Source organism: Balaenoptera musculus, chromosome 9 (genome assembly GCF_009873245.2).
Source record: "Balaenoptera musculus isolate JJ_BM4_2016_0621 chromosome 9, mBalMus1.pri.v3, whole genome shotgun sequence".
Classification (NCBI taxonomy): domain Eukaryota; kingdom Metazoa; phylum Chordata; class Mammalia; order Artiodactyla; family Balaenopteridae; genus Balaenoptera; species Balaenoptera musculus.
In genome coordinates, this window is record NC_045793.1 from 23,449,584 (window position 1) to 23,693,918 (window position 244,335).

Consider the following 244,335-nt stretch of genomic DNA (forward strand, 5'->3'; position numbering starts at 1 on the left):
TCACAACTGAATGGCTTCCACTTTACGCATTGATTCCACCTGCCTGGTCCCTGTAGGCAGCTGAGTTCGCAGCTCCTGCTGGTGGTTTGGGCAATAATGGAAGCAAAGGTCTCCACCTGCCCCACCAAAGAAAGTTTCGATACATGCTTGCTGAAAAGGCAGCATCTGGGTCTTGCCAGGCAAAAAGAATGTACTATGCCTCTGGAGAGACGCCATCCCCACAGAGGTACTCTAGACAACCCAGCTGTTCCCTGGGTGGCCAACGGCAGTGATGTTTGGTTCATCTGGCTGCCATCAATTCTTCCTCTGGTCCACCTCTCTGGTGACAACAGGTGACGACGTGCCATTTGTTCAAGAAGAGAGGGAAAAGGTGTCACTCGCTTTATCGAGCCACCATCAGTCAGCAAGGAAAACACTTCTGGCCTTCACATGCAACTGTTCTAATCATTATCACCAGGAAACCGACCCAAACATCCAAGGACAAAAGGAAAGAAAGGGGTGGCGGAGGCGGCAAGGAGCGCGTCACTCCAGGCTGAGGCTTGTGGTGGGCACAAGGGGCACAACGCGGAGGGGCAGACCCAAGGGGCTTGGAAGGGCCTGAAGCTGGGGCTGTGGCAGGAGGCACGGGCGCAAGAAGGGCAGCTGCCACATTAAAGTAGCGAGCTGTGCGCGAGCCCAGGGAGTGAGGGCCTAAAGAAACAATTAACGGCTTGGGGCCCCTGCTTCAAGAAGGACAAGCCACTGCAGTAGTGAACAGCACTCATGTGGGGAGGACGCAGATGGACGGGCACCACCACCCACCCTGATGTTTAATGTGGGATACAATTAACCCCTAGAAAGGGGACTCCGGAATAGAGGTTTTCAAACTAGATCCCCCTAATCCCCCAGGACAGCATTTTACAAAACTGATTCAACAGAGCTGCTCTGGTTATGGGGGACGGACAGGAGGCCCCAGCCCCACCCTAGCACTCCCCTTACAGGACTCCACAGCGCCAAGGAGCACAGTTCAAAGATCACTGAGCTTGAGTAAAAGCACCTTTTCCTTTTACAAAGCAGAACAAGCCACCCCAAAAGAGAGTTCCTAAGAGGCTAAGTGTTCCTACAGAGATGAACAGTTCCACTTCCCATTGCCACTTTGTTAACTATTTATTGAATGAGGCAGTAATAGACAGAATGGAAAATGACACAGAATCCATGCTCTGCTACTGGGGTCTTGCTTTTCTTCTTCTTCTTGGCGATTTCTCAAACTATTAGGAGGTTATTTCACCACAAAGGAACACGGACTTTAAAGCCCCTGGACAGTTTCACAAGGACGATAAAAAATAATAATTAAAAAAATAACAAATTGTAGAACTAGGACTGTTTTATGTAAATTTCCCTCCCTCCCCCCATTACGTACAGAAAAAAACATACAAAGAACATTGGATAGTTTTATATAAAACAAGCAAATACAAGAATCTGAAACTTTTCTCAAAGGCTGAGCAAGACGTGAAGAATCTTTTAATGTCGCATTAAAAGAAAAAAAACACATTAAATACACTATCACACACGAGGGGCCCGGGAGGAGGGAGGAAGAGTTGTCCCTGTACTCAAGGAGCAGAGATTTGGCCTGTCAAAAAGTCAGGTGAATTTAGCCGCTGGAGACTTGGGGCTTGCAGCTGAGAAATCACAGAATTTAGTCACAAAAGAACACCCGGACCAATCAACACCTGTGAGAAGGAAGCTGTGCGGGCCCGGGCCCAGCAGGATGCACCTGGGAAAACTGCAGGGTTCCTTCTGAAACAGGGCCTGATCCAGGAGTGCAGGAAGCACCCTCAGCCCCCTCTCTCTAACGTCCCCCAGCGTGATGGCCAACCTTCCTCGCGCCAGGTGCCCCCGTCAGTTTCAGTCTCCTCTGTTAAGCTACAGAAAGTTACAGGAAAGGAATAAATTGCTCCCATTGGTGTAACCTGGTCTTTGAAGATTTTTCTCTCCCTCCTTCCTTTCCCCTTCCAACCCCTCCCACGCCCCCATTCTCTCCGTACCACGCACACACCCACAGCACACTGAACGCGCACGCACTCCTCAACCCTTAACACTTCTGTTACCTTCAGTTCATATACATGACCAATTCAGGACCGACCTTAAAACCAAAGCGACATGTTAATAGTCATGAGATCAAGAAGGTTTCCTGGGGAGGGGAGGAGATGGGAGGCTGAGGAAAACCCTCTCGTCCCTGCCTGGGAGTTTTAAGGACATTCACTTGCCCGCGGCAAGGTCAGCACCTGGGCCGGCCCGAGGAGCGTCCCAGCTGCCAGACCACGAGGCCCCTGGACCTTGCAAGCACAGTTTCTGGACCTCACCCCATTCTGGAACATCCTTCCTCAGGCGAGTCCAGCAGGGAGAGTTCTGGGTGGCCACTGGGAGGCAGCTTTGGTGAAGCAGGCATGGTCACCTCTGCCGGCGTTTGTCAGGCTCAACGCAGACCTGGTATGAACAAAAACCGGTGGCGGTGGTCTGGCCACGTACCCAACACCCACTAAACGGGGTGAATTATTTGCCACAGCTCACCGGGCGCCAGAGATAGGCCAGGCGGGGGCAGACATACAGATAGAGGATAAGTAGAGAGATAGATAGAGAGAGATATATGAGAGATAGACACACACACACACACACACACACATACAACACACACACACACATATATATACTTTATCTATATATGTAAATGTGTATATCCATATGTACACATATACATATATTCACACTCACACATACACACACAGAAGTATACACACGTTTTCGCAGAAAGAAGTCCTTGCCACAATTTGGCTTTTTTGGGACAGTGAAATTGACAATGCAGTATCTTGTTCCACCAATCCCAGAAAATCAAGTGGTGCTTTAAAAAAATGCAATTCCAAAATCCGCTGCCTTTCTTCCTTTTTAAAAAAAAGGTTAACAAAACTTTTCTTCCAAAGTCGAGAGACTTAATTCCATTTGATTGCACCTCTGCAAACGTGTAAAAATTTTGAAGTAGACTAGAAAACGATGCCATGATATGGCTGCATGTCACTGTTCCAACGTCACCACCTCCACAGCCTGGCCGTCCATGGTGACTGCGCTGTCCGATATCCTGGTGGTCACAGGGGCCATGGCCACCTGCACCGGCCCATTGCCCTGGGCGAGGCTGGTTACCACAGTCTGGTACATGCTCACAGGGATCTGGACCAGTCCTGGGGAGACAAGGGGAGACCGTTGGTGGGGATTGGGTGCAGCTTCCCAGATGCTGGCTGGACAGGGCAATCAGCTCCAGCCCTCAGAGTATCACTGTCTGCAGCCTCAGGTAATTAATTGCACACCCACTGTCCAGGCACACATACAACCCTTTTCTCACCCCATTTTAATTCTTTAAAACAGACTATCAGGAAAGAAAATTTGGAGAAATTGTAGAAACATGCCTCAGAACAGGGCTTCCCCAACTTGCCAAGAGATGACTCTGCCTGCCGGCCTACCTTCAACTTTAGGAAGCATACACAGGCCCATCAGGTGTGAATTCTCCTCTCAACAAGTCCATCTCTTCTGACTGCCTTCTTCTCCAGGAAAGGCCACCATTAATTTTCTTTGATATTCTGCTACACTGACTTGTCAACCCTCTGGCTGCCTATGCTCAAGTTTCTCTCAGCTTGAAAAAACTTCTCCCTCAATCCTATCCTGTCTTCTGGCCATTCTCCCTCTCCTCAGAGTCAGCTTATTTAAAAAAGAAAAAAAAAAAAAAAAATAAGCCTAGGTAATTAGTTTTCTGATATTAGACTTCATAGACCAGTAAAAGTTTTAAATATGTTCTGGGGTCAACTTAAAAAAAAAAAAGACCCCCAACTACCTCCTAATATCACTATTATTTTAGAAAGGAGGGTTTAACAGAAAGAAAGGAGGAAGCAAATAATTTCAGAAAAGGGCAGTCCTCCCTAAGAAAGGAAAGTTGATAATTTTATATAACATATTAAAAAAAAGATTTCCAATTAAATAAGACAGAATAAATGCACATATAAAATTCCTCTTCCTTCTAAAATAAAAATTATAGTGAAGGAGGAAAAAAGATATAAATGAGGGATGTCAACATATTTCTGGAAGATGCAAAGCAGACGTAAAGGGGTTCTGACTTATCAGAGAAGGGGGAGCTGCAACTCCTGTGTCCCAGAGAGCTCAGGACATGGAGGCTCAGCCACTGCAGAACGAGAGGAAGAAGCCAAAAACAGGCGTTAGCTGACAGCTTGTATTCAACTGACTGGACCAGTGGGTCCCACCAACCCCAACACCCAGACCTTTGTTGACAGGACATCTGAAGTTCACCCACCGTATTGAGAAACTGACCCGGGGAGGCTGCAGAGAAGACCTACGGTGACATCTGGTGGGTGGGGAGGTGAGGGGAGGGGGGTGTGGAGACAATGAAAAACCTGGCTTGCGGCCCTAATATTTACCACCCTGAGGCTTACAGGCCACCCAGCTCTGCCCTGCACACCCCGACAATCAGTGTTTCAGTGTCTCACTCTTAGGGAACACAGAGGGAACAGAGACGATGTGGGGAGCAGAAAAAACAAAAACGAATGCCCCCAAATTCTAATATCTTCAGAGAGAGAAAAGGTTTGTATCATAAAAGTGGACAGCTTTATTAAAAAGGAATGAGAGAAAAATTCTTTAAAAATCAAATAGATGAAATCCATGCCACAGAAAGATCAGAAGGTAAAGTCAAGGAAATCTTCTAGAGAGTAGGAAAGATTAAAAGATGGAAAGTAGGAGATCTTAAGAGGTCCAATCTCTGATAAAAGAGAATTCCAGAGACTAGAAAAAACAGAAGGTAGGAAATTATCAGACACATAGTAAGTAAATTTCGAGAACTGAAAAATATGAGTTTCAGATTGAAAAGGCCCACTAGGTGCCCAGCAGGACAGATGAAAAAAGATTCAGACGCTAAGACACAGCTTTGCAAAATTTCAGAACACCAGGGATAAAGCAAAGCTCCCAAAAGATTCGAGAAAAAAAAAAAAAAATCGTCATATACAAAGAACTGGAAATCATAATATTGTTGGACTTCTCAAAAGCAAGCCTGGAGGCTAGAAGATGATGGAGCAATGTTTTCAAATGTCTGAGAGAAAATGCTTTCAGCCTAGAATTCTCTCTCCAGACTATGAAGCGACACCCAGGTCAGTTAAGCATGGGGGCAGAATAAACACATCTGCAGACTTGTACGGGCTCTAAAAACTGGCCCGCCACGCACACTTTCTTTGGAAGCTCTGAAGGATGTGCCCTACAGAAACGAGAGAGAAAACTTAAGAAATAAGTGGCCGTGGGGTCTAGGAGACAGAGACTCCACTGCAGGGAGCTTGGGGGCAGCAGGAGGGCCCAGGAAGGGGGCTGTGCAGCACGTCTGAGAGGACAGAGGGGAAGTGGCATGAGCTTGTGGGATAAAGTACCTCGAGGGGTCTTCCAGAATTGGGTAGAACCGGTGATTACTCCTTAAAAAGCAGAAGAAAAAAAAAGCAAGGATTAACCATACCCACTCGTCTTGGCAGTGAACAATTTTTACGTTTATAAAATTTTATGTTTCTAACAATATAAACATAGAAACTGAGTTATCAAAAATTGATAACAAATAACGTCTCAACTCAAGACTATTGTTTAGAGCAATAAAGATACATACCAGAAAAAAGAGCATGAAGTGTTGCCCTTGGGGTACAAATATTTTTAAAAAAAAAGGCTTTTAGTCCTTTTTGTCATTTAAAACTATATATCATTTTGATGAAAATAAAAATTAATTTTAAAAAGGGATGTTTTAACAGAATATTTCCTAATGCAAAAAAAAAATCAAACATAAAATAAAATGTTATTTTACAATGTCAAATTGTATCTAATCGTTTTCTAGGGGTAAGTGTTGCCAGTTTAGAAATAAGTATTCGATGATGCAACCTGAAATGGGGCCTGAGGTTCTGCTTTGTCGACATTTTTGGGAATCCAGGCTCACCCTGGTGTGTGTTAATGGAAATGCAAGGCATGGCCCACCATCCTCACACCTGAGGTGCTGGGACCTAAAAGGAGGAAGGAGGAGGCCAGCTCACACTCGCAAGTGACGCTGGGAGGAAGCAGGCTGAGGGGCCACGCGTTGGATTCAGAAGGCTGTCGGGCTCAATTTCTTTCATCTAGACCCTTGCAAATGACTCTTACATGTCTCTTTCTGTTCACCCCTTCCTGCCACCTGTTATCTTTCTATAACTCGTCATTCCCCAACCTCAAATTTTCAAATCCCCTGATGTTAAAAAGGTTCCCAAAGCCTATAATAAAGTTCAAATGTCGGGTATGGTATTCAGAACCTCTTGTGATTTGTCCAGTCTCATTTCCCTTACTCCCTGTGCTCTGGGTATCACCCTGGACTTTCTCTGGGCCTTTGCTCAAGTTGTTCACTACCTAGAATTCCCTTACTGCCCACTCCTTCCCCTTTAAAACCCTCCTCTTGGAAGCCTATCCCAGCCCTAGTCAATACTGACAGCAGCCTCCTTGGGGTTCTCAATAAGCGCTCGACAGTGGGGTATAATCTGGCTTGGCCCAGTTAATGCATGTAGATAGGCCTTCCCATTAGACTGAAGGCTCCTTCAAGGCCAGGCTTGGCTCTGGTTCATGTTCTATGCCCCACAGTATGAGGTACAAGGTGTGCCAAACACTGGCATCAACATGGCCTCAAGGGCAGCAGGCCAAGGGACTCTATTGTTGGTCTCAACCAACGTGCAGCTGGGCTCTACTCCCCAGTGTCTAGACTCCAGGCACGGGCCTGAGTGTATCTGAAGACCAAATGACCCCCCTTCCATCACCCCAGTGTATCTTGATCATCTTCACTTTCATCCTCTCTTCTGGTCAAAACAGAAAAAGTTAGTGAAATAACCCAAAATGCCCTGTGGCAAAACCAGGACACCTCCAAAGAACCCACATGTTAGTAAACAGCAACCAAAACCAGAAGCAAAGATCAGTCTCATTCCACTGTTGTTGCTTCTGGGCTTGATTCCGTTCCAAAAGCTCCAAGCTTGGGGAACAAGTTACATACTTTACAAATACAGTGAATACAATGGGTGGGGAGCTTCTTCCTGACTATGAGCAACCGTCCTGGGTTAGTGATGGGGTGGAGAGAACCTTGAAGAACTGTGAGACTTAAATCTCTTCCACCCTGGCTTATGATGTGTTTGGGTTACCTAGGGTGCGGGTCCATGCCCAACACTGTTGTTAAAACACTTTTTAGTATCGTGGAAGATTTGCCTCAAAATAAAATGGAGAAAGGTTCAAATGCAAAAATACAAATTGGCTGACACTGCTATAACCAGAATGATCTTTTGAACACAAACTGATCTTGTTGCCCTCTTTTTCAATTCTTCAGTGGTTTCCAATGGCCTGTGGGATGTAAAGTCCAGATCCCTTTGCAGGTATTTCAACCCTTCACATCAGCCCCTGTTGCTCAGTTCAGCCTGGTGATCCATGAATCCCGACCCACTGTACATTCCAGGCAGGTGAACTATTTGATTGAGGTTCTCTCCACACACACCTCCATAGTGTGCACACACTGTGACTTCTGCCTGGAATGACTGTCCCTGGCTTGTTCCTTGAATGGGCTTCTATTCTTCCTTCAACAGTCAGCTCCAATCTCTCCTCCTCTGTCTTAGCTCCTCTTTCCCCAAGGGCCCACAGCACTTTGCACTGGCCTCCATGGAGGCAATGGTCATATTCTTTTTTTTTTTTTTTAATTATTTATTTATGGCTGTGTTGGGTCTTCGTTTCTGTGCTAGGGCTTTCTCTAGTTGCAGCAAGTGGGGGCCACTCTTCATCACGGTGCGCGGGCCTCTCATTATCGCAGCCTCTCTTGTTGCGGAGCACAGGCTCCAGACGCGCAGGCTCAGTAACTGTGGCTCACGGGCCTAGTCGCTCCACGGCATGTGGGATCTTCCCAGACCAGGGCTGGAACCCGTGTCCCCTGCATTGGCAGGCAGATTCTCAACCACTGCGCCACCAGGGAAGCCCGGTCATATTCTTTATCACTGTTTGCATGTCTTATCTCCAAGGAGACTGTAAATTCCTTAAGGGAGAGATGGAGTCTCCATCCTTGAGTCCCTAGCGATCAGCAGGTGCTCAGTAAATGTTTTCTACACTCATGAATGAAACCTGCCTTCTGAGATTTCACAGGTGTCCTCGCCTAGGGACTAAATGACTGAAGTGGGTGAGTCTTCAGGTGATCAGGCTGTTTCAGAATGGGAGCTCTCAGTCCAGAGAAAGCAATACAAAAACAACTACACTCAGAGCTCTTCCAAATAAAACCATTTTTAAAGATTTCATCTTCTGTACTTCACCTCACAGTCAGGGAAGGAGTAAATTTGACCTCTACAACTGGGTGATAAAATGACTCCCATACAAAGCTGTCTCGAGAGTGAGTAAACTGGTGACAGCGACTACATATCTAAATAGCTTCTCGGAGGGAGAAATTCCATATACAGGGTCATTTTGTAACCTCGAATGCCTTGAAATCCCAAGTCCATTATTTTCTACATGCAGTTTCAGTCTACCTCTACCTTAAATAAGTGCATTACCATCCCATTGTGGGGATTTTAGAATCTCTGTCTCTCTCACACACACAGCCATTCTGACATGGGATTAGATTAAATCGACTCAGTGTCTCTGACCTAGCAGCCCTTATGTCTGTGGCAAGGGAAAGGGGGAGGGGGCTAGAGGCTTGGAAACCCAGCGTGCACTAAATCGGCCGGCTGCCCTTGGAAGAGAGATGATTAAATGCTGAGGTTCAGTAATCATGCCAGGATTGTCCCTGCATCTGCTCAGCCTGCCCCTGATTAGCCCTAATCTAGAAGGCGTATGTTAATCTAAGCTTGTATTCTGGGTCATTTTGATTGATTAGGCAACAGGAAGCCCCTCCCATTCTACTTTAAGGACTTGAAGTTCTCCTTCAAGAGAACTTCCTAGTAATAAGACTAGCACAATCCTAGTAATAAGACTCTCCTGGCATTTGTACAGCACTTTTCAAAGCCCTCTCACACCCACTGCATATCACTAGATTTCTGCTAAGACTCTGGAGCAGTAGGCAGGGCAGGTATTCTTCCCTTTCACAAATGATAGGCAAGTTCCTTTGGCAGAACCATGGACTTATCATAAAGGCACATACTTAACAAAATCCTGAAGATTTTAGTACCCCAATCTCTAGTACCCCTGTCTTTCAAAGCTATAAGAAACCTTAGAGTTCCTCAGTTTAGAAAATCTAATCCCCCTTTTCTTTAAATTCAAAAGTAAACAGATAAAAAGTTTACTTAAAACAAAACATGGACTGAAAGAGACTGAGTGACTTTTTTTCCCCTCAAGATGACCGAATTTGTGGTAAAGTGAAGCATCTGGGAGCCTTTGCACACACTAGTAAGCCCTTACCATCAAACACTATGTCCAGCAGGGACCCAGAAGGGAGAGGACTATCTCCTTTGGGCTCACTGCTGCCTCTTCGCTCAGGCTTCTTGGTAAGGTTTACAGAATTGGCCAAAATGGAAAGAGGCCAGAAGAGACTCAGGAACTTCAGGTCTCAGCACAAGGATTTCCTTGTCAAATAGCAGTCAGCCCCAAATCCTGGAGGAACTGCTGGCTCCAGGACCACATTTCCCTGTAAAAGAAAACGAGACCTGACCCTGCTCTGTTTTTCTACCAGCTGGGTATCATTCTTGAGCCCAAATGGTCAAGCACACTGCTCCCACTCTTCTCCCACCTCAACAAGTGGCGATTACATCCTTCCAGTTGCTCAGGCCAGAAACTTGGAAGTCAAGCCATCTTTGACTTCTCGTGCAATTCATCAGCAAATCCTGTCAACTCTCCTTTAAATATAAACCCAGAATTCAACCACGCCAACTGCCGCCACCCTGGACAAACTCCTATCCTCTTTTGCCTGGACTACATTTTAGCTTCCCCTGTGATCACCCTGCTTCGGCCCTGGCTCCACTGCACTCTGTTCTCCCCCCCACAGAAGCCAGAGGGATCCTCTAAAACTTCCACACGAGGTGATGGACATGGGGGCACATTCTGAAAATTCAGACATTTGCTTGGCCTTGTTTTCTGCAAAACAGGAGGTCATGAGGTTCTGTAGTGGTCTGTCTCTGATGGTGTCACCAGGGGAGGCTTTGTGGTAGACCATGGGCGCCAACGAGAGTAAAATAAAGGTTAGTGTCACAGCCTTGCACGCTCTGGATTTATCATTCATGAGCTGATCTACTCTATTCCTGACCCCTCGCGAGGTAATGAGTTTCATCACTTACCTACCATGTAATGGATCTCTCTCTCACACGCGCGCACGCGCGTGCGCACACACACACACACACACATAAACGTATGCGTATAATTGGAAGTTACTTAGGGGAATTAATTCATTTTTCCCAAGACTAACTTCTTTTAGTATTCTGAGATTTGATGAATAAATCTATACAGCACAGTTAGCTAAATCTTCTTGAAATATTGTTTGGCAATGGCCACCCCGCCACCTCTCCCCGCCTTTTTGGCGGCTCTCTACTAAGGGAAAAATAAAGTCCAAATAGCTAATAGATGAGGGGTTACACCAGCCTTTCCCATAAATACTCTACATTACCCCTTCATCACAACCATATCTGTCCTCTCAGCATACCCTAACCATCACATGTATTTACTCAGGCAGATCCCTCTGGCCTAGAATTATCCCTGCCAACCTAGGTCCTGTTCTTTCAACAATTTCCCTGTCTTTCAGGGGTTCCCCCAGACACAACAGCCCACTAGGTTTTCTCCTTCAGGTGATTTTACTGCCTCTCCATTCATTTGGCACCAGATCTGTGCTAACCTGTTTCCAAATAATTAGTTTTTCTCTATACAAATCTGCTTACTTAGATTGTTGGCGGGACTATGTCTTTGAATACTGAGCAACCTGAACATAGTAGATGTTAATAATTGAATATGACAATTGATCATGTTCTTCATGATTTTCATAAACTTGATTACATTCCCATTAGCCTTGGCCTCTGCAGCCTGAAGAGGCTTAAAGCCTTTTACTCTGCTCCAGAATGAGTAGGATTTTCTCCACAACATTATTAAGGTAGCACAGCCAAATGCTGTATGGTAGTTCAGGTGCATTTTATGTGAGGGTAAAATAGGAGGTTTTATTTCCATTAAAGGTTTCCCAGTCAGAAAAACCTACGTGTGAATCCTGGCTCCTTCACTTACTGGCTTGTGAGTCTCACTTTCCTCATACGTAAAATGGTCATTACTAATTTCACAGCGTTGTTGAGAATTAGATGTGCTGACATAGATAAAGTCTGGCACAGTGCCTGGCACACAGTAGGTGTACAATAAATGTCAGCTGCTTTCAAAGATGACTTTGAATAAGAGGTTTGATGAAGTCTGGCTAGGGTCACAGATGTTAGACTAAAGCTCTCAGGAAGCAGAAAGGAAAGCAGAGACAGCACAGATCTCCTTTCAGCAGCGATTTGCTCCTGCCAGGAAGCACATCATTCGCCAAAGGCCTTCAAAGATATAAAGATTAGAGATAAAAACCATGAAATCAGGGCAGATGGGCTGGCAGGCAGCTTCCTTTCTGAATGCAGCTACGGTCAGAACAGGCACTGGAACTGCACCATGACATACATGAAATAGCTGCTGATTCAGTGCATCAGTAAATAAACAACCTAGGCTAAACCATTAATCAGTATTAAGAATGTTAAATATATGATCAGGGACAGTATGATATGATGTCATCATGCTGATAAACTTCTACTAAAACCTCAAAAACAATAAACACAGGCTAGAGCCCAGTAGAGCACAGAGCTGCAGGCCTAGTCAGGGTCACCCAGAACCACAGACTGCCCCCCCCCCACCCCACTCCATGACAAGATAGAGCAGGACAGACGGCCTGAGGAAGAATGGGCCTTTCATTTGCCCTCACAATCTGGGAAACCTTTGGGAATTGTTGTTTGCTGTAACTGAATCTTTCAGCCCAAAGGCCTTCCAAGTTGGTCATGGAAATATCTTTAGTTGGAAGAAAAATATTGATAGTTGTGAGAGAAAAACAGCTAAACAAATAAATTATCAAATAAACACAACAGCTGGTGGAAGCGCAATAATTCTTAAAGCCCAAAGGAAAAATTCACAATGTAATGCCTTCTGTGGTTTATGGACATGAAAGCGAACTGTATGTATCAATATTAGGAAAATGCTGGCTTAAATGGGGAACCAGAAGACTGTGACTGGAAGGGATCGGAATAAATAAGAAATGAAACCATGTATTGTATTACCTAAGTCACTTCTGCAGTTTTTAAAGAGCCATCGAGGGTATCTATAAGTGTTTTTAGGGATGACAGGCAGGATGGAAGTCCTTTAAAAAATCTTACATTCAGGTCTGGAAAGAAGCTTACATCAGTGCCTGACATCTAAGGAAAGCCACTATTACATGAAGAAAAATAGGCATGGTGTGTTCTGGTATAGAAATGGGAGAATATGAAGGGAAATCAGGTAAAGAAGCTAGTGCAGTAGGCAGGTGGCAGGCAGATAAAGAGGCTGAGAATAACAAACATGGACCAGATGGAAAGAGGACAGACGAGGGAAAGAAAAGGAAGGTCATGAAAAGAATGTCGATATCAAATGAAAAGGAGCTCCAGGTAGCCCTCATAATAGTAAGACAAGGGGGAAACAGAAGAAGCATTTCTCTCCCAGTGGTTCTGTTTCTGTTATATTAGCTGCTTCTGGGACATTTAATCTTCCTTTTCCGTGTTTTTTAAGTCCGTGGCTTTTGAGGGCATTTGAGGGATTTATGGATTAAAATATGTATTACATCTGGCAAGTACTGAATATTCTCATGAAGCCAATAGCAGCCTCACAGGTACCCTGGTGTAATAGGCACTTCTCAGCATCCAAAGTTTTCTCCCCTCTTGCTAGACAATCTCAAGGCTCTCTTGGAAAAACCACTTTCTGGAATAACTTCCATAGCAATGACTCTCTCTGGGTAGGACAGTGTCACTGTGTCCTTAGCCTTGATTTTGCAGACCACCAAGAAAATCCTCTTGCCTGTATCCCATAAGCCAAACGTTAAAAGTGAATTCATTTTTACTTTATTAGTGAATGTATTTCAAAACATATTTTGGAGATATAATTTCACAATTCCCTCTTGAAATTACTGAAGTGCCCAAGAACATTAACAAAATCAGGATTTTGTGCTTCAGAGTTCAGAATCATCATGGTTTATATCCTGGAGACTGAACTCCCAATGTGAGACTGAACAAGCTGACTCCAAGGCCTGTTGCCTGACCTAGAGGGCTTTAAACTGAAAATGGCAGGAGAGAAAAATGTTCAGCTAAAGCCTGTGGGACATGTATATGCTAGGGAGGACATCTGATCAGAGATGTACAGAGAAGGGCAGGAGCTATACAGTAAATTTCCAGAGATCACTGGGAAGGGAGGTAGGGAGAACACCCAAAGTCTCCAAAGTCTATGTTGTGGACAGGGTGTGAGCAATATGTGAAGAGCTGATATCTTTAAACAGGAAATGGAGCCCACATGACAGAAACCTCAGGAGAAAGCTACCAAGCTGTTTAAGAGTTTGCAATAGTCAGGTGTAGAAATGAATACGAGGGCCAATCAGGAGTTATCCAGAGTTAAGAATGGAGAGTTATTCATTTTTCTGTTATTATTTTTAATTTTTTTATTATGGAAAATTTCAAATAGGCACAAAAGGAGAGAGACGAGTGTAAGGACCCCCATCCCCAGCCCCATGTGCCCAGTATCCAGTCCTTGCCTCCTCTATCTGAACAGGTAAAGACGGAGGCAAAAGGCTTCCAAAGATGCTCTCCTGATTTTTCAACCCCTCACTTAGCCCAATCTGTAGAGCACCATTTAGGAAGCAAGCAAACAAACAAACATCACTAGAACTTTCTAAGAGCATGCAAAGGGCAGAATTAAATTTGCTTTAGGCAGTAGGACACCTGAAGACAGCATACTGGAAAGTGGAAATAAACAGTTATGGGGTTTGACGGTCACAAAGAAAGAAATCTATCTTATAAACTTCATTTTAATAGATTATTTATCCTGCCTTTCCTACCTGGACTGTATTTAGCATAACCAAATTGTTAATGGGAACGAGTTCTTTATAAAAGAATTCCAGCTAATAAAGGCAGAAGAAATACTAACACTAGAGAAATCACTATTTTGAAACTCTTGGTGAAATAATGGATCTACACAAAGTCATCAATGGTTACTAAAACCATTAGGTGATCAGGTGATGAAGAGTGTAGAATAGAGGAATCCCACCACCCAGGCAGGATGCAGCGCCTGGAAGGGTATAGCCTCTTAGTTACTCTACCCTCTAGCCGCTTCCTTCCTTCTGTAAAGATGAACCCCCTGTGGCATTCTGTCAGCATCCACTCGCAATGGGCCATATGCCATACAGAGGCTTGACAAGAATACAGAACTTTTAAAAAGCACTGAGCAGGAAGGGCCGCCAGAAAGTGGTGTGGAGAGGCAGCTGCAGGAAGACTGCCTCCACCCACACCCTGGTGCCTGAGCCACAAAGGTGTCTCTGACATCCACCTGTGGAGGTTTACAAATCCTTCGGCAAACATGCCAGCACAATGAGTGCCGATGATGCACATGTGTCTAAAAGTAGACCTTATAGCCAGCTCTTAGCTGAGCCAAAGGCAGGAGAGGTCATTTCCTCCACACCACGCCGTTAAAATGGAACTTATGATGTGCTTTTCTTGTAGCAGACTTACTTTCTTTCTTCTTTTTTTTTAAACATCTTTATTGGAGTATCAGACTTACTTTCTAATTATGTCTTCTTTAAGCTAATATGAAAACTAATTTGTATTCCTTAAGAACACAGCAGCTGGCTGCGGGTGGAGGAGATGGTCCAGGCTTACCCTGGCTTGCTTAGAGAAACTGTCCAAGGATTTAAAATGTGTCATGAGTCACCTGCATACCAGATAATCTGTGTGTGGCAACTAAGAATTGACTATGTTTACATTTATAAAACCGACAGGCCATTTCTGTCTCATAGGGCTGCTTTGAGGATAAGCAACATTATACTGATATGATTTAAGTTCCTGAGAAAAGAGATACTGTCTAAATTTGGGGTAGTATTATTATTTCATATAGGTTTTCTCCCAGGAGTCAAATCAACCATGTAGTAGCTACTAGAGGCAGACAACTGGAAGAAAACAAGCTTAAAGGTCCTGCCCTTGCCTCCCCAGAGGAGCTGAAAATGGAAGATGCACCAGCTCAGTGCTCCACCCCCAGGAGTGTTGTTCACGCCCCATGTCGTGCACAAAATGAACAATCCATATACACGCTCTTGGCCCCTGAGTGTTCACATGCCCTCTTGTCAATGAGAAGCTCTGTTTAATGAGAAAAGAACTCTCCAGTCAAACAGTAGGGAGGGATGTGAAAGCTTAAGGAAGGGAAGGCCAGAAAGCAAGTCAGCTGTAAGTGGGCATTCCTAAAATTAAAGTCCTTTCTCATGGTTACAATTCATTATTATCATTATTATTATTGTTTTGTGAGGAGTGAGCAGGGGGTGGGGAAAGGACATGAGATTTTTGGAGGAAAAATAATTTTAAGGTGAAAAGACAAAACTTATAGTCAAGTAACATGGCTGGAAGTTGTTGCAAAAACATTCAGGCAAATTTCCTTTTCCCCTTCCAGCAAGCCTGAAATTGAAAGTCCAAGGCTCACTTAAGCAGTCAAGACATTTCAGGAGGTACAGACCAATCTCTAAACAGTCCTATACACAAGAACTCACTGTGAAGATGGGCACATTGTATTTGTGCACTGGCAGTAAGGTGGCTATAGAGCACTTGAAACATGGCTAGTGTAACTGAGGAACTGAGTCTTTAATTTTATTTGATTTTAGTTAATTTCAGTTTAGAGAGCCAGGGCACAGCTCTAAAACCTTCCCAGAGCTTCCAGTGAGCCAACTCCACACCATAAGCATGCTTCAGTTGCACACACGCTGTAGAACATAAGTGTTGCCTTTGTTTAGATGGAAACTCAATCTGAAATTGGATGCTCTGCACTTACCTAAAATATATGTCCCTGGCATTCCTCTTATTTATATATCACAGGTTTTTTCCTTTGCTGCCCTACCCCATCAACTTATTTTAACATACCCTACCTCCTAGGCCTCTGGGTGAGAAAATTTATCAGCATTTGAGAGTACTACAGTATAGCTATACATTATAGCGCTACAAGTAGTAGGGAGAGGCTGGGCTGGGAAGAGCCAGAGAATTGCTGGACGCCTCTTTAGTGAGCCAATCTGATAGCAGTGTCTTTGTAGTCTCGCTCAGAGCAGTGTCTCAGTTTCCATATTTAGACCCCTTCAATGATTCTCAGATCCATTTGCTAGCTTTACAATGGAAAAGATGTTTTTACCAATTCTACTTTCAAAAACCTCATTTAGGCTCTGAAAATCTCTAAATTGGGGCCTTTCTAATAATGAAGATTTGGTATAATTATAATGTCACAGGCAATTGTGCTGACAAAGTAAAACCAATATGTCTCCTTGCTGGGCCTTTGCTCTCAGTCTGACCAACAGGAGGAGAAAAGAGGCTTTGTCAGGAGCAGATACGCAGTGGGAGGCGCCGGGAAAGCAGATCTGCTGAATGAAGCAGGTGCCACTTAGACGTTCACTTTACTGACTCCGACCACAACCTCCCCTTCATTTGATAGCCTGCTCTTGGCAGGAGGATGGGGAAAGAGCATCACACAAAAAGGAAGCACGTTCATCCTGTTCAGATTACTGCTCTGCTAGGCTGCTGCTGCGGGGTTCTGCACATTTGCTCTTTATGAAGCAAACGGTAGAGCTGGGAAGTGAATCCCTGTATTTACACAGGTAATCTGAGAGCCAGAGGGCCCCAAACCATACTGGCTGAGCTGTGCAAGCTATTAGAGTTAATAACAGTGTGCTGACATTCCTTCAAAATCCTAATGGAAGCATAAGTAGAAAGAGGAAAGTTCCCTTTACCCAAGAACCTTAAAAACTTTATTCTGTAAGAATTTTTCCTGTTATGATATTCTGGTTCTTGTGTGAACAGTGATTAATCCCCTTTTTACATGCTCAATTAAAACCGTTTTTTCATCCACATGTTGAATAGAAATGACTCCAGTTAAACTTGCCCAATTATGGCTCTGGATTTGGTATGCAAAAAAAAAAAAATCCCTTTACAGAATATTACCTGCAATGACAGGCACCAAGATTCTGTCTTGGTTACAAGGAGCTGGAATCATCTAAGACCAGAATCTGTCTTTCGAATACAAAGACTCAGAAAGATCTGGGGACCTAAAGGGAAGGAGAATGAGATAACGAAACATGTAACTTGGCCTTGAGGACACAGGGGATGGAGAGGATACCATGGTCAGTGGTATCTATCTGCCTGATGGCAGGCACCTTCTTGGGAATCTCTGCTCTGAAGCCCTGACCTGAGTCCTCTGCCTAGAATATACCTGGCTTGTCAAGTTTCCCCAAGCTGAGAATACCTGACACAGTCAGACCAACCTGGCTTCACATGTGTGCTAATTTCCTCTGGGGTCCCGAGGAGCCAACTCTGAAGACATTCAGCTTTCAACATGGAAAGCATCTAAAAGCATCTGAAAGACATGGCCATGGCTCAGATGAGTACTAAGAATAGAGACCAAAGTATAGTGGTCATTCCATTGTAAAGGCCCTCTTTTTCTCTGCAGGGCCTAGATTAGCAATTCCTGGTATAAAATGATGAATGCCTGAGGCCACCCCGGTTTATGATGGTGTAGTGGAGACGACACATCCCCTCTGGACTTGCAGACTCTGCAAGGAGAAAGATGAATCTAAACATCACAATGACACTTTTTTTTTTTTTTTTTTGGCTGCACCATGTGGCTTGTGGGATTTTAGTTCCCCGACCAGGGATTGAACCTGGGCCCTCGGCAGTAAGTGTGGAGTCCTAACCACTGGGCCGCCAGGGAATTCCCCACAATGAGAGCTATTCTGGAAGGCCTTTTGGACTTCAGGAGGTCACAATGAAGGGAGTAGGAAAGGAGGACAAGCTTCTATGCTATGAAAGGGCTGGGTGAGTAACATACATAGGGCAGAGAACTGTAACCCCCTTTGGGTTCTAGAATCAAGAGCCCCATTACACATCTCCATGCTCCCATTTCTCAAAAGCAGCCATGTTTCATTGTGAAATCTGGAATTCATCCAATGGTAATGGCTTCTTTCAGCCTGTAACCCACCAGGCTCTGGATATTTAATTCTTTTTGGGGTCATGATAAATCCATTAGAGCACCTGACCTGAAGAAGGCTGTAGTTGAGAAGAGAAATTTGCACTTGTGGAGCATCCAAATGGAAATGGGCAAGTGGCCTAGGTCATGAATAAGGCGACGAGGAAGTGGGTATAGGTGTTGCCACTGCCTCCAGGCTCAGGTTTTCCTGCTCGGAACTCTGCAGTGCACAAAAATAGGCCAGTTCTTCTTGCAACCCTCTGCCCAGCTGTCCACTGGCTGCGGATTACTGTAGTCACGTGGCAGTTTTTTAGCAAAGGCTGGCTGTCTCTGTGCTGAGAAGGTCACTGGGAAGGGAGGCTCATGACGTATTTCTGCTGCCCTCCCCTGTGCAGAGGGGCACAACTTGCCAGAAGACTACAGTATTCCTGCCACAGTCTTTAGATCAGCGCTGTCCAATAGAGCTTTCGGCAACGATGGAGATGTTCTGTATCTGTGTGGTCTATTACTAGCCACTAGCTGCATGTGGCTATTTAAATTTAAATGTGAATAAATTAAAATTAAATAAAAAATTCAGTACCTCAGGCCACATATGGCTACTAAGCACTTGAACTGTGGCTAGTGTGACTGAATAACTGAATTTTAAATTTTATTTAATTTTATTTAACTCGTATTGAAATTCAAATACTGTATGGGACACACTTTTATTTTATTTTATTTTTATTTTATTTATTTTTAAAATTTTTAGGCGTGGCTTGCAGGATATCTTAGTTCCCCGAGCAGGGATTGAACCCGGGCCCCAGCAGTGAAAGCGCCGAGTCCTAATCACTGGACCGTCAGAGAATTCCCGGGACACACCTTTAGATCTTGGGTTTTGATGCCATTTACTTATTGGCTTCTGTTAAGATTCATCATGACACTAACTTCTAAAGTGAGCAAAATATGGCTGTGACCATTCCTCAAAACAAGCCTGCAAAACAGTGAGCCACACCAAGTAATAGTTTAATCAGATAAACAGTAAAGATGATTTTCATTTGTTTTATACCTTCTTTACTTTCTTGGTTGGGTTTATTGGCAAGATGGAGGGAAGGGGGAAAAAGGGAGCCCACAGAGGCAGTAGAAAGAGTCCTGGAGATCTGGGTTTGGTTTCCAGTTTCACTATTTAGTAGCTGAGTGACCCTGGGCAAATCCTAGCTTTAGCTGCCTCTGCAAAACAGGGCTATAAGCTCTGTTCTACTCACCTTACTGGGTGAAGGTAGAACAACGCAGACTGCTTACTTAGTCAACTGCAAGGCAGTGGTAGTAGTAGTAGTAGTAGTAGTAGTAGTAGGAGTATTGGTTAAAAAAAAAAACAAAAAACAAGAAAGGAAGAAAAGGAAAGGAAAGAATGTAGAAAGAAAAGAAGATGAAGGCCCTAAATAATAATGCTTCACGCATACAGTCAAAAGGCAAATAAAGAGCAAAACTGAAACAGTTATTTTCCCGGTATGACATCTACCAACATGCTTCCCAGAATGAAAACTTCATCTCAGGAGAAAAGTTAGCTGGCTGAAATGGGGAAAACCCTGTCTGCAAACAAAGTGTGCTTCCCAGAGCAGCCCGGGGAGGACAGACTGCGAAGCGTGCTGTTCCGAGCGCTGCCCTGGCTACTGCAGTTCCCCAGTGTGGCACCAGCTTCTCAGGCAGCCCCAGATGCAGGTCCCGTTCATGTACTCAGCCCTTACTCTTCTTCTTTCTGAGCCACAGCTCAGAGCTCTCTTTATCTTATTTGTTCTAAGAAGTAATCTTTTCAGGTCTCTGAGTATGTCCCACTCCCCCTCCACTTAAAAAAAGACATGATTCTGAAGGGGAAACAGTTGTATTACAGATGAACCTTCATGTGTTTTTTCTTACAGAACAGGCAATGCCTCAGCTTGGTCTGACTGACACCATCCTAGTATCTTAGCTTCCCTTCAGGTCTCCCTGTCAGTGGAAAAGAGGGCCATTTACTTTACAGGAGGGTGGCCTGCAAACCCAGAGCGCCATAGGCGCTGCTCTCTAGGGACTGTCAGGATGCGGGGCTTGCAGCCTGGGACTCTCAGCTCACACGAAACACTGGTGCTCAGGAGCGGCTTGCTTCCAGTCCCGGAGGCACTGAACTCCCCGTCTTTGCATTAAAGGTACAGCATCAAAGAACACAACAGTTCTTTTCAAGCTATTATCATGCTTTAATGGTGACTGAATATGCACATTTACAGTAAAACTTTACTTAATACCTTTACTTATTTAAACTTTAATTAAAATACTGAGGCAAAAAGTAATTTAGTGTGCACTAGAATAGCATATTAGCATCTTCTGGAGGGAGCAACGCGGACACATTTCCTAAATTAATATTTACATCTCCACTGTCTCTTTTAGGAACAAGTCCTTATACTAATGTGTCCAGAGAATGAGGAAAAGGGAGAATGAGAGATGTATTTTATAGTTTATCAAGATGAAGACTGGCATTTTCTCTCTTATTTTTAAAGAAGAGCTGGAACAGAAGGACATGCTGTAAGTAATAATGGATGATGGTGGTGGTGATAATAAGGAAAAAGTGAAAAAAAGTCACCTTTCATGATGGAAGTTGAAATGCTGCTGGAAGAGAACAGCAGCCCTGGCCCAAGGAGAGTGATATAACCAAATGCAGGAGCCATCAAACAATATCACCTTCAATTTCCTTCACTCAAGGTTATAGAAAAGGCTCTGATCTATTCCCATTTTTACAGTATTCATCTCTGGAGCATAAATTCTTCAACTGCATAAGGTAAGCATTTAGATCTGTCCTTAAGACAGGAAAGCAGGGTCTATAACAGTACTATGCACTCTGTACAACTTAACATATTTGGGGGAATGCTGGAGAAGAAACTGATGCTGACAGCTAATAATAATTTCATGTTTACGATGGCTCTATGTGCCAAGCACTATGCTAAGCACTTCACAGGACTCATTTTGTTTAATGCTCACAACTACCTTATGAGCATGGAACTATCATCATCCTAATTTTACAACGAAGGCTTAGAGAGGTTAATGTGCTTGCCCAAGAACACAGAGCTTGGTAGTGGTGCAGCTTTCAGAGTATCCATCTAGGGGCCTGCAGGTCCTCCCATCTCCCTTGCCCCTCCTTTTACTCTCAGTGCCACACCAGATACTCACAAAGTGAAATGACCCTAGCCACACTCTCTATAGCAGAGGTTCTTAATTTGGGGAGGGGGTGGAGAAATGGGAGCTCTCTCTGATCTATTTGCACATCTGATCAAAGCTGTGGACCCCAGAAAAATATAAAACTTTTCTGCAGAATTTCTCAGGGTCCACAGACCCAGGTTAAGGATGCCCTAACATTCATATAATATACATAAAGTAGGTTTCCACAGAAAATTAAAACACACACATGTTGCCCCCTTCAGGTCCAGCTGGGCTTACCTCTTTATAATAAGTACAGGACAGACCTTTCAGCTATCCTGTCTCACTTGGGAGGCCTTGCAGGATAGGAATGTGTGTTCCTCATGCAAGGACCCCACCTGAAAGTCCTGCTCCCTTATCTGAACTCCATGCTTCTGTCCTCATCCATCTACTCTTTTATCCCCCTTGCTAAGAAGGCCAATTTTTTTTAAAAAAAGGTATTCCAATGAGCATGGTTGAGATTAAATTAACTGGGAAAACATATATATATTTTTAAAGTTTATAAAAAGGTCAGAGAAAAACGGAGGTGAAAGTGATAACGTGGTCAATGTGAAAAGAAGATAAAGTGTTTTTTCTGAAAGAATCTGAAAATTGATTTAGTTTGATCTGGCAACTGGAATGGGTAGTAAAATGTACATGTGTTACACAGTGCAGCAAGACTGAGTGGGGTCTTTGGGTTGTAGGAAATTTTATATCTACGAACCTTAAGGGGGAACCTCAGCAGCAGGATTGTTGCCAGGGCCAGGCCAGAACAGAGAGGGACGTATGGCACTGAAGAGAAATGAGAAGGGCTGCTCTTTCTGTGAGTATAATGTGAATGCCCTTGTAACCAGCTTCAATTTCTAAACAGACCAGCACCCTAGTCCACTTCTCTTCATTCAGGGCACGAGGAAGGTAGCTGGCCCCCGGTCTCAACCAGGACAGAGCAGGTAGTGGATGGTCTCCAGGTGTCGGACAATAGAGAAAGATGTACTTTACGAACGCTCTGGGGAATGAAATCAAGGGCTGGAAGCAGAGCCAAGGGGAAGGCTTCAGTGAGCAGCAGGGGAAGCAAATTAGCCAGTCAACTTGCTCTAAGCAGAAATGTAAACTCCCCTGAGCCCTTTCCCACATTCCCCAACCCTAACACCTCAGTCTCTATTTCCCTGGCAACAGGTGGGGAGGCTGAAAGAGCCCTGGCATAAACTGAAGGGCAGCAGGAGGGCTTGGGTAGAGGATTCTAGAAGGTGAGAAAATAACTCTTCAGCTGCATTTACTCCCTTCTGACCATCATCTACTTCCCCCCAGACAGTGTCCCCTCGTTCTAAACAGAACCCACCCGGGAATTCCCTGGCGGTCCAGTGGTTAGGACTTGGTGCTTTCACTGCCGGGCCTGGGTTCAATCCCTGGTTGGGGAGCTAAGATCCCACAAGCCGTGCGTGCGTGCCAAAAATAAATAAGTAAATAAAAAATAAACAGCACCCACCCATCCCTCTTATGTTCACTAAGTGCAAAGCAAGCAGCTCACTGAAAATACTTAAATCTGACAGCCAGCTGCTGACTGCTTCTGTGACTTCTGGAACCAGAGAAACACACAGACCTATAGGTTTCTCCAGGCTAGCAAAGGAAAGCCTGTGTGTGCGTGTGCGTGCATGCGTGTGCAGTGGGTGGGCATGCTGAGCAGGGGAGCACTTGGCATCAGAAACCATCAGAGGATCCCTACAGCCATGAGGAACAGCTGGGGCAGATGGGCACTGTGGCTAAACCAGACAAAGGCAAGTGGCCTTCAGCAGAGATGGGAGAAAGGCCCTGACATTTCCAAACTTATTTGTTCAACACTGGGAGACAATCATCACGCTGTATTTGTGGAGTCCAGGCAGAAACAGTTCCCATCAAAGGGAGGCAGCAGAGCAGAGCGGTTTGGAAACAAACTGCCTGAATTCAAACTTCACTCTGCTACTCTCTGTGTGAACCTGGTCAAGTTACCAAAACTTTCTGTGTCCCAGTTTCTCCATATGTTAAATGGGGATAATAGTGTTTACCGTATAGATATATTCTGAGTTTTAGATAAGTTAATGCATGTAAAACACTCAGCAGAGTGCTTGCATAAGCAAGCATTATAGAAATGTTTGTTAAATAAATAAAATTAATGGGACAATGGGACTGAGAGACAGAATGCAAGGCTATCAGCAGAAAAGAATGCTATATCCTACCTTGGAGTACACCGTAAGTGGGCAGTGCCCCCACCATCATCTTTAATACAAAAATGAAATTGAAGTTGGGGAAAAAAAAGAAATTAAAATTTCAAAGTGCAAGAACTGAGCCTCCATAGAATTCTGCATAAACAGAATGGATGGCCACAATTTCTTAGTCTAGAAAGATACATCTGGTTTGGTCTTAAGAGAATGAACACGGTTGCAGCAGGGACAATGTTTTCTCCAGCAACAATTACTGTCCCATTATTCAATTCACTGGGGCAGTATTCAGAGCACTTGTCTCCTACTCCTGGTCCATCTTTGTCATGATGAACACTCCCCATGTCCCCTGCCCCGGGGAAAACTGGGGCAGAAGGAGAAGAGAAACCTTAAATTAGTCAATTTTAAAACTTCTTAGCAGTTCTGCTAACAGGCTTGGTAGGATTTTTTTCTAGGAGGAGGCTTAATTTTTCCAGATGAACTTAAAAATTATTGTGAAGTTCACTCTGCAAAAAAACTCTTTGGAATTCTGATTGAATTTTTTTCAAATTTGGAAATAGGCCTTTCACTAGCCGCTAAGAATAACATCACAATAATAAAATATTACAGTATAAAGAACAGAACAAACAGATGAATAGAAACAAAAGAGCCCACACAAGACCTTACACAGTCTATTTAAGAATTCTGCATAATAAAGATGAGATTTCAAAACAGTTTTAAAAGGATGGATTTCAACCTTTTTTATAGGATAAATGATGCTGGAATAATTAATTATGTAGGGGAAAAAATGATTCAGATTCCTACCTAATGCCATATACCAAAATAAATTCCAGATATTTTATAGTATTTAAAATGAAAATTGAGTCCATAGAAGAACTGGCATATAGATATTGATCTGACTTGGGGCCTATGTAAACATAAAGGTAAAAAGAGAAACAATTAAGGAGATAAAAGTGAAAGTGGGACTTCCCTGGTGGCGCAGGTGTTAAGAATCCGCCTGCCAATGCAGGGGACACAGGTTCGATCCCTGGTCCAGGAAGATCCCACATGCCGCAGAGCAACTAAGCCTGTGCGCCACAACTACTGAGCCTGCGCTCTAGAGCCCACGAGCCACAACTACTGAAGCCCAAGCACGTAAAGCCCGAGCTCCGCAACAAGAGAAACCACTGCAGTGAGAAGCCCGCTCACCGCAACGAAGAGTAGCCCTGCTCGATGCAACTAGAGAAAGCCCGTGTGCAGCAACGAAGACCCAATGCAACCAAATAAATAAATAAATAAAAATAAAATAAATAAAATAAAAAGTGAAAGTAACAGAAGTGAAATAAAAATAAACAGGGAAAGCTCGCAACGTATACAATAAAGGGATTACATCTTTCTCTTATCGATTTGGAAAAACTCTTCATATGTTAAAGACTTCAGCAGAAAAACAGGTGAAGAACACGAACAGACAAATATAAAAATACACATGTGTAGATAAAATCATGAAGGAAAAAGTAAAAATATCTATCACTAATATTAAAAAATGCAAATTAAAATGAAATACAACTTATTGCCTACCAAATAGGCACACACACACACAAAGCAACTTATGCTAATATCCAATTTCGGTGAAGAGTAACGAAGCAGGTTCTAAACAGTTCTGTTGTAAGTATAAACAAGTATGAGCTATGTAGAGAGCAAAGAATCAAAGGTATGGACAAGATTTTATACCAAGATGAACAGTATTATTTTTGTTGTAAAAATATTACTAATAGCCTAAATTATCAACAATAGGGAACTGGTTATTATGATGGATAATATGATGATATATTAGCAAGTATTAAACATATATTAGCAAGTATCAAAAAATATTTAACCACATGAAAATGGTTAAGATATTTCAAAATAAGTTATGAAATAGTACAACATGATCTTAATTAGGTTAAAAAACCTTATGAATGGGGAAAAAAGGCCATATTTTTAAAACTCAACAAAAACAAAAACAAACCCTCAAAATATTAACATTCTATGTAGTGGGATCATAGATGATTTTTAATAATCAGGACCAAAACAACCAAAACCAAAACCAACACCCCCAGCAAATGCTATGCTCCCCTTTTTTCTTGTGGTGTTGTTAGAAAAAGTGTCACCCATTTTAGAAAATGTTGATCCTTTCTCAGCAGCTCTGGTACAAAGCTTGATGGACAATAACTGAAGCAGATGATTCCCATTACCTTTATTAACTATGAACTTCAATTATTTGTTTTGTTTTCCCCCCATCTAGCTTTTTTCATTATTTTTTGTAGAAATAGGAAGAAAGATGAAAGATCTGAGGATCTGGTTCCCTAGAGAATTGCTAACAATGGGTGGCAAGGATGGGTGAGAGGTGAATATCACTCAAGAGTTCTTCAACCCATGTGAGCCTGCCTTCATTGGTTCTGGAGTCCATTAGCAAAGGGAGTTCTAGGGTATAGAGGATGGCAGAGTAAAAGGAAACCAATGGGCAATTTAAAATTGTTCAACCTCTTAAGATGTGTTGGGGGGGAAAAGCAAGGGATAACTGTGTTAAAAAGAAAAAAAAAAGAAGAAAGAAAAGAAAAGGTAAAGGAAGGAACTCAACCAGAGGCCTTTCCCAGACTTAGGCATTTCAAAGAGAAAGGCACCTGTGAAAATCTTTGAATTGAACCAAACCATGAAACACCATCAAAAAAGACCAAAGACTCATTTACCACTATTAAAAAAGGGAGAACATAGAGTTTTAAGGGTCTGGAGGAAAAGGAAGCTTGGGGCTCGCAGAGAGAGGGTCCGGGAAGCCCGCGGCAAGAGGCTCTCCAGGTAAAAGCAGAGATTAAAGAACTTGTCTGAAGTTAAGGAACTTCTGGAGAGAGAGGCTTAAAATTTGGATGCATACCGTTTCTTTAAAAGCCGTGTGGATGAAAGGCTCTTGGTGCTCCAGCCAGGCATCAGGGCTGTGCCTCTGAGGTGGGAGAGCCAACTTCAGGACACTGGTCCACAAGAGACCTCCCAGCTCCACGTAATACCAAACGGCGAAAATCTCTCAGAGACCTCCATCTCAACATCAAGACCCAGCTTCACTCAACGACCAGCAAGCTACAGTGCTGGACACCCTATGCCAAACAACTAGCAAGACAGGAACACAGCCCCATCCATTAGCAGAGACGCTGCCTAAAATCATAATAAGGCCACAGACACCCCAAAACACACCACCAGACGTGGATGTGCCCACCAGAAAGACAAGATCCAACCTCATCCACCAGAACACAGGCACTAGTCCCCTCCACCAGGAAGCCTACACAACCCACTGAACCAACCTTAGCCACTGGGGACAGATACCAAAAACAACGGGAACTACGAACCTGTAGCCTGTGAAACGGAGACCCCAAACACAGTAAGATAAGCAAAATGAGAAGACAGAAAAACACACAGCAGATGAAGGAGCAGGGTCAAAACACACCAGACCTAACAAAGGAAGAGGAAATAGGCAGTCTACCTGAAAAAGAATTCAGAATAATGATAGTAAAGATGGTCCAAAATCTTGGAAATAGAATAGACAAAATGCAAGAAACATTTAACAAGGACGTAGAAGAACTAAAGAGGAACCAAGCAACGATGAAAAACACAATAAATGAAATTAAAAATACTCTAGATGGGATCAATAGCAGAATAACTGAGGCAGAAGAACGGATAAGTGACCTGGAAGATAAAATAGTGGAAATAACTACTGTAGAGCAGAATAAAGAAAAAAGAATGAAAAGAACTGAGGACAGTCTCAGAGACCTCTGGGACAACATTAAACGCACCAACATTTGAATTATAGGGGTCCCAGAAGAAGAGAAAAAGAAAAAGAAAATATTTGAAGAGATTATAGTTGAAAACTTCCCTAATATGGGAAAGGAAATAGTTAATCAAGTCCTGGAAGCACAGAGAGTCCCATACAGGATAAATCCAAGGAGAAACATGCCAAGATACATATTAATCAAACTATCAAAAATTAAATATAAAGAAAACATATTAAAAGCAGCAAGGGAAAAACAACAAATAACACACAAGGGAATCCCCATAAGGTTAACAGCTGATCTTTCAGCAGAAACTCTGCAAGCCAGAAGGGAGTGGCAGGATATACTTAAAGTGATGAAGGAGAAGAACCTACAACCAAGATTACTCTACCCAGCAAGGATCTCATTCAGATTTGATGGAGAAATTAAAACCTTTACAGACAAGCAAAAGCTGAGAGAGTTCAGCACCACCAAACCAGCTTTACAACAAATGCTAAGGAACTTCTCTAGGCAAGAAACACAAGAGAAGGAAAACACCTACAATAACAAACCCAAAACATTTAAGAAAATGGGAATAGGAACATACATATCGATAATTACCTTAAATGGATTAAATGCTCCCACCAAAAGACACAGACTGGCTGAATGGATACAAAAACAAGACCCATATATATGCTGTCTACAAGAGACCCACTTCAGACCTAGAGACACATACAGACTGAAAGTGAGGGGATGGAAAAAGATATTCCACGCAAATGGAAATCAAAAGAAAGCTGGAGTAGCAATTCTCACATCAGACAAAATAGACTTTAAAATAAAGACTATTACAAGAGACAAAGAAGGGCACTATATGATGATCAAGGGATCGATCCAAGAGGAAGGTATAACAATTGTAAATATTTATTCACCCAACATAGGAGCACCTCAATACATAAGGCAAATACTAACAGCCATAAAAGGGGAAATCAACAGTAACACAATCGTAGTAGGGGACTTTAACACCCCACTTTCACCAATGGACAGATCATCCAAAATGAAAATAAATAAGGAAACACAAGCTTTAAATGATACATTACACAAGATGGACTTAATTGATATTTATGGGACATTCCACCCCAAAACAACAGAATACACATTTTTCTCAACTGCTCATGGAACATTCTCCAGGATAGATCATATCTTGGGTCACAAATCAAGCCTTGGTAAATTTAAGAAAATTGAAATCGTATCAAGTATCTTTTCCGACCACAATACTATGAGACTAGATATTAATTACAGGAAAAGATCTGTAAAAAATACAAACACATGGAGGCTACACAATACACTACTTAATAACGAAGTGATCACTGAAGAAATAAAAGGGGAAATCAAAAAATACCTAGAAACAAATGATAATGGAGACACGACAACCCAAAACCTATGGGATGCAGCGAAAGCAGTTCTAAGAGGGAAGTTTATAGCAATACAAGCCTACATCAAGAAACAGGAAACATTTCAAATAAACAACCTAACCTTGCACCTAAAGCAATTAGAGAAAGAAGAACAAAAAACCCCCAAAGCTAGCAGAAGGAAAGAAATCATAAAGATCAGATCAGAAATAAATGAAAAAGAAATGAAGGAGACAATAGCAAAGATCAATAAAACTAAAAGCTGGTTCTTTGAGAAGATAAACAAAATTGATAAACCATTAGCCAGACTCATCAAGAGAAAAAGGGAGAAGACTCAAATCAATAGAATTAGAAATGAAAAAGGAGAAGTAACCACTGACACTGCAGATAGACAAACGATCATGAGAGATTACTACAAGCAACTCTATGCCAATAAAATGGACAACCTGGAAGAAATGGACAGATTCTTAGAAATGTACAACCTGCCGAGACTGAACCAGGAAGAAATAGAAAATATGAACAGACCAATCACAAGCACTGAAATTGAAACTGTGATTAAAAATCTTCCAACAAACAAAAGCCCAGGACCAGATGGTTTCACAGGCGAATTCTATCAAACATTTAGAGAAGAGCTAACACCTATCCTTCTCAAACTCTTCCACAATATTGCAGAGGGAGGAACACTCCCCAACTCATTCTACGAGGCCACCATCACCCTGATATCAAAACCAGACCAAGATGCCACAAAAAAAGAAAACTACAGGCCAATATCACTGATGAACATAGATGCAAAAATCCTCAACAAAATACTAGCAAACAGAATCCAACAGCACATTAAAAGGATCATACACCATGATCAAGTGGGGTTTATTCCAGGAATGCAAGGATTCTTCAGTATACGCAAATCAATCAATGTGATACACCATATTAACAAACTGAAGGAGAAAAATCATATGATCATCTCAATAGATGCAGAGAAAGCTTTCGACAAAATTCAACACCCATTTATGATAAAAGCCCTGCAGAAAGTAGGCATAGAGGGAACTTTCGTCAACATAATAAAGGCCATATATGACAAACCCACAGCCAACATTGTCCTCAATGGTGAAAAACTGAAACCGTTTCCACTAAGATCAGGAACAAGACAAGGTTGCCCACTCTCACCACTATTATTCAACATAGTTTTGGAAGTGTTAGCCACAGCAATCAGAGAAAAAAAAGAAATAAAAGGAATCCAAATCGGAAAAGAAGAAGTAAAGCTGTCACTGTTTGCAGATGACATGATACTATACATAGAGAATCCTAAAGATGCTACCAGAAAACTACTAGAGCTAATCAATGAATTTGGTAAAGTAGCAGGATACAAAATTAATGCACAGAAATCTCTTGCATTCCTATACACTAATGATGAAAAATCTGAAAGTGAAATTAAGAAAACACTCCCGTTTACCACTGCAACAAAAAGAATAAAATATCTAGGAATAAACCTACCTAAGGAGACAAAAGACCTGTATGCAGAAAATTATAAGACACTGATGAAAGAAATTAAAGATGATACAAATAGATGGAGAGATATACCATGTTCCTGGATTGGAAGAATCAACATTGTGAAAATGACTCTACTACCCAAAGCAATCTACAGATTCAATGCAATCCCTATCAAACTACCACTGGCATTTTTCACAGAACTAGAACAAAAAATTTCACAATTTGTATGGAAACACAAAAGACCCCGAATAGCCAAAGCAATCTTGAGAATGAAAAATGGAGCTGGAGGAATCAGGCTCCCTGACTTCAGACTATATTACAAAGCTACAGTAATCAAGACAGTTTGGTACTGGCACAAAAACAGAAACATAGATCAATGGAACAGGATAGAAAGCCCAGAGATAAACCCAGGCACATATGGTCACCTTATCTTTGATAAAGGAGGCAAGCATATACAGTGGAGAAAAGACAGCCTCTTCAATAAGTGGTGCTGGGAAAACTGGACAGGTACATGTAAAAGTATGAAATTAGAACACTCCCTGACACCATACACAAAAATAAACTCAAAATGGATTAAAGACCTAAGTGTTAGGCCAGACACTATCAAACTCTTAGAGGAAAACATAGGCAGAACACTCTATGACATAAATCACAGCAAGATCCTTTTTTGACCCAGCTCCTAGAGAAATGGAAATAAAAACACAAATAAACAAATGGGACCTAATGAAACTTAAAAGCTTTTACACAGCAAAGGAAACCATAAACAAAACCAAAAGACAACCCTCAGAATGGGAGAAAATATTTGCAAATGAAGCAACTGACAAAGGATTAATCTCCAAGATTTACAAGCAGCTCATGCAGCTCAATAACAAAAAAACGAACAACCCAATCCAAAAATGGGCAGAAGACCTAAACAGACATTTCTCCAAAGAAGATATACAGATGGCCTACAGACACATGAAAGAATGCTCAACATCATTAATCATTAGAGAAATGCAAATCAAAACTACAATGAGATATCATCTCACACCAGTCAGAATGGCCATCATCAAAAAATCTAGAAACAATAAATGCTGGAGAGGGTGTGGAGGAAAGGGAACACTCTTGCACTGTTGGTGGGAATGTAAATTGATACAGCCACTATGGAGAACAGTATGGAAGTTCCTTAAAAAACTACAAATAGAACTACCATACGACCCAGCAATCCCAATACTGGGCATATACCCTGAGAAAACCATAGGTCAAAAAGAATCATGTACCAAAATGTTCATTGCAGCTCTATTTACAATAGCCAGGACATGGAAGCAACCTAAATGTCCATCGACAGATGAATGGATAAAGAAGATGTGGCACATATATACAATGGAATATTACTCAGCCATAAGAAGAAATGAAATGGAGGTATTTGTAATGAGGTGGATGGAGTTAGAGTCTGTCATACAGAGTGAGTAAGTCAGAAAGAGAAAAACAAATACAGTATGCTAACACATATATACGGAATCTAAGGGAAAAAAAAAAAAAAAAAAAAGGCCATGAAGAACCTAGTGGCAAGATGGGAATAAAGACACACACCTACTAGAGAATGGACTTGAGGATATGGGGAGGGGGTGGGGTGAGATGTGACAGGGTAAGAGAGTATCATGGACATATATACACTACCAAATGTAAAATAGATAACTAGTGGGAAGCAGCCGCATAGCACAGGGAGATCAGCTCGGTGCTTTGTGACCACCTAGAAGGGTGGGATGGGGAGGGTGGGAGGGAGGGAGATGCAAGAGGGAAGAGAAATGGGAACATATTGTATATGTATAACTGATTCACTTTGTTATAAAGCAGAAGCTAACACACCATTGTAAGGCAATTATACTTCAATAAAGATGTTTAAAAAAAAAAAGAGTCATGTACCAAAATGTTCATTGCAGCTCTATTTACAATAGCCAGGACATGGAAGCAACCTAAGTGTCCATCATCGGATGAATGGATAAAGAAGATGTGGCACATATATACAATGGAATATTACTCAGCCCTAAAAAGAAATGAAATGGAGGTATTTGTAGTGAGGTGGATGGAGTTAGAGTCTGTCATACAGAGTGAAGTAAGTCAGAAAGAGAAAAACAAATACAGTATGCTAACACATATATATGGAATCTAAGGGGAAAAAAAAGGTCATGAAGAACCTAGTGGCAAGACGGGAATAAAGACACAGACCTACTAGAGAATGGACTTGAGGATATGGGGAGGGGGAGGGGTAAGATGTGACAGGGTGAGAGAGTGGCATGGACATATATACACTACCAAATGTAAAATAGCTAGCTAGTGGGAAGCAGCCGCATAGCACAGGGAGATCAGCTCGGTGCTTTGTGACCACCTAGAGGGGTGGGATAGGGAGGGTGGGAGGGAGGGAGACGCAAGAGGGAAGAGATATGGGAACATATGTATATGTATAACTGATTCACTTTGTTATAAAGCAGAAACTAACACACCATTGTAAAGCAATTATACTCCAATAAAGATGTTTTTTAAAAAAAAAAAAGGGGAGAACATAAATGAAATAGAGTAATGCTAGTGCTTGAGTAGTCTCTTTAGTGTTGGGGTGAGATAGGGTCCAGAAAAAAGAAGTCTTCAGATACAAGATCTCTTGTCAGGTCTGCCTTGGTAACTTGGAATTTAAACTTCTGCCATGAAGGTATCATTATCCTTAACATGAAAACCACTGACCTACACTGCCCCAGCCATCTCACACTGGTTACTGTACTCTATCAAGGTTCACACACAATGGTCCTCCATCCCCTCTAGTTCCATCCCAGAAGATGCTGAAACTCCTGCTTCAGGTCGGAACAGGCCAATATCCGCATTGTTCTTAGAAGAGTCATCTGCTAGTAGGATTTTTATTTAAGCCATATTCTGGAATCTGGGATGTATTTTTTTCCCCAGTAGTGTCTGTTACCAAATAGCACCTTGTTCTGCTATCATCTTCCTGATAATAAACTCTTCCTGATAATAAATTTGGTCTACTGGCAGATACCATAAGCTTGTCACCACAAAAGTGACAAACAATGCCAATAGGACACAGTCTGAAAGAATAATGAAAAAAGAACCCTTGAAATTCCAGACAGATAAACTAGTTGGTTAAATGAGAATATTTTGGTTCCAAGTCCCAGAGTAAATCCTATAGCACTCTGGGTAAAAATGCTAGAAGGCAGAAGGAGCATCAGAATTACCTGGATCATACCCAATATTAGATTCATCCTTTGGATTCCCAAGGGATAGATGACATGATATGTGCCTTCACCTAATATTACTAGGATAAGGCACAACTCAACAGTCTGATTTGATATAGCACCAAGAAAGTGGTAAATCCAACTCTCAAGTCTGAGTTCACACATATTAGCAGGTCACAAACTAGGGAATGGTCTGCTTTGGGGAACCACTGGCTTTTTGGATGAGGATCATAATTTTCTCTTATCACAAATGCAGCCAACAACATGAAGTCAACACAACTGATTCACACAACCCAAGCTACTGAAAAGCAGCAGCTTCCAGTAATCAACAGTAGTGGTGTGGTTCACCTTTATCTCATGGCTGAATAGATCTACTTGGCAGGAGCCCCAGAGAGTCCTTACACTTACCTATAAATTCATCTACCTGAAAAGGTGAGGCTAGGGAGGAGCCAGAACTATAAAGCAGTCTCTTCTCCTCACCCGGACAGGTCAAGACCATTGGAAGGGATAACAAAGTCTCCCATCAAACCCACACAGGGAATTATTTTTAGTAGTTCCATAGTGAATAACAGGAATTGCACTTCAGAAGAATGTGACACAGTCAGATATCTTCTGTTCAAGGTAGATGAGGACTGAAATGAGGAATAGAAAAAGATAAGGAAATAGGGGTAGGATTCGAGCTAAAGAGGGAGGCTTTCCTTAATTCCAACTATGGTCCATTTCACCCTGAACATACATGGCTATAAGATGCCCTTTACCTTGCAGTGTTCTGGCTAAGATCAACTTTATCTCTATTTGGGTTAGTTCATGGAAGCCCCTAGCCCTACAGAAAAAGCAGGCTGTAGTTTTAATATGTGATTTTTTGTTTTTTTGTTTAAGAAAATGATTCTCAGAAGCCACATGGCTCTTTACATTTCCTGTTATTCTTCTCTGGGAGACAGAAGTGCTTTCTTCTCCCCACTTTTGAAGGAGGATGCAGCATTGTGTCTTTCTTCAAAGACTTTTCCAACGAACATGTTATTTAGTTCTTAGGGATCTACCCTAAAAAAAGTGCCAGGGACTTTTCCTTCAGCCACTAAATACCATTAAGGAACTGTCTGCCTAAATAAAAGTATGTCATTATCTATCCTCTTTCCAGGACTTTAAACTACAAATCTCCAAAAACCATAGAGTAGTTCATTTGTCCTACTTAACCTAATTATATGTATATTTGAAAAGCTTAATAAACAGTCACACAGAGCCTCACAGAACAGGACTGGTCTTCCTCTTTGACCCAGACTTTTGAGGCACTTCCGGGCAGCTCAAGACTTCGTTACTGACTCCCAGAGCCTGCTGAAGTAGATCCAAAGAGCTGGGTTGGAGCTGTAAATTTTTGTCATCATATTTCTATGAACTTTATCCCTCTTGTTTATTCAGGATATCACCAATATCCAGGAAGTCAAAGAGCCGGGAAAGAAGGGCAGGGTGGTGAGAAGTTATTGGCTCAATCCGGAGGTCCTTGGTGAGGCCACATTTAACAGGAAGCAGAACCCATAGCATCAATCAGAAAAGCGCCTTTATCACAGCCTGCTGGCTGACCTTGTGGTGAGATGGTGGTGCCTTTCTCGAGATAGTCAGAACATTCCTCGCTACCACAATGCACTCGCCCACAGGAGAGTCTCTGCTATAGTAAAGGACACTGATCTACCCCATGGGAGAAAATGGACAAAATGTACCCCAAGGAAAATTTAAAAATCCCTCTCAGCAAGTCCTGTCACAGCAAATAGTCACTTTTCAAATAAGTCATTCAGTTAGGTAGCCATTATTATGGCTTTTTTTCCCTCCCAGGAAACCCCACGTCTCCTACTAGTGAAAGGAATCAGAGGCTCCTAGAATTTTCCTAGGTATCAATTGCCTACCAATATAAAAAAACTCAAAGTTCAACCTCATTCTGAAGGGTTTGTTGTCAGTCATGTCATGAAGGTTTAAGTGGAAACGGGGAAGAAATTCAATAAAATATTTATGCTCTCTTACCATTAGCATCTTGGACTCCAGTAAGTGCTCCGACAGCTGCTGCGGTTTCCCCAGACAGGACTATCTGTCCCCCCCCTTGCAAGGTGGCCTCGGCCAGGGTGGCGACAGCATGGGCGGCAGCTTCGCTGTGGGTATAGAAGGAGGAGGGGGGATGTATGAGTTGAATAAAGGTATAGCACTGCAGCAAGACAAACCAAACTTTCAACCCTTCCTAGGATCTCTCCACTGACTCCGTGTTTGTGAGCCTACCAGCACATAAGGGATTCCAGTGCTATTGACAGAATCAGAGCAATTTTTAAATGATAATAATAAATAGCTAGAGAAATCCCAAGTCTTTCACGTTTATACAGCTAACGTGAGATTTTCTTTAAACCTAGGAAATGGGTGTTTGAGGACCGAAGGCACGCATTCCCAGTCTCTTCTTTATCAAGATCAACTGAGTGCCTGTGAGCCACAGTGGAAGCTCTGATCCATACGCACAATGCAAAAGCCATTCTGGTTGTCAATCACAAGGTTTTCTTTTTCTCTTTTCTCTTTATGGTAACACAAGGCAGACCATCTGAAACTGCCTTTTTATAGCTAAGGATGGATGATAATGTGAGGAGTCAGCAACCTGGACTTGCTATTCAATTAATATTAAATAATAACTCTACTCAATGCTCTGCAATAACCTATATGGGAAAAGAATCTGAAAAAGAATAGGTATGTGTATATGTATAACTAAATCACTTTGCAGTACACCTGAAACTAACACAACATTGTAAATCAACTATACTCCAATATAAAATAAAAATTTTTTAAAAGATACATAAAAATATATCAAATAATAGCAATTTGGTTTACATCCATGATTCCAAATACAAAGTAATGGTTGACTAATATCTTGCAAAGTTCAGCCCTTCCTTTTGCTTCATGTGCATGTAGGCAGCACTAAATTAACACTTAAAAGTTTAAATTATCACTATAAGCCCCAAATCCTTGACTCTACAAACATAATGAAATAATAAACCTCCCTTCACTGCAAACCAAACACTCTGCAGAACAGAAAGATATTAGCCATCTATTTATAGTAAACACTATTCTAGCAGTTTGTATCCCATTTTTCTTTTCCTTATTGTATGCTTTTACTATATGCATAAATACCCACTTATATTGATTCTATGATGATACAAACTATAAAATGTATTACTGTTTCATGTGCCAGCAAAAAAAGAAAAGTTCCTGGGCATTCCCTGGAGGTCCAGTGGTTAGGACTCCGTATTTTCACTGCCAGGGCCCGGGTTTGATCCCTGGTCAGGGAACTAAGATCCCCAAGCCCCGCAGCACAGACAAAAAAAAGTTCTTGACAATTGTAATCGTAAGATTATAGTTTACCATCCAAACTTCAGAGATGTTAAAATGTGGAAGAAAAGAAAAAAAGAACCCACCAGATAAATTCATCACCTCTCCTGGGAAAGTACCAGGTACCACTCTGCACAGTTACTGAGGGAGTATCAAAAGTGGGCATGGAGAAGAGGAGGTGGCGTCATTTAGTTTATCAGAGGTGGACGAAGTCCTGGGTTTGACACTGAATAAGCCAGTTGATTCAGCTTTGTTCTGAAGCTGCAGACTTTGCCACAACTATGGCAGTCATCTTGCAAAAACAAGCTGTAGGGGAGGATGGGGTGGGGGGCTGTGGACTGGTTAGGGCAAACGTGTCACGACTGTGGGCAAAGCAATGTGTACCAAACTTAACAGTGTCACTTTCATCTAAGAGAGTCAGCAAACAAGTAAAGCAACTGACATAATCATTCTTCTGGGGAAGACTTCTTGGTCACTATAAGGATGTTAGGAAGCAGTTTAAGAAATCCAATGGACAGAAAAGTCTCATTAAATAGAAAATTCTCCCCTTCTTGCTAACTTGCCTTGCTTTTTAAATTGTTATGTGTTATGTGTGTTTAAAAAGTTATTTTCCTCTGATAATAAAATGCATGTAGAAACTTGTAAAAATTCATTTAAGTATAAAAGAAAATTTTTAAATATCATGCAGAGATAAGAGCTATTTTCCTTCTAATCTTAAACACAACTTTAAACAGATAATCAGGATCATGCTGTACACACAGTTTTATAGCCTGCTTTTCTTACCTAACTTGGTATTTCCCCATATAAATATTCTTTGACATTTATTCAAAATAATAAGTTAAATGTAAAACTGCTGATTCCCCCCACCCCCTTTTCTAGTTGTTCAGCTGTGGTAACTTTTAATTTCCAGGCTTCCTTTAACTTAGTTCAAGATCATGATTACATATTTCAAATTTATTTACTTCCTTTATAAAAAATTTGGGGATGGAATTGAGGTTGAGCAAAAAGCTGAACAGAATCATAGAGTTTCCATGCAGCCCCTTTAAAAGCTAAGATCAATCTCTGTGCTAAAACGTACTTCAGATCTGATACCCACAGCCAGTCATTCCATAGTATCTGTAACATGAATTCAGAGCCAAAGTGGACCCTTGATCTGGAATTACTACTAAGGCTATTCTTTACATTTTACAAGGTAGATTTTAATTTTAGGATGCTTTATAATTATTTATTAGAGATAGTAAAATGAATGATTATTTAGTGCCTAGACCCTTAACTTTTAATATTTTTCTGAGAAACTTGTGTCAAATAATATTACCAGCCAATTCTACAGTGTTCAGCTATCACGGATTAACGATAAAAATATTTAACACTCTGACCTGAGACTTCATGGAAAGCCAAAAAGGATATTCTTTGGAAAATGCTTCAGCTGTGTGGTATTTTGAAGAAGAAAGCTGGTCAATGAGAACTGTTTATATGGAAATAGGAGCTGTGTTTACAGGTTACCTCAGCAACTGCTCATTTCCCCACTGTTTTTATCACTATCTGCAATAGTCTTATTTCTATGACCATCAAAGGTGATGTCCTGCCACTCTTGGACACATGCTTGCAGTGTGAAATTTCACAGGCTATGAGGGGGAGAGCAGCCACCCAAGCCCTGACCCGGAAGAGTCCCTATATCCAGTCATACCCATTTTATAATGTCTGAAGCTCTAAATATTTGAAGTCATTTTCTTTAATACCTTTCTAAAATATGTTATGCTGGAAGAAAAGCTGTGAAGCAGCAACAACTAAAGCAATCTGGGATGCCAGGGATGAGGGGTCCGACAGGGATGACAGGTCCACAGGTCGGTGAGGTTAGTTACTGCATGCCCTGTTCATGGGTCAGGGGCAAAGCAGCAATGGATGGATCTTTTACATGGTGCAAAAGACAATGGTGACGTCTGTGGTCAGCAGACTATCATTCCCAAATCTATTCTAACCACTAGACTTCATGGGAAGTGATCAAACTGTATTGCGAGAAAAAGGTTACCTTCACTTAAAAGGTGAGATAGGATCAAAATGTCTCTAAGCTACCACTTAGCAATTTTTTGACAAAAGTCATTTCCAAACCAGAGTTACAAATGAGAAGTTTCTAACACCCCCCCCCCCCGCCACCTTTTTTTCTGTCAACGTTTTATCTGCAAGTGTCCAACCTTCACCTACAGGAAAAAGAGGCAGTTGCATAGTCCCTGTCCTCTATTTCCAGAGAGGATTTCTGATCTAGGTTGTCCATCCCATGTTACTGGACAAATAAATACAAGTTCATATATTAAAGCCATGTTTTATTTTAGTAATATCTCTAATTTTAAGTCAATATTTTCATTTTAAAAAATGGTAAGAGTAAATTTTTCTTTAAAAATATGATTCACTTCTTTTTTTTAAGCAAAGTCTCTTCACAGCAAAAGAACAGCAACTCTAACTTTCTTGAGCATTTGTCTCCCCACAGCACTGAGTCACAGCACTACACACAGTAGACACTCAGTAAAAACTGTCTTCCTGTCAACAACATCGCATAAATTTCTACCAGGGCAAATGTAGATTCAGTCTACCAATATTTATCATGTATCTATCTCTATGTGCAAGGACTGTACTGGCTTTGCAGGACTTGTGTAAGAGGGAATGTAAGTCTAGGACAACTTAACCAACAACCTGAAACTTCAACTTAATCACTGTATTGCAACAAGCAAACGATGATTTCACTTCCTTTCCTGTCTGGTTGTTCAGGGTAAACAGGTCTTTTTTTTTGAGCTGTGATGCTCTGCTTTTCATTTGTTCACTTTGATTCTCTCTCCATCTCCATCTTCCTAAAAGTGTTGATTTATTCTGTATTTTGAAAATAATTAAAATTAACTAGCTTTCAGATTTTTAAATGACAATTTCTCCATACCCCTTTTGGGTATGGAGGGTGGGCTACAGGTTGTCTGAGCCCAGGGCCCTCATTCTAACTCGCTATACAAAATTCTTTTAACAGCATGGTTGAAAAAAAGGTCTGTCCTGCACCTGTCCTGATCCGCTTTCCCCTCAACAGTTGGGAGAACCCCTCTGCCTTCTTGTTCTCCAGCTGCCATTCCATGTAGCCCGCCTCCCTCTCTTTACTCTGCACCCACATCTGCTGTTTACAGTGCAGCAGAGGTGCAGGTGATTGTTAGAGAACCATGCTTGCTCCATCTGCACCTGAAAAAGAGAGGCTGGAAGGGAGCAGCTTTATGAAATCGTTTTGTTACCACAGGAACAAAGACCAGATTCGCAGTGTACTTTTCACTAAGACGACTTCCAGCAACAAATTCTTTGTAGAGGCTGGGAATGGGTCTCATCCCATAGAGAAGCAAACACAAAGGGCTTGTGTCTTAAGTCCAATCCTCCTGACGTTAGACAGTGGGTTACCGCTCTTGGAATTAGAAGCCCATGATGTTCCCCTAGTAGCCTGCTATAGTCTAGTCTTCACTGCCAGGCTTGGTTTCTTCACCCCCAGCAGAGGCTGCAACACACCATCCCCCAACACTCATCGGGGTGTTGAACTATCTGATTGCAAACAGATTTCAACATCTCTTTACTCCTCCTACATGCCACAGTGAACCGTATTCTCCTTCCTTTGGAGTAAACACTGTAGCCACCTCAGCTGCATCTGAGTTTGTTAACAAGCCCTCAGGGGAAACCATTACCCTCCTTGCCTTTAGAAATAAGCCCTGGTCCTTACACTAAAGGGAGCCAGAATGTGCCTCATGTTTTCCACTATGTACAGGGTTCCCAGGACACTCCCATTTCACTGGAATAGCAAAGGTGCTGGCTCGATGAAATGAAGTTTTTCTGGTCTTTGATGGTGGCCTTTTAGATCCCACGCTACAGTGAGGGGTTACCGGACCAAAAGGAAGGAGGGTCTCACTCTGGCCATAGCTTTCAGGAAGTTTATCTGTGTGTCCTCTCTCAAAGGTACAAGTAGGATTGAGTCAAAGTGTAAGGAATCAAATAAGACTTTCAGGTTACTGAAAAGTGATATGGTTCAATGGGCTAAGAAAAAAGTTTCTATCCCAGGTCACTCAGGGACTCACTGGTAACTCTGGAAGGACAAATGTTTGTGTATGTTTCAGTTTTTTATACCTGATCAACCACCAAATCCTGACCATACTTCCTTCAAAATCAGTCACTTTATCTGCACTCTTACTACTAGTTTCCACGCCTTTGACAAGTCATACCTGGACTGCCTCTTCTTAACTGGCCTTCTATTTCTAATCTCTTCTCACTATAAACAATTCTAAGTAGACAAATCTTAAAATATAAGTTAAATGATAATAAGTATAATTCCTGAAATGCTAATTACAGGCCAGACATTTTGATGAGAGTTTTATATACATCATTTCATTGAATCTTTATGATTCTACATGATGAAAATTATCCTTATTATAATGATGATGAGACTAATGCTCAGGGGTTAAATTTCTCAAGATCGAATGGCAACTAAATGGCAGAGGTAGGATTCAAACCTGAATCTGTACGACCTCAGAACCCTCTTCTCAGCCACTATACTATACAGCCTGATGGAAATCTTCTGTACATAAGCCTATCAAGGCTTTCTAGTGTCTACCACAGCCAATCTAAACTTTAGCTGATTTTTATATTTTGGAGGAAGTGATCCCCTTACTCTGAATTCCTACTATGTTCATAGTCTACACCATACATTTGGACAGTAAATTACACTCTGAGTAATACGTTTGCTAAGTGTTTTACTTAAATCAATCTCCCCATTCACAGTATGATTTCTTTTAAGGCAGACATTATATCCTAGAGCATTCTTTATTTACAGCCTTACCTAGTAGAGTGCTGGCATGTCGCAAGAGTTCAAAGACTATTTGAGGCTAACAGCTGCTGCACATAATGTTAACAGCAGCCTTACCATATGCTGGGCACTGATCGAAGGATCTCACATGCATTGACTTTTCCCATTCTCACAGCACCCCTACAAAGTAGGCACTGTTTTTACCCCCATTTTACAAAGAGGAAAGCCTTGGCATTGAGCTCAAGTAAATCACCCAAGGTCAAACAGCTAGTAAGTGACAGAGCTGGGATTCAAACTCAAGTAGCCTGGCTTCAAAGCACACACTCTTAACCATTAGTTAAAATGTCTGGGTCCATTGAAAATAAAATTGTGTAAGCAATGAAGAAGAAGAATATGGGGGTGATTTTTTTCTCTCAACAACGAATAGAAGGAACCAAGCACGGAACAAAACAATTTAGTTTTGGAAATTACCTCTTACTAGAGTATTCCATTCTGCAGTATCCTTCCTAAACATATCTGAAGAAAAAAAATTCAGTTTTTCCCAATAATCCAAAACTTATTTTATTTCGAAGTCACTGATAAGCAAGGGAAACAAATTTCCTGAAAAGTCAGTAAAGTCAGCTCTTGACCAGATAAAACATGTATTAATACCCATAACAAAAAGCAGTTTCTTAGTAGGGTAAAAGGAAAATCAATCCTGAAGCTTCTTGATTTTTTATTACATCCTTTGGTCCCTTTAAAAACACAAAGTACTTACATCTTGCTGCTTTTGGTTAAGGAGCACAGAATAGGATAAAGCAAAAGGGACCCATGTCCCTTGACCAGAAGGCTTGAGCTGGAAGTCAGTCTGGACTGGTTGCTGGGGATGGGATAGGATGGGAATGCAGTAGGTGAGGGCTGATTATAAAACAACTTACAGTTTCCTATGGGCTAAGAGTATTAAGTTCCAAATGCCAATTGTGACAAAGTGAGGTACAACGTTTCTCTTTACATCTGTATACAGGGACAGATTCGCCCTCCTCTTTTATCGCCCACCCCTGCCTCCACCTGTTGAGTGCCATGGTGACTGTGGCTCCCTGCTGCATCTCCTGAGAAGCTGCCACTGCAGCCTCTGCCAATGATGCCACCGCCTGGGTAGCCTCTGATGCTTGTGTCGTCTGGATGGTCATCTCACCTCCTTGTAACGTGGCCCAATTTTGTTCCACCTGAGGCAGAAAAGGACGTGATAGTTAAAAAATCAAACTCACAAAAGGATTATGATTTTTAAAAGTCATTTTTCTAAAAAACTGCTATGTGCTCAGCCAAATACATACATACTTGTTAAATTAACATGAATTACAACGTATAGAAAGAACAGGGTTTTTAGCATATCTTGGTGTTAAAAAGGGGGTTATTAGAATATATATTTGAATTTGCTTATATTTGCATAAAGAAATTCTGGAAGGACACAAAAGTAACCACTGAAATATATTCCTCAGTGTGTGCAGAGGGAGGAGTTGTGGGAATAGGTTGGATAGAAGGCAGAAAGAAGATTTCCACTGCATCCTTTTACATAATTTTTGAAATATCTGAGTTATATCAATATAGTACCTATTCTAAAATTAAAGTTTCTGAATAAACATAAGTATTATTCTAAAAAAATTTCAAACTGTACCAAAGGGAATATAATGCCAGTACTCTCCAGACCCTTTTACCCAAAGGCCACTGCTGTACCTATTCTCTATTCTCATACATCTTTGCAGGGATATCTCTTGATATGTGAGCATATTTACACATACACATACACACACTCAAGAAAAATGGCAGTACATGCTACATGCTTTTTTGTACCTTGCTTTTTTTCATAAACAATACGGCTCTGAAATGATTTTATTTTGGAACGTATCAAACTGCTTCACTCATTCATGATACATAATAATGGCTGCATAGCATTATATTATATGGATACACCATGATTTACTTAACCAGCCATCTTTTAATGGGCATTTAGGTAGTTTCCAGTGTTTTGCTATTACAAACAGTACTGTGATGAATATCCTTATACCCTACTTTGTATAGTTTATGTGAGTCTACTTATTGAGTAAATTCCTAGAAGTGGAATTATATATCAAAATTATTGTATATTTTTATTTTTGATGGAAACTGCCAAATTCAGTAAACAATTTTTTTAATGTAGCAAAACCTGCTTTTCTTTTTCTGGGGAGAAGTTATGAAGAAACGAAACAAGCAACAAAACAAACAAACAAAAAAACATACTATCTGGTTATATAGAGTAGATTAGAATTCAGCTTTTCTAGATCTAGAACAGGGTTTCTCAACCATAGCACTATTAACATTTTGGGTTAAATAATTCTTTGTTGTGAGGTCTGTCCTGTGGATTGTAGGATGTTTAGCAGCATCCTTGGTTTCTACCCGGTAGATGCTAATACATCCTCCCCAGTCATGATAATCAAAAATATCTCCAAACATTGCCAAATGTCCTCTCTGAGGGGTATAGGGGTTGCCCCGGGTTGAGAACCACTGATTTTAGTACAATGCTTTGCCATTTAGAGATTTTTTTTCAGTCCTGGATACCTGAATCTAGCTACTTCAGTCCATTTTGCTCAATAAATACTGGTTAAGTATCCCCTCGCCCCCTGCCCCCACCCCTCCACCCAAAACCAAAAAGCAACAGGGGCAGTGAAAGCAGTTTTTATTCTAAAATACGGTAAATGATAAATCAAGCAGCTCAGGTATACTATTTCTACAGACTCAGGTCTCAGGATGTTAGCTGTGTTTACTAGAGCTGTTTCTGGGGCCCAGTGAGTGGTAAACTTGTGCCTTCATGTTACTGTGTCCCAAAGAAAGTGTCACAAGCTCTAGGAGACACAGATACTTAAAATGCCTCCCGTGGGACTTCTCTGGTGGCGCAATGGTTAAGAATCCGCCTGCCAATGCAGGGGACACGGGTTCGAGCCCTGGTCCAGGAAGATCCCACATGCCGCGGAGCAACTAAGCCCGTGAGCCACAACTACTGAGCCTGTGCTCTAGAGCCCGCAAGCCACAATACTGAGCCCACGTGTCACAACTACTGAAGCCCACGCGCCTACAGCCCGCGCTCCACAGCAAAAGAAGCCACCGCAATGAGAAGCCCGCGCACCGCAACGAACAGTGGCTCCGCCCACCGCAACTAGAGAAAGCCCATGCACAGCAACGAAGACACAACACAGCCAAAAATAAAATAAACAAAATTTAAAATAAAATAAAATAAAATAAAGTGCCTCCCGCTTTGGCTCTATTGCTATACTTAGATCATAGTGCTCCTCCAAATGTTTGTCAAAAGCTCCCCAGAGAATGAGACATTCCTTTGAGCTACATTAGTTTTTGCCCTGAGTTATTCTAGACAGTGGGCTGTGCCAGCAAGCCTTCAGGGCCCAACATTAAGAGCCAGAGATACCCTACTTCCTTCCTGTAGAGCTGCAAAGTTGCCCACTCAGGAATTCACGAAACTCTTGCTTCTTAAGGTATTATCTCTTTGGTCTCATTATTCCAATGAGCATCACTGCAAACAATGCCACTTTAGATGGCGAGTTACACTGCCAATCCATAGATGCTCGATGATTCCACTCAGAACATCAGCTGAGGCTGGCCAGCCCCGTAGCATTTTCCTCTTTCCAGATCTGCCCCTCTATATTTCTGCCCATCCCATTGCTGAGTATGGCCTAGTGCAGCTCTCCCAAGTACTCATACTCTACGGCAGCAACTTAATAAATGTACATTTGGTTACAGCTATATTTGTAGTGAAAATGGTATTAGAATGTTGCCATATACAGTATACTTTAAGGAAGTTAAATTTGTGGCACAAAAGATTAATGGATGGTGGTAAAGGGTGGAGAAGTGGGAAGAAGCAGATGAAGAGATTTCTATTCAGAGTAATGACAGGTAATAAATAAATCAGCTTAGGTTTAACGCTTCTTGGAATTTCCTATTCTTGAGTCTCAGTGCTTTAGAGTTGTGTTTGCTTGAGCTCTTGCTGTGCTCCCTTTCCATCTTTTGGGAGCCACTGTGTGGTTATCTATGCCTGGATGTCACCATGTCCCAGAGAAAGGCCACAAACTCTAGAAGGGAAAGATATTCAGAGGATGTACAGTTAGCTTCTGTGCTTTTCTGAGAGAGACCCAATACAGCGAGGCCCTTCAAACTGTGGCTATCCTTGTCCCTCTGGCTACCGTGAACCACCTTGGCTTTTCTACACTTTCACACTGTGATGCACTGCATGTGATGCTCCCTTTGAGAGGAACACAACTCCCATCCTTTGCTTCCTGTTCACCCCTCTAGTCTGAGCTCAGGTGAGATTAGAGCCAAGACAACTCCACTGAAAGACAAATCCCTACAGTCCAAGGCTCAGGACCTCTCCTCTGTGTTCCACAGTACCCTGGGCTTGCTTCTACTAGATCCTTATCTGATTGCCATTTTCTCTGATGTGTTTTTCTCTACCACCTACCTGTGTGCTCCTTAAGAGCAAGAATGGTCTTTACTTTCCTCTACCTATAGTATACATAGTGTCTGGCACAGGGCTCAGAAAGCATTTACTTAATGGATAGATGAAGAACATGTTCCTTTATTCATATTTCCCTACTTGCTCTTCAGCATACCTATATTTCAAATAAATTGATATTCATAAATTGATATTCAAAAAAAAACCCACCTAAAATAAGCTGTGCTACTTCAAAACTGTTACATGTGTTGACGGTTCAGTTTAAAATTCATGTCTCTAATGTCTCTGTACTTTGGTTTCTTCTGTTTCTTCTTCTAACAGAAGCACATGTCCTACTATTATCAGATATCATTTCTCTTTCAAATTCAATTTTTCTGACACATAATGCAATTAATATCACCCATACCAATTGGTGGTCTTACCACAGAATTCTCAAATCCATTTGTATTTGTAAATATGCCATCAAAATGGAAATTGTGTATTTTGAAATCAATATATATAGTTTATTTCATATTATTTTGAAATTCTTTCCTTATTCATTTCTAAATGTTTATGTAATTTGTTCTGTGTCCCTAATTAGTTTTAAGTTGCATTAGGTTAGAGATTCTTTTGGTTTCTTTGTAACTACTTAGATTATTCGATATTCTCAGCACACAGAGTACTCAGAGTTGGGAGACCATGTTATTACCAGAAGAGACAGGCCCACAGAAGGTCCTTCTTATAAATGTAACCAATTGCCACTAACTGGATGTTAAATGCAGTATGCTCTAATGTAAGAGCTCTCACTGGCAAGGCTAGGATAACAAAATAACCTTAAAACTTCCAGAAGTATAGGTATTGTTTATTTTTGTAAATAACTTTCTGTTCCTTGGAGAAACAATGCTACATACAGGCAGTAGGATGTTTCTACTGAGTCCCCTGATGCAATGCTTTGCTGGCTTGATATGGTCTTATCTGTCCCAAGTCAGTGAGATATTCTGACTAATCACAGTCCTCACGGCTCAAAACTAAGATGCTGACAACCATGTCAACATCTAATCCGAAGGCACATAGAAGCAAACTATAGAATCTAAAACATCTTGCCACTTTCTGAGATAACGTATGCTTCTTTTCTTCATATTTTTGTTTCACTGTAAGTGTAGGAAGGGTTAGAATTTTTTTAATCTGACTGAATTTGGGTATTAGCCAACAGGTTATTTGTATATGTCATTCACACACTTCCACACAGATGACTTTAAAACGATGTCCGTGTGCTGGAAAAGCCATAGATACATGACTAAGATTTTTGTATCCTTCATATTTTCCATGAACTTTTGGATACATTGGTTGTGTGAAGTTATTCTGCAAAATGGGTTTCAAAGAATTAGTCTCTAGAGAAGTGTTTAAGCCACTCAAAAGTTACTTTCTTTAAAAGAGTACCCAGGAAACATTCAGTAGGGAGATACCGAAAATAACTTTGACTAAGTCAAAAAGTAACAAATCCCATAAATGTACCCACCACTGTCTTTGCTACCTCTTTCACACTTCAAGGAGTGTCTGTCCTCTAGTTTTAGTGTTTGGGGACTGACGAATTTTCCCCTCAGCTAATCCATCCTCTTTCATGATGTTTATATACTTTTAAAAGTAAATCTGTTGACTTCTACCTTTCTATACTGGAAAAGCAAAGGGTAGTTCCTGCCCCAAACCCTCCCAGGCTCCCTCACTGGAAACATTCTCTCCTGAAGCTACAGACCACTTTGCAGCCTCTCTGACAGCAGGAACCACAGTTCATTTACGTAGACGCTTCTCGCTCCCTGAGAGCAGGGTTCCTGTGTAAATCAACTCTACACATCTAACACCTCAACTGTAGCACAGCGGGCGGCTCAACACATGCTGGCTGACAGGAGCCTGCTGTATTTCTCTTCACCTTGCTAGCCATGACCCTGTATCAGTTCTCTCCCTTTCCTGAGATGCACAAATGATAGCGACTTTGTGGTGTTCTGAGTGGAAATATTCCATGGTTTTGAACAAGGGTGAGATAATATTTTTAGCTTTATTTCTGATATTGCTCTTTGACATTTGTTGGCTATTTTTCAAATTTCAGAAGTATAACCTTTAGGTGAAAAGTCCACAGTGACTTAACAAACCCTTTCCTGAACTTCACTGATGGCTCAGAGCTTAGACAACATTTTTCTAAATGCGTTACCTGGCTTCAACACTTACACTGTGCCTTTGGGCAAGTCACCTAACCTTTCAGTTTCATCATGTATAAAGCAAAGATGATAACAGAACCTATACTTCCTAGGGTTGAGGAGTGCTTAGTTTACCGAGTGTCAATAAAGGTTAGCTACCTTCCTTTAAGTTAACATCCCATAATTATCTCAGTTTTGATAGGGAAGGATTTTCCTGTTCTTTTTTTTTTTTTTGGCCGTGCCACGCAGCTTGTGGGATCTTAGTTCCCTGACCAGGGATTGAACTCAGGCCACAGCAGTGAAAGCGCCGAGTCCTAACCACTGGGCCTCCAGGGAATTCCCAGGAAAGGATTTTCTTGTGAAGTCTTTTCAAAGGCTCATTTAAAATGCAATAAATCATGTCTACTGATTTACAAATATATATATCCCTTCAAAGAATGTTTTAGTCAGCTTTAGTTTTCATGATCTAATTTTTTTCATAAAGTCCAAAGATTAAATTCTTTGGGATTCACAGCATAAAAGTACTAAATCCTATGTTACAAAGATACAATTGTAAATTCCTGACAGTTATGCCTGAATCATAAGGATCCATAAATTTCGATTGTTATAATTAACATACACAGAGTAAGCTACTTTGCAAAACTGACATGGTGTGATGTCTTAAACGGTTTAAATAAAACAATGCTACAGACGTGTAGGCTACTTACAGTCTCTTCATCTTCTGGACCCTCCCTCTCCCTCACCTATACATTTGAGTATTTAAGTGGAAACAGACAGAATCCTTTCTTACCTCTCCATCAGCTACAGCAGAATAATTCACTTGGGCAACAGTGACTGTGGTTGGCAATTCTGAAGCATCAGCCAATGTGGCTACTGTTGCCCCTGTACCAACCTAAAGAAAAAACATGGAAAGTGATGTCAGTGGATGGATCCTTCAACCTCTCCTTTACTCAGAAGTTAAGATTCATTTAACCCAAGTTCAGCAGAGGTAATGATTAATATGCCTTGTAATATGAAATGAATTATTAAAATCACATCTCAGACACTAACATGAGTTTCAGAGCTTTACTTCAACCATATAAGTCACTATGAGAAGCCATCATGTTTCATCATTGGTGCCCAGTGTCAGTCAACCAACTTTCTACTCTCACCCCAATCTGAATTTTAGACGCTCCCTCTATCTACCAACAAATTGTGTTTCACCTCAGAAGTGGTAATTCAGAAGGAATATTTCCTGGCCACTGAGAGAGTGAAATGGTAAAAAAAAAAAAAAAAAAAAAAAAAAAAAAAAGCCATTTTTACAGTGCTTTGATTTGGAAATGTCTAGAAATGCTATCTATAGCTTTGTATTTAGCAAAATGCAAACAATTTAAAATATTATTCAAAAAATTGAGTTCAGGTAAGAAGATCTTGGGGAGCTGTATAAAATTCATACAAGAATTTATATGAAGACAACTTTCTTGGGCTTCCCTGGTGGCGCAGTGGTTAAGAATCCGCCTGCCAATGCAGGGGACACGGGTTCGAGCCCTGGTCTGGGAAGATCCCATATGCTGCAGAGCAACTAAGCCCGTGTGCCACAACTACTGAGCCTGAGCTCTAGAGCCCGCAAGCCACAACTACTGAGCCCATGTGCCACAGCTACTGAGCCTGTGCTCTAGAGCACGTGAGCCACAACTACTGAGCCCACGTGCCACAACTACTGAAGCCCGCGCGCCTAGAGTCCATGCTCCGCAACAAGAGAAGCCACCGCAATGAGAAGCCCACGCACCACAACGAAGAGTAGCCTCCGCTCGCTGCAACTAGAGAAAGCCAGCACACAGCAATGAAGACCCAATGCAGCCAAAAATAAATAAATTAATTAAATTTAAAAAAAAAAAAAAGACAACTTTCTCCAGTATGAAGTGAGGTGCCCACTGATCTGCCTCAGAAATCACAATCTGGTAACCAGAAGGTTTACTCACCTGGATAAGCGAGACAGTGCCATCAGGGTTACTAAAGGTCTGGACTACGGTCTGTGATGGTACAAGATGGGCTATACTGTGTGTGGTTGTTGCCTGTGTTTGTGTTTGCTGATCTTCAAAAGCATACAAAAGGTCCTCCCGCCCATGCTGTTTATAACAGTTTTTAACTATGGTCCGTAGTGCCTGGGTCCATGAAACCTGTCATCAAAAGACCAGAAAAGCACATTAAGTCACAAAAAATGTTGGTTATTCAGTTCTACTGTGGAATAAGCAGCTGCTTATTTATCAAACCAAACCAAACTTGTATGGAGTAACTCTCTCAGGATTATTTCCCACAGACCGATTTGGACATAAAGAAATTCAGCACCAAGTACCAACAATTTCACACTGGTTTCCTTCCTGATCAAAGTCTGGTTTAACTTTTGGGTTTTCCTGAGGCCAACTGTTAAACTTCTCACAGAAGATGGTTACTCTTTCGTCAAGAATTTTATTTAAGATTTTAAAAAATATTTATTTATTTACTTGGCTGTGCCGGGTCTGCTGTTGCGGCACGCAGGATCTTCGTTGCAGCATGTGGGATCTTCAGTTGTGGCATGTGGGCTCTTAGTTGCAGCATGAGGGACCTAGTTCCCTGACCAGGGATCGAACCCGGGCCCCCTGCATTGGGAGTGTGGAGTCTTAACCACTGGACCACCAGGGAAGTCCCTTTATTTAAGATTCTCAGTAGATTTTTTCTTTTTTCAAGATGAACCACACCCCCCCCTTTTTTTTTTTAAAGGGAACGCTATTTATTTATTTTATTTATTTATGGCTGTGTTGGGTCTTCGTTTCTGTGCGAGGGCTTTCTCCAGTTGCGGCGAGCGGGGGCCCCTCTTCATCGTGGTGCGCGGGCCTCTCACTATCGCGGCCTCTCTTGTTGTGGAGCACAAGCTCCAGATGCGCAGGCTCAGTAGTTGTGGCTCATGGGCTCAGTTGCTCCGCGGCATGTGGGATCTTCCCAGACCAGGGCTTGAACCCATGTCCCCTGCATTGGCAGGCAGATTCTCAACCACTGCGCCACCAGGGAAGCCCCTCTCAGTAGATTTTTAAAGCTAACTGAAAAAAATGAATATGCAGAACAAGTAAGGGAGGACACCTGGTTTAGTCTTTCTTCTTTTTTAAAATAAGTTTCATTATCAGCAGACTTTACTAACTTCACATCTCTCTATATTTATATTTTCAACAGTGATGCTTGCTAACCAGAAATAAGGACATTTCAAGTCTTCAAAGTGATTAATACCTTTTACTTCAAGTTTCGTTAGTTTTTCCAAGTACCTTATAAAATTAAAACTGCTCCAAAAGGCAACTATGTAGAGAGAAGTGTAAATTCACAGACCCATCCCAAGTCTTTACAGTGATGGAGTGATGAATGGGAAAGGCTATAAATCAGAGAATATCAAACCTCTTTTGGGGGATAGGTTTGACTATTACACAAATGTTTTTAGACTTTATAGCATAAGAAGTAGAATAACAAAAATGAGGTGGTTGATTCAGAATGAAAAAGCAATAGGAAACTCAGGCCAGAGGAACCCTCACCCTCTGCTTTTGCTCTTCTGTGCGGACATCGCTCCGAACGTTTGCCCATGGGATATCTTCAGGCCACCAGATGGGCTTGCAGCTTTCTTTACCCCAGCCTGGTTTTCCCCGACCTGTGGAGTACTTCAGCATCTCTGGAATAAATGCCCGAAGCTGGGCCTGGAAAACAAGAGTGTGGTCATCAGCAGTCATGAAAGACATCTGGGATGTGTTTGTGCCTCCCAACAAATTCTAAGATTATAAAACAGAGAGCCTTCCTGGAGGGTTGTGGATAGTCCCAAAATGTGACTGTGAGAACCGACTGTTTCTCATAGGTTACTATAGCCCCATGGGTGATGGAGAATTATACATATGTTGGTAAAGTACATCTTAAGCTGTATTTCATACACTTGTTCCTATAAGATCAAGAATATCTGCCCCCATGTTTGATTTCCGCACCCTAAGGTACTATTGATGCTATAGCTTATTTCCCTTCTAGAACGTCCATGCATTTGCGGTGTCAAAGTCAACATGTCTTCAACATGTTGTTCTGGAGGTAGTAATCAGAACAATTAGATGAGAGAAATAAGAGGTGAGGAACAGATAAAATCACCACTATTTGTAAATGGTATGACTGTGTATCTGGAAATCCCCAAGAGAATAAAATGAAAAAACTGCTATAAACAATGAGAATTTGGTAACATGATTGGTCACAAAATATATGAAAATAAATGGGCTTTACTTAATAAAAAGGGAAAATAACCCTAAAACTCTTCTAAAAAGTTTCTAGTAAGATAGTCCAATGTCTATGAGTCTGACATATAGATATACGTAATGAAGCATGTGTTGATCTTAATGAACTTCATTCAAATTTATTTTACAAATCAAATCCAGACCAGACAGATGTTAAACCACAGAGACAACTACCTTTCTTTATCTCCTGGCATGGTAACCATGCTGTGTGTGTATGTTGGGGGAGAAGGGGAGCCTGCTTTGTGAATATTCTCAATTGCTGACAATGATTTTTGGCAAGAGAAGCAGTTTATCAAGTTATAATCTTCCTCCTCAGACCTACTGCTTTCCTTTGAACCTGGTGGTCTATAGTACACCAGAGATAAGCAGCATCCTTCATCTAAGGACACACTCATACTGCCTCTTAAGACCAAAAGGAGAGGACAATTTTAGCGTGAGTCACACCCAAGGACATGGGCTTGTAGCCGTAAAATAGAGAAAGAAAAAAATAGAAATGGGAATACTTAAGTATTAACAGAGGAATGAGTACAGCAAAACTTGTATTAAAGAGCCTATTTAAATATCAAGTGTTCTCATTTAAATACTATTTTACCAGAAGATGACAGAAATTAGTACATAATAGGGAAGCATGAAACCAAATCAGTAATGTTTACCTAATAAACATAGTTCTTGCTGACAGTACTTACATCGTTAATTCTTGTCCCAAGCCTGCCATTTCACCTCTCTTTCTAAGTACCCCCCATCTCCCAGACAGTCTCCTGCCTGCAGGATATGGTATTATATACTCATCAAGCAGCATCAAGCAGCAGGCTAATAGAAATGTATCCATTTGCAAACCCAGGCTATCAGCTGGCTCATGAAGTCACTTCTTCAGTTATTTTAAGAAAGTGCATCACAAAGTCATTTTTCCCTTTATCCTGGCTTCCTGGGAGTGTCTTTTTCTAGCCTCAGTTATATAGAAAAGGAAAAGGCTTAATCCTCACACACAATATTTACATTTCTTCATATAAATAAATAATAGCTTTCTCAGATGCATAAACAAAATAAACTCATACCACAGACTTTTATAAGTCTTCCCCTTTCTTTTAATCCCATTATCAGTCTCCAAAAGGAGAGTTCTATATATCCATGCCCAGCAGAGTGAGGAGATAATGAAATAAGAAGGCCAAATATCTCTAAATTAACAAAAAATGAAAGTTTTTAAAAGATGTTTTATGTGTTAGAATTTCTGGATGGGAAATGTTTCAAAGCCCCGGGAAGAAGACAGTAGAGGCTAATATGAGAGGCAGGAGAAATGGAAGCAGCACAAAGGAAAGGTTACTTCCACAGGCAAAAACCTCATTAAGTTAAAAAATGGGCCCAGAGTGAAATTAATAAGTTCCAATTCAGAGTCAGATCTTAGCTTTTTAAAGTACTATCAACTGTACAAAATTTGTCCCTATATCAAACAAGAGGCAAAAAGCACTTTCTACTACAAAAGTTAACTTTTCAAGCCTGTACAGTTTAGAGATGAAGGACAATCTTTGCTTTTAAGTGCAGAGATAATGTGCCTTCACTGAAAGAAGCAATTTTCCACCAGACTATTTTCATACTGTCCCAAATAACTAGTGCTAATAAAGGCATATTAATAAGGGGAAATGAGCTGTCCGGTATAGAAAGAGTTAAATGATTCCTTTCCAGAATTCAGCACTGTGCTCTCATTACCAGTTGGATTAATTACTGGTCCTGGAGAGTTTTGGAAACCCAGGCTACTCAATGCGCTTGTTAAGGAAGGTTTGTCTGTAATCCGCAGGGGAGACAATCAACAGGATCAGCAAAGGTAAAGCCTATCCTCTCCGGCTATCCTTTAATTGGGCTGCAACAAGCTTTCCCGGCCTCTCATTCTAATTTAGGGCTCTAGATGGGCTTCAAGTGCCCGGCGTGGTCAGTAAGCCCACCTCAAACCAGCTGAGAGTAGAAAATACCACTCCTTCCAGGGCACACTCAGCAAAGAAAAAAAATATTAAATTCATGCCAGTGGCAATCAATAGTAAAGATTATGTGGAAACCACAGATGGTTTTAAAAAAAGATTTTCTAAAACTCTGAAAGTTTTAATCTGGCCAAAATGAAACAATATTTCTTACTATGCTAGGAATTTTCCACTTGTAAATTTTGTTACTTTGCTGTCCAACAATGCATTATCCTTATATATTCCCAAGTACCCTTCTCCTCCCATTTCCTCTCTCTTTGCTCTGCATGTACCCGAGATGAGGAATTTTGAGGCTCCAGATGTCCATTTAGGTTCAGTAACCAAGAAAAGGCCTTTCAAACCAAAATGTTTGCCAACTCCATATCTACTGAAGAGATCAGAGAATATGTAACAGATTTAAAGAGAAGGTAGCTAAAATCAAACCACATTGAAAGGTGATGTTTTCTATACCCTACAGGAAAACAGCAATGTAGCAGGGAAGGAAAAGTGAAGAATTTTCAGACTGTGGCTTCATTACTGTAATTTAAAATTATGAACTTCCAGGTTGACAGTCCCAATCATACTCAAATGGATATTTAAAGGGCATTAGAAAATAAAAGCAAAATGATTTTTTTGCTCACTTTTGGGAATTATTTGTACCGCTGACCTCTGCTCATAGAGATAATGAAAGTGGCTTTCCTTACTAGAAACACCAATCCTATATCCCCATGTTCCCTAGTAGTGCTAGCAGAAACACTGGTTTCTCTTAATCGCATTTTCCCATAAAACACATTCCCATAAAAACATGGGAAGAACAAGTTTGGAAGGAAAGATAAAATTAGAGAATTCAAGGGACAGCCAATGAAGACACTCCTCTCTCAAGCCAACACTTCTGCTTCTCTATCTCTACACCCCATCTACCCATTACATTGTCTCCCTCCCATTAATCAAAATGCTCTTAAAATTCTACCTTCTCTTTGAAGGAGTCTCAGATTAGTCAGTTTCTGCTACCTTATCCTAGTTGGACTCTTTTGTATAAAAATTTAAATATTCTTCTCAAGTGCGCACGGAACATTCTCCAGGATAGATCACATCTTGGGTCACAAATCAAGCCTCAGTAAATTTAAGAAAATTGAAATCATATCAAGCATCTTTTCTGACCACAACGCTATGAGATTAGAAATGAATTACAGGGAAAAAAACGTAAAAAGGACAAACACATGGAGGCTAAACAATACGTTACTAAATAACCAAGAGATCACTGAAGAAATCAAAGAGGAAATCAAAAAATACCTAGAGACAAATGACAATGAAAACACGACGACCCAAAACCTATGGGATGCAGCAAAAGCAGTTCTAAGAGGGAAGTTTATAGCTATACAAGCCTACCTAAAGAAACAAGAAAAATCTCAAGTAAACAATCTAACCTTACACCTAAAGAAACTAGAGAAAGAAGAACAAACAAAACCCAAAGTTAGCAGAAGGAAAGAAATCATAAAGATCAGAGCAGAAATAAATGAAATAGAAACAAAGAAAACAATAGCAAAGATCAATAAAACTAAAAGTTGGTTCTTTGAGAAGATAAACAAAATTGATAAGCCATTAGCCAGACTCATCAAGAAAAAGAGGGAGAGGACTCAAATCAATAAAATCAGAAATGAAAAGGGAGAAGTTACAACAGACACCACAGAAATACAAAGCATCCTAAGAGACTACTACAAGCAACTTTATGCCAATAAAATGGACAACCTGGAAGAAATGGACAAATTCTTAGAAAGGTATAACCTTCCCAGACTGAATCAGGAAGAAACAGAAAATATGAACAGACCAATCACAAGTAATGAAATTGAAACTGTGATTAAAAATCTTCCAACAAACAAAAGTCCAGGACCAGATGGCTTCACAGGTGAATTCTATCAAACATTTAGAGAAGAGCTAACACCCATCCTTCTCAAACTCTTCCAAAAAATTGCAGAGGAAGGAACACTCCCAAACTCATTCTATGAGGCCACCATCACCCTGATACCAAAACCAGACAAAGACACTACAAAAAAAGAAAATTACAGACCAATATCACTGATGAATATAGATGCAAAAATCCTCAACAAAATACTAGCAAACAGAATCCAGCAACACATTAAAAGGATCATACACCACGATCAAGTGGGATTTATCCCAGGGATGCAAGGATTCTTCAATATACGCAAATCAATCAATGTGATACACCATATTAACAAATTGAAGAATAAAAACCATATGATCATCTCAATAGATGCAGAAAAAGCTTTTGACAAAATTCAACACCCATTTCTGATAAAAACTCTCCAGAAAGTGGGCATAGAGGGAACCTACCTCAACATAATAAAGGCCATATATGACAAACCCACAGCAAACATCATTCTCAATGGTGAAAAACTGAAAGCATTTCCTCTAAGATCAGGAACGAGACAAGGATGTCCACTCTCACCACTATTATTCAACATAGTTCTGGAAGTCCTAGCCACGGCAATCAGAGAAGAAAAAGAAATAAAAGGAATACAAATTGGAAAAGAAGAAGTAAAACTGTCACTGTTTGCGGATGACATGATACTATACATAGAGAATCCTAAAACTGCCACCAGAAAACTGCTAGAGCTGATTAATGAATATGGTAAAGTTGCAGGATACAAAATTAATGCACAGAAATCTCTTGCATTCCTATACACTAATGATGAAAAATCTGAAAGAGAAATTATGGAAACACTCCCATTTACCATTGCAACAAAAAGAATAAAATACCTAGGAATAAACCTACCTAGGGAGACGAAAGACCTGTATGCAGAAAACTATAAGACACTGATGAAAGAAATTAAAGATGATACCAACAGATGGAGAGATATACCATGTTCTTGGATTGGAAGAATCAACATTGTGAAAATGAGTATACTACCCAAAGCAATCTACAGATTCAATGCAATCCCTATCAAATTACCAATGGCATTTTTTACGGAGCTAGAACAAATCATCTTAAAATTTGTATGGAGACACAAAAGACCCCGAATAGCCAAAGCAGTCTTGAGGGAAAAAAATGGAGCTGGAGGAATCAGACTCCCAGACTTCAGACTATACTACAAAGCTACAGTAATCAAGACAGTATGGTACTGGCACAAAAACAGAAACATAGATCAATGGAACAAGATAGAAAGCCCAGAGATTAACCCACGCACCTATGGTCAACTAATCTATGACAAAGGAGGCAAAGATATACAATGGAGAAAAGACAGTCTCTTCAATAAGTGGTGCTGGGAAAACTGGACAGCTACATGTAAAAGAATGAAATTAGAATACTCCCTAACACCATACACAAAAATAAACTCAAAATGGATTAGAGACCTAAATATAAGACTGGACACTATAAAACTCTTAGAGGAAAACATAGGAAGAACACTCTTTGACATAAATCACAGCAAGATCTTTTTTGATCCACCTCCTAGAGTAATGGAAATAAAAACAAAAATAAACAAATGGGACCTAATGAAACTTCAAAGCTTTTGCACAGCAAAGGAAACCATAAACAAGACGAAAAGACAACCCTCAGAATGGGAGAAAATATTTGCAAATGAATCAACGGACAAAGGATTAATCTCCAAAATATATAAACAGCTCATTCAGCTCAATATCAAAGAAACAAACACCCCAATCCAAAAATGGGCAGAAGACCTAAATAGACATTTCTCCAAAGAAGACATACAGATGGCCACAAAGCACATGAAAAGATGCTCAACATCACTAGTTATTAGAGAAATGCAACTCAAAACTACAATGAGGTATCACCTCACTCCTGTTAGAATGGGCATCATCAGAAAATCTACAAACAACAAATGCTGGAGAGGGTGTGGAGAAAAGGGAACCCTCTTGCACTGTTGGTGGGAATGTAAATTGATACAGCCACTATGGAGAACAGTATGGAGGTTCCTTAAAAAACTAAAAATAGAATTACCATATGACCCAGCAATCCCACTACTGGGCATATACCCAGAGAAAACCGTAATTCAAAAAGACACATGCACCCGAATGTTCATTGCAGCACTATTTACAATAGCCAGGTCATGGAAGCAACCTAAATGCCCATCAACAGACGAATGGATAAAGAAGTTGTGGTACATATATACAATGGAATATTACTCAGCCATAAAAAGGAACGAAATTGAGTCATTTGTTGAGACATGGATGGATCTAGAGACTGTCATACAGAGTGAAGTAAGTCAGAAAGAGAAAAACAAATATCGTATATTAATGCATGTATGCGGAACCTAGAAAAATGGTACAGATGAGCCAGTTTGCAGGGCAGAAGTTGAGACACAAATGTAGAGAATGGTCATATGGACACCAAGGGGGGAAAACTGCGGTGAGGTGGGGATGGTGGTGTGCTGGATTGGGCAATTGGGATTGACATGTATACACTGATGTGTATGAAACTGATGCCTAATAAGAACCTGCAGTATAAAAAAACAAACAAAACAACTAATACTAAACTTTCATTGGGTTATTTGTATGGAAATATGTTAATATAAATGTTTCAGACATTACATGAAATTTCTAAAAATCTTATATTTGTATTTGTATGGAAATATGTTAATATAAATGTTTCAGACATTACATGAAATTTCTAAAAATCTTATATTTGTATTTGTATGGAAATATGTATGGAAATATGTTAATATAAATGTTTCAGACATTACATGAAATTTCTAAAAATCTTATATGTTCTGGTATAATGTTATAAGTAATAATCCTAGTTATTACTTTAAAATGTATATCTCAGAAATAACTAATTTTCTTGTCAACTGCATTATTATGAACTTTCATCAAATCTTTAACCGTGGTCATTTTTAAGTCTTTTGTCATTTACAGACAGTTCTGGGTGTACTCTGATGATTTTGCAAATATGTTCCTATAAAAGGGTTTCATCTTCAAGAAATTCATGGAAAAGACTCTGACAAGTACAGGTTTCTGGTAACTGACTGTACTGCTGAACTGAATGAATAAGCATTTTCAGAACTCTAATGAAAAACTGATGAACTCATAAAAGTGCTAACAAAAGATCAAGATGAAAAAAAAATTAATTACATGGGACTGAGTGAACTGATGAGGATGAGTATAATTTTTGTGACTTTCTGTCTGAATTTAAAAAAAAAAAAAATCCCACAAGGACTCAGAGGCAAAGAATATACAAATCAATTTTCACTGCAAAGTAAAGGAGCTGTTACAGTGGAGGATTACTGGACTGAATGTCAATATTATGACATAGTAGGAGTGTGTTTCATGTTTGGTAATTGCAATCATTGTTGCTTTTGTTGTGGTCATCCATGTACAATGCTTGGTGTCAGTCTATTTATGTCTTGTAAAAATAAAATACAGTGTGTGTGTGTGTGAATAAAAAAAAAAAAAAAAAAAAAAATTTAAATAACACAGATAAAGTCAAAGCTCTCTTTTTGATCTACCCTTCCCCAATCTAGTCACCTGTCCAGAGGCATCAATTTGATGAACATCCTTTCTTACAGGCCAAATTCTATGCATTTACATAAATACATGCTGGAAAGGAAGTTTTATGTGATGAAAGAAAACACAAGTATTCACATATTTTAGTATAACTCACTTTTTCTACTCAACATTTTGCCATAGAGATCTTTTCACAGTAGTACAACTAGAATAATCTCATTTTTAAAGAAACAGTTGCTTAGTATCCACAGTATAGATTTTTCCATTTTATTTAACCATTCTCCTATTGATAAACATTTAGGTTGTTTACAGTGCTTGTACATGCTTCTTTGAACACACCTGTGAGTATTTCTCTAGCAGAGAAGTGGAATTGCTGGTTAAAGTGTATATGCATTTTAACATTTTAATAGATACTGCCTAACTGTCCTCCTAAAAGACTGTCAATCCTATTCCCACCAATGGTACAGAACAATACCCATTATTTCAAAACCTCCCTTCACACGTTAAAAAAAAAAAAAAAAGGCTTTAAATCTTTAATTTGTTTTCATGTTTTTCCTTCATTTTGCTTCCAAAAGGAAATGAGAGCATAGCTCTGTCACCTGTATACTGTCCACAGCCTCTAGGCTGGGGCAGGTCCTGACCCCTGCCTGCCGGCTGCCTCGAGGGCACAGGGCGCCTGGGGGTTCAGGTGCAGCCCCAGGGGTCGCCTTCACATTTTTTAATTACCCTGCTTTCTTATTTTGGCTCATCGGATGTTAGGGAAATGATTTAATTTTCATTACTAGTGAGGCTGAGACTCTTTTTATATGTTTACTGATTATTCTTCCTTTTTACAACTGTTCATAATGCTTTGCTTATTTTTCTAATTATCTTTTTTCTTATTAATTTGAAAGAAATATTAATCTGTTCTAGATATTCTGTCATATAATATGCAACTATTTTTCCCTAATCTAGTTCTGTCCTGAATATGGAATTTATATGCGTGCTCCCTTCTCTTGGTATTCCTGAATATACCCCTTAAATTATTTTACTCTCAAAATATGCTGTGTTCTATTATATTCCCTTAATCTCATCCTGCTTACCTAACATTTACAAAATGTGGAATGGCATCATATACGTAAACACTTTTTGATCATTTTAGACAGTAAGAAAAGCCTACTCTGCACATAGATTCTGACACAACAGTAGGAGAAACATTTGGGAGCTGTGATCTACAAGAGTGGTTCTCAAAGTTGGCTGCACACTGGAATTGCCTGGAGAGTTTAAACACTGCAGCAGCCTGTATCTCATCCCCAAAGATTCTGACTTAATTGGTCTGGAGTGTGGCCTGGGCACTAGGATTTTAAGTTCCCCAGGTGGTTCTACTGTGCAGCCAGTTTAAGGACCACTGAACTAATTTAAATACTTTTTATCCAGCCCTTCTTCTTTAAAAAAATTTTTTTTAATTGTTGTAAAATATACATAACATGAAATTTACCATTTTACAATGTACAATTCAGTGGCACTAAGTACATTCACAATGTTGTACAACCATCACCACTATTTCCAGAACTAATTCATCATCAAACAAAAACTCTGTACCTATTAAACAATAATTCCCCATTTCTACTTCCCCCAACCCCTGGTAACATCTATTCTACTTTGTCTTTATGAATTTGCTCATTCTAGATACCTCATGTAAGTGGAATCACAAAATATTTGTCCCTTGTGTTTGGTATATTTCACTTAGCATAATTTTCTACTCTTTAGGTAGAAGAGGACAGATCTATGCTTTTTCAAAACAAAACAATATTCAAAAAACCTAAACTGATAACTGATGAATGTTTTCTAAGTAAAACATGTCAATCCCTGTGAATAATTTCTTTCAAAGAAACAGTCGCTGTGTTGAGTGCTTCTGAAGGTTTCCCCTGAAAACTTGTGAAGAATTACTATCCTGTTGCATCATCACTCCAAGGGAATATTAAAGCAACAAAGATTGCCCCAGTGAGAGTAAGAGGAGGGCAATAAGTTCAAGGGAGGAGAGGAAAGGGAGAGGGGGAAAAGGAGTGGATTTTAACCAGTAATACCGGACTGGTCTTTCCAGAGATATTTTTTCTATAATTATATTCTTTGCCTGGATCTTTTCTAACACAAATTCCAAAAAGATTAACAACCTCCCAAGAACAAGAGACTACCATAGGACTCAAATGTGGTAAAGAACATAACTGATTTTCCACTAGCAAAATCATAATTATTGCTTAAAGACTCTACAAGAAACAATATAAGTCCTTAAACTCAAAAAGTAGTCTGTCGTAGAGAATGGACTTGAGGACACGGGAAGGGGGAAGGGTAAGCTGGGACGAAGTGAGAGAGCGGCATGGACACATATACACTACCAAATGTAAAATAGATAGCTAGTGGGAAGCAGCCGCATAGCACAGGGAGATCAGCTCAGTGCTTTGTGACCACCTAGAGGGGTAGGATAGGGAGGGTTGGAGGGAGACGCAAGAGGGAGGAGATATGGGGATATATGTATATGTATAGCTGATTCACTTTGTTATAAAGCAGACACTAACACACCCTTGTAAAGCAATTATACTCCAATAAAGATGTTAAAAAAAAAAAAACAAAAAAGTGTAGTCTGTGAGTCAGCAGCATTGGCATCACCTAGAGGTTAGAAGGCAGAATCTCAGGTCCCACTCCAGTCCTACTGATTCACAATCTGCATTTAAACAAACAAGACTCTCAGGTGATTCCTATGCATACTGAAGTTTGAGAAGCAAAATTTAGCCCATCCTCTGGTCTCTGGTCTGAAGTATCCAAGAAAATTTTGCCGACCTGGCTTTCAAAATCTCTGAAAAAGATGACTTCATTATTTCATGGTAAATGGGATTGCAGAATCTATACCATATTAATGATTTCTTCTCCTAAGCCTTTTCTCAACCTCCTTCAATTCTTACACAAAGAGGCAGACAGAAATGGGATAAGTTCTAGCCACTAGCCACTATTCTTAAAGGTGCCTAGAAATCCAAGTTTTCATTTTTTCACTAAAAATACTACAGAGCTATGTGTTTTTTACCACATACACCGAAAAAGACTTTCTCAGAATCAAGATATATTTATAATAGTAAAAACAGAAGCTTTTCAGGTAAACATTTTATTTACTCATATAGAATTATACTTTTACCCAAACCAAAAACCAACAAGCAAAACACAACAAAAACCACAACTACAGACCCGCTTCCTGAAAGAATCAGGACATTCAGCTCACATAGAATTTAAGATACTATGTTATATGTAACTTCAACCTGTTGCAGAAGACAATTTTGATAGTTGCTGGAGCAAGTCAAGAAATTCTTTTACAACAGTAACTGTCCAGTGTAGATTACCAGAGATACTCAGTCTGAGCGATGATGGCAGTATAGTTTTATTGAAAAAAAAGAGAGGGAGAGAGAGTAATGGGAGGCAGGAGGAGACAGAGAGGCAGAAGAAAGCACTGCCAATATGGACTCTACCCTAAGTTCTATTTGTTTGTCACTAGCTTGCTTCATAGGTTGCTTCCTCTCTTTATGCCTCAGTTTTTTAATACATTATGACCTGTGTTGTCCACTTCACTGCTGAGCAAAAAAAAAAATCTAGGTTCATTAACTTTCTCTAAGTGAAAAATGGGTGAGAAATGGTATGTTCAGATTATTCAAAAGTTAATATAGGTAACGTATATAACTACTATTAATAATTAGTAATAATACCTTTGTGTGATTCCTTAGTTTTCAAAGTACTTTCCAATATAACATCTCATTTTTTCTTCCTCCAACTCCATAAGGTAGGAGGGCAGGTATTATTCTCACTTTCGTAAGATGAAACTGAGAACCAAGGCTACTATGTAGTAGAACGGGGATTTAAAGACTAGATCTTCCAGCTAACTTCCTAATTTGTAAAGAATTAAAATAATGGGACACATAACTTTAGAACAATATTGAATATAATTTACTCTCTTTGGATGATTCAGAACTCATTTTAGGATTGTATATGGAATTATACTTGTAAATTAGGGTCATCAATATAAACATTAGTCATCTCCATAGCATTCAGTGCAGATAAGATGATTAAGAGAGCTGTCTGGTTAACCCAAAGTCCATCTCTATTCCAGTGCACTTTTATAATTCTGGAATTTTATCAGTTCAAGGAAGTCATGAATTATCCATATGGTTTCAACTCTAGAATTGGTGTCCACTTAAACTTACATTGTCCTTTATGGCTACAGACCATATCTGAGCTCTTCTTCCTTGACTATAATAGAAATTACACACACACTCTCTCTCTCTCTCTCTCTCTCTCACACTGGAGACCAAGGGTTAAATGAGATACTCCTGTAAAGAACTTAGTGTTGTGCCTTCCAACACACAGTAGCTACAGAAGAGAAAAATAAGAGAGAGAGAGAGAGAGAGAGAGAGAGAGAGAGAGAGGGAGAGAAAAGAGTTGACATCTTCACTGGAACGTTAAAAAATCATTGGACAAAACAAAGCAGACACATCATCAAACTTACACTTTAAAAGATTCAATCTGGGGTTTCTATGGTTATAAAAGAAATTCATGCTTATTAGACAAAGACACTGAAAATCACCCATAATGCCACCACACATATATAATCACTGTTAATATATTGGTGTATATCCATCTAAAGTTTCACACACACTCACACACATACAGGCAAGTTTCGTGTGCATGTTTTAAACAAATGAGATCAATTAACTCAATTTTGTATTCCCTGGGGGGAAAAAAAAAAATCTACCCGCCCCCGCCCCAAGTAGAAGAAAACAAACAAAAATAAAGCCCTAAACCCCTCAAATTAGAGTACATAAGAAATGCTATTTTATAACTAGTTTTAAATTTAATATACCACAGTATTATTCTACTGCAATAGAGAGCAAAATCATCATTTTTAGTGTCTAATATTTCACTGCACAGTCACTTCTAGTCTCTTTTTTGGGCTAAGCTGCTCTTCTTTCCATGTAAATTCTAAACACCACTATTATAATTTATTCAATCACACTGTTCTCAGATTTTCCTATTGTAAACAATGCCATGAGCATACATCTTTACTTACTTGGAGGGCATGACATGCACATTTAAAATTTTGACGACCTGCCCTCTGGAAAAATTGTACCAATGTATATTCTATTGATGATGCTTTATATTCCCATAACCTTGCCTATCTAGGTTTGGTTTGAAATAGAACCCTGCTTTTACTACCATTAATAGTGAAAGGTTTTAGGATCCATAAGTTAAAAAAAAAAAGAGGTGTTTGGCTAACATTAAGAAGAAAGCAAATATTTGAGGAAAACAAAATAAAACACAATTAAAAAAAAAAAGGGTTGTGGGGTGAGGAACCCCAGGATCCAACTCCTCAGAAATTCCCGTTCAGCTGGGAGCTGGGTTCTTCATCACCCTGCTCACTCCTCCTCACCATGTTTGTTTTATTTGTTATGTGTTATTTTTTACTCATCATCTGTGGTGAGACGGGTAAGGAGGGAATGTACAACAATAAAGAAGATGCATGCTTCCAACAAAGTACCTCTGAGACTGACTCATGACTTAGTACCAGCTTCCCTTGGAGATACCACTGCACCAAGCTCTACTGAGTGCATATTTCATAAAAATGGAAAACAACAGTTTTAAATGTTTTACCTCCAATGTGATAATTAAACTGTTTGCTCTGACTTCTGTGACCGTCCCCAAATTTTCCTAATTATCAGTAGCCATGATTTAATATAATAAAAACCTCAGATTATTTCAACCTAACACACCAAATGTGACAAAGAAGCAAAACATGCCCATCACAGGAGAGGAGTTTACCTAAACATAGTGCACTCCTTCTCCTTAATGACGACTCCTTACTTCTGATTAAGTAAGCTTCTTAATCAGAAGCTTAGTTAGCTTTAGGTGTCCTTTATATCTGAGATAGAGAGTAGATTCTGTACATTAATCAGATAAGATTCACTTTATGTTTTCTTTAACCAGTCAGAATGGTCCTAGGGATAGAATAACAGCAGGTATGAAATGACAGGAAAAAAGTTTGGATAATGCTTTCCTTTGGAACCATTATCCAGAGATACTTCAAGTGTCCACAGAAAGATCTGTGAATCCAACAATCAAAAGATTACAATTCAGCATTATATTTATAAAATACTGCATTACTTCAAACCAAGTTGTTAGTTCAGACTTAGATAAAAATAAAGTGCCATCTCTTGAGCTGCAGCATCAATGTCTGCACTGTGTGAACACCCACTCAGGAGACTTGTGATCCAGTTACCCACTACCCTGGATTCATTTCTGCTCTGCCTCTTAGGTCATTTACTGAACAGATATTGACTGAGTACTACAGTCGCCCCTAGGTATCTGCGGGGGATTGGTTCCAGGACCCCACCACAGATACCAAAATCCGAGGATGCTCAAGTCCCTTATATAAAATGGCACGGTATTTGCACATAACCTACACACATCCTCCCATATACTTTACACCATCTCTATATTACCAAAATACCTAATACAATGTACATGCTATGTAAATAGGTGCAGCGCTGCAAATTCAAGTTTTGCTTTTTGGAACTTTCTGCAATATTTTTCCCCCAATATTTTTAATCCGAGGCTAGTTGAATCCACAGACGCAGAACCCACGGATATGGAGGGCCAGCTGCATTTAGAATACAGATATTATCTGGTGCCAGGCAGCTGCACTGGACAGCAGTGAAGAACAGAACTAAGCCCTTGCTCTCAATTCTAGCTGAAGAGACAGACCACACAGAAGTATAATGTTAACAAATAAGATAATTTCAGGTAGTGGTAAGTGTTACAAAGACAATAAAATAGGGGATGTATTAGGCTGTAACTTGGTGGTGAGGAGAAAGCTTCATTAGATGGGATAATCAAGAAAGGCTTGTCTCAGGAGGTGATATCTGAGTTAGACTTTGAATAAGATAAGGTCAATCATGTAATGATTTGGGAAAACAATGTTTCAGGCAGAGGAAATAGCAAAAGTAAAAGAAAGAGCTTGGAGAGTTTGACAGGAAGAAAGAGGGTGAGTGTGGCCAGAGCACAGTGACTGAGGGGGAGAATGAGAAATGAGGTTGGAAGAGGCCAGGTTAATATAGGGTCTCAGAGGCTATGGCAGAGTCTAATTTGATTCTAGGAATAGTGGAAAGCCATTAAAGGGCTTAAACAAGAGGGTGATATTACCTGACTTAAGTTTTTTAAAAAATCTCTGGTGGCTCTGTAGAGCGTGGACTGCAGCAGAAAGGAGATCAATAGAACTGATCAATGTAAACAGTCCATGCATGAGATGCTAAAGGCTTGGGCAAGGGTGGTGATGGGAACTGAGAAGAATGGTCAGACTCAAAATACATTTCAGACATGAAATGACATGACTTGCTAATGAATTAGATGAGGTTTGTGTGGGAGTGAGGGCAAAACCAAGGATTACTCCTATGCTGGGACTTGAGCAACCAGATGGACCGTGGTGCCATCAGCTGATGTGAGGAATACTAGGGGAGGAACACATTTGGAGTGGAGAGTGGGGGCAGTCAAAGGTTCTGTTTCAGGCATGTTAGGTACTGGAGATCTAACAGTGGTATAAGCCGGGGTACAGATAGCATACGGATGGGATATAAAGCCCACAGGACAGGATGAGTTACTTGGAGAAAAACTACAGATAGAGCCCTGGGACTTGCCAATGTTGATCAGGTGAGAAGAGGAAGAGGAGCCAGCACAAGAGCTGAGAGGGGGCACCCAGTGAGGTAGGAGGATATTCAGGAGAGGGTGGGGTACAGAAACCAAGAGAAGAAAGTATTTTTAGAAGGAAGGAGTAATCAACTATGTTAAATGCTGCTGGGAAGTCTGAATAAGATAAGGAAAGAAAACTCACAACTGGATTTAAAGCTAGAAGTATTAATAAAGAAATAAGGTAGAAAGATGTTATAAAAAAGGCATTTGATCTCGATCAAGCTATCACTTTTAAAGCTAAAAAAACTTATAAGGAACAGTCTTAGCAAAATCCCTGAGGTATGTTGATTTATCAGGCTAAGTACATTTTGACTTCCCCTCTCAAAGGGAGAGGAGGAAAGCAATGACTCAGGAGGGTGTCCTTCTGAGTTTTCCATTCTTACTCCCTGCAGAAGCGAGCCTTCCTTGGCAATAGTGTGGTGGCATTCAGAATGTATATGGAAAGAGGAGCAGCTCAGCCCAAGAAAGACTGAAAGTTTACTTGCCCCCCTGACTGATTCATCAAAGTCCTGATAGTCTCCTGCCCAAACCAACTCCAGCTAAAAGTTTCTTTATCTAACCCAAGGGCCCAAGTGAAAGGAAAAAACTGCCAACAGAAGTAGAAGACCATATCCACGCCCTCGGCTGGAGCATTCTCCTGGCACATTTTCTTTTCCAAGGCTGCTACTGTTTCACTATCAGACTCCAGCCTGTGTCTCACTCTGGTGGTATATCACTGAGGACAAAACTAAAAAAAGTGATCTGAGGCCCGCCCACACCTGTGCCACCTCACTCCCTGCCCCTTACCTGAGTCATTTTGTCCACAGAGACTGGAATTCCATCGATGGTGAGAGGCGGCAGCTCTGAGTTAACCTCCTGTGGCGCAGGGGCGTGCTCTGCCAGGGCAGACTCCAGGTCTTCCAGGATCATGCTCTTGTACTTACGCACCTGCAGGGAATTCAAGGCAGAAGTAAACAAGATGCCCAACAACCAGGGAGGGTTGGTGCCAAGCAACCGGAGAGCGGGTGGGGCTGGCCTCCCTCAGCCATTGCAGAGCCCTAAGAACAAACACGTCTACAACTAGCAGATAAAAATACCCGCTGGCCCCAAAGACATCACATTGTACAGAATTAAATGAAAAGATGATGAAATTACAGGTAACAATTGTAGAAAGAAACCAGAGGAAAAAAGTTTTACAGAAATACCGCTCCTCAGTTAAAATCACCTTTTCTCCGTAAATGCTGGCCCCAATACCTGTTCCAGATCTAACAGGAATGGCATTCATTATTCTGCATTTCCCAGGCCATTTGATAAAACCTAGCTATGGCAGTTAATTACCAAAATCATTTTCAAGATCACCGAGGCCTTATGTCTCTGAAACTCTAAGAAACCTATTTGAAACTTTCCTATGCCGTTACTTTCCTGCAAAGCTAGACTACCAAACAAATAGGAGATTCAGTTGTACAAGAGGCTGCACTGAAAGGCATCAGAGAAAAAAACCAAGCTGGGTGTCATAGGTGTCATTATCAGCAAGGCCCAGGGCCAGAGAGAGCACCACAGGTCAAGTCCTCCTCCTTTCTGGTACTCCCTGGTGACAGAGGTGAACTTCAAACCCATGATGCGTCTGTAACTCTGACAAGCCCAGGTCTGAAGCAGATACTGTTACTCTGACTCCATTCCTTCCACTGCCAGTGAAAGGTCTCTCAAAAAACAGAACTTAACAGCAGCACATTGTACATGTACACATTCTTCTATCATGAGCAGAAATGGTAGACAGACACTGGATCCTACCACCACCAATAATGGGTTCATTCACTTACAAGAATACACAAGGGGGATGAGGATACCTTTGGGGATAACAAAGAAGCCATGGAATTATAGAAATGTGACAAGATGGGATAGAAAATTAACTTGCTTTCAGGGCTCAGGCCATTATCTTTGAAAAAAAGGGTAAGAGAAAATGAGGTTTACCCAGAAGTTATGACAATGTTTGAGTCCTGGGTTTTCTGCTAAGTGGACTGAACTCCAATCACCACACACTTCCTTATAAATATCTCACTATGAAGATTAAAAGAGAAAGATTCCCATACTCAACCTCAAGCATATGGAAAAGTAAAAATTATTGTTGGCTACGATGTACAACTTTTACAGAGTTTTCCAAATAGATCAACAATAAAAGTGATGAAAGAAAAATAGTGCAAACGTGTAGAATCATTATTATCTCTAGAGATTCAGTCTTATCCTAAAAGAGAAAGTTTCAAAAATTACTGCTGATATATTTATTGTAACAAAACAGCTGTGTTGTCATGGCATCTTTAAGGATACATATTTTCTGATTTCTAGGTTTCTATATCCTAAGTAGAGTTTTTACACTACCAACTCACAGAAAAACTGAGTAAGCCTACTTTATGGTCTTTGAACTTTAATGTATCAGGTTAAATCATTATATTAGTATGTATTCCCATAGTAGGAGTGAATGAAAATAATACGAGTAAATTTCATTGTGCAGAAACACCTGGCATTCAAAGACAAAAAATCATTAGATTATTACTATTATTACATTATTAGCTAGTTTCAAACAATTTCAGCCATTTGTATGGGTCAGCAGAATTCTAGGAATTCAGATCCAGGCATTTTGCTATACTTACCCATGCTATATAATTCCTTAAAAAAATCTTGATTAAAAAAAAAAAGAAGCTGGTAGAGCATCCCTCAGAGTAATTTACAACTTCAGGTGTGACCACAATATTTCTAAGTCTGCTTAGCAAAGTTAACTAACTTTCCCAGAATTAAAAAGCTAGGGCTTCAATTCTACCTGATCTATCAATCCTGAGATGAACCCCCACCCCCGCCACATTTATCATTCCTCTGAAATTGGAATACATGTTAAAATTGCTGTAGACCAGGTGTTATGGGGCATAGCAGTCACTGACTGCACATATGTGAACATGGCTGTTATCCCTGGAGGCATGACTGTAACCCCTGGCCTTTTAAATCAACAAACCATTTAGCACCATTTCAGAAAGGAATGTGAGTCTTGGTTGTGGTCTGATAACTTACTTCCCCAGTGATCCTTCTGGTAAGACCAAAAAGCACCAGCATCAAACTTGTCGCAGCTTGGAAAAAGTCTCAGAGACAACAGTAGAGCTTTTTTTTAAAGAAATGAAGCACCACCCATGCTCTTGATGGCACAGAGGACAATATTACATGAAACCACACATACAATGATGACTCTGAAGCAGGAAGTAATCCAGAAGAATTGGAATGTGAGTGCGAAAAAGTTTTAGGAATAGCTAAAAAAAAATTTAGAAATAGGAAATTTATTTCACTTACATTTTCCTTTTTATGTATTTACAAAAGCAGTATGATTAAAATCTGTATCTAAGTAAGCCTGAAAGAGCTCTTTCAATAAGTATAAAATAAAAATTCTAAGTGATAATAAGCATTGTGTCAGAGTTTGTCATTTTTTCTTTTTTTTTGTACTACATAAATAATGGTGCATCTTATAATTGATGGTATCATAGATATGATGAAATACAGGTTTGTTTGTTTTCCAACTTCCACCTTCTATTCCAAAAACCACAGCTAAAGCCTTTGTCACTTCACACCAATATGTCGCTGTCAACTAACTTGTTTCACAATTAAAGTTAAAAATCACTTAAAAACAAAATCAGATGGTCTGCCTACCAATCTCTCCTCCCCCAATTCATCCTCTATGCTGCTGCCATTTTAAATTTCTTAAACACTGATAAATTATAATGAAATACCATTTATTGAACACTTGCTACGTGTCATGTACTGCATACATTATTCAATTAATTCTCACATAATTCTATAAAGAAACTACCATTATACCCATTTTGCAGATAAGAAAATTCAGGCTTAAGTAACTTCCCCAAATTATATAGCTAGTATATAGGAATATAGCAGAAAATCAAACTAATTTTTTTTTTTTTCTTTAAACATCTTTATTGAAGTATAATTGCCTTACAATAGTGTGTTAGCTTCTGCTTTATAACAAAGTGAATCAGTTATACATATACAATAGGTTCCCATTACTCTTCCCTCTTGCATCTCCCTCCCTCCCACCCTCCCCATCCCACCCCTCTAGGTGGTCACAAAGCACCGAGCTGATCTCCCTGTGCTATGCGGCTGCTTCCCACTAGCTATCTATTTTACATTTGGTAGTGTATATATGTCCATGACACTCTCTTACCCTGTCCCATCTCACCCCACCCCCTCCCCATATCCTCAAGTCCATTCTCTAGTAGGTCTGTGTCTTTATTCCCGTCTTGCCACTAGGTTCTTCATGGCCTTTTTTTTTTTTTTTTTTTTTTTCCTTAGATTCCGTATATATGTGTTAGCATACTGTATTTGTTTTTCTCTTTCTGACTTACTTCACTCTGTATGACAGATTCTAACTCCATCCACCTCATTACAAATACCTCCATTTCATTTCTTTTTATGGCTGAGTAATATTCCATTGTATATATGTGCCACATCTTCTTTATCCATTCATCTGTCGATGGACATTTAGGTTGCTTCCAGGTCCTGGCTATTGTAAATAGAGCTGCAATGAACATTGTGGTACATGACACTTTTTGACCTATGGTTTTCTCAGGGTATATACCCAGTAGTGGGATTGCTGGGTCGTATGGTAGTTCTATTTGTAGTTTTTTAAGGAACCTCCATACTGTTCTCCATAGTGGCTGTATCAATTTACATTCCCACCAACAGTGCAAGAGTGTTCCCTTTCCTCCACACCCTCTCCAGCATTTATTGTTTCTAGATTTTTGATGATGGCCATTCTGACCGGTGTGAGATGATATCTCATTGTAGTTTTGATTTGCATTTCTCTAATGATTAATGATGTTGAGCATTCTTTCATGTGTCTGTAGGCCATCTGTATATCTTCTTTGGAGAAATGTCTATTTAGGTCTTCTGCCCATTTTTGGATTGGGTTGTTCGTTTTTTTGTTATTGAGCTGCATGAGCTGCTTGTAAATCTTGGAGATTAATCCTTTGTCAGTTGCTTTATTTGCAAATATTTTCTCCCATTCTGATGGTTGTCTTTGGTCTTGTTTATGGTTTCCTTTGCTGTGCAAAAGCTTTTAAGTTTCATTAGGTCCCATTTGTTTATTTGTGTTCTTATTTCCATTTCTCTGGGAGCTGGGTCAAAAAGAATCTTGCTGTGATGTATGTCATAGAGTGTTCTGCCTATGTTTTCCTCTAAGAGTTTGATAGTGTCTGGCCTTACACTTAGGTCTTTAATCCATTTGGAGTTTATTTTTGTGCATGGTGTCAGGGAGTGTTCTAATTTCATACTTTTACATGTAGCTGTCCAATTTTCCCAGCACTACTTATTGAAGAGGCTGTCTTTTCTCCACTGTATATGCTTGCCTCCTTTATCAAAGATAAGGTGACCATATGTGTGTGTGTTTATCTCTGGGCTTTCTATCCTGTTCCATTGATCCATATTTCTGTTTTTGTGCCAGTACCAAACTGTCTTGATTACTGAAGCTTTGTAGTATAGTCTGAAGTCAGGGAGCCTGATTCCCCCAGCTCCATTTTTCGTTCTCAAGATTGCTTTGGCTATTCGGGGTCTTTTGTGTTTCCATACAAATTGTGAAATTTTTTGTTCTAGTTCTGTGAAAAATGCCAGTGGTAGTCAAACTAATTTTTAAGTAGCTTCAAAGCCTGTATGTTCAGCCACTTCACTATCATTTATCTTTTTTTTTTTCTTTTTTTTTTTCATTTATCTTTTTTCTCAGAAATACTCTCCTACAGTTCCCCACTTCTTATAGGATGAAGTCCAAACTTCTCAGTCTTGCATTTCAACTGTTCTGATCATTCCCTACTTTCCCAATACTCTCCACCAGGGCCACCAGGTACAGTTGTGCATGCCCAGCTCTGAGAACTATGTGAATAGCACCCTCCTGAGTTCCCAGGGCATGACCCAGAGTCCTACTGGGCAGCTTTGCTCACCATCCTCCCTCTTTAGCTGGCCATCCTCCTCACTAACTTTTGCATTTAGCAAGTTCTTTTCTGTCTCTGGGTCTTTAATTCTGCTTCTTATCCAAATATTATCCATCTTTCAAGGCCCAACTCAACTTCCACTTTCTCTGAGAAAACTTCCCAAGTGTTCTTGCCATAATTCTCTTACTCCTTTAAACTCCTACAGATTCAAATAATCATGTGTCACTTACATTGTTATTTCCAGGGTACACTTGTACACAACTAGTGTTATGACATCACTGAGCACAGGAACCAGGTATTTTATTTTTAAAATACATATTATGAAACATTTCACATATTCAGACATGTACAGATAATACATTAACAAACATCCTCATAATTAACAGAGATGAGAGCGTTTAGGGTGTTTACAGGAGCCATTAGAGTTCTGGGCACAGAACGCGCTTGTTGAGGATTTAGGAATTGGATGCTACAACCGTAAGGTCAATGGGCCTTTAGTGAGGTTGCAAAAACAGTCCCAGACAAGATATCATAATTCGTTTGCATACTCAAAGCTTTTCTGGATAAAAGAGGAATCTTCAGGAAGGTCTCAAAAAAGATTTTTAAAATTATTTTTTACCTATGAGCCCCTCTGAGATTAAAAATATATTGTCATCTGAGGTATATAACAAAGAGATGCTCAAGTGCAAAGCTGCCTTCAGACTTGTGATCCTGAAGCATGCCTGGCACAGAGCCAGGCCACAGGCTGTGGCCCATGAAATCTGTTGGCTTCATTCTGTTCTCTCTTCAGTCCCAATGTCAGCCTCTTCCCTCTCCTGCCTCAGTCCAGATCTCAAGTTTTCCCCTTGCCCCCTGGATCCCTAGTTTTGAACCTTGAAACCTCAAAGGACTTAGATGGATGGAATCCTTACCTCGTACTTTGTATCTAACAGTGTTAGATATTTATTGAATAAGTTAATAAACAAGCAATAGGGCTTTTCCTTTACTAATTTTTAAATATGCTTCCACATTTCATGTTAACCTGAAGCCATTTTTTAAAAACCTATCTAAATAAGTGAATGACTTAGAACAAGAAATCATGACAGTATTGGAAAGGTGGAATTAAACAAAGGCAGAAGGATGACTTCAAAGAAGCTGGTGATAACCCCAGAGCTACCTCTTGCTTCTGTGACTGTGACTAATTTCTGTACCTTAGAACTGGTTAGTCATACCCAGAGTATCCCCATCTAAATGCTATGGATCATTGACTCTGAGGAAAGAGCTCCACCTTCAGAAACTCCCATGGTTCTTCTGAAAAAAGATGGAAATTCTCTCTGTCCCTCAATAAAATTTTTCTAGGCCTGTTCTACAAAGCTCATAAAAGTATGTGATAAGGCAGTAAGCCACCAAGAGAAGGTCCTTAGGGCACAGCAACTTTAAAATCTACCATTTGCCAATGCCTTTCATGCCGGTTCTCTGTAAACGTTATATATAGGGGAATGATAATAAACTTTAATTAATTTCTACTGCTCCCCAGTGAAGTTGGTATTATCCTTATTTCACACATGAGGACACTGGGCCACATATAGGAAAAATCAATGTGGGAAACCACTCAAGAAATCAAAGCCTAAACAGAGTTTTCACAAAAGGGAAGTTTTTAGCTACATATGCCCACTCTAGTTAACATCAACTCATGTGCAGGATTGAATTAGCCTGTCTAAATGTTGATAACTCTATGTTTTACTATGGGAGCCACACCTTCATTCACTAAGAATGATACTCAAAAAGACCAAAACATTCAATGGAATTATTCTGGAGGTCTTTTAACTTGCTTTGTTTTAAAGAGCAGAGGCTTAAAAAGACAAAAGTTTTAAACTGCAGAGGACATTAGATCTGAAGGTAGTAGATCCCAAGCAACTTAGAGAAATCTTGAGTTTCTAGGTTGAGGAACTCTCATTCTCCATCATAGTCAAAGTCCCTTTCTGAGAGTTTGCCTAATTTTAAGTTATTTCACTACCCCCATGTTACATATATAAACATGGCATATGTAATCTCTGAACCAGCAGCTTCTCCATCCAAAAAATATTTATTATTCATTTGTATGCTAGGCACTGTGCTAAGGAAAGGGCTGGGGACAAAATGGCAAGCAAAGTTATCAGTCACAGTACCCCATTGTTGTATATATTCTAATCTAGTGGAGAAGACAAACACAAAAATAATCACAAAAATAAATGTGTAGGGCTTCCCTGGTGGCGCAGTGGTTGAGAATCTGCCTGCCAATGCAGGGGACACGGGTTCGAGCCCTGGTCTGGGAGGATCCCACATGCCGCGGAGCGACTAAGCCCGTGAGCCACAATTGCTGAGCCTGCGCGTCTGGAGCCTGTGCTCCGCAACGGGAGAGGCCACGATAGTGAGAGGCCCGCGCACCGCGATGAAGAGTGGCCCCCACTTGCCGCAACTAGAGAAAACCCTCACACAGAAACGAAGACCCAACACAGCCATAAATAAATAAATAAATAAAATTTAAAAAAAAAAAAAAAAAAAAAAAAAAGCTCTTAAAAAATAAATGTGTAATTACAAACTGGGACAAGTACTATAAAAGATGACACAATCTAACTTAATAGATCTTTACTTCTCAAGATCTCAATTTCGATCCAATGCAGGATCAGAATTTAGAAACCAAATCTGCATTCTGAATTTCTAAGTGCTGCCAAACGTTTAGGATGCTTCATTCATTCAACAAATATCACTGAGCAACTGTTCATGGCAGGCACAGTGCTTGGCACTGGGAGCATAACGGAGAATAAAGTAGATCCAGTCCCTGCCATCTTAAGAGCTCACAATCTAGCTGGGGACAGACATTAATCAAATAATCACACAAATCAGTAAATAATAAAGCATCTATAATAAGTGCTCAGAGGTGCTGTGAGAGTCTTGGATAGAACAAGGGGCTTTAATCTGCACAGGGAGGTCAGAAAGGCTTCACAGAGGAAGTGTCAACTGAGATGAGTTCTTAAATATGAGTCAAAGTTAATAAGGTGAAGAAGGAGGTAAGAGAGGGCAAATCAGAGGGAAGAGCATACACAACAGCTTTGTGGAGGAATGAAGCAAGGGAATGAACAAAGACTCTGTGGTTGGAGTAGAGAGGGAAGCTGGGGGATGCGGCAAGATGAGGCTAGAGACAGGTGGGAGTCAAGCAGAGGGCTCCTGCCACCAAAAAGGGAACTGGATGGGCACCAAGACTGGTAGCTAGGGCCGTGGCAACGGAGACAGAGAAAGTGGGCCAATTTCAGAGGTATTTAGGAAATGAATGGAGAACAAAGTAACAGATGGGGTGTGGGGTGGAGAAGAGGAGAGGGAGGTGCTAAAATGGCTCTAGGTTTCTGCCTTGCGTAACTGGATGAGGAGGACAGATATTGGAAACAGACATTAATTTCTTTGGTTGGGGAGGAGAAGACTTTAGTTTTGCTGAACTTGAGATGCTATTAAAATATCTAGGAGGAGCTTGTTCTCTTTCCTATTCTCTTTCAGTCAATCTTTTGAAAGTATTTTTGATAATGTCTGTTTTGTGTTATTTGCATCTTCAATATATATGGAAATGACTTTCTTCCTTAAAAACTGCATACAAACATATGCACATATAGATGAAGTTTCTCTCTCTTACTTCCTACTATCTTTCGCCTCATCACTTACTCACCCCCAAGGTTCTCTGGCCTCTTCTCTTGGTTCTGCAGGTCTGACCAGGAGGAGGGAAAGGGAAAGTGACCTTTGCTGTTCAGTGGCACCAGAATAATGACATTTATACTGCCTCTTTCCCTCCCCAGAAAGAAGCTAGCAGTAGCTATAGTGGGTGCTTGCTTATAACAACCATACCGACCTTTCACAGAACTGGGAAGAACTGGAAGGTATATTTGTCCCCCTTTAGAGGAGTGGGGGAAAGACTAAGAAAATGAGATTAAATTTGAAACTCCACATTCAATATCCTAGACAAACCTATGGGAGATGTTGGGCCCTGGCTCTATTATCCAGAAATTGGGGACTCTTGGGCAAATCACTTAACCTCTCTGAGCTAGTATTCTCATCTGCAAAATAAATACCTACATCTCAGGGTTCCTGTCAGGACTACTGAGAATATAAATCTGCTATACTATACAAATGTTAGTTACAACAATCCTCTGCACTCAGCAATTTCATAAACATGTAGAAAATGCAGATTTACTTTTAAAGTAGGATCAAATTCTGTATGGTTCTATAACCTGTTTTCTTCACTTAATAATTCATCATCAGCATCTGAAAATATTAGAAAGATCTATGTCATCATGCTTAATGGCAGTGCAGCAGTCCTATCTATGGACGAGCCATCGATTTATCTGACCAACCCCTTATCTTTGAACTTTTAGGTTATTCTCAATTTTTAAAAAAATACTATAAATAGTACAGTGACTGATATCTTTGCTCATTTAATCAATTATTTTCTTAGGAGAAAATTTCAAAAGGAAGCTGGATTAAAAAGTGTACACTGGGGGCACTTTTTATACCAGTTGCCAAAATGCCCTCCAGAAAATTACACCAATTTACATTGCCTGTTTGATATGCCAACACTGCAAGTTTTATATTTTTTTCATGTTTGCCAACATGAGCCATGTAAAATGACTTTTTGTTTTAATTCCCATTTCTTTGAAAATTTCTGTGGTTGTTAAACATTTGTAGTTTCTCCTTTTGTTTATGTTCTTTTCTCTTTTGTCTTCCGGTATTTTTAAAAATATAATTTTTAAATGAAAAAATTTAAATATACAGAAAGGTGGAAAGAACAGTAAAATAAATGTCTGTACGTCCACCACTTAGATTCAATAGTTGTACATTTTGGCATAATTACTTTATCTGCCATCTATACACACACACATTTTTTTGGGCTAACCACTTAAAGTATAGACTTTGCAACACTTTTTAAAAAAAATATTACTTATTTACTTATTTATTTATTTATTTAGCTGCGCCAGATCTTAGTTGAGGCATGCGGGATCTAGTTCTCTGACCAGGGATTGAACCCGGGCCCCGTGCATTGGGAGCTCAGAGTCCTTTAACCACTGGACCATCAGGGAAGTCCCAACACTTCTTAATATTTCAACATGCATCTTGGAAAAATAAGGGCATTCTCATATATAACTACAATACAATTATCACAACCTGCAAAAATAACATACTTCCTTAATATCATCTTCTAATATCTAACCCATTTTCAAACATATCTTTGGATCTTTTTATTCATTAATCTGTTCATATTTTTATTGATTTTTGAGAGCTCTTTATATACTAAGAATGTTAATCATTAGTTCACTCTTTACTGTGTGACCCTGGACAAAATACTTAAGCTCTTAAACCTTCAATTTCTACATCTGTAAAGCACAGATAATAACAGATATATATACATCATAGGGTTGCTGTAATGATTAAGTAAAAATCATAAAGTGCTTAGCAGAAACAGGCACATTGTAAACACTCAGTAAATTGTAGTTGTTGTTATTTTGAAAAATTTTTTTTCCAGTTTGTTTTTGTTTACAGTGGCTTGCCATATATCCCAACTGTGGGCAAGGAGGTAATATGGGCAGAACACAGTATGGAGAAATAAATAAAACCCTGGAAAATATAAGAGAAACCTCAACACCACCTATTAAAAGACCCAGTAGGGACTTCCCGGGTGGCACAGTGGTTAAGAATCCGTCTGCCAATGCAGGGGACACAGGTTCAATCCCTAGTCCGGGAAGATCCCACATGCCGCGGAGCAACTAAGCCCGGGTGCCACAACTACTGAAGCCCGCGCACCCTAGAGCCCGTGCTCTGCAACAAGAGGAGCCACTGCAATGAGAAGCCTGCGCACCACAACGAAGAGTAGCTCCCCGCTCGCCGCAACTAGAGAAAGCCTGCGCACAGCAACGAAGACACAACGCAGCCAAATAAATAAATAAATAGGTAAATAAAGTTAAAAAAAAAAAAAAGGCCCAGTAAAGTTTTCAATCCCCCTTTGACAAATTTGTAAAATAACTGACAATCTTGAATCTGAAATCCATATTCCAAAGATGAACGGCCCTACTGAATTTTAATTTTCCAGAGTTCCCAGCAGCCTCCAGAAAGAAGAGCAAGAAGGAAGATTAATGATGGCTTCAGGTAGGAGGACAAAATGCAAATACCAAAATTTTAATAATATTTAATGAGATAATACATGCAAAGTGCTTATAACTTATAACCTAGAACACAGCATTCAATAAATGTTAGACATTATTACAAAATCCAAATCATTTCTTTTACTGTTGTTAATATGAGATTATGTGGAATACACTGCATAATTGATTATGGTAAACATGAGCTCTGATTCTTTAATACCACCCTGTGTACTGGTATATATATAAGATTAAAGAATATTCTGTACTTTGAAGGTTTAACAGAAGTCACCCCAAATAATCAGGAGCGTAGTGTCCCTTTGAAGGATATGGTTTAATTACTTTTTCAGTTTTGTACATGTTTATTATCCTACTGAGGTTTGGATATATTTTCGTTATTTTATTTTCTTATTGAATTATCCACTTAGGATTTTTAATTTAAAAGAACAAAATTAATGCACATCATTTCCTTACAATGTTCAATCTATTCTTATCTGCAATTATAACTCTTATCTCACTTCTAAGACTATATTTTTCTTCATCCTTTTTCTCAATTAGCATGCTAGAAGTTTTTCTATTTCATTGGATTTTTCATAGTACCATTTCTTGAATGTAACGATTCTATTTCTGTTTACAAAATCATTAATTTCTTCCTCATGTTTACTTATTCTATTTCTTTCTTAGATTTATTTTATTGTTCCCTTTCCAGCTTCTTGCTTTAGATATAGTTTCTTTTCCTTCTTTCTTGTGTATAAAGAAAAAAAAATCAAGGCAATAAACATTCCTTTGAGCACCAGTGTAGATCATAATTTTTAAAGTTTTTAAAAAATTGTTTTTAAATAGTCTGCAAATTAAGTTGTTTTTTCATATTTCCATGTGGCTGAAAATTCCTGTCAATCTTTTTTATATTAAGTTCTAAATTTTCTATACTTTGGTCAAAAACATGGCCTGTGTAATTTTCTGCATTTTACAATTTATTAAGATTTTCTTTGGGGCCTAATAATAACATATGGTCAATTCTTATAACCCATTCATGTAATTTTTCAAATATGGTATATTCAAAAATATATTTGTAAGATATCAATGTTAATATATCTATCCTTTATATTAACCTTATTAATTCTATTATTCAGACCTCTATGTTCTTATTTATATTTTTCTTCCTTGATCAGACAAAGATAGCAAAGCCTCCTACTACCACTGTGGCTTCTTTTTATTTTTTTCTCCCATTTCTAACTTTTTGATCTACATTCTTTGCTTTAATGTTACTTGAGGCATAAACTGCTTATCAACACTAGAAGACCTATGGTTCTCAGTTAATACTCATTTGTCTTGAGAATCTGGCTTTGTCTGATATTAATGCTGTGATCCATGATTTACATTTGTAGGGATTTGTCTGACATACCTTTGCCTGATATTTTGCTTTTAAAATTTTAACAGCTTTACTGAAATATAATTCATATACCATACATATTAGTTTCCTATGGTTGCCACAAAGTATCACAAACTTGGTGGCTTAAAACAACAGAAATTCATTCTCTTAGTTTCACAGGTTCAAGCTGTTGGCAGGGCTGGTTGTTCTGGAGGCTCTAGGGGAGAATCCATTTTCTCATCTTGCCTAGCTGCTGTCTAGCACATATTCCTTTGCTCCTGACCCCTTCTCTGCACCCACCCTCTTGCTTCTGCCAACACATCTACTTCTACATCAATCTCCCTTTGTCTCCCTCTTATATAAAGACACTGTGATTAGATTTAGGGCCTACCTGAACAATCCAGGGTAATGTCCCCATCTCAAAAATCTTTAACTTAACCACACCTGCAAAGTCCTTTTTGCCATATAGTAACACTCAAAGGTTCCAGGGATTTGGATCTGTATATCTTTGGTGGCCATTCATTAATCAGCCTACCACACATACCATACAATTCACCCGTTTAAAGTGTACAATTCACTCTTTTAAATATCTGTAGGGTCATGTAATAAGCATTATCATAATCTGTTCCCCCTAAAAGAAACTCCATACCCACTAGCTGTCACTCTCCATTCCTTCATCCCCCCTCTCCAACCTGGCAACCACTAACCTACTTTCTGTCTCTATAGCTTTGACTATTCTGGACATTGCACATAAATAAAATCATACAACATGTGGCCTTTTGTGAATGGATTATTTCACTTAGCACAACGTTTTCAAGGATCATCCATGCCGTAATGTTTATCAGTACTTCATTCCTTTTTATTGCTGAGTAATATTACACTGTATAGATAATACAACTTTTTTTAATCCATTCATCAGCTGATGGACATTTGGGTTATTTCCACTTTGTGGCTATTATGAATAATGCTGCTATGAATACTGTGTATACATTTTTGTATGTAAGTTTTGCTGCAATGAACACTGTGTGTATAAGTTTTGTTTTCAGTTCTCTTGGGTAAACGTAGGAGTAGAATTGCTGGGTCATATGTAACTTTGCTTTTAACATTTTGAGAAATTGCCAAAGTTTTCCAAAGCAGCTGCATCATTTTACATTCCCAACAGCAATGAATGGGGCTTCCAATTTCTCAACATCCCAACGCTTATTATTGTCCATAATTTTTCCAACACTTATTATTGTCCATCTTTTTTATTATAGTCATCCTAGTAGGTGTGAAGTATTTCACTGTAGTTGTGATTTTCATTTCCCTAATGATTAATGATTATTTATCAAGTACTCATATGCTTCCTGGCCATTTCTATATTTTCTTTGGAGAAATATCTATTCAGATTCTTCGCCATTTTAAATAGGGTTAATTGTTTTTTGTTTTTGTTTTTGTTTTGGCCGCACTGCGCAGCTTGTGGGATCTTAGTTCCATGACCAGGAATCGAACCCATGCTCCCTGCAGTGGAAGCATGGAGTCCTAACCACTGAATCACCAGGGAATTCCGCGTTGTCTTTTTATTGTTGAGTTATAAGAGTTCTTTATATATTATGGATACAAATTCTGTATCAGATATATAATTTGCAAATATTTCCTCCCATTCTGTGGATTGTATTTTCACTTTCTTGATGGTATCGTTTGCATCTACTTTGAACATTTGTGAGTCACTGTATGTCACATAAATTTAATAGAATTGGGTTTTGATTTGGGTTGTTGTTGTTCCAATCTAAAAGCAAATCTTTATTTTTAACAACAATATAAATATAGTATTTATATTTATGGTTTATAACAGAATTAGTTGGTCTCACTTATATTACTTTGTTCTATACTTTGTGTTTTGTTTTTTTTTAAATTCCTCCCCTTATTTTCTATCTTTTGTGCATAGACTTTTTCCTCTTTAGTGGTCTGGAAGACATATTTTGTCTCTAATTCTACTGGTATTTATTCTTTAGCCTATATTTATCAAGTGTCAGTCAACAGAAAAATATCTCCTGCTTTTTCTCAGTTTAGGCTATCAAATGACCATTTTTTTCCTGTTTCATAGAGTCTGTAACTTTTTGTATTCTATGGAGGACTCCAACCGTTTTCTAACACTTTCTTTCGAATTTTTCAGTGAGTAATTTTCAGAGGTATTTTTCTGAGTCTTCCAGATAAGGCTTTTTCATAGATCTCATTATTATTAGTAATAGTAATACTATCTAAAAATTTTAATACTGAAGAAGACATGTCCAGATTTCATGTTTGTCAACTACATGAGGGCTGCCTGTCAGGTACCATTTTGCACTAGAAGCCATCTACCATATTCCTCTAAGGAAAGGTCCTAATATGCATCCTATTCTAGGGCCTCAGGAATTTAAAGGAAAACTCAAAACAAAACTCAAAAATGTTAAGAAAGAACCACAACATCTGTGTGTGTGAAAAAAAATACAATAAAATCTCAACTGATTACTAATTCTGAACTCTTGTAATATCTGTTCAATGTGGGAGATCTAATAAATGTTATTGTAAGCTAATAAATTTTATCCTAGTAAAAATAAAATGCAATTTAAATCTGGACAGATCATCATTCTACAAACGATTCAAAGTTATTTCAGCCAGAAAAAGAGTAGTTCACATAGTATAAGTATGCAAGGGCAAAATACTATTTTTATAAAGTTAGCTATGGATAAATATATAATCAAAATATTCAACTATATTTCAAAACTGAAGCAGTGTTAAATCAATTCTTTGAAGAAATACAAGAGATTTAAAATATGCAACTCAGACTTCCCTGGTGGTGCAGTGGTTAAGAATCCGCCTGCCAATGCAGGGGACATGGGTTCAACCCCTGGTCCGGGGAGATCCCACATGCTGCGGAGCAACTAAGCCCGTGCACCACAACTACTGAGCCTGTGCTCTAGAGCCTGCGAGCCACAACTACTGAGCCCATGTACCACAACTCCTGAAGCCCGTGCACCTAGAGCCCGTGCTCCGCAACAAGAGAAGCCACCGCAGTGAGAAGCCCGCGCACCACAACGAAGAGCAGCTCCCGCCCGCCGCAACTAGAGAAAGCCCAAGTGCAGCAACGAAGACCCAACGCAGCCAAAAAATTATTTTTTTAAGTTAAAAAAATAAAATAAAATATGCAACTCAGATATCAGTGATCAATAAAATGCTCCCAGGTTTGCCTCGTGAAGTTCACATCTTGAGTATACACCATTTTGTTTCTGACATAAATCAGTAATATTCTTACAAAATCTTGCATTGGTTTCTTAAAGAACACAACGTCATTTTTTTCCATTGCATCTGATGAGGTAAAATACCTTGTTATGGAAAGTAGAAACAGAAATGATCCTTTTTATTTTGATCTGCATAAAGGAGTTTGAAAACCAGTCCCAACTCCAACCTCTGGATGAAGGGAAGACAGAATACTATTGTGCTAGACTAAGGATCAAAAAAATGTGAACAACAACCCACAGAAAGCAAAGGGTATCTGAGAACACAACTCAAGGTTTCTTACCACATTCTCCAAAGGTGCTGCACCGAACACTTTAAAGACAGGGTTGGGTTTGGAGGGTGAGATACAAAGGACAATAGCTTGCTGTCCCACTCGAGTAGTATATTCATCTAATGTGGCTCGAAGTTTCCTGAATCAGAGAATGAAAAGAAACAAAAACAGTTAAAGAAGATAGAAATTACAGCGATACAGACACAAGATTTACTTTGACTTGGGACAATTTATTCTGATTAGATGTTTCTTTTACCTGAATTGTGAAAAGGGAGTGTGTGAGGTTTAACATCCTGTTCAGTAGAAATATGTAGGTACCTTTGTCCTGAAGACCCACGACTAGCTCACTGATAGATATAAGGGTCTACCTCAGGTTTACCTCAGGACACAGCCATGACACAATGCTGAATACAGCGAGTATCATACTTCCTGATCTCATCAATACCAAAGGGGTTTTCTCTTACTGCTGCAAAGATTAATGCTGAGCTGTCCTTTTATAGACTTTATTATATCAACTCCATGTTTAATGAAGGGGCCTTAAATGACCTGCTTCTAATTTCTTTGACTGATATAATCATTGTTTATGTCTTACTGACATAATTTTATCCAAAAATACTACTTCAAAAATGTTGCCATTTGCAGATTTTCATTGTGATATAAACAATAATTCTTAGTCCCGAAGTATTTTACAAATGAGGATGGAGTAAAAGAGCTTTTTCAAATATATCAACATTGGATGAAATAGAAACACTGTCCTTTCCCTCTGAAATCATGGGAGATTAAAGTCCTACATCCTATAATTCTTCTGGGAATTTGGTCTACCCTTTCAAGGGACTGGTGAGTCATGCCAATTCAAATGAAGCAAAGCCAACATATCACAAGAAAGTTTCCCATCTTTCTCCAAAAGCATATACTATTGTGTCTATGCCCATTATAGAAAAAATATTTCTATAAATAATACATTCTAATTCCTCCTGCCTGTACTATCATTAAAGGAAATGAAATTTATCATTAAAGGAAAGGAAATTTTTTGGCCCATCTAGTGGTATATAACTTCTTTGCTGAAAGCTACTGTTAAGTACTTTCTGGATTTTCCCTTCAGTTTCTTACTTATGTTCTTAATATAGACTATATATTCCAGCTTTTGTCACATATCATTTACATGGGCTGGCACTCTGAATTCAACATTCCAGTAAACATCGTAAATATTTGGATATAGTATTTAAAACACTACAAGAAGAAACTTCTGGAACATTTTATAGACTAAATTTCTTATCATATATGAATACATGTTATGCAACCTGTCAAAATATTAAGTCCTCCATGCACCACATCTGTGTAATAATCTTTCTTTGCAAGCTACAAACTCTTCAGAAGAAATAAAACTGAGCAAAGGACCACATACCAAACAAGAAATTTGGTGGCATTCCTTGAAGGAATGAAGATAGAAAATATATTCACTGTCTCCAATTCCTCTCTTCCCATTCTGTCTTGAAGACACTCCAATCCTTTCATCCTTACTGCTCCTTGGAAAACACTCTTGTCAAGTTCAATCATAACCTCCATGTTGCTAAATCTAATGGTCAATTTGCATCTTACTCAACCTGTCAGCAGCATTTGACAGAGCTGATCACATGCCCTCTTTCTTGAAACACTTTTTGCACTTGGTTTCCAGGATACCACTCTCTTGGTTTTCCTGCTGACTCACTGGTCGTTTCTTGGACTCCTCTGATAATTCCTCTCATTTCTCTAACCCCTAAGGGGTAAAGTGCTTCGGTCCACACTCATTCCCTAGGTGATCTCTTCCAGCCTCATAGTTTCAAATACTACCTATGTGCTTATATCTTCAGCTAAGGTCTCTCCTTTGAATTATAGACTCATATATCCAACTGCTTATTCTGTATCTCCACTTAATGGTTAAGAGGTATCACAAACTTAACGTGTCCAAACCAAATTCCTGATTCTGCCCTACCCTCACTCTCATACTTGCTCCTCTTCCAGTAAGTGTCATCTCAATCCTTCCAGGAATCAGACCAGAAACCTTGAGGTCACCCTTCACTCCTTTTTTTCTCTCACACACCACATCCAATCCATCAAGGAATCATATTGGGGTTACTTTTGAAGTACATCCAGAACTTGACCACCTCTTACTGCCTTTGCTACTGCCACATTGGTTTTAAGACACTGTCATTTCTGGCCTGGATTACTACAATAACCTCCTAATTGGTCTCCCTGCTTCCATTCTCATTAAATCTGGACAGATCATCATTCTACAAATGATTCAAAGTTATTTCAGCCAGAAAAAGAGTAGTTCACATAGTGTAAGTATGCAAGGGTAAAATACTATTTTTATAAAGTTAGCTATGGATAAATATATAATCAAAATATTCAACTATATTTCAAAAAACTATTCTCAACACAGTAGCCTGAGTGATACTTTTAAAACATAAGCCAGATCATATCATTGCTTTGACCAAAAGTCTTCATTGACTTCCTACGTCACTCAGCGTAAGAGTCAAAGCCCTTATATTGGACCAGAAGATGCCATGGTGTGGCTCTCCACTACTACTCTGACCACAACTCCTCTCATTCTTTCCCCAGCTGTTCCTCAAACATGTCTAATACACTCCTTCCCACTTCAGAACCTTTGCTCTTACTATTCCCTCTGCCCAAAAAGTTCTTCTCCTAGACATCAACATAGTTGCCCTTATACTTACTTCAGGTCTCTGTTCAAAGGTTGGCTTATGAACGAAGACCATTCCTATAGAAAAAGAGAAACTACTATATATCCCCCCTAATCCCCTAACCTTTCTATTTTCCTTACTCTGCTTTGTTTTTTCCCATAGCACTTTCGTCATCTGATGTATTACATACTTGTTTATTTTCTTTTTCCCTCCACTAGAATATAAGCTCGTTAAGGGAATTTATTTTGTTAACTGTTATATTCCCAAGGCCTAGAACAATGCCTGGCACATAGCAGGTATATAAATTTTCTCTGAATGAATTAATGTGATACTATTCATCTGTTAATCATACTTCTAGTTTCATTTATTTATTTTGTAAGAGTACTTTAAAGTCTAATTCTGTCATCAAAGATTTTAACTTGGTGTCCCTTGATGAACCTAATAAGGTATACTCTAACTCTGTCATCCACTCCGTAAAGTATTTGAGGAACAGCAACAATATGAGAAAGGAAGCCCTCACCTAAGCAAACGTGTTTGCTGTCTCTTCCGGATAGACGGATTAGACTCAAACACATGAGGCCGTTTCCGTTTCTTTCCTGTTGCCACAGCAGCAGCAGCAGCCATTCCCACAGGACCTGAAATAAGAAGGGATGCGCTGAGATTAGGCAGAGCCTGTTAGCTATACAAGGCAGAAAACAATTAGAGGTACAAAAAAGTAGCACTTATTTCCTCATATGTTATCAATAAATATAGATACTCCTGATATCAGTATACTTCACTACTGTTCAACATGGATCGTTTTTTAATTTACCATTAAAACTTACAACAAATCTTTTTAAAAAGTAAATGACTTATACTTCCCCACCACACACCAGCTTGAGTTTTATATAATGTGTTTTTTTGTTTTGTTTTGTCAGCATACCCATACTGTTAAGGCAATATTCTCAAAGGTGCTAGATGAAATTGCAGCATTGAGAGAAACAGTTTGCCAAAACAAAAAAGTCGCAGATTTCAAATTTCGTTTCCATCCCCGTGTCCCTCTATCCATTACTCCAAGAAACTGCCAAGTTAAGAAGTCAGAGAAAATCACTCATACCTGGAACTCCAATACCACCACACCACATATAAGAGAAATATCTAGAAGGATACCATCTTAATTGGAAAAAATTTTTTTTCTATATCTGAGAATTATGCTCTAAATGGAGCTGTTGACCACAAGGTCATGTTGATGAAAGCATCCTGGCAGGAAAGAGATGAAAACTGTCCCACTCTAAGGAAAAAATGGTAATAAAATTTGGTCTGGTTTGCCCTGAAACTAATAACTGAAAGAAAGGGTAGGCCTTAAGGAATTATTACAGTCTCTGATTCATGCAATCTCAACATATCAAGGGCATTCCTTTTTTTAAACAAAACAAAAAAACAGACAATCCACCTTCATCCCTATTTGTGAACCCTGTAAAAGGCTTAAATGAAAATTAGGTTTAAGTGCTCACGTTATCCTGGCATATATGTTCTATAAGTGGCTCAATTAAAATAGGCCTCCCTATTTTAATCTAGATGAGCCTCTCTACATGTTGTTTAGTAGTATACTCAGTCTGACTTAAATAAACCTCTCTAAAGAGCCCAAAAGTAATTAAAAAATAAATTTATGCCTTTTACCTTCCCTTCCATCATAAACAGCTGGCAGAGGAAAAAAATCTTATTGACGCATTTTTTCCAACATTTAATTTTTTAAAAATTGAGGTAATAACACTTAACATGAGATCGACTGCCTTAACAAAATTTTAAGTGTACAGTACAGTACTGTTAACTATAGGCACAATGTTGTATAGCAGATCTCTAGAAACGTATTCACCTCGCAGGACTGAAACTTTGTGCTGTTCAACAGCAACTCCCCATTTCCACACCCCAGCCCCTGGCAGCCACCATTCTGCTCTCTGCTTCTAAGAGTTTGAATATGGTACCTCATATAAGTGGAACCATGCAGTACCTGTCCTTCTGACCTGGTGTATCTTACTTAGCATAATGCCCTCAAGGTTCATCCATGTTGTCATATACGGTAGGATTTCCTCTTTCTTTAAGGCTGAATAATATTCCATATATACATACCACATTTCCTTTATCCATTCATCTGTCAATGGACATTTAGGTTGTTTCCACATCTTGACTACTGTGAATAATGCTGCAATGAATACAGGAATCCAAATATCTCTACGAGATCCTGATTTCAATTCTTTTGAATAAACATCCATAGGTAGAATTGCTGGATCATATGGTAGTTGTTATTTTTAATTTTTTAAGGAACTTTCATACTGTTTTCCACAGGGGCTGAACCATTTTACATTCCCACCAACAGCATACAGGCTTCCAATTTCTCCACATCCTCGCCAATACTTATTTTTTGGTTTTCTGATAATAGCCATCCTAACAGGGGTGAGGTGGTATCTCATTGTGGTTTTGATTTATATTTCCCTGATGATTAGTGATGTTGAGCATCTTTTCATACACTTACTTGTTGGCCATTTGTATGTCTTTAGGGAGATGTCTATTCAAGTCCTTTGTCCATTTTAAAATCAGGTTATTTGTTATTATGCTACTGAGTTGTGGGAGTCCAACATTTTATTATTAAAACTCTAAAATATATTAAAAAAAACTTTAACATATATAGCAAAGTTGAAAGACCTTTACAGTGAACATTCATATATCTACCACCTAGATTCTACCATTAACATTTTAGTATACGTAACTATCCATCTTTCTACACGTTCATCAACCCACATTGGTTTTTCTTTTAATGCATTTCAAAGTAAACTGCAGTATGATCCCCCTAAATACTTCAGTAGAAATATCATTAGCTAGAGTTCAATATTTATTCACAAGTTTTTTCTTTTGAGGTAAAATTTACATATTACAAAATGTACAAATCATTCAATAAATTTTGAAAAATGCATACAACTATGAAACCCAATCCCCTACTAAGATATATAATAGTATCATCACCACAAAATTTCTCTCATGTCCCTTCCCAATCAGTTCCCACTGTACCTCCCACCATAAGAACACAATTATTGTTTTTTCACCCTATGTTAGTTTTGCCTATTCTAGAGCTTCAAATTAATGGAATCATATAGTATCTACCCTTTTGTGTAAGATTTCTTTCACTTAGAATAATGTTTTTAAGATTCGTCCATGTTGTTGTATGTATCAGTAGATTGTTCCTTTTTATTGCTGAGTAATACTCCAGAGTATGAATAAACCACAGTTTATCCATTATTCTACTGATGGTCACTTTCGCTATTTCCAGTTTTAGGTATTATGAATAAAGCTGCTTAACTAAATTAATTAATTAATGCAGTTTAAATAAAAATCCCCATTTTTTTGTGTGGAACTTGATAAACTTATTCTAAATTTTAAATGGAAGTGCAAAGGTCTAAGAATAGCCAAAACAATTTCTGTAGATTTTAAAAAGGAGGCAGAGGCACTCATCCTACCAAGTATCAGTAGTTACTATAAGGCTACGGTCTTTAAGACAGAGTGGAACTGACTGAAAGATAGACAAATAAACCAACACAACTGACTCAAGAGTTCACAAACACCCTCCTGTGTCAGAAGACAGAGGTGGGAAAAGGATGGACGATTAAAAGTATGGTGCCAGAGCAACTGACTGTCTGCATGGAAAAATAATGAAAGTAGATTCATACATCATACTATACATGAAAATAAATTCCAGGTGGATTAAAGGCCTAAATGTAAAACAAAAACATCAATAAAACAACAAAAATAAACTTTATAACTTCTACAATAAACTATTGGAAAGTATTTATAAACTCAGGGTTAAGAAGAACTGCTTAAACAAGACACCAAAAGCATAAACTGTAAGGTAAAACACTAATAATTTCACAATAATACAAATCAAAATCTTTATGGACAAAAAGAAGTAACACAAAATTGGGGAGGGAGTGGGCAACAAACTAGAAGATAATTGCAATACATATTACCAAGAAAACACTAGTACTAAAAAATATCAATAACTCTTAAAAAAAAAAAAGACAACACATTTGGAAAATGGACAAAGGAAATATGCAAAATAAGAAAAGTTAATAGTCAATAAAGTTCTGAGATGATGCTCTATTTTGTCTTCCCTCACTGGCTGGAACCTCTTGTTCAGACAAGCAAATTAAACCAACACTGAGACACTGTTGCATACCCATCGGACTGGCAAAAATGAAAAACAATTGACAATATCAAATGTGATGAGGATGAGAAGCAACAGGCACTCTAGTACACTGCCTCTGGGAATGCAAATGAATAAAACTATTTGGAAAGACACTTGGGATATCTAGTAAAGTTGAAGATGTGACTGTCTTTGCCCTCCAATTCCCCTCCTGGTTATACCCTCAAGCAGTGTTTTTGTTTTGTTTTGTTTTTTTAAGCAGTGTTTTTCAAACTGCGGATTTCCACCTGTTGGTGGCTCATGAGTAGTTTTTGTTTCTGTTTTTTTAATAAAATGGAATAAAGTTAAGAGATTAGAACACATGAGAGTGTGTCACTTGCAGTAGGAGTAAGTATTGCTTCATGAGAAATTGTTATTTTAGTTATATGTGCATCTGTTTATTCTAGATCACAATGTATTACTGTGGGACACTGTCAAAAGAACTTTGAAAGCCAAAGCCAAGAGATCTCTCAATGCGTACAAGAAAACATATAAAATAATTTTCATTTGCAGCAATTGTAAATAGCAAAAAATTATAAACAACCTAAGTGCTCTCCCAATATACAACATACTTAGATAATTAATGGAATACTAATTAACAGTCAAAATGAAAACATCTAGCCACATTATCAACATAAATGAATCTCAGAAAAATAATACTGAATGAAATAAACACTGTTAGACAAAAAATATCAGAGTGATAACCATTTATATACAATTTAACACATGCAAAAACAATGCTAAATATTGTTTACTGATACATACACATACAAAAAAATATGAAAGACATGCAAGAGAATGATAAAGACCAAATTCAGAATAGTGGTTACTTCAGTAGAGGGAGAGAAGGAAATAGGATTAGAAAAAGCAGTAACCAGCTACCCTTCCTGCTCCATTTACCTTACACTTCATTATATTCTTCAGAGCAATCAGTGCTTTATGAAATCATTTTACTTTTTTATTTGTACCCTTCTCTCCACCACTGGTCTGTAAGCTCCTTTAGGAGCAAGCTCTTGCCAGTCTTGTTCACAGTATCTATATATAATAATATAAGGTATCTAATATTGATAATTCCTCAATAACTGTTGAATGATTCAATGGTAAATCATTTCTACCAGTTGGGCCTCAGTTTCCACATCTGCCACATGAAAGGGTTAAAGTTCTTTGCTAATCTTAACACTATGACAGTGCAGTACAGTAATGTCGCAAAACTGTGCCTCAAAAGCATCTTCCTTCCTAGGAAAGAAGTTGAACTGGATTTATTATGTTAGGATGCCCTCTTCTGGGAAGTATAAAAATTTCAAAAATATATTTCACAAACATTTTATGTGAGTTTTGTCACTAAGCCTTATTTTTAAATTCACCATTCCAGAAATACACAGTAGATAACACCTGACAGGAGTAAATTTATTTTCATTGCAGCTGTCTTCTTCACCTTAAATACAGCATATACTAAAAAAAAATGTAGTATTTTGGCCATTTCTGATCATTGATTTCCTGTCCAGCTTTTCCTAAATATCTTCTAACATCAGTGTTCCTTATACAATATTAGACCCATCCAGGCATGGTCTACATGTAGTCTTCCACACAGTGCAAAATATACAATGTAAATAGCAAAGAGAATGATACAAAATATCACTCAGCTTTCAGTCATTTAGAGGCCCAGAAAACCTCAAAACCTTAAATTGGATTAAGATGATCCAGGATTGCTAGTGCCCTCAGGCATTTGGTAGAAGCAAACAAAAATCCTCTCTAGAGGAGGATAATATTATTCTAGTTCCCAAATTATTTCTAAAAATGGTTTTCCAAACACACACACATCCAGCATTCATCCAAATATAACCAATATGTGAGGAGAAAAACCAACATGAACAAGAAACAGCACTAGTAACATATCACAGGAACAGACCCATAGGCACTTCAGAAAGTAAAATGACCAAATGGCCTGTAAAATCATAACGCTTACTTTACTCATGGATATTAACAAAAAAAAATTTTTTTTCTATAATAACTGAAAACTGTAATACTGCAAATTTGGGAGGGAGGAAAAAAAATTAGAAATTCTAAAACTAGAAAACAAAACCATTACCAAAATTAATAACTCAATGGACAGACTTAAAATCACCTTAGACATAGCTGAAGAAGAAAATTAATAAACTGGAAGACCGTCTGCAGAAACTACATAGAATGAAGCATGAAGAGACAAAAGGGTAGTAATACAGAACAGAAGGAAAGAGACATAAAGGCTTCAATATGAAGACTAATATATTTAATTGGAGTCAAAGAAGGAAAAGAGACGGAATGGAGGGGATGCAAAACTGAAGTAAAATGTATGGCTAAGATTTTCCAGAACTGATGAAAGACATCAATCCAAAGATTCAAGATGTTAAAGGAACTGTAAACAGAATAAATGAGAAGAAATCCAGAGCCAGATATATCACAAAAACTAAAGACAGAGAAAATCTTAAAAGCAGTGGAGGAGGGGTCTGTATGGCAGATAACCTTCCAAGGAACAGCTGTTAGAATGAAAGAGCTGAATGCTCAAAAGCAAGAATGGAAACCAGAAGACAGTGGAATAGCATCTTCAATATGAGGAGAGAAAATAACTGCCAACCTAGAATTCCACACCTAGGGAGACCATCCTTCAAGACTGAAGGTTAAATAAAGACATCCTCAGGTAAGCAAAAACTAAGAGACTTTACTACTAGCAGATCCATGCTGAAGGAAATCAAATGTTATCTTTAGGCAGAAGAAAAATTCTCAGAAGGCAAGTTGGATATAAGGGGGAAAATAAACATTGACTATGTATAAAACAAAAATAATGTTGTATAGGGCTTAAAATATACAAAGAATTAATACACAGAACAACAGCATATAGGTCAGAAGCAGGGGAATGAAATTCAAGTGTTCTAAGAAACTTGCATTATCCCTAAAGAGGACAAAAGTACCACTTACATAAGACTCTGAAATAAGTGAAGGATGTATGTTTCTAGGTGTACCACTAATAGCAAAAGTATGTATAACTTCCAAACTAACAAGAAAAAAATGAAAAAAAAAAAACTTTTCAATCACTCCAAAAGAAAATTGAAGGAAAAGTAAACAGAACAAGTGAGACAAAGAGAAAGCATATAGTAAACATGATAAATTTAAACCCAAATATATCAGTGATTACATTTAATGTAAATGGACTAAATGCTTGAGTTAAAAGTGAAGAGTGGGGACTTCCCTGGTGGCACAGTGGTTAAGAATCTGCCTGCCAATGCAGGGGACACATGTTTGAGCCCTGGTCTGGGAATATCCCACATGCTGCAGAGCAACTAAGCCCATGCGCTACAACTACTGAGCCTGCGCTCTAGCTTGCGAGCCACAACTACTGAACCCGCATGCCACAACTACTGAAGCCCACGTGCCTAGAGCCCGTGCTCTGCAACAAAGAGAAGCCACTGCAATAAGAAACCCATGCACCACAACGAAGAGTAGCCCCGCTCATGGCAACCAGAGAAAGTTCGTGTGCAGCAATGAAGACCCAGTGCAGCCATAAAAAAAAAATTAATTAATAAATGAATTAATTAATTAATTTCTTTTAAAAAGTGAAGAGTGCTGGAATGGAGGAAAAAACAAAACCAAAGTTCTTATCACTAATAGTACATGAGTCTGGAACTTAAGTCTCAGTGTAATACAGGTACAAGTTATAAATTTAAGGCTTAAAAAGAAACCATGAAGATATGATATGACAATAAATGTGAGTGCCTGTATCCTAGGTTCTTTCAGATAAGCACAGTATCAAGTTAAGCCAGAAATGAAGAGCTCCCAATACAAACATTACCTGCAGCAGCCAGATGGGCTGTTACTTCATCAGCCGCTGTGGAGTTGAGTATGTCTGAATCATCATACGAGGTGTCCTCAGGAGAAGAAGGTGAGTCTTCATCAGCACTCAACATACTGTGTTCAGTGTAGGTAGCCACATGGACCTGCTGAACTTGTTGGGCCACTGCATGGGCTTCTATGGTAGCCATGTGTTCAGTTTGGGTCACTCCGTGTTCCTCCATGAAGATCTACTGTCAGAAAAAAGGCAAAGAACAGGATTCAGTGTGTAATATATTCCAATGCTTAAAATAAGAGATATTTTCCTCAAGAGCAGAGGAACTCTGACAAGCCTCTGATTTTACTACATACCTCACCACACCAAGTCATAGGAAATGGGGAGCATCATTCCAATGTGACATAAAAATAGTAGAATATTTTCCTTGTATGAAACTATTCTGATGGAAATTCATTGTGCTAATTTTATACCTCAAGTCACAAAACAATAAATATCCTTGATATTGGGCTTCCCTGGTGGTGCAGTGGTTGAGAATCTGCCTGCCAATGCAGGGAACACGGGTTCGAGCCCTGGTCTGGGAAGATCCCACATGCCAAGGAGCAACTGGGCCCGTGAGCCACAACTACTGAGCCTGCGCATCTGGAGCCTGTGCTCCGCAACAAGAGAGGCCACGATAATAAGAGGCCCGCACACCGCGATGAAGAGGGGCCCCCACTTGCCGCAACTGGAGAAAGCCCTCGCACAGAAAAGAAGACCCAACACAGCCACAAATAAATAAATTTAAAAAAAAAAAAAAAAATATCCTTGATATTATATATAATGATAAAAAAGATACTTAAAAGATCCTGGTGACTAGCATTTGACATTGTGGACATAAAAACAGTAAGTAAAATACTTAACATTTTCTTTATATTTCAAACACAAATGGGAGTTAAACATTTTGTCCCAAAAATGTGATTATTCAAATTGGTTTTTCTGCTTATAAAACTGTGTTTCTTATAAACCCTGAAATGATGCAGTAGTAAGATAAAGGTTTGCTCTCCTACTGTACTTATGATCTGTCCCCTCTTCTCCCTCCCTAACCTACAGAGAAGTATACTAACCTTAAAAATTTTTTTGAAGCATACATACATACATATGATTTAAAATAAAAAGAGGTTCACAATACATATATTATTCTTTGACAATATATCTGGACATTTTGACATGTCAAAACATACAAATCTACCAGACCTGTCTAAATAGCCAAAGAACACTTCACTGTATTGATGTGCAATAATTATGCAACCAATCACCTACTGATATATAGGAAGGCAGCTTCCAAATTTTTGGTATTGTAAACATCAGTGAAGTGAACATCCTTTTATATCAAACTATGCATACTGGTCCTCAAAAAACTTTAAGAAGAATTACCATATGATTCAGCAATTCCACTTCTGGATGCTATGCTGGGAGAACTGAAAGTAGGGTCTCAAAGGGCTATTTGTACACCAATGTTCATAGCAGCATTATTCACAATAGCAAAAAGGTGGAAGCAATCCAACTATTCACTAACAGATTAATGGGTAAGCAAAACGTGGACATACATACAATGGAATGTTACTCAGCCTTAAAAAGGAAGAATGCAAACTAGGAATAGAGGAGATCTTCCTCGAATTGTTAAGAAAAAAATCTACAAAAAAATCTACAGCTAGCATCATACTTAATGGTGAGAAACTAGAAACTTTCCCCCTAAGATGAGAAACAAGATAAGGATGTCCCCTCTCATCACTCCTTTTTGACACTGTACTGGGAGTCCTAGCCAATGTAGTAAGACAAGAAAAAGAAATAAAACTGTCTTTGTTCACAGATGACATGATTGTTTATGTAGGAAATCCAAAAGAATCAATAACAATTAAAAAAAAAACCTGGAACGAGTAAGTAATTATAGCAATGTTGTAGGATACAAAGTTTATATACAAAAGCCAACTGCTTTCCTATATACCAGCAATGAACAATAGAATTTGAAATTAAAAAAACACGATTACCATTTACATTATCAACCAAAGATATGAAACACGTAGGTATAAATCTCATATAATGTACAAAATCATGAGGAAAACTATAAAACGTTGATGAAAGAAATCAAAGAAGAACTAAAATAGACAGATATTCTAGTTCATGGATAAGAAGACTCAATAATGTCAAGATGTCAGTTCTTCCTAACGATCTATAGATTCAATGCAATCCCAATCAAAATCCCAGAAAGTTATTTTATGGATATTGACAAATTAATTCTAAAGTTTATATGGAGAAGCAAAAGACCCCGAATAGCTAATACAATATTTATTTTATTTTATTTTATTTATTTATTTTTGGCTGCGTTGGGTCTTCGTTGCTGCACGTGGGCTTTCTCTAGTTGCCCTGAGTGGGGGCTACTCTTCCTTGTGGTGTGTGGGCTTCTCATTGCAGTGGCTTCTCATTGCAGAGCACGGGCTCTAGGTACATGGGCTTCAGTAGTTGTGGCTCACGGGCTCCAGAGTGCAGACTCAGTAGTTGTGGTGCATGCAGCATGTGGGATCTTCCCGGACCAGGGATCGAACCCGTGTACCCTGCATTGGCAGGTGGATTCTTAAGCACTGTGCCACCAGGGAAGTCCCTAATACAATACTGAAGGAGAAGAATAAAGCTGGGAGACTGACACTACTTGACTTCAAGACTCACTGTAAAGCTACAGTAATCAAGGCAGTGTGGTACTGGTAAAAGAACAGACAAACAGATCAATGAAACAGAATAGCAAGCCCAGAAATAGATCCCCATAAATACAGTCAATTGATCTTTGACAAAGGAGCAAAGGCAATACAATGGAGCAAAGATAGTGTCTTCAACAAATGGTGCTGGAATACTGGACATCCACCTGCCAAAAAAATGAATCTAAACACAGACTTAACACCTCTCACAAAAAGTAACTCAAAATGGATCACAGACCTAAGTGTGAAACGCAAAACTATAAAACTCCAAGAAGATGACATAGGATAAAACCTAGATGACTTGGGTATGGTGATGACATTTTAGATATGATACCAAAGGCACAATCCATGAAAGAAAGAACTGAAAAGCTGGACTTCATTAAAATTAAAAATTTCTTCTGCTCTACAAAAGACACTATAAAAAGAATGAGAAGACAAGTCACAGGCTGGGAGAAAATATTTGTAAAAGACACATCTGATAAAAGACGATGTTCCAAAATACAACTCTTAAAACCGAACAATATTGAAAACGAACAACCCAATTAAAAAATGGCAAAAGACCTGAACAAGACAGCTCACCAAAGAAGATACACCTATGACAAGTATGTGAAAAGATGTTCAGCATCATATGTCGTTAGAGAATTGCAAATTAAAACAATGAGATAACACTTTGCACCTACCAAGAATAACTAAAATCCAAAACACCAACACCAGCAAATGCTGATGAGGATGTGGAGGAACAGAATTCTCATTCATTGCTGGTGGGAATGCAAAATGGTACAGCCACTTTTGAAGGACTAAGCCTCAATTTCCTCATCTTTAAATTAGACATCCATCTCTGAGGATATGGTTTTCTTAATTGTGTGCAAAAGATTTTGAGTCAGGCATCTAAAAAGCCTTTCTTTATTCTATTAATTCCAACGGCTCAAATACTGCTCTCCAAAACATTAAAATAAGGAAATTACAGGGAACCAATGCCCCTAACATAATTTCATGAGAGTGCACAAAATGGAGAATGGACCTGACAATGATTCCTCTGAACAGATATGAAAAGCAAGATGAATGCCCGGGCAACATGTAATGAACTGTGATTCTAAACATCACATCCAAATAAAAAGGCATATCTGTCTATTACCTGGAACCAGTGATGTTCAGCAGATTAGTCAACACAGCATTTAAAAAAAATCATTCCCCCAAACAATAACATAACATGGTAGCAATTTTACTAAAACCTGTTTCTTAGCCTGGATCATCACCTGGTATGCAACAAATACTTCATCTAAAGGTTCTTCTTTAATATATGATCTATAAGGGATTGGAGGAGGGGCAGCTTTGTACAGAGGAGTTCCTACTTTTGCCATTATGGACCAGCAGGCGTGGGACTAAAGATAATGGAAGAGAACTCAGAAAAACAGATCTTCTGGTCAGGAGCATGCTGGTAGCTATAGTCAACAATATCTAAGGAGCTACCGGAATTTGGATAAAATGTCTAGGGGTGCTAAATTTAGTCTAATCCACACATAATGAGATTAAGTGTAGAGTATTTTAAAAATCAAAGTTGGAAGAGCAGTCCAGGATATCCAATCAAGGTATAAATAACTAAAAGTAAGAGAAAGCCTTATTCTCATCAATAGCAGTACCATATCAAAAGAAAAGCTGCAAGAACCGCCTAGGGGAAAGTCTCAGAGCAAGACTGTGTCTACAGCCAAAACGAGGGACAGGAAAACCAAGAGGCTCAACTTAATTCCTAGACATGTCCAGAATCTAAATTTCATAACTAGGATAGAAATTTTACTCAACACAACAACCTTTGCCAAAAAAGCCTAAAGCCAAAGACAATATTTGATTCTCGGGCAGACAAAGGGTAATAGGTCAAAATTTCACCAGAGCAGGAAAAACTTTAAAACAACTGCACAGGGGCTTCCCTGGTGGTGCAGTGGTTAGGAATCCGCCTGCCAACGCAGGGGACACAGGTTCGAGCCCTGGTCCGGGAAGATCCCACATGCCGTGGAGCAACTGAGCCTGTGCGCCACAACTGCTGAACCTGCGCTCTGGAACCCACGAGCCACAACTACTGAAGCCTGGGTGCCTAGAGCCCGTGCTCCACAACAAGAGAAGCCACCGCAATGAGAAGCCCGCACACTGCAACTAAGAGTAGCCCCCGCTCGCCACAACTAGAGAAAGCCCGCACGCAGCAATGAAGACCCAATGCAGCCAAAAATAAAAAACAAACAAACAAAAAAAATTGCACAAGAAAGTCAAATGGAAAATAGAAGCAAGGTAAAATGTGGTTTAATTCTGAGTAATAAATGGAGCTTAAGACAAGAGGAATCCATTTGACCTTCCTAGGAATATTCTCTTTTAAATAGCCCAAGGGTGATATAGGACTTGCAGAGAAGAAAAAAAAAAAAAAAATCCTCACATCAGGGGATCTACCAAAAAAAAAAACAAGAAGCCATAGTCATGATGCAGTTTATTGTTTTCCATTTTGACTACAATATAGATAAAAATACAGAAAATTAAAAATGATACAAAGCAGAATGTAAAAGTTATGAACCATAACAATGTAAAGGCAAAGATAAGGCTGAGAGAGATAAGGAGGTAGGAGAGGGTAGAGAGGTGGAGGAATGGCTAGGAGCACTAATATCCTATCTTTACACATTGAGGGAGTCAGACCAAGAGCAGATATAAGAATTAGTATTACAATGCAACACAAAAGGAGAGGGCAGAGGAAGGGAGTACTGTGAGGTAATATGCAGAAGGAAGTTTAAAATGCCCAAGTTTGATAAATCAAGAAAAAGTAGTAGACATATTTCTTAAAGTTATGGAGGTAATACTGCTTGCTAATACTATAAACAAAATAGTTAAACTATAAACAGAAACAGTTAAAGTAACTGTCTCTAAAAAGTGGGACTAGGTATAGGGGAAGAGTGTGGCAAAAGGCCATTGATTTTTTATTATAAATCCTTCTATTTGAACTTTTATCATATGAATGTATTACTTTGACTTTTAACAAAATGAACTTTCAAAACAAATAACTGTAATAAAGCCTCCAAACTGATCATTTTGAAACTTAAAATTAAATGACATGCTAGAGCAAACTGTCACTAGAAAAATCAAGTCCCTTTCTCATGGTAAGTACCAAGAGAACAGCACAGTTCAAGTTTAGAAATAGTCTTGCCTTGAGTGAGGCTAACTTCCTAATTTGGAGCATCTAAAACTAATTTATGACTGCAATCACATAATATTTTTCATTCCAATGTTGATAAAATTTATAGATGTTCATTAATATTAATAACAACCCAAGAAACCCAGTTAATAATAATGCTTTTATACAATATGTGAGAAAAACAAGCTTTACCACACAACTTCATAACGACTTGAGGGTGAGTGGATGGTTTTGTGAAAACAATATTATAAGTTCACTGAAGGCAGGGCCTGGGTACATAAAGTCTCTATGAACAGCAGTCATCATAATTTGTTCCTTAATAAATGCTTGTGGGTAATTGGCTGCACATTATAATTAGTAAAGCTAGACCCAGGCAATTGCAGTTTCCACAATTCTCCTATAAGGTTGTGCTGGCCATTCATCTCATCTCTCAGCTTCCAAGTCCTCTATTCTATACTTGTTCTGAACTGCTCTATAGCCAACTCTGGGTTGGGTTGGCCAACCTTATTTACCAGACTTGTCTGCCAGCTTCACATTAGGTTTAACCAAGGGGAGGCAACACGTTAAGATGGGAAGAGGCGGGGAGAAGGGATTTTCTTGCTGTTTTCATTCTTATTAAAGTTGCTCCAACAAGAGAGGACAGCCTCATGTGCCGACTCCAGCTGTGCCTCTTCTCCCCTGCTGGTTGAGTACCAGCTGCCTGGCATCCACGTGGAGGTGAGATTACCAGCTGTGTGGGGGCCCCTCTGAACTCCTAGGTTCTTCTATTCCGTTCCCCCAGCCCAAGGGGTGGTTATTAAAATCTGGATTACTTTTGCTCTTTTAGTCTTCCAACACCTGTGTAACCAATTAAATTCTCTGAAGTACCTCACATGGTTTACTAGGCCCTGACTGATACAAAGGGAAGAAAATATGTACCTTTCTTGAAATTACTCATTGAGTGCTGGTAAGCAGCAAAACTTTACACTGATTTATATGTCAATACAATAAAATGTATTGACATTTTTATACTATCAATAAAGTGATTCTAAGGACATTTTTATAAGGCTACCACTAGGGTTTGTTTCCATACGCCAATGGAAGTTGAATACACAATCTTGAGTTTGATTAATCATTAAAAAGAGGCTAAGTTAGAGAGTATAAAATGCCTCAGGAAGAGAGAAATGGGACACAAAAGTGAGAAGGGGGTACAGACAGAAAAAGAAGTAGGAGATATACAAACACAAACTTTATCTGTTTATGAGTCTGTCTTACCTGCTCTTTAAATAAGATACTTAATAAGTCTAACATTCCAGCAAACCACAAAATCAACATCACAGTAATAAAATAAGTGCTTTTTTATGGCAATAATAGTGACAAACAATCACAAAAAAATCTGTCATATTATTCAATGAATATACTGGATCTGGTATTTGGACAAACCAAAGAAAATGTGGTAGCAATGGCAGCTCTGACCTTCATCTACCACTCCAAGTTCTTGGCAGACTATATGGAGAGATCTATGCCTATCTACTGAAAATCAATAGTAGGTACTAACTATAATTTCCAGTGTGGCTTGCAGAGATTTAGAGTTTTGTTTTCTTATTATACAACTAGGCCCAAAGAATCCAGTACAAGAGCATTCCAAGAGTATGCAAAGTGTCCTCTCCAACCCACCTCGTTCCTGCTAAAAGGCTTATCCTCACTTCCATAGCAGGGTGGTTAAGAGTGCAAACTCTGGAGCCAGAGTACTGGATTCGAATCCTTACTCTGCCACTCACTACCACCTTAGACAAGTCCCACTTGACTCCTATGCTTTAGTTTCACCATATAAAAGGGCTTAAAACAGGACATGGTATATAATAAGTGCTAGATAAGTGTAACCTATTACTAGTAGTAGTACTATTCCACATAAAGACAGATAAAGCATAGAAATGTCAAAGGGAAAGTTACATGGGAGAAAAAGTGCTTATAAATTGGGAGAAAAAAATTTATACATTGGGAGAAAAAATGCTTATAAATCACAAACTAGGAGTTTTGACCATACAAGGACCTGTATCAGAACATAGTTCTTTTCTGAAGTACAGACTCTTTTGAGGATGTGTGAAAGCTACAGAACTCCTCCCTAGAAAAATGCATATACACACAAAATTTTCCAAAATATTTTAACGTTCTTGGACTCAAATCACAAACAGGTTATTTCACGATGATATAGCTATACCAAAGCTGAAACACTAGAGGGTGCCACAACCAAGGAAAAATGTAAAGAAAGCACAGGGAATTTCAAGCTGCTTAAAATTCTTCAACTAGAATAAACATCCTTCCACAGAAAATAGTTAGGTGAATCTACTTCACCAAATACTTCAAAATACATCAACTCTTCTATAGGCTCTAGATCAGCACTGTTCAACAGAAATTTCTGTGATGATGGAAATGTTCTAAATTTGCAGTGTGCAAAATAGCAGCCACCAACCACATGTGGCTACTGACATGAAATGTGACAACTGCGACTAAGGAATTACATTTTAAAATTTTACTTAGTTTTAAATAATTTTAATATAAATAGCCACATGTGGCTGTGACTATCACAATGAACAGTGCAGTTCTTCTACATTCTAGTCTTAAGTTTTGAAATTACTTGCTTCTAATTGTTGTGAAAGAAATTTCTAATAGAGTAGGTTCATACAATATTTCAAGCAAATCCATCCCTTGGTGAAAATTCAACACTGCAAAGATAGAAAAAAAGACTGTCCGTGTCTCTCCCTCACCCTGCAGGTGTTCACAATCAAAAGTAAAGCTTTCTTTTACTCATTATAGAAACCCTGCCTACCCAATTCCCTGACTGTATTTCTTAAAGACCCTGGGTTAAAAGAGCTTAAAAAAAAAAAGTACAAATTGATAAAGTTAACTTAGAAGGCTTTTGCCTTTAAAAAAGCCTTTTCCAGGACTTCCCTGGCAGTCCAGTGGTTAAGACTCTGAGCTTCCAATGCTGGGGGCGAGGGTTCAATCCTTGGTCGGGGAACTAAGATCCCACATGCCATGCGGCATGGCCAATAAATTTTAAAAAATAAAATAAAAAAGCCTTTTCCTTAAAAAAGAAAAAAATCATATTCTAGTGATAATATCACCAAGGGCTAAAGGAGCACTGGGAAGAGAGGACTACAAGGACATCGAGTAGGTACCATGAAAGGGAGGACAGAGTCTTTAGCCAGGAGTTCGTCAGGTGCCACAATGAAAGGAGACTGCAGGCTGAGGCAACAGCCTGTGAAAGCACATGGCACAGCAAGAGGACATGAATGAACACCCAGACTCAGGAGGAGTCTGGGGACCAAAGGAACAGCTCTCAGCTGCCTTCACACCAGAATCTTTCTTTACACTGTAATTTAACCTGCTAAAAATAAAGTGATTCTAAGAACACTGATGCTGACCCACCTGCCAAAGAGGAAAGTCGTCTCCACATTACAGCTTACAACCCTGTGTCTGTCACAGTGCCCTGAGTGAGAAGGTACCTAATGAATTTTGATGACAATGAAAAAAAGGATTAGAAAATGCATTCTCAAATATTCAGATGCTTATTAACAGCTACAAATATAAACAAAAAGCAGGTGAGTTGCTGAAGCTATCCCTGGATCAGAAACATGGTGGATAGGAAGTTTAGTAACGCCTAGGCATTTGCAAATGGGTAAGAATGCAGCTGGCTCTCTTTGCAGAAAAATCATTTCTCCACAGCTGCTCCCCATATTACCAAAAAATCAAATAAGTAGCTGTCATGTGATAGCAGGATTAGAGGCTCCCTCAATTTCCATTAAGGAGAAATTACATAAATTGCCCCAAGACTCACCCCTCAATCTCACAAGCACAAAGGACACTTTTATTCAGATCCTGCTTACTGTGAAATATAGCACTGTTGCCTGGCTGCTTCTGTGGTGGGCCTCAATCCTGCTGGATTTGCCTTTACACAACCAACATTCAGTTAAAGCTGTTTCTTAGATTCTTCAATACATGATTTTTCTTTTGAGATAACTGAACTAGGACTTGTTTCTGGATAATATTATGAATGTATAAGTGTCAATACTATGGATCTAGGAATCTCTGCAATTCAATCATTCTCTCATTCATTCCACAAATATTTACTGAATTCTTATCAGGTACTCCTAGATTATTTTAACATTAGTATTCCAAGAAAAACTATGACTGGCAATTCTAATTTTTTATCTTTAGTTTAAAAAATGTATTATCATAAAAGTGACACATGTTCTTTTTGGGTAAATGAGAAAATACAAGTCAGGAAAAAACAAAAAAGAAACAGAAATCACCACCACCTGAGATAGCTACATTACCAAATTAACAATTTGGTATACATGCTTCTAGCATTTTCCCCCTGAGTTTCTTATATGCTTTTTTTTTTTAAACAAAAGTGAGGCTGTTGTGTATATACTGTTGTAGAAATATTTTAAAATTTAATATAGAACAGAATTTTTCACGTTATTAACATTTTACATCATGTTTTAACGTTTACAGAGCATTCCCTATAAAAATGTACAGTAGGTATTTTACTAATTCCCTAAAGTTAAATCATTTAGGTTGTTTCCAATATTTCACTATTATAAATACCACTGTGATGACAAGTTTGATATTCAATAAATATCTGTTGAATAAATGAGTAAATGAATGGTTTACTAAGTTGTCTTTAAGTACATACTCAATTATTTCCTTAGCTTTTAAGAGACATAAAACTTTCAGTAGGGCTTCCCTGGTGGCACAGTGGTTAAGAATCTGCCTGCCAATGCAGGGGACACGGGTTTGAGCCCTGGTGCGGGAAGATCCCACATGCCGCGGAGCCACTAAGCCCGTGCGCCACAACTACTGAGCCTGCACTCTGGAGCCCGTGCGCCTAGAGCCCGTGCTCCACAACAAGAGAAGCCACCGCAATGAGAAGCCCATGCACCACAAAAAAGAGTAGCCCCCGCTCGCAACTAGAGAAAGCCCTGCGCAGCAACGAAGACCCAACGCAGCCAAAAATAAATTAATAAGTTAATAAAATAAATTAAAAAAAAAAAAACTTTGAGTAATCGTATAGTTATGATTCTGGACATGCTATTATAGCAGGCACAGAAAGGTAATGTGGTAAAAACAGTAATCTAAACATAAAGGTAAGTACATAATACTTGGGGGATGCAAGACAAAATAAAAATATTAACCTTAATGATGTAAAAGTAGAGTACGGCTCCCAGAAGTTGGAATATAGAAAGAGGGTAGTGCAGGAGCACTTATAATGCCATTCTACAAAATGGCAAGTTGAGAAAGTTGAAAGTTGGTGGATCAAAAAATAAAAGTTTATCATTTAAAATTATAAAGATAATTATTAAAAAACTTTCAAAAAGAATATAAATATCAAATAATGGGAGATGGAGAAAGGAGGGAGTAGAAAAAGTGACTTAAATTCTTATTTTTCATATCAAAAAAGTCCACAGATATTGTGTAAAGTTGATCAATCAAGAAACAGAAGTTTACACATATTATTAAGCCTTACGGAAGTAATTCCAAGAGAAGCTAAAAACAGAAATAGTGAAATGGTTTTTAAAGGTTGTCTCTGGACCGTAGGGCTAGGGATGGAAAGGAAAGAGAAAAGGCAGGAGACATGTTTTTTTCATCATCAACTCTTCTCTGCTATTTAATTTGTTAGGAAGCACAAAGAATACCCTGATAAAATTGGCTGAAAAACCTGTAATTATTCACTTTGGATCCCCTAACTATATATATCTTCTTACCTTGACAACCAGTCAGATGCAGCTGCTCACAGAGTTTTCCTTTAACCAGAGGCAAACTTAAAATGCCTAAGACCTTGGAGACTATCTAGTCTGATTTTCTCATTTTACAGATTAATTTGAGACCCAGAAAGACTGAGTTACCCAAAGTCGCAGCTCTAGTTGGCGGCAAAACCAAAACTCAAACCCACATTTCCTGCTTTCTAATCAAGTGCTCCAACAGCTCCATCAGAGACCCACCCTTTGTCCCAGAGCACAGTCTCTAGCCATTACGGGCTTGGTCACGTTAACTTCTATCCCACACTATCATGTGTATATCTTCAACCCAAGGGTTTTACTGAGGGGCCAGTGAATTTGTATTATAAAATAACATGCATATTGAACTGCAGTGATTTTTCAAACTGCACCTGCAGTCACCCATCCCAGTCCCTCTAACATGCCTTCCGTTCCCTTCACTCTTCAACCCTCACCATCACTGCCTTAGAGGATACAGCTGCTTTGAGGAATGGTTCCTACAGACTGAGAGGCCTGACAGCGTGCTTCCCAGCCACAGGAATAAATGCAACTCATGAAGTTGCCAAAAAACAATGTCTTTTGAAGCTACTGTCTTCTGTGAGCACCAGGGCAGTCAAATCATTTCATGTTTTTCTTCACCCATATTACATGGGTTTATTTAGCTTATTACCCACTCCCACTTCCAATAGATGGAAAGGGAACAAAACTGTTTTTTTTTTTTTTAAAAACGGAGGACAAGGGACTTTTTTTTTAAAAAATGGAGAACTGTGCTCACATTTTAATGTTTGTAATCATTATACCATTTTATAAAAATTATTTTAAATTGAATTTTAAATGGTATGAAAGTCCATTTATATAAATTATTTGTATAGATTATTATTTACGTAAATTTAGAAACAATAAAAAATAAGTGTATGAAGAAGAGTAAAGATCTAAAAACCAAAACCCCAGCTTCCCTGGTGGCGTATCGGTTGAGAAGCCGCCTGCCGATGCAGGGGACACGGGTTCAAGCCCTGGTCCTGGAAGATCCCACATGCCGGGGAGCAACTAAGCCCGTGCGCCACAACTACTGAGCCTGCGCTCTAGAGCCCGAGAGCCACAACTACTGAAGCCCATGTGCCACAACTACTGAAGCCCAGGCGCCTAGAGCCCGTGCTCCGCAACAAGAGAAGCCACTGCAATGAGAAGCCCACTCACCGCAACAAAGAGTAGCCTCTGCTTGCCACAACTAGAGAAAGCCCGTGCACAGCAACAAAGACCCAACACAGCCAAAAATAAATAAATTTATTTAAAAAAAAAAAAAAACCCAAACCCCAGTATTGACTGTTTTTTCCACAAATTGTGCACAATTTATGGACAGCGTATGTCTCACTAATTTAAAATAATTAACACTGAATGTTTAAAAGCATGCTTTCACACACATGGAGCTGTGCATAATGGGATCAGTGGGGCAACAGCAATACTGATTAATATTGAAAAGCAGGCTGAGCAGTGAGCCTAACACTCATCACTTCCTGGTTTACTTCCTGCATTTTATACTTCTGATCCACTGTGAAACTGAGGGCTAAGGGACACATATATACAGTTTGATGGTGGCAACATCAATTGAGGCTTTTAAAAAAGTCAAACAATGTATATGAAAGCACCTTGTAACTGCAACATGCTAAAGAAACATAAGGCATTATTTTACTGTATTTTATTGTGGAGCAAGAAAGTGATGCAGAAGAGGAAATGATTGCTGCATCCATCCAGCATTTGAGTACCAGGATCTTAAGGGTTGGACCATAAGCAGCTCCAGGTCTAGTCAGAGAAAACCATATAAACCAAAGCAGCCCTTCATACTTGTTTTGTCTGGTCTGCAGTGTTTTTTGTTTGGTTTTTCAATGTGAATGAATTGCCAACATTTTAAAATAGGGAAATAAGAGTAAAAGTTTCAGACTTCTGACTTCTCTTGAAAAATCAGGAAGATCTGGGGACACCAGTAAGTAGTACTGTGTTAAAAGCTTGGGCTGGAGAGTCAGTTCTGTCATTTGCTAGTATGGTGATACTTAACCTCTCTATGTGCCTCAGTCACCCTATTTATAAACTGGTGATAATGTATTAATACCTTCGTCAAAGCGTTAGTGTGAGGATTAAATGAAATGAAGTAATTAAGTAAAGGACTCAGCAGAGTGCCCCGCCACCCCCATAAATGCTAATTGTTATTATCATTTCAGATTGGCAACAACTGACTGGCTAGAGGGAGAAGAACATGCTCTTATCAACAAGATAATAAGACTCTACAATGCAATGTATAAATGCTAAGGAAGAAAATTATAGGGAGAATGGGGCTCAAAGGAGAGAGTTGATAATCCAATCAATCAACAAATATTTAAGAAGGCATACAGATGGCTAAAAAGCACAGGAAAAGATGCTCAATATCACTAACTGTTAGAGAAATGCAAATCAAAACTACAGTAAGGTATCACCTTACACCGATCATAATGGCCATAAAAAAAATCTACAAACGAGAAATGCTGGAGAGGGTGTGGAGAAAAGGAAACCCTCCTACAGTGGTTGGTGGGAATGTAAATTGGAGAACAGCATGGAGGTTCCTTAAAAAACTAAAAATATAGCTACCATATAATCCAGCAATCCCACTCTTGGGCATATATCAGGAGGAAACCATAATTCGAAAAGATACATGCACCCAGATGTTCACTGCAGCACTATTTACAATACACGTGGAAGCAACCTAAATGTTCATCAACAGAGGAATGGATAAAGAAGATGTGGTACACATAATACAATGGAATATTAGTCATAAAAAAAGAACAAAATAATGCCATTTGCAGCAACATGGATGGACCTAGAGATTGTCATACTGAGTGAAGTAAGTCAGACAAAGACAAATATCATGTGATATTGCTTATATGTAGAATCTAAAAAAAGGGTACAAATGAACTTACCTACAAAACAGAAATAGAGGGCTTCCCTGGTGGCGCAGTGGTTGAGAATCTGCCTGCCAGTGCAGGGGACAGGGGTTCGAGCCCTGGTCTGGGAGGATCCCACATGCCGCGGAGCGACTAGGCCCGTGAGCCACAATTGCTGAGCCTGCGCGTCTGGAGCCTGTGCTCCGCAACAAGAGAGGCCGTGACAGTGAGAGGCCCACGCACCGCGATGAAGAGTGGCCCCCAGTTGCCGCAACTGGAGAAAGCCCTCGCACAGAAACGAAGACCCAACACAGCCATAAATAAATAAATATTTTTTTTTAAAAAAGAAAAAAAAAACAGAAATAGAGTTACAGATGTAGAAAACAAACTTATCGTTACCAGGGGGTAAGGGTGGGGGAGGGATAAATTGGGAGATTGGGGACTGACATATACACACCACTATATATAAAATAGATAACTAATAAGGACCTACTATATAGCACAGGGAACTCTACTCAATACTCTGTAATGGCCTACATGGGAAAAGAATCTAAAAAAGAGTGGATACATGTATATGTATAACTGCTTCACTTTGCTGGACACCTGAAACTAACACAACATTGCAAATCAACTATATTCCAAAAAAAATTTTTTTTTTAAATTACTGAGGACCAGGTTCGTGGTAAGCAAGAAGGCAGAGTCCCACCTCAAAGAACTTACATTCTGGAGGAGGGAGCCATGACAATAAAGACATAAAGGAATAAACAAGAATTTCTGGAACTGACGTGCTATGCAGAGGATAAAATACGGCACTATGATAAGAAAATGCCTGGGGAGAGGGGTGGTCTCTGATGAGGCACATCTGATTTGCGACCTGAATGGGTGAGAAGAAGGCAGTCACAGGAAGAGCCTGGTAAAAAGGGAAACGGTGGAGGGAGACAAGATTGGAAAAAATCACGAAAGGCCTTTGTAGGCCTTGGAAAGGAGTCTGGATTTTATTCTGATCAGGAAAGATTTTACGGGAGTAGCTATTTGAGAGGTGTTGCTGGGAGCTGGGAAGGAGGGTGGGGTGGAAGTATTCGGAGCAGAGGAAACAGTGTGGCATATGGAACATGACCAAACATGGAGTACACCAGAGGTTCAGCTAGGGGGAAACCAGATGGTGGGGGCCTATGTGCTGTGCAAAGTAATCTGTACTTCATCTTATAGCTCAGTGGTACTTAATATTATGAAGATCCGTTTATAACAACGGAAGGAAGGAAGGAAGGAAGGAAGGAAGGGAGGAAGGGAGGGAGGGAAGGCGGGAAGGCGGGAAGGCGGGAAGGCGGGAAGGGAGGGAGGGGAACCTCTACTACATGATAATTGTATTTATTCAGAAAACCAGATAATGAAAAGAGTACACTATAAATTACTTAATTTATTTGAAAACTCAAATGTAAGCAATACTTTTGAGAGACAGTACTATCTATTCAGTCTACAAATAACCACAGGTCACAAAAGCCCACTGCAATAACTCCTGGCCACCCTTAGAGTTCTAGGTTATAGGATGAAGCATTGCTAAAGGTGATAAGGAGCAAACATTCCTCCCAGCTGTGTGAAGAATCGCTTGGGAAGGACTGAGGCTAGACTGCCTAGTTACCAAACCAGTCAGGTAACTAATTCAGTGGTCCATGAGGGAGCACTAATGGGGGCCTGAACTAAGACAGTGGGGATGGAGAGCACGTGTGAAATATTTAGGGGGTGAAAATGGAAAGGATTTAGTGAACAACTGGATGTGAACAGTGAAGGAAAGGTAAGTCCAGGATGATGCCAATGTTCTGGCCTGGGTTAAAGAGTGGCTCCTTAACCAAGACAAGGAATAGTAAAAGAGCAGATTTGCAGAGGACGACAGTGCATAACAATATTTACATGAACTGTCCAATGAGATACCCAGATCTGGAGCTCTGATGCAGGAGCCTGTGATGCAGGTGTAAGTTTGGGACTCATCAACAAGGAGATGGTAATGAAAGCACAGAGCATGAATAAAATTGACCAGGAATAATACGTAAAATGGGATGATAAAAGAAGCAAGGAAACTTAAGGATATTTAAAGGAGCATATAGAGGAAGGAAAAAAACGTGTGAACACAAATGAGAAGTTGGAAGGAAAAATGAGAATCAGGAGATAGTAAGTGTCATGGTAGGCAAATGAAGAGAGAAGTCAACAGTATCAAATCCGGTGGAAGAAGAATTGAGATAACGACTTGCCAAGAAATTCAATTCATTCATTCATTCAATACATACATAAAAATCACCTACTGTGTGTCAAGCATTGCTGTAGACACAGGAGACAGCAGTGAATAAAAAAAAAGTCCTCCCCTTCTTGGATTTTACATCCTACCAGAGGGAGATAAACTAATCAAATATATACATAATATTTTAGGGAGAGGAGAGGTGTGGACAAGAGAGGGTGCTGGCCAAGAAATGCCTTTCTGACAAGATCTCTCAGTTCACATCTGTAGGAAGTGAGGGAAACAGCATGAAATACTTGAGGGGAAGAGTATCCAAAGCAGCAAGAACAGCAAACGCAAAGATGCTGAGACAGGAGCATGCTTGGTGTGATCAAGGAACAGCAAAATGGCCCATGTGCCTGAAGCACCCTAAGCTAGGGGAGAAGAAGCAGATGAGGTCAAACAGGTTAGCCAGGATCAGGCCTGTGGGACCTTGAGGGCTACTTAAGACCTTTGGATTTTACTCTGAATGAGATGGGAAACCTTTGGAAGGTTTTGAGCAGGGGTTAAGATGTAAACTGATTTTCTTATTTACATTTTTAAAGGGTCACCTGGGCTGCTATATGAGAGTAGACTGAAGGGAGGAAAGGGTGGGAACAGGAAGACCAATTATAAGGCTACTTTAAGATGAACATGGCTTGGACCAGGGTAGAAGCATCAGAGGTGGTAAGAAATAGTTAGATTCTGCATGTTTTAAGGGTACAGCTGCCAGGATTTCCTGACAATTGGGATGCATGGTAGAGTGAAAGAGAGAAGTCTAAAAATGACTCCAAGGTTTTTGGTTTGAGCAACTGGAAGAACTTAATAGGCATTTACTGGGATGGGAATGAATGTCAGAGGAACAACTGAGATGCCTAATATATATATATCTCCACGTGGAAATGTGAGTAGGATATTGTGAACTGGAGGCTTAAGTTTGCTATTTTTAAAACTGCTTTTAGATGCTTTTAAATGCTTTTTAACATTTATTTTTGCTCCTTTTTGGAAGAATATAATTAAGAATTGCACTTATATTCTTAGAAATATTGAGGTAAACATTTATTATTTAGGTTCATTCATTTCTGGACAAATCAGCTATAAAAGTGCCACTATTACCCTTTCTAAGGTAACAATATAACACTAGGTCACAATTATCTATCATATCTCAGATTTCTGTCAAACATTTTTCTTTATGGATGTCAAAACAGTCTATGAAAACAAGATAACTAAGTTAAAGTAACTATGTTGGAGAGATACAAGGATGTGCTCTATAAATTACTATATGAATACTCTTTCTTTCTTCTTTTTTCCTTTTCTTTCTTTCCCTGATAGCTGTAGTGCAAGCAGAAAGAGGCCAGAACTTGGAGTGAGAAATGTGTGGTTTTGATTTCTAGTTGCATAATCTTGGAAAATCATAAAATCTCTATGAGCTTCTGATTGATCATCTGCAAAACTGACAAGGATGATGCCTGCCTCATGGGTTAGTAATAGTAATAATAGCTAACACTTATTGAGCCTTTACTATGTGCTAGGTGCTTTTCTAAGTACCTTTACATATATAATCACATTATAATGTATAATGTAATCCTCACAACTCTAAGAGGTATTATTATCATCTTCACTGCCATGATGAAGTGAGGCACAATGAGGTTAAGTAATTGCTCTAAAGCAAACAGGAAATGAGTGACAGAAACAAAATTTAAGTCTTGTCAGTGTGCATAATAGTGATTTACAGTTTATAAAACATGTTCATATTTTGTTTTTAAAGGTAGGTACAGCACAGTATTAGAATGATCAATGTGAAATTGCTTTTTGTAGGTCCAAAACAGCCAAATATCAGCAATTTCACATGGTTCAACCAAAACTATTATGCTATAGCCACTTAAAAAAATGAAACATGAAAATGTTTTTTAACTGTAAAACACTATGGAAGGTATCATTTTATTTATTTATTTATTTTTAAAATAAATTTATTTATTTATTTTTGGCTGTGTTGGGTCTTCATTTCTGTGCGGGGGCTTTCTCTAGTTGCGGCGAGCGGGGGCCACTCTTCATTGCGATGCGCGGGCCTCTCACTATCGCGGCCTCTCACTGTCGCGGAGCACAGGCTCCAGACGCGCAGGCTCAGCAGTTGTGGCTCACGGGCCCAGTTGCTCCACGGCATGTGGGATCTTCCCAGACCAGGGCTCGAACCCGTGTCCCCTGCATTGGCAGGCAGATTGGCGCCACCAGGGAAGCCCCAAAAGGTATCATTTTTAAGCAACAATAAATAGAACCACACTAAGAATTAACACAATTGTGAAAATGATAGTATGAAAGGGAACAGGCAGTAAATACAGGAATCTGTTCAAATTACACACCACTCAATGACCGATAGTCAATCTGAAGTCCGTTATATATCCAGCCCAGGTTTCCATTTGCAGCCTTGGTATTTTTGAGGATTAATCTTCTGAAAGATATGGAGACAATCTCAAGCAGACATCACTTTCCCCATGGCACTCATTACCCCCTGATGTAATATTTATTTACCTTTTTAGATAGTAAGTAAGCTCATGGGGGCAAAGATTTTTCTGTTTTATTCAATGCTTTACCCCACCACCTAGAACTGTTCAAGGCTCACAATAATCACTCAAATTTGTTTATTGAATGAATGAGAAATTAGAACTTCCTAAGCTGGACAATAACATATGAAATAAAATTTAAGACAAAGAGTACTCAGAGATTTTGTAACGTAAACAATAACAATAAATAAACCTTTCTAAATAGAATAATGGTCCCTACCATAAACACTTCATAAAGTGTCAGACATCTAAATTTGAATAGTACCTATTCAAAAATTAAAATCCCCATATTTACTTTGTGAGTAAATTAAAACAAAGTATATCTTGAATTACTTCCAAAATTAAAATTAGAATAGCAAATATCAAAGTTTCAGGCATAGTAGTAAGAAGGAAAAATGATCTTAGAATCCTGACAAGGAAAGGAAGTTAGAGAAAAGTAAAAAAAGCACATGTTTCAAGAATAAAATTTACAAAGTGGTTGAATATAAAATTAAAATGACTCACTTAAAACTGGGAATAACATTTCCATTTCTGAATTTGTTTAACCTGTACAAGATTTCCCTAAACTTAAAAGGGGGAGGAAGAAATGCTATCCTAAGTTTCTAATGAAATATAAGCTGCTTAAATAACATTTACACTATATTTCCTGTTCAAAAAAAAAAAAAAATCACCAAAATTTTTCCATGACTATGGAAATGTTGCATCCATTTAGAATAAGTTATTTGAAAAATTACAGAGCACTACACAAAGAAAAAATAATAATCATCCTATAAGAATAAAAAACATTTTTCTCACTACCAATCTCTCAACGTGATTGTTGATAAAATTCTAAAATCAGAAGGGGAAAAGGGACCATCAAATGTAATTTACCACAAATATTTATCAGCAGCCGCTTAGTCCTGACCACAAAAGACGTCCTGCAGCTAGCTAGCTGTCAAACCACCAAAAGCTGCTTGTCATCCACCTTCCTGGCGCTTAGAACTAAGCTCACTTGGGTCAAAACAAGTCAACTGCCTTTCTCATCAGTAGTAATATACTGGAATAAAAGTATAATTCTGTCTGCCAAGATTCTGTTCTTAAGAATAGTCTTGTAACTATTAAAAGGGGACATTAAATTAGAGCTACTGAAAAGGGTTATCTGCATCTGTAGCTTGACTGGGATAATACTTCTGAGGTCTTGATGTGTAATCAAACCAGAGGAAAGAGAAGCAACTGGAAAAATCAACAAATATCATAACTCCCAAAAAGAGTGAATAAAGAGTAAACTACTGAAAAAAATGTGTATGCCAGTAGTAATATGTAAATAAAAGTGGGTTCATACTTAGAATAGATTCCATGTGTTGTGCAACAAGGAATATTCAGACTGACTTAGCATAGTTACAAATCATTAGTCAGAGAAATATTACATGAGTATTAAAGGATGAAGTAGACTGATGTGTACTGACACAGAAAATGTCCACAATATACAGCTGTAAACTGGGAAAATAAACAACAAAACAAAACACCCCAGGTTATAAAATCTGCTAGAATAAGTGTGGTCTCATTAAAATAAACAAACAAACAAATAAATAAATTACAGATATGGCTATGGAAAAACAAAAGAATCTAGAACGGTATACTGAAACTGTTAAGAATGCTTTTCTTCTGTGCATAATGGAATTATGAAGACTTCTTGTTTTACAGATTTTTTTTCTCCCTTTAAAACAATAAGCATGTAGTTACTTTTATAATGAGGGGACTGGAGGGGTGGTTAATCCCAGATCTGGGAAAGAAAAGACAAATAGCATGATAAGCCCCTCTACCCCTTCACCGAATGAAAAATCTGAGGGTGACCTCTAAGCTCATGGAATCAGAGAGACTCATATATAGACCATCAACGCTGCCCAATGTCCTCTGGGTACTCTTTCTTTAAAAAGAATCCTATGTAGAACCTCAAAATGTAAGATAAAAGTGGAACACTTCTTATTGAAGGAGCTGGGGAATGCTGACAGCTATAGGCGTTCATCCCCCTCACCTCCTGCAATACCCTCTGAGACTCAGGACTCCACAGAGCACAAGTGGAAACTCCCTGATTAATGCAAGTCTTCCATCGTGCAGTTGGGAAACTGAGGCCCAAGAATTAGTCTCCTATTAAGATCTCTGCCTTACAGACAGGCTCCAGGGTTATTTTATATACGAGGCATTATAGACACAGTCCTTGGGGCCTGCAAACTTTTCAAATACATACAGAAAAGTTTAGAGAAAGCTGAAAACACAAAAGAACTGGCTCCAAAATACCAAAAGAATGAATAATCAAAATTACTAAATGTCCAAAAAAAAAAAAAGAAGAAAAATAGATATAAAGCTTCTCGATGTTCAACATGATTCAAGCACACTACAGCTCCCTAGTGGCTCTGCAACTGTACATATTTTTCTATTGTCTGAGGTTTGTGTTTAGCTATACATATCCATCAAAGTAACACAAGCTGGCATCTGCCACTGAGAAAAACAAGTGGAAAAAAGGGCAACAATGGAGGGACATTGTTTTGGAAACTGAAAAGAGACAGAAAAGATATGTTAATCAAATAGGTTGATAACTAGAGATGCAAGGGATAATGAAGTCTGCCCTTGGAGGGTAAAATCAAATTCCAAAAAACTCAAGCAGCCTAAAATAATGAGCAAAATATCATAGGATAAATTTTAATAAACATAAACATAATATTTTGAACTTTGGCTTAAAAAAACCCATTGCAGAAGAACATAGGATGGTGAAGACTGTGTCATCACAAGAAAAAACAAAACAAAACAAACAAACAAAAACTCAAGGGGTGCTGGTTCACACTAAATTTAGTATGGAAATAAGCACCATGACAAGCATCATATGTAAAATATGGATAATGAAAGCATCAACCTGATCACACTTGTATTTAGTGCTTGGCACTACACATTTTTTTTTTTTGAGTAAAATGTTTTATTTTTTATTCTTTCTTATCTGTTGATTAGAAGAAAATGAACAGTAATTTTAATATGGGTGTGAAAGGATACTCTACCTGCACTTTACCCTCCCTTCCCTTACTACTCAATATTCACCACTGTCTCTAAGTCAGGAATTATATTCTTTTTGGGATTATGTTTTTATTTATTTATTTTTTTTTTATTTTTTTTTTTTTAGATTTATTGATTGATTGATTGATTGATTGATTGGGTCTTCGTTTCTGTGCGAGGGCTTTCTCTAGATGCGGCAAGCGGGGGCCACTCTTCATTGCGGTGCGCGGGCCTCTCACTACCGTGGCCTCTCTTGTTGCGGAGCACAGGCTCCAGACGCGCAGGCTCAGTAGTTGTGGCTCACGGGCCTAGTCGCTCCGCGGCATGTGGGATCTTCCCAGACCAGGGCTCGAACCCGTGTCCCCTGCATTAGCAGGCAGATTCTCAACCACTGCGCCACCAGGGAAGCCGGGATTATGTTTTTAAATTGTCATTTTGGGAGCATTTATATTACCTCAAGACCAAACTTCAGAACTAGACATTTCCTGTTGTCATTGTACTTTTTAAAGACATAGATTATATTTCATTGGGACTGTGAAAAAGCCAATATTATAAGGAATAGTTGGGAAAAAATATATATGTCTAAACCTAGAGAAGAAAGGGCTTTAGGAAAATGACCTCTTATTAAATATTAAAGAATTATTATGAGGAATTATAAATATCATGTGTCCCAATAAGAACAAATAGCCAAGAAGTTAGGGTAGACAGGGCAGAACTGTGGCCAATATAGATCATTCTTCTAACAGGGGTGTGAAAACAGAGCAGGTTGCCAGGAAGCAGTGAGCTCTCCCATCAATAGGTATCTTCATGCAAAGCAAAGACAACCACTTGGGGGCATGGGAGAGGTGGGCTTTACACATATACTAACAAGCCAGCATGCAGAAAGTAAGGGAGCAAAAAAACAAAACAAAACAACTCTAAGATTTTGCACCAGGAGATTTTGAACCACGGGGTCCACAAATGTGTATCAGGAAGACTGTCAGGTGAACTGGATACATACCCCAAAGAAGATGTGATACAGTTCCTGACCTTCATCTACTGAGAGAATATAATCTATTGACACGTAATTCTGCTGCAGTTTGGGGTATGTACAAATGTACACACAAACAGAATTACATAGATACTATAAAACAAGCTTTAACTAAAGGTTTTGTCCTCTTTGAGAACTGTAACAGCAGAAACTGAAAGGTCTTCCTAGAGAAATGTAGGGAAAAAAACAAAACTCTTCTGCTAGCATAGACTTAAACCATTTTAAATCAGTTTCCTTATTTTTAAATTATAAAGCAAAGAAGGTTTTATTAATGTACTGCTCCTCTAATCCCATCTTGGAAGATCTGTACAGTGAAGCTAATCATGCAACAACTTTACTAAATGCTGCAATCGTAACCATCCATAACATAGCCAAGAGACCCTGGGAAAGGGTTTTAGTTTTGTCTTATTTGCCTTTTTTTTTTTTTTTTTTTTTAATAAACTTATTTATTTATTTATTTATTTATGGCTGTGTTGGGTCTTCGTTTCTGTGTGAGGGCTTTCTCTAGTTGCAGCAAGTGGGGGCCACTCTTCATCGCGGTGCGCGGGCCTCTCACTATCGCGGCCTCTCTTGTTGCAGAGCACAGGCTCCAGACGCACAGGCTCAGTAGTTGTGGCTCACGGGCCCAGTTGCTCCGTGGCATGTGGGATCTTCCCAGACCAGGGCTCAAACCCGTGTCCCCTGCATTGGCAGGCAGATTCTCAACCACTGCGCCACCAGGGAAGCCCTTATTTGCCTTTTAAATCAGTACACTAACTACCAAATGTAAAATAGCTAGCTAGTGGGAAGCAGCCACATAGCACAGGGAGATCAGCTCGGTGCTTTGTGACCACCTAGAGGGGTGGGATAGGGAGGGAGGGAGGCGCAAGAGTGAGGGGATATGGGGATATATGTATACATATAGCAGATTCACTTTGTTATATAGCAGCAACTAACACAACAATGTAAAGCAATTATACTCCAATAAAGATGTTAAAATACATAAATAAATAAAAAAAAATCAGTACACTATTCTAACAAGCATAGCTCTCTCATTCCCCAGGCCAAAGCAAGGAGAAGCAGTAAGGAAGAATAAAGAGAGTAAGAACAATAAGGGAGAGCAAATAAAACAAATAAATGAAAGAAAAAGCAGACAAGAACAAACAAAGTACAAACAGCTGGTATTATTTATGAAGGGACAACCAGCCCTAAGACCTCAATTGCTTGTAAGGGCATCATCCTATCATAGGACAGGCATTCATTCCTTTACATACCTGACAAATGTGCTTTTGAAAAAGCATAAGCAATGTAAAAATACATATGTCAGTCACTTTGGAAGCCAGTTTGGCAGTTTCTTACAAAACTAAACATACTCTTACTATATGATCCAACACACTCCTTGGTATTTAGCCAAATGAGCTGAAAACTTATGTACGTGCAAAAACCTGCACACAAATGTTTATACCAGCTTTATTCATAACTGCCAAAACTTGGAAGCAATCAAGATGTCCTTCAATAGGTGAATGGATAAACAAAATGTGGTATATCCATACAATGGAATATAATTCAGCACTAAAAGGAAATGAGCTATCAAGCCATGAAAAGACAGGGAGGAACCTTAAATGCATATTACTAAGTGAAAGAAGCCAATATGAAAATGAAAAGGCTACATACTCTGATTCCAACTATATGACATTCTGGAAAGGGCAAAACTATGGAGACAAGAAAAAGCAGTGATTGCCAGGATTGGGGGTGGAGATGGGGGAAATGAATAGGCAGAGCACAGAGGACTTCTAGGGCAGTGCCAATACTCCTTGTGATATAATGATGGATATGTCATTATATTAATATATTTGTCCAAATCCACAGAAATATACACCACCAAGAGTAAACCCTGAAGTAAACTACAGGCTTTGGGTGATTACGATGCGTTAATGTAGGTTTATCCTTTGTAAAAAATGCACCATTCTGGTCAGTGATGTTGATAATGGGTGAGACTATGATGTGTGAGGGAAAGGGGGTATACAGGAAATCTCTGTACCTCCCTCTCAATTTGTTGTAAATCTAAAACTGCCCTTAAAAAATGAAGTCTTAAAAAAATGAAAAAGAAGCCTACAATGACTATTTGTGTGCCGTTTAAACCAAAATACTATGTACTGATTATAATTTTATCTTTTCTTGGCAAATAAACGTCATGGTGGAACGCACTGATTACTGAACAGTACTGGAATTTCTTTTGACCTAAGTGCCTCTGAACTCCTGTGCACTTTTAGTTAGACCTTTATTAGCATACCATTCCACTGGGAGGAGGGGAACAGGAACAGCATGACACAAAATTTGAGACAAGTGTCATCATAGGCTACTGCTGGCAAACATTAGCTCCATCAAATTATTATTTAAAGTGAAGAAGGAAAAGTCATAGGCATTTCTCTCACCAGGGGCAGTGTTAGGACAGCTCCACCAGCAACACTGTCTCTTCATTAGATGAAGTTGACCCACCCCCGATTTCTTCAGTCTTTCCCCACCACCATGCATCCTATACATTCAAATGTATTCAACAGTATATAACTATTATTAACTATACATTATGTATATTATATATAAATTATATTTTTACATTTATATGTAAATTATAAAATATATATACCATAACATTATATAACTATAAAGCTATTCAGCATTATCTAACTACAGGCTATGATGATTTAGTTTGGAGGAGTTCCTGACTACACCTGAAAATCCCTGTCCCCCACCTCTACCATGGAACATTGGTGTTTGACATATGTATTTTTCCCATTAATATATTTTATTTTTAGAGCAGTTTTAGGTTTATAGAAAGCTGAAGCAGAAAGTACAGTGAGTTCCCATATAACCCCTTCACCACTTCTCCCTCTCCTATTAACATCCTGCTTTAGAGTGGTAAATTTGTTACAGTTGATGAACCAATATTAACTAAAGGCCATAGTTTACATTAGAGTCCACTCTTTATGTTATACAGTCTATGGGTTTTGACAGGTGTATTATGACGTACCCTCCATTTGAGTATCATACAGAATGGTTTTACTGCCCCCCAAACCCCGTGCTCCCTCTCTCCCTTCTCCCAAACCCTGACAACCACTGATCCTTTCACTATCTCCACAGTTTTGCCTTTCCCAGAACTTCATAAAGCTGGAATCATACACTATGTAGCCTTTTCTGGTTGGCTTCTTTCATTTAGTAATATGCATTTAAGATTCCTCCATGTCTTTTCATGGCTTGATAGCTCATTTCTTTTTAGTGCTAAATAATACCCCATCGTATGGAGGTACCAGTTATGAATTCTTTCTTTCATGGATCATGCCTTTGGTGTTGTATCTAAAAAGTCATCACCATACTCAAGGTCATCTAAGTTTTCTCCTATGTTATCTTCTAGGAGTTTTATAGTTTTACGTCTTACACTTAGGTCTGTGATCCATTTTGAGTTAATTTTTATAAAGGGTATGAAGTCTGTGTCTACATTCATTTTTTGGCCGGTAGATACCCAGGTGTTCCAGCACCATTTGTTGAAGAGACTATCTTTGCTCCATTGTATTGCCTTTGCTCCTTTGTCAAAGATCAGCTGACTATATTTATGGGGATCTATTTCTGGGCTCTCTATTCTGTTTCACTGATCTGTTTGTCTATTCTTTTACCAATACCACACTGCCTTGATTACTGTAGCTTTATAGTGAGTCTTGAAGTCAAGTAGTGTCAGTCCTCTAACTTTGTTTTCTTTAATACTGTATTAGCTATTCTGGGTCTTTTGCCTCTCCATATAAACTTTAGAAGCAGTTTGTTGATAACCATAAAATAACTTGCTGGGATCTTAATTGGGACTGCATTGAATCTGCAGATTAAGTTGGGAAGAACTGACATCTTAACACAATTGAGTCTTCCTATCCATGAATATGGAATATGTATTTTTAGTTCTTCTTTGATTTCTTCCATCTGAGCTTTGTAGTTTTCCTCATATAGATCTTGTACATATATTAGATGTGTACCTAAATATTTCATCTTTTTCATTTTTAATCAGAAAGTTAAAACCAAAAAAGTACTTAATGTTTAAAGAGATAAGCATCACTCATCTGATAATTTTGTTTACTAGAAAAATCTCTCAGATAAGTTTAAAAACATGTTAAACAATACTACCTAACTCTTCCCAGATGTCACTTACACAGTGTTTCCATACTAAGAAATATGCCATCAATATTTGATATAGATAGTAAATTTACTAGGTATATGTGGAATACCTGGTATATGTAGAATACCTAATATGGAAAGCTCATTTTCTTTTCTTTTTCAACTAAAATACGATTACAGCCCTTATGTGGCTATTTTGCAATTTTATGTAATCCATAAAACTGTGTCCCGTTCATATTAAAAGGTACCCAGAAAATACATAAACTTAAGTGGGAGGGGGGGAAATCAAAGGAAAAAAAATTAACTGTGGTATCTCTGGATGGCAGAGCTACAAATTTTTTCATCTTCATACTTTCTTTTATTTTCAAAATTCTCTACAAAGATCATATATTACTTTCACACTCCATTAAATCAAATATTATATAGCATGTAAAATGAGTAAACTATAACTACATGCATCAATAAAGATTAATCTCATATAAGTTTAAAAACATACAAAACAATATGATATCTTTCCTATGGATACAACACATAAAGGTATAGTTTTTCTGTTTTTGTTTTTGTTTTTTAATGCAGGGGAAAGGTAAACATCAAATTCAGAATAATGGTCACAGCTGGGAAGGGAAAGGATGAGGAAGGAATGCCCAGGAGGCATTATTATCTGATTTTTTTTTAAGTTGGGTAGAAGATACACGGTATTCATTATATTGTTCTATATCCTTATTCATGCCTGAAGTATTTAACAAATTTTTAAAGGTGGCAGCTACAGAAGTCATACCAAAGTAGTAGTACTTAACCCTAATCTCCTCAAACTACTTAACTAGGATGTGGTACTAGAGGAATAATAGACACAAATATATCTTCCATAAAGGATAAAATTCTTTGAAAAATTTAAAGTAGGAGTCCTGAAAGTGGGTTTTCATGTGTACATTTACAAGCAAATAACAATCTGAAACCTATATTCCATAAAATATCTGCAGCAACCATTCCAATCTGTGCCTTGCACACAGAGCTCAAAATTAAATCTGTTCAGGAAATGTAACAGATAAATTATTTTTAATTTGACCTTATTTTACATTTCCACTTACAACTCTGTTTGAAAGCAGACTTTTTACTTTGGTCAGTTTTAAAACAGTATTTAGTCTTTTAAGGATGTCGTAAAAATAACCTTATTTTTACGACATCCTTAAAAGGTGACTGATATTTTCCAGTTTGATTTTAAATGGTTTCTAACCAGGACATGGCACCTATGACATGAAGCACAAGTAAGTGGCTCTCACATAGTAACACACCCCTGTACTAGCTGAATCCTCTCACGCTGTTACATAGGTATGATGATGACCAAAGTTTAGGTAATGCCTACCTAACCAACTTTTTGGGAGTATCCATTGTAAACTGAAGCAATGACCTTCAAGGACAAAAGGTAAATTCACAAGATGTTTGAAGGAACTTCTTAAAGTAGACTCAGTAACTTTTAACATGAAACAAAAAAAGTGTGTGGTTTTGATTGTTAGAAATGCCTTAACTTATCTCTTACAATCTTTACTTGAAATAGGAGTAAAAAGTTTTTTAAAAGTTGGGATTGGTGGTGAGGGTAGAGGAAGGCCTGGGATGGTTTAGAACTAATACTGTTCCTTCTCATTTCCACCCCCAATTTACTGCCCATTCCTACATCCTAGCCCTAAACTAGAAATAGACTGTAACAAACCAATCACTTGAAAACAAGAGGAGGAGGAGTACTATTTAACAAAATTTGAGATTATCAAAATGTAGCTAGATGAACTGAGGTTTACACACTAAAAGAGGGTATATCACACCAATTTATCACCCAATTTCTTGCCCCAAAAATACATAGTAGGGTATTAATAGGACAGGTTTCCTTAAAGAGGAAAATGACTACCTGGGTCTGCAGTTTATATAGACCCAGGACTTTTAGTCACTATTCTTCAAAAACAGTGATTTGTTTTTAACATTCACTGTCAGTAACTCTTTTTGAAAAGACTTTACTAGATTAAGCACAACCCACAACCTACTGAAATTTAAATGAGATGTTTGCTTTTCAGATAAAATCCATCTTACTTGAGGATCCTCTCTTAGACCGCTACAAGTTAAAGGACCCAAAAAGTAGAGGACTCATTAACAGAAACCTAACAAGGCTGAAATTGTTGGCTGTGTAGGAACTTGTACATGTGTATCCTTTTCCTGTGCATTCCTGAAATCAGTTAGTCCTAATTTCAACACCACCTTATTTGTAGTTATTTCATCATTTGCATTTACCAAGTATATTATCATCCACATTCCATTAGCTCAACTTATTCTCACCAATGTCTGTGGGAAAGCTGCCTGATCAAGATTGCTTGGATGCATGTAGGCTGCTACATAATTTTACTCACCAAGTTTTGTCCTGTTTAAATGTCATCAAATCACATTCATAAAACAAATATATTTTGAGCACCTTTTCTGTGAAAAATCCTGGATCAGAAACTGAAGGGGGACCTGTGGGGTGATTAGTTTAACCCTCAAATAGCTTACAGCAGCAGTTCTCAAAGTGAACCTTATAACCCTGGGAATCCCTGTGATTTCTTCAAGGGATCAGTGAGGTCAAAACTATTTTCATAATAACTAAGACATTCTTTGCCTTTTTTCACTGTACTTATATTTGCACTTAGAATGCAAAAGCAATGGTAGGGTAAAACTACTGGCATCTTAGCACAATTAAAGGCAATGGCACCAAACTGTACTAGTCATCATTATATTCTTCACCTTCATGTACTCACAGTAAAAGGAAAGAGTCAATTTCATAATTTAAGAATGTGCTGATGAAAGAGTAAAAATTATTAATTTTATTAAATCTTCACCCTTGAATTCATGTCTTTTTACTATTCTGTGTAATCAAATGGAAAGTATACATACAGCACTTCTGCATTCGGGAAGTGTGATGGCTATTTCAAAAAGCACATAAACCATGCTTTGAGTTGCAAACTGAATTACCCACATTTTTCCCCAAGGAATACCATTTTTACTTGAAAGAGTAGCTGACAAATTATATGGCTATTCAGACCTGGGTAACTGATAGTCATTTTCTCAAAAATTAACAAAGTGAGCCTCTCACTTCAAGGAAAACAACTGAGAGCATTTGTTGTCAATGATAAAATTGGGTATTTCAAGTGATAATTAGAATTTTGGAAAACTTGTATCTGCCACAGTGAGCTTGACAGACTTCCATTACTTAAAAGTCTTTTCTGATGAGATCAGTGGTAGTGTTAATGAATGTGATTTTTGTGTCAACATTTAGAAGATCTGCATAACTCAGTAAACTAATATTTTCCAAATGACCAATGTATGATGTTACAAAATCATGCATGGATTAAAAGATCCATTCAAAGTGTATGATAAACCAACAGATTTTAACATAACAAAGCACAGATATGGTTTCAGATTCCACATTGCAATTCACCTTTAAGAAATTAACACTGCTGAGTTTTCATGTAATATCAAAGAATATCATCCACAGTAATCTGAAAAGGTTCTTAAAATACTCTTCCCTTTTCCAAACAGATCTTCTTATACTTTAACCAAAGCTGTAACATACTGCAGCAGACTGAGTGCAAAAGCAGATAGGAGTATCCAGCTGTCTTCTATCAAGCCAGACACTAAAGAGATTTGCAAAAACTGTAAAACAATGTCACTCTTCTCACTAAATTGTTTTTGTTTTGGACAATATAGTTATTTTAAATTAAAATGTTTCATTTACTTTATCATGTAGTGGGTATATTATTTTAAAATTAATAAACATTTTTTAAATTTCTCAGTTTTAATTCCTAATACAGTAAGTATCAAAAGTTATAACCCACATAAACAAAAGCTCTTGAGTCCTCAATGACTATTAAGAAGGGTCCTGAAACCAAAGATTAAGAACCACTGGCCTGGGACTTCCCTGGTGGTCAGTGGGTAAGACTCTGCACTCCCAATGCAGGGGGCCCGGGTTCGATCCCTGGTCGTGGAACTAGATCCCGCATGCAGGCCGCAACTAAGAAGTCCACGTGCCACAACTAAAAGATCCCATGTGCTGCAATTAAGACATGGCAGAGCCTAAATAAATAAATAAATATTAAAAAAAAAAAGAAGCACTGGCTTACACTGTAACAAAAAGGAGGAAAAAAACCCCCACATATAATAACCCAAGGTAGACTGCCCATCAACAGCTGAATGGATAAAGAAGATGTGGTATATACATACAGGAATATTACTCAGCTATAAAAAAGAATGAAATAATGCCATCTGCAGCAACATGGATGGACCCAGAGATTATCATACTAAGTGAAGTAAGTTAGACAGAGAAAGACAAGTATCATTTGATAATCACTTCTATGTGGAATCTAAAAAATGATACAAATGAACTTATTTACAAAAGATAAACAGACTCACAGACTTAGAAAACAAACTTATGGTTACCAAAGGGGAAAGGTGCACACTGTATATAAAATAGATAATCGACAAGGACCTACCATATAGCACAGGGAACTCTACTCAGTACTCTGTAATAACCTATATGGGAAAAGACTCTGAAAAAGAATAGATATATGTATAACTAAATCACTTTGCTATACACCTGAAACTAGCATAGCATTGTAAATCACGCCCTATACTCCAATATAAAATAATAATTAAAAAAAAAGAGAAATATTGGCTTACACTTTAACAAAAGAGGGGAAAAAAAAAAACCCACAGATAATAACCTAAGGTAGAATGTTATGGCTACCATAGCCCTCTATTCTTGAATTTTCTAGTTCTTTTTAAACTAGACCTATATTACCTACCTGGCTCTTGAAATAATTTATTTCGCCTTGCTGTCAATATAATCAAAACGAGTAATTCACTTAGCAAGCATGAAAAGGCCTCAAGCAACACCAGAATAATGTTTTAAACCAATTTGATGAGTTTTTCTTCAGTCATTTTCTAAATAAGTAGTCTGAATTAAAACTGGTTTTATTTCCCTGGTATAAACAACCTATAAAGAGAATTCTTTCACAAAGAACTATATAATATACAACTCTCTTGGAAATGCATCCCACACAATCAAATCACTAATAGAAAGCTATGAAATTTGGTTCCCTGTCTCTCAACAATAGGGCAAAAAAACTAGAAATCCTACACTGGTGCTGAGGGTCAGGATACAAAACATGGCATTCAAAAACAAACAAAAAAAACACTTTCTAGAAGACCATATGCACAAAAGCAATCATTTGTGTTTTGTAAAAAGGACACACACACACACTTTTGCTTACCCTACCTTGAAGATTACACAAGAAAACTGATAGTGGTAGTTGTTTTGGGGGTGGGAAACTATGGGAAACTCACTTTTCATTGAATTCCTTTTATATTGTTTGATCATTTAACAATGTGCATGTAATACTCTAAAATAACTATTTTAAAAACACCATCATTTCTACATCATCCATTTCTCCAGTCTTTTATCTCAAATGCAAATTCCAAATACTAGTAGATATGGAAATCATTAAATGCATATTTGTTAAATAAGCAATGGACACATATCTCATATACCTGATGGAAGTATCAAAAGCAACCCATCCATCAACCTGGAAGTGATCAGCCATTGATTACCTACCTGAAAGAGTATCTAGTGATGCCATCCATCTGCCCAACATAACTGATACAGTTGCTACTTCAATGGTAACTCTCTTCCTTTTTATATTCACCCCAGCATTTGTTTTAAGAAATGTTCTCTGAACAACACCAAAGTAGATAAGTTTAAAGATTCCTTTAGGGAATTCCCTAGCGGTCCAGTGGTTAGGACTCTGCGCTTCCACTGCTGGGGGCCTGGGTTCGATCCCTGGTCAGGGAACTAAGATCCCACAAGCCACGCACCGCAGCCAAAAAAAAAAAAAGATTCCTTTAAACCATGCAGCAACATTAAATTCAGCATAAATTTTGCTCCCATTATGCACTAGGCACTATGATTTGATAATGTAACGCTTATAACATACAGTGTAACGTGAAAATGTACACTTGGTTCTAAACACCTAACTACACAATAGAAGTTTAATAGTTACACCAATGAAAAAGAAATGGGGTTTTAATCAATTCTAAATTTAATGAGGCAATCTTATGATGTGGCTACAAATAAACATAATTCACACTTGGACTATATTAATCATAGTGGCTATACACTGCCCCAAAAAAAACAGAAAAAAATGGACCCACTGTAGTTTGTACTTATCAGACCAGTTGCACTTGTGCTGGGTTCTAGGCCACGCTTGATATCTAGGGGCCCTGACAAAGTGCAGTAGGGTCAGGGTAGTTTGATAATATGGAAGGCAACATGTAGAGTTAGTTACCATGTGTCAAGTACTTCACCTGAATTTTCCTTAAATCTCCTCATATCAAAGATACAAGTATTATTGTCCTTGTCTTAAAATTAAGGAGATTCAGGCTCAGAGAGATTAAGTAACATGCTCAAGGTTGCAAAATGCTAGGAGGTAGCATTATCAGGATTTAAACCCAAGAGCCCCTTTAGTTGGTTGAATGGTGGCTCCCAAAAAGATATGTCCACATCCTAACTCCTGGAAACTATGAATGTTATCTTATTCGGAAAAAAGGTTCCTTCAGATGTAACTAAATTAAAGATTTTGAGATGAGGAGATCATCTGGGATTATCCAGGTTGGTACTAAATCCAATGACAAGTGTTCTTATGAGAGTGAGGCCAACAGAGATTACCGACAGAAGAGTAGGAGACAGTGTGCCCATGAAGGCAGAGACTGCAGTGATGTAGCTACAAGTCAAGGAATGCCGGCAGCCACCAAAAGCTGTAAGAGGCAAACAACAGATTCTTTCTTAGTGCCTCCAGAGCGATTGTGGTCCTACAAACACCTGATTCCTGACGTTTGGCCTTCAGAATTAAGAGAGAATAAATTTCTGTTGTTTTAAGGCACCAAGTTTACGGTAACTTGTTGTAGAAGGCCTAGGAAACTAACATAGCCCCCAAACTCTATCCTTCCAGCATATCTCATTACCTTTCCAAGAAGGTTTAAGGATCTCGGGATATTTAAACTAAAATAGAGATGACTGAAAGGACTTTATTTAAAAAACAAAAACAAAAAACTATACTTATTTTTGGAAGTCCTAAAGAGCAAAAGTGAGACCAGTAGGTAAAAATTACAGGGAGAAACTTCAGTTGAAATTAAACTTTCTAACCATCTAAAAAAGTATTAAAGACCAAACCAAGTTTCAGTAGTTAGTACCCACCAAAATGATTTCTTTTCACTGGATGTGTTCAAGAAGACTGATGACCATGTAACTTTGGGGAGTTGAGCTGGCTTAGATGACTTAGAATCTCTTCCCATTCCCAAGTTCCTAAAAATTATAAAATATTAGATGCTACCACAAAAACCTAGTAATAAGATAAAATATTACAAGTGAATTTTGCAAGGTTTCTACTATCATGTATTCAAATAAATACTGACTATTAGCTAGTTATGTGTCAGGCACTGTGCTTGGTGATGGACACAAACATGATGTCTACTTTCATAAAGCTTACAGTCTAGTGGGAGGGACAGACATATATCAAGTAATATACCAACAAATGTAAAATGACATGTATAGACATAAATGGTGAAGAAAAAGTACAAAAATAAGGGAAATGTGGTAAACCTTCCCTGAGGAAATGATGCTTGAGTAGAGACTTGAATAAAATTTACAAGATTTTACCAGATAAAAGAGAGGAAAAAGCTTTCCAGGCAGAAGGAACAATAGGAAAGGTCTAATGGTTAGGGCAGCATGTTTGATACAAAATGAGTCCAAAAGGTAGGTACAGGCACATTGAAAAGCTTTGTCTTCATCCTAAATGTGGGACATGATCAAACTTGAGTATTTAGAAAAGATCAATTAATTCTGCCTGCAATGAGGAGAATGGATTAGTGCTCAGCCAGAGTGGATGCAGGTGGACCAGTGATAGGTTATTGCAACAGTCCAGAAAAGAAACAATAGCAACTCAGACAAAAGTGATAATGGTGGAAATGAAGAGGATAATTTGAGCTTATTTAGAAAGTTAAACAGGATTTGACAATATGGAAAGGCCAAGGTTTCTGTTCTGAGAAAACAGATGAAACACTGATACCCTTCACTGAGGTAAGAAAGAATGGAACAGGGCCAAGTTTGAAAAGGGAATCTCATTTTGGGATGAAGTGCATCTGAGGCATCTGAGAGGTGTCAATTAGGCCACTGTATATAGAGTTCTTAAACTCTGTTGGCAGGCCAAATCTGAGTATACATATTTACATGGAACAGCTGCATATTCTTTTATCTTTAAGGGAAAACAATTATTGTTATAAAATAATCATTATTCTTTAAAAAAAGATAATTTCAAAATTGTGCTAGCCTAAAACACAAGAATCACTACCTTACCAAAGGCCCTAAATTAATACTAACCAAAGATTACCTATTTAAAGGACATTAGATATATACCACTCATTCAGCTACAAAATGGATTTCTTCAGAATGAAAACAATCCATCTTGGTGGATTCTCAAGTTAGGATTAGTGACTGCTCTCACATCTTTCAAACACAAAAACTGAAAAAAAAGTTTGAGGCAAAAAGTTTGTACTTTTTATTCCCAGGTTGTCCACCTCCCCCTATGTCTGAAAAATACTGACTTAAGCATCTTAATTGTCAAGTATAAATGATAAAGTTTTTCTCCTGGAAAAGATTCTAATTTTCAAAGTAGAAGAGAAGAGAATAAACAAATCAGACTTTTTTTCTTCCAACACATACCTCCGCAGGCTTTGCATTATACTTAGATGAAAAATGACTAGACTACTTTAGATATTAATTGTGATAACTAAGGAAATATTTACCCTAGATTTGTTTCCATTTTATATAAACAAACAAACTAGCTACCAGAAAGATGAAAGACAGAACTAAATGAGTAGGCAAGAAAATTGGATTATATTACTAACTTTTCTAAAGAGAATCTACTGCACAAAATCTTTGAGAAAGAGCCAGTATTCTTTACATAAAACTAGAATTATATATATCACATACTTCATTGAGGCAGAGGATGAACTAGACTACATAGCGTTTTATATTTATAAATATATTTATATTTTACGTACATAAAATCTTTTGGACTCCCCACAGATAATGCTTTAAAAACAACAAACAAGCATTTTTAACACTCCTGTATTATATGATTGCTGCTACTAATAATTTGCTCTCAGTGGGAATATAACAACTCAGAAGGTCCCAGGGTAAAATAAAAGACTAATAATACTGAGACAAACTTGTTCGCTTTAGAAACTATCCTACAAATAGGAATCTTGGCTCATGAAGTGTGAGGGCAGAGTGGAGAAAAAGCAAGTTAATATGTGAATGAAACTGAGGTTAACCCAGGATTTAGCTCTCATTCTTCACTAAGTAAGCTTTCAGAGGCAAGCCCTTCCGCCCTTACTCCAAGTTACCCTTACCTCAGCAAAACCACACACAGCATGAAACAGACAGTAAGCATTTCCTGGACTAATTTGTATTTGGATAGAAACTTTAATATCTTTTATATTTCATTAAAATGGATTTATAACTGCCCCATTAAGAATGTTTCAGGGCAAAAATAGACAAATCAAACACCCTTAGACATTTTTGGTTCAAGACAGTATACAGAGTATTATTTCGTATTATCATATACAGTATATCCACGCACAGTGTGTGTGTGTGCATGCAAGTACATACATGTACACTTAGGAAAATATCTAAAACCATATAATTGAAATATTGTTAAATATGTATGATTGATTTACAATTAAATTTTCTTCTCTTTGCTTTTCTATAATAAACACATATACATACCTTTTTACATTAAGAAAATATATTTATTGTTTACCATGTCATAACACAAGACTCAGAACTAATTTTAGAAGGAATTTTTATTTAGAAGAAACTTTACCATTTCTGTCCTCTTCATTTTTCAAATGGGGAAAAAGGCCCAGTGAGGATAAGTGACTTGCCTGCCCAAAATCTGATAGTTGACTCCCTATGGCCATAATTATATTATTCATACTTATGTTTATTTTTTATAATTATGAAAGTTAATGCATTTTCATTAAAAATAATCTGAAAAATAATGAAAGCTATAGGAAAGAAAATGAAAATCACATATATGCTTATAAACCAAAAATAACCATTGATTTGGGGGGTTTTTTGTTTCCTTTCTAAAAATTTTCACTACAAAAATAATACATTTTCAATGTAGAAAAACTTAAAAAATATAAAGATAAAAATTAAGGAAAAAACACAAAAATTTTAACACTCAATCACATAATTGGTGATACCGGAATTGTTTCTTTAGACTTAGTTCCTAAAGCCAGTTTGGGGTCAACAGACTCGTTCTATGATGGTGTTTTTATGTAGCAAACCCTGGTTGATTCTTTAATTTGTGATTATTTTTATATAAAAGATCTATTACTGAAAATTTTATTTCACAATTGTTTAATGAAAGACAAAGGACTAAAAAAAGGTGAACAAAGAAAATACTCCAGTTCTATTTAGGGACAGATTTAGTGAATGTAAACATAATCCACAAACACAAGCCCAATTGCAAGCTGCATAACACAAATTTTCTTAAGATTACCCAATATGTTTATTCATGTAATTCTTCTATTTACCAATACTTTTACAGGGTAACCTATACAGTTGCCAACTGGCATTAATTACAGAAAAAAAATGAATTATGAGCAAATATATTTATAAAAACAAGCAAATCAAATTCATAAATTACTGAACCATCATTAACTCAATTAGCAAGACATTTGAAAATATTCATTTTTATCTGATCCTTTTAAAACGTATACCTTCTACATATTTTATAATGCACATAAATGTATTAGTACAATAATAGGAATACCATTTATAAATAAATTTGATTCAGAATGTGTGCTCAAAATTTACTTGTAAGGGTGACAATAAAATTTGGAGATCACTGCCCAGAATCCGGGGCCTAGCTGACAAAACTGTCTCCTAATGTAATTTCAAAGATCCAAAGATTACAAGAAGGAAGTTAAAATGACCAATTATCTAAAACTTCATATGAAATATTTTAGGAATCAAATAAGTTCTAGTATGAAACATTATTAAATAATTTGCTTAAATTTCCAGATTCTGGGACTTCCCTGGTGGTGCAGTGGTTAAGAATCCACCTGCTAATGCAGGGGACACGGGTTCAATCCCCGGTCCGGGAAGATCCCACATGCCATGGAGCAACTAAGCCCATGCGCCACAACTACTGAGCCTGCACTCTAGAGCCCGCGAGCCACAACTACTGAAGCCCGCACTCCTAGAGCCCATGCTCCACAACAAGAGAAGCCACGGCAATGAGAAGCCCGCACACCGCAATGAAGAGTAGCCCCCGCTCACCGCAACTAGAGAAAGCCCATGCAAAGCAACGAAGACACAACACAGCCAAAAATAAATAAATAAATAAATAAATAATTTTAAAAATCCAGGTTTTATCAATGGCTTAAGAAATGTGAACACTAGCAATCTGTTACCATTATATCATTTTAGATCTCAAAACATGTCATAATTGTCATATTTCACACACACCCGATAAGACAGGCCAATGGTATTTTCATTTCATGGTCAGAAAAATTAAGCAAGGAGAGAATAAATGTGTTGTCCCAGATCACTGGATTGATACATGTGTCTTTTAGAAGTTTTCCAAAGTGCATATAAACAACTACCACCTTAAAAATGAATTTGACTTTGCTGTACACCTGAAACTAACACAACATGATTCAACTATACTCCAATATAAAATAAAAATTAAATTTTTAAAAAATGAATTTGAGTGCAGTCTAATGAACCATTTAGCTTTCTTTCAAAACTCCTTTCTCTTTAAAACAATAGTAATTTGATCCCCGCACAAAGCCTATTGTATAGAGTGCATGAATAGTCATATACAGTGTGAATTCTGGAATATAAAAAAGCAAGGAATTCAGATGACTTGACAAAATTCTGAAGCTGGTTAAGCTTTGGTTTGGCATTCCTCCCACCTTCCTTCTGGTGCTCCTACTCCCATCTCCGAAAGGTACCTTACATCTTCCCAAAGTTCCTCACCCCAGACACCTACTCAAAGTTTCTTTCCCTTGCTTGATCTAGCCCAGTCAGGATAACTGATTTCAGCCAACTAGCACAACCAACATTTGACTTAATCATTAACATTACCAAAAAGGCCCCTGACTTCTCTGTCTGCCAAGAACCCCTTGAGAATCTCATAAAAGTTAAGGACCCTCTCCCCAGAAAAATCATATAGGCCCATACAGTATTTTTCAAACAATTTCAGGATTCAGGATCACACAGCCAAAATATATCCATGAACCCCAGAACTATAAAACCCAGGTTAAAAAACCCTGCACTTAACCTATAAATACCATAAAACTTCAAAATCCTTCAAAAGAGATTATAAACTTTAAAGATTATAAACTCAAATATACGATACTATATATACTCAAATACATAAACTCTAATTGTTAAAATTTAAGTCATCTCCCAAAGTTTTTATGTTGTAATTCCCATGAGAGAAGGAGAGTAACAGGACCTATTTCTAAGCACGGGTCATCTATTAAATTGTGTTTTAAGGCCCTACCCCTATATTCAATAAGATTCCCAAAATCTATTGTGTTTAATTATCATGATTCATGGCAAAACAATACATACACACACACACATAAACACATTCAGAAAATTTATTTTATTTCTTAATTGCCAAATCCAGTTTTATCCCAGTGAGCTCTGTAGTATTTCACATTGCTAAATCCTCTGTTAAAATTCCATTAATCCCTATCCTCAGCTTCTTCAACCCTATACCATTTATCTTATCTCTTCAGCCATTGTTTTTCAACTTCTTTCACAGGCCTCTCTTCTTCCACTTGACCTTCAGATATAGATGCTACCCAAGGTTGCCTTAGTTGTTTTCTCACTCTTGATATTATACTCTTTTGCAGTTTCTATATGACATTATGCCAATGAATACAAATCTAACAGATCCCCTTTTCCCCTTGAGCTCCAGTCCAAGTCTTCAGGTACCTAACCTATTTGACATATCTTGATTCCCACACCTAGCATCATACCCTATTACCTTCCGCCTCAAATTCTGTTCTCCCTATACATTCCCTACCTTATTAAAGGCATCATCATCATCATCCACCAACTATAATCTTTAACTCCCCCATGCTCTTCCCAATCAGGCCACAACCTCATCAGCTTCATTTTCCACTACTCCCCAAGTACAGCAAAATCTGCTTGCTCTTTCTCAAATCAGACTATCGTTCCCTTCATCTAGCCTCTTCTTTTTCATCAGTAAAACAGCTACTCATCCTTCAAAGTCCTACTTAAGCATCCACTACATGAAAAGTCTTCCCTAACCTCACTTACTCTCCCTGTATCACTTACCCCTTCCCCCAGAATTCCCTCCCTCCTTCTATAATCCCACACCACTCTTCATTTTAGTTCTCAACAAACTGTATTACAGTTAGTTGCACTCTTATCTTTCTCCGCTATAGACAAAGCCCATGGTTTATTTGTTACTCTTGCACCTAGAACATGACTGGAATATAGTATATCTTTAATCAATGTCTGGGGAATAAATGGCAAAACTCGAGTGAGGACACACTTAAGGTTACTTCTCAGTGGAGGGTACGCGTCATCCTCTTTTGAACATAAAACTAATTAAGTCCTCTAGTCTCTAGCTCCCCATTTCTAGTCCACTGCTTAGTTTTAAGCAATGTTTCATGGGAACATTTCCTCACTTCCTCTTGTTCTTTGCAGGTTTAGCTGCCACCCTAACCACATTAGCATTCAGTGGCAGCAACACAACAGACTCTCCAAGTTCTAAAAAGTAAAGACTTTACAACTACCAACAGTAAAATATAAGCTCTTTTTTAAAAATGGTCTAAATATTTATGCATACAAAGTTCATTCTTCATGATTCTGAGAAAGGCTTGGCATAGTTTATCCAACAGGCACCATTTAAGAGTTCTGAAGAAAATATCCACTTAAACTGTCAGCCAAACTTTTCACATTTGTAACCACAGAAATCAGCATACATGAACTAATCTAAATACTGTGCTTATATACTAAACAATACACTACAAATAGTAGACACTGTATACCACCAAACTGATGACCCAAACAAAAGTAGCTCTTTTAGCTTCCTTTAAAAATACTACACCTCCAAAATACCAGCAATCATCCCAATCTGTAAAACTAGATTCTTTTACCAGTATCATCTACCCTTTCCCCCTCTCCTCCCCACCAACTCTCCCCCAACACACACACACACACACACACACACACACACACACACACACACACACGCACTCACACACACCCCTCCCTTACTAGACATGGCTTCCTCAGAAATTATCTGATGGCTCGGGAGCAGTTTGATAACGAAGGCTACCAAGTCTGGAATTCTGGAGAAGATTCCTATGGTCAGTTTATTTTCTAAGTGACTGCTGCTGATGATACAATACAAATTGACCTCAAGGATCACAAATGTGGTAGGCCTGCCTTAACCACCCCCTAGTTTTGGTTTGGTTGTTTTTGTTTTGGTGGGGGGGTTCCTTTTAAAAATATACTAGAATATCTCTATGAAGTTTTATTTCTGATTTTTCTTCAGTTCATATAAATGTTCACATTTTAGGACTAAAGACCACGTGATGAAATCTTTTTGAAGCTTCAGTTACTAAACTGCACTGAGTGGGGTTGAAAACATTTTAGCCTAATTATGAAATGCACTGCAGAAAAAATATATATATTCCAAGGTATATATAATCCACTTATTTTCCTTGAGCAATCAAAAATTCTGTTCATTTTCTAAGTTTTGTCCACATTACATCAAAATAACTTCAGACAAAGCATTCTTGTTGCTCCAGGATTAAAAGTTTCCAATAGCTCAATGTGGTTATAATCTTCTGGAAACACCTGAAATTGATTTGTTTCACCTCCTTTACTTTCTCTTCCAGCCTGTTCTCCTTAGTAAAATATTGATGGATAAAAGCACTAGCTGAAAAGCCAAGAAAGTGGATAATCCACTCCCTAGTTAATAAGGAAGGAACTATATGATACATAATGCTCAAAATTTAACATGTATCCAGAGCCTAAAAAAATACTGATTGGACTTGGTCTAAATAAAATGTTTCTAAAATAAACTTAACAAGTGGGTTTCTTTTTCATTGCTGTTTTACTAAGCATTCATGGAAAATTATATTTGGGTAAGCTCAGGCTGAAAACACTAGCTTTAGCTCTCAAGGAAAACATGAAAGAACAGAGAGAAAATTTCCTTCAGTATAAAACATTTTCTGAAATGTTTTTTACAAAACCAAAGATTGGTATTTACCTGTAAGACTGATTTTCCAAATACTATTTATATATGTATTATTAAGCATCACACATAGATATACATAAACGTCTAAATTCAAATATCGAATTCCCTGGATTAATTACAGCCCCAGAGAGAGTATGCCAAAACTTTTGAGGTTAGAGCAGACACTTCTGAGACTCAACAACCCACAGAGCCTTTACCCTCCAACTTTTCAGAGTGGCACTGAGTAGATGAACAAGCCCACTGCAGCATGAAGGACTGGGCTTGCCTAAAGATATCTGACAGAAGCTGAACCTATGCAATAACTTCCTGTTCTCCAGAGACTGGAGGGTGTGCTTCTAAAGGCTGACAGTTTACAGAACTTCCAGAAACCAAAAAATCAGCATACCTTTTCAAATACTTGTGAAAAAAATTTTAATTTCAATAATACTGTTATTATTATTCCCCAACAAACATTTACTGAATGCCTTATTACATATACAGAAAGAGGTATAAAAAATTTAACCCCAGACTACAAGGAGCTTAAATTTCCCTTAAAAGTCACCCATTTTCTATCATTTCACATAAAATACTTCTTGAAGTAAGTCTGCTTGAACCTATGATGTATAGGCAATGCAAACTCAGATATTTAAATCATGGGAAGTTGGCCTCTAGCTCCCTAAAAAATTAGAGATGGATACATAATTGTGACTTAATAAAACCAAAAAACCGTACAATTTTGGGTTCCACTGGAGTATACATGAATTGGGGGGGAAACCTGAAATCTTTTCTCCTTTAATTCCCTCTGTATCTGGACAAGGGCCCTCAGTATCTCCTACTCCTATAGTTACTTCCCTAAATCTGCTGAATTTCCTTAAAACCTGGTAAGAAAACTCCTGTCTTGGGGATAAGAAACCTTTTTTTTTCCCCCCTAAATGAGAATATACCAAGACTCCCAAGCAAAAAGTAATTTTCTTCATGTATACTGAGTTTGAGATGGGGGGGTGGGGGGGGAAGAGGAAGGCAGGAAGATGAAATCAAAGGACTTCAAATAAAGATGAACCAAAAGATAGTAAACAGTAATTCTTATTCTGATGGACCTTGTTGAAAGCCACATCTAACTCCTGTCAAAAAAAAAAAAGGTCCCACAAAGAACCCAGCTTTAAACAGAAAAAAAAAAAAAAAGTCCCACAAAAAATTCTGCACACAATTCTGGACCCAAGTTAAGAATAAGTATACTACATTACATTTACATTTGATAATTGTATGTTTGTTTTTGCACTCATAAAATAAGGAAATTACACTTGGATGCACAGATGGAGCTAGTCACATTTTCACTACCTATGAAATAACACATCAAGAACTTTCAAACACAATTCTAGGGAGTCAGGCCACTACTGAATTAAGGGAAGGAAAAAACCCCAGCATCTCCAAAGTCCCCCCTCCCCTGAGTGAGGAACAACTCAATAACTTACTGTTCAAGACCAAAGGAAAAGGAATTTTTTTAAAGGCTGGGCGAAGGTAAAACGGGCAAAGGATCACTGTGAGCTGTGACAGCAGATGATGCCCTTCGACAAAAGGTGTGAGATGTGCAGACCCATTCTCCCGCAGAGCTGACAGTCTCACTCACACTACCTTTCACCTTAAGAGTTTCCAATATATTGTCTCTACACACTTAAGAAAATGTGAATTTTGCTCTGACCACAGAAAGAATTAAGCACAAGTGACACCAGCTGTAAAGTAAGCAATTAATATATGCTAATCTAATGTTTAAGAAGGAATGGATACCAGGCAACAGCTCCTCCAACTGGCTGGATATCATTTGAAGCCCTAAAAATATTAAGATTTTTAAACAACTTCAAGTTCTGATGGGCACAGTCAACTAGACTGTCGAAACTTTAGGACGTACAGCAAAGACACAACAGGTGAGAGAGGTGGTGGACATCACCGCCCAGTTAAGTGGATAACATGCAAAGGGCAAACCCCTGAGTTCCCCGAAAGGCTGGGGATGTGGGCTAATACCCATGCACAAGGCCATCCAGAGCCCCTGTCGTTCCAGTGGCAAAGGTTCGGTCCCTTCCCGGGGTCGCGCCACTCCCCCTGTCCCTCACCCAGGGGACCAACACCCCAAGCACAGGAAGAACCGAGCCCCCTCCACGGGCAGCATCTCTGCTAGGGAAGAAAACACAATGTCGCTCCTTATTTCTGCGTACAAAAGGACTTTGCGCCCTCCTCCTCGAACTGCCGCCGCTGCCGCCTCCTAACTTGCAAGAAGGTGGGCAACGCGCCATATTCCAGCGTCCCCCAGTCTACCTGGGTAACAAGCCCACGCCACTCCGGCGGGAGGGAAGCTTCGGAGGTTGCCCGAAGAGCCAGCCTCCTCTCCCGCAGGAGACAGCAGCTCCCGCGCCCCGGCCCAACCCGCCGCGCCGCGCCGCCCGCGGACCAGACCCGGGAAAAGCCAAGGAGGCGAGCTGGGAGCCGCGGCTCCCGTCCCGCGCAGCCCGCCCACCTCCCGCTCCCAGGCCGGCGCGCTCTCCCGGGCCTCCTGCTCTCGAAGCCGCGGGAAGGCCGGGCCCGGGCCCCGGGTTCCACGGCGGAGAGAAGGCCGCAGCCCCGAGAGCCTCAGGCGGCGGGGGAGGCCGGAACCCTGGGGCTCTCGGGAGGGCAGCGCCTCCCTCCCGAGCCCGCCAGGACGCCTGGGGCCTAGTGAGGCCTGCGCATCCTCGGGGTGGCGGTTTGACTGGGCCGGGCCGGGGCCCCCCGCCCGAGGCGGGCCGAATCCGGCGGGGGCCCAGGCCTGGAGCCGGGGGCGGCAGGGTGCCGGCTGCGGGGCGGGCCGGCCGGCCGGCGGGCGGGCGGCGTGTTGCGGCTGCGCCGGGGCTGAAATAGCTGGAGATTGCGCGGTAGGGCACTCACCTCAGAGCGGCTGCGCTACCGTGGGCCTGCGCCGTGGAGACTGCGACCGCGCCGGCTCCTCGCAGCCTCCTGCCACCAGCGGCAATGGCGAGCGCTGCCGCCTAAGCCGCCGCCGCCGCCGCCGCCGCCGCCGAGAAGGGGGAGGGGAGGGAGAGGAGGCACGCACGCTACGCACGGGCTCGGCTTCCCCGCCCGGCCGCCGCCATGATGGGGAGGTCGGCACTGCCTCGGCGGGGCGTCCCGGAGGGTGTTTGGGCTCGGTCCCCCGCCGTCCCCCGAGGTCTCCCCGCGTTCACATTTCCCTGTAGAGGTTTGGATGGAGCCGGAATCACGAAAGCAACTGGATTAGGGAAATGTGCACGCCCCGGGGAAGTAACGCAGACGACCCAAGATGGTTGCTAATCTGTAAATAATCACATTTCTCGCCCCCCAACCCCGGGAAATAGGACCTCCTGAGCGTGCCTCGATAATCGGAGAGGGGCTTTCCCACCTTTTCCTCCGCGCTGCCTTGCCAGTTGCTCCGTCACCCTTTCTTTGAAATGACCTTTGCTTCCCTATTTCAAACCCTGCCCAAGTATTTAAAAGCTTAAGTTTTTGTACAAAGCAATATATAAATGTTTTCGCTCATTCATTCGTTTGGCAGACATTTCCAGAGGGCCCATTCGGTGCCAAGTATTTTTCTGGGCGTGCTGGAGATGTACCTGTTAGGAAAAGGAAGTCCTCACTCTCATGAGCGATGAGTGGAGGGAGTCAGAAGCAATAGGGACCCCCCAAGCAAGTGCCTGAGAAGTAGGGAGGGGTGGAGACTAGAAAAACTACTGTTAGAGACACAGGAGAGGTAGTTTTTGTTGTTCTTTGTTTTTTAAATTGTGATCTGGAGAGTACCTGCATCAGAGTCATTCAGACTGATTATTTAAATCCTGGGGTCCAAATGGTCTCTCCAGGATCTTGGCTTCTTACTTAGCCCAGGAACCCGCATTTCTAACACCCCCCCCGCCCCACCCCACCCCCAAATACACATTCTCCTGGGGATTGTCATACGTACCATAGTTTAAGAACCGTTGCTTCAGGGAATTACTAAATATCCCAGAGTGTCAAAAAACAATTTGACAAAACCAGGATACTTTAATTTTCAAGAAGATTCCATTTACCTCAAAATTCAACATAATTAAACACGGAATGTCTCTTTTGTGCAGCGTTTCTAAGAGAGTGTCACCGCCTGCCACCCAGGTGTTCAAGCCAGAAACCTAGGAATGATCCATTACTCCTTTCTCCCTGAAGTGCCATTATCAGTTAGATCTTTTAAAACAGTCGTTCCCTGTCATTTTTACCTTGGTCCAGGTGACTCTCATCTCTCAGCAAGATACTGCAATAGACCCTTCATGGTCTCCCTGCCACAGGAATTGCGGTCTCCAATCCATTCTCCACCCTCCGGGCTTGAATGGCCTTTCAAAAAAGTAAATCATGTCACTTTTCTGCTTAACAGGCTTAATAAGGTCCCATTACACATAAGTTAAAGTCTACAATTCTTTGAGGTGCCTGCAGGGCCCTTCGTGATCTCAGCACCTGCTGCATCTCTAACCTCACCTGTCACAGACTTCTCCCTCAGGCTGCAACCAAACTGAGAAACTCTCAGGTCATTCAAGACAGGAAGTTCTCCCACCTCACAACTTTTGCAAGGGCTGCTCTCTCTGCACAAAACTTCTCTGTCTTCTCCTTCTATTCATCTGCTTAAACCTGCCCCTGAATAATTCCCACTACTCCTTAAGGTCTCCTCCAGAAAACGTTCCCTCATTTCTCCCTTCCATCATCACACCCAGTATTTACCACCTATGTTTATTGAGCCCTCACATTGTGTCAGGCCCTATTTTAAGTCCTTTACACACATTATCTCCTTTCTTATTTAATTCTCAAGTGGAGTCCATGAGGTAGGTACTACTATTATTATTATCTCATTTTGCTGATGGAGAAACAACGGTATGTAGAGATTGCTTGCTCAAACCCAGACAGTAAAAGGTGGAGCCAGGTCTGAAAGCCATCAGCCTGACCTCAGAGTTGTGCTCTTAACCATTACCATATTTTTTCAGATTGCAGGTTGATACCCACTGATGAAGCACAAAATTAACTTAGTGAGCCATGACCAACATTTCATGAAAGAAATAGAAAATATCAGAGAACATCAAACTTAGTAAGACTCTTGTTCTATGAAACTCATTTCAGATATATAAATGTATGTGCATAGGTGTGTGTGTTTGTGCTAGATCATGCTATAAAATGCATTTCTTCTTGGATTTCAGTTGCAAAAAAGTTTGAAAGCACTGCATTATTCTTTCTACACAGTACTTCTCCAACCATGTATCCTCCACAATCCAGAAGCTGCAGGAGGGCAGGGATTTTGTTTTGTTCATGACCATATACCAGCATCTTGTGCAATGCCAGTCTCATAGTAGATCTTTTTAAATTTTTTTCTTTATTATTATCATTTAAAAATTTTTTTTAGGCCGTGCCGTGCAGCATGCAGGATCTTAGATCCCCAACCAGGGATCGAACCTGTGCCCCCTGCATTGGGAACAGAGTCCTACCCACTGGACTGCCAGGGAAGTCCCAGTAGATCTTCAACACACATATGATGGAAGACCTCTGTGTCTACCCTCCTCAGAAATACAAATTACAGGGCTTCCCTGGTGGTGCAGTGGTTGAGAGTCCGCCTGCCAATGCAGGGGACACGGGTTCGAGCCCTGGTTTGGGAAGATCCCACATGCCACAGAGTAACTGGGCCCGTGAGCCACAACTACTGAGCCTGCGCATCTGGAGCCTGTGCTCCGCAAAAAGAGAGGCCACGATAGTGAGAGGCCCGCGCACCGTGATGAAGAGTGGCCCCCGCTTGCCGCAACTAGAGAAAGCCCTCGCACAGAAACGAAGACCCAACACAGCCAAAAGTAAATAAATAAGTAAATAAATTTTAAAAAGAAAAGATGACTACTATCTAAAAAAAAGAAAAAAGAAATACAAATTACAAAAATAAATAAATTTAAAAAAAGAAATACAGACGACATCGGCTTATGGCCCTCAGCATCTGAGGAGGTATAGTTCTAGGCCCCCCACAGATACCAAAATCCCAAGATACTCAAGTCCCTTATATAAGATGGCCCACGTAGTATTTGCATAGAACCCACCCACATCTTCCCATTCTCCTGTATACTTTAAATCATCTCTAGATTACTTGTAATACCTAATACAATATAAATGCTATGTAAATTGTTGTAAATACAATGTAAATACTATGTAAATAGTTGCCAGTGCATGGCAAATTCAAGTTTTGCTTTTGGGAATTTTTTGTACTTTTTCTCCACATATTTTCGATCTACTGTTGGTTGAGTCTGAAGATGAGGGACCTGTGGATACAGAGGACCACTGTACTTCCCTAGACAAGTGAGCCTGGGAACCCCAGTTGCTCTATTCAAAAGACTCAAAATGACCTGAGATTCTAGAATCAGTCTCAGAAAAAATGCAGACAAATCTACCGTAAGAGATTAAAGAAGAACTAGATTCCAACACAGTTGGAATGGTCATTTGATTGACTGGTTACCTATAAAAAGTTATACTGTGTGCTAAGTACCAAGTGAGTGGTGATACAGATAGTAAGCACTCAGGTAATCAGAACTGAAGTTATGTGAGAACTCCTAGGGGGAGATAGAAACAAAGAGAGATGAGCTGGGGCAACTGGGGACTCTTCAGGACCCACTGATAAACTGCGTGGAGTTCCAAGAGCAGCAGCAGCTTCCCCATCTCTGCTTAGGAATGTGCACAGCCCCAGCCCAATAAGGATGGATGGGAACCTGACACTGCGGGAGCAACTTCAAGGGAGTTTTGCCTCTTTGGGAACGTCAAGGACTGGCCCAAGCAGGGTCTGCATTTCCAGAGAGTGCTAGCCCAAGTGGCCAGAGCCCATGCTTTCAGAGGCCACAGACCACTACTGGGGAGGCATGTTGCATCATAGCATGGGTGCTGGGGTCAAATTCTTGGTTTAAAGCCCGGCCGTACCACTTCCTACCTGTGAGACTTTGGCAAGTGGTTTAACATTTTAAGCTTCCTTTTCTTCACCCATGACGTGGAAATAAGGAGATAATATTCACAAAGGACTCAGGACAGTACCTGGCACTGAGGAAGCACATAGTAAGTGCTGGGTATGATTAGCTCTTCCCAATTACCATTAATCATGTAAATTGCTTGGTACAAAATACAGGTGTGATAGGTGGTGGCTGCTGTGATGGTGACGATGATGACGATGATGAATGAGTGTTCCTGAACACATGTTTCTATCCCTGGGGACTCCCCAAAAAAGTTGGGAAGAGCATTCAAGGGATGCCAAGACAAGGGATTTGTGTAAGGGAGCAGTGTGTAACAAGGTTAGAAATGTCACGATGAGTTCTTTTTTTTTTTTTTAAAGAAATTCACGTTCTTTTATTTATTTATTTATTTATTTATGACTGTGTTGAGTCTTCGTTTCTGTGCGAGGGCTTTCTCTAGTTGCGGCAAGTGGGGACCACTCTTCATCGCGGTGCGCGGGCCTCTCACCATCGCGGCCTCTCTTGTTGCGGAGCACAGGCTCCAGACGCGCAGGCTCAGTAGCTGTGGCTCACGGGCCCAGTTGCTCCGTGGCATGTGGGATCTTCCCAGACCAGGGCTCGAACCCGTGTCCCCTGCATTGGCAGGCAGATTCTCAACCACTGCGCCACCAGGGAAGCCCACGATGAGTTCTTTTATACCTAAGGGTGATTTGTGAGAGAGGGGACAGAAAAGACTATTTATTGTTACTTGTTTTTTTTAAATTAATATTTACTATATTAAGGTAACAACTTTTAAAACCAATCTTTCTTTACACCTTTAAGCTTAATTCATTAATCTCATCTATTTATATATCTAGGGAGTTTTAACAATCATTTTCAAAGGGCCCTCCTCTCACTGAACCCAAGCTCTGCTGATGATCCCCCATAATATATATCTCCTGTTCCAAACTGTTTCCCGTGGGTCTGCCCTACACATGAGACTTCAAACTGTGATCAGGAGCTCATGTCATACACACGCCGTAATTTCAGTAGGTTAAAGCCTGCCCCCTGTATCTTCCCTCAAAGCTCCTCCTCCTCCTGTGGTCCCTGTCTCAAGTCACAGTGTCTATGGGTTATAACATCTTAGAATCTTTTTTTTACATGACTTCTCAGTTCAATTCAACACATATTTATTGAGCACCTATTAGGTACCAAATGCCTTGGTGCTGGGGTTACAGTGGGAAACATGGACCTTGTCTTTCTTGCGAAGAGGCTGATTAATGCTCCTTCAACTCAATTGGAATACACTAAGGTCCCTTAAATAACTGCTTCACTTACAACATTGTCAATAAATTTCCCTAAACATTTTAATCAGCATTTATATACATAATATATTCACTTTGCCTTTTAAATATGGTAATTAAATGCCTGATCTAACAAACAAAACCTCCTCATATACTTAATAACAATAACAATAGGGGCTTCCCTGGTGGCCCAGTGGTTGAGAATCTGCCTGCTAATGCAGGGGACACAGGTTCGAGCCCTGGTCTGGGAAGATCCCACATGCAGCGGAGCAACTAGGCCCGTGAGCCACAACTACTGAGCCTGCGCGTCTGGAGCCTGTGCTCCGCAACAAGAGAGGCCACGATAGTGAGAGGCCCGCGCACCTCAGTGAAGAGTAGCCCCCACTTGCCGCAACTAGAGGAAGCCCTCGCACAAAAACAAAGACCCAACACAGCCAAATAAATAAATAAATAAATAAATAATAATTAAAGGTGCTAATAATTAAAAAAACACAAAACAATAACAATAACTTATTGAGCATTCATTAAAAGTCAAACAGTATTGCAAGCTCTTGTATGAATTCATTCATTCCCGCGCAACAACCTTATGAAACAGGTACTATTATCATACTTATTTTACAGGTGAGAAAACCAAGGCAAAAAGTTCAAGTTACTTGCTCTGAGTCAGATATCTAGCAAAGAGCTATTAATCGAATACTCTTATAAATCTAATATATTAAACTTATAAAGGACGTCAGATTCTCTTTCAATATTATTTGCACACTAGTAAAAATCTCTAACACGAGTCCAATATCAATTATTCAGTTATATATCTTACATTGGAATCACAAGCTAATTTGTCAGGTTCTCTAATTAATACATTATCTAAATCTTACAAACATTGAAAATGCCAAATTACACAGAATACTACTAAAGTTAACACAAAAATGAATACTATGGATTTGGTGTATTTCATCTTTCTCGTATTTAATTCTGAACTGTCTTAGGATTAAATTACATTTACCATCCCGAACACATTGAGGGTACTGCGTCAAGCCTCCCGGGCTTACCTTTGCAGGAGAATGAGGAGTCGTGTCTCAGCAGCCTGAGGTTGCTTTTTGGCCAAGATGTGTCAGATTCTTCTACCACCACTGTGAACACGCCAAGTTCCCTCTGTGTGATGCTATGTCAACAGGGTTCTCCCAGACCCTCCTGTACAGATTAGATTCCCATGATGCTTTACCTAGTTCTTTCTGGACCTATTGATTAGGTTATAAGGTCTGGAAAAAATCTGGTAGCCACCCAGGTTCCCTCCCTTCTTGATTAGATCCAACTGACCTCTTTATTGGATGATTATATTTGCATTCTTTTCCTATTCTTGCTCTGCATGCCATAATCCTAAGATCATTCTAATGACAAAAAAAAAAAAAAGGTAGGCTGAGACTGTAGAGGGTCCTAATGGCCTCCTTAGGAACTGGTTCTTAACTAAGTAGGCAACAGATAGCTTATGACAATTTTGAGCAAGGCACTAACAAGATCAGAATAGTGTAGATTCACTAGAATCCAAATATGAGTTGAGCCACTGGTCCCTAGAGGGCACTCAAGACTCTTCCCTTCTTCACCCTCTTTAGCATGAAGTCAGGGTGATAAGCAAGAAATTTCACCCCACTCCACCCCACCCCCATGAAGGAAGAAAAGCTTGCTAAAATTGGAGAACATGGACAAGTTACGTTTTCTAGGGATAGAGCCTTTGAAGGGGAAAAGGTTCAGCACGAGTGGATGCAGTCTTTCTCCCGTCTTCAGCATATCCTGAGTGGTAACAACGGCTGCCCTTGCCCTGCTGGAGGCACCCCAGCCAGCATCCTCTCTTTTCCTCTTCCACGAGCTTACCAGGCCCTGGGGCTACTGCCCACCTCTGAAGGCTTGGGACCGCCCCAGCCTTTGGGCAAAGAGACTGCCGATTTGTCTTTCGCTTCACTTTCCCTGTTGAGAGTGGTTTTTTGTCCCACTAGGCAGTAAGAGTCTAAGACTCATATTTGTGTATTGATGGGGGAGAATAGGCAGACAGAGATGACCAGAGTCCAGCCTATCTTTCCTGACTTCTGCATTGTGGTTTGAGGCCAAATACCCAGCTAATAATAAAGTTCTCTTTTGCCTGGTTGTGTCATTGTTCCCTGTACATGTTAAGTCCCCCCTGGCAGGAAGGGAAGATGGCTGGCCAAGGCAGGATTTAGGCATTCCCAGATCCCCAACCAAATATCTTCTCCTTACTATCCTAATATCAGTCCCTGAAAGATAAGCTGAACAGGCCAGAATTAAGCTGGAGATGGCTAAAATAAATGAAAAGAAAAAGACCAATGAGGGAAATCAAGGAAAATTCGACACTGCTTGATAACTGATGAGATACTGAAGGACTAGGAGGGCAAAGGTCAGAGGTAATTCCAAGGTTTGAAGAATTAAATGATGAAAAGAGGGTGGTGTCATTGACAGTCATCTAAAGGGACAACCTATTTCGATGGAAAGAGGGTGTGTTTGGTTTCAGACAGATTGAATGACGGGTGGCAACAGGGAAGCTGTGTGTTGTGGGAAGATCACTCTCTGTCAGCAGCATGGAATGGAGGCGGGGAGGCTGAGGCAGAGCAATCACACGTTGAGTGCAAACGCCCGTGCGTGGAGGTGTCATGCTGGAGGTGCCGTGGGACAGAGGGGAGGGAAGGATTTGAGAGACCCTGGGAAGAACGCTTAATCAGGGCTTGGAGACTGATTAGATTTTGAGAGTGACGAGTGAGTGAGTTATCCAATAACTCCCTAAGACTTACCTAGTAGCTTTGGACAGTTGCTCTTTTTAACGGGATTATTCACTCATTTCATTTATTTATTCGACAAATACCTTGTAACCGTCACCTTTGAGTGTGACTTTGGGAGGGACTAGCTCAACAGACTCCGCCTTCTCTGGAAACTGCCCCCATTTACAGAATGGGTCCCAGAAGTCACACCTGTACTTCAGAAACACCTCCCCCCATCCCTATTGGTGATGGGTGCAGACATAAAATCATCTGACCCACTCTGTACCAAGTTTAGAAATTTAGAATGTTTGGCTAAGAGACAGAGACTGGAAGCGTGCTGGAGCTGGGTCACATTAATGATGGAGTTACAGATAAAAAGTCCATGAACACCACTGAGGTCCTCAAGGCTGCGGTATTCCTATTGTGCCTTCTGGCCACAGGTGATTAGTCCAGAAGCAGGTACCTGACTAAAACTGGACTAATCAGATCCTTTCATGGAGATATTGAAATTGAAATTGTGATCTCTCTCTCTCTTTCTCTCTTTCTCTCTCTCCTTGACCAACAACTTACTTAACTTTGGGAGCTGGAGACAGAAGCCATTTTCCACCAATGAACTGGAAAACAGACAGTAGTGAGAGAAGAATGAGGCAGACACATACACAGACGCCAACATCACATAGAATTTCTCAGGGTCCCCACAGTGCTCTAGTCTCTGATTCTCTTCCTGGGACCCACCGGATCCCCGTCCTGGGGTTCCATAGGTTCCTGAGTATTCTCCTAACAAATTACCTTTTTTTGCTTAAAGCACTTTGAGTAGAGTTTCTAATGGGCAGACACTCCCAACCTAGAGTTCTAATGAATATACATCTGCTGTTTATGAGACTCTGGGCAAGGCACCAGGGATCCAACATGGATCAGGCTTGGTTCTATACTCAAGGAAATTTGAGCACTGGGGAGAAGGTAAACCCCGTTATCAATAACTATGATACAGGTAGGAAGAGAAAGCCCGCTAGAGATGTATGAAGCAAGCTCTTTGGGGGTTTAGAAGGGTGTGGCACTTGTAGAACCTCAAGAGTGAGTGCCTCCTTAAATTCTGCACCTTAGGTGCCTTGCTAGGCTCACCCCACTCCTGGCCCTGGCTTATAGTGAGGGTCAGGAGAACTCCATAGAAAAGTTAGTTAACTAAACCTAGAAGCAGCGAGGATTTGGACTTAGTATCAAGGTCATGTACCTCAAGATAAAGTAACATAATAGAAAATACTCTCATGAGAACTCACAAAGTCTGCTCTAGGATAATCAGACTCTTAAGTATGACTTAAGTGTTCAGAGCATGAAGGAAGAGGGGATAGCAAGAAAAACGGAGGCATCATAGAGACAAATTCTGCAGGCACCAAGAAAATAGTGATGACTGTGAATCTGGGAAATGACATAGAGTGGTGCTTAAGAATATTAAGCGAACAGAATAGCATGAACTGAAGGAAGGGCTAAGGTTGGGGCAAACAGTGGAGGCTATTGTGTTAATCCAGACAGAAAGGTGAAAGTCTAAATGAATTGGCACTGGGAATGCACAGACTGTAGGAAAAATAATATACAATTAATATAACTTGGCAGTTGATTGGATGTTGGAGACAAGGGAAGAGAGAAATCAGAAATGCTGTTGAACTCTATGCAGCTAACAAAGGATGAAAAAGCATTTGATGAAACGGTGTCCAAGACATGTATATGAAAAATGAAAGGGGTAGAACTATATATATGATATTCTACCAGTTTTATTTTTAAAGGAGAAAAATATCTAAATAAACATATTTGCTTACATATGCAAAATATATGTATATATCCCTAAAGGAATCCACACAAAACTTATGGCATTAGTGGCCACTGAGAGGGGAAATGGGTGGCTGGGGTCAGTAGGGGGAGAACATCTTCTCAGTTCACCATCAAACCTTTTGAATCTTGAACCATTTGGTTGTATTACCTAATGAAAACAATTGCTTAAAACTGCTAAACAAAAACAACCCTAAAGCCCAAAGATGATGCTGAAGTATGGGGCTGGTGACAGTAGCTCCATTAACAAAAATAAAGGAGACAGGAAGAGAAGTTCATTTGAGAACACCTCTGAGGCCATGTGAGTTTTTGTGGGTTATATGGAGTGCAAATATCTTCTCCTACTCTGTGATTGTCATTCACTCCTTCATGGTGAATTTTGGTAAGCAAAATCAATCTTTTTCTTAATGGTTAGTGCTTTGTGTCTCCTGTTTAATAGATCTTTGCCTAACTTAAGGTAATGAAGAGAGTTTCCTATATTATCTTCTCGAAACTATATTATTTTAATTTTCACATTTAGCTCTACCACCTACATGGAATATATGTTTGTGTAATGGTATGAAGTAAAGGTCAAGCTGCTGCTTTTTTTTAAACATAAGGATATCCACTGGACCCAGCATCGTTTATTGACTGCCCTTTTCTGCTGTGTTCTGCCTTGCCGCCTCATCACACAAGTGATGGTTTATGTGTGAGTCTGTTTCTAGTTTTGGGTTCTCTATTCTGTGCCTTTAGACTTCACAGGTTCTTTTTAATTCATAAAAAAAAAAACTTTAGGAGGGAAAAAGGGATGGGTTGGGGCATTCATTATAAACATATGTAAATAGTAAAATCATTATTATTATTTTATTTGCTTTAATTTCAAAGTTATCTATTTTTAAAAAACAAACATTCAAAACTGCAACATAAACTGTCAACCACTGAATTTTTTTTTTCAGTTCTATAGACCATTATAGATGAAGGGGTGATGAGGTCCAACAGAGCAAATGTCAAAATGATTCCCCACTGGAGCACTTTGTACCAACTGTTTAAGGCACTGAGCTTTGAGTATGATCTTTCAAAATTATTTCAACAAAGATTACATGCTTTATTAGAGACTTGTTTACCTAAAAACCATTTGATATACAAATAATTTTTAGACTCCACCAACAGTAGGAGCATACATTTCTTAGTTTAAATGTACTTGTATGTGAAATGTGGAATTCAGCTTTGGTTTGTATCTTTGCAGGGAAGTATCAGGCACTTAAGTTTTAAATTTGATTTAAGTTTTTGGATATATTACTTGTGGTTCAAACATTAAAATGTATATAAAGGCATACAATGAAAAGTCTCTTTCCACCTTGATCAAATTTCTATCTAGTTTCCATCCACCTCAAGAAGTAACTACTGCTAGTAGTTTCTTATTTTTCTTCCAGATATTTTTTATGCTTATATAAACTACCATGAAAATATATTTTTCACTTTTTTTTTGCAATGATAGTGTGCTCTATACACCCTTCTGCACCTTGCTTTTTTAAAAAACTTAACAACATATCATAAAGATTTTTCCATAATAATACAAAAAGAGAGTCTTCATTCTTCTATATAGCTGCATAGTGTTCTATTATATACATGCATCATAATTTAATTACCCTGGTGATGGACATTTTAGTTTGTTTTAGTCTTTTGCTATTATAAATAATGCTACAACGAATAATCTTGTCCTAATGGCATTTTACCTGGGAGGGAGTAAAATTGCAGGATACGTTCCTAGAAGTGGAATTGTTAAGTCAAAGAGTTTCCTTGACCAGATGCTGACAAATTCTCTTAGAGATTGTTCCAGCTTACACTCTCCCAGCAACGGATGAAGGTGCCTCTTTCTGAAGAACTTTGCTAACATATCATGGTTACTTGTTTATCTGGAATAATGCAGAGTAGTAAAACAATCAAATATATGTAATCACATTACATGTTATCATTTTTTAAAAAGATTTTTTATGGCCACTTACTGCAAAAAAATAAAAACTTTATCCATAAGTGGAACACGCTACCTACCCCAAATCTTAAGCTCTTTGCTGTGCTCCATTTTTCCTTTCTTTTCATATTGATGATTCTTTACTCCCCTGTAGCCCCAAAATAGTTTTGACAACTATTTTATCAATTTAAAAAAATTTATCACTTTAATAGCACATAAGCCTTAAAATTGTTTTTATTACATAAAAATGATCCTCCCGTTACCCAGCTTCAACTCAATTCATAGCGGATCTTATTTCATCCACATCTTCTCTACTCAGGACTATTTCAAAGCAAATCCCACACTTCATATCATTTCTCTATAAATATTTCCAGATGCATCTATAAAATATAGGGACAGAACCACACTACCATTACCCTACCCTAAAAAAAGTAACAATAATTTCTTAATATCATTAAATATCCCATCAGTGTTCATTTTCCCCTGACGTCTCTTTAAAATTTTTTCTCGGGCTTCCCCGGTGGCACAGTGGTTAAGAATCCACCTGCCAATGCAGGGGACACAGGTTCGAGCCCTGGTCTGGGAAGATCCCACATGCTGCAGAGCAACTAAGCCCATGCACCACAACTACTGAACCCCGTGCACCTACAGCCCGTGCTCCATGAGCCCGTGCTCTGCAGCAAGAGAAGCCACTGCAATGAGAAGTCCATGCACTGCAAGGAAGAGTAGCCCCTGCTTGCCACAACTAGAGAAAGCCCACATGCAGCAACAAAGACCCAACACAAACAAAAATAAAATAAATAAAATAAATTAATCAAAAAAAATTTTTTTCTCATTTTTATTTAAATCCTGATTTGAACGAAGAATATATATTATGATGGGTTACATTTCTTTTTAAATCTTTAATTTCTTTTAATCTATATGTTCTTCCATTTTATTTTTTCTTGCAATTTTTGGTTGAAACCTGATCTCAGATTTCCACCCTCCAGAATGTGAGAAATAAATTGTTGTTTAAGCCACCCAGTCTATGGTGTTCTAGCATTCCGAACTCCCTAAGAAATCTCCACCCATGAACTACTCCCTTCCTCTTCCCCAGGGAAGGAGGTAACACTCTTTGATTGTCAATGCTGGAGAAGGACCTTTTAGAGAGGTTATCTTCTGGATGAGACGACCCTGGCCTCCATGTGGTCAGCTCCAGAAAATGATCTGTCCCTACAGAGGGCAGTTCTATGTGGTGACTCTAATATGCGGGAGGGACCCAGCAAGAAGTGTGTGGCTACAGATCTAAGTCCCGTTCTCCAATCTCTTTTATCTAATAATGTTGATATTTTATCTCTATTTCCGCACTGCTTCTACACTCAGAGGGTGCTATAGACTGAATGTATGTGTGTCCCCCTCAAATTCATACGTCGAAAACTAACCCCCAAAGTGATGGTATTAAGAAGCAGGGCCTTTGGGAGGTGATAAGCCATAATAATAATAATAATAGATGGGGTCCTCATGAATAGGATCAGTGCCCTTATCAAAGAGACTCCAGAGAGCCCCCTTACCCCTTCCGCCATGTGAGGACACCACAAAATGATGGCTGTCTATGAATGAGGAAGTAAGCTCTCACTAGACACCAAATCTGCTGGCACCCTGATCTCAAACTTCTCTGCCTCCAGAACTGTAACAAATAAATTTCTGCTGCTTATAAACCACTCAGTCTATGGTATTCTTTTATAGCTGCCTGAATGGACTAAGACGGAAGGAAATTCTAAACACAGCAGATTATCTAATATGTTTGTATGAAAAATTCAATTGAAAGTCTGTTGGAGGGTGCAGCTTCATAGGAAACAAATTAAATGAAAAACCAAGGTAAATATTAACTTAGAGGGTGTGTGTGGAGAGGGGAGATTGTACAAACAATGAAATTAAAGCACAGTAAATCAGCAGGCTCAGCACTCATTCACTCCAGGTGCTTACTGATAGCCTTCTACATGCCAGGCATGTTCCTAGGCCCGGGGGACACAGTGGTAAACAGCGTCCCTTCCCTCAACAAATATATAATCAGTATTTAAGTCAATAAGTACATAAAATAATATCAGGGTGTATGTGTGATAAGTTTGTGAAGAAAAGTAAAGCTGGGAAAACAGATGGAGGGGGAGGGTGTTATTTTAGCTAAGACAGGCTGGAAAGACTTCTCTAGTCAGGTGATATTTGAGCAGATTCATGACTGAAATAAAGGAGCAAGTCAGACAAACATCAGGGAGGAGTGTATTTTGATAGAGGCAAGAGCAAGTGCAAAGGCCCTGAGATAGGAATGCACTCAGCATGGTCACAGGTTTGACGAACCAGGGAGGTCACTGGTGCTGGGGAAAAGTGATGGAGAGGGAAACAGCAGGAAGAGGAAGCCAGGGGCCAGATCCTGTAGTGCTTTGCAGGATGTGGCAAAGACTTGAAGGATTCATTAGCGTGATAAAATATGCACTGAATATTGATGTAACTAAAACTCATGATAAGAGGATGGAGGTTGTGAAAAAATGTCAAATCCTCATCTACCGTAACAGAAAGTCAATAGATAACATCTAAAATTGATAAATCAAGCAATATAAGAATTAGCATATTATTTGGAAATATAGAGATAAATACCAGAAGAAACAGCTAAAAGAGTTGACAGTGGTTGCCTCCAGAGAGAAGCCAGGCTGGATGGCAAGGGAGTAGGGAAGGAGACCATTGTTTATTATTTTAAGGCTTTTAGTATAATGTAATTTTTAAAACGATATGCCACATTGCTCTGACAAAACCAAAAAGCAAAGCAGGAAACAAAAACCACCGAAAAACCAATAAGTGACTTCTCATGTCCTAGTGTCACAGGCAATGACAGGGGTAATCTCCTTCTATTAAGCTGAAAGCTGGATCCTTGTAATTGTCACCCAGTGGCCTAGTTCAGCTGTTTGGAAAGACCCAGAGAAGGCCCCTCCCTCCTCCCCATGAAGGGCCTCAGGTATGTGAAGCAGACCTGTCAGGAGACACCCTGGGACGGCCCAGCTACTCCCAGTCTTCCTCACTAGACATGGTTTCCTCACAGAACCAACTCAACTAGGCAATAAGCAGCAGCACAGATGGGAAGGCTGGGCGCTAAGATAAGGCATGGGACAGGGTTTGAACTTAAAACCCAACCGACCAAGGCATTCCTACGCAGCTTCGCCATTCTGCGGGCCACGTTTAGTGGGAGAAGTTAGGAGGGAGGAGAACCTACACTCACTGAGTATTCACTATGCTCTAGTTTTAAGTGCTAGAGGCTTTACATACGTTATTTCATTTAATCCTCAAAAACAACCTGGTGTGTTTAATACCACTGAACGCCACACTTAAAAATGGTTAAGATGGATGTGTTGTACAACATGGGGGATATAGCCAATATTTTGTAATAACTGTAAATGGAAAGTAATCTTTCAAAATTGCATAAAAATTTTTTTTTAATTTTTTTAATAAAAATAAGAACTAAAAAAAAAGGTTAAGATGGTAAATTTTGTTATGTGTATTTTACCACAATTTGAAACAAAACCTTGTGTGGAAAGTATTGTCCCCAGTTTTCAGATGAGGAAACAGGGACTCAAGAAATTAAGCACTTGTAAAGCAACTATACTTCAATAAAAATTATTAAAAAAAAACAAACGAAAGAAAGAAATTAAGCAACTTGTTCAAACAACCCAAGCAGTAGCTGTCTGAGCTAGGTGTGTCTGACTTCAAAGCCGGTGGTTTTCTGCCCTCTGGGAAGTCTCAGGCGATAAGGTAAATGCCAAATGAAATGGAAGGAATCAGCTCCAGGAGGGGATCCTGGTCTTTCTCTAGAATCTCACAATTTTGCCGGCTGCCAGCTTGGCACTCCTCCCTGGAGAAGTGGGCAAGTGCCGACGTGAGGCTCATTAATTAACATTCCCCTGCGCTCAGCAGCTCTGGGAGGGGGGTCCATCAGTCTGTTTCTCACCCACGAAGGCCAAGTCCACGAGGGCCGACACTGTCTGCAGCAGGGGATAATGCAGGTCTGAGACTTCTCAGCTACTCTGCGGGAGGCTCCTTTCACTTGATTTCAGGTTCCGAATTAGCTGAATTTTTAGATGATGCAAATCCAATTCTTTCCCTGCAGGAGTTGGAGGAAATGACAAGTACTTGACAGAGGGCAAAGAGAGCATCAGCATATCATTAAAATCCAGGTGGGAGAGTGGGGGTTGGAGGAGGGAAGGCTTAGGAGGACAGGTGAAGGTGTGAAGAATACTTACAATAATAATACCATCAAACACTTTTATAAAGCATGCCATGTGGCAGGCACTGTTCTAAGCACTTTACCTGTATTAATTCGTTTAATTCTCATAACCCTACTACGGGGTTATTATCAGTTAGTTAAAGAGTACACAGTTTATAAAGCATTGAATTATCCTATATGCCAATTTCCACCTGAGAAAGTGGGACAGTACAATTTATAATAGACAAAAACTAGAAACCGCCTAAATGTCCAATAATAGGGAATATTAAAGCCATGGAATTTATGCAGACAAAAAGGATAATAATAATAATAACCATTACTTACTAAGTGCTTGCCATCTCCATGCGTGCTTTACATATATTACCTCTTTTAATCTTTAAACAACCCTTTAAGGGAGGTCCTTATAGGAGCCCATTTTACAGGTATGGAGACTGAGGCTCAGAAGCCTTAGAAGGTTAGCTGGAGTAGATTTGAAACCCAACCCCATCTAACTTCAGGACCCAAGCTCTTACTTATGACATTATCCTGCCTCTGAAGACTGGAAGGTAAAAAAAATTGTACAAAACTGCTACTCACCAGGATTACAATCACATAAAACCTGAGGTCGTGGGGAAATGCCAGTCATGACTACAGTATGTGAATTCAGTAAGGGGGTCACGAGTGAAACGAGTGGAAACTGTTCTCTCTAAACACAATTGTTAAGGGAATCCCAGAACAGGGCATTTTCTTCTCTGCTTTCATAGGTAACAGTCCCCCATTAGCTGTCATCATACTCTGTGCCACTTTGAGCATCTGGGCCTTTGTGTCCTGGGTTCCAAAGGGAGAGAGATGGCAGAAAACAGTATCGAGTTGGCCAAAAACAGCCTACGGAAAAACCCAAACAAATTTTTTGGCCAACCCAATACTTTTCCTTTCCCGGTTCCCCTGAGGCCTGCAGACCTGCACTGACAGCTCTTACCTGAAGTCACACCTGCTTGGAGCAGAAGACTGTGGCCCGGGTGTCTCTGGGCCCTGCATTTCAGTTGAGTCCCAAGCCTTCTGGGAACCCAGGGCTCCACTCACAAGCCTCCTCTTTGCGATGGGCACCTGTGTCCTCCTATGTACGATCGATGGCCCAGGGTGTCTCAGGGCTGAAACTTGGCTCCTTCCTTGACTTCCACAAAACAGACCACTTTCCCAGAGCTTCTGTTGGTGTAGCAGAGTTTCCTGATGATTTCACAGGGCAGACCAGAGAGGTTCACATCGGAACCACACAACTGTCATCCTTCCCCAAAGTCCTTTGCCTTTCTCACCTGTGCTGGCTTCTGGCCACCGCTCTGGCTCCTCTGCGTGTCTTCCGCTTGCCCCTCTCACTCATCTCTCCTTTCACTAGCCTCCTCCCTGTTCAGGAGCAAAGCCGGTAATTCCTCCCTGGCCTCTTGCAAGCCTCTTCCCCTCCTCTCCCTGCTAACTCCATTCCCACAGGTCACACCAAATCCCCAGGAGACTCAGCAAGGTTCCTTTCCTCAAAAGACACCTCCTTTCCGAAGAGGAGTTCTAATAGCAACTGTTCAGAAAGAAAATTTGTTAAAAGCAAAAAACAAAAAAACCCTGTTACACTTGAGATCATCAGAAAACAGACTGGGTAAGACAGAGATTTGTGTGCAGCAAGTTGATTGGGACGTGCTCCTCTAAGGAGTGCGGGAAGCAGGACTGAACAGAGGGGGAAGTTAAGCTCCAATGCCATTGCAGTAATAGTCTTCACCCAATCCTGCAGAAAGTTCTGGAATAGGATGGCCCTTTGGAGTTAGGCCATTGAGGCAAGGGGGCCAGGCCTTTGTGCTCCTGTCTCCTCATGCATACTGGCGGTCAGTCACTGCTTGCCGGACAGGCCCCTCGGAAGACTGGTCCAGATGGGGACAGAGCAGGCAAACTCCCAGCAGCCAAGGGAAGGAGTGCCTGACTCCTAAAGGGGCCACATGGATGGCAGACATTGTGGTAATAATAATTTTTTAAAATATGAAACAATCTAAATGCCTATCTATTGGGGATTTTATAAATCAATAATGGTACATCCACACCAAAGAATACTATGAAGTTGTTAAAAACTCAGTCTATTTACTGATGTGGAGTGATATTCAAGATATATTCTTAGGTGAAAAAACAAGCTGCAAAATTGTATTATCTTATTATTCCATTTTTGTATTTAATAAACATATATTAAAAAATATATATATGTAGTCTAAAAATATCTAGTCCAAACTTTTAATACAGACTGCCTCTGGAGAGGCAATTATACTAAAAAATTAACAGTAAACATTTTTATTATAATAATCTTGAGCATAAAACTCTTCTGGAAAAAAAAACAAGCCCTAGCCAAATGAAACCAGGTAGCTGTTGATCAAATTTAAGCCAAGGAAGTGACTTTTCTTGCTGCTGACTTGTATTTCTCTCTCCATCAGTTTTCTCTAAGAAATGGCATTTCTCTCCACTTCCTGCCTTAAATTGTGCTGCAACCTGAGCAGCTGTTGAGCAGCTGTCACATCCTGTTCCAACACAGAGGTGGCTGTGAGCACCTATTAGGAAGGCTGTTGGCTTGGTGTCCAGTGTGGGAGGAACAGGAAGAGCTGGGGTTGCCCAAATTCTACAGATTTGTTGCCATGCAACAAACTCCCAGGCTGTGGCCATTGCTCAGCGTCCCTCAGTGGAGGAACTCCGGCCACTCTCTCTTCATCCGTCATCCTAGTCACCATCATCGTCCAAAGAACAATGGCCACTTAGGGAGAGTTTACCGTGTGCCAGGCAATGTACTAAGCGCTTTATATCTCATTTCTTTCTCACAGCAATCTTATGAAGTTATATACAATTATCCCGTTTTACAGACAAGAAACAGAGGTCTGCACAACTTTGTGAATATACTAAAAGCCATAGAACTGTACTTTTATGGCATGTGATTACTTTCTCAAAGATATTTTCTTATTTATTTATTTAAATAAAAAATACAGAGCTTTTATTAGATACCTTGCCCAGTCTAGATATATAAGATACAGTGATGACCAGCTGTGTAGAAGGCTATCAAAGCTTTTTTAAAACAGAGAGAACTAAAGTCCTTATAGGTTAGACGACTTGCCCAAGATCACAGAGGCAGGTTGTTGTCAGCAAGAAAGAAGCAGGTGGTGGATGCTTGCAGTGTCTGCTACACCAGAACCCCCCTGCCAGCATGTGGCAGACGCTGGGCTGCTCAGTGTCCCTGACAGCCTGAGTCTGTGGGGACCCCGGGGGCTCTGGGGTGGGCAAGCCCTCTGGGCAGTCCTTCTAGCTGTGAGCAGCAGCCTCTGAGCTCCTCAGAGAGTGGCCCTAGCAGTGTGGGTGTGGGGAGGCAGTGGTAGGAATGGGAGTGAGAAAAATGAGTGCCATCTATCACAGGAAGTCCCCTGCCGAAAATGCTCCACTGGGTGGTTGGCTGCATCAGTAGCTGCTGCAAATCAGCCATGCACAAGGTGGAGAAGGGGCCGGAGGAGCTGCAGGGGGATTTATGTTGCAGGTGCCCTGGGACCCTGGCATCCAACTAAGGCGATAGAGAGCACGGGTGCAGGGAGGCGGCCGGGCTGAAGGGGCAGCCCCAGGCTGGGTCGCAAATCTGTCTTCACCCATGCTGGAATCTGTCCTTCTGCACCGATGTGCCCTTCCAGCTGTGTATCTGAGACAGCTGCGTGAGGCTTGCGCTAAGGACACGTGAATGTGCTGTTAACCAGACCGGCAGCATTATCTTGAAATAGTTAGTATGGAAAAGTTTGATGGGTTTGAAATCCTTTGCCTTATCACAAGAAATTTCCATAAGAGCTGTTAAACTCTTTAAAGATAATTTTAACTGCTGTAAAACTTTGAAGGGTGGTAAAAACACTTTTCAATTTTTTATCTCCTGGTTGGGCAAAATTTCTCACTGATGGTGATTACTAAGAACTCGAATAAATCATTATTCAAAAATCTTCATTAGCAATTATTTATCGCCATTGCGAGCATATAAAAAACATTTGAAAGAGTTATGTTCGTGCTATATTTACCATCCTCACGGCAGAGCAGTGCCACCCAATCAGGCAGCCACATGGGGCCATTGAGCACTTGAACTGTGGCTGGTTCAAATGGAGATGTGCTGTAAGTGAAAATACACAACAGATCTCGAAGACCTAGTAAGAAAACAAGAATGTAAAATGTCTCATTAATAATTTTTATATTGATGACATGTTGAAATCATAAAATTGTGGCTATATTAAGTTAAACTATGTTATATAAATGTTTTAAAAGTTATGTTCATGGAACAAGCTCAAGTTTCTCATTAAAATTTGAAAATATTTTATTTGGAAAATTTTATACAAATGCAGTATTTAATATGTTCTCTAATTACTTCATATTTTATTTTTATAATTCTTTAATATCAAGAAAACATAATTACGTTTTCTATCAAGCCCCATACAGATGTCCTCAAATCCCCTCCAGTTTACTTGAGCATGCCATAAAAATGTGAATGCTTCTTGTGAGTGTGATGACATGAAATAATTTAAGAGAAGGTATTTTTGAGCATCTTTCAGGTTTGGAAAAGGCATATTTGAGCATCTCACCATGCCCAGAGCCATGCTGGATTCTTACACAGAGCTGTACATATGGTATATTGTATAATATACACAGGGACAATTATTCACGGGAAATCTTTGTTGTTCCATTAAGGAAAGAACACCTGGCAAGAAGCCCCCAGCAACTTGCTCTGTTGGCCGCAGAATTCGTGGGCATCTTATTGAGGCCTGGACCAGCCACAGAGCAGCAGGCCAGAAGGCCTCAGTCTGAACACAGTGACAAGGAGAGGTGAGGCCCTTTGATTTTTTGAGCTTTATGTTTAAGTAGAGCCTCTGGACCGGTTCCATATTGCATGTTTCCAGGACACAAGGCTTCCTCTCTTTCCTTCTGTAAACTCCAGAAGCCCTGGCTCAGCTGCTGAGCATCTGTGGGTGGGTTTCCTATAATCCACATGCTTGAGGCAAGGCGTGTCCAGAAGTCAGAGGCCAGGCTACCTGGGTGATTGTAAACTTGTTTAATTTTTGCATGTGTGGCTTTGGCAAACCGTTTAGTCCTCATTATGGGCCAGCTGAATGCCAGGGCTGACTTTCTGTTTCCAGCCTCGCCCCCCTTGGGTGGAATCCTGCACTCTCCATAAAGGGCCTCCGCAGTGCAGGACATCCCCTGTGTGCCCCCACTTGTGTTAAGTGGAGATGCTGGCATTTTCTCAGCTCCTCTGAGGTGAAACCCAGGACAGTCCATTTAGAAAATCATCAGGAGGACTTCCCTGGTGGTGCAGTGGTTAAGAATCCGCCTGCCAATGCAGGGTACACGAGTTCAAGCTCTGGTCTGGGAAGATCCCACATGCCGCAGAGCAACTAAGCCCGTGTGCCACAAGTACTGAGCCCGCGTGCTGCAACTAGTGAAGCCCGTGCACCTAGAGCCCGTGCTCTGCAACGAGAGGCCACCGCAATGAGAAGCCCACGCGTGGCAACGAAGACCCAAACACAGCCAAAAATAAATAAATAAATAAATAAATAAATTTTTAAAAAAAGAAAAGAAAATCATCAGGGAGCTCTGAAGGTGATGGAAATCAGTGTTAGATCCCAGACTTTAGGGTCACTTCCCATAAATGCAGAGAAGCAGTATGGCATCTGTTCAGATGAATATTTCTTTCTCAAATTCTGTGTGGCTTTGGGGCTGTGCTGTGATATAACTGTCATAATTTCTCCATCTTTGCCCCAAAATACCTATGTACTTGTGCCTAAAGCAATTGATATATAAGCATAGGTGGTACATATTACCATAAAAACTATGCATATGTGTGGAGGGGAAGTACTTAGCTATAAGAAGTGTTGTACTGAGATGACAGGGGTCAAGGGTGTTGTTTACTAAGTTATTTAAATATTAAATAAACATTTAAATTTTTAAAAACTGTCCAATTTAAAGGGGAAAACTAATAAAGGCCTTTGAAGAAAGCCTGTCAAAAGAATTTCGACCATTTAAATGTCCAACAATAGGGGAGTGATTAAGTAAATCACAGTAATAATGAGTAATCACTTACTGTACACTTTACTCTGTATTAGGTGCTAACCTAAGTGTTTTATATGCATTATTTCATTTTGTTTAAGTGCTCAAAATAACCCAACAGAAAAGGACTATAGTCATCACTATTTTCATTTTCTAGATGAGAAAACTGGGGCATAGAGACATTAAGCCACTCACCAAAGACCACACAGCTAGTTAGTAGCAGGGGTGGGATCTGAACCCAAGACTGTTAGGTCCTACCACCAACTGTCAACCACTAGGTTACCAGACAACCCACTATCACACAACCATGGTAAGTTTTCATAGCCATGCACATTACAGGTGGGGCTATAATGGTTAGAACCTTCTAAAAAGATGGCAATTTTGCGGCATCTATCCCAATGTTAAGGTGCACATACCATTTGTCATACAGTTCCACTTCCATCCAAGAGAAACTGCACGTACATAAAGACAGTTGCACAAGTGGTTGGAAACATTGTAAATGTCCATTAACAGGAGAATGGCAAAATAAGTTTTGGCACATCTATAGATGAACTATGTGGCAGCTTTCTTAAAATGAAGTGGATTCCTATGGAATAAGGAATATGTCTTCAAGATACAAAAAAGCTAGTTGTAGGACCATTTTTAAAAAGCTGTTTTGTATGAGTATAAAGAAAGGTCTGCAAGGATAAAAACTAAACTGTTAAAAGTGGTTTACCTCTGAGGCATGACAGGAAAAGGAGGAGTGGAGGGAACATTTTACTTTTTCCTTTTTATATTTCTAAATTGTTTTAATTCTTTACAGTGAGTGTGTATTACTTTTGTAATTAAAAAATAATACAGAAAAATTTTAATGTTCTCAACCAATATGGTAACAAGTAAAAAAAATTAGAGCATGAAATTATTTATACTGTATGATCTCAGCTACAGAAAAATGCATTTAAAATCCAGGAAGGAAATATATCAAAATGTTAATAGGGACTGCCTCTGGGTGGCAGGATTAGAGGTGGGTTTTTTTTTTATTCTTCTTCTTTTTTTTTTTCTGCTTTACTTTTCTATACTTTCTAAATGTGCCTTATTATTTTTGTAGAAAAAAAATTAAGTAGATCTGCCAAAGGTGCACGGCAGGTTGTAAAACACAAACAGCTGCTACACATGCTGGGTGGCATGACGATCTAAGATTCCCAGCCACCTAGGGGAAACTTCCTAACTGCAAGGGGACAGATGAGGAGAAAGGACGGTTTTTCTCCATCTTGCTTTTCTGATTAAATTGCAAGAGGGAAAAGGAGGAGGAGATACCAAAAGAAGGTAGAGTCTCCCAGCAAAAAGAGTGAGACTTGGAAATGGGGCCAGAATGAGGTTGTGAAGATGAGAGCACTGGGTCCCCAAGGGAAGGTTTCCGATCCCGGAGGTCAGTGATGGCTTTTGGCGGGAATGGGGGGATCACTGTGCCTTTAATAGTTTCTGCATTCAACAGCTGAGTGGCGGGAAGCCAGGCACCACACCAGCTGAAGGGGCTTGTGCTGTTCCCAGAGACTGGCTGGGATGCTGCTGTGACACTGTGCAGAGGTGGGGGTCACAGTGGTGATGGCTGCAGGGGAAAACAGCTCCGTTACTTTACCCATGAGACCCAGTGGGTCCAACATTTCTGAAGCACGGCTCTGAGACTGGGATACCTCTGGGAGCCCAGCAGTCATCACGGCAAGCTCTAACATTCCGGGGAAGAGTACATTTCTCTTCTTTTAAAAAAAAAATTTATTTTATTTACTTATTTTTGGCTGTGTTGGGTCTTCGTTGTGGTACACGGGCTTCTCATTGCAGTGGCTTCTCTTGTTGCGGAGCACGGGCTCTAGGCACGTAGGCTTCAGTAGTCGTGGCACGCAGGCTCAGTAGTTGTGGCTCGTGGGCTCTAGAGCACAGGCTCAGTAGTTGTGGCACACAGGCTTAGTTGCTCTGCAGCATGTGAGATCTTCCCAGACTAGGGCTCGAACCCGTGTCCCCTGCATTGGCAGGCGGATTCTTAACCCCTGGGCCACCAGGGAAGTCCCAAGAGTACATCTCTTTCTACAAGTAATGATTCTCATTTTGGTTAAGAGCTCTTGGCTTATGTGCCCATTCTAGGCCTGTTTATCATTGGATGTCCTTCTCGCTCTTCTCCTGCTCTGCTCGATAAATCAGAAGGGCTGCTCCCTGAAGGCTGTGTTTCCAGGCCTCCTGTGTCAGCTGAATTCTGGCTTTTAGCGGATGTGAGACGCTGTTGCTATCGGGAGATCGGAAGACAGGAAGTAGGGAGGAGTCAACGTATTTCTCCTCCTCCCTGTGCCTCAGGTGATGTCTCGGCAGCAGATGAGTTTCCTCCATGACACCAGCTGGGTAATCTGGGGCTCCAGTTACCCCACTTCCTCTCTGTTCCCCCTCAGCGTAGGGGCAGAGGCGACTTCTGTTGTTACCTCTGGCTTGTTTGAATTCACATCCCTTGTTTGGCTTCGCAATGCTTCTATCACACATGTAATCAATTCCCTACCGTTAACTTCTCTCTCCTGAAAGTACTTTAAAGTGGTTCCTGTGGTCCTGCTTAGATCCTGAACTAATACCTTCTTGGTCTAGGTTTGTCCCCATAATGAGAATCCCAAGATGGGAATATTGAACAAGACGTATTATATGCCAATGGCTTACCCTCCCTCTTACCGTGTCCCCTGGGGAGTGCCCAGTGCTTCTCAGCTTTTACTTTACATACCTAGAACCTGGGGATCTTATTCAAATGTACATTTGAATTCAGTAGGTGTGAGGTAGGGCCCGAGAATCTGTATTTCTAGCAAGCTCCCAGGTGATGCCAATACTGCTGGTGCAGACCTGCCTGAGTAGAAAGGCACAGAGGCATCGGGAACTATATTAGGGAGGGAAACACCAGTGTCCTTTCGTAGCTCAGTGGCTGGCATCCTCTGTGGCACTACCACCAAGAGGCCTAACACTTACTGAACCTCTGTGTCTCTAAGAGGCAGCACAATTCCACATACGAATGTGCTGTTCTGACCTATTTATTGAGTAGGTGACAGAAGGTGGAAGCCAGCTACCTGGTGGCAGGTTGACTGCGTTCAGGTAGCTGCTGGCATCTGACTCCTTCACTGAAACCTTTCCCTCCCCACCACGGCCTCTCCGGCTCCAGCTAAATCATCTGTGCGGTGACTCCACGACTGGAAAACCAGCCCATGTCCCACGCTCTATCAACCTGCTCGGCGTTGCCACCATCCTATGTCACGATGCTGTTACTCTTACTAACATTCCAAACTATAAATAAGGAAAATAAGACGAAAAAATGCTGAAAACTGAGCTGACAATTCAAGTTGCATAAATTAATTATACAGGGGAGACAAAGAGGGGGACCTACGGGTGCCTGAGTGTCCCTGGGTGGAAAGCTGCCTGCTCATTCCACCAGGGCCTGGAGAAGGTGCTGGGTGATGGGAGCAGGAGAGCCCCCTATGTTTCTGGCCTCTTCCCAGCCCAGGCAGCACCCACCCCCTACCCCAGCCCCAGCGAGCCTGCCACATGCACAATGTCAGGAGAGTCAACTGCGCACGAAGCAGTTTTCATGCCCAAACATGCTGGAGGCAAATGTGTTCTTCCCAGAGCCTCAGTAGATTCGAGCATGAGCTGAGGAGAGAAAAGGAAAATAGAGGAAGTGAGGTCAAGGTCATGTCCCGATCAAGGCCTGGGCCTGGCCTCTCCCTGAACCCAGACCTGGCCTTTGGACCTTAGGGGAGGGGTGGGGGGAGGCAGGAACCAGAGGGAGGTGGGAGAGCAGAGGCTGAGAGGCCGAGCACAGGAGGATGAATTTTTGTGAGTGGAAGAGAGCGGGCTGCCCGGCCGGCCCCTTCTCTTCCCTCTTTCCTGTGTTTTAAAATGAATGCAGGATTTTGTTTTTATTCAGGTATGGTGAAGCCAACAGACCAGGAGACGACTGCCACTGACAAAAGTTTGTTACCCACAGTTCCCAAGAGGAGGGGTTGCCACGCCACACAGGGGCTCGCAGGGGGGCCCAGGGCTGTCAGGAGTGAGGGGAAAGCCTGGGCCAGAGCCTTCACGGTGGTTTCTGTGGGTGAGGCAGGGCAGGTGAGCTGGGCAGGCTTAGGATGGGTTGGTTGGGATAATTTTGGTGGGCGCTGGCTATAGGGGTGGTCCTCAGTTGTCTGGTCCCTAGCCCTGGGGTGACTTAGGGTAGGGGGTAGTGTCCCCGACCACAGGAGTATGATAAAGGGAGAAGCATGGCGGGGATATCAAAGATGTGCTCACACGCAAGCTGTTCGCTATTTCTAGAAAATAGCTAACCTTGGGAGGGGCAGTTCCCACCCCTAAGGTGTCAAAACATCATAAAATACAGAACATAAAAAGCAGAATGAAAGAACATGCCAGAGCATCTGTGAGTCTTTGCGGGGGCTGGAACCTCTCCGAGTTCCCCACCCAGTAGGGTAGGGCACGAGAGCCAAAATAGGGACGTGAAAGTTGGATGTGTCCAGGTTCCATCAACCACCCCATTCAGCCTGCAGTGGGGGAAACTTGCGCTTTCCCCCTTTTCTACCAGATAGAGTAGGGGGTGGACTCGAGCTTTGGCATCAGACAGACCTGACTTGAATTTCACCTGGTCCTCAGGTACTGCTGTGTGACCGTGGGTAAATTACTTCACCCCTCTGTGCCCGAGAGAATCGTCTTACAGAAGCTTCTCTACTTTGGCTTCTGGCTCTGTGTGTTCCACAACTCCTGCCTCAGAGAGCCCTCCAGCAACAAAACGCAGATTTCCTGGCTCCTCCAAGACCTTCTTGCGGCCGGTGCCTGGACGACACTCAGTACATGGTAAAGAGATAGACAGACAAGAAGTGACTGTGTCAGGGAGAGGTTTCAGGGAGCCGTCGGGAGACGCCCGGGCAATGCCGGCTCACTCCAGGTGGGCAGGGACCTGGCCAGGCTGGGTGAGCCTCATCTCTTAGGTCGGAAGTGGGTCCGAGGCCCCGGGACACAGAGCATGAGAAGCTCTCCCTGGTGCCACTCGCAGGGGGCCAGCACCCCTCGGCTGGGTCCACAGACCCACTGGAGCCTCAGTACTGAAGTCACAGGTATTCAGTGAACACAGGACAAAGACCCATTTGCAGCTCTGTTAGGCCCAGGATGAGAAATAAATCCACATCCTCAGAGGAAAATGGAAATATCACATCCTTTTCAAGTTCCTGCTAGTACCTGTACATTCCAAACTGTGGAGAATGGACCATTTACTTATTTATTTCTTTAAGAATGGACATTTTTAAAAGTAAGCTGATTTTTCCTGGTCATCTTTTCTCAACAAATTCCATGAAGACTGAAAATCTAGAGTTCATCTCCTCTAATACTCCTTAATCCTGCCTACTCCCAACACAAAGATATCTTTGTATAATTTCTGATGAGAGAGCGTTTCACTGAGGTGATTTCACAGAATTCTGGAGCCGACGTGCTCTCGGCCCCCGTCTCCCAGCTGTGATGGAGCAAGCTCAGACTTGGGGCCCCAGGGCACCCCTGCTTTCTGAAATGCCTGACTCATCCTACCCCACTTCACTTGAAGAAAGTGAAGTGAAATTATACCCTCCCACACTCCTTTAAAAATGTATACTCTAAATTCCAGTTGTCGTAGTAACATCTTCACGCTGCCCTGGTGCCTTTTATATATTTCGGCACTGATGGACCATCAGTTACCATGAGAACAGGAGTGGTTTCCAACACAGCGAATCTTGTGGTGCTTATCTTTGTGTCTTATAAAAAACAAAACCCTCGTCCACAGGGACAGCCTCAGCAGAGCTCAGGTAGTTTACCGATGGAAGGACGCCATCCTCAGTCAGTGGATCCTAGAAACTACTAGAGGTTCACTTTATTTGTTCTCTGAATTGTATTTTGAAGAAAAGGTGTGTGTGTGTTTTTTTTTAAAGATTCAGTTCCTCTATTAATTATCACTCTTAAGTAAGTAGATTGGTTTTAAATGTATATTCCTACCCTCAGCCTTGAAGACAAATTTGTCACTCCCACCCCACAATTGTAATCATTCCCTGAGCCGTGCTTTGCTGTACTCCCCCACGCCCAACCCGGCGACCCATTGGTGAGCAGGCAGTGCCAACTGATATTGCAGCAAATTCCCTGCTATTTCAGACCCAAGGTCTGTGCATTTATCCTTTCTTTCATAGCTGAATGTTTGGAAAATGTAAGCCCTTTGAGTTCAAGGACATAACACATGACTCTTCAGAACTCTCTGCACAGTCCTATCTGTTAATTGATTTGACTTTAAGCTTTCTATTCTGATGTACAGAATTAAGTTTCAACTGAGAATTTTAAGTCATTTCAGAGGATTTGTGTGTGGGTACAAACTTGAAGGGAGGAAGAAACCAACCCCACAGTCTGAATAGCAGGCTGTGTCAATGACACATTCTTTAATTAGTCCTATCGATATAACTAACTTGTATCCTGTGCTTACCACATGCTAGGCACACGGCAAAACACGTGACATGTATTATCTCATTTAATCCTCATAATACCCTATGATGTAAATTCTGTTTTTAATCTTTCATTTAACGAATGAGAAAACAGAGCCACAGATATTAGACAACTTGACCCAAGTCACACACTAACTACCCAGTGGAGCTGGGATTTGATTACAAGCAACTTGCTCCACAACCCATGCACTCGGTCACCAAGCCAAGTAAATCTACGTTCTACAAAGACATCCTCAATCCAAGGCCAGCTGTACATCTGTGCAAACTCAGCAGCACAGAGACCCTGTTGTAACTGGTCATTCCCTGCGTTCCGTCTTTCTGTGTTACCACTTTGCCACTCCTGCCTGGGCAGAAGCAAACTAGGCTCCACTACAAGTGTGAGAATCATTGCCCTGTGAATCAATTCCTGGTCTTCTGGGAAACAAGATGGCCCCTCAAAAACCAAGTCTCCATAAAAGGATTTCAATTTTTGACCCAATACTCCCACTCATGGGAATTTATTCTAAGAAAAGTATTCAAAACAAATCTATAGGGACTTCCCTGGTGGCCCAGTGGTTAAGACTCCACGCTCCCAATGCAGGGGACACGGGTTCGATCCTTGGTTGGAGAACTAAGCTCCTGCATGCCGTACGGTACAGCCAAAAAAAAAAAAAGAAGAAGAAGAAAAAAAAATAAGCCATTCATTTTGACCAGAGGCTGAAACCAGAAGGAGAACTTAAGCTGATCCATCAAACAAAGCAAAGCTGGGCAAAGACTTTCTTCTTCCCACCACTGCTCCCATAGTAACTCCTTCCCCTCTTTTCATTGTCTCTCAAGGTCAACAAGTAGCTACACCTTCACCTTCCATATCTGTACTGATTGGACAGTGGTTTCCATCTGTGCCCATGTGGTGGTAGTGTATACACACACACACACACACACACACACACACACACACACACACGGTCTGGCTGTACTGTAGCAACATAGCAACAGGCTGCCATCATCACGTTGGTGAGTTCTTGGAGGTTGACTTCGGCGGTGTGGATGGAGCTCAGAAGAACAGAAGCCTACAGACTGCTGAAGAGTTCAGAGTGGAGGGTACATGGAGACTGGAGACTGAGAAGAGACCAAATGGCTCTGGGCAGCTCAACTCCCACAGCCAAAGGGTGGACCCAGATGGGTAGACGGTGCTGTTTATAGCTCTCCTGCTGACCTATCTGTGGCAAGTACAATGGTGACTGTTGCCCCAGAAGCCAGGGACCAGGAGGCCCAGGAAGACGAGGTCTGAGGGACCCCCATGGGGGCAGCAGCCCTCAGTCTGCACTCTCCTTGTGCTGAGACTGCCTCGAGCCTGACCTCTCATTCACAGCGTCTCTGCCTCACTTATCATTAATGCACTTTACATCCTAAGCAGGGAGAGAAAACACAAGGTTGAAATATCTGGGGAAGGCTGTTCACAGAGCAACAGATCCAGGTGCAGATGAGCAGGCAGGAAGTGCAGACTCCAAACCAGGGAAGGCAAGAGGGGAGAGTTTTCTGAGGGAGGTGGTGGAGGTAGATGCAGGGTAAAGGGGAGGGTGGTCCCGTGGCAGGTAATGTGGTTCAGGGCCTGGAGAGCAAGCTGTGCAGGAGGACACAGAGAGCACCGTTCTCTCCATATCACAAGGAAAAGATGAGAAATAAGGTTGCTGGCAGAGTGAGTGAGCTGGGTGAGGGGGTGGTCCTGGAGGGGGATCATGCCTGCTCCCACCATGTCCAACTGGAAAGAGAAAGTCTTTTGTGGGAGGTCTGCCCTGCATACGCCCTCTCCTCCCACCTCTACCAGAGATCTACAACAAAAAGGGAAAATCCTTGATTTTTGTGTTTTTTTTAATTGTGGTAAAAATATGTAACATTTATCATTTTAACCATTTCTAAGTCTACATTTTAGTGGCATTAAACACATTCACAGGACTTCCCTGGTGGTCCAGTGGTTAGGACTCCAAGCTTCCACTTCAGGGACACCAGTTCGATCCCTGGTTGGGGAAATAAGATCCCACAAGCTGGCGCGGATAAATAAATAAATAAATTAATTAATTAATTCACAATGTTGAACAACCACCACCACTATCCATTAGAACTTCTTCATCAACTCCAACAGAAACTCCACACCCCTTAAACAACAGCGTCCCATTCTGCCCTCTCCTCAGCCCCTGGTAACCCCTATTCTACATTCTATCTCTATAAATTTACCCATTCTAGATAACTCATGTGAGTGAATTATACAATATTTGTCCTTTTGTGTCTGGCTTCTTTCACTTAGCATAATGTCTTCAACATTCATCCACATTGCAGCATGTGTCAGAATTTCATTCCTTTTCCAGGCTAATAATCCGTTGTATGTATAGACCACATTTTGTTGATCCATTCATCTGTTGATGGACATCTGGGTTGTTTCCATCTTTTGGCTATTGTGAATAATGCTGCTATGAACATGGGTGTACAAGTATCTGTCTGGCTCCCTGCTTTCAGTCCTTTAGGGTGTATACCTAGAAGTGGAATTGCTGGATCATATGGTAATTCTATGTTTAACTTTTTGAGGAACTGCCAAATTTTTCCACAGTGACTACACCATGCCTTGAGCTATTTAAATGAAAAATGAATCTATTCCAAAAGCCTCATGTCCGCTTGGCCTGGAAGCATGGTCTAACATCCAGGTTCCGGAAGGCCACAGCCTCACTGGGCTGTGAAATGTGGGTGCCCCATCTTAACGACAGGGTCAATGGAGAACTGGTGGCATCCAGGAGAGGGTGACCAAGAGGGGTCTTGTCAAGTAAAAGTGGTTGATGGGAATTCCCTGGCAGTCCGGTGGTTAGGACTCCATGCTTTCACTGCTGAGGGCTCGGGTTCAGTCCCTGGTTGGGGAACTAAGATCCCCCAAGCTGCACAGCTTGGCCAAAAAAAAAAAAAATAGTAAAAGTGATTGAAGGGACTGGGTGTTTGGCCTGGAGAAGAACAGGTGTTCCTCTACACAAGGAGCTGTCTCCAGGCGTGTGAAAGGCCGTGACATGGCAGAGTGGACAGGCCTTTCTGTAGCCATGGAGGGAGAAGGGGAGCCGGGAGAAACCCACCAGGAGACCGACTTTGGCTGAACACTGCTCTGAGGGCCGGAGCCCACCGTGGCAGCAGTGCCCACACCCTGGGCAGTGGTGGCAGGTGGGAGAGGGGATTCCTGGGATGGGTCATCACTAAGGCTCCATGAACTTGGGAGGCCAGGGAAGAAGACAGCACAGAGCAGTAACTCACACTTCCTGGGCTTCTTTCATTGTGGTTGTTCTGCCTTTGAACAAATGAGAAGGTTGAGCTGGGAGGATTTTTTGCAATTGAAAGAAATCTCACACTTTCCTTTTTACACAGGAAATCAGGAAGCACACAGTCTCGATACAAATGTAATTGCTGGATTATGGATTTTGCTTTGATAAATTTAAACAATCAAAATAAACTACTGAAGAAGAGTCATCTTATTTGAATGGTTTCTCTAGGAGCTGGAGGTGCAGAAGAAAATGGTATCAGAGATAAGAGTTTTGAGACTGAATACCGCTTACTCGGGTGTCCTTATGGCTTTGGACACCTCTACGGGTGGCTCAATAAATAAAACCTGAGCACACAGATGCAGCATCTTGAGGATGCATTTCTTCTTTAACCAGATTCGCAGGACCTCTTGTATCTCAGCCTTATTTCATTTTTAATTGTTTTCTGAGTCCTTTTTATGTCTTACAAAAGTAACGTACTAATACAATAGTTACTAGTGCTGTCCAGCAAATATTTCTGGTTTTCCTCTGGGGCGTGTTGGGCATTGCGATTCCCCACTCCCTTAAAGGTAGGTGTGGCCATGTGACTTGCTTTGACCAATAAAATGAGAGAAGCAACCTGGGTCACTTCAAGGTGGGAACTTTAAGGGCCTGTGTGCAATTTCCACTTCTTTCTTTCCTTGCTGCTGCCCGGCAGCCTGCAACACTCCACGTGGTGGTGGCTGCGTAAGCCTGGGTCCATGAGTGAAGATGATGAGAACAGGCCCCCAGCTTACCCTCAATGGACACGGAGCCTGAAGGAGAAAGAAACGTTTGGGACAGCCCTCCATGAACTGCAGCCTTAATAAGAAATAAACCTTTGTTGTTTTAAGCCACTGAGACCTGGAGTTTGTTACCATAGCATAACTAGCTTGTTAGAAAAATCCTTCAACAAATATTTATGTGCCAAGGTGCTGTCAGTATAGCTGGGACCAAGAAAGCCATCAATAAGCCACCAAGCCCCGCTTATCAGAGAGCCATTTCCTAGCAGTGAAGATAACCATTAGATAATGAATTGTACAATTCACCATTCAATTGTAAAAGTGTGGAGAAGCACAGGGCCCTGAAGAGTGTGTACAGCAAATGATCTAATTTGGCGCGGGGTGGGTCAGGGATACTTCTCTTGGAGGATATAAGGCTGGGATCTAAAGGCTGACAGGAGTTACCTGGGCGAAAGGGAGAGCAGTGTTCCAGGCAGAGGGAAAGCAGGAGCAAAATCCCTGAGGCAGAAGGGAGCTTGAGCAGCAGGGATGCTGAGAACTGGCCAGAGAATTGCTGGGAGGCAGGGAGGCAGGGGCCTGACTACGCAGGGGCTTTGGGTCACGGTGGGAAGTTTGGTCGTATCCCACGAGAGACGGGGTAGCCACGGGAATGTTCGTAGCAGAAGAATAATGTGAGCTTAACTGTATTTTTAAAGAGCAGTGGCTAACACGGGATTTGTGGGTGGTAAGAAATGTCAGGTGGGGAGAAAATCAGTCCCTAGTTGGCCCTGACCCACAAGACAAAACACGGACTTAGCCCCCAAACCCAGCAGCGGTGGCTCTACCTGCAAGTGGGCCCAGCCGCCAGGAGCCTCAGGCCACTGCAGTGACCCTGTTGCAAGCAGGCGGCGTCTCGGGCTGTCGCGGCTGAGGGACACACGCTGCATCCTCCCACCACCAGGGGGCGATGAGGAGACGAGGGCTACAGCCTGTCGGGCGGGGCGCAGACCGGGATTCTGACACCAGCAGACTTTGGTTTGTGCGCCACGGAAGCCCCCGTCCCTCCCTTCTACATTTACTCTCATCTCCTATTTGGTATATCTCCTGAGACCAAGAGGACCCCTTGTCCAACAGATCATGGTCCGTGTTCCCATTCCCCATCCTCTCTGACATCTCTGCAGCGTGCAGCCTCACAGACTCCCTTTCTTCCAGGTTTCCTCTCCCTTCTCGTTCTCCGACTCCATCTGTAACAGTTCCTCTTCTTCCTTCTGCTGCTAAATCAAAGGAGGCGGTCCGCAAGGTTCCCAACTCGCTGCTCCTTTCTTACCTCCGCACTATCCTGACAAGCTCTCGGTCCCAACCACGCGCTTGCACTGAAGTTGCAAACGTCTAAACCTACACCTCTGGCCAGCCGCTCTCTTCTGAGCCCTGGTCCCCAAATCCCGAGTGCCTGCAGGGCATCTCCCTGAGTTTTCCACGCCACCTCACGTCCCCAGGGAGGTGGTCTGATTCACCTAGCTCATGTTTTACAGCCAGGTGACCAACGCTGGTGCAATCACGGAGGGTGGGAGGTAGTGGGTGGGAAGGGGGTGAAAGAGGTAGAGAGCACAGCCAACGTGGGGAGGCAAGGGGAGAACCAACATACAAATAGAGACGACAGGAAGAGGAGAAGTAAAACAGATATAGAAGTACAGGCAGAGCTAGAAGGAGAGCCAGGAGCGACAGTGTCAAAGAAGCCCAGACAGAAGAGTCTTGAGAAGAAGGGAGTGGACGCAAACAGGCTTTGGCAATTACCAAATTCCATCCATTCAAAGGCACTTTCCCCACCCCACCCCACATTTGAACAGAGTGTGTCATACAACTGGCGGCATTTCACTGTTAATTGGTGGTGAGTCTCCCACCCCCCCACTGCCGCCTCGTTCTTAGTTGTACAGAAAATGATAGTATGGTTTGCAATCCTTGGAATTTTAGAATTAATGGAACAATGACATTTATCAAGCAATTTCGCTGGAGCAGTGGAGGCAGAAGTCTGAATGTAATGGGTTGAAAAGAGGACATTCCACAAAACAACTGGGTCTAGGGAATTCCCTGGTGGTGCAGTGGTTGAGAGTCCACCTGCCAAGGCAGGGGACACCGGTTCGAGCCCTGGTCCGGGAAGATCCCACATGCCACGGAGCAACTAAGCCCGTGCGCCACAACTACTGAGCCCGTGTGCCACAACTACTGAGCCTACGCTCTAGAGCCCCCAAGCCACAACTACTGAAACCCACGTGCCTAGAGCCCATGCTCCACATCAAGAGAAGCCACCGCAATGAGAGGCCCGCGCACCGCAACCATGAATGGCCCCCGCTCGCCGCAACTAGAGAAAGCCCACGCACAGCAACGAAGACCCAACGCAGCCAAAAAAAAAAAAAAAAAGGGGAACATCGAGGAGTTCCGTGGCCTAGTGGTTAGGATTCCAGGCTTTCACTGTCATGGCCTGGGTTCAGTCCCTGGTTGAGGAACTAAGATCCTGCAAGCGGAGCAGAGCGGCCAAAAAAAAAAAAAAAAGTCAATGTCATAAAAGACCCACCCCCACCCCCACGAAAGGGAGGAAACTGTTTTAGATTAACAGAGACTACAGAGACACGATAGCTAAACACAATATGTGATCCTTGATTAGATCACTGATCAAAAACTAATCCAGCTAACTGGGATAATTAGGAAAAAACGAAGACGGACTGTATTGATGTCAATTTCTTGACCATGAAAATCCTATTGTTGTTATAAATGAGAATGTCCTTGTTCTCAGGAGCTAAAGTATTTAGTAATGAAGGACAATGATGTATGCAACTTACTTTAAAATAGTTCAGGAAAGAAAAGTGTATGTATATATGTATGTATATATACACTTTTACGTATTTTAACATTTTGCCACATTTGCTAGGCATGTAAAATACACACAGATGCATATATACTACATATACATTATATGTATATGCTGCTTTATGTAGAGATCCACAACTTAACAGTTTGCCACATTTACTTACTCTAATTATCTGTATATAAGAAATATATGTGTAGATATACATATGTTTACATGTATGTATTTGTATTATATATATATACACTTATTATATGTGTATACACACACACACACGACAAAATGTTAGTTCCTAAATCTAGATCAATCGTTCTCAACTGGGGATGAATTTGCCTCCCAGATTTGACGATGTCTGGAGACGTTTGTGTCTGTCTCAGTTGCAGGGGTGCTACCAGCATCTGGTAGGTAGAGACCAGGGATGCTGCTAAACATCCCACAATGCACAGGACAGGCTCCCACAGCAGCGAATTATCCAGCAGCCCAAAGTGTGAATAGTGCCATGGTTGAGAACCCTGGTCTAGGTAAAGGGCCTGGGTGTCACTGCACTTTCTTTCAACCTTTTGGTAAGCTTGCAATTTAAAAAAATACAAAGTTGATGTGAAAAAAAAAAAAGCGAGAGAGGAAGAATATGTGACAGAAAGGTAAGGAAGTGAAGAAAAAAGTGTTAGCAGATTCTTTCCAGGATCTTGTCTATAAAGGGATGGATTACAGCTGGAGGGAAAGAAAGAAGGCACTCCTGTCCACCACACTGCCAGTCCCACCATGAAGAGTCACCCTGCATGTCCTGCTTATAGCACCTGACCAGCAGACCTGCACCATCCTCAGGCACAGAGGTCAGACCAGTGGGAGACCCCAACCCCTGACAGCTCATCCACTGGCTACTATCACAGAGACTGGTCTATGGTAAGACGAGGTGGGTCTCTGATTCTCTCACCTGTAAAGACCCCGAAAACGAGGCACTTAGGAAGCTGACGCTTGGAGGAAGCACAGAGACCACGGGGTAGAGCTGGAGTCACAGGGCTCACGACAAGCTGAGGTTGTAGAAAAACAGAAACCTAGAGTAAGCAGAACTTAAGAAGCTGAGAAAAGATGTGTGCAGCATGGGAGGGTTGGGGGACAGAGGTCAGCAGCTGGTAGGATGACTACAGCGGCGCAGGAGTGAGATCACCGCCAGCTGCTGAGCTCCCTGACTCCGACCTGAATCCTGGCCCCCGAGGGTCCCGTTGGACCCGCAGGTTCTCATCTCATGTCTCCCTGCTCTCTGTGCTCTTGTTCAGTTCCTGTGACCTGTCATGCTCCCCCCGTGCCTTTGCAGAGGCTCTGCCCCCTGCCTAATTTAGTCCTAGTTAAGGCCTTCCTAGGACAGATCCAGGTTTTGTGGCACCCTCTTTAAGAAAAAATAACAGCCAGAATACAAGATCAATAGGGCTTCACCAGCTCTCCCTGACACCACCTCTTCCAGTCTCAACTCTAGCATCACTTCCTTGGTAACATCTACTTGCCCTCTCTCCCTCCTCCACTAGGTCAAATCCCTCCATATGTAATTCTGTGCAGTCCAACCCAATGGTCACTGATTACATGAGGCTATTTAAATTTAAATGAATTACAAGTAAATCAAATAAAATATCCAGCTCTTTAGTCTGCACTGGCCATATTTCCCATGCTCAAGAGCCACAGGTGTGGGTGGCCATAGTGTTGGACAGAACGAATATAGGACATTCCCATCGTTGCAGAAAATTCTGTCTGACAGTGCTGGTCCACATTGTCATAGCACTAACCAGTGACTATTCACCCCCGTCCACCTCAAGGCTGAGGCCCATCACACGTCTGCTGGCCTGATTGCTGTCACTCCAGTGCCTGGCACATAGCAGTTCCTCCATAAACATTCATTAAATGATTTGATGACTGTGCCATTCTTACCGTTACAGGCATCTCCTTTCAAACCCCGTTTCCAGACTATGGTGAGCCCCCATCTCTGCTTTTTAAGGTGGGGGAGCCCTTCCTTTTCTAGGCTGAGGGAAAGGAACTGGCAGAGAGGGAGAGCATGAAAGTACAGGAGAAAGACCTGTCCTAAAACAAAAATACACACTCTCCCACATATGGAGATATATTCATATCACCACGTAAGAAAAAGCCCAAGAATATACCAAATATGCCAAAATGTTGGTAGAGCTTATCTCCAGATGGGTTAATTGGGGTGAATCTAATTACCTTCTTTGTGACATTTGTTTTTCCAGAGTGTTCCCTGTGTACGTTATTAAAGGGATAATTAAGTAAACTCTACACCCAAAACTGGAAGGGAAGGGATTCAGAAACCTAGTGGAAGTAAGTCCAAACATGCAGTCTTCCCCAAGGACTATGTGAGGGTAGACAGAAGGTTGAAGGGAACTATTCAGCTCTGAGAGCCTCTGATTCCCCATGAAGGGGAAGAGGAGGTGAAGGATGAGGCTGGATAAGTGGCTGGGACTAGAGCTGTGGTCTCCCTTCTAGCCCTGAGTCTAGTGCCTGCCAGATGGGGCTGCTGAAAACACGTTGTTGAAGGATGAAACGAAGAATAAAAAGAGGATGGAGAAAAGGCCACTGTCCTGGGCACCTGTTCTGGCAACTGGTACCCACCCTCACCTCCTTATCTCCCAGGCTTTTTGGACCTTTGCTAGCTAGCTGTCATCAACTTGTTAAAATGAGATATAATTCACATACCACAGAATTCACTATTTTAAAGTGTACAATTCAGTGGTTTTTAGTATATTCACAATGTTGTGCAACCATCACCACTGTCAATTCCAGAACACTTTCATCACCCCAAAGAGGAACCCCTACCCATTAGCAGTCACTTCCTATTTCCCTCTCCCCCTGGCAATCATTTATCTACTTTCTGACTCTATGGATTTGCCTATTTGGGACAGTTCACATGGAAAGAATTACACGAGATGTGGCCTTTTGTGTCTGGCATATCTCACTTAACACAAGGATTTCAAGGTTCGTCCATGTTGAAGCAGGTATCAGAATGTCATTCCTTTTATTTTTTATTTTTTTAAATATTTATTTATTTATTTGGTTGCACTGGGTCTTAGTTGCGGCTCCCTGGCTCCTTAGTTGCGGCTCACCAGCTCCTTAGTTGCAGCACGCAGGCTCCTTAGTCGTACCATGTGAATTCTTAGCTGTGGCACGCGTGTGGGATCTAGTTCCCTGACAGGGGATCAAACCCGGGCGCCCTGCATTGGGAGCACGGAGTCTTAACCAGTGTGCCACCAGGGAAGTCTGTCATTCCTTTTAATGGCCAAGTAACGTTCCACTGTATGGACAGACCACATTTTGTCTAGCCATTGTTAATGGACATTTGGGTTGTTTTCACTTTGGGGCTATGATGACTAATGCTGCTATGAATGTTTATATACAAGTTTTTGTGTGAATGTATATTTTCAGTTCTCTTGGGCATATATGTAGGAGTGGAATTGCTGGGTATATGGTTGATAGTAACTCTACTTATAACATTTTAAGGAACTGCCTAACTGTTTTCTACAGCAGCTGCACCATTTTACATTTCCATCAGAAACGAACAAGGGTCACATTTTCTCCACATCCTCGCATACACTTGATATTGTCCTTTTTTTTAATTGTCATCAATTTTGCAAGGGGCACTGCCATTCTAAAAAGTGCCCTCTCTCGGGAATTCCCTGGCGGTCCAGAGGTTAGGATTCTGGGCTTTGACTGCACAGAGGGCCCAGGTTCAATCCCTGGCCGGGGAGCTAAGATTCCCGCAAGCTGCGTGGCTCTTGGTCCTCTCTCCACAGGCGTTCCCAAGTCCTCCTTCCTGCTCTGGGGACATTGTGCTTGTCCCTGTAGTCACCGTTCATGGGGCGCTGCCTCCTCCCCCCACACTTGAGCAGAGTCTTCCTCACAGCAAGGACGCTTCCTCCACAGAGCACGTGTGGCCTGTGTGTGGACTTTCCCATCACGGCTCCTTTCACACACTCCCCTTTGAATCCTCATCCACAGGAAGGATCAGGATCCTGGCCGATCTGAGTTTGGCGAAATAAAAATAGCAGCGTTCAAGGATCTATTTTATCATCAGAGGTGCTCCAGGTGTCCTAGGAGGGCAGTCCCACCCTCCTCTTAATCATCTTCATCAACTGTATGATGCTTTATCGAAGTTGAAATAGAAATGTAGCTGCTGTCACAATGGAACCTGGGCGTCAGCCCCCTTCACCAGGTTGGGAGCACCTGAAGGGTAGGAACCCTGTCTTATCCTCCTAATGCCAAGCATAGGAGATACTCAATAAAGTGTTAAAATGAGATAATTTTGTTGAAGAAAGTTTTAAATGGAATATTTCACCAAAAAAATTGAATTTCTCTTGAAGTAAAATGTGCCACAACTTTTATATGGCTTGCGTGTGATAGTTCATGTCATACACTCATTATACCACCACCATAGCTATTTAATCCAAAATTCCTAACGGCTTCTCAGAACCCCAGCGTTGCAATGAGGACAACACTAAATAGCCTTTAGCCACTCTGCTATAACCTGGGTGGAGACCCCGAGTGCACAGCGCCCCATCCAATCAGGTCAGTACTTCTTCTGTTCCAACGCTTACAGTCCTTTCTGTTCATCATTTAACCATCTCATAAAAGAAGGCATTGCCACCTCCAGATGATCTCCTAAGCCTGTAAAATCTGCTGACTGGCATGTCTGTCCTCCCCTCAGCGACGTTATCCTGCTGTGGACAAGATCAGAAGGCAGCAATGCAGATGCCACCTCCTCAACCTTCCCATAAACGTAACTGCTCAGACACAAGCTCCTGAACCCAGCCAGGTGAGGCAGAGGAGGGCCTTAGACATCCTACACGTTCAGAGATTCGTCAAGTCTCTCAGCATCTGGTGTGGCAGCATGAACTAGAGCAGTATCTCCAAGGGTCTGGTCCAGCAGCAGCGCAACCTGGGAGTTTGCCGGAAACACAAATTCTTGAACCCCGCTCTTCCTACTGGGTAGGGCCCAGCAATCTGCGCTTTCAGGAGTCCTCATGTGACCACGGTGCACACCCAGGTTTGAGAAGGACTGGACTAGAGTTGGTGTGTCCACAAACAGAAACCGCTCGGATCCAGCCCAGCAATCTCAGCAGAGTGGGAAGGTGGCTCTGTTTCCCAGGCCTGTAGACAGAACAGAAGAGGTCCCTTCAGGTTAAGAGGAGGACCAGGTTTCACCTGAGCTGAGCCAGGGCTCCTCTGGCAACCAGCCAAGGGCTCACATTGACTCTACACGGACGGTACAGCTAGACAAGTGTCATCCCCAGCAAACTCATGTGGGTTCCGAGCACCTCGCTTCTCTGGTACAAAGATTCACAGGATTGCCTTTTTTCTCTGATATTTATAAAATCCTGAGTCCTGGGTTGCAGACTTCCTTAGCAAGCTTCATGAACGTTTGAGATCCTCACAAGGCAGCCTGTGACATCGTTATAAGTAATTCAAACAAACTACATCGTCTCTGGACTGGTGCTGCCTAGAGGAATCAGCTTCAAGCTCAGAATTGTGAATGGAGACAACAGTGCAGGTGTCAGCGCCAGGGGAGGTGGCAAGATGTGCCAGGAAGACAGAGCAGGAGGCAGGGATGGGAGGCTATGTGATTTAGAGATGGTGCTTACACTTAAAAATGCCTTTCCTTCCAAGTTTCACATTTGGGGCCAAGCAGAACCAACTGCAGTTTTCTCTTTTAAGTGTCTCCACACAGGCTGGGGAGATCCCAGAATATCATCAGCAGAATGCCCAAGGAAGGCTTCCCTGGTGGCGCAGTGGTTAAGAACCTGCCTGCCAATGCAGGGGACACAGGTTCGAGCCCTGGTCCAGGAAGATCCCACAGGCCGCGGAGCAACTAAGCCCGTGTGCCACAACTACTGAGGCCGTATGCCACAACTACTGAAGCCTGTGCGCCTGGAGCCCATGCTCCGCAACAAGAGAAACCACTGCAATGAGAAGCCCGTGCACCACAACGAAGAGTAGCCCCCGCTTGGCACAACTAGAGAAAGCCCGCGCGCAGCAACGAAGACCCAACGCAGCCAAAAATAAATAAAATAAAATAAATTTATAAAAAAAAAAAGAATGCTCAAGGTACATTTCTAGCACCAACTCCAAAACTCAGAGTCAGCCAAGTTTAAAAGAAAGGCTGCAGAAGGTGGGAAGATGTAAATGTGTAGAAAAAGACAAAGAAGAGTCAGGTGAAAGAGAAAGGAGAGAGGGACGGGGGCTGATTGGCCCCCTTCTCCCCGTGCTCCAACCACTGACGCTGTCAGCTCATTTGAGCCCCTGTTCCTGCACACTAGCAGGTTCAGAGCAGGACTGACAACCCTGGTCTCTACCGCTGTCTGTGGCTAATTCGAATCAGACAAGAGTCAGACCTCTGAGAAGAAAATTATAAAAACAAAATATTTATTATTTTTCCAGAAAAAGATGAGGAAAGGAAACTGTGCCCAAAAGAGGGACACATAAGCAAATTCTGTGCTTTTGCCATGTCTTCTCTAAATAACAGACCCCCTTTGGTAAAAGAAAACAACTCATGCAAGCTAGAACTGCCTTTGGAGAGCGAGGTTTAATTCTGACCCAGACTTATAATAATTTTTTACAGTCCTATCAATTCCACCACCATGTGGGAATTACTCGGACTTTTTTTCCCCCTCTTAACTACTGAAAAACCAAAGTGGCTCACCATACCCGGGTTTAGCTGAGGAAGTAAAATGCATTTAGCATTAACTACCACTGAAAAGCACACTTAGCTTGCATCTCAAATTGTCTTCAGTAAAGTCTATTTTGCTTGCAACAGTGGTATTATCCTGATTTCTCTTCCCCAAGTTCTGCCCTCTGTAGTAGAGAGAAGCTGGGAAACGCTCTGGCTTAAGTCTTGTTTTCCCCCTTCTTTGACTTGGTAGCGCCTGGCCAGCGGAAGCCGCGCAGGTGCAGGCAGCCGGCGACGTTGTGGACGATGTAGTAGAGGTTCAGCATCGCGGCGGGGCTGAAGATGTCCACTTCCGGTTTCTTCTGCTTTTTCCCATGGGACTTGCCTCGGCCTTTTCTTTTCCCTTTACCTGGCTTTCAAAGACAGGTATATATACGGGGCAAAAATTAGTTTTTATAACATTGACATTATATAATTTTCAACATTTCCTACCGAACTTAAGAAAAAAAATTCCTAAAAGGAAAAAACTGTGACAACAACAAAAACTTGCATGGAGTGGGAAGAGAAGTCATATGCAGTCTGATTCAACAAATGCCTATCAAGACCCCCAGTTTAAAAGAGATCCAACCTGATTCAGATCGCCCAGAGACTGGGAGAGCAAGGCGGAGAAACTGAGGTACGACCCAACACCTAGACATTGTGGGCTGTGTCATTCAACGAGAGGGTGAACTATAATGAGGTGACCCAGGGCGAGGAGAGAAGGCGAAGGGACAGAGGGCTCCGTGGGGAATCAGTGTACGGGGAAGGGAAGGCTGGTGCCAAGGGTAATTCTCATGGTTCACGGCTCCCCAACTCTCACACACCTCCCCAAAGGAGACACTCTTTTAGCAGAGAAGCAGCATTCTCCTGTTTCTTTTCTTTCAAAAACAAAACAAAACAAAACAAAAACTAGACCCCTCACCGCCAAGAAAACTAAAAAAAAAAAAAAGACCCAACCTAATGCAACTAATGTGTGGACTCTGCATTTTGATTAGAACAAACAAGCCATAAAAAGACATTTTTTTAGGCAATTGAGGACATTTGACAATATCGAGTAATTGTTAATTCTATTAGGTCTGACAATGGCATTGGGTCATGGAAGAAAATGTTCCCACATTTCAGAGATGCACATTAAAATCTGTAGGAATGAAATGAAAGAAGGCCTGAGATTTGCTTTAAAATACTGCACCTTCCTCCTCCCCCCTCCCCCCTCCCCCCTCCCCCCCAAGTAAAGTATAGATGAAGCAAAGGTGGCAAAATGCTTATAATTTCTGAATCTGAGATACAGCTATATAGGGATTCATTTTAGTATTCTATTTTTGTGCATGTTTGGAAATTTTCCTAATAAAAATTAAATTAAAACAGATAATTAGGATCAAATACATATTTTGGCATTTGTTATGCGAGAGTCTCTACCTCATTAAACAGTCACGAGGATTAAGTGAGACACGAACATAAGGCACTTAGCCAGTGTCTGACACGAAGAAAGCACTCAGTGAAGGATGTTGCCATCACCTTTATCACTGCTAATCCTCAGAGCTGTGTTTCAAGGGAGGGAGGTATCATTTCCGTCTTAAAAATGGAAATGCAGAGGCTCCGCAAGGTCACAGTGCAAACCAGCATCCACCAGGCTCGGGGGCTGTGCTCTGGCCACAAGCACACTGCCAGGTTAATGCCCTCCCGGCAAAGGAATGGCTACCATCCTAACCTGGGAATAAACTATCTCCAAAGTTTTGCTAGAGCTGCACAAGGCTGAATGGAATTCTCTATGTCCTATGACCCACCCATACAGAAAATAAATGATGGGAATGCATTATTGAAAAAGCGTCTCTTCTAGGCAAGGGAAAGGAGGAGTGTATATGTTATCAAGAGTGCCTGCAAGGGCTAAATGTTTGTGTAAAATAGATGTCCTGTTCATAGCATCTCACTTTTAAAATATCCCAAGTTAAACAAAGAGAAACATAGTCAATGTGTCAAAAACACTAAAATACATTTTGTGAAATGAAATGGAGGACATTCCTAGATACAAAACCCAGAAATGAAGATGAGATATATCTTGCAACACAGTGGCCCAGCTTCTGTGAGGAAATCCAAATGAAGAGAAACAATATGGAGTCCCATATGATAACTGCATCTCCTGATAAAGCATCACCTTGGGGTGTGGGATGTGCACTGCCATAAGCGCTTAAAGATTTTGAGTCTTGCCTTCCTTTCTGATTTTATACTTTTTTGCATGTCAAACACGCTTGACTTACCTGGAATAAGTGCCCCCAAAAATGTATGTGTTTTAATCTCTAAAATGGTTTGAGAACTAAGATTCACACCAAAGTTTGACATTTTTATTCAAATTTCTCTTTTTTTTGTAGATGATTCTAAAATTCATATGGAAATGCAAAGAACTCTGAAAAAGAAGAACAAATTTGAAGGACTAATACTACCTTATTTCTAGAATTATTATAAAGTTTCAGGATGCAGACAGTATGGTATTGGTATTAAGATTAATAGACTAAAGAGTCCAGAAATAGATCAACACATACACAAACAATTGATTCAACTGATTTTCAACAAAAGTGCCAAAGCAATTCAGCAGAACAAGGATAATCTTTTCAATAAACGGTGCTGGAACAATGAATATCCGTTTGCAAAAAAATGAACTTCGATCCATATTTGCACCATATGCAAAAATTAACTCAAATGGCTCATAGACCTAAATATAAAACCCAAAACTATAAAACTTATAGAAGAAAATATAGAAAAAAACCTGTGTGACCTTGGGTTAGGCAAAGATTTCCTGGGTATGATATCCAAATTGATGTCTGTGAAAGAACAAATTGATAAATTCAACATCAAAATTAAAACTTGTGCTCTTCAAAAGATATAGTTAGGAGAATGATAAACAAAGCCACAGATTGGGAGAAAATATCTGCAAATCATAAGTCTTGAATGTGGTGATGGCTTAATGAGTGTATGCCTATGCCAAACTGAAACTGTACATTTTAAATATGCACAATCTATTGTACATCAATTATACCTCAATAAGTCTGTTAGGAAATTATTGTAAGGGAGTGAAATTTTTCAGTTTCTGAGCTGGTTGGGTTGGTTGAATACAACTCCATGGCTCTTGACTATTCCTGGGCTCAGAACACAGAGCTCCTGACTTAAAACTCTCCAAACTCCTTAATGAAGACCATTCCTTCTTTCTAGTTCCCAAACTCGCCAAGCTCTTCCCTGATCCCTCCTCTTCCTGCAGATCTTCACAGAGGGCATAATTTGTTTCTTATCTTTGTGCTAGCCTCTGCTCAAATACCACCTCTTCAGAAAAACCTCTCAGACATCATGCCTCTATTCGATCTATAGTTAGGGTGACCATATAATTTATTGCCCAAAACAAGACACTTCAACAAGCATTAACTGGCACTGTCCCAGGCAAAGGGGGAGGAGGTACAGATGGCCTCTTAAAAACCCTCCCAGGGCTTCCCTGGTGGCGCAGTGGTTAAGAATCCGCCTGCCAATGCAGGGACACGGGTTCAAGCCCTGGTCTGGGAAGATCCCACATGCCACAGAGCAACCAAACCCGTGCGCCACAACTACTGAAGCCTGTGCACCCTAGAGCCTGTGCTCCGCAACAAGAGAAGCCACCGCAATGAGAAGCCTGCACACCGCAACGAAGAGTAGCCCCCGCTCGCCGCAACTAGAGAGAGCCCGCGCGCAGCAACAAAGACCCAATGCAGCCAAAAATAAATAAATTTAAAACAAAACAAAAAAATCCCTCCCAGCAGTGTCACTTTCTATCTCCTTACCCTAAGCACTCACTATTTAATAATATTTTTTTGTTTGTGTATTTATTGTATGTTTCCCTAACCAGAGGTTTTGTCTGTGAGTTCACTGAACTTTCAGGACCTAGAAGAATGTCTGGCATATTGTAGGGATGAATAAAATATGCTGAGTGAATAAAATGCAACTCAGGGAAAGCAAATGTAGATTTCTCCTTCTCTGGATTTTAAGATGCCGCCTTCATTCATTCAACAAATTTTTAACAAATACTTCCTGTACATGAGGCCTCAAGTTAGATGGAGAGCAAAGCAGATCTGGGCTCCCGCCCTCAAGAAACTTACAGTCCAGTGAGGGGGAAAAATCACAAACACATTTAGTCACCAACTATGCTGTGAAGGAAGCCCAGGGTACATGGCATTATGATGACATGGGATGGGCAGGGAGTGACCTCGTCTGGGACATGAAGGAAGAAGGATTCCTGAAGAATGGCCTGTGGGCTGAGGGGTAGGGAATTCCCAGGCAGAGCAAACAACCTTTCAAGTCAAAGGGACCAAAAAAGAAAAGGTCAATGTGACTGCCCTGTAAGCAACAACCATGGGGGCAGTGAGAGGAGTTGAGGCTGGAAAAGTAGGCAGCATACAGCTCTGGCCTGTAGGCCTTGCAAGCTAAGGTTTGACCTTTATCCAAGGAGCAGTGAGAAGCCATCAGCTTAAATGGCTTTACTTGTTAAACCATTCTGCTTCAGTTTCCTGGCCTCTGAAAGAAAATGGCAGTGTCAACCACGTGAAGTAACCAGGGAATAGCTCTCAATTTAAATCAAGAGATATTTATTTAGTGCTTTTACACACAACACACTGGAAGAAACACAGGTTTACCAAACACATTTCTATACTACAGTCTAATGGGGGTGAGGAGTAAGACTTTCCAAGAAACAGGCAAAGCACAGTAAGTGAGGTGCAGAAGGCTGTGGGTGCCTAGGAAGCAACAGGGGAGCAGGAGGTATTTCAGAGGTGGGTCCGTCTTTAAGTAGATTGATCATTCGAGGTGGGGAAGGTGCAGAAGACTTCCAGAAGAATGTGGGTCTATGTGGGATGTCGTTTTGTTTTTGTTTTTTAAAGCAGAGAAGAATATGGTAGATAAAGCTCAAGAGGTTGAGGCCCCCTTACCAAGGGCTCCCAGCGCCAAGCTCAAGCAGAGCAGTGCCTAGTTCAGCAGACAGTGGAAGTCCCTGAGGACCTGGTCACAGCCATTATGGGATGATCAAACTGGCAGGGAAGGACAGAGGAGATGGACAGCCCCTGAACAGTGATAGGGGGCTACTGCCAGAACCAGGCAGGTGGTAGTAAGGAGGGTCTGACCAACAGTGGCAGGCAGGTCACAAGAGACTGGATGAGGACTTGGGAAAAGGAATGCTTTCGAGTTTACGGCCAGGAGAATGAATGTGCCATTGGGAAGTGCAGAGATGGTAGTGGTTAAAAGAGCTGGATTTTGAACACAGTTTGAAAAGGCTCTCTGATGGAGAGATCCAGCAGGAAGTTGGAAATGAAGGTTTGGCGTCAGCGAGGTTTGGTTTAAGATGTAGCTCTGTCAGCCAACGACTTGGGGTTCAGATGGAAGTAAGGATGTTGCAAGATTTCCTGGGCATAAACCCAAGAACTCCCTGCACAAAAGGTCTCCTTCCAAAGCCTTTCCTCAAACTGAGGTTGGAAAGAAAAATCACTCTCTACAGCGGGCACTCCGAGTCCCACCAAGGCTCATTTTCTAATTCCGTAATCCACCGAGAGGAATCCCACCTGGGACCCTAGCGGGGGCAGCAGAAGCTAGATGCCTGGCCAGTCGCCGTTGGCACATACTGGCGCCCTGGGCATTTTCTGGGTGTGAAAATTGCTCAACAGAACCAAGGGACTGCAGCCAACCAACTCACACACACACACACAAAGGGCTCCGCCTGATTCTGCGGTTGCTGTCCCCTTCGGCGGGCGCAGACCACCTAGCAAACCCCTCTCCCACCTCATCTTGACCCAAAGCGTTCAGATCACTGGATTGGACACCACCAACAACGCGAGGAGATAAAGGCACCAATCTCGTGGCGAGGGCAAATCTTAGTAAAGCGTGCCTCTACGAGGCAAACGGTAGTAAACTAATTTAACAAGAGCCTGGGAACCTCTTACACTTAAATAAGACGTGTATTACCATGGTAATGCTTTCTCAGTTGAGCCGGTGAGTGTGGCATGGGTTCCTAATCCTGAAAGATACCCCAGTTCTCCGCGTCGCTTGGGGGCGGCGCCCCCGCGCCCATTCCTGCGGCTCACGGGACTGCCACCTCCGCTCTCGCCCCCGAACCGCCGCAGGCCCGGGACCTGGCCACGCTTCTCAGGAGCCCGCGCCCGCGGCGCGGCGCGAGGAGGCCGAGGCGCTCAGGGGAGCCCGGCGTGGTGAGGGGGCAGTCAGCCACTGGGCCGCCGCCACTACACGCTGGGGCACCCACCGCAACGAGGTTGCGGGCTGCGCGTCTCGGACGAGCGCGCCTCGGGCGGGCTGGGGCGCCGTGCTCGCGGGTGCCGGCGGGCGGTGAGCACACACGCCGGGCGGCGCGCGCCGCGGGGGGGCGGGGCCGCTCAGTGTTTACCTGTTGCCAGGACACCGGGGCCTGGCGCTCAGCCGTTGGACGGAGCCCGGCCCGCCCAGCCCGCCCGCAACCGCCTTCGTGATAGCGGCCGCCGTCCCCTGCTGGCCGCGCCGCGCTGGCTGGGCCATTTCACCTCGCGCGACTGCGGGTAAGGTTGAGAACGCCCGGAACCCGGGCTCCGCGCGGGGGAGGCTGTCTTTGGGCGACCGAGGAGGGCGCAGGCGAGCTCCTGGCCAAACCCGAACGGGCAGGCGATGCTCCGCGTGTACCGTACTGGCCTTGGAGTGGGCGGACTCGGCTGTGCGTGCGAGCTAGGTCACTCACTGGCTGACGTTGGAGAAGTTATCGAAGACTCCATGACCTTTTTTGGAAAATGAGATAAAGCCTTTGAGGATTGAAATGAAAATAACATGGGGAAATGTTTGTAAAAGAGCCTGTAATAATACAAACATTACAAAATGTTCTTTAAAAGCGCCTGAAAAAAGTTCTTATACCCGTCGTGGGATTACACAAGGATACAGTAGATTCAGTTATGCTTCCAACCTTGAGTTCATCCTGACATCCTCCTCCCCGCAGGAGAATACACAGTTTAGGAGCTGGACCCTCATTCATTTTAATGACTCACTTCTTTTTATTCAAGTTATTAGGCATCTATCATGTGCCTGACACTCAGTTTTGGGCCCTGGGAATTCAGCCCCGAATGCAGAAAAGTTCTTTTTTTGGGGGGGGGGGGTGTCAAATGGGGGACGTGGCAGACATTAAAAATGATATGTGCAACAGGATGTATTACATTTGGTGTATTAAATTGATACGATGATAGCTGACTACTCTTTTAGACTGGTGAATGGGGAAGGTCTCTCTGGGGTTTAACTGAGATTTGGGTGATAAGGAGGAGTCAGCTATGCCAAGGTCAGGGGACAGGACATTGCAGGCCCAGGGCAGGAGGAGGAGACTGGACCCAGAAGCAGGGGTGGGGTCCTGAAAGGCTCTGCAACCAAGGGTAAGGTGTTTTTTTGTTTTCCTTCTTTTGATTGATGACCTCACTTCCAAAGGGGAGTATTTGTGTACCAGGTTCTCATGCATTTGCTTTCTCTAATCATCAGCAAAGCAAACCCAAGTTCCAATGACTTTTAATTTGTCTGGTAGTTTTTTTGAGTACATAGGCCCTTGATATGGCAAATTCTCCTGCCTTCTGCCTGTGCTTTCTCCTCTGCTGGCACCTTACTCCCTGGGTAGGGGTGGCTCACACTCCCTGTGTACACTTCTTTGGGTCGCCACAACTCTCTCAGGTTAACCCCTATCGGGCTCACTCCGAAATCTGTTCTAGTCCTACTTTTCCTGAGTTCCAGATTGGAGGTCTGAAAAAAAAGATAGAAAGCACAAGAAAGCATGATTTGTCGGTGGACAGGTGAAACATAAAATGAACGGTCTAGTGACAACTGGTACAACTTCAATGGCAGCACCATCTTCCATTGACCAAATGGGTCGTCAGCCTTTGCACTGGAGAAAGCCTTAGCATTGACCTGAAGGGAGGTGAGGAGGGCTGCTGGGGGGTGGGGCTGAAAGGCAGACTTCCTTATAACAAAGAACGCAGGTTACTGTTAGAATCAAAGGAAAATGTCATTGACAACATAAGCATTTTTCTTAAACACCAGTCCACTTAAGAACCTCTTAATGTTTAGCACTTAAGATCTGTTTATTCTACAAGAACCGAACAAATCTTCCTGTATAAATTGGAAGATGATGTTAAATTTAGATAACTATTCAAACTCACATTGGAAAAGTACTAGTTAATTTTATGTTTATGAGTACACATCCTTATGTCTTCTTTATAAATAGTAACATTAACTGTGCTGCTCTTTAAAAAAAAAAATTACCAGAATTAAAGTGCACATTCTTAGAATATTCAAACTTAGAATATTCTATCACTATCTTCCTTAAAAGTTACATTTAAAAATTCCTATTTCTAAAAAAAAAAAAAAAAAAAAAAAAAAATTCCTATTTCTTCCTCTCTACTCTGGTGGTCTCTCTTCCTCCCTCCCTTCCTTCTCTTTTTCTTTTTATCTCATTAAGTTCAACAGTATAGCACTGTTCACTTCACCCACTATAGCCCTAATTTTGAAGAGGAGGTTACAGAAAAAATAAAATGTTCTTTGTAGATAATCTCTGGTCAGTTACTAGGGTCCCAGCAATGAGAACCTTGGGGTACAGTAAGACCAGGCGGGGCAGACTCAGGAAACTATCTAGAGCAGGGGGTTGGCAAACTCAGTAAATATTTTAGGCTTTTCAGTTCTCATGTCCTCTTTTTTCCAACTACTCTGCTGATGTAGAATGAAAGCATTTATAGACAACACGTAAACAAATGAGTGTGGCTGTGTTGCAATAAAACTATTATGGAAACTAAAATTTGAATTTCATAGAATTTTCATGTGTCATAAAGTATTTTTCATCTATGGATTTTTCCCCTCAACCATTTAAGAATGTAATAAAAAACCATTCTTAGGGCTTCCCTGGTGGCGCAGTGGTTGAGAGTCTGCCTTGCCAATGCAGGGGACACGGGTTCGAGCCCTGGTCTGGGAAGATCCCGCATGCAGTGGAGCAGCTAGGCCCGTGAGCCACAACTACTGAGCCTGCGCGTCTGGAGCCTGTGCTCTGCAACGAGAGAGGCCACGATAGTGAGAGGCCCGCGCACCGCAATGAAGAGTGGCCCCCGCTTGCCGCAACTGGAGAAAGCCCTCGCACAGAAACGAAGACCCAACACAGCCATAAATAAAAATAAATAAATAAATAAATAAAAAACAAAAACCATTCTTAGCTCACAGGCTGTATAAAAATGTTGGTGGGCCAGTTTTGGCCCATGGGCTATAGTTTGCTGATCCCTGAGCTAGAGAATTTAAATGCTATTTATTATTCTTGCTGGGGGATTCTTTAATAGGGAGGGGAATGAGGTGGAAATAACCAGCAATTTTTGAACACTCATGTTTAACAAGCATTATTCTAAGCACTATTATATTGACACATTTAATCCTTACAACTCTAGAAAGTAGGTAGTGTTATTATCCCCATTTATAGATGGGGAATCTGAGACATAGAGAGATGAAATAACTAGTCAGTTATCACACAGCTAATGGAGGCAGGGCCTGGGTATAATAACTCACCAAGTTGGGTCCAGCACTGTCAATCTGAGCCCTTATGCTGTACGGCCTTTCTGGGTAAAACATCTCACATCTTCCAGCAAAGACATATTTTCACAGGCATCCACATGGAGAATCTTTGTCCTGACAGCTCCATTAAGCATTTGAACAAAAAGTTACAGAATGTTCAAAGTAATGTTTCCATTTGGAGGCAAGGGGACAGATGGCGCTATCTTATTTAGTAAGAAAGTCACAGTCACCAAAGGTGTTTGAGCAGAGGTGGGATGACTTTTGTACTCTTGCAGTTCCTTTGAAAGACTTTTTCTTTTCTATAAAAGTAAAAATTTAAAATTCTTCCTTTTTGAAATTTAAATCTGGCTAATTACTGAAGGAGCAAATAGGCTGAACATCTCCCCATGGCCCACTCAGGCCCAATCTCATTCCATTTACAGGATCTGGGGGTGTCTGAATGGCCAGAAAAACTGCTTGTAGGAAATTACATTTCAGATTGCTTTGGCCTATTGCTATGAGAACTGAGTGAATCTCCCTTCACCTCATCCGCCACCACAACATACACACATGCACACGCACACACACACACCCTATTCTTCCCATCTATACCCTTTCGTATAACATTTCTTCCTAGCTAGAAAATGTCTGACAGTGTTAGGGAAGAATTATTTGATTTAATTATTTGATATATTAAATTTATAGTCATATAAGAGAATATTGATATAGAAAAATAGATCTCCAGGATAAATGATAAGAGCAAGAATAGAACAGTACATTGTGCTCCTAATTGTAAAAAAAAATGTCGATGAGGAGGAGATGGGTATTATCATGGGAATTTTCTGAAAGAATAAAAAATAGAAAAAAATATTGGCAGTGATTACTTCTGGGGAACAAGACAAGAGATCTGGGTTGGGAGATTACATTTTTCTTTGTGTACTTTGAAAATCATTTGCATTTTTTGCATGTATCTTAACAAAAATACCAATAAATAAATGTATTCTTCAGTTTTACACATGTTCCCTCATGTCATATCCTCTACCCAAGCCTAAAACTCTTTCTTTACTTGAATCTCCTTTGACTACATCAATAGCTACAAGTATTTTCTAGATAAAAATAACTTCCCTGGGTCTTGCCTTAAACCTCTAATACTGATAGAGTAAATAAATCAATATTGCTATTTGTTAGTGTCTGATGAGTTTTAGTGGGTTGAATGGTGGCCCTCCAAAAGGTATGTCCATGTCCTCATCCCTGAAACCTGTGAATACGGCAAAAGATAAAGATATTTAGATTGCTTCCCTGGTGGTGCAGTGGTTGGGAATCCGCCTGCCAATGCAGGGGACGCAGGTTCGAGCCCTGGTCCGGGAAGATCCCACATGCCGTGGAGCAACTGAGCCCACGTGCCACAGCCGCTGAGCCTGCACTCTGGAGCCCACGAGCCACAACTACTGAGCCCACGGTCCTAGAGCCCCGTGCTCCACAACGGGAGAGGCCACAGCAGTGAGAAGCCCTTGCACCGCAACGAAGAGTAGCCCCCACTCACCGCAACTAGAGAAAGCCCGTGCACAGCAACTAAGACCCTATGCAGCCAAAAAAAATTAATTAATTAAAAAAAAAGTTAAGGATATTTAGGTGGTTACAGAGCTCATCAATTATAGCATCCAATGAGATCAAAGTCGTGAGTTTCATTGTTGTATGAACAAGTGTCATTTTTGTTCCAAAAACACAGGTGAACTTTTTTTTGCAGGGGCGGTGCTGCACAGCTTGTGGTGTCTTAGTTCCCCAACCAGGGATTGAACCCAGGCCCCGGCAGTGAAAGCACCGAGTCCTAACCACTGGACCGCCAGGGAATTTCCCCACAGGTGCATTCTTAATCTCAGCTAGTTTTATTGTAAATATGGGTCATCTCAAGAAGGACTAGAGGAATGAATTCTAACTTACCACTACTTGGGGGAAAAACAGAAACCATCAACACACTTGTCTTTATATAACAATGATTAATAATTGTTAGGTGGAAGAGCTGGGGATCTATGGGCAAGGAAGGTCAAGAAAGCCACACTGCAAGTATCAGCATAAAGCACTGAAATGAGTCTTTTCAAATATTCACTGGAAAGCTGTTGATATTCTCAAGAAGAATCTCTAGGGAGTTCCCTGGTGGCGTAGTGGTTAGGGTTCCGGGCTTTCACTGCCCTGGCCTGGTTCAGTCCCTGGTGGGGGAACTGAGATCCTGCAAGCTGTGCAGTGTGGCCAAAAAAAAAAAAAAAAAAAAAAAAAAATGGAATCTCTCAGATAGTCCCACCACCAATCTCAAGAGCTCTCTGGGAAGCTGCTCTGACTCACCGTCTACCCATATGTCTGGTGGCAACTTGCCTCCCTATGGGTAGTATGCTTCTCTGGACCAATGCTAGGCTCACCTGTGTGAATTGCTTTTTGCCAGTGGACTATGAGCAATTTAACTTGTGCCACATCCAAGCAGGAGCTTTATTTATTTATTTATTCTTCTGTGAGTAGTGTTTGTTCAGTTGGAATTTCTTCTTTTTTTTTAAAATATTTATTTATTGGCTGCGTCAGGTCTTAGTTGCGGTACGCAGGCTCCAGAGTGTGTGGGCTCTGTAGTTGCAGCACGCCGGCTTAGTTGCCCCGCAGATTGTGGGATCTTAGTTCCCCAACCAGGGATCGAACCTGAGTCCCCTGCATTACAAGATGGATTCTTAACCACTGGACCACCGGGGAAGTCCCCAAGCAGGAGCTTTAAATGTGTTTTCGTGGTATGGTTTGGTCTTTTGCTCCTGCCCTTTACTATGAGAACAGTATGTCCCAGGTAAGGGCTATTCCATCAGCCTATTGCCAGAATGAGACAACATACAGAGCAGAGCTAATCTAGCAAGTCAATTGAGTTGAGTAGAGCTGCAGCTGCTTGCCAGAACCAAGAACAAGAGAAAAAGGTTTGTCATAAGTCACTGAGATTTTGCAGTTGTTTGTATCAGTCTAGCCCCAGGGAATACTAATACAAGATCTTATATATTCGTCTCTTTAATTATACCCTTCCTTTCTAGATATAATGTCTTTAAGATTCTCTTGTGTTGAAGAAGTTAAAGACCAAATTTCTAACTCCAGTTCAATTCTTTTTATTAAAGTGCTTCAGTAGAGAAACAGTGTTATCAACAATCAACACAAACTTTACTGAAATATTCACAAATAAAAATCTTCTACTTTATAAATCACTCAAATAATGTTCTTCTATGTTGTAACAGTAATCACCATTGGAGGTTGGTTACTCTGATTTATTCCTAACCACACACATGTATTCTCAAATTGGGAGATTCAAATCAGTTACTGTAACATATGGGGCTGGCTATCAGTACCTGAATGCTAGTCCCAGAAAGTCAGGAGAAAAATGATGTGATTTGAAACTAATCATTTATCCTTGGTGCCTCAGTTTTTCCATCTGCACTGAGAATTAATTTTCCCTTAGAGAAGATTTATTAAAAAATATGAAATGTTAAAGTTTAGCATACATCTATGCCTTGGAAAGAATTCACGTGCATATTTTTAAGAGGATAACTTATCTGTTCTTGATTAAATTAAATACTATATACTATTTATTCAAAATAAATAGACTGATAATTGTTCTTTCCTTGAAAGTTGTCTTTTCACTTAAATCACATTAAAATCATAGGTTAATAGGGTTCAATAGGGTTCAATAATGATATACTGAGTAAATTATTTTAATTGCAATGAGGACTGCTGTCCTACTCAGACAAAATTTACAGACTATTTTAAGTTTCATCCATTACATACTTACATTCTTCATGACCTCACCATAAAAACAGAAATCCTGCAACCCATAAAGCACAAAGAGGTGAAATTCAAGCTATAATCAGAATTTTGGTATAGTTCCTTTGGAAATCATTAGCAATCTATCATGACTTCAGAAGAGACTGTGGTTGACAAAGGATGGAATAAATAAGCTGATTTTGACTAGACCTCCTGGCACAATTAAAGTGGCCTGGTGCTATCATAAAAAAGATTCAGTTGTGTCCATGTTGCAGGGTGGGGGCATTTAAAGTAAAAAAGCTTGAAAGTATAGATGCCATAATTTTGAGGACAGAAGAGAAATAAGATGATCCTGATTGAATCAAAAACTTTTCTAAAAACCATGTTTCGGTTGGGAAGACTGTGATTCTGCTGTAAAAGGGAGAAGTTTAAAGAGGTTGGTACATCAACCCTTATATTTTCAAAGAAATGTGTAATACTTCTAGGTAGAAACAGTATTGCTAAATACCCACGTGACACTTTGAAACTGCTAGCAGTAAAAAGGGAAAAAAAATCATTAATCAACATAGGAGAAAAAGAAAAATTAACCTGTGATGCTCTTGCTGTTCTATTCAATTAAAAAATAAATCAATCATGAGCACAAATGGACATGCCATCTCAATTTATAAAACCTCCTGTAAATAACTTGTCATTTAAAAATGAATTGGATGAAAAGAATAATTTTCTGCAATGTACTCAAGTCATTTTAAGACTGAAATAATTTCAGGAAAACATGAAACATCCTTAGAGGAGGCCTGTTTCGTACTGGTTGTGGCAGAGTACTCCATGCCCTATACAGAGTACACAAGGAAATACTTTTCACACTGAACATGGATCTCTTAATAAAGAAAAAACACTACACAATATACCTTTCTATAACATGCAGTATTTAGGTAATAGTAAATCATCATCCTTCACAAAGAAGATGCAGTTGCTCTAAAAATCATCTCAGAGCTAATGATTTTAGAAAGAGGTGAGTGTCAGAATTTTAAATTTAAAATACAGACTTAATTTCAAAGTTGGGTTTGCCAAACCTCTGGTAATCCAGGGTGAGCAAGAAGGAAATGATCTCCCTATTTTATGACCTGCACTTCCCATTACCTATGATGAATGCCATGAGTCAAATGCCATAGTAAACTTCTCGCTTTTGGAGCCAGCAAAGGCTAGCCTGGTTCTAGGCAAGACTAAAGCAGGGAGTAGTCCCACAAAAGAGCCTGTCCAGGACTGATCCAGCAGGAGATTTCAAGGGCAACTGGGCACCCAAATGACCCCAGGGCAATTAGATTAATTTGTTATCACTCAGGATCCCAGCCTTGTATTATCTCCAGGCCTAACTGCCACCATAATAGTCCTGAACTACACTGGATGTCCTAAGGCTGGGTCGCTGCTACCCTGGACAAGCACTCCTAGAGCTGGAAACAAAGGCTGAGTGGGCAGGGTAGGCAGAGCACCATTTACTGGAGCCAACCTCCATCTATCAGATGCTTGTTGACAAGAGCTCAGTCAGTGATTCTGGAGCAGCTCCTCCCAACAGATGGGCTGTGAAAAAACCTCTCTCTCCAGCCAGAGCTCATATGAGTAGTGGAAATCCTCAGGCAGATCCAACCTCTGCCCCAGCACACTCTGCAAGCAGTTATCCACAGGTGAAAACTCAGAGTCCTGGGGTCTGTCATACCGGCGGCTGTTAAAAGCCTCAATGTTGGCCCTCAAGGTGCATTCTTCTGCTTGGAAGTCCCACGGCCTGGCATCGATGTCTGTGTTGGGAAGATTAGAAAGAAAAAGATGTATACACCTAAGGACACTGCTCCTGTTAGCACAGAGCATGGTCTATGGGATACCAACAATGCAACTGCTCAGAATTTCCTTTTTTGTAAGAGCAATGTACAAAGTAAGTATATAACACGCTGCCAGTCAGGTTTAAAAAATATACACATGCCCACATACATGTGCTTATATATGCAGAGACTATCTTGGAAGAGTCTAGAAACTGGTTAACAGTGATTACCACTGAGAAGGAAATGAGGGCCCTGAGGGAGGTAGACTTCTTTTTATTGTATTTCCTTTCCATTATTTCACTTTCTTACTAGTTATATGTATTATATTTTCCAAAACAGCAACTCAGTTCCCTTTATTGAACTTTCCTTAGGAATGGGAGTTTCCCACTTGAACAAAATCACAGTTTTCAAGGAATGGTAAGAGGCAGGAAGGGGCACAACAAGGAGAATCAGAATGAACCAGTTACTGAAGACTTTCCTGATTCCATGGAACCTCCTCCAGCACACGAAAAATCTATATGCAGCTTATGTTAAGATAATGAGGTGGGGCTTCCCTGGTGGCGCAGTGGTTAAGAATCCACCTGCCAGTGCAGGGGACACGGGTTCAAGCCCTGGCCCGGGAAGATCCCACATGCAGAGCAACTAAGCTCGTGCACCACAACTACTGAGCCCGTGTGCCACAACTACTGAGCCCACGCGCCTAGAGCCCATGCTCCGCAACAAGAGAAGCCACCGCAATGAGAAGCCCACACACCACAACGAAGAGGAGCCCCCACTAGCCGCAACTAGAGCAAGCTCGCGCACAGCAACAAAGACCCAACGCAGCCAAAAAAAAAAAAAAAAAAAAGCAAGCAGACAAATCCAGAAGGATTCTGCAGAACAACTGGCCTAGTTCTTCAATTATGTCAGTGTTATGGGGGGGAAAAAGAACCCTGCTAGATTCAAAACAAATAAAAGGATATAACAATCAGATGAAATTTGTGGTCCTGGGTTGGATTATGACTTGGAAAAGAATAGCTTTAAAGAACATTTTGGGGCAACTGGGAAATTCTGAACATGAACTTGATTATTAGATAAAACGAAAATGTACTGATATAGAAAGGTAGAAATAATGTTAACTAAAAAGAATATTATACACAACACTGTAAAGCAACTATATTCCAATAAAAATTAATTTAAAAAAGAGAAGATTATAAAATAGCATACACAATTTGCTTTCATTTAAACAAAATGTAGGGCTTCCCTGGTGGCGCAGTGGTTAAGAATCTGCCTGCCAATGCAGAGGACACAGGTTCGAGCCCTGGTCTGGGAAGATCCAACATGCCGCAGAGCAACTAAGCCCGTGTGCCACAACTATTGAGTCTGTGCTCTAGAGCCTGTGAGCCACAACTACTGAGCCCACGTGCCACAACTACTGAAGCCCACGCGCCTATAGCCCGTGCTCCACAACAAGAGAAGCCACCACAATGAGAAGCCCACACACCACAACGAAGAGTAGCCCCCGCTCGCCACAACTAGAGAAAGCCCGCGTGCAGCACGAAGACCCAGTGCAACCAAAAATTATAATAATAATAAATAAATAAAATGCATGTGTATATGTAGAGGAAAAAATCTGTATGAACATACAATAAGATTTTGGTGGCGATCTTTGGATGGTACAAATATGGCATAAATATGGTAATATTGTAAAATGTTTGCTTCCTTGTATTTTCTAACTGCTTTGTAATAATAAAAGGTTATTTTTTTAAAAAAAATCTCTCAGAGAGACTGTCATACAGAGTGAAGTAAGTCAGAAAGAGAAAAACAAATACCGTATGCTAACACATATATATGGAATCTAAAAAAAGAAAAAAATGGTTCTGAAGAAACTAGGGGCAGGACAGGAATAAATACGCAGACGTAGAGAATGGACTTGAGGACACGGGGAGGGGGAAGGGTAAGCTGGGACAAAGTGAGAGAGTGGCATGGACATATATACACTACCAAATGTAAAATAGATAGCTAGTGGGAAGCAACCGCATAGCACAGGGAGATCAGCTCTGTGCTTTGTGTCCACCTAGAGGGGTGGGATAGGGAGGGTGGGAGGGAGACGCAAGAGGGAAGGGATATGGGGATATATGTATACATATAGCTGATTCACTTTGTTATACAGCAGAAACGAACACACCATTGTAAAGCAATTATACTCCAATAAAGATGTTTAAAAAAAAAAAATCTCTCAGAGAAACTTGTCACTTAAAGGAATGTTTTGAAAAGGGGTAATTATCCCTCAATTGACTTGTTTTATAAAATGGATTTTCATAGTTTACATGGGACAGGGTACGTGCTGGAATTTGAAGCAGCGCCTTAATGTTTGTTATAACAGCACCTGACTATAATCATATATTTTCTCATCTAAAATATGTAACAATTCACACCAAAAGAGTAGAGATGTTTGTTTAGTTTTGTTTCAATCCTGGGCAACTCCTAGAGGTCAAAAGCTCTGAGAATACTCACCATTCCCATAAGCCCAGTCATCATTCATGCGGTGGCGTACTTTCTGATAAATGGCTGACATGGTTTTCATGTTGCTTTTCCTCCACTGGCGCCCCAGGTACTTGGTCTGTATTTTTAGCAGCTTCAGCACATAAAGTTGCAGCATGGCCTGTTTGACCTTGAGGGCCCGCTTTAAGATTGGAGCAGATTTAAACACTACCAGCATCTGCCCATTTAAAGAGGGATAGGAATGAAGAAAGATAAGGATCTAAAGTTTCTTGGAATTTCCAACTCACAGACAAATTAAGCCAAACCTGGCTAACCTCAGACTACCCTGGGGAGCTTTGGAAAATCTATGGTCCAAGCTCCACTTAGACTTAGTCTTTAAGAACAGAGGAAGCACTACATTTATATTTCACAATTCAAAATTTCTAATATTCAAAGAGCAAAAAAATTTTGTCAGCCACACATCCCCTTTCCACTGTTACCAGTTCCCTGTGTATCTTCTGGAGATAATTCTATGTATGTGTATGTTACTTTTATTAACAAAAATGATAGCAACTACATACCCTTTCACCTTGTTCCATACCTTGATTTTTTTTTCAATTTTATTTATTTATTTATTTATTTTTATTTTTTAATATTTTTTTATACAGCAGGTCCTTGATTTTTATTTAACAATATATCTTGAAAATTATTCCACAGCAGTACAGAACCGTCACATTCTTTTTAATGGTTGTATTAATATTCTATTATAAGGATGTACATAAATAATTTAACCAGTTGGTATTAATGAGCATTTATGTTTTTTCCAGTCTTTCATGATTACAAATACTGCTGCAGTGAATAATCTTAGACTTGTATCATTTGAGATACGTGACTATAATCCAAAATACAATGCTAACTTCCCTACCAGAGCTGCCCTGAGGGAGGGTCCATATTCAGCTCCCTGAAAAGAAATGGACCAGTAAATAATTATCATAGAAAAAGTACCCAGAATTAGGAGGTGCTAAGTCTTATGGAGCATTCAGTGTCTATCTATAAAGCTCGCAAAGCGAGAAGTCCATATTTACTAAAGATAAAAAAAACCCCAATTAGGTGGACACTATGATCTGAAGCTCCACTCACCATGGTTCTGGAATGCTTCCATTTGGTCAGTTTATTGAGCAGCCTCAGAAGGTTGATGCAGGAAAAGAGGTTCCTCCAGCAGAACTGGTTGTTGTCTCCAGCTTCCTGTAATAAGGCATGCTCATCATTATCTCAACACCTATAAGGCATTCCTTCCCACAGAAGTATGGAAGTCACTGTTGGTCAGTTTAGGTGAGGCCTTCCATATGAAATGCTACCTCCTTTCCATCCCGCTCTTCACGTAGTGAGGCCCCAAGGCATGCAATATCCTTCATCTGAAAACACACAGCTGCCAATCCTGGAAGACTCTACCTAGAGCAAGTACTGGCTAGAAAGATGGTACATGAACATAGAAACGTCATTTAAGCAAGCTTTCTTGTGTAGCTTTCTGCTTTAACATCAGAAAAGAGATGATAGAATTTTGCCCTCATATACTCTGCACTTAAGTAAGCTATGTTTATAATTGCTAAGAGTTATTCTGGTAGATTTCAAACTATTGGGTTAGCCAAAAAGTTCGTTCGCATTTTTGTAAGATGTTACAGAAAAACCCGAACGAACTTTTTGGCCAATCCTATATATTGTATGGATCTGATATTCATTACAATTAATTCTTTAAAAAATCAACCTCCACCCTCCTTTATCAAATCATATTGCAGTAAACTGCTTAATTCTCTAGCATGGAAGGAAAAAAAGGCAGATGGTTAATTGGAACCAGGTGTTTCTCTTGAATGTTACTTGATAGCTTGTGAGCACCCAACCAGAGATAACAGATGGATGTCAGATCAGAAACAGGTAACTACTCATAGAAACATCTTTCAGGGACAAAAATAAGAGTCTGGGTTTTGGGGCTTGCACCTATATACTGGGGTCAGAAGCTATATAAATCAATTAACACACTTGGTGGTCAAACTAACATCTTGGAGATTTCTCATGTCTACAACGTGAGAGGAGAATGTAGGAGTGGGAGATGTGTAGAAGTGAACTGCTTTCTGGTGAGTGGAAGATTACCCCCTACTCTCCCAAATTAATCTGAAGCAAGCAAGGCAGACATACATCAACTGTGGAATGAACAGCCAAGACTTTTGAGAATATTAGGCTCTCCTAAGAAAGAAATAAGACTGAGGATCAAAAAGTTGCAGGGAAACTTTTCAGAAATATTGTTTAGAAATAATGTTCTCCTGCAAATTCCCTGGTGGTCCAGCACTTAGGACTCGGCACTTTCACTGCAGGGGCCCAGGTTCGATCCCTGGTCAGGGAACTAAGATTTCACAAGCCGCGCGGCGTGGCCAAAAATAATAATAATAGTAATGTTCTTCTTCCTCTAGTAAATGTTCAATATTGTGTTTAGAACTAGTTCCAGGAAAGCTATCTGTTTTGTTCTAAGAGAAACTTCCATGGGAGCCTCCACTCTAGTGCAAAACAGATCAGGTTTTATAGATGTTACCTTTTGTGCGGCTAACAGAGGAGACAGACTTCTAAATGTTTATGTTTTAAGAAGAAGCAGGGGAAACAAAAACATAAGAGAGAAGTAAGTATATTTCAGCTGTGAGCTTTCTTCTTCCTGACTTCTAATACGGTAGCCGCATAAAAAGACTTGCATCCCTTGTGGGATATGGGAGTAGTGGCATGGTCTTGGAGAAGCAGCACTGGAGTAGGCACCAGGACACCCGGGTTATGGCTTCAGCCCTGGCTGTATCACCTTAGGCAAGTAATTTCCCTGTTTCCTGTAAGAGGCTGAACTAAGATAACCTTTAAGATCCTTTTATCTCTGACTATTCAATAATTCTGTGGCTTACAAGTTAAAGTTTTGAGGGAGAGAATGCTGACTGTGGCTGCCTTTTTCTCAGAGCTGAGTCTCAAGAGTCCCAAGAGCTGCCCCAGTCCCCTCCTGAAGGTAGTCTCACCTGCCCAGGGCCCTTCCCTCTGATAATGCTGCCCTGATGTCTATAACTAGCCCCACTCCTTGCATCACCAGATGCTGCCTGGAGTGGGCACTGAAAGCACACATGCTGGTCAGCGGCTCTCCCTGGAGAGCTGAGTCCAGGCTTGCTGTCTTCTTTGCTGGAGCCCTGCTCAAGCCTTCTCCCTTCTTCCAACCCAACAAATAATCTTGTTCCCAGAAAGCCTTTAGGTCCATGGTCCATGCCCTTTCAGAATTGCCTGTCTTGAGAGTTTTTTCTTTTTATGTTCATTTAAAGCAGGTTTGGGCTTCCCTGCTGGCGCAGTAGTTAAGAATCTGCCTGCCAGTGCAGGGGATATGGGTTCGAGCCCTGGTCCGGGAAGATCCCACATGCCGCGGAGCAACTAAGCCCGTGCGCCACAGCTACTGAGCCTGTGCTCCAGAGCCTGCGTGCCAAAACTACTGAAGCCCATGTACCTAGAGCCCATGCTCCACAATAAGAGAAGCCACCACAATGAGAAGCCCGCGCATCACAATGAAGAGTAGCGCCTGCTCACAGCAACTAAAGGAAGCCCGTGCGCAGCAACGAAGACCCAAATCAACCAAAAACAAATAAATAAATTTATAAAACTAACTAAATAAAGCAGGTTACCTTCTTCCTTCCTCTTTTTTTTTTTTTTTTTTTTCAGGACTCAGCATATTAAGTAAGATGCAAACTTCTGCAGGGGGATATATTTTGTGAACAGCAGCACTTGGCTATATTCTCTTGTTCCTGGTACTTAGCAGTATCCAAAGCAAGACCTTTACTCACTTTCAACCAGCTAAAATTAAAAAAGAATTGCCCATGTTCCACTCTCACAAATAAATATTTGTTTGCATACACATTTGGTCTGAAGATTCAGTTTAGCAACCACATCCTACCCTTTCAGAGCATCTCTAAGGCACTACAAGGGTTCTGCTCTCAAAGATCCATTCATAGCTCAGCTGAGTGAGCCAAGCCAAATAAAAACCCATGCTTTGGACTTCCCTGGTGGTCCAGTGGTAAAGGATCCGCCTTCCAATGCAGGGGACGCGGGTTTGATCTCTGGTCGGGGAACTAAGACCCCAGATGCTGCGGGGCAACTAAGCCCGCGCGCCACAACTACTGAGCTCTGGCGCCTCAATTAGAGAGCCTGCGTGCCGCAAACTACAGAGTCCATGTGCTCTGGAGCCTGCGCACCACAACTAGAGAAGAGAAAACCCACACGCCACAACTAGAGAGAAGCCCGTGCACCGCAACGAAGAACCCACGCGCCACAACGAAAGATCCCGCATGCCTCTACGAAGATCCCGCGTGCCACAGCTAATACCCAACACAGCCAAATAAATAAATAAATAAATAAAGTTAAAATGTTAAAAAAAAAAGAAAATACATTAAAAAAACAGGCTTAAGACAATTAAGTGGATAATTAACTCAGATGACTGTGGAAAGGAAGAACAGAGTGTTTCTTTTGTACTGAGGAAATCAGATTGGTTAGAATCTGAGCACTGGAAGAGACTTAGCTGTTCTAGTCCAATTCTGTTATCCACAGAAGCAAAACCTGAGGCCCAGAAAGAGGAAGGTGGTCTGGCCAAGGTCACATGGTAAGTGCCCCAACCAGGGCTTGAACCTAGATTTTAGTACTTACTGAATTCTAACACTTTGTCTTTATTTACTGTTCATCTTCTGATTAAGTTACTGCTAGGTTAAGGACCCAGATCTAGGTATCATAAGAGTTATGATTCTCAAAAGTGATGTGAGGAGGTATGGAGGAAGGAGAACAGAAAATTTCAAAGTCATCTGGGGAGCTTTAGCAAACTACTTGTGCCCTGGGAGGGACCTGGGCATGTGAGTTTAAAAAATCACCCCATTACAGAAAGGGTGACAACCAGGAAAATTGATAAAATGCAAAAAAAAAAATTTATCCATGGTCCTTCCTCTGTATAAATACCTCATGGAAAATGGATATATACCTTATGATATGTTCACATTTTGTCTAGGATAGAGAAACAATAATGCTATTGGTGTTATTGGTTTTAAATAGTGATGGTGAATGTCAAAACAAAGACTTTTATTTAAGGAGGTCACAAATCACTGGTTAAATAATGCCTAAAAGGAATGCTAGAGACCTTAATACCTGAACATAAAGAAAACAAAAATCAAAACAATAACAAAAATCTTCTGGAATATCTGTAAATATCTGGATTAGGAAGTTATAAAAACTAATAAAGATAGATGAAAGGATCAGGTATATAAATTTAAGTGACATGAACATATTTTTATAGGTATTTCTGAATATAAATCATACCCAAATTTGAAGAATTTTGCAATGAACTACCTTTTAAGAATTAACTTAATAATTTCACTTGCCTAGATCTGAAAGGAAATGACAAATATTTCTTTGCAAATGGCTAGGTCATGCAAATTCTTACCCTCTGCTTTGGACAACACTTCACCACTCCACCTGCTTCCATATCAGTAGAGGGTAAGACTGGGCAAGATACTAAGAAACTTCTAGGTCTGATACTCAATGACTCCAAAATACAGTGTATGTTTAGTTAGAAATTATAAATGCATTGTTGTAATAACATGATATATGTTATAAAGTACATATAAAGTAAAAAAGGATATTAATACATATAAAAGATCTAATATATCCCACCCCTAAAGCATCATGTTGCACACCCTATTTTTCATACCATTGCTCTAAACAACCACCCAGATGCTGAGCATCCTACAGTACTTGAGGCCATACCCACTGCCTTCTCTAGCAACCTCCTTCTAAAGACCATACCTAACTTCCACACAATCATACATTCACCATCCTTCTCTTATGTTTGGAATTTAATTTTAATTTTTTCCTAGTTTAGTGGATTGAATTTGAATACAGACTTTTGGAAATCTAGAAATTGTAAGCCTTCCTGCACCAGGTAGGTGAGGAAACTCTTCAGTACATGAGTAAAGATGGCCTACTGTAGAGCTAGATATTTTTTGACAAGATGAGAAGACCGTAGAAATTAATGTGCCATTAACTTTGCCTTTATTTCATGTCCATTATGTGTGTAGTTGGAATTCCAAATGAAGTTGAACTCAGTTCAAATACAGAAAACTGAGAAAATATGAATCAAGACTACCTTAGCCAAGTAATTCCACTTCTAGGAATCTATCTTAAGGAAATAATCAGAGATGAGGTCAAAGGTTCATGTGTAAGGATGTTCATTTTGGATTTATACAAAGAACACTGAAATAAATGCCCAACAATAGTAGAAAACAATCATTTTTAAAAAATTAAGTAGTGTAATATTATATGTAGCTATTAAAAATTATGTTCTAAGAATGTTTAATAAAATCATATTGTGAACATTTAGATTTTACTATGTGAATTGAAACATATGTAAAGTCCTTATTTTCTTAAATAATATGTGTGTGTGTATATATGAGTGAATATATAAATATATATGGTTAACTGTAGCAAAATATTAACAGTGGTTTATTTTCTTTCCCATACGTTTCTGTATTTCCCCAATTTTCTGCAATAGTATATATCAATTTTAAAGTCAGAAAAAAAAAATTGAAATGTTACTTAAAGAAAATCCTATACACTTAAAATGCCAGTACATTTTCTGTGCTTACAATTAATTCACTGAGCCTGAAAAAGACATAAGTCTTACTCATATAAACACTAGTCCTTTCTGAGTGCAGAAGCCATCAGTTTAGATAAACAAACCACTATACTGAGGATCTATGTGGAGTAAACTTGCTAGTTAAGTCCATGACTGAGCTCAGGGAAGTACTTCTAAGTTCAAGTAAAAAATAAAAAAATCTGTGGTTACCAAATGAAACCACCAGGCGCCACTGTTGCTTCACAGAAAGGACAGGAATCCCTAGCATGAATCTGTTTTTCATTAAGAATAGATACATGTTTTTACCTACTCTTAGATACAATAAAGTCTTCTCAGAGGCATAACAAGTATTTCAATAATTTTCTGTTCATATCCCAAAAGGTCAATCAGAAGAGATAAAGTTTAGTTCCCATCAATTCCTACTTATGGGAGTGAGAAAAGAGAACACATTGTATCAAGAAATTGATTCAGGTCATAAAAGCTGACTTTACATTTTGAAGTACCCTACTAATAGTAGCCCTTTAATGCTATCCCTGTACCACTGTTTCTGTGAGAAAGTGCATTCCTCATTCCAACTCTGAATGACAGGGCTGCATGTCTCCACCCTGGCTCTGCTACTTTCAACTGTAAAGTTTTGGCAGCTATTTAACTATAAAACACTGAATACCAACCTCATACAGTTGTTTTAAAGACTGAATAACATCATAAACAGGGTTAGACAACTTACTACCTCTCTCTGCAGAGGTAAGAAGCTCCCAGCTTCCTTGGCTGCTGAGACCACATCCAAGTAAGACAGGGAATCTCTGCCCCGGTGCTTAAAAAGGTGCTAGACTTAGTGTCTCAGGACATGGGTCCTTCTCTAATTCAGGGTCTGTCATGAGGAGTGGACCTGAGGAGTCACTTCATCCACTGGGCCCTCAGGTTTCTCATCTTTGAAATAGGGGGTTTGGCCAAATGGCTCTCAGGTCCCCTCTAGCCAAGAATCCTATGGTTCTGTAAAACTTGTGCCACAGAAGGTACCATTCTACTTTTGCACAATAAACTTCTCTGATGTGACATCTTGCAGGTATTAAAGTTGGGGGACAAGGGGTTGGGGCACACACGGGTGCCATCATCTGATCATTTATTAAGGTCCTTCCATGTACTGAACATGGTGCTAGACTCTGGGGATATAAAATGAAGATGATACTATCTCTTCCTTTAGGGAGTTTTCAATCAAATGGAGAAACAGATACAGATAAACAATTACAGTGCAACAGGGTGAAGGTATGCGCTGAGGTATATCTAAAGAGCTGTAGAGATGAGATAGGCACTCGAGTTCAACATGCTGGTCATGAGTCAGTTTCATGGGATTCACAATAACTGAGGGACTTCTATGATTTGCCTAGAACTGTTTCCAGCATGAGGAACTTTCTGGGTCATCCTTCTGTGGCCATATTGAATTTTGCCTCAGAGAGACCTAGGTAAGGTATTTTCTGAAGTACACACCCCTGGGTATTTTCTGTAGCACAGCAGAAAGAAGACAGATAATTGATTTAGGCTAGACCAGAAGAGATTCTCCTGCCATTTATCACAGATGTTCACACTCAATTTCAGTCCCATTATCTTTCTAAATTCCCTCTCCTCCTTAGTGTTTTTCACTGACCCTTTTCTGTATAAAATGCTATGCTCACTCAGCTTTTCCAAATCTTTCTCAACTGGGTCAGCAGCTCTAAACCCCTACTACCTCTGTGCTCTTGCCAATATGCCTCTACTGATCTGAGACCCCCAAACCAGGGCATTAGGGGGCTAGAGAAGAAAAGGAAGAGCAAATGCCAACCTCTGCCACCTGGTAATTTCAAAGGGTATCAAATCCCCACTTGCTTACCAGACTCTCCGTAGTAAGCTCTGGCAAATCCTGGATGATACAGCATGGGTAATCCAGGACCGAGATACTGCAAGATGCAGAGATAAGGACAGGCTTTAGGTACATGGCAATGGCAGCAAATGGCTACATCTGAAAGGGCAGGAGGTATTTCTCTTCAGCAGGCCGCATCCATTTCCAAAACTGCTTAGTGATTTCAGCTGAAACTGAGGGTTCTGGTGCCAGGCAACTCCAGATCCAGTCTCCTCTCCTCATAGCCATGAGAGGAACCAACAGAATTCTTTCAGGCTGGCCCCTATCTGGCAGAGGCAAGGGAAAGCAGAAGGAGAGCCTCTGTATAGCCACCTTTCTCCTCCCTTCTTTAAAGGAATACATAAGCTTGTGTGCATTTGCGTTTCTGCATTTAAGTGTATGCTTGTGTGTATGCGTGTACATAAAATTGTGCTCCCAGAGATGCTGCCCAAACTCATCCCAATAATAACCACCTGTGGATGTGAGAATGAAATGAAGACCTCTCCTTTGTCCCTTACCAGATGTTCCTGAAACTCAGGAGCTCTGGGGAATGATCACAGAAGCCACTCCTAGAGGAAGCTTGAGACAGAGGCAGCTTCCTGCAGCAGGGCCAATCTAGTAGCTCAAGAATGGTAATAGCATCTGCCCCCAAAACAGACAGTGGGGAACTGCAAGGGAGCTGGAGGCTCTGCGGTGAGCCCAGGGAAGCAGGCATGAGTCAGCAGGGGAAATAAGGCACCACATGATGACAGGGACACGGTCACTCGAGATGACAGCTCTCTTTCTTTCCTCTTCTCCCTTCTTCACTGGTACAATGCAGAATTTAGACTAATCTCTAATGCTCCTTCTGGCTCCAACATTCCATAAGGTTTTAAACACCAATCCATCCGAACTAGAGTAGTTGGAAATGGGTAAAGGATGTTGGCAAAGCATAGGCTATAAAGAGGAATATGGGGTTCCTTCAACCTGTCTCTACATTTCAAAGTCAAAACTTCTATCCAAGCAAAACGCAACAATTTATTTGACTAGAAATGTTGACCTTTGTCCAAGAAACCCACAAAGGTAACTTAAGGGAACCAAGGTAGGAGAGGAGAGGGCAGTGGACCTACCTACTGGATTCTCCCAGGGCTCTGCACTACTCCATTAGGATGAACATTCTTGGCTGGGTCATCTACTTATCTACCCACCTCCCACTGACAAAGCCCCATGGCAAAGTAGGTACTGGCAACCAGGAAATGAGGGTGGGAAATCAAGGATGGATTTGTTCCAATCTCATTGTACTGAATTCTAGCCTAAGGGGGCATAAAATAAAGTTACAAGTTTCTAGGATATCTAGATTGGAAGAGCCATGAGGAAACTGCAATAACGAGCTGTAGGTGCTCAAGTTCTCAAGATCATGCAACAGTAAAGCTTACAGGTAATGCATGAGGACCACTGTATCCAGGCCAAGCTTAGCAAACGGTGTAGTCTGGCACTACCGCTCTTCCGACTCCAAATTGAACCTGATGGACACCTATTGGATTGTCTGCCCCCTGCTTCTAGGCCCATGGTACAGGGGGCATTTAGTTCCTGAACCCCACTCCCCAGTCACAGTTGATTGATCCAAGGGTGGGCCTCTAACCCTGGGAATGTGGAACAGGGATTGAGAGCCAATTCAATCTCTGAAGTGGCACAGGAATATGTTTAGTTCATGTGGGCATATTTCACTAAGTGGCCTAGGAAGCAGACAAAACTATTTGTCAATGAGAGAGGAAAAACTGGAGTGGAGGTACAGAGGCTTGGTGGCCATAGATGGAGGTGGAGAGCTTCCTTGGCTCCTTATGCTACAGACCAACCCTGAGGCCCAGAGCTGCATCTTGTCCTAGGTTCCTCGAGATGATATACTGCCCATTTTCTCCTAACAAATTCCCATTCTGTGTGAGCCAGGTCCAGCTCTTTTTGGTTCCTTATCACTAAGAGGGTTGACTGATACACACAGGTACCTTCATGAAGCTGTGACCCTTACCCAGCCCGACCTACACTTTCATTTTCCCTGGTAACCCAACTAGTATGTCTTAAGTGTCTTTATTTTCTGGCCGGGCCACGCGGCTTGTGGGATCTTAGTTCCCCGACCAGGGATCAAACCCGGGCCCTAGGAGTGAAAGTGCAGAGTCCTAACCACTGGCCAGGGAATTCCCGTAAGTGCCATTTTTAAGGGGGGTGGTGCCCAAGTCTCTCTGCAGTTAGGAAAAACCCATCCTCCAAGGCTTCCTCCAAACAGGAAAAGTAAAGCACTCTCATCTATGTTTATCTTAACTAATGCTTATAAAAGCTCTATGATATAGTCAGAGTAGGTATTATTCTCATTTTAAAGATGAAAATACTGTGTCTCAGAGAAACAAAGTGTCTTACACTTGAGATGACACAGCTAGCAAGTGGCAGATCCAGGTCAGGAATCCAGGTCCCGTGACTTCAGGTTCTGTTTGTGTGTTTTAAACTACATATAAGTAGGTTGCCTCTCCAGGGTGGAGTTTCTGGCCGTGCTGACAGACTGGTGGGGCAATATCTCCTAGCCCCTCTCCAGTCACCTCAAGTGTCAGGTCAGCCTTCTTCTACTTTACGAACTTTGCCTCTGGTAAAGCACTTCTGGTCAACTCTGATTATCATGCTTCTAGTTTTTGTGTAAGTAGTAAACTGAGGAACAAGGATCTACTCTGTTAACCCCCAGGTCCCCACTTGGCTGGAGCAATCCACAGCAACTGTGATCAGAAAGCAATTTATGTTTTAACTCTGCCTCTGCTGCTTACTTAAGGGGTCTCACTAGCATGTTATCCTTAAGTAAGTCAATTAACTTCTCTGAATTTGTTTCCTAATTGGTGAAATGGGAATAAAACTTATTGTGATACATTTTAGCACTACTGAGGAGATTAAATGAAATAATGGATGTGAAAATCCTGTATTTTTTTAAACTACAAATTGATCTATCTAAGTAAGGTTCTATTATTTATCTTTAGTTACAAATTCTGTATAACACTTTACAAAGTAGTGTGATTGATCCAACTTATGATTTACACCAAAATTAGGGCTGACCAGACAAGTAGGATGCTTCACAAAAAATATTTTCTGGATCCTTCTGCCACAGGGCCGAAATTTCATCGTTGCAGTTTCATTTCTTTGAGTCATGGCACTTTCAGTTTTCAAAACTATTAAAATACAAATATCTTTGTGAAGAGGCCAAACCATACACCCCACCAGTAACACTTCAAGGAAATTAAATTTGACAGTGACAGCTCTAAGATAGAAAGGACCAGGGACACCAGGAGAACAGAAAGTCGGCTCTGAGACGATGTAACTTCTCAACCATCCCAAATATCCCTTTGAAATAAACCTGTCCAGAGTTCTTACCTGTTTTTGGCAGTGATGTAGGACAAGATATTTTGATTGAAGAACTTCAGGATCAATGGAATGCAGTTGGCAAATACCAAATGTTGTGATACATATTCAAACTGAATTAAAAGATCAAAGCAGAAAGGATGCTTATTTGGGGGAGAATAGAAGGTCTGTATGAAAAAAAAAGAGGCAAGAACAATTCTAATATCCATTCCTAAGAATATTCACTGTCCACTTGTGTTATCAGTCTTCCTGTCTGGGAAGTGGGAAGAACCATCTTCAGCCAGCCCATCCTACAGAGAAGGGGACAATCTGCAGTGTGTGTATGTTGCAAGCACCTGACCAAAAGCACAAACATAAACAAGCCAGAAAGAAAATCCCACTCCAGATAAATAAAAAGAATTGCTGTGAGATTTGTTCCTAAGCTCTACAGGAAAGGAAGGCTCCCTGAGGGAGTTGTCTTCCATACCAAAGCTCTGGCTCATAGGGTTTCAACTGTGATTGATATAGCAGGAACAGGTGCAGCCCAGCAACTGCTGGCATCACTCAGTCAGGATGGATACGGCACACGTTAACCAAATGAACCACTGGAATGTGGGCTCCAGCGTGAGTCTGGTTCACTATATTAGCCCCCATACTTAGAATATCAGTATTTTAATGAATGAATCAACAAGAGTCCTTCAGTCAACAGATACTGCACTGAGAATAAATCCAAGATCTTTTTGATGGGCTGGACACCAGAACATAGGGCTACATTTTGCTCTCTTGAATCTGGATGGGGTCTGCATCCAGGAAGACCTATTGGGGCAGTGTCATGGAGTTGTGTCACCTGGATTTTGCCCATGATACACTGAGGAACATCAGACACAGTCTGTCTCCAGATCCAGAACCTAGACTGCTGGGAAGTGTAGAAACTGGGTTGAAAAAGCAGAAAACTGTAGTGTTTTTAATCCCTTAGCTCTTCCTGATCACCGAGAAATAGCCATGGCAGCAAGCTAAGCTGCCCTTTGCTCAGGTGTGTGGTTAGCAGTGGGGAGTCAGGTTGTGTTGCCCATTTCTCTCTTCTGCCTTAATACTTTCTCCCTGGCAGCTGAACCAGGGTATTTTCCAAAGCCTCAGATGGAGAAGCCAATGCATACCTACTATCAAGTGATGGAAAACATTTTTCAGTTTGAGACATGTCTGTAGCCTTGTCAGGATGCACTGACACAGGGCAAGACCCATCAAGCCACCCACCTGTCTGGCTGTTGATCCACATACTGCCCACCAAGAGAAGCAGACAGAAGCACACATACACAGTTCTGTTTCTGCTAGGAGCACTATTTCTCATCCATCCCTACTCCTTCCAGCACTGCTGCTGCTCAGCAAACACTGGCAGAAGAAGTGTGAGTACTCAGGGCACCTAACACACCCAAAGATGTCTCTGAATGTATGAAAGTGGAGAAATAATCCTGGTTGTACAGTCAAACCTGCCATGGACACATACCCTGCAGGGGCTTCCCTGCACTCTGAGGTCCTGCTCTTCTACCAGCGAGCTTGGTTCTGACTCCTTAGGAGGAAAATGAGGCAGAGGCCCTGTGCAGGAATGAGAAGGCTCCCTGTCCTCTCCATGTCTCACCACAGAGAACATCCATTCACTGCCCCCATGTTCTCCTATATCCTGGCAACACCCATAGCACCAAGTCCAAACTCTTTAGCATGGCAAACAGTGCTTTCATAGGGAAGCAGGTTCTTAACCTTTTTTAGCCTCAGTGGAATAAAATAAGACCCACCTCGTAGGGTTGAGAGAATTAAATGAGATCTTACATGAACTTAACAGAGTGCTGGCCACATTGTAAGTATTCAAAACTGTGTGCTAGCATATGTATTATGACCTGCTCCCTGCCATCCCCTCCAGCTTCGTGTATCACCAGACCTCCCCACTCCCTCCACTCCAGGCAGAACTCCAGCAACATTTAATTAGTTTCCAAGGTACTCTGCTCTCTCCCTTCTGGACTTTCACAAATTAGCTTTTCTGCTTGAAATGTTTCCTGCTACCTTTCCCTGACAACTCCCGTATCCTGGCTAACATCTATTTCTTTAGGACTCAGGTTAGAAGTCACATCTTCTCCACCTCAGGTTGGATTAGGTGTTTCCATAGCAGCCAATGCTTACCTGTATAACAGCACTTATCACTCCATAATTGGCTATTTATACATCTGTATCCTTTACAAAACTTCAAAGCCCTTAACAGCCAGAAGTGTGCCTTATATAGAATTACATCTCAAATGTTAGAGAAGTGCTTCACGGGACTTCCCTGGTGGCGCAGTGGTTAAGAATCTGCTTGCCAATGCAGGGGACACGAGTTTAAGTTCTGGTCCGGGAAGATGCCACATGCCGCAGAGCAACTAAGCCCGTGCGCCACAACTATTGAGGCTGTGAGCCACAATTACTGAAGCCCGTGCGCCTAGAGCCCGTGCTCCGCAACAGGAGAAGCCACCACAATGAGAAGCCCACGCACAGCAACGAAGAGTAGCCCCCACTCACCACAACTAGAGAAAGCCTGCGGGCAGCAACGAATACCCAACGCAGCCAAAAATAAATAAAAGTAAATAAATTGAAAAAACAAAAAAGGGCTTCACATAGAGAAAAGTATGCTCAGCACTCCCCCACTTCCCCTTTCTGTGGCATGTTTGAATCCTGTCGTCCACTGCTTCAAAGCTGGCTGGGCATATTCCCAAGAAGCTAGGGATTCCTATGCACAACCCCTGGATAATGTTCAAAGGACACAGACATTTGCAACTTTCTAGGACAATTCCCCACTTCCCACCCCAAGCTTGTGCAACAGGTATCTGGATTCCGTGAGACAAAGAAAAGGCTGAAAGATGCTTAGCTGGACCTCAAAGGCCCTTTCGTTCCTCCTTTGGGAGACAGGACCTGGAGGACACCTGAGACATGTGGAGAAGCGCTCTAAGCTGCTCACCTGGTAGATATGATTCAGTTTGAAGTGTTTGAGGAGTAGCAGGAGCAGGGCAGAGATACTCTTTACAATGATCTCCTTGTGCCTGTTCACATCAATGCCCAACTTCATGCTCTGGAGAACAGTGATGCTACAACGGGGAAAGGAAGAGTCAGTGCAGAGGGTGACCTTAGAGCGAGGCCTACAAGGACCCAGGTATTTGGGTCAGATACAATAAACACGAGAGCCAGAACTTGAGAAACCTGAGCTGTGCTAGGGAAAACTCCAGAGTTCCCACTTACGAGTCAGGAGAAAAGCTCCTCTGATCTCTTTGTTTCTCTCTCCTTTGGCAAGCTCATCCCTTGGCAATGTCCACCCACATACATGTGCAGCCAGTAACTGGCACTGATGTTACCCTCCAGACTCTCAATTCTGAGCTGAAAAGAGCACAGCAGAGAGCACTGCAGTGGAAAGGGGCTACTGGTGGCAGAGAGGCGGTCTCTTTGGAGACGATCCCTGTAAGTGTTAACAAGGTGAGGTGGGGACTAGAGAGACCCTGCAGACAAGATAGCTAATATTTAGCAGCTGCCCCAGTTGAAGCACTCACGGCATCTCCTCAGGCAGGACATCTGCCAGGATATTGATAGAGTCTGTCTTAGCCTTGGAGGTAGGGGCTGCAGCCAGTAGAATCTTAAGTAGAGCAATCTGGGAAGTAGAAAATGAGGAAATCCACCCCATTCAACAAGGTTATTCTTCCACAGTTCAACAGCCCTACAAGAAACGTTTTAAAGCCTTTCTCTAAGTTCTTCCCTCAATAACCAAATCTGCCCAGCCTCCAGAAGGGCAAACAGGTGCCCTGTCCTGACAGGCCTGCCTGTGAGGCTAAGAAGCCAGAAGGGAGCTTATGGGCTGTTCTGCTTCAAGACTGCTCTTTCCAAAGAGGATTGAAGGAGCAGAGTGAGAGGGGCAATGCCTAGAAATTAGGTGGGAGGTATAAGCAAGATCTCCCTCCCCGACCGTTTTCCTTCCTCTACCTCAGACCATCAGCGTCCTCACCATCATAGCCTGAGGCCAACTAGGACACCAGAGGCCACGGCAGACCTCAGGGGGACTAAGGCACTTACTTAGGAGGAGGCCCCCTATGCATCCTGCAGGGATCCCACCTCATTCTCCACCCCTCCCAAAGAAGGACTTGGGAGTATAGCCAAGTCCTTCTTCCTCTGGGAGGAGCCCTGAGGAAAGCTCAGAGAATGCCTTGCCTGAGGGGTGAAGGCTCAGGAAGCAAGATCAAACGACAGATGGCTCAGCTTAAGAGGGTTCTCAGCTATCTACTCCTCGCAGCTGAGAAGGGCAACTCTGGCCCAGCCATCTCCTTACCATGTACTGGGGGAGGCTACACAGCATGCCCTGGTAGAGGATTTCACACGGCGTCTCTGGTACTACCTCTTCCCCCTATGGCAAGAAACATACAGTTTGCCCAGGCCATTTTCCAGTTGACCAAAACCTATGTTTCCTTGGTTGTGGAGGGTGGCAGGAAAAGATCTGGGAGTCAGATCTGGATTCCTACCCTAGCTGTGTTAATGATTCATTGTAGGACCTTGGGTAAGTTACTTTCCCTCTCTGAGACCTAATTTCCTCTTCCTAGGATCAGTGGGCCGGTCTGGATGACCTCTGAGGGCTCTTCCAGCCCTGAGAATCTATGATTTTGGTTGTCCTGTTATCTGGAATCAATCCAGAATTCTATGTCACTTTTGCTAGGTCAGGAGTCAGAACTCCCACCAACGCAGTGGTTAAGAATCCGCCTGCCAATGCAGGGGACACGGGTTCGAGCCCTGGACTGGGAAGATCCCACATGCTGCGGAGCAGATGTGCCCATGCACCACAACTACTGAGCCTGTGTTCTACAGCACGCGAGCCACAACTACTGAGCCCGTGTGCCTAGAGCCTGTGCTCTGCAACAAGAGAAGCCACCGCAAGGAGAAGCCTGTGCACCGCAACGAAGAGTAGCCCCGCTCACTGCAACTAGAGAAAGCCCGCGTGCAGCAACAAAGACCCAACGCAGCCAAAAATAAATAAATAAATTTATTAAAAAAAAAAAAAAGAAAGAACTCCCATCAAGGAGTTGGCTCAGACTACTGCTTTGCTGGACATACTTGGGCTTAGCTCAGGCCACAGGTACACCTGGCACACTGGAACTGACACCCCACACAGAGGCACTTCCTATGGTGTCAATCTGAGGCCATCTGAGAGCTCTGGGCTGCTCCAAAGCCAGAAAGGAGAGGTAGGTGACTCAATAGAGAGGGTTAATAAAGGCCTGGAGAGGCAGGAAGGGGTATTAGCAGGGAAAATTTTAGGTGGAAACTATTTTCTTCCCTTCTCCACTACCCTCTACAACATCCCTTCCTCCTTTCTGACCAGGCCCCTCATGCACAGCTCTGTCCTTGTGATGACCCCATTTAAGCCCTTTATCAGAGTAGCCCTTTATCAAGAGGCTACTCAGGCCACTGTCATCTTTGGCCAGTGCAGTCCTTCCTCCCCCCCACGTCGCTCTATTACAGGACAAGGGTCACTGCCATGAGACCCTAAGGCGAGGAGGAGTAACCAGGCCCCTTCTATCCCACACAACTCGGCTGCTGCTTAAATGGATAATAACCCCGGCAATCCTGCATGTTTGCCTTGCTGTTCTCTAAAAGGCCTATTTCATACGTTCTCCCCTCTCTTCAAACCAATCCCCTCATCCCACAGCCCCTCAATGCTTACTGACCCTACCTCTCACTTCATGGACAAAACAGAAGCAATCAGACAGGCACAGCCTCATTTTCTCAACACCAAATCTACCAGAGAGTCTCTACCTTCCTTCTTGACATGAAGGATGAACCACCTGTGCTCCTATCAAAGGCTACCCTCACTTTTGCTTTATCGAATGCATCAGTTCTGTAATTATCTCCTTTCTCCTGGATCAACCCCTTTAGGACAAAAACACACTCCAGGATCTCCTAGCTATAAAGCATTCCCTTGACCCGCATCCTCCTTCAGCTACCATCCCATTTCTACCTTCCTTTTCACAACAGAACTTCTATGTGGTTTGTCTATGTTGACTAAGTCTACCTCCTTTCTTTACATTCCCTTTTCAATACACTCCAACTAGGCTTCCAGCCCCACCACTTCACTTGAGGTTGCTCTTATCAAGGTCACCAGTTATCTCTATGTTGCCAAAGTCAATGGGCACCTCAGGTCTTATCAAGCACCATTTATCAGCAACATTTAACATAGCTGATCACTCCCTTCTTCTTGAAAGACTTTTTTTTTTTAATACATTTATTTATTTTATTTATTTATTTTTGGCTATGTTGGGTCTTCGTTGCTACGCGCGCGGGCTTTCTCTAGTTGCAGTGAGCGGGGGCTACTCTTCGTTGCAGTGCACAGGCTTCTTATTGCGGTGGCTTCTCTCGTTGCGGAGCAAGGGCTCTAGGCACGTGGGCTTCAGTAGTTGTGGCGCACAGGCTCTATGTGGGATCTTCCCAGACCAGGGATCTAACCCGTGTCCCCTGCATTGGCAGGCGGATTCTCAACCACTGCACCACCAGGGAAGCCTTGAAAGACTTTCTTTGCTTAGCTTTTACGGCATCACAATCTCCTGGATTTCCTCCCAGCTCACTAAGGGTTTTCCTTTTATTTGGCTCCTTTCCTGACTCATCCCATCCTTGACATATTGGTGTGCCCCAGGCCTTTGTCCTGGATTCCATTTTCTCTCTAACTTTACTCCCTCCTCAGGTTACCTCAGCCAGTTCGATGGCTTTTAACACTGTCCATGAGTCAACAGTTCCCAAATTTATTTCTCTAAGTCAGTCCTCTCTCTAGAACTCGAGACCCGTATACCTAATTGCTTGGCTGCTCTGCATGGGTGTCTAATGGACATCTAAATCTTAGTACAACCAAAATAGAACCCTTGATAAGACAGAACTCCTAGGAATTCCCTGGCAGTCCAGTGGTTAGGACTCCACGCTATCACTGCTGCGGGCCCGGGGTTCAGTCCCTGGTTGGGGAACTAAGATCCTGCAAGCCGCATAGCACGGCCCCCCCCCACCCACAAAAAAGAAAAGAAAGAAAAAGAAAAACAGGGGGAAAAAAACACATTAAAAAAACCAAAAAACAGGGCTTCCCTGGTGGTGCAGTGGTTAAGAATCCGCCTGCCAATGCAGGGGACACGGGTTCGAGCCCTGGTCTGGGAAGATCCCACATGCTGCGGAGCAGCTAAGCCCGTGCGCCACAACTACTGAGCCCGCGCTCTGCAACAAGAGAAGCTGCCGCAATGAGAAGCCCGCACACCGCAACGAAGTGTAGCCCCCGCTCGCCGCAGCTAGAGAAAGCCCGCGCACAGCAACAAAGACCCGATGCAGCCAAAAATAAAAATAAATAAATTAAAAAAACAAAAACAAAAAAACCAAAAAACAGAACTCCTCATCTTGACAAATGGTACTTATTCTTGATTGCCCTTTATGTCTCTCTATCCACAGCCAATTGAACTGCAACTCCTGTCAGCTATACCTCCAAAATATAAACCAAATTCATCCACTTCTCCCTATCTCCACACTTCCTACCCCCGTCTAAAACACCATCATCTCTCACCTTGACTATTTTAAGAGCTTCCCAACCTCCCTGCTTCCACTCTTTCCTCAGCCAGCCTTTACAAAGTAGCCAATGGTTTTTATTATAAAAAGATAGATCATGTCACTCCCCGGTTTAAAATCTCCAAAGGCTTCCCTTTGTCCCGTGAATCAACTTCAAGCTCCCTATCTTTGCTTAAATGTCCTTTGTAAAGTGGCCCCAGGCCACCTCTCTGACCCCATCTCAGACAACCCTCCCCCTCCCCACTGTGCTCCAGCCACACTAGCCTTCATCGACTACCTCTAACATTCTGAGCTTGCTCTCACCTTCTTAATAAGTCTGTTCGCTCTGCTTCGAATGCTCTTTCCCCTGATGTTCTTACGGCCAGCTCCTTCTTATACTTCAGATCTTAAGTAACTATCACCTTCTCAGAGGTCTACATACCCTGACTGCCCAATCTAAAATAGTCTACTACATGATATGTCACCCTATTTAAATTTTATTAACCATATCTACCATTCTCTGAAAGTCTTCTCGTTTCCTTAATTACTTATTGTTTTTCTCCAACTTTAATGTATCGTGAAAGTAGAGACCTTGCTTTGCCTAGCATACAGTAAGAGTCCAACAGCATGCACGCGAGTTCTGCGACAGCACTGCAGACAGATTTCCTCCTGTGCAGGATTCCCCTTGACTCACCAAAGACATGGGGCACTTCTCTAGCTCCTCCTCATTCTTGATCTGAACATCTGCGATGGAGATGTACTTGTGCTGGGAAACATAAGACATCAACAAGGGGCCGAGGGCCTCAATCACATGTGTACCAATGATCATTTCCCCAATGACAAGGAAATGTCCTGTTTATGGGTCTGTCAGCCCAAATACACCACGCACCCTTTGAAGGCAGGAGCCTTATTTACCTTTGCATCATGAACAGCAGCAAAGTGCTTCAATACAGTGTTTATTCCATATTTCCATGTTTGAAGGGCAGCAAATACCTTAGCATTTACCTTCAACCAAAGTGCAAGGGGAGGGACTTCCCTGGCGGTCCAGTGGTTAAGACTCCATGCTCCCAACACAGGGGGCACGGGTTCGATCCCTGGCTGGGCAACTAAGATCCTGCATGCCGCATGGCGCAGCCTTTTAAAAAAAAAAACAAAAAACGTGCAAGGGGAAGCCAAGAATGGGCCCTTGCCCCTGGACCACTGCCCTGAGAGTTTTGCTGCATGTGCCTGTATGTGCATCCGTGTGTGTACAGAGTGATGATGGGGTGGGGTGGGGATCAAGGTCTGTGCAAGGAATGACTATTCTTATTCGTGCACACACACACTTTGGATACAGAGCAGACTGCTACTCAATCCTGGGCCTGTGGAAGTTAGTGAGCCTCTAAGGAGAGAGAAGGAAAGGAAAGGAAGCAATAAGTGGGAAGAGAGAGAAGGGTGGGAGGAGGGAAAAGGAATGAGAGGAAGAAAGAAGAACTTGTTCATCTATCTAAATGTAGGACACTGAGTAGGTAGGGAGAGACCTGATTTTTTACCTCTTTGGCCAAAATGCCTGCGGAGGAAGTACAGAATAACAGGTTCAGAACGTGTCTGGTGGAAGAGCACCACCCAGGACCCAGGACCCTAGTCATCCAACTTGCCTTGATGGCTCCCTATCCCTGAAGACTGAGAGCCCACCCTGGTCACCTGCTTGAGGGTCTTCACACTCTCATGGATGGGCCTGGGCAATCCAACCAAGGTATCTGTGTCCCTGTGAAATGCAAGACACACCAGATCATAAGGGTCAAAAGTATAGAGAATTACCAATACCCCCTGGAGTCATGTGGACCATGCCACTTTCACCATCTGGTAACCTGGATCTTTCTCTGCAAGCTACCAGGTCCCCCATCGTTGCTTCAGGACACAAAAAGAATAATGGTACAGAGAAGTGTCCCTGAAAATTAGGATTTCTGTATAGTCTTTAGGGGACTCACTTTGTCTGGGAGCAGGTTCCTACTTAAAAGGGCATGTTGCCCAACACTTTTGACAGTGAAATGGTAGTAACAATGGTTTCTCAGGTTTTGTAGCGACCAGTGAGGATTCAAGAGGGTGGAGGAATGGGGAAAGATCTGTTCCAACCATGTCGCTTCTTAACAGAATTCTGGCGCATTACAGAAGGGCTTGCAGGGGCCAGCTAGTAACACTCTGACGAGGAAATTGATGTTCAAGAGGGAAATGACTTGTTGCTCAAGGTCCTACACCTGGATGAGAACACAAAAGTTCTAGGAAACTGGAAGGAAAAAACTCCATGGCAAGAACCCAAAGCAGTCACTGAGAGCTGCCCATGGCTCTGGGTTGTATAATCACGACCAGGCAACATCTCTCACTCTAGGCCACCCGTTCCCCTGGTCCCCTAAAAACCACTCTATAGCCAGTTCTGACCATCCAGTCACTTACTGCTCCAGAGTGAATCCGATGAACTTGTTCCTGCTCATCTCCAAGAAGTGTTCAATGTCCTTCTGTCTGAGAGGACGGTGGAGAGACAAATCCCAGAGAAGGGAAGAAAAGCAAACCTTGAGAGAAGGACCCTTACTGGGCTCCTACTCCTCCAGTTGGAGAACTGGAACAGTAGGGGAAGACAGCAGGGAACTTCAAACCCAGGAGTTCTGACTCCCAGCCCAGCTTATTGAGCCTTGAATACATAGACCACTCCACCCTGGGCCTCCAGTGACTGAAACCCCGAAGCTCAGGGTGCTTGGTGTTATCAAACCTACCTGACCTTTGGGGTCCACGGTAGGCCCTTGGGAAAGGCCACCCGCTCAGCAGAGAGGGGTGCCTGTGAGGGTGGAGGTGGCACTAGGGGGTCCTGCTCTAGCAAGTCTAACTCTCCATCCAAGGTACGCTCTCCATCGCCAGCAGACTCCTCTTCCTCCTCTGTGGCTGGTTCCTCAGTCTTAAAGAGATCTCTTTCGTTGTAGATGTCCAAGCTGTCCTGCTTAGTAAGGAGTTGCTGGGGGGTTGGAGGGGAGTGGGTGGAAGGAGAGAGGGAAGGTGTGCAGAGATCTCACCCTGGGCATCCTTGTCTGAGACCACCCCAACCCACAGACTGCTAGACTTCAGGGAACATGGAAGTAAGAACCCACCTCTAGTGAGAACTTTCCCTTCCCATCTCAACCCTACTGTCCCCACCAGGCCCAATTCCAGGACAAGCAGCTCTCACACAACCACGCCAATGGCTGGGAAACAGAGCATAGATAATCCCAAAGTCACAGTTACTTAGCTTTCAGAAAGCACTGATGCTGTTTTTTTTTGCCAGCACTTTCCTTCCTAATTATGCTCTACTTAGGTGAACATTCAATTAGTTTGCCTTCTGTGAGCATACACCAGCTGGCTGACTGAGGAAGAGGAGGACAGAAGCTTGCTGCTAGGCAGAGGGAAGCAAATCTGGAATTTTAAATCTTGTCACAGAAAGAAAAAAAGATTGGACAGAAATAGGCCAAAAAGTTAACAGTGATTGCCTCTGGTTGTTAAGATTGTGGGTGACTTTTTTTTCTCCCTTCTTCACATTTTTATATTTGTTCTAAATTTTCTATAATGAGTAAGCATTACTTTATAAAACAAAAAAATAAAGGTTAAAAAAAATCACATTGCAGATAATGTAGACTAGATTACTGAGTGTGACTGTCCGAGCCCGTCACCTGTAGTTGGTGAACTCAAGTAGGTCAGGCGGGTAAGTTCATGGGAGCGTGGTCAGCTCTCAGCGCAACTTGTCATTGTGACCTTTCTAGGGATGCAGACTATAGAACCCTAACCAGTCACCTTGTAAGTGTAAGCCTCTGGTTCCAAGGCCAGATAAGAGCATGGCTGGCTCAGAGTAAATCTTACTGCGAAGACAATGATAAAGTGCCTCAACCAGGTACCTATGCCCAGGATTATACCCCAACTGTTGCTCAGGGTGCTAGGGAACTCCAGGCACTGAGGTCTAGACCAATAATCCTTAGCAAGACATGGATTTATGATGTGATATCACAATGTTACATCTTGACAGCCCAGGACCCTGTCAGGGCTTGGGAATAGAGGCCGAAGTATAGACTCCAAGATTTCAGGTTGGTCTCAGGGCCAGCCAGGGGCAGGAGAGCTGGGTCATTTACTGCTCTTTCCTACCATATCCAGAGCTGCTTAGAATCTTGATTTTTGGCCAGCTAGTGTCACAACACTACTGTCTGCTTTAGTCCATACCCTTCGAGAACCACGGCGGCCTCGCAGTTTGGAGGGTGGTGGTGCCAGCTGAGACTCCCCCAGGTCGAGAGTGTAAGAGGGCGGGGAGGCAGCACGCATGCTCTTCACCACCTGGATACTGTCCTCAGCCAGTGGAGGCAGGCCCAATTCTTCCCGCTTCTGTACTTTGAGAGCCTGCAGTTGCTCAAATCCACCGAGGGTAAACTAAGGGTTAAACAGGAAAGGGGCAGAGAAGAGAGGAAGGGAGGGAAGTCAGAGGGAGCAAGGTCAGGGAAGCACGGATAGAGAGGAAGAGCCACAACCTCCAGTCCCCTCAGACCCCCTCCTTAACTAGGAAGTAATAAAACAGGAGGAGGCAAAAAATGTGGTCACCATCCCCAGTCTCAGAGGTGGTTACTATCCCTCAGAGCTCAGGGGTCAGGATAAAGCATTATTTACTGACCCAGGGCTGGAAACATCACCAGAAATAAGGAAAAGGACCACCGGGGGCCTCCACTGAAAAAAACAGGAAAATGTACCCCCTTTTAAGGAGCAGATCTAGATACTACAGCCCCCCAGAATCACTCAAGGCCTGCCCTGGAGGGTATGTTGTTCAGCCAGTCAGAGGAAGGATAGGGTTGAAAAATTAGTAACAAAACTGCAACCATACACTTATGAGGACTTCATTTTTTAAAAGCAAATCCTCTATTTATCTGGATGGAGAGCAGGCACTAAACCCCACATTTTACAGCTAGAGAAACTGAGACACAGAGAATTGCCCGAGGTTTCTCAGTATCAGCAGAGGCCAGATCTCCCAACTCTCAGCCAGGGTTCTTTCCATGAAACATTAGCTCTATCAGGGGAAGGTGCAATGACACCCCAACTCAAAAAGTGGCATCTCCCATCAGTCCAACAGAAATAGGTAACCTACTCTGAAACAGAACATCTGATTTCTCTAGGACAGCCTTATTGCCCCTCCACTGGTTAACAGCTGCCCTATTCTTCTGCCTAGCTCCAGCCTCCTGGAATCAGACTAGAAGAAACTGAGGTGGCAGAGGGCACTGCTGATCTGATGAGATGGGAGAGGGGTGAATCAGCCACTCACCATGACTACTTTCCAGAGCAGAAGCAGGACCTTCTTTATGGGGAAGTGGGGAGCCAGGCCACTGCAGAACTTGGTGACCATAGAGAAAAGCAGAAGGGCAAAAGGCTCCTCATTATGCATGGAGAAGCCTGGGGGTTGTGGAGAGAGGCAAGTGAGAAAGTGAGGATGAAGCAGCTGAAACCCAGTCCCTGTAACCCTGTTTCTGGACACTGAGGAAGGCACTCACCTTCCCGCAAAGAATCTGAGTACTTGGTCCTTAGAAGGAGGCTTAGAGAGCCCCCAGAGTGAACCCCCCGAGGGCAGGATAAGGGAGGTCATGGAGTTAAAATGGTATAGTTCCCAAAGCTTGGGGGTGGATATCAAACTAGAAGTAACAGTAATAAAGATAATAAATGGTAATAAAGATGCTTCCTGGCTGAGGAATTCAATGCATTTTGTAGATCACAACTCACTTTCCCACATCAACAAATATAGTATATATTTTAAAATCCCAAAGGCCTTCATATCTTATCCCTGACTGATGACAATACCAACTCATATTTTCAAGGTAAGTCAACTCATATTTTTCATGTGGGATTTGTGATCGAATGGGAGAGGGATGACTATTCCCATTTATAACCAAGGAAACCAAAACCAAGATATAGAGAAGACATATGACTGGGCCTAGCTCATAGACACAGGGACAATCAAGCCAGACCCTCAAGCCCACCACAAAGTATCTCTGTCCTAAAAGAAGGATGTTAGTTCTAAAAAAAAAAAAAAGAAGATGTAGAAGAAGAAAGAAGAACTGTCTGTCTCTCCTAGGCAGATGCTATGCCTCCCCTCCGCCACAGGCACCTCGAGTGCCACTTCTTACTCAGTTCAGTGCGGAAGGTCTCCCGGGCTCTCCTCCACCCGTAGGAGTCTGTCTCTCGCTCCAGGCGGATATTTTCCACCATTAGGTACATGACACTCAGCAGCACCCTGAGGTTATAGAAGGGTCACAAGAGGTTCCCAAGGCAGTTTCCAACCTATAGTCTGAGACCTCAGGGATGGTCTCTGTGGTGGCCCAACCCAGTGGAATTAGCAACTTCTAGTGGCCTGGGTGCATCTGAAATTTGGGCAAACGTAACCCATTGCTAACCATCCCGTTCCAATCCCATGGGCAGGCCCACTCACCGGAGCTCTGTGCTATCAGCAATGGAGATGGCTGGTTTCCGAAGAGCACTGCTACAGGCCTGGCTGTTGCTGCCACAGGGACGAGGGAGAAAACGGGAACCCGTAAGGCCTCTTTACTCCGTGTTGCACACTTATCATATGCACAAACATGAGTACCTGCCATTCCCTGGCTATGTAGCTAAAGAAATTGGTCTAAGGTAGAGGAGCCCATAGAATTCTCCTGCCACCTAGACAAACCCTTATCTGTGGTGAAGATAGGCAAGGGCAGGGTCTATGATATTGGCTCCTCTTAAAATCCCCGCTGTGTCTAGTACTGTGCTGGACACAAAACAGATGCTAAGCAACACTTGGTGAATAATAAACAGAATTTGCCCCACTAAAACTCCTGGGTGATAGGCATGAGACAATATGAGGGGTCACTATAGTGGTAGCGGCAGATAAGGCCACGTCTAGAGCTGTAACCGTGAGGGAAAGAACTGGGCACAGCAACAGGAATTGGTCCCGTCCCTTTTGGGTCATGTTCTCAGGTAGAACAGTTTCCTTCATGGAGTCCACAGTTAGGCTGAGCTAAGAAGGTATCTGGATACAAAAGCAATACAGGATCGGCCCCTGAAGCCCAGGATTGAAGCTGTAAGTGGGGCAGAGTCTGCTGATGAGCCCAACCTTAGGGAGCAGGACAGACTATCAGAGGCCACGGCTGGATGGAGGGGGACTCTCAGTGAGCTTTGGATGAGGTGTGAGTAGACCCAGCTTCCACAGAGGGCTCTACAGTGAGGGAACCAGCATAGGAGATGAGGCACTCTTCAAGGAAGGGGGTCGCCAGCCCTCCCCTAAGGCTTCTCACTCGATTTCCATGTGGAGTAGCTCCAGGAAGGCTGAGAAGGTCCCCATCTGATAGAGCAGGAAGCAGTTGTACCTGGACCAGTGGAGTACATCGACTTCTGAATCACATTCCCCAAAAGTGCCTAAAGGACCAGACAGTGCCGCAGGGGTTGAGGTGGAGGGGGTTATCCCAGTTCTTTCCACCCTGCCCCATGATCTGAAGGCTATCTTCCAACACTCTGCCCAACAATTAGGCTGACAAAGGTAGGACAAGTGCCCCCCAGAACTTCCTGGAATGAGGCAGGGGAGAGGAGAAGCAGTCTCCAGGGTTAGGTCCAATGTGCTCATCACTGGTCTGTCTTAAGTTTGAGTTCCCTGAGAAGCAGATCCAGAGATAAGGATTCAAGTGCAAGTAGTTTATTTGGGAGTTGACCCCAGGAACCATCGGTAGAGAAGTGGGGAAGTGAGATAGGGAAGAGAAGGCAGCCAAGAGCTCAATCCCAAATGGGGAGAAGCTCTGGAAAACATAAAACAAACAACTCAGAATCATCCCACCCAAGAGGGGTGAGGTGGTCAGGCTATTCATCCAGTAACTCCTGGCAGTCACAGAGGAATGCTGCTGGACTAGGGGAGAACATTAATTCCCTAGCACTTCCTGGCTGCCCTATGTGGGCTGCATAGAAAGCCCTCAGGCAAAAAGATGAAGGTACTGGCAGCTGGAACTTGGCCAGAGCGCCAGACCCAAGAGATAGGCTTGGGCACTGCCTTGTTTACTGCAGCCGTCCCTTCACCAGATGTCCACTCTCTTTCCTCTCCATTTATGATTTTTCTTTTACAGTTTTTTAGCTCCCAACTAGTTGGTTCTGCCAACAGTCCTCTTATTTCTGACCTCAGGGATTTCTTTTACTACTCCAGCTAGGCTCATTTTTCTTTCCAACACCTGGCTAATAGGTCTCTTCTGGGAAGCTTTCCTCAGTTAATTTCATTGAGTTCTGATTCTCCAAAGTACTCACAGCAACCATTCCTGCTGCTATGTTGGCTTGGACCTTCTAAATGCCAATGAGAAACAATGCAGAGGGTCCATGTGTAAATTGGTGGCACCCTCCCTGCCTCCTCTCAGTGTCAGAGCCAGGCCACAGCTGGTAAAAGAAACCTCCATGCTCAGCTGGTGGTACATTGTCAGCTCTGGCCACAATGACCCTCTTGCTAGTCTCCACATAGGATTACAGCCCAGGCTAAGGAAAAAAAGAACCTTTTAAGAAATCCTGGCATGCCTGGAAAGAGAAAGGCCGATTCCAAGGGATCCAGAACAGTACCTACCATCATCTCCTCATCTTTCGCATAAGCACAAGGTTACTTCTAGCACATGACAAGATCTGTCCTCGAGGGGCAGGAACCTTGCTTTCCCAGCGTGGCTTGCCTCATCCTAGTCCTGCTAACACCGTCTCTCTCTCTCTCTAGTGTCCACCCCTCTCAAGTTGGCAAAGCTGGCCACTCACCTTGGGCCAGGTAGAGAACAGCTCGGGCCACCTTCAGTCGCCGTTCCCTACTGACCACCTCCAGCCGGTCCAGGAGTCCCATCACATAGGCCTTCTGGGCATCTTCCTCCAACTCCAGCCACTCCTTACCCTGCACTGGGAACAGAAGGCCATACAGATCTAGTGTCAGCTGTTGCCTCCCCTTCCTGGAAAGGCTCCTGAGAGCATATGTACCTCTGATCTCAGTCCCCCAATAAATTCTTCTCTTCAAAAGCTTTCCTTGTTTAGCTGAGAAAGAATAAGGGATGGGAAAAGTAAAAAACCCAAATGTTCTGGCCTGAACCCACTCTGTAGCCTCATCTTCCTCCACATCCCCTCCATTTCCACTTCCCCCTCCCCAGCCTATACGGTTCTATCTCTCTGCCTTTCCTCAAGGAGTTCCCTCTATCTCCCTATGTATCCAATTCCTATTCATCCTTACAGGTTCAATACAAAATCACCTCTTTCCCACTAATGCTCCAGTCAGAAGCTCTGTCCCCCATGATACTTTTTACTTCTCTAACGACACTTCCCATTTTCCTCTTGGCCTCAGCTAGTTTTGTGACGTACACATCTCCCCTCTGCTATCTGACTATAATTTCTTTAAAGATACTGTAAATTCACCTTCACCCCTGCCTCCTGCATCTCTGGCACAAAATGGGTACTCACCACACATTTGCTGAGTTGAACACTGAATTGCCACTGACCAAGTAAGGAAATGGAGGTCTGAGTGGATCACAGGGTGGGCACATGAAATTATTACCAGATGCTATGAGGAGTGAGGCAGAACTGGAGACAGGGATTGAACACTAAGGTCGAAGACTAGGCTGGGCACAGGGTTACCAGGCAGCAGGGAACCAGTCCAGCCCCACCTCCCCATTCCTCTGTTCTCTGGGCCCTTGACATCAGGGAAAGGGACCCAGTTCAGGCTTCTCTTGCTTCCACTCCATGACCTCTCCACTTGAGATATAGGAAACTCTGTGTCCCATATGCAAAAAGGAATAAGAGAAGTTATATGGCTATGGAGAGGATGAAGAAGGATCATACTTTGTTTTACGCTTTTTCTAGATCAGCCTTGAATATCATGGAGAGAAAAAGCAGATCTCTATGAATAAGGATCTGGAATCACCTTGGGTCTTGAAATCTTCTTCAAAGCACCTCCTGTTAGTGGTGAATTCCGGGTTTTCAGTGTAGCTATACAATTCTGTGGCAGGAAAGATAGGACAGAGTCACAAACATTCAGCAGATCCTTATAGAAGGGGCCTGGGGTGGAAAAGGTGGCATGAAAGAGCTAAAGCTTCCAACACATTCCTGTGTCCAATTCAATCCAGAGTCAGCTTCCTCCTTTTCGGAGCAGTTAAAAATAGCCACTTGGGTCCCTGGGTGATTAAACCATCAAACCTGTCCTCCTCCTGCCAGCTGGCTGCTACAGCAGAGAAGGCAGGCTCCAACATTTGGTGAGGGCCAGGAGGAGGGCTGGAACAGAGAGGGCTGAATGTCATCACTCCTGGTTCTTAGGGCTGCAACCCCTTCTGCTTGTCAACCCAGACTGGGACTAATCCTGTCTCTAGGGAAAAAGCGGGCAACACAACTCCTGAAATTTAGAGGCAAGATCCTTGTGCTATTCAAGGAGCCAGTTCATTCTCTCCCCGCTGAGTTTCTTCGAAGGGTACAGAAGTTTATGTTCCTGCCCACGGCCACCCGGGCAGAGGCAGAATCAAACCATATAGAAGCAGCTTTGATGCCAAAGAGCGGCCTGTGCCCAGGAAAATCTAACTTTGCTGACAGCAGCCTCTCAATACAAAATGCAGACAGCTTATGAGAAATAAAAATGCCCTTTCCTACACACACATACGCACACACACACACACTCCAGAACATCACACCAGTATGCTCATCTTACAGAGGATGAAGAAGTGAAGTCATTAAGTCAATAGGTGCTTCCTCAAAACTCTGTTCCCTAACTAAGACCCTTGCTGGAAATTTAACTAGGTCACAGATAATTCACAATGCAAGAGAAATTCACTTATATTTCAGCCAGCTGTCTAATGGTCAAGAAATACCTTGTCTGGGAGCCAGGGCTTTTGAGTCCTGAGTTCCAAAATCCTGGAGTGACCAGAAACAAATCCCAGCTCTGTTTGTTAAATTCTTCAGTCATTAGTGAGTAGTGTAGATATATATATTTTAAGAGTAGAGCACAAACCCAGTTAAAAAAGGGAGCAAGGCTCTTAGGTACTAAACTTTGCTTTTGTCTTATTTTTAAAGTTTAGATCATGAACTTTCATATACTACCGGTAAATACAGAGTACATAAAAGACACCGTGTTTATCTTCTACTCAGATTAAACAAATGTTAACACTTGTCATATTTGCTTCAGACAGCTAAAGTCCCTTCTTCCTTCCCAGTCTTATTTTCCTCTCTAGAGATAATCACTATGATGAAATTGGTATGTATGCTTCACATGCCTATTTTTATACTTTTAGTACATATCTATGTGCCTGTAAACAACACATGATATTGTTCTGTTTTTCAAGTTTTTATCCAAGCAGTATCATATTGTATAAATTATTTTTTCTTAGAAGCATTTTTTATTATGTCTTTCAATAGTTTACATGAAAAGCAGTGTGATGAACACATCCATTCACTTAACTGACACGGTTCTTAATCAAGTGTGCAATAGACTTCCCAGAAACATCTTTTAGACTTGTGTGTTTAAGCAGTTTTTTTGATGCATGTATAAATTATTTTGTCACTGTTTCTTCTCCCCTTTAATATGTTTTTAATATTTATTGACACTGAAGCATATTGATATAGATCAATTATTTTAATGACTATACAGTAGCCTAATATATTGATATACTACAGTTTATCCATTCCCCTACTAAGTTGTTTTCAATTGTTCACAGTGGCGACAATAAACATCTTTGTAAGTGTTTTCTTGGGCCCAAGAATTTCTTTAAAGTGTACATCTAGAATCACTGGGTCATAAGACATGTGAATTCGACTTTGCTAGATATAACCAAACTGCTTTCCAATTTTATACTGTTCCCTCATGCCAAGCCATGTATAAAAAGTACTCATTTCTCTGTACCCTCACCAACTCCAGGCTTTTAAATTTTGCATCTGATGATTGTTGAATAATATCTCACCATTTTAATTTGTTTTTCCCCATTTCCTAACATAATTGAATATCTTTTCATATATTTACTGACCACATGGTTTTCTGTTCTGTGAATTCCTGTTCATATTCTTTGACCATTTATCTATAGTCTCTATTGGGATGTTCATTTCTTTCTCTCTCTCTATGTGTGTGTGTGTATGTGTGTATTCATATTCTGGATTCTAATCCTTTGTTAAGTATTAAACTTAGCTCTCTATTTCTGTCACTCATCACAAAATCTATTCCCTATGCTTATTCACAAGAACTTCTTTAAAAGCGTTTGTCTCTTTTCTCTGAAAAAAGCCTGTCTTAAAGTGTCACTTTCATGTGACAGAATATTTAACTTTCACACAATTTCCACCCAAAGCTCATTTATTAATAATTGGCATTTGTAGCACATGTAACATGGAGGCCCTTAATGCAAGGAGATCACGTTTAGCCAAGCTAAGAATCCAGAGAGAAGCAGCCCAACATTGAAAGAAGAATGGGATCACTTAACACCAGCTCAGAAATATCCAAGCAGAGCTCCACTGTGATGGATATAGATGACATGTTCAGCTTTGCTCAGCTGGCCAGTTGTCTATACAGTTTTTCTTCAGACATTGCTGAGACTTTAATAAGGGGCAAGTATTAGGGGAAGGGGGCGAGATGGAGGTAGAAAAGAAAAGGAGAGAGAGATGGAATGGGAAAGCAATGGAGTGGGTGGCAGAAAGAAGCACACAAAGATATGGGTGACTATGGGAAGAGAAAGAAAGGAGAAATGGGGAGAAGGTGGAGAGAAAACAGATTTGAGAGTGCACCAAAAGAGAATAAAGAAGGGTGAGCAGAAAACAGGGATAGAATGAAAGAATGGAGAATGCCATACATAGCCAAGGAAGCATTCACAGAAAGAAATGTGAAAGCAAACAAAGAGATACTGACCACCGGAAGGTGTAGAGAAGTGGGAATGTGGAGAACAGTCTGTGTTCTATAGCCACTTGCTGAGAACAGACAAGCTGCCAGGGGAGAGCACAGGTATCTTCCCTCTCCTCCTGGCCAACCTTCCACTCTTTACAGACCCATCTATCTCATACCTGACAACTCTGCTGCGTGCCCATCTGTGTCTCCATACTCAAATTCCAGGGTAGGGCAGTCCACAGAGCCCTGTAATGGAGAAATCTTTGTGGTAACTTGGGAAAAAGGTTGACAAAAGGAGATCATACCCTCATTTCATTTTCCACCTCTCTTGGAGGCCGAAGTTAGAGGAAGAAGGCAACTAGGAGAGTTCCATCTGGGCCTTTCATCCAAGAAGTACCCTCCTCCAAGCCAAAATTAGAGGCTCAGTGTGGGGCTGGGCTGAAGATTCCTATATAGAATCAGAAACTCTGGGCAAAGGACCAGGATCATGAACAGATACGAAAGCTACAATCTGTGCCCATATCTGATCTACATAAACACAGACCTGAAGAACATCTAGCTGATCTCTAGAAAAACAAGACGGATGAAAACAAAAGAAGTAAACTGGATTCTGACTTCAGCTCTGTCATTAACCCATTGTATGATTTTGTATGATTTCATTCTGTGGATCATAGTTCCTCATCTATAAAAAGAGGTCCTTCAGTTCCAATATTCCACAATTTTAGGACTGTCAAATAAGGTAGCATTTCTACTTCAAATTGTATTAAAGGCTAGATTTCCTATGATGTTGTATGTATAAATTTATAATACCCTTTTAAAAGTATTTTTAATATAATCTTACCCCCGAACCTCTTTAAGCATTTTGGGATAGATTTTTCCTACCAATATATTAATAAATATGAATTAAAAAAAATTTGGATTCCAGCTCTTGTCACATACTATGTGACCTTGAACAAGTTACTTAACCTCTTTGTGCTTCAGTGTGGTATAAAAAATGTATTTGGTCTTTGCCCCCTCACCCACCTTCCTGGCACAGAGCTCTTAAAACCTTTGGAATTTCCTGAGTAGTAGGAGTGTCTGTTATTCATAAGGAGCTCCTGTCAACCATACTTGAGTTTATGCTAATGAGGTGACTCAGAGTGAGAGTTTCAAAAAAGGGGCTCCAGGGAGGGGAGGAGGCTGGAGACTGAGTTCAATCAAGTGGCCAATGGTTTGACCAACCATGCCTAGGTAATGAAACTCCATATAAAAACTCTGAAACAATGTGATTTGGGCACACCAACGTGCTAGGAGGGTAATGCCGCAGAGAGGGCATGGAAATTCTGCACCACTCCACCTCCATACCTTGTCCTATGCCTCTCTTCATTTTGTCCCTGAGTTGTATTCTTTATAATAAAATTGTAGTCATAAATATAGCACTTTTCTGAGCTCTGCGAGTTGTTCTAGCAAACTATCGAACCTGAGGGGGACAGTCATGGTAACCCCTGAATCTGTAGTTGGCCGGGCAGAAGTGCAGGTAGTCTGGGGATTCCACTGTGGCTGGCATCTGAAGTGAGGGCAGTCTTGTAGGACTGAGCCCTTAACTTGTGGGGTCTGTGCTAACTACGGGTAGTGTCAGAACTGAATTGGTATCAGGGAATTGTTGCAAAATGACGTACTCAGTTTTCTCATCTGTAAAACGAGGATAATTCATAGGGTCATTGTAAGGACTAAATGAGATAATAGAGGAAAAGCACTTAGCACACAATCCAGCACCTGGTAGCACTATGTGGACAGTTACTCTAAGAATTTTACTTACTCTACTTATGATTTTAATATTATATTATAAAGGCATTTTTCTCATACTATTATTATTTTTTTTAAGATAAAGGTTTACTTTTTTAAAAATTAATATTTATTTATTTAGGCTGCGCTGGGTCTTAGCTGTGGCACACAGGATCTTCGTTGCCACATGCAGGATCTTTGTTGCAGTTTGCTGGATCATTAGTTGCGGCATGCAGAATCTTTAGTTGCGGCATGCATGTGGGATCTAGTTCCCTGACCAGGAACCCATGCATTGGGAGTGTGGAGTCTTAGCCACTGGACCACCAGGGAAGTCCCTTTCTCATATTATTATAACTGTCACTTTAAACAGCTAAGTGAAGAGCTCCCTGATGGCCTAGTGGTTAGGATTCTGGGCTTTCACTGCCACGGCCTGGGTTCAGTCCCTGGTGGGGGAACTGAGATCCTACAAACTGCACGGCACAACCAAAAAAAAAAAAATTTATTAAAAATAAATAAATAAACAGCTAAGTGGACAGATATCTATTGGCTTACTTAACCAATTATCTATTGTTGAACATTTGTTTTTAATTTTTCTTTACTATATACATGAAGCTGTAATACACTTATAAATTTTTTCATATTTAGGATCTTCTCTGACAGTTTCTTATAAAGGAAATGAATGCATCAAACCTTATGAATATTTGTATGGCTCTTTGTACATGACAAGTTGTTTTCCAAAACCACTTTATGAATTTACACTGCCAAAAAGGTGATTTATGTTTAAATCCACTATAGCAAAGATTTCCAAACTTCTGGATTACAGGGACCAGTAAGAAAAAAGAAAGGTGGATGGTGGAGAATGACATAAGGTTGTTGATGTTTTATTTTCTAAGTAGAAACTTTAAAAATCTCTTATATATATATAATTTTTAAAAATCGTTTAATACCCCCAAAATGCAAAAGACAAAATATCAGAATAAAAGCCATTAAAAGCAGTGAAGCTTTTTTTGACTGTAAGTCAAAGTATAAGTAAACTTTACATCATGTCCCAACACACACAAAACTGGAACAGAAGTTTAACAAAATAATATTTACCACTACTATATGTGATACACCAGTACTTCCTATTAGTCTATTTCTTTAAAAAAATGTTGGGATTAACCTCCAAGATTTACAAGCAGCTCATGCAGCTCAATAACAAAAAAACAAACAACCCAATCCAAAAATGGGCAGAAGACCTAAAGAGACATTTCTCCAAAGAAGATATACAGATTGCCAACAGACACATGAAAGAATGCTCAACATCATTAATCATTAGAGAAATGCAAATCAAAACTACAATGAGATACCATCTCACATCGGTCAGAATGGCCATCATCAAAAAATCTAGAAACAATAAATGCTGGAGAGGGTGTGGAGAAAAGGGAACACTCTTGCACTGTTGGTGGCAATGTAAATTGATACAGCCACTATGGAGAACAGTATGGAGGTTCCTTAAAAAACTAAAAATAGAACTACCATACGACCCAGCAATCCCACTACTGGGCATATACCCTGAGAAAACCATAATTCAAAAAGAGTCATGTACCAAAATGTTCATTGCAGCTCTATTTACAATAGCCAGGACATGGAAGCAACCTAAGTGTCCATCATCGGATGAATGGATAAAGAAGATGTGGCACATATATACAATGGAATATTACTCAGCCCTAAAAAGAAATGAAATGGAGGTATTTGTAGTGAGGTGGATGGAGTTAGAGTCTGTCATACAGAGTGAAGTAAGTCAGAAAGAGAAAAACAAATACAGTATGCTAACACATATATATGGAATCTAAGGGGAAAAAAAGGTCATGAAGAACCTAGTGGCAAGATGGGAATAAAGACACAGACCTAATAGAGAATGGACTTGAGGATATGGGGAGGGGGAGGGGTAAGATGTGACAGGGTGAGAGAGTGGCATGGACATATATGAACTACCAAATGTAAAATAGATAGCTAGGGGCTTCCCTGGTGGCGCAGTGGTTGAGAATCTGCCTGCCAATGCAGGGGACACGGGTTCCAGCCCTGGTCTGGGAAGATCCCACATGCCTCGGAGCAACTAGGCCCGTCAGTTACAACTACTACTGAGCCTGCGCGTCTGGAGCCTGTGCTCCGCAACAAGAGAGGCCGCGATAGCGAGAGGCCCGCGCACCGCGATGAAGAGTGGCCCCCACTTGCCGCAACTAGAGAAAGCCCTCGCACAGAAACGAAGACCCAACACAGCCATAAATAAAAATAAATAAATAATTAATTAAATAAATTAAAAAAAAAAATAGATAGCTAGTGGGAAGCAGCCGCATAGCACAGGGAGATCAGCTCCGTGCTTTGTGACCACCTACAGGGGTGGGATAGGGAGGGTGGGAGGGAGGGAGATGCAAGAGGGAAGAGATATGGGAACATATGTATATGTATAACTGATTCACTTTGTTATAAAGCAGAAACTAACACACCATTGTAAAGAAATTATACTCCAATAAAGATGTTTAAAAAAAAAATGTTGGTCTCAACTCACAGGTTACTCCCTACAGTTTGAAAAACATTGTTTTAAATTACATACACCCTTTAAATTTAACGTATTGAACTACATTTTATGAAAAACTCACTTCAATGCCTTGAATTTTCCTCATTTTGCTACAAACCAGTTAAACTTTGTCAAGGACTTTGGGAACCACCTAAAGCAAGGAATCTGGCTGTAAGAGGTCTGAGGTGAATCCTTTGGTTAGGTTAAGAATCTTTTTATTAAGCAAACAATCATTCTCTAGCTTCCTTTTAAGCTTAGGATATCCATACACTAAGCCATTGGGAGAGGGTAGGTCAACGGTGCCCCTATAAACACAGTGATGTATGAGGCTCTGTTGACTTGTGCCAACAGTAATTCTCTTCCAGTAATTCCTGAAGCCCTAGAGAGGAAAGAAAATCATCCTCCCCAGGACTGTCTTCCACAGGAATGCAAAAGGAGGGAGGGAAGGAAAAGCAGATAGTCATCTATCTGAGAGTCAAGCAGAGAGTCTGGCACCTGGGTGTTGTGATAGGGGATGTAGTGACAGGTAAGAGCAGCTCTCCTGCTGCAGTGGAAGGTGAAGGAAAGCTAATGTTTCCAGCCAACCTTTGGGCAGGCAATGAGCTCAGATGGTGAGGATCACTGCAGTTGCTCATTTCCACATGAAAAGTGCAGCTGCAGACAATCAGGCGGTAAACTGTGGTGCAGGTGGAAAGCTCTGAGTCTCTGGATACTGAACTCACTGGCAAGAGTAAAACTATCAGAGCCTTTTCCTGAAGGAAGACTTGATAGGTAGGGAAAAAGCCTCCTGGTTCAAGAGGAGTTTTAATTCACCCATAGAACATATCATTCCAGATTATTTTATTCACTCCCACACTGTCTGTCTCTCCACCCCAACTGTGGAGAGACTGCTGTATGCCTAGCACCTAAAACAGTGCTGGGCATATAGAAAGGACTCAACAGCTACTGAATTAATAAAAGACTCATCCCCCTGCCCCATCCCCCAAAAACCATCTGAACAAGAACGATGTCTCTATCGGGGAAGGAGAAACAGGGTGCCCTAAAAGGCCAGATTCGTACTGAGGCAGGGAGGGAGATGATATGGTGCATAAAACCCTGATCCAGTATGGCAGGAGGGCTGAGCTCTGCCTCTGAAAGGTGGTGTGATTTGGGGGCCAGTCTTTTCACCTCCGAGGCACTTCTCTCTTTTATAAAATGGGATGGATTCCTGCTTGTCTGTATCAAAATGGAAAGCATACATGAAATCCCTTTGAAACTGAAATACAATTCAAATGGTAAACCGCGGACTGGGATGCCTAAGGTCTGGCTTCTACTACCAGTGCTGTCCCTTGATGATGATGATGATACAGTACTAAGAGCTACTGTGTGCTAACCAACTACATGCACCGTGCCTGCACTGACTTAAACAGTTCACATTCAATTATCTAATTTTGACTTTATCGCAACCTTCTGAGGCAGGTAGTATTAACCTCATTTTACAGAGGAAGAAACTGGAGCTCAGAGGCTGGCAATCTGCCAAAAGTCACACCGAGAGTAAATGGTAGGGCTGGGATTCAAAAACCTCAAAAACCTGCTCTGACTGAACCCAAAGCCTGGTACCCCTGGCCACTGTGCCAGATGTATGACCTTCGGCAAGCTACTTCTGTCTCCCACTTCCGTCAAAGCAAGGGCGAAAACCCGGTGACCTCTACAGACCCTTCCACATCTGACATTCTGTGGTCTGATTCCCCGCTCAGATCCGGTTCTGCTCTTGGCTAGTTGATGGAAGCTGGCTGGATGAGGGGGTTGGAGTGAATGTTAATTCACTCCTTTCATCCTCCTAGTTAGGGTTTCTTTTAAGAAGAGGGAACATTCATACTCCTCTCTGTGGGTCTGTATCGTGCGGGGGTCCATCCACTCGCTCCGGTACTGCCCCGCCTGACTCCTGTATCATTAACCCTTACGGGCAGGGGGCCTGATGTCCGTGGAAAGTGCTCCCTCAAGTGCTCGCCAGCACACGGGGGAAAGGAGAAGGGCCCAAGTCACGCGGCTGCTCTGCTCGGCTCGGGGCGCCTCGGGGTGGGAGGGCGGCTGCCCCCACGCCGGCCCCTCTTCACTGCGGCCGGGCTCCGGCCTCCCACCCCTCAGGCCACTCACTTCACCTCTCCGCGCCTGTTCCTCCTCTGTAAATCGGCCTTACGAATTACCACTCCGGGGGACTACAGCGATTAAGTGAGATAAATATGTGAAAGTATATCACGCTCTATCTTCGCGCCCCCAGAGGGAGGCCAGAGGGCTAGAAAGCCCCCGACCCGCGGCAGGAGACGGGCGGAGAGGGTCAGGGGCTGCAGAGCCCGGAGTTTAGGCTGCGGCGGGCCCCGCAGGCGCCCGCTCCGAGAGGCGGCACGGGGCGCGCAGGGGTCTCCCGGCGGCGGAGGGGGACGCGACCGAAACACCTCAGCCAACGCTTCTAGCTCCGGGCGTCTCCCGGTCCCAACTGAAAGCTCTCCGGGCTCCTCACCTCCGACTCCCGCCGCTGGCTTCTGAACGTTTCCCGGCCTTTAGGCACCGCCGGCTTCCCTTTGCCGCCGCCGTTGCCGTTGCCGTTGCTGTAGCCATTGGCAGGCGGGTTCCCGGCCCCGGGTGCCGCAGGGTCCTCCATGCGGCTCTCCTCAACAGCTCCCCTCTACCGCTCTGCGCTCTCTGCCAGGGGTTACCCCACAGCCGCCGCGCGCCGGGAGCCAGGCCCCGCCCCCTCCACAGCTATTGGTTGAGACCTTTCTCCGCAGCCCCACCCTGCAGCGCGATTGGCTGTTCGACCTCTCTGAGCGGGACTTGGAGGGGGCTCATTCAAGGGATTTTTCCCCCCTCTTTTTTTCCCACTCCCGCGCCGTCGCTGGTAGCCTGACACTCCTGGGTCGGCTCTTAGCTCCACTTCCCACGTCCTGGGCCTTGAGCTCTAGGTGGTCAGCTCTGCTTCTCACTAGGTGTCCCTCAGCCCTCACCCCCTCCCAAATAGCGACCTTTTCGGGGAGCTCTAGTCTCCGCCTCCTGCTCCACTGCAGTCTTCGTTTCCCCAGTATCACAGACCTCTGCCCCCAAGTCCTGGCTCCTGAATACTTCCCAAATCCCGCTTCAGTCGAAGGGGAGGGATGGCACCGCCGGGTGGCCAGGGACACCGCAGGAAACGAGCGACTCTCCCTCTCTGGAAGCTGAGATTTCAGAGGCGAACTCATTCCACTCGGAGTGAGGGCTTGACTGGGAGACTGGGGGTTGAGGGGTGGAGTAGGGCGTTTTTACTTCACTGAAATTGCTGGTGCCTTTCCGGGCTGTTCCTGGCCATCTGCCGTTCTCCGCTGAAGGGGGGCATCTTCCTCATGGTATGAGCTAGGGAGTAAAAGTTGATTGGAGAACAAATCCCCAGCGCCACCTGTTCCCCAGTCCTTTCCTTCATTCTAAGATCCTTCCTAAGAGCTCAGTGTTACCTGGGGCAAATGAGGCTGTGTGGTTTGCCCACTTTGGAATTTACGTTAAAAGCGTCTTACAGTAAACACGTGTGCAGTCTGGGATAGTAATAGAAGCCCCAAACAAGATGGGGGGGATTGTTGAACTGCCACTTTGTTCCAGGCATTGCGCTAGACTCTTTCCAGATATATCTCTCCTACAGGTTGTTTTCACTAATCCAATATTACTGACAAGGAAACCAGGACTCTCAGAGACTAATTCCTCCTTGCCTGCAGTTCCCAAGGTATCATATTCCAATATCTTGTTTCAGTGTCTCTCACTGGAGGAAATTCTGCTCTTCTCTTGGCTAACTTCTATTCTTCCTTAAAGATTCTATTTAGTCATCACCTCCTGCTCCAGAAAGCCTTTCTTTTGACCCTCATCAACCCACTCAGGCTGTGCTGGTGTCAGCCAAGTCTGCCTGGATCCACAATCCTTATATTTTCTACTATATCCTCAAAGTAAGGGGCCCAAAGGAATTATCCCCCCTTCTTGTATCATATCTCTCCCTCACACTTTCCTCTGCTAATTAGTAGGTGACAGATCAAGGCAGAGTTGAGAGTGAGCACTCCTTGGAGATTTCTGAGTTCCTTTCTCTCCCTGGTCTCCAACATCTCCTTACTGTACCCACCCACAATTTTCCCTTTCCTCTCCCATTCCCACCTCCCACCCACCTCAACCTGGATATAAGCTCTCTGAGAGTAGCTTTTGTTCATCTGTGTATTGCTCATTTCTGTGTGTTTAACACAGGGTTTCTTCTGTACTATCGACTGAAAAATGTCTTGTCGTGGGGAGCTGTTTTGTGCACTGTAGAATGTTTAGCAGAATCCCTGCCTCTCTTCACAAGATGCCAGCAGTACCCTCCCCCTAGCTGAGACCACCAAAAATGTTTCCAGATATTGCAAAATATCCCTGGGTGGGGTTGCGGGGGGCAAAATCTTCTGTGGTTGAGACCCGCTGGTTTAAACAGAATTGAATTGATATGAATTTCTAAGAAAGTCCCTGGCTCAAGGCCTAAACTATTTGATTTTGGAATTTTTTTCAGGGTATAATTTTGTTAAACTCTTAAAGATTCATACTCTGCTTTAAAATTCACAACCCACACCTAGCTCATCACTGCTTCAGTGTGGTAAACCTGCCACAGCACAGCCCATTGGGGCGTCTTAATAAAATAATTAATTTTCTACCTTCCCTCTTCCCAGTACATCTCCTCCTAAGCAGTCAGAGCTCTAGGATTGACAAGCCCAGAACTTCATATTCTTTTGTGAGCCTAGTCAATCATCAGGAGCCCCAACAATGGTGACATACAGGAGTGGCTACTTTTGAGGTTTTGTTCTTTTTCCAACCTATCCCTAGGGCCAAGGGAGCAGAGTAATCTTTAGTTGGGAGTAGAATTGAGGACAACAGATCTCAAGTCCCCTCTGGCCTTTATGTAAATCCATTTGCTGAGCCTAGAGCTCCATCTGGCTTCACTTTGGGAGATGGGGTTTAAAAAAGCGGTGCTATGGAGATTGCAAAGAATCAACATGGGAAGAGACCTCAATCCAGTATCTTTTCCACACTGCAGTGTAATGGGAGCCAGTAAAGATCAGACAGCTATCTGATCATTAGAGGCCCAGACTTTCAGAGCTTATCATAAGGAGGAAGATATCTGGAAACAACTACTGGAAGAAGTAACAAGAAACCACACATTAACTGAAAACTTTGAAACTCTGGGCCATGTAATTGGCACACACTCAATTTCTTTTAGTTTATTTGTCAACAAAGAAGTGACAGCCATCAACACCACTGACCACAGAGGTACCCATAAATATACCTTGGAGCTAATTACGGACTGGTCCACATCTTGCAGAGATGGCTCCAGTGTGGAATTATTTCTAAACCTACACTACCACTTTCCCTTGTACCCAAACTCAGGTATTCTGAGGCTGCTGGCAGAGGGCTAGAGGTATAAATAGGTATAGTTACAAGGACCAAACATACCCGTTTCCCCATATAAGCACTCCACTTTAATCCAGAGGTTGGATATGTGATTATATAGATAACACCTGGCATTGAAAAAGCTTAAAAATAAGATTGCAGGAAGTCTTAAAATACCTAGTTTTTGAGGGTATCGGGCAGCCAGGATAAAACAGTACAATAGAAAAAGGATAGAATACCCTCTTTGCCCTATAAAGAGCACATGTGGGTGTAATGAGGCAATTCAGGCTGTAGGGCTCTAGGCTGAGACAAGGAATCAATATTCACGTAGTACCTAGTGTTTGCTGGGTCTGTAAGCAGTATTTTAAAAATTAAATCAGGTCATTAAATCTTTACTCTAGGAGATAAGCATTATCCATTTCACAGGCAAGAAAACTGAGGCTCTGAATGGTTATATCATTTGGCCCAGTCACACAACTTGTAAATGGTAGAGCTGGTCAAGTCAGCCTGACTCCAAGCTCTTTCCACAATATCACGAGATTGAGAAACTGCACAGCAGTGGGCAGCCTGGGATTACCCTGTGAATCTGAAACTAAGACCGAGGCACTCAAGTTTCCATCCTTCACAAAGGAGGAGTCAAACCTTGCTGTAGTGGAGCAAATCCTGTCAGCTGGCTCATAGGCTCCATGCTAGCTGCTGCATTCTCCTTTGAGAATGGGCCACCTTTGAACCATTACCAATTGCCCAGGCTATTCCAGCCCTGCGGCCCTTAGTTTAGACAAACAGAAGTCAAAGTGGCATGAGATTCTGATAGGGAAGAAAACATCTTGCATACAGGATATAGAACTCATTTAGGTTGTCAACTAAAGAAAGTGGCTATCTTTAGTAGCTATTTCTCAAAAATGGCTGCTCTACTGGTAGTTGAGAAAGAACAGGCAGTTGGACTTATCCTCTGGTTATGATTTAGTCAGGCAAAACCTGACTTAGAGACAATTCTCTGCTAGGTTCATTTCTTTCTTCTCTTTGGTTGGATGTCATAGTCAGGT

The 244,335-nt window shown here is 41.3% G+C and overlaps 3 protein-coding genes across 18 annotated transcripts; all 3 read right to left on the reverse strand.

The window, feature by feature from the left end:
• Positions 1-2,678: 2,678 nt before the first annotated feature.
• NRF1 (nuclear respiratory factor 1) lies at positions 2,679-141,545 on the reverse strand. 13 transcript variants are annotated; one of them, XM_036863069.1, is made up of 14 exons: positions 141,352-141,535; positions 130,329-130,436; positions 104,799-104,875; positions 95,493-95,724; positions 87,974-88,088; positions 84,782-84,908; positions 68,564-68,704; positions 51,858-52,016; positions 50,283-50,480; positions 49,112-49,213; positions 42,721-42,878; positions 35,520-35,644; positions 5,451-5,492; positions 2,679-3,212 (listed from the first exon to the last, which is right to left on the reverse strand). In XM_036863069.1, the coding sequence occupies exons 4-14, from the start codon at positions 95,713-95,715 to the stop codon at positions 3,049-3,051; spliced, it is 1,554 nt and encodes a 517-aa protein (XP_036718964.1). In that variant the 5' UTR covers positions 95,716-95,724; positions 104,799-104,875; positions 130,329-130,436; positions 141,352-141,535; the 3' UTR covers positions 2,679-3,048. The 13 variants fall into 13 exon arrangements, with proteins under 13 accessions (XP_036718964.1, XP_036718969.1, XP_036718962.1 ...); XM_036863074.1 differs by lacking the exon at positions 130,329-130,436 and having other exon boundaries at positions 95,493-95,721; XM_036863067.1 differs by lacking the exon at positions 130,329-130,436.
• A 41,488-nt stretch (positions 141,546-183,033) lies between these two features.
• On the reverse strand, positions 183,034-190,020 carry SMKR1 (small lysine rich protein 1). The gene is made up of 2 exons (XM_036862775.1): positions 189,602-190,020; positions 183,034-184,008 (listed from the first exon to the last, which is right to left on the reverse strand). The coding sequence occupies exons 1-2, from the start codon at positions 189,602-189,604 to the stop codon at positions 183,814-183,816; spliced, it is 198 nt and encodes a 65-aa protein (XP_036718670.1). The 5' UTR covers positions 189,605-190,020; the 3' UTR covers positions 183,034-183,813.
• A 6,272-nt stretch (positions 190,021-196,292) lies between these two features.
• On the reverse strand, positions 196,293-240,575 carry STRIP2 (striatin interacting protein 2). 4 transcript variants are annotated; one of them, XM_036864142.1, is made up of 22 exons: positions 240,387-240,575; positions 233,739-233,808; positions 230,635-230,709; positions 229,488-229,622; positions 228,011-228,131; positions 227,167-227,235; positions 226,865-226,971; positions 226,009-226,136; positions 224,925-225,128; positions 223,460-223,695; positions 223,143-223,208; positions 222,347-222,456; positions 222,242-222,258; positions 221,404-221,475; positions 217,477-217,551; positions 216,707-216,804; positions 216,124-216,250; positions 213,177-213,277; positions 209,784-209,850; positions 202,375-202,479; positions 201,268-201,472; positions 196,293-198,750 (listed from the first exon to the last, which is right to left on the reverse strand). In XM_036864142.1, exons 1-22 carry the CDS (start codon positions 240,525-240,527, stop codon positions 198,500-198,502), a joined length of 2,580 nt encoding a protein of 859 aa, XP_036720037.1. In that variant the 5' UTR covers positions 240,528-240,575; the 3' UTR covers positions 196,293-198,499. The 4 variants fall into 4 exon arrangements, with proteins under 4 accessions (XP_036720037.1, XP_036720038.1, XP_036720039.1 ...); XM_036864143.1 differs by lacking the exon at positions 222,242-222,258 and having other exon boundaries at positions 222,393-222,456; positions 240,387-240,573; XM_036864144.1 differs by lacking the exons at positions 233,739-233,808; positions 240,387-240,575 and adding an exon at positions 230,175-230,483 and having other exon boundaries at positions 230,635-230,712.
• Between the last annotated feature and the right edge of the window lie 3,760 nt (positions 240,576-244,335).

Coding starts and splice junctions, on each gene's coding strand:
- STRIP2 (XM_036864142.1), bottom strand. CDS start 240,527: ATGGAGGACCCTGCGGCACCCGGGGCCGGGAACCCGCCTGCCAATGGC. Junction 213,278..216,123: donor AACTGAATCATATCTACCAG/GTGAGCAGCTTA, acceptor CTTTTAATTCAG/TTTGAATATGTATCACAACA. Junction 209,851..213,176: donor TACATCACTGCCAAAAACAG/GTAAGAACTCTG, acceptor TGCATCTTGCAG/TATCTCGGTCCTGGATTACC.
- NRF1 (XM_036863075.1), bottom strand. CDS start 95,715: ATGGAGGAACACGGAGTGACCCAAACTGAACACATGGCTACCATAGAA. Junction 50,481..51,857: donor CAGAAGAGCAAAAGCAGAGG/GTGAGGGTTCCT, acceptor TTTTGATGACAG/GTTTCATGGACCCAGGCACT. Junction 49,214..50,282: donor GCACTGTCTCGCTTATCCAG/GTGAGTAAACCT, acceptor TTTTTTCTTTAG/GTTGGTACAGGGGCAACAGT.